Source organism: Jaculus jaculus, chromosome 5, assembly GCF_020740685.1.
Source record: "Jaculus jaculus isolate mJacJac1 chromosome 5, mJacJac1.mat.Y.cur, whole genome shotgun sequence".
Taxonomy (NCBI): Eukaryota; Metazoa; Chordata; class Mammalia; order Rodentia; family Dipodidae; genus Jaculus; species Jaculus jaculus.
The window spans coordinates 131037710-131326067 of NC_059106.1; the positions used below are offsets into that span (position 1 = coordinate 131037710).

Below are 288358 nucleotides of genomic sequence, written 5' to 3' on the forward strand. Positions count from 1 at the left end.
TAGTACCCTTGTAAGCCATATGCACAAGGTGATGCATGAATCTGGAGTTAGTTTGCAGGGACTAGAAGCTGTGGCATACCCATTCTCTCTATCTCCCTATTACTCTTTCTCAAAAGTTAATAAATAAATAAAATATTAAAAAGAAAGCCTCATGAGTATTATATTCTTCACATTTTAATTCTGGCCATATATAATCTTTTATTTTCTGTTGCCTTAATTTTTCCTAATTATTCAGCATGTAAAAGTAAGAACATTAAGTTTGATCACTCTTGTCTGCCAACACCATACTTTTCAAGTGATCTCATCTTTTCAAGTTATATTTATTTATGTATTTTGAGAGAAAAAAAAGGGGGGTGTGGAAGGAAGAGACAGAATAAGCACTCCATAGCCTCCATCCATTGCAAACAAACTTCGGACGCAGGTACCGCCTTGTGCATCTGGCTTATGTGGGTACAGGGGAATCGAACCTGGGTTTCACACAAAATGCCATAATCACTAAGCCATCTCTGTAGCCAAAGTGATCTCATTTTTAGCCATTCATTCTGTTGCCACTTAATGAAACAGATACTTAGCACATGAACTTAAAGCTTTCCTCTGAGCTTTAGATCTCAAAACTGGCTACCAGTCTGACACTCAACTTCTATGAATTAAAGCTTTTCCTCCAACTTAAAAGAAACCCCATTTTACCACTTCGATCAAAATTCCCTGTATCAGGAGAAAAACGACATCTATTTGACTACGCTTTATAAATATTTATCCTTTATTCCATCAAATAGAACATCTTGTGTGCTCAATGGTTCTTTAAATGTTTAGAATGACATAAGCAGATAAAACAAATGGAGATCCCTGTCTACATGAGGGGAAACAATTTTCTTCCCTTCTATCAATTTATAGGACCCATATCCCTCAAGTCCTAATATTTTCACCTCCTAATGGCTCTTAAATCTGTGCATATTGTTACATTATGACTCCCAGCTACACTAAGTTACTGTCAGCTTTCACTTGTACCATTACCAAAATAGCCTCCCAGCTGGTCTCTCATCTTAAAACTTGTCTCTATCTATAATCTCTCATCTTCCTGAAGCTAGAATGATCTCATCATACTTTTTTTATTCAAAAATTCTTTCACAACTCTCTCTTACTCTTTTTTTAAATATTTTAATTTTATTTGCTTGACAAAGAGGAAGAGAGAGAGAGGGAATGAGTGTACCCAGACCTCCAGCCACTGAAAATGAACTCCAGATGCATGCACCCACTTGTGCATCTGGCTAACACGGGTCCAGGGGAAACAAACCTTGGTTCTTTGGCTTTGCCATCCCTCCAGCCCAACTCTCCCTTACTCTTAAACCAAAGCTCAAAATGCTTCCAGTTCACCAGCTCTTAGATTGGGTCAACCATTATTATTTTTTAAACTTTGATATTTGTTCATTTTTGTGCTCCAGCTACACTGATCTTATCAAATTATCTTGACAACACAGGTCACCCCATTATAACGTGTGAATGATGTTCCTCTGTCAGGGATGCAGGCCAATTTCCTTTCTACTCTTTAACAAGTAAAGTCACTGCCCTTCATAGCAAAAGTTCTTTGTTGTGTAGTTGGGTAGGCAGTTTCTTAGACCCTCTGGTAGTGATCTTAAACATAAGAGCATTTACATTGGCCTACAGATAGAAAAAAATCAGCATCTACATACCTGCTTTATATTAATATATTTTAATATCTCAGGCAGCTTATTGAATATTACATTGAAAATGAAAAGCAAAATTTTTGCATGAATACAGTTTTGCACCTTTATAAAGTAAAAAAGAAAACTGCATACTCAACCATTTTATGTTGGGATCATTATATTTAACTTAGTAGGGCAATGTTCTCTTATGAAATACTTTAAATAATTATAATACTCTTGTATAATTAACATGCCAAAATAATGATGAAGGAGAATTCATTGTTAATGATTGATCTATCAGTCCAGTCTTCTTGCATACATTATAAGGGTTGGGGAAAAATAAGAAAAGCAAAAGTGAAAGCACTAAAGGTAACAAACTGGAGGTGAAATTATCCTTTAAAGAAGGAAACATGTTTGGGGTACTTCATATTGATGCAAATTTCTGTAATAGAGGAGGCTTCTGTCTGAACAGCACAATGAAGCCAGGGAATCACCATAGACAGATTTGAGAAGAAAATGACAGACTTTGAAGATGTTGTTGAAACATGACGTTAAAAGCCTTAACAAAGATGGACCCACAAAGTTAGAATTTACAACCATGTATGTTACACCACCCAAGCCTTTCTCTGACCCTGAGACACACACTCACACACACACACACACACACTTATCAAACACAAAGAGCATAGGAAGTCAAGTCCCACAAGTCTGAAAGGGATAAGCAGAGGACTCGTTGCTTCCAGAGATAGCAAAACAGTCTGTGAGTCAAGAAACTTCAATTTACTATTCAAAAGTTCAGTATTTCATTGGATAACTGAATCCAATAGCTTAGTATGTAGTATAGTATAATTAAAAATAAAAAAATGGGCTGGAGAGATGGCTTAGCAGTTAAGCGCTTGCCTGTGAAGCCTAAGGACCCCGGTTCAAGGCTCGGTTCCCCAGGTCCCACGTTAGCCAGATGCACAAAAGGGGGCGCACGCATCTGGAGTTCGTTAGCAGAGGCTGGAAGCCCTGGAGCGCCCATTCTCTCTCTCTCCCTCTATCTGTTTTTCTCTCTGTGTCTGTCGCTCTCAAACAAACAAACAAGCAAACAAATAAATAAATAAATAAATAGAAAATTGGGGAGTTCAGATTAAGATGGCAGTGTAGGTATCATGCCAAAGCAGCCTAGGGGGGAAAAAGACCAAAAAACTCCAGCAAAATACCACTTAGACCAAAAATAAAAAAAATAAACCAGCAAAGTACACACTTTTACTAAAAAGCGAGGTGTATAGGAAATTGAAATGGCAGCAGAGAAGTAGAAGAGATCCAGGGCATCCAGAGCCTGCACAGGCAGGCAAAAGCGGCCTGTCAGGTCCAGCACACCAGAAAGCGGTCAGGCTCAGACTGAGTCACAAGAAAGTCCAGGTGAGGGGAGTTTCCACTCATACCAGAGCTCTTCACAAACTCTAAAAACATGAAGGGAGAGCAGCACTGAACAGTGGAGGAGCAGATCACAAGGTAGAATAAATTGTGGAACAGAGAGAGAACTAGAGCAGCATTTGCTCTCTCCCCTCCCCCACCACCTGTGCCAAGCTCCAGCAAACAGAGCAGTGGTCCAGGGACCTAGCCATGCCAACTTGAGCCACCAGCAGCTGGCAAGCAGGAGCAGAGTCCGGCAGCAACATCAGTGGTTCTGGCACAAGCAACAGCAGTCCCAGCAGCAGCAGATCCAGCAGCGGCAGCTTCAGCGGCAGCAGTGGCAGATCAGGCAGTGGCAGCTACAGCAGCAGCAGTGAAGGATCCAGCAGCAGCAGCTTCAGCAGCAGCAGTAGCAGTTCCAGCACCAGGTGTGCCAATCTGCAGGGCCACAGTTGCCAGGCTTGGTTTGACCCACAGGAAAGCCAGTGCACAGCTCCAGAAATCAGAACAGTGGCCCAATGCCCCAGGCAGAAACTTGACTGAGACCAAAATCTTCCAAAAAGTTAACTAGGATAGCACAAGGGAAGGGTCTCACTTGGTCACAAGCTGACTGGGATCCCTCAACAGACCAGAAATCTTAACCTCTTTGTTGATAGAGGATCTGGTTGTTATAATACCTACTGTTACATAAATACTCAGTGTTGTTTTAGATTGAATGTGTAGTGTTTAGTTAAATTTTAGAATCTACCTATATTTTATTCCACTCAGCCTACTTGAATACTCCCATAGCAGGAAAACTTAACCCATAGGAACACCTTTATAGATACTCTGGAAGTTTGAAGAGCCACAACTAACAACTTAAGCTCCTACCCTGAAGATATATAACATCAGATAAATTGATACAGCTAAGAATACCCTGCTAGTTAGAAAATCCAAGCATTAACTTAATCCAAGATGCAAAAATATAATCATTATAACACAAGAAACATTTAAAAGCAAGACAATATAAATCCACCAAAAAGTATTAATGCATCAGAAATGATCTCCAGTGAGAATGAGTTAGAGGAAATGCCTGAGAAAGATTTCAAAAGAATGATTGTAAATATGTTCAAAGAAGCTCAAAGAACAAATCAAAGGAGTCAAAGAAGAAGTCAAAGAGGAAATCAAAGGAATCGAAGAAGATGCAGGACACCAATTTCATGAAATAAAGAAGGCAATACGAGACATAAGTAAGGAAATAGAAATAATAAAGACAAACCAGTCAGAATTACTAGCAATGAAGAACACAGTTAATGAAATAAAAAACTCTATAGAAATGCTCACCAATAGAATGGATGAAGGAGAGGACAGAATATCTAAGCTAGAAGACCAGGTGGCAGATCTAATACAGTTCAACAAAGAGAAAGACAAGCTTATAGAAAACTATGAGTGGGAATTTCACGATATTTGGGACACTATAAAAAGATCAAATAAAAGAATTCAGGGAATAGTAGAAGGAGAAAAATTCTACTCTAAAGGTATAGTAGCATCTTCAACAAAATCACAGAAGAAAAATTCCCCTAAATTGGGAAACTGCTGCCAATGCAGACATAAGAAGCCTTTAGAACCCCAGCCAGACAAAACCTGGAAAGAACCTCTCCTCGTCATATTATAATCAAACTACCAAACACACAAACCAAAGAAAAAATATTGAAAGCAGTTAGAGGAAAAATCAAGTTACCTACAAAGGCAAGCACATCAGGATTACAGCAGATTATTCAAGACAAATTTTAAAAGCCAGAAGGGCTTGGAGTGATGTATTCCAAGTTCTGAAAGATAACAACTGTCAAACAAGGTTACTTGATCCTGCAAAGCTATCCATTCAAATAGACAGAGGACATTCCATGACAAAAGCAGGTTAAAGGAGTACTTGAAGACAAAACCAGCTCTACAGAAAATACTTGAAAGAATTCTCCATGCTGAAGAAAAGGAAAAGCACACATATAAGGAACCTGGAAAAAACAAGCAATACTCAAATACTAGTTAACACAAGAGAGCAAAGGTAGAACCAGAACAAAAAAAAAAAAAAAAAAAGGCAAGCATAAATACACACCTTTCAATAATATGTCTTAATATCAATAGCCTCAATGCCCCGACCAAAAGACATAGGTTTGCAGACTGGGTTAAAAAGCAGGATCCTACAATTTGTTGTCTCCAAGAAACTCACCTTTCTACAAAGGATAAACATTATCTTAGGGTGAAAGGTTTGAAAATGGTGTTTCAAGGAAATGGGCCTAGAAAACAAGCAGGGGTTGCTATCCTAATATCTGACAAGGTAGACTTCAGTCCAACATTAGTCAAGAAAGATAAGGAAGGTCACTTTATATTGATTAAGGGCACACTCCAACAGGAGTACATTACAATCCTAAACATATATGCACCTAACATGGGGGGCTCCCAAATTCGTCAAACAAACACAATTAGAACTTAGGTCACAGATAACACCAAACACAGTGGTGGTGGGTAACTTTAACACCCCACTCTAATCAATTGACAGGTCATCCCAGGAAAAAATAAACAGAGAGGCATCTGGACTAAATGGGGTCATATAAGGAATGGACCTAACAGATATATACAGGACATTTCATCCAAATGTTGCAGAATATACATTCTTTTCAGCAGCACATGGAACATTCTCCAAAGTAGACCATATATTAGGACACAAAGCAAATCTTAACAAATTCAGGAAAATTGAAATAATTCCTTGCATTCTATCTGACCACAATGGAATTATACTACAAATCAGTAGCAAGAAAGGCTATAGAGCATACACAAAATCATGGAAACTAAACAATACACTACTAAATGATGAATGGATCAATGAAGAAATCAAGAAGAAAATCAAAAAATTTATAGACTCAAAGGATAGTGAGAACACAACATACCAAAATGTTTGGGACACAATGAAGGCAGTCCTTAGAGGCAAATTTATAGCTTTAAGTGCCTTTATTAAGAAATTAGAAAGGTCACAAGTAAACGACCTAATGCTTCGCCTTAAAGCCTTGGAAAAAGAAGAACAAGGCAAACCAAAAATCAGTAGACGGGAAGAAATAATAAAGATTAGGGCAGAAAGTAATGAAATTAATGAACCAAAAAAAATCCAAAAAATTAATGAAACAAAGAGTTTGTTCTTTGAAGGGATAAACAAGATTGATAAACCCTTAGCAATTCTGACCAAAAGAAAGAGAGAAGAGACACAAATTAATAAAATTAGAGATGAAAAAGGTAACAACACAACAGATTTCAGAGAAATTCAAAAAATCATAGGGATATTCTATAAAAGCATATACTCCACAAAGTATGAAAATCTGCAAGAAATGGATGATTTCCTTGATTTATATGACCTACCTAAATTAAATCAAGATGAGATTAATCAATTAAATAGACCTATAACAAGCATGGAGAGCCGAACAGTTATCAATAATCTCCCAGCTAAAAAAAGCCCAGGCTCAGATGGATTCACTGCTGAATTTTACCAGACCTTCAAGGAAGAGCTAACACCATTGCTTCTTAAGCTTTTACAGGAAATAGAAAAAGAAGGAATTCTACCAAATTCCTTCTATGAAAGTAGCATCACCTTGATACCAAAACCAGGCAAAGATAGAACTAAAAAAGAAAATTACAGAAAAATCTCCCTCATAAACATAGATGCAAAAATTATCAACAAAATATTGGCAAACAGAATACAAGAATATATCAGAAAGATCATTCACCATGACCAAGTAGGCTTTATCCCAGAGATGCAGGGATGGTTCAACATACGCAAATCTATAAATGTAATACATTACATAAACGGGTTGAAGGACAAAAATCACATGATCATCTCATTAGATGCAGAGAAAGCATTCGACAAAATCCTACATCCCTTAATGGTAAAAGTCTTACAGAGACTGGGAATAGAAGGAATATATCCCAATATAATAAAGGCTATTGATGACAAGCCTACAGCCAACATATTACTAAATGGGGAAAAACTGGAAGCTTTTCCACTAAAATCAGGAACAAGACAAGGGTGTTCACTGTCCCCACTTTTATTTAATATAGTTTTGGAAGTCTTAGCCATAGCAATATGCAAGAGTCACACATAAAAGTGATACAAATTGGAAAGGAAGAGATAAAGTTATCATTATTTGCAGATGACATGATTCTATACATAAAGGATCCTAAAGACTCTACTAGCAAACTGTTAGAGCTAATAAAAACCTACAGCCATGTAGCATGATATAAAATAAATACACAGAAATCAGTAGCCTTCGTATATGTTAACAACAAACACACAGAGGATGAAATCAGAGAATCACTCCCATTCACATCTGCATCAAAAAAAAAAAAAGTACTTTGGAATAAATCTAAGCAAGGAAGTAAATAATCTCTACAATGAGAACTTTAAAACTCTCAAGCAAGAAATTGCAGAAGACACTAGAAAGTGTAAAAACAATCCTTGTTCCTGGATTGGAAGAATCAATATTGTGAAAATGGCAATCTTACCAAAAGCAATCTACATATTTAATGCAATCTCTATCAAAATTGCTAATACATTCTTCATAGAAATAGAATAAACAATCCAAAAATTCATTTGGAATCGCAAAAAAAACTTGAATATCTAAAATAATACTGAGCAACAAAAATAAGGCTAGTGAAGCTAGACATGGTGGCACATGCCTTTAATCCCAGCACTAAGGAAGCAGAGGTAGGAGGATTGCCATGAGTTCTAGGCCACCCTGAGTCTCCATAGTGAATTCCAGGTCAGCCTGGGCTAGAGTGAGACCCTACCTCAAAAAATAAAAAAATAAAAATAATGCTGGTGGTATCACCATACCTGATTTTAATCTATACTACAGAGCCATAGTAATAAAAACAGAATGATACTGGTACAAAGCAAACATGTAGATCAATGGAACAGAATAGAGGACCCATATGTAAGTCCAGGTAGCTATAGCCACCTGATATTCGATAAAAATGCCAAAAATACTTACTGGAGAAAAGATAGCCTCTTCAGCAAATGGTATTGGGAAAACTGGATATATATCTGTAGAAGAATGAAAATAGACTCGTCTCTCTCTCCATGCACAAGAATTAAGTCCAAATGGATTAATGACCTTAACATCAGAACTGAAACTCTGAAACTGCTAGAGGAAAAAGTAGGGGAAACCCTTCAACATATTGGTCTTGACAAAGACTTTCTGAATACAACCCCAATTGCTCAGGCAATAAAACCACAGATTAATTGCTGGAATCTCATGAAATTATAAAGATTTTGCACTGCAAAGGACACAGTGAAAAAAGCAAAGAGGCAACCTACAGAATGGGAAAAATCTTCGCCAGCTATACATCTGATAAAGGATTAATATCTAGGATGTACAAAGAACTCAAAAAAGATAAATAATAAGGAATCAAATAAGCCAATCAAAAAATGGTCTATAGGGCTGGAGAGATGGCTTAGTGGTTAAACGCTTGCCTATGAAGCCTAAGGACCCCGGTTCGAGGCTCGGTTCTCCACGTCCCACGCTAGCCAGATGCACAAGGGGGTGCACGCATCTGGAGTTTGTTTGCAGAGGCTGGAAGCCCTGGCGTGCCCATTCTCTCTCTCTCCCTCTATCTGTCTTTCTCTCTGTGTCTGTCACTCTCAAATAAATAAATAAAACCTTTTTTTAAAAAAGGGCTATGGAGATAATAGAGCATTCTCAAAGGAAGAAATATGAATGTCATATAAGCATCTAAAAAAAAGTTCTACGTCACTAGTCATCAGGGAAGTGCAGATTAAAACTACATTGAGATTCCATGTCACTCCTGTCAGATTGGCTACCATAAATGAAAACAAAGGATCATAAATGTTGGCAGGGATGTAGAAAAAGAGGAACCCTTCTACACTGCTGGTGGGAATGCAATCTGGTCCAGCCCTTGTGGAAATCTGTGTGGAAGTTCCTAAAACAGCTAAAGATTGATCTACCATATGACCCAGCAATAGCACTCCTAGGCATATATCCTAAGGACTCATCTCATTTCCTTAGAAGTATGTGCTCAACCATGTTTATTGCTGCTCAATTTATAATAGCTGAGGAATGGAACCAGCCTAGATGTCCTTCAACTGATGAGTGGATAATGAAGATGTGACACATTTATACAATGGAGTTCTACTCAGCAGTAAAGAAAAATGAAGTTATGAAATTTGCAGAAAAAATGGATGGATCTGGAAAGGATTATGCTAAGTGAGGTAACCCAGGCCCAGAAAGCCAAGTGCCACATGTTCTCCCTCATACATGGATCCTAGCTACAGATGACTGGGCTTCTGCATGAGAAGGAAAATACTTAATAGCAGAGGCCAGTAAGTTAAAAAGGAGATAAAAAGGGAAGCGAACGGAAGGGAGGTGGGTACTTAATAGGTTTGTATTGTATATATATAAATAGAATGATTGAGATGGGGAGGTAATATGATGGAGAATGGAATTTCAAGGGGGAAAGTGGGGGGGGGGGTATTACCATGGGATATTTTTTATAATCATGGAAAATGTTAATATAAATTGTGAAAAGATAAAAAATAAAATATTTTAAATAAAAATAAAATTTTTAAATAAAATTAAATTAAAAAAAAATAAAAAATAAACTTGGAGCCAGGTTTGGTGGTGCACGCCTTTAATCTCAGCACTCGGGAGGCAGAGATAGGAGGATCGCCATGAGTTTGAGGCCACCCTGAGACTACAGAGTGAATTCCAGATCAGCCTGAGCTAGAGTGAGACCCCACCTCAAAACAAACAAACAAATATATATATGTGTATATATATAAAAATAATTGGGGCTGGGGAGATTGACCAGTGGTTAAGGTGCTTTTCTGTAAAGTCTAACAACCTGAGTTTGATTCTCTGGTGCACACATAAGCCAGATGCCCAAAGTGGCCCATGCATTTCTAGCTCCCTTGAAGTGGCTCCTGGCCCTGCAGTGAGATCATCCCTTTCTCTGTCTCTACCTCTCTTTCCATCTCTCTCTGTGTGCATCTCTCTGGTTGAAAATAAATAGATAAAATAAACAATGTGGAACTGTAAATTACCATCAATAGTTTAAAGAAATAAATGCAAACAGATCCAAAGTGATGATAAGCATAGGGGTACTCTTAAATGATTTTATGAAAATTGTATTGTTAACATAATAACTAAAATATTTATTTTATGGACTTATTAGAAAGAGATAATAATGCACAATGGACTGTAGAAAATATTAAATATTAAGAATAATAAAATGGTGATATAAAAAAGAATTGAACTTAAATTATCTGTAATACAATATCCAATAACTTCATAAGCTCCTGACTACAATATTACTGCAACTTTAATCACTTATTTTCTGCAGTGCTGGGGCTTAAGTGCAGAGTCTCATCTACATCCTTACGCACTGGAATATTCTTTTCAAAAGTAAGAGAGAATTAAGTAGAAACATATGTTAATATAATGATGTCTGAAATTTCCATAAGTATGCTGAAAACTATGTATTAAAGTCTAGTTTTAAAACTCAAAATATACTTTTATCTGTTGATGATAGAGAAGCTATGTGAGCAGATTTTTACATGTCTGTTCTTTAAAGGCAATTCAATTAATTAAAGCATCAAGATAGCAAACATCAATGACAATGTCTCATTGGTACAAAAATCAAACTACTGGGAAACATGTAAAAGGATTCGAGATCATATAGATGATATGTGCATACACATATGCAAGGCTACATTTTTTCCAATATAAATTACTTAACAAGAAATACCAATTAATGGAAAGACTGTAACACTGCATCGTAGATATATTATGTATATGGACATGATAAACATAACCAATAGTATAAATGAAGGAAATACTACAGAAATATAGTGAGTTAGTAAAGTCATGTGTTGTTAGGTCTAAATAGATGTTAAATTAAAAATGGATTTTGTATTTTTCATAACAGTGACTAAAAATGATACAAAAATGCCAAGGAGGAATAAAACAGAATGCTACAATTTATTGTGTTAATTTAAGATAATGAAATATTAATTATGGCATAAATATAGTTATTAAATCTAAACCTCACCAAAATCATTGCATTAAAATTCGATAGCTGTGATTCCAGCAAGACATTAGAAAAGAAAGAGCTAGACCCTTATTTTCCCACAAACTGAATAGCAAGTTGATCAAATATTTCTGTGTGAAATCCAGAAACTAAAGAAAATGTTCATACTTCCCAGTCAAGCCTGACGTCAACCACATCAACCGAGTTGGAAAACATGTGACAACCCCCATTCTACAATCAGAGCCTCTTCCCTGTGGTGAGAAGCCCCAGCTTCTGCTTTCTTCCTGTCTAGACTGGTTTCAGTCTTGAATATTGTAATACTGGGCAAGATAATAAATGAGAAGGAACAATAGAGTGAGAAGGGAGTGTAGATATGGGGAAGCATAAAGGAGAGAAAGAGGGAGAGAGAGATAGCCAGACACAGGGTTCTATGAGAGGAAGAATAGTTTCCCTCTTCCTCCCGTAACAAGTGAGGGGTAATAGAGAGAAAAAGAGTAGAACTAGGGCAAGTTGGGTTTGTCTGAGACTAGAGTTCATCAAATGTGTAACAGAGTTGGACTTGCCACAGAGAACAAGACAGAGCTCCAGGACCATGATTTAATACCACACCGCTATTGATTGCCACAATGCTTCAGTCACCAGGGGGAGTGTCTGTGCAGAAACTGGATAATCTTTTCAAGGGAGATTAAATCCATAAACAGATATGCCACATTCAGAAATAATTTGTTAAATCTACATAATCTCTAGCCAGCCTGAGTATAAAAAGTCTTGATGGTAAGAAACCATATTGCAAAATCTTGGAGAGCTAGCTAATTCTTACATGCCAAAATCTCAACAAAACTGTAAGATTATAGATAGATGATACAAAGATAATACATACATAGATATTGTTTAGATAAATAATCATAATACATCTAAAGGAAATAAGTCATACCTACAAATGAAACCTAAGGAAAATAAAAAAAATTTGAAATGCCAATTAATCAAGATATAATTATAAAGATGCTCAATCAACTAAAGAAGGACACTAGCAAATAAAATCAGAAAGTAACATACATAAACTAATTGAAAAATCTCGGGGAGACAGAAATGTGAAAAAAAATAACAATCCCCATATGCAAAGGAAAGAGTTGGATCCATTCCTTATTCCATATGCATAAACTAACACAAAATGTATTAAATGTGAAACATAAAACAAAAGAATTATAAGAAAACATCAAGGGCAAGTTTAAGGACATTAGTTTTGGCAATGATTTCTCAGGGACAAGACCACAAACACAAATAACAAAATTAAAAATAAATTGTAGGTGTGGAGCTATACCAAATGTCAAAACTTAAGAGTTCAAAGCAGTACATCAAAATAAATATTTTTAGTTAAAAGTACATAGATGATTTAAAAGTTTGCTCAGTGTGCATTGCAGCATCATATATAAATGTCAAGAAATGAAAGAGATGCAAATGTCTATTAATAGACATATGAAGAAAGACTATTATTTATACATGTAATGGAATATTAAACTTGAAAATTATGTCACATATATCAGAAGGAATAAATCTTGAGTACAATATGCTGAATGAAACAAGCCAGTCACAATGGAAATTATATTGTAAGGAAGTAGTGAAAATTATAGAAATTAAATATATAATGGTGGGTATTAAGAGGAGCAGGGCCTATAGTATAATTTTATAAATAAAAATATTCAAGCCAAAATATTTCATTGCACAAAGATCTGAATATAACAAAAATAAAGTGTGCACTTGACAGAAGTTTAAATGGTAATTAATGTAACATGATGTTACTACAATAAATGTATACATTTTTTTTTTCATTGCAAAGAATCAGACTGGATTGGGAAGATAGCACTTGGCTAAATGGTATTTAGAAGCATATTTTAAATAAAAACAGATGGGGCTGGAGAGATTGCTTAGTGCTTAAACCATTTGCCCATGAAGCCTGAAGACCCAGGTTTGATGCCCCAGTACCCAGTAAGCCATATGCATTAGGTGGTGCACACATCTGTAGTTCATTTGCAGCAGCTGGAGGATCTGGTGCACCTCGCCCCTTCTCTTCCCTTCCTTCCCCTTCCCTTCCCTTCTCCACTCTCTTCTCTGTCCCTCACCTCTCCTCTCCTCTTTTCTCTCTCTCTCTCTCACTCTCATTCTGTGCCTTTCAAGTAAATAATAAAAATAAATTCAAATAAAAATTGATAGAAGTAAAAAGATGACAAATACATATTATATAAAATTTTCAAAAACAAACCTTTTCTTGCTCCATACTGATTACATGCTCCTCCTTTCTCCCCCTTATCTTCTTTATTTCTTTATTTCTCTTCTTTTTTCTTTTCTCTGCCTTTCTCTTGCTCACACTCTTTTTCTCTTCATTATCCTTCACTTGTTACAGGAGGAAGAGGGAAACTATTCTTCTTCCCATAGAACCCTGTTTCTGGCTAGCTCACTTGCTCTCTCTCTCTCTCTCTCTCTCTCTCTCTCTCTCTCTCTCTCTCTCTCTCTTTCTCTTCTGCACTCTCCTTTATGCTTCCCCATATGTGTACTCCATTATCACTTTCTTGTTCCTTCTCATTTATTCTCTTTCCCATAACAATAAAGTCTTAGGCCCCAACCCTCCAAAAAGTAAGCATGTGAAACTGTACAAGGTGATGCATATTTACAATGACAAGTTCAAAAACAACCTGGACCCTATTTCAATGTCCTACCACCACTAAACAGAAGAGAAGAAAACAAAGAAAGACAAAAGGAAAATATATACATATATGTATATATGGTGTGGGGGTGAGAGATGGATGTGGGAGACATAAAAAACATAAAAACATAAAGACATAAAAAAGTGGAAGGGGAAATACTTGTTTCATATTTATTTTGCTTTTATTTTAGGCAGTTATTCCTATGCAGCTTAAGTTTGCTTTTTTACTTGTGTTGTAGTTACCTTCTCCTTACTCGAATAAAACACTTGACCAAAAGCAGATTATAGGAGGAGAGTTTTTTATTTTAGCATAGAGTCTTGAGGAGAAGCTTGATAATGGCAGAGGAAAGCATGGCTTGAACCGAGGCTGGATATCACCTTAGTCACAGCAGGTTCAAATGGTCTTGCAAGGGGGAGCTGGCTATAGCACCCCTAGGATTATCCCCAGAAAAACACTTCCTTCAGCAAGGTTCAACTTCCCAGATTGCCACCAGCTGGTGACCAAACTTTCACAACACATGAGTTTACGGGTGACATCTGGTTCAAACGACCACAATTTGTACTGATTCTGTAATAGCCTCCAGTGTGCTGGGATTACATACAGGCCAGTTCAGCTTCAAGATATGTATTGTGACAGATAAAGAAATATGTTTCATGACTGTAAAATTGTCAAATTATGAAGCTGATGTACAGTTCCGGGTAACTTGCTACCTAAAATGAGAGCTTTAAGATACACATAGAAAATCCTGACAGAACTAGTAATATATGAAATATAGTATAACTGTTGAAGATTTTTTTCTTGTTTTACTTATCCTTGAGTCCCAAAAGGTTTTATTTGTTTGTTTATATTTTAATGCATATATATTATTTTTTGATCATTTGGACTCCATGTTACCCTGTTGTAACCCACCCATCTCATTGTACTCTCTCTTCTTGTTACTCAGTATTGTTTTGGATATTTGAGATTTTTTGTGCTTCCAAATGAATTTTTGGCTTGTTTTTTCTATTGCCATGAATAATGCCACGGGAGTTTTGATAGTAATTGGGTTAAATGTGGAGATTTCTTTTGGTAAGATTGCCATTTTCATAATATTGATTCTTCTGCTCCAAGAACAAGGGTTGTCTTCCATTTCCTAGTATCTTCTGCAATTTCTCGCTTGAGTGTTTTAAAGTTTTCATTGTAGAGATCCTTCAATTCCTTGGTTAGGTTTACTCCAAGGTAATTTATTTATTTATTTATTTACTGGTGCAATTGTGAATGTGAGTGATTCTCTAATTTCATCCTCTGTGTGTTTGTTCTTAGCGTATAGGAAGGCTACTGATTTCTCTGTGTTTATTTTGTATCCTGCTACATGGATATAGGTGTTTATCATCTTTAACCATTTGTTGGTAGAGTCTTTAGGATTCTTTATGTATAGAATCATGTCATCTTCAAATAATGATAACTTAATCTCTTCCTTTCTAGTTTGTATCCCTTTTATGTTTATCTCTTGCTTTATTGCTATGGGTAAGACTTCCAGTACTATATTAAATAAAAATGGGGACAGTGGACACCCTTGTCTTGTTCCTGATTTTAGTGGAAAAGCTTCCAGTTTTTCCCCATTTAGTAATATGTTGGCTGTAGGTTTGTCATAAATAGCCTTGATTATGTTGATATATGTTCCTTCTTTTCCAAGTCTCTGTGGGACTTTTATCATGAAGGGATGCTGGATTTTGTCAAATATTTTCTCTGCATCTAATGAGATGATCATGTGATTTTTGTCCTTCAATCCATTTATATAATGTATTACATTTATCAGTTTGCATATGTTGAACAATCCCTGCATTTGTGGGTTAAAGCCTACTTGGTCGTGGTGAATGATATTTCTGATATATTCTTATTCTTTTTTTTTAATTAATTATTTATTTATTTGAGAGCGACAGACACAGAGAGAAAGACAGGTAGAGGGAGAGAGAGAGAATGGGCGTGCCAGGGCTTCCAGCCTCTGCAAACGAACTCCAGACGCGTGCGCCCCCTTGTGCATCTGGCTAACATGGGACCTGGGGAACCGAGCCTCGAACCGGGGTCCTTAGGCTTCACAGGCAAGCGCTTAACTGCTACGCCGTCTCTCCAGCCCATATTCTTATATTCTGTTTGCCAATATTTTGTTGATAATTTTTGCATCTTTGTTGATGAGGGAGATTGGTCTGTAATTTTCTTTCTTTCTTTTTTTTTTTTTTTTGTTCTAACTTTGCCTGGTTTTTATGTCAGGGTTATGCCGGCTTCATAGAAGAAGTTTAAGAAGCAATGGTGTTAGTTCTTCTCTGAAGGTCTGGTAAAATTCACCAATGAATCCATCTGGACCTGGACTTTTTTTAGTTGGGAGATTGTTGATAACTACTTGTATTTTCATATTTGTTATAGGTCTATTTAAATGATTAATCTCATCTTTGTTTAATTTAGGTAGGTCATATAAATCAAGGAAATCATCCATTTCTTTCACATTTTCATACTTAGTGGAGTATATGAATTTATAGTATGTCCTTATGGTTTTTTGAATTTCTCTGGCATCTTGTGATGCTGCCTTTTTCATTTTAATTTTATTAATTTGCATCTCTTCCCTCTTTCTTTTGGTCAGATTTACTAAGGGTTCATCAATCTTGTTTATACTTTCAAAGAGCCAATACTTTCTTTCATTGATTCTTTGGATTGTTTATTTGGTTTCTATTTCATTAATTTCTGCCCTAATCTTTACTATTTCTTCCTATGTACTGATTTTCAGTTTGCCTTGTTCTTTGTCCAAGGCTTTAAGGTGAAGCATTATGCCATTTACTTGAGACCTTTCTAATTTCTTAATATAGCACTTAAAGCTATAAATTTCCCTCTTAGGACTGTGTCCCAAAGGTTTTGGTATGTTGTGTTCTCATTATCATTTGACTCTATGAATTTTCTGATTTCCTTCTTGATTTCTTCATTGACCCTTGCATTCTATCTGACCATAGTTGGAATCAAACTACAGATCAATAGCAAGAAAAGCTATAGAGCATACACAAAATCATGAAAACTAACAACATACTATTAAATGATGAATAGGTCAATGTACTATCTCTTCTTGTATCTTACAAGTTTGTCAAAAGAGAATGACTCAGCCTCCTTAGCAATTTTTAATTGAGATTAGCTTGTCAGAGAGGGATGTGTGGCCTTCCACTTTCCTCCCCTATTTGTAACAGAATGTTGAATGGTCCCATCAAGTCTTACACCAGTAACCACATCTGGTATGATTTCATGAGTTCAATAACTGTGTCATGTGGAGAGGTCAGAGTTGCACGGTACACAGTACTCCTTCCCATTCTCCAGCTCTTATATTATTTTAATTGAGAACTTTAATATATGAGCACGCACACAGTAATTTTATCATGTTCCCATGCTTGTATCCTCTGTGTCCCCTCTCCCATGCACTCCATCCCCTGAGGACCTTCCTCTTTCAAGATAGTCCTGGGCTTTGTTGTCTCCTTCCTTTTGTCCTGTTCCATCCTCCATGTCAAAAGCTTGATGGATTCAGAACTATGGTGGGTGTGTGTGTCATTCAAATAATGATGGTTGTGTATAATCAAAATCATGAACTAGGGCTGGAGAGATGGCTTATAAGTTAAGATGCTTGCCTCCAAAGCCTAAGGACCCATGTTCTACTCTCCAGATCCCACTTCATTAGCCAGATGTACAAATATGAGGCAAGCACAAGGTCTCACATGCCCACTAGGTGGGGCAAGTGTCTGGAGTTTGATTACAGTAGCTGAGGCCATGGCACCCAATTCTCTCTACATATATCTGAAATAAAAATAAATAAATAAAAAATCATGAACCATATGTGAATAAAGTTGTAAATGGACTAATGAAGAAAATGGAAAAATATAGTGGTGTACACCTTTAATCCCAGCACTAGGGAGGCTGAGATAGGAAGATCAATATGAATTAGAGGCTACCCTGGGACTACAGAGTTTCAGGTAAGCCTGGGCTAGAGTGAGACCCTTTTTTCACACAAAAAAAGACTGGAAAAAAAATTAAAATAGATTTCTTTAGATCATGTTTTGTGTGTGTGTGTGTGTGTGTGTGTGTGTGTGTGTGTGTGTATGTATATGTATATATCCGAGAAAATAGTAAGGCAGTATCAAAAATTACTTTAAAGTATTTTTATTTATTTTTGTATGTGTGTGTGTGAGAGACAGAGAGAGACTTTTCAATTTGCAAACTCACCTGACACATGTGCTGTATCATTCATCTGGCTTTACAAGGGTGCTTAGTTCTCATTTTAAGTTAAAATGCATTTATGTGTGTATGTGTCAAGTTAGACAAACAGTATACTTTTAGCTATATTATCAAATACCACATTTAGTTTTAGTGTTAGCATTAGAAAGTCATAAAGATCACAAGTCAATGTCTTAAGCTTTATCCTTAGGCAAATAGTAAGATATGTAATAAACAAATGAATAAACAACTACAAGTAAATAGTAAGACTGAAGACAAGACCTGCAGAAAATGATATAGGTTAAAAAAAAGTCAATTTTCATAATAAAATAACTGATCATCACTGAGTAATACAATCAAGTTCTGGAAGAAATAAATAATAAGAGTTAATGTGCACATTAATAATATTTGAAATAAGAGAGAGGCTATTTCAGGTACATCATAAGATACTACTACCAAATAGAGAGTATACAAATGAGCTAGCAAGTTTATAAAAGAGAAACTGGAAACATTTCTTGATAAATAAACTTCACTAAATTAAGTAGAAAACTACAAAGCATTAAAATATTGAAAATGTTAAATTTATCAAAAATAATTCACACAAAGAAAATGTAAGTGTATACATTTTCCACTGGTTTATTCTAACAAACAATTATGAAAGAAATACAACAGAAAATGTGTTTCTGTAGCAGAAGAATGCAGACAATTTACATACTACATTATGGAGAAGTCAACATTCTTAAAGTAAAATTTGATAAAGTTGTTATCAGCAGATGTCTACTAATTCACCCATTACCACAAAAGCAAAAATTCTTAAAAGTATATTGGCAAGTTCAACCCTGGTAGACATAAGAAAAATCATAACAAGTAAGACATTTTTTGCAATGCAGAATTTGCTTTTATTTGAAATTTAACTGACTCATTCCACAGTTTGAACTGAATACAGAATGACATGTATAGTACTTTTTTTCTTAATAAATGATACACAAAACAACAATAATTCACAACATAATCTTCTCAAACAATGAACAGAAGAAAACATAACTCATTTAAGTGTGTGTGTATGTGTGTGAATATATGTGTATTCAATCATATCGTGTGTACTGTGTGTATCTCAGTCCTTCCAATTACAGTATACTTGTTAGCAAAATGCTAAATGATTTTCCCTCCAAGATCAGAAATGACATGAGATGATCATTTTTACCCAGCCCAACCAGTAGAGTGTTGCTGGAGACTTTGTGTTTGGAAGATATCAAAAAGAGCATAAGAGAAGTAGACAGATATGCAAGGAAATATTATAACCATTTAGAAAACATGGACAGCTGTTAAAATTGATAAATGTATTTATCAAGATTAGTCAACTCCATGTCAATTTACATAGTCGGTTATATTTCTTAAAATTGCCACAAAAGTTGAAAAATCACTTAAAAATTCTAGAAAAACAATTCACAAAGTTATTTAGGGATAAAATTAACAAAAGCATGCAAGATAGAGCAAATTAAAGCAAAAAGAACTTCAAGGAAAAGAAATATCTAACACAATCATGGATGGAAAGACTCAGTTTTGTTTTTTTTTTTAAATATACTTAACTAATTTATTTATTTGAGAGAGAGGCAGATAGAGAAAAAGAGAGAATGGGCATGCCAGGGCCTCTAGCCACTGCAAACAAACTCCAGATACATGTGCCCCATTGTGCATCTGGCTAACGTGGGTCCTGGGGAATTGAAACAGGGTCGTTAGGCTTCACAGGCAAACACCTTAACCACTAAGCAATTTCCCCGGCCCAAGGCTCAGTCTTTTAAGTATATATTACTTCTGTTAAATTTAGTTTATTTGTTTATATGTTAATTAAAATCTGAGTAGCCTTAAAAATGGGCCCTTTAAATTGACATTCATAAGGCAATTCTAAAGTGACTATAGAAAGATTTATAATAGCAAAATTAAGTGGAAATGACCCAAAATGAGTTGATGTAACCTGCTATTCAGATCTACTATCAATCAAGCAACAACAACAACAAAAATACTTCTATAACAAAACCCAGAATAGGGTTGGAAAGATGGTTTAGCTGTTAAGATGCTTGCCTGTAAAAGCTAATTACCCAGGTTCCATTCCCCCATACCCACGTAAACCAGATGAACATGGTGGCACATGCATCTGGAGTTTATTTACAGTGGCTAAAGGCCCTGGCATGCCCATTCTCTCCCTCCCTCTGTCTGTCTGTCTCTGTCTGTCATAAATGAACAAAATTAAAATGTTAAAATATTTTTAAAACTCAGAATAACTTTTTCTAACTAATGTACATAACTTATAAATTTGTAGCCATTAAAGAAACATTGATAAGTTAGGCTTGATTTTAGTCAAATTTTCTGTTAAATAAGATTATATTAAAAATAGGACTTCTGGATAAGATGGCTGGATAGGAGTCACACCAATCCAGCCTAGGGAGGGATTTGAGCAAAACCACAGCAAAATAAACTTTTTGTCTGAAAAGTGAAGGTGCATAGGTTTTTATCAGCCACAGCAGAGAAGCAGGAGACAAAGATCTATCAGAAAGAAGGAAATCAGCCAGAATCCCATCAAGGAAATGCAGACCCAGACCATCACCTGATCCACGTGGACCCATGAGGATCCATGCCTGTCTAGCACGCAGATACAGGAGCAGAGATCAAACAAGGGGATTTTCCAACTTTATCAGCCTCCTTACAAAGAGGAGCTGCTGAAAGGGACACAGGAAGGACCAAAGGAGAAGTTCCAGTAAGACTCCAGGCTTCCTGCTCTCTCACATCCCCCAACTGACAGAACTGCCACCCTCCGGAGAACACATTCAATTTCCAGTGGCAGGGCATCCAGCACAGTTGATCAGAACACTGTTCACACTGTTCACAGCACAACATGGAGGGAGTGAGGTGGGCACTAAGCATTGGTGAGATTTGAAGCCACCCCAAAAGGTCACATGGCCGACTGACAAAAAAAAAACAGTTACATAGGACTGCACTGGAAGTGCTGACCTCTCTTTCCATGTCAGGACAGGTTATGGGTTAAATACATATTTGTGGTTGGCTTTAGAATTCTGAACTAAGCTGTATTTGGGGGTTGCCTTTGATGCTTTCAGATTCATAGGGCCTTTGTCTTTATCTTCTGTAATTATTGTGGGCAGAATCTGATTTAGACCAGTGCTGACCTGGAACCCATTTTAGAACAGAAATCTCAACCTCCCAGCAGGTGTAGAGCAACACACACCCTTAGTTAAGGATATCTGTTTCAATCCCCACATTTGCATACTCTGCTGATTTTTAGTGAATGTGTATATTGCTCAGTTGAAATTTAGAATTTGCCAGTAAATTGCTCCACCCAGGCCACTAGAATACTTGAATAGCAGGCAAACTCAACATCTGGGATTGCTTCTGTGGTTGGAGTGGAGTACAAGAGCTACACTTGGCACCCTAAACACCTACTCTGAAGGTACATAAAGTTGGATTTCCAAAAATAAATGCACCATAGATTATTAGAAAACCCAGGCATCAAATCAACTCAGCATGCAAAAATTGCAACATCTATAGTACAAGAAACACAAAGAGCCAAGGCAATACAAATCTACCAAAAATTATAAATCCATCATAAGTGGCCCACAATGAGACTGTTTTAGATAAAATGCCTGATAAAGGTTTCAAAAAATGATTTTATCTATACTCAGAGAAATAGAAAAAAAATCAAAAGAAGAAAACAGAGCTCGAGAGATGGCTTAGCAGTTAAGCTCTTGCCTATGAAGCCTACGGATTCTGGATCGAGGCTCCATTCCCAGGACCCACATTAGCCAGAAGCACAAGGGGGCACATGTGTCTGGAATTCGTTTGCAATGGCTAGAAGCCCTGGCATGCCCATTCTCTCTCTCTCTCTCTCTTTCTCTCTCTGTCTGTCACTCTCAAATAAATAAAAAATAGACAAAAATAAATAAATAAAAGAAGAAAACAGACTTCTGAAGAAACTCCAGGACAACACAGGAAACCACTTTAATAAAACAGGGAGGTTACTACAAGACATGAGTAAGGAAATAGAAATACTGAAGCAAAACCAGATAGAAATTCTACCACTGTAAAACACAGCCAGTCAAACAAAAAACTGGAAAGTTTCACTAGTAGAATGGTCGAAGGAAAGAACAGAATATCTAAACTATAAGGCCAAGTAGCAGATATAAAACAGTCCAACAAAAAGAAACACAAGCTCATAGTGGGAATAAATGGGAATTTCAAAATATCCAGGACACTATGGAAAGATCAAACATACAAATTCAGAGTATAATAGAAGGAAAAGAACTTCAATCCAGAGGCTTAGTAAGCATTTATAATAAAATCTTAGAAGAAAAGTTTCCCAAAATTGGGAAAGTAATGCCAATGTAGATGTAGGAAGCTTTTAGAACACCAGACAAAACCTGGAAAGAACCTCTCCTCACTATGTTGTAATTAAACTACTAAGCATACAAGCCAAAGAAAATATATTGAAAGCAGTTAGAGAGAAAAAGAAAGTCACCTATAAAGGAAAGCCCATCAGGATCACAGCAGATCACTCAATACAAACTTGACAAGTGAGAAAGGCTTGGAATGATGTATTCCAAGTTCTAAAAGATAACAACTGTCAACCAATAATATTTTATCCTGCAAATCTATCTGTCTAACTTGAAGGAGAAATAAGAACATTCCACAACAAAAACAGGCTAAAGGAATTTATGGCAACTAGGTCAACAATATAGAAAATACTTGAAGGAATCCTTCATGCTAAAGACAAAGCAAAGCACACCCATGAGGAAAAAATAAACCACACTCAAATTACAGTTAAAACAAGAGAGTAAAAGGATAGGAATCACTACAAACAAGAAGAATGGCAAGAATAAACAGATACCTTTCCATTATAATACTTAATATCAATGGCCTCAATGCCCCAACCAAAAGACACAGACTTGTAGACTAGATTAAAAGAAAGGATCCTGCTGTTTATTGCCTCCAGGAAACTCATCAATCAATAAAAGATAGACACTGCCTTATGGAGAAAGAATGTAAAATGATATTTCAAGCAAAAATGCATAAGAAAAAAGCAGGGGTTGCTATCCTAATATCTGCAGGATAGACTTCAAACCAACATTAGTAAGGAAAAATAAAGAAGATCACTCTATACTGATTAAAGGAACACTCTAACAGGAGGATATTACAATACTAAACATATATGCACCTAACATGGGAGCTCCTGATTTCATCAAACACTATTAGACTTAAGGTCACAGATAACATGAAACACAATTCTAGTGGGTAACTTCAATACCCCACTCTCATCAATTGAAAGGTCATCCCAGCAAAAAATAAACAGAAAGACCTCTGAATTAAATAATGTCATGGAGCTGGGTATGGTGGCACCCACATTTAATCCAAGCACTCAGGAGACAGAGGTAGGAGGATCACTGTGAGTTCAAGGCCACCCTGAGACTACACAGTGAATTGTAGCTTAGCCTGGGGTAGAGTGAGACCCTACTTTACAAAACCAAAAATAATAAATAAATAAATAAATAAATAAATAAATAAATAATGTCATGGAAAAAAATGGACCTAACAGACATCTACAGAACATTCCATTCAAACACTGAGAAAACACATTTTTCTCATCAGAAAATGGAACATTCTCCATAATAGACCATATTGGGGCACAAAGCAAATATTTTTTTAACAAAGCAAATCTTCACAAATACACAAAAATTGATATAATCTCTATACTCTACCTGACCACAATGGGATTAAACTACAAATCAGCAACAACAACAACAAAAAAAAACTAGAGCATACAGGAATTCATGGAGACTAAACCATACATTATTGAATGATGAATGGATCATTGAAGAAATCAAAAAGGAAATCAATAAATTCATAGAATCAAATTATGATGAGAATACAATACACTAAGACCTTTGCAACACAATGAAGGCAGTGCTAACAGGGAAATTTATAGCTCTAAGTGCCTATATTAAGAAATTAGAGAGTTCACAAGAAAACAATTTACTGCTTCACCTAAAGACCCTGGGAAAATAAGAATAATGCAAACCAAAAATTAGTAGATGGGAAGAAATAATAATGATTTGGGCAGAAATTAATGAAAAGGAAAGAAAAATATCCAAAGAATCAATGGAACAAAGAGTTGGTTCTTTTAAAGGATAAACAACATTGCTAAACCTTTAGTAACTCTGATCAGAAGAGAGAGAGAAGAGACAAAAATTAATAAAATTAGAGATGAAAAAGGCACCATTACAACATATCCATAAGGGACCCTAATGACTCTACCATAAAACTGTTAGAGCTGATAAACACTTTTAGCAATATAGCAGGATACAAAATAATCACATAAAAGCCAGTATCTGTCCCATATACTAATAAAAAACATGTGGGGGATAAAATCTGGGAATCTCTCTCATTCATAATTGCCTCAAAAAATAAATAAGAATAAAATATCCTGGAATAAAATTAGCCGAGGAAGTAAAGAATCTCTACAATGAGCACTTTAAAACATTCAGGCAAGAAATTGCAGAAGACACTAAAAAATGGAAAGTCATCACATGTTCTTGGTTTGAAAGAATAAATCTTATGAAAATGTCAATCTTAGCAAAAGCAACCTAGACACTTAATATAATCCCCACTAAAAGTCCAATGGCATTCTTCATGGAAATAGAAACAAAAAGTCCTAAAATTCACTTGGAAGCACAAAAACTTTGAATAGCCAAAACAATTTTGAGCAACAAAAATAAGGTTGATTTTAAGCTATATTACAAAGCCATAGTAACAAAAACAGCATGTTACTGGCACAAAGCTATATTACAAAGCCATTTTAAGCTATATTACAAAGCCATAGTAACAAAAACAGCATTGTACTGGCACAAAGACAGACATGTTGCTCAATGGAATAGAACAGAGTACCTAGATGTTAATCCAGGGAGCTACAGCCATCTGACTTTTGACAAAAATTCCAAAAATATTCATTGGAGAAAAAGACAACCTCTCAACAAGTGGTACTTGGAAAACTAGGTATCTCTATGTAGAAGGATGAAAATAGACCCTTGTCTTTCTCCATGCATAACAATCAAGTCCAGATGGATCAGGAACCTTAATATCAGACCTGAAATTCTGAAACTGGTAGAGGAAAAGGTAGGGGAAAACCTTAACATATTGGCATAGGCAAGGACTTTCTGAATATAACCTTAATTGCTCAGAAAATAAAACCACTAATCAACCACTATGGTTTCATGAAATTGCAAAGCTTTAGTACAGGAAAGGATGTTGTGAGTAGAGCAAAGAGACAACCTACAGAATGGGAGAAACTCTTTGCCAGTTATACATCTGACAGAGGATTAATATCCATAATATACCTAGGCTATGCATTGTTTCTGTGTCAGGAGAGATGTTTCCAGGTGGCATTAGCATTTGGACTTTCTTCTCATCGTCAGGTGTCATCCAATATTTTAAGGCCCTGCATAGACACACAAAAAGTAAGTAGAGAAAGGAGGGACTCAAGTTATTTTCCTTGCCTCATTTGAACTAGGACCCCCATCTCACCTTCTTCTGCACTAGGAATGAGATTTATGTTGTTGCTTCCCTGGTTTTCAGTCTTTGAAGTTAGACTTAGTTACACACCAGTTTCCATAAATGTCCAGCTGCAGATAGTAGATAACTGGGCTCCTCAGCCTTCATCTTCATGGGCAAGAATTAAATCTATATTTATTTACACATCAATACCTACATCTATGTCTGGGTCCATCCTCTTGGTTCTGTTTCTCTGAAGAATGCAATTAGTAAGGTTACCAAGGGCTCCAGACTGTAGCCCCAACTGAAGATAGTGGGTTGAGGACATGGCTGAAAACCTAAGTGGCATACTCTTACTTACATTATTAACTTTATTTGTTAATTATTAAATCATTACTAAATCATTAATCACAGGATTCCAGTTAGCCATGATACTTCCAGATAGGTATAAATGAGTATATTAGCTTATTATTCTATTGGGATTAAATAAATGTATCATATTTGTAGTCTGTGATGTCGCATTTGACTTGGTAAATAGCTAACAATTGCTAGATTAGGAAATTAAAGTAAGTATAATGGAGGAATGAATTAGAAAATCAGTGTGAAATAGCTGAATGTCTCTAAGTTATTTATAGTGGCAAAGGCTAGGGAAGGATTTAACATTTTCTTGAACCCTCAGGGTCTTAGAACACTGAAAATACCACTTTAGAATTACCATGCATTCAATTAAAAATTTCAAGCATTTTAAAGATGACATTTTAACTTTTCCTTAACTTAATGTTTTAACTATAACTAGATCAGACTTAGACACATCTTAACTCAAACAGATGGAGTGAAATGAAATTCCTACTTATTCTTTAAACCTTCATTCGGATGTCATTTGCACTGAGTAAGCCTCTCGCTGTTGACAGAATTAACAGCCTGTCCTATGCATACTCCTGAACCCATGCAGACACATTTTGTCCTCATTAAGTTACTCTACATTTTAGTTCTCCCTTTCTTGTGGTTATAACTCCATGACTCAATATACTACTTGAAATAAAGCTCATGCTTGCTATATCCCACTCCCCGTTACTGGAATAGCTTCTACTCCAGTGTACTTTTGTGCAGTTAGTTGCTCTGAGCACATCAAATCAATCTAATGCATATAACAGTGATAAACTGATCTTTTTATTCTGTTAGTGTCTATCCATTGTATGAAATGATGGGTTAGCCAGACATGGTGGTGCATTCCTGTAATCCCAGCACTTGAGAAGTGGAGGCAGAAGGAACAGGAGTTCAGGTTATCTTAAGATACACAGCAAGCTTGTGTCTACGTAACAGGTGGAGATCAGCCTGAACTACAAGAGAATGTTAAACAAAACAAACAATAAAAATTCTCATACCTACACATTATGTACTTTGATCATATATCTTCCCATTGCTGCCTTTCGTACCCCACTATGACAATCCAATTATTTTTCTTTCCTTAAGTGGTACCCCTTCAAATTTTATGTCTTTCATATCATCAACACAGTTTCTGATATGAGAGAAATTGTGTGCTAGTTGTCTTTCTGAGTCTTGCTTACTTTATTGTTCGAAAAAATGGCATATTTCTTTTTATTAATGGCTGTAAAACCCCATTGTGTACATTATACTTTTTTTAAGCTTTAGAAATTCCTACACACACACACACACACACACACACACACACACATATATACACACACATACATACACGAATGTAGGTAGATTGTTTACATTAAAAGCAAGATAATTGTGGGTGTGCCGCTTTAAGTAAAGACACATGCATTAATAGATTTAAAAAAAGTGTCGCAGAGGAAGGCAAAATACCCATTGCTCATTTTCTTAGATGCCCCAGGCATGAAGTTATTTGTTGGCAGCTAAAATAACTAAGAATTAACACCTTTACCTCAGCGATCTACTTATATGAACTTACTACTTTCAATTTAAAAAGAGAAACTTGGGCTAAAGAGATGGTTTATCAGTTAAGGAGCTTGCCTGTGAAGCCTAAAGACAATGTTCAACTCCCCAGTACCCACATAAGCCAGAAGCACATGATGGCACATGTATCTGGACTTCCTTTACAGTGGCTAGAGGCCCTGGAATGCCCATTATCTCCCTCCCCCTTTCTCTTACTCAAGTAAATAAATAAAATTAGCCGGGCATGGTGGCACACACCTTTAATCCCAGCACTCGGGAGGCAGAGGTAGGAGGATCACCACGAGTTTGAGGCCACCCTGGAGACTCCATAGTGAATTCCAGGTCAGCCTGAGCTAGAGTGAGACCCTACCTTGAAAAACCAAAAAAAAAAAAAAAAAAAATAAATAAATAAATAAATTAAATTAAATTAAATTAAAAAGAAATAAAATTAAAAATAAAAAAGAGGCAGTGGGGCTGGTGAAATGGCTTAGTGGTTTAGGCATTTGCCTGTGAAGCCTAAGGACCCCAGTTCGATTCCCCAGGACCTATGTAAGCCAGATGCACAAGAGGGAGCATGTGTCTAGAGTTCATTTGCAGTGTCTAAAGGCCCTGGTGAGCCCATTCTCTCTTTCTCTCTATCTGCCTATCTCTCTCTCAAGTAAATAAATAACTTAAAAAAGAGAGGCGCTTACACAAAAGCAATAACATGATAAAATAAAATACACATATAATCACCACCCAGACTTGACAATTAATAATTTTGACTCATTTTCTTCAAGTCTTCCTACTCAAAACCAAACAGTTCAAAGTGGATCCGCTTCCAATTGTACTTTTCTTCCTCTTCATCAAAAGTAACCATTGAAATGAATTCACAGTGCACTGGTTTCCATATTTTATTTACACATATATAATAATGTGTATGTGATATTCTACATATTATAATTTTTCAAAGAGATTAAATTTTATTGATTACTAGTATATTTGAGCTTGTTCTAATCTGTATTTCTGTTCCTGTAATGAAATACCAGAAGCCAAGTACTTTCAAAGAAAAAGGAGTTTCATTTTTCTAACTATTGTGGTCAAGGGTTGAAGGTGCCACTGCAGGAGATGGTCTTGAAATTGGCAGAGTACCAAGGCGACCCAGTGTATCTCATAGAGAGGTAAGAATTTCATGTGTGTGCATGTGTGTGTGTGTGTGTGTGTGTGTGTACGTTCACATGTGCAGTTGCTCTACACTGAGCTCAACAGCTGTTCCACGTCACGCTTTTGCTCTCTCTCCTGTATTACATTGGTTTGACAAGTTTTTCTTTTTGTCTATGTTATCTACATTTCCCTCTTTATCTCTTACTTTTGTAGTTAAATATTTGTGTTTTCTTAGCAGTTTCTGTTATATTTGCTAAAAAGTTAAATATTATCTAAAAATGGAATTTCATGGTTTTTTTTTTGTCTTTAACATCACAAGGAAGAGTTGACTTCAGCAGCCATTTTCAGCTCTTATGCCATCTATTATTTTAATGTTCCTTCATTTTCCACACAAATAAATCACGGTTTTAAATTTAAGTTCTCTACTTATGGCTACCAACACATTTTAGCAAATTCTTAATTTTTATTTGTTTCTTTCATAGTACTCCTGCCTTTTGCATTTGCAATCTTTCTTTGGAATAATTCCATTAATAGTATTTTCACTTAGCATTTTTTTTTAAATGTCACATTTTTTTTTTTTTTACCAGTAATTGTGAATTATAGGCTAACTGGGTACTAACTTTAAGTTAACAGTCTTATTTATTTTTCCTCAGTCTTCATATAATGCTATTCCTTAAGTTAGCAATTGTCCATTTTTGTGGATAAAATGTTCACTGACAGTCAAATGTACTTATTTTTTCATATCATGATCTTTTACTCTTTTTGTAGTTTTTTTCTTCATCACTTTGAACATTTGAAATGCAGGAGCAAACTCATTTTAAAGTCTCTTTCTTATTTTCTCTTTTCCTAGAGTTAGGTTCAAAAGGATTTTTCTACTTGGGAAGCCTGTTGGTCTGACATATCATGTGTCATATCAGCAAGAACAAGTCCAGGAGCAAATTTCATATGGACACATGTGAACGCTAAAAAGTGGGACTTCTCTGGAGCTAGTTGTATAGATACCAATGTCCAGAATGTATGGTTCAGGCCAGCTCCAAGTTTTGTAAAAAAATTTCTATTCAGTGCTCTGTTACATATTTCTATTAATGTTAGTGTGGGCTTCATGTATACAGGACTATTCTAGTTTGGTGGTGATGCCAGTTTATTACATGCAATTTTGTTCATGGTCATGACCTCAAGTGCTACTGGTCAGAGATTTCAGAAAACTGAGATCATATGCATATAATAAACTAATAGAACTAATTTTGGTTTGTGACTTATACTGACAGTCTGGGTAATATATGGTTGAAATGACACGCAGGATAGTTTTTGCATGTATCACTGTTTGAAAGCTTTCTGAAAGCCAGTAATGAGTAATGCTGTACTCCCCTAGAGGTCAAATGGCTTCAACTCATTGCTTTGAGACTATTTTTCTTTTCTTTCATCTGAATTTTTCTTTCTTTTTTTTTAAATTTTTTTTAATTTATTTATTTGAGAGCGACAGACACAGAGAGAAAGACAGGTAGAGGGAGAGAGAGAGAATGGGCGCGCCAGGGCTTCCAGCCTCTGCAAACGAACTCCAGACGTGTGCGCCCCCTTGTGCATCTGGCTAACGTGAGACCTGGGGAACCGAGCCTCGAACCGGGGTCCTTAGGCTTCACAGGCAAGCAGTTAACTGCTAAGCCATCTCTCCAGCCCTGAATTTTTCTTTCTTGCTTTGTATCTTATCCAACTCATTTTATTCATTATAACTAAATCATGAAACTGTGCAAGGTATTCAGAGTAATAGCAAAGCCTTGTTATGAATGCTCTGTTAGAGCCTAGAAGACTGCTCCCTATTCCCTTAGTCCCTCCTTTTTTTCAATTTCTCCTTCTTTTTTTCTTTTATCCTACAAAAATATTCTTCCATATTTCTCTATTGGAATTCCAGACAGCATATCCAATTGGTTTATGAAATACCCATTGTCCTATGAGTCAATATTTCATGCTTGGTAACATTATCTATTAAAGCCAGTTTACAGATTTTCCACACTTGGACAGTACAAATTAATGACCTAATTCAAAGTAAGTTTCATTTACTAGAAAAATAGTTTTGGACTAGAAAATATGTTATTATTGGTATATCAAATATGCCATCCAATTGAAATATATTGCTTTCTGTCCCATTTCTCTGATTTAATGCCTGGCAAGAACAACTTAAGAACTTGTTTCAGCATACTGGAGGCTCTAACCCTTGCAGTGAATGCCTTGGTGGCAGGAACTTCGGGCAGCTGGTTCCTTTAGTCCACAGAGAGTGGTGAATAATCTTGTCAATTTGACAACCATAGACTGACCATCACTAGTCCACCTTTTTGTCAAATTTACACTCAAACATAATACATAGACTCATGACTATCTCATAAGGCAAACTGCATTCATTCCAGCTTCAAAATATTCATTAGTCTTTATCAGTTCCAATGCTAACAATAGTATTGTTACAAAACAGGTATGAAACTTGTCTGTTGGGAGAATGAATATATAAGTGAAAAACCTATGTTTTTATTTATTTATTTACTTACTTGAGAGAGACAGAGAGAAAGAGGCAGTCAGAGAATGGATGTGCCATAATCTTCAGCCACTTCAAATGAATCCCAGACATATGTGCCACCATGTACAGCTGGCTTATGTGGGTCCTGGTGATACAAACCAGGGTCCTTTGCCTGTGCCTTTGCAGGTAAGCACTTTAACCACTAAGCCATCTCTCCAGCCCTAACCTATGTTATATATGGTTGCTTCATTTTATTTGAGCAAACTTCTCTCAGTTTCCCAACTGCCACATAGCGAGTGTAATGTCAGCTTTGTCTGCTTCATATGTTTTGTGAGAATGAAAATGCAAGGAGATATAGCATGAGGAAATACTTTGAAATGTTAAATGTTATTTGAATCTGATTTATTGCTGCTGCCATAACATTAAAATAAAACTATGCTTTAACTCACAATACCATTTATGGAATCTTGTAATCTGTCATGATGAAACAATAAGGATTTATCAACTATCACGCCCTTCTTGATCACATCATTATATGCAAATGGTGTCAGAAATATAAACAACCACTTAAGCATTAACTTGAGTTGATATGATTTCATATAGTTTTATTTGTGAGAAAAACTTAGACATTCGATGTAGATTTCTCTAGCCTTTTTACTGGCTGTCTTTGAATAAGTTAGTTTTTCTGAATCTCCTTTCTCTCCTGTGAAGGGGGAAAGCTCTCTTCCCTCTAGTTATCTATGTCTTGATTAATGTTTCCAGGTGTGTTCGTGAGGGTAGGTAGACATTGCTACTTTTCATCTCCCTATCTTCAGCAAGTTACTGTTGTCACTTCCCCACAATTCTTTACAGGAAATTTCAATATCAGAGTGATAGAGAATAGCTATAGCATTCAAGGATATTGTTAAAAAGAAAACAAAATATTCATGAAGGTATCTGTAAGATATGCAGCTGTGGCCTTTTCTCGGGAGTTCTTATCAGTGTAAACTACCACACGTGCTCACACAGGTAGGTTATAGTTTGTATTTGCATTTTATTGAACTTGATATGCAGTCAGTAAATCATATTCCACATAATTAATGTGTCTTCCTAAATAAAATATCTAGTCTCAGATTTTTCATCTTAGGGGTGTGAGACACAAAAATGTTATCTGTCAATCCAAATGGATGATGACTGTAAGCCTCCAGAAGGATTTATGTCTCCATTTCTTCCCTAGTAATTCTTCAAAGACAATACATCACACAAAACAACTCATAGGATATGACTTTGGTCTGTTTCTCAAAATTTGAGAATAACTTTATTTGGAGAAGTTGTCTCTGGGTCTCTTGTGATGACTGTGGTAGTTTGAATGCATAGAATGCATAGCCAGATAGATACAAGCTTGATGAGTCTCCGGTGGGTGGTGCCCTAATGGAGAAGTTATGGCACTGGAGGGAGAGACTAGTCCTAAGGTATGTTTGAGGGAACACCTTCAGTCCTGCCTTAAGGTGTGGGGAGAGAAGTTTGGAGTCCTGGGTCTTAGTCCTTTCATGTCTGATGCTTGCTGCCTATTTGATAGTGTCTCTGCTATGAAACTCTGAAAGAGGGCCAGCTTCTTCCATTATTGATGGAACTTCCTCTGACTTTTATAAGCCTGACATAAACCCTTTCCTCCATAAGCTGCTTCTGGTCAGATGTTTGTCCAGCAACCTCCCAATGCTCTGTTCTGATTAGTTATTGATTTAAGGATAATTTATTAACTAGTTGATTATGGTTCTGAACTTAGAAATAATGAAATTCTTGAATGAAATTTATTGAAAGCTCTTTCTAGAGGTATGTGGTTTGATTAAATGTGGTAGGTCTATAAAGTCTTTTGACATAGTTTGATTTTCAACTTTCCTTTATTTCTCTCAAGGTCAAGTTTTGTCATAAGGCCATGTGGCTTGTGTTGAATATGGGCACCATCATAACTGAATGAACATTTAATTGTAGACTTGCATTGCTTTCTAAAGAAATAATTATTTCACTTTAATTATCTTTGGTTAATTATCTCTGCACTAATGGCTTGATGCTGTCATTCATCATTTGGGAAGTATAAATAGAGGGCTAGAGCAGAGGAGAACACCCTTACACAAGGTCTTTTTCCCCACTATTAAAGAGAGTCACTGTTTCTAAGTGGGTCCTACAAAGCCAAATTCTCCAGATGGAGGATTTTGATCACTGGACTTAAGACTTCTGATTCTCCATCGTATTGTTATTGTGTTATTTATGTTCAATTATTTATCAGTGCAAGACACCAATTCTGTTTTCAGAAAATAGATAATTCATTGGGGCATGATTGAAAAGCCCAGAAATAAAAGACACTTCACATATTATTTAATCCAGATGTTCAAACTCTATTTCCAAAGCCATTCTTTATCTTTTTTGCTCCTCTTTCTCCCAGTGTTGGTTTAACTTAGTTGATCTACTGAGACATAGCGAAGAATCTTAACAGTGCTTATTCTCCCAGAAACTCCATGAAACAATCATTTTCTTTCTGTAACTTGCAAGATTAGGGCTAGTTGAATTTCTTTAGGGTACTTTGAATTACATGCCTTCTCTAAAATAATTACCAGATCCAAGAAAAAAATCCTACTTATTGAATGATCTTAAAATCTACTCTCTTCTGGCTATCATCTGATTCTTTTTTTCAATATTTTATTTTATTTATGTATTTGACAGACAGACAGAGGAAAAGTAGGGAGAGAAAGAGAATAGGCATGCCAGGGCCTACAGCCAGTGCAAATGAACTACAGACACATGCACCACCTTGTCCATCTGGCTAACGTGGGTCCTAAGGAATCGAATCTGGGGCCATTGGCTTTGTCAGCAAACACTTTAACCACTAAGACACCCATCCAGCCCTCATCTATTCCTTAAATAAGAACTGAAAGAAGGAATAACTGGATTCCTTAAAAATATTGAGTTCTATTCTTGTGAAAAGAGAGAATGGAGATTGTGTTATGAAAATGTATTGCCTATGCATTTGTCAAGCATGTGATATTTCTGTTACCCTCAATTGTGGAGCATTTATGAAGTGAATGAGTAGCTCACTTGTAAAAGATGGCTGGAGCAGTGAGCATTTGATGCACACAGTAGTTAAATACTGTAAGGTGACTAGACACTATAAAAATTTTGAGGAATGTAAATAGTTTATTTTTCTGGCCAAGCCTTATCACAGTAATGTTTATGCAATGTCAGTTCTGGAAAAGACAGGACACTTAAGACCCCAGGAATTCCAAATGTAAGGATTTGAAATGCATCTTACACACACTGGTAATAGAATTGAACTGCTAGTAATCAATAGTCAGTGAAGATGGCTCGATTTTGATGACAAAACTGTTTATAAAGTGTCTTTTATGTGTGACGTTAGAGAATATGGAGGCAATAAGCAAACAGCAATAATTTTGCTTTCAAGGAACTACAGGGTATTATAAAACATATAAGCATGTGAATAAGTGACTCTCTGCAGATCAGGAAGTATAGTGTAGTTCTTGGGCCTTACACTTCTGTCAGTACAAATGATGAGTTCACATAGTGACTAACCTGTCACTGTCCGTCCCTATCTTCACATTGAACTAACCAGTCACTCTCAGTCCCCATCTTCATATTGTAACTAACCCATCCCTGTCAGTCCCTATCTTGATATTGTAACTAACCCAGCACTCTGTTCCTATCTTCATATTGTAACTAATCTAGCACTGTCCATATCTTCATAATGTAACTAACCCATCACTGTCTGTCCTTATCTTCATATTGTAACTAATTCAGCACTCTGTCCCTATCCTCTTTGGCTATTAAAATAAATGGAAAAAGGGCTGGAGGTATGGCTTAGCGATTTAGGCATTTGCCTGCAAAGCCAAAGGACCCAGGTTTGATTCCCCAGAACCCACATTAGCCAGATGCACAAGGTGGTGCACATGTTGAGTTTATTTGCAGTGGCTGGAGGCCCTGAAGCACCCATTTTCTCTCCCCCTCCCTCCCTCCCTCCCTCCCTCCCTCCCTCCCTCCCTCCCTCCCTCCCTCCCTCCCTCTCTCTCTCCCTGTTTCTCAAATAAATAAATAAATGTTTCAAAAATAAAAATAAATATACAGAACACAAAAACAGACTTTAAATCCTGTTCACTGCAGGACCCCTCATCTCTGCCTAACATGATCCAGTTTCTCACCATCTTTCATTATTGATTACACATTAACCCAAGTCCACACTGATCTGCATTATAATTCACACAGGACTCTTTCTTTCCTTTTCTCTGATCTCACCACCAGATAACTCCAAAAATATTTTGTCCTAACAAAGACCAATGTTCTACTGTTATTGACATTAAATCTTTTCACTGTTCTTAAATTCAAGTACTAATTTAAATCTTTATATGGATTATCTTAAATAATTCAATCCAAATATGGATTAAGTAGCCAATCAATATAATAATAGCTTGGCATGCTTCCTCAATCCCCATCCTATGAAATCATTCCTACACCCACCATTTCCACACATGTGTAGCCCATGCTGACTGAGCACATTAAATTCCATTACCACAAATAATTCTCAAGGAGACCCTTATTTCTATCTGAAGATATTACCACATTGCTCTGGACTATTGGTTCTCTTATTTTTATTTTCACAATATTGTATTTATTTATTTATTTATTTGTTTATTAGAGAGAGAGGACAGAGAGATAGAAAAGGCATTTCAGGGTTTCTGTCTACCTCAAACAACTTCAGAAGCATGTGCCACTTTGTGTATCTGGCTTTATGTGGGCACTGGTGAAACATGCCCAGAGCAGTAGGGTTTGGCAAGCAAGTGCCTTTAGCCCCTGAGCAGTCTCTCCAGTGCTAACTCTTTATGTCATGTATAACTAACACATACCTGATCCTTCTGTTTCAAATCCAATATGCAGCATCTCCTTTCTTGTTCACACTCTAAGCAATTAGTCTAATTTTAAATTTAGAAATCAATAGAAGAGGATCTACAGCACTCTGTCCTCCAATTCCCAGCATATTAACTCACCATTCATGGTCACAGTGAGTCATTTAAGAAGCCCAACCAACTAAAACCTTGTTCTCAAGACTCAATTCATTAAGGTTCATTTTCACATCAATTTTTTTTTCTATCCTACATTTTTTTGGGGCAAGCCCCAAAGACTGGCCTTTTATTATTACTATTATTTTAGAGCAAGAGAGACAGAGAAAGAGAGAGAGGATAGCAAATGAGGGCTTCCACCACTATAACCAAACTCCAGACACTTTGCACCACCTAGTGGGTATGTGGGACCTTGCCCTTGCCCTTGCCTCACCTTTGTGCATCTGGCTTACCTGGGATATGGAGAGTTGAACATGGGTCCTTTGCAGATAGATACCTATTGGTATCTATCTGCACCTAAATGTGAAGAAAAATAGTTGGATGTGATAAATGTTTTCATGGCAAATTTAGAATGTTGAGTAAAAGTGAAGCCTCAATATTGTTTCCTCAGAAAAGGAAAATCATAAAAGCAGCATACTTCTTAAGGCCCTTTGCACATAGCAGCCATGTAATTTGTTTCTCTTTTACAGCCAGATTCTTTTGATGTTTTAAAATTCTGATCTCACTGTCTTCATCTACTCTCTTGATTTCAGTTCCACTGGAATTTTGCACCCACCATCCCACAAAACACTTATTGTTGACTTTGCCAAGGTACTCTATGTTGCTCAAGCCAATAGTCAAATGTCAGTCAAGAAGTCATGTGATCCAGAAGTTGCATCTGACAGCTTGATGGTCACCTTCATTTTGAAATTCCATCTTCACTTACCTACCAACTCTCTGCTCTTATCTTTCCCTTTCCTTTCACACTCTTTCTTATTCTTTCTCATTCTCTTGATCTCACTTCACTTTAATGACTCAGCACTAGCCCTTAGGTATTATTTTCTTTTCCTAATTAACACCCACATTTCCAAAATTCTGATTACCTCAGAATTGGCATGTCCTTCCCAGATCTGATCTTTCCAGTAAATTGTTTCTTAGATATTATCATCTTGAAGTATAAGAGCAGCTTAAAATAGAATCAAACAAACAAAAACAAATGACAATAATAAACCCTGCATCTCTGATTTCTTTCCATATTTCTTTTACTTATTTTTTCTTTTTTGTTTTTTCAAGGCAGGGTCTCACTCTAGCCCAGGCTGACCTGGAATTCACAGACTGTGTAGTTTCAGAGTGACCTCAAACTCATTGTAATCCTCCTACCTCTGCCTCTTGAGTGCTGGGAATAAAGGCATGCACCACCAAGTCCGGCCTTCTTTTTATCTTTCTAACTGCCAAAAGTGCAATAATAAATTGATTTCTGATTCCTTGTCTGCTTTCACATTAGCTCTCTCTCATCAGTAAGAATGTCTTGTTGGTTCAACTTCCAAAACTACTTGGTTCACATGCACATCTCACCACTTTCCTGGTGACCCAGTGATTCGAATCCCCATTATCTCTCACTTTGTTTAGTGAGGTAGCTTCTCACTTTCATTGTTATTTTACTAAACTTTATTGTCACAAAACAAGTAGAACATTCTTGCTAAAATATGAGGCAGGTGATTTTTATTCATCACCTGATTAGATCCCTCCAACAGAAATCAAGCCTAATATTATTCCTGGTCTCTGTTCTTGAATTTATGACATTTTCTGAGAGAATGAGGTTTTAGATATCATCTTCACTGTTCCTTGATCTCAGGATTCTGTTTGGAGTCAACATTGACATGCCCCATCCATGATTAGTGGACAGAAGGATTTTAAGATCCACACATCTTCTTTACTTCTATCTGATCGATAGGCATGGGTTACATCTCTATACTGAAGGTTGCTGTGCCTGCTGGATATAGGTACCCTTGTATTCTTATAACTGTCTCTCTCTCTCCCTCTCTCTCTCTCTCTCTCTCTCTCTCTCTCTCTCTCTCTCTTTCTCTTATTTATTTATTTATTTATTTATTTATTTATTTTTGTTGTTTTTTGAGATGGAGTCTCACTGTAGCCAAGGCTGACCTGGAATTCACTATATAGTCTCAGTATGACCTTGAACTTATGGTGATCTTCCTATCTCTGCCTCCCAAATGCTAGTATTAAAGGCATGAACCATCACCACGCTGTTTGCCTCTGTCTCAACAATTTAGTTTTGCAGTAGTAATGCTTCCTGCTGTTACTATTACTGGTTACTCTATAAACTTACACTGAATTTCCAGACTTCTAAATATAAACGTAAAATTCTAAACACAAAATTGATTTAGATGGTTTGTTACTGGGACTATGGAAGTTATATATTCCTTTAACTTGAAGCAAAGTAAAACACCAGGGGAATGGCCTATAAGAAAACACATCATGGTCATCTATTTCCAGTTTCCTGCATTCATCATAGTCTCTCTCATAAATTTGTTTTGTCTAGCCAAAGGGTTCTTTACTTTTTTTTTTTGACAGATTAGGATTTTGTACTTGCTAACCTTAAATACAATCATGTGAGATAAGCAAAGAGTTTTCTCAGACCTTAGTAACAAAACATGTTCACACTGATATAAAAGTATTATGAGTCCCTCTGCCTTTTAGTTGGTCTGGAGTGTTAAGTGCATAGAAGGATACAAAACATAGTGAGTTCCTAACAGTAGTATGAGGCTAGATAGTGGAAAGCCCTAAATGTAAACTAAAATAAACCAAAATATTAAAGTTGCAGGAGGAGAGTTAAGCAACATGGTCAGACTCTAGTCACGTATATGATAGCTTTGTGGCAGTTATCAAGGGAATGAGAACAGCATCATGAGAGAGGATGAGCTCTGGACTTCAGCAGTTACAGTAAGAAGGGACAGTAGAAGATGGTGGCACTGCAAGATGGACTGTCTTCAAGAAAGTTTTGCCCATAGAGGACAATATGATGCCAGCTGCTTGCAATGGCATATCTTGACATTATCACCTGAACTCCATCAACATAGTTCTTTATTTTTTTTAAATTTATTTATTTATTTATTTGAGAGTGACAGACACAGAGAGAAAGACAGATAGAGGGAGAGAGAGAGAATGGGCGCACCAGGGCTTCCAGCCTCTGCAAACGAACTCCAGACGCGTGCGCCCCCTTGTGCATCTGGCTAACGTGGGACCTGGGGAACCGAGCCTCGAACTGGGGTACTTAGGCTTCACAGGCAAGTGCTTAACTGCTAAGCCATCTCTCCAGCCCAGTTCTTTATTTTTATTCTGCCAATATTATCTTGATCTTGAAATAATAATCAGGTTTCACATTTTCTGCTTTAATTAATCAGCCAGAGATTCTCTGTTGTCCACCATAGGTGAAACGTGCTTATCACAGCTCAGTGTCCTGCCATTTGGTCAGAGTTAATGGGGAGAGCAGAAGGATAACATTTGCTAGGAGGCTGATGCCGGTCAGCACCAGTTGATACTGCACATGAAGAGGAAGGGAAATGGGCATACTCACTCTCAATGTAAAGGCAGCACCCAGGCCAGGCAAGGCATAGCTGCAGCTCTTACCGATGGATCATCTCTCTCTGCTCAAGTAACACCAAGAGCCAAGTTTGCTGGTGCTGGATGTGTTATCGTGAGCCCCACCAGGACTCAGTATTAAAATTCATTTCACACAGTGCTGATCAAAGCCTAATGTGGTGTCTTTGATAAAGCACCCTATGTGCAATGAAAGGAAGATGGAAGAAAGCAATAGGCAAGGCTCTTTTGTTTTGCTATTAATGATAATTGTCATATATTTAATTTACTGAAGCATTAGTGGAAAATTATATACACCAGTCACCATGATAAATACTCAAATTAGAGATTCAGTAGGTAGTGTTTCCTCATTGCACCTATGGGGTAATGGGAGAAACAGTCATTTCTAAATTTCCATTTCCATCTGAAGTAGCATGAATTATAAGACTTGGAACATGCGACTTTGAATGGGAAATAAAAACATAGATTTTATTACATTAGGTCTGAGCTTGTAGCATTGTAAGAGCTCCTATGTTGGAAGAGAAAGAACTATCATTGCAAATAGAACTGACACTAACAAAGACAAATAGAACATGAAAGTTATAGGCGACAGCTTCAGGTCACTGATATGAACTTCCACACTAGGTACAGTTTTAGAAGAAGGGATACTTATTGAAGCTTACAAATCCAGGGAAGTTCCACAATGGCTGAAGAAGCTGGCCTGCCTTCACAGGTCCAAGAAGAGAGAGAGAGAGAGAAAGACAGAGAGAGAGAGAGAGAGAGAGAGAGAGAGAGAGGGAGGGAGGGAGGGAGGGAGGGAGGGAGGGAGAGAGAGAGAGAGAGAGAGGCCACAAGTCCCAAACCCAAAAGCTATACTACACACAAACACACTTAGAAATTCCAGGCTGAACTCAAGCACATTGCATATCTTCAGACTGGAATTCCAACTCGACCACCATACTTTAGAGCTGGAACCTAAGATCCACCCAGTTTTACTAAACTCCTAAATCTCTTGGGGTTATGGGCCAGCTATTCAAACTACCACAGAAGTAGATGGCATGCACTGAAAATGGAATCAAAAATATTTACACATGCTAATTTCTTTAAGTTCTTAGAATGCATATAAAAATGAAACATGGGCTAAAAAGAATAGGGCTAAACATACAGGTGTGTTTGTAACTCATTTGATAAGAATCTTCGTACTATTGCAATGTTCTTCCCTTATCATAGAATGCTGGATGCCAGTGGCTGTAAAATATGCTGGGCGGGGAGTACTTAAGTATTACTTGGTGAATCAAAAATAGAACTATCATACTCCTTTGGTGTACGCACATGTCTTTTGAGGGCTCAGAAGTCTGAATTACAAGAGGAGAAATGACAAGGTTATTAAAATCCAGGTACTCAATTTTCAGAGCTAAGATGAAAACCTAAGTTACATGAGAGAAAGAACTGACCCACACATCTTCCTCCCTGGTGGCAGATATTTAGAAAAAGTAGCCAATTTTTATATCTCTGAAAGTAAGTCCAAGTAAAAGTTATATCTTAACACTCACATCCTAGGCCAAGAATATTGCTCAGCTCAGCAGCTCCATTGTTATGACATGTTTCTAACTCCCACAGTCCATCTTTCCATTTTCTCCTGTAGGAGGAGGAGGACGATGTGTACTAGTGAGGAAGGAAGACAGGGAGAAAGGACAGAGAGGCAGGATGGGGGTGGAGGTGTGGGAAGTTGTGGGGGAAAGATTGCAGAACAGAAAACTTCCCTCGTCTGCAGTCTTTCACCAAAGAGTTCTAGACAGAACAACAACAACAACTTATTTGAAGCATGGCACCATTGCATCCTGTTGGGTCACCAGATTAGAGACAAAATTAGAAAAGCTAAAGATTAGTAATTTATTTTTCTCACATTAATTTACTTAGATGGAAAATAAATAGCTGTCTATGTTGCTATGGAGGCTTTAAAATACATCCATATATTCCTTGGCATCTTTCCTTGTAGACAAAAACATATGTGTTTGAGCTGGATGTCTGGATTCATTTTCACCATATAGAATAGTGCCTCAGTGTTAACACAGTCACTATAGTTCCTGAGGGCAACTCAGCTTCCTCGTGTATGCTTCTCTGCATCACAGATTCTAAGGTAAACCTGCTCATGTGTCCTGAAGGTACTTAAGCATCTTTCATGGGGACATTTCTCTGTGAACGTGCACATGGCAAGGAACTGAGGCTTCCTACCAAGTTCCCTAAGTGTCCTTGGAGGTGGAAGCAGGTCTTCCAGCCTCACATAACCACAGCCCTGACCAACAGTTTGAGAGTCTCCTGGCTTGTAGTGTTGAGTAAGAGTCACACATCCAAGCCTTTTCCAAATTTCTAACTTAGTAAAACTATGATGTCATAAACATTTATTGTTTTAAGTTGATGAGGTATAATTTCTTATACACAAGTGCAAAATAAATATGGCTTACTATATTTGTATATTTTGTAGATCTTCTCTTTCATACTACTGATGCTTTGGAAGTGAAAGGATCAAATGATTATTTGTTGCTGTTTTCATCTACATCTTTTAGAAGTCAACTTATTATATTTGGATAGTATAATTGTAATCTATGATAATTAGAGGAATAAGATCCTGGATTTTCTTATATCCCAACTCTGACAGATAAGAGATTAGAGGTGAGTAACATTCTCTGTAAATCATCCCAGATATCAGCAAGTTAAGAAACTTTTCTTTGGCTTGTTAATTTCCTAAGCTTTCTGTTGTAACTTAACACTAATGATGATAGTAATAATAATAGAATACCATTACCAAACATATACTTCACAGAATTTAGAAGTTCATATTTATTATATGATTTTACCCTTCTAGCAATTCAATGAGGTAGATAGAATTTCCATTTAACATGAAGAAATTGAAAATTTGAGCATAAGATATATTATTAAAATCTGTCTCTATTGAATTCAGTAGATTTATAACAAATCATGTGTTCTGGCTCCAGTACAGTATTTTATACTACATCATGCTTATAATAGAAATGACCATCTAACTTTATTCTCTATCCAACTTTATTTTCTAGACACTGAAACTCGCTTCGCTCTTTAGTCTACTATCGGGGAGCTTTTGTAAATCTTTTCTTTCATACTACTGATGCTTTGGAAGTGAAAGAATCAAATGATTATTTCTTGCTGTTTTCACCTGCATCTTTTAGAAGTCAAGTACTTGTCTTTGTCAATAACTACTTCATTAGAATTTTCACACTTTTTCCTCTTTTATAAGACTGGTTATATGGAAATAATAAATACTAGAGTTGTGGCCTCCTTTATCTACTCAGTTTAGCAACTATATTAATTACTTTCCTAATTTTATTTTCATTATTTTGTTATGCTCTTATTTTATATACTTTCATAATAATAATCAGTTGAATGTTAAAATAAAGATTTATAGAGGACAAAAGAACCCTACAGCAAACACACAACTCAAGTTGATCATTTTTTAATTTCAAGCTGTACACTTTAAGAAAAAAGAATATCATCTCCAATAGTAGAACTTATTTTTGCCTTTCATTTCACACTTGAAATACATAATCATGTATTTTTCATTGAGTCATTGTAAAATTGTTTAAGGCAATTTTTCTTTACAAGAGTATCTAAATCATTTTTGATATTTGGGTGCACTGCAGGTATGTGCAATTTGTTTTCAAGGTCATGGACAATTCTGGCTAAAAATCATCTGCTCCTTGCATTCAAAGAATTATAAGAAGCCTGCCTGTGGAGTTGACTCAATTGATAAAACACTTGCTGCACAAACATGAGGTCACAAGTTTTTGTTGTTGTTTTGTTTTTCGAGGTAGGGTCTCACTGTAGCCCAGGCAGACCAGGAATTCACTTTGTAGCCTCAGGGTGCCTTGAACTCATAAGGATCCTTCTACCTCTGCCTCCCAAATGCTGGGATTAAAAGCTTGTGCCACCATGCCCAGCCAGAGGTCAGGAATTTGAATCCCCAGCAACCAGTTAAATGTTGGATGGTGTTCACAACACAGAGGACATGCAGATAGGGAATCTTGATATAAACTGGCTAGCTAGACTAGCTTAATATGTAAGCTCTGGGCTTAAATGAGAGACCCTGCTTCAATAAATAAAGTTGAAAGCAATGGAGGAAGACTCCCAGTGTCAACTTCTGGCCTCCAAATGCACATATGCATGCAAACCCCCACACTCAAATGAACATGCATGCCTATCATACACAAATTCACACATTAAAAAACATAATAACTATGTGACATGGCTTATAGCAAGTGACAATAGTGAATTATTCTACATGCTTTTGAATATTAAATAAAAATAAATGTAGATCAGACATTATCTTAATTTGTTATTATTGTTATCATTATTTTGTTGTTGTTGTTGTTGTTGTTGGGGAGAGAGTCTCATTACTGCAGACTTGATTGGCATTCACTCTGGAATGCAAATTGATCTTAAACACATAATCATCCTCCTGCTATCTCCCAAGATTGGCATTAGAAGGTATGAGGCAGCACACTGATTTTAAGTTGTTGTTGTTTCTTTTTGATAATCATTAGAGTTCTAATGCTTAGAGAAATTGCTTAGAGAAATATCACTATTCTCAAAATTTGCTTTCATATATCATTTACCATCTTCCTCCTTTCTTTCTGTGATAACCATTCAAAAAGCCTTTCCTTTCACTATACTGTTTTGAAGTTTCTGAAATGTGCAAATGGAGACTTGGTGAATTATTTTTGAAAGGACTGAGAATGGGTCAGGAGTCCTCTTGCAACACTTGCTTGACATTAGGTCTTACTGTCAGGTGAGAAGACTCCTAAGCACTGATATTTTTTAAGCCATAGAGAGCCTTGTGTTATCATCAAATAATACTGTACACATTAGAAAAATCATAAAAAATTCAAATATTTCATTCCAGCAGGATCCAAATCATAGAGAAAGCAAATGCAAGGAGAGCAGCGGACATCATAGTACCCACAGGGGCATGTGCTTCTTCCTTCATATGGCTTTGGCATGTTCAATTTGAATTCCCTGTTTAGCTCTTCAGATAAATGGATCAAGTGATGCTTTCTAATGACTATGTTACATGCTCCACTGTGTTCTAAATGTCTTCAATTCTTCTGAGGCAGCCTGAATATTCAAAGTGAAATGGCTCATTTGCACACAGTTTAGGCATCACATTCTTTGAGTACTTACTAAAACCACTGAGTGGAAAGTAACCAAATGCAGCAACTTTCCACTTTGTAAGCATGTATCCTCTTAACCAGAAATTGTAATTACTGTAATATATTCTGTCAAAAATTTCTATTTGGGAAACATTTATGGGCAAAGTCTATTCTATTCTGCATGCTGTTTTATTTTGATCTCTTGGGAAACGGAGTTAGTGTGTTGGCAGCAAAGTCCTGTTTCTTCAGTAGCTGAATGCGTGACATGTCTCACTTAGAAGGTCCTTGCCTCTTCAGGCTATCTCAACACCTCATCCATCCCATTGGTAAAAGAGGACAGTACTATGTGTTCACCAAGTTCAGCTTAATTTTTTTTTCTCTTTCTGGGAACAACAGAAGTTTGTATTTTATAAGTTTTATTTCACTCTTACCCCTCTCTCCATATATTTAGGACCCTGGTGATACTTTTGGTCAATACATTATAAGTGAAAGTCAGGGGTGTTAATTTAAGCTCAATCATAGGATGAATATTTGGCATAAATAAGAAACAAGGTGCGTTGTTACATGAAGTATTGATTACCTTACTCAGATAGTTTTGATAACTGTAGCAATCCCACCAAGTTCCAAAAAAGCAGTATTTGATATTTCATACATCACATCATCATACATCTCTACTACCCACTCTGTTCAATTCTTTCCTTGTGCCGAGGCATTTTTCTGGGCTAAACAGGGCCTATGTTCTCATCTACTGCCTGCAAACACTTTAAAAGAGTGACTTGTAGTTCTCCTTGACTGGAAAAAATGACAGTCTACAAGGGTAAGAGAGGAGTAAAAGAGAGTAAAAATGAAAAGTTCTTTAATAATTTCGGCATCAAAATTACCTAAGAAGTACAAATGAAAATCATTTCCCACCTGTGATCCACAGTGAGTTCATCTTGGATAGAGTCAAGAAATATACATTTTTATGTGAGCACAAATGGCTCCAATGTGAATGATTCAAGGATTACACTTCATTAAAAATCCATGTTGAGTTTTTTATCTCCTCATGAACTATCTAGGCAATGATTCAATAACTCACACTCATAGATGGAGCCTTCCACTTTAGGGAATGGCTATCGTGGTAAAAACAGCTACTATGGGGATTCTTAGATGCATAAAAGTTTGAAATGATTACCACAGGGGACTATTGTCCTGTGCATATTTTACCAATTAGCATAGTTTATTATGCATGCCCTCCTCTGAAGTAGAAAATTAGCTTATGGGTCACTTCACATCATTAATTTGGAAGCAAATATTTTACTACAACAGTTTGTAACAGTTCTAAGAGGAGGTCACTCTGGAATTCATACTGTGTATCATATTCTGAAAGATTAAAGTTTATTTTGAAGGTAAATAGTGAATATATTTTTATATCACATTAAGCAATATAAAAAATAACTTTTTGAGATAAAACTTAAACACAGTTATAGAGTCTAAGTGTCAACACAATGATTCTAGTTTTTGAATAGATCGTATGTAAAAATGGAGTTGCATGAACACACACCAAGGGCAGATCAAGCAACAGGGACTCGGTACTGAAGTTACTGTGTAGTTATACTATTTGCTTTGTTTATTTTGATATATTTTGACTGTGTTGCTGCAAAAGAAATGATCCCTCTTTGTATTCTCCAGGTTGGGTCTAGAGTTGGCACTAGGAACACTGGTAGGAAAGTCACTTATCCTGTACATTAGCTTCTTGCTCTGTTCTGTTCTGCTTTAGGTCATTTTGTGAAGATAACCAAAGTGATGTGTAAGGAGTATTTGTAGTATGACACTGTTTCATGACAACAGCAAGGTTAATATTATCTCCATTTTGACTAAAGGACACTGAGATTCAGAGAGACCATTATGAAAGGGATAAGAAAGAAGTAAGACTGTATTTGACCTGAAGTTCATTCTCTTAAATCATCAATATTTCTCACATAATTGCATATGTAATAAACCAATAATTATGTCATTTTATTTTGGGATGGTCATGGTCCATGAAAGTATTTTATTTCTTATAACTTGCCTCATTAAAGTATATAACACTGACTATCATATTCAATTGTGGCCAAGCAATAGTAACATAACTTCTGAGTCATTCTACATGTGGTAAATTGTAGACCATTATTGCTCTAAATCCTGTACAGTTAATTTCCAGCTGTGAATTTATATTGATTACTCTATACTTATGTCATCAAAGAAATAAGTAGTTTTATAATAAGGTCTGTTTTCATATCACTACCTCTTCTTTTGGTTCTTTTATTGATTTTTTTCTCTGAATAAAATGATGCAGACGTGACAAAAGTAATTTTAATTATTTAAGTTATTTTTTCACTATGGAATACTACACTAATAAGAAATATGACTAATTTGAATTGGAGCCTTTGCTCCCTCCAAAATTTGAAGCCTCTGAGATTACCCATCACCTGTCTTCCAAATTAAGCTTCTTGATCATACATCAAGCAGGGGTGGCTCCCTTTCTTATGGAAAGGTCACAATATGGGATAAGACATGTGGGTTGTGCTGAGTCATTTCTTCTGGTTGGTCAGTTCTTACTTGCAAGTTCTGTGGTGAGTTATATTTTTCTAGAGAGTACTTCTTTGTCATCATATTTAGACAAGGTTATTCTAGTTTCTGGTTTCAACAGAGGAAAAATTAGGTTTTTTTTCCACGAGGACTCATATTTTCTTCACCATTGGTCATTCTGTTGCTAACTGGAGAGGCTGGCACTCGGCCAAGCTTTATAGCAGCCAGGAATAATGTACGGAAGGTGAATTCTTGTGTCCCTCATGGTTCTTTTTCTTCTGCTTCTGTTTAGTAAGAGTGGATAGTCTGCTTGTAATTTTCTTATAGTAAATCCAACAGACAGGGATCTCCTACAGAGTAGACAGAAGATAGCCTATGTCTCAGCTTTCTATCTTGGGATGGAGGGTTAAGCAAATTCAACCCTACTCTCTGGGCCCATATGTCTTCACTTTGGGAAGGGAGTAACACTTTCCATATGTCTTTAGGGCCAGCATTGATAATGGCACATGAATCCCCATTTTGACACATTCTTTGGCTGACAATTTTGTTCCAGAATTGCACTCTAGTGGTCCTCAGGGTGACTGTGTCTTATAGATATGTTTTGTTTTTATATTATTTTTATGAAATTAATTCACCTCATTATTGTGGGTGCTCATTAAAATAAAGATTTTTAGTTTCTGCTGAATGAAACATGAAAATTTGCACAGTTTAGGGGTTATATTAGTGGCAATAATCAAATGGAGAAGAGTAAGGCTTTCCCCTTCTTAGGGAGTATGTCCTCTTCTATTACAGATTCACCCAAGGACCTCTACTAAGTCCCTGACATGTGCTTTTTACTGCTATGTGAAAACATTTGCAGAAACACCCAGACATGATGTACATGTCAGTGCAGTAGTGGCACACAACCACAGTGGGTAACCAATAACTTTCTGTTTTGCTAAAATATCTGCTCAGTGTAAAGGGTCCCATATCTGGAATTGGGAACCAGATCAGAATCCTATGGAGACAAAGAGTATGCTCTCCAGTGACAAGCTCTCACTAGTCTTTGGCTAAAAGAGGGGTTTCATACATCAAATTCTCCCTAAATTAATGCCTATCCCATGTAAACTACTTCACTCTCCATTGGAGAATCTGATCTTCTTTTTCAGAAGACAGCAAGGCCAGAGGAGATAAACTAACCCTAACACTTGAGTCAAGCTACAGCTGAATCCGCAGAGGAAGTGGGGAGATGCGCAAGAGGGTTGCTTCCATGCTGCAGCTGATAATCAGCACCAGGGTGAAGGAGACAGACCCTGAATATACTCAGCACTTACCAAAGCAGAGATCCAGTGGCTCCTAAGAGCTCATAACTGAAGTAGACATAAAACACACACCAAGGCTCAGGGAATTTTCCAGAAGGGGTGAAAAGATTGTAAGAGCCACAGGTTGAGACATCATGATACCCAGAGGCATTCCCTCCCCCCAAAATAACTGACTACTTCTCCCAAAATGGATAAACCACAACCTCGTGGGGAATACCTACAACCCCATTGAGGAGCATCCCCAGCAGAATGGGGGCAGGGACAAGGGATAAGAGGATACCAACACATGATGCATCCATTTGAAACATGCTATTAATAACAATATTAATAATAAACATTTAAAAGGCTTGCAAAAAAGAATTACATATCATGTATTTTTATGTAATTTTGTCTACCTTGGTACTAGATGGGGTGCATACATGTTAGATTGGCACTGGGCCTCATCTGCTCTTCTTTTGCTTCTATGGGCACTTGAATTTAATATTCATTCTCAGAAATGTGACTACTAATGGGTTCAGGCACCAAAATCTACTCAAAATCTCTTATAATACAATTTTTTTTTCAGCTATCATTTCAAAATAATGAGATTCTTGTGTTAAACTCCATTTGTGTTAGAATACTTTCTCCCTGCCTATTTTTCTCTTCATGGACTTTGTCAACAACCATCAGGAAGAAACTAAAAGGATAACTCAGTATGCATGGCGTCCATTCCAAAACCAAACTCCATGTCCTGAAATGGCTCTTCAGATTAGAAGTATAAAAGAAAGAAAGAGCAGAATGGGGAGATTGTATTAAAATTTTGCTAGTACAAATAATGTGACATAAAAATATACCTTTATTGATGCTGACAACATTAGGAAGTAACAAAGGACCAGAGGGAAGGGTATTTTCCTGCATGGGTAGATTCCCTTTGGTGGGAGATAATCTGTAGATTTTCTGCTGAGTGCTGTCCTCCTAGGATACTCCCTTGGGAATACACATATTCTGTAAGCACCAAAGCCCAAGTACACCTGACCAACTCAATAATAAGGTCAGCCAGCAAACCCATGGGGAACACTTAAATCCTTAGATCACTTTGAAATCACTGTACAAAATAGAGGATCAGACTTTAGGCAAGGTTTACATACTGACCTTCTAGGGCCCAAGAAGAGTGTGCTCTTCTGAGGCCATTAGAGGCAATAACTGGATTCGGGTGCTTCGGGTCTTTTGTCTCCTAGAAATAAATAGTTTTTAAAAATCAATAAGGGGGACACACATCTGACAGTCTATTAGATGATAAAAATGTCAACTATGCCCCAAAGTTCATGGCATATGGGAGAGCTAGCAGCCACCACCCACAACACAAAATAATCATAGGATATAGAAGTCATTGTTATTGGATAAATCTGTGAAATGGTGAAGAGTTAGAGCTGAGATCTGGGGAGCAGGGGTCTCCAATCTGGTTCCATTTTGTCTCCATTGACTTTCTGACTCTTGGGGAACAGGCTTACAGAGATGTGTTTCCCACTGGGGCTGGGTATGAATCTCTGCCCGGCTCTTGCTCCTAAGGTGACTTTCTCCTTCACAGTAGGTGACGCAGCAGCGACAGGCTGCAGAGGGCTTCCCTCGATGCTTGGACACTGTGCCTGGAGCTGGAGATGCGCCGGGAACCCTTTCTGAGCTCTGTAGTTCTGGAGGCTCTTTCAAACGACTTCTCCTCCTCTGTACGCGATCCAGGCTGATGTCAGACTGAGACGAGCAGCTCTCGTTCCAGCCAGAACTGGCGCTCAGACTTCTCAGGGGAAGTGCCAACCTCAAGGCCTTCCAGAACTTGGAGCCAGAATGTTTGGACTTTTCTCCCTTCCAGCTCACAAAAGACACAGATTCCTTCAGCTGCAGGATGCTGGGGTGTGGGTGCTCAAGCGGACGGTACTCAACCACGATGAGCTTGGTGGCAATGGAGTTCTGGCACATGACCCCCAGCTTGAACTCCAGCATGCTGATGCTCTTTTCTGTCACATAGTCTGGGCTCAGGACAACAATCATCCTTCGGCTCCTCTGAATAAAGTCAAAAACTGCTTCCACTGTATCTGTAGGAAAATGGAAAGAAAGTATAGCGTCTAGTAAAATCTTCAACACATCCAAGTTTTTTGTTGCCCATTCTGCAAAGAATTAGAAATGAACAAACATTAGAGAATATAAATTACAATTCTAAATAATCTCTCCCATTAAGAACCTCACCAGATCATTTTACAGATAATCTCAAAGGATTTTCTACCTGCAAGGTCAGGGGAGTGGTTTGTACTTAATTTCGATCCTCTGCACAAACCCCTTTTCATCCAGCTATTTTAATCTTGAATAAAGACTTCCCTTACCAATAAAATGAAAGAGAATTCAAACAAAAAAAGAAGAAAAAGGATTCAGAATTAAATACTATTTCTAAGAGCAATTTTCTGTGGCTCTACTTGTTATATGTCTTGTTTTGAAATATTAATCTCTGCAAGTTTCATCTGGTGAACTTAGTTCTATCTGATGTCTTCAAATGTTTGAAATATTTGACAATTATTGTGATGAGGATGTATTTTCTTCTGACCTCTAGATTAAGTAATTTGTGGATACTTTTCTCTTAATCTATGTGACATGACTTCAGACTTTCTTTAACCATTTTTCTGAGCATTCTGTTTGTATATGTGTGTCTCCTAAGAACAGTATTTTGAATAGCAATGCACATAATGCTACTGACATAGTTTGATTAATAAAGTGCAGGAAGGATAGCTACTGCCTGGGATATTTAACATTTCTGGAAAGAGGATAATTCTTCTTGTCAACCAAAATTTCTTTGCTTCCTGCCAACTTCCTTTCCTCTCTCTTCCTCCCTTAGTCTCTCCCTTCTGCCTATCTTCCTCTTTGCCTATCTTCCCTTACCTATCTTATATATGCCCAGGTGTGTGTGTGTGTGTGTGTGTGTGTGTGTGTGTGTGTGTGTTGTAAACAAATGGCCTAAAAATCAACTTACAAGGCCAAATCAATGGCAGTGTGAAGAATCAATAAATTAAATAAATTATTTAAGACTTTTGGTGAAGCATTCAAAGGGACAGCCTCACACCAGGAGGGTATTTGACATGTGTTGAGATTCTGTGATTAAGATATCATGATCATCTAATGTAAGGTCATTTCATTTGTTTAACTACTTTGATGGAAGCCTAACAGCCTGTGGAGACACACTAGATTTTCTGGTGAATTTGATGATAGGAATGGAAGAACTGTGATACTTCCAGATTAGTTTTATTCCCTCCCCAAATAAGTAGGCTTGATATGAATTTGAATGAAAATTGGAGGTGATATCTATATACATATTGAAATATAAATTTTTTACCTCTTCAAATCCTGTGTGTGTGCAGGCATGCATGTGCATGTGCGTGTCTTAGTAATTTCTTGGTCCTATCTTTTACTAATAATCTTATTAAGTATCCATGACTAAACTAGTAAATGTAATTGTGAGGAGATTCCTGCTTTTCTTGGAGCACAAGAAATAGAAAATAGCTTTATGACAACATGGCTGGTTTTAAACACAATTAATACAATCAAATGTGTGTGGGTAATTGATGCCATATCTCATAATGGCTATTTAAAAAAAAATCTTTTTTTCTGAAGGGTAAAAATAAAATGTATGTCAAAAATTATCTTTTGAGGTCTGGATTTGATGATTATGAACTTGACAGGAATGGAAGAGCTGTGATACTTCCAGTAGTTTTATTCCCTCCCCAAATAAACAGGCATATGTATATCTTTTGAGCTCCTGGATTAAAAAAAAATGTACATCTTCTAGAAAGTGCTAGAGGTATATGTTCATGGAGGCCAATGTTAGATGCAAATCTGAGTGGTAGAATCAGGCACTGAAAATAAACAAAGTTGTTTCTTGATGAGGCTTACCCTAACCAAGGGCTTTTCAGTTGATATTTTGAAAGGAAAAGACTTCCTTTTGTGACACTATTAATACCTACTAGACTTTTTAACTTTATATTTGAAGAAGACAGTTATTTTAATGCTAAAGATTGCATGGAGAGGGAGTAAGAAGTAGCTTGTTTACTTTGGCTCAGAATTGTGAAGCTTGGTGTGTTTTGACATAGTTCAGGTTCAGAATCCTACCACACTCAAGGATACATCTGCCTTTCCAATCTTCATATACCTAGAATTCACATGGGAGAAAATTAGGCATATATTTGCCTCTTCAGCAAGGATATTGGTGGAATCTTCTCTCTCTCTCTCTCTCTCTCTCTCTCTCTCTCTCTCTCTCTCTCTCTCTCTCTCTCTCCTTTACCTTTTATCTTTTATCTCTTTTATTTCTTTCTCATAGAACACAATCCATAGTAGAAAAGGAACACCTGATCTGGAAAATGTATTACATTGACATCTTGGTTTCTTCTTTATCGGTTTTTACAGTTAAGATCTTTGAATCTGGGCTGGAGAGGTGGCTTAGCGGTTAAACGGAAGCCTAAGGACCCCGGTTCGAGGCTTGATTCCCCAGGACCCATTTTAGCCACATGCACAAGGGGGCACACACATCAAGAGTTCGTTTGCAGTGGCTGGAGGCCCTGGTGCACCCATTCTCAGTCTCTCTCTTTCTCTCTCTCTCTCTCTCTCTCTCCCCCTCTTTGTCACTCTCAAATAAATAAATAAAAATAAACAAAAAAATTTAAAAAAATCTTTGAATCTGAGTTCATCTTTCTACAAAATTCACATGATAAGAGCAAATGTTCAGGGCTATAAAAAATTAGACATACCTGTATGCACATGTAAGGCAAGCAATAAATATTTGATCAAATTATTGTTATGTGGCTAGTGGACACAATGTTGAAATAATACATGCGCTGACATATTTTCTGAATTTGAATCAATACTGTTAGTAATGTTTGAACATAATCTTAATAAAATTATGATAAACTTAATAAGCCTTAACTTTTTAGTATACTTAGCTTAGAAGTGAAGCAGATGCTCTAAAAGCAGTACTGAAACAATCTACTAAAGTTAATTTTATCACCTGGTTAGAACTAGTTGCTGAATGTCTTTCATACCATGAAGCAGATTATGCTTGTGTAAAAGACTGAATGAATGGTGTCCAGAATGACTGAAAAAGAAAATCGTCACAGTTTCAATAAGAATGGTAATAGCTAGATAAATTATGCTGATAAAATGCTGACCATGGATCTTTTAAAGAGTCACTACTATATAGTAGGTAGTTACTTAATACTTTTGGGATTGAAAGTAACTAAAGACCCTTCACCACTTACTCACCAATATAAAATCCAATATGAATTTATTACACCTCTGTTTACATATCTCTTGTGATGGAGGAACCCCATGTACCCATATATAGTGAATTCCATTGTTGCTTGTCTCTGTCATATAGCACTGAAAGCCAATTCAAAGCGTGTTATAAAGACTCAATTTTTTTTTTCTTTTTTTCAAGGTAGGGTCTCACTCTAGCTCAGGCTGGCCTGGAATTCACTATGTAGCCTCAGGGTGGCCTCGAACTCATGGTGATCCTCCTACCTCTGCCTCCCCAGTGCTGGTATTAAAGGCATGTGCCACCACAACTGGCTAGGGCTCAATAAATATTTTTGAATAAATGTCTAGGGATGTTTTCAAATGAGAAGGCATCACTCACTAAATATTTAATATTATTAATTTAAAATAAAATATAGTTTGAAATATTTCCAACTTCTATGAAATTCATGATTGAACTGCATATTTTGATATGAATTATAATCTATTAATACAAGGTACTAAATTCTTGATCTCATTCAAAAGCAATTGCCTTAAGTTGCATGAAAGCCTAAAGGGCAAAAGATTAGTGTAATTACCATAATTACAAACTGGATAAAAAGAATTAAGGTTGTGTACTTTTTTGTAAAGGAGTCATTGTCTTGAGATATTCATTCTCATTCTCTCTTTCTTTGTCTTTCTATCTCACCCTAAATGTCCTAGTACAAATGTATATGCACACACACACACACACACACACCCTAGTACACTGGACAATCCATTGTTCTTTTATACAATTTTAAATTCACATGTAAAGCAAATAAAACACACGCATTATTCATATTTCTTATGCTCATACATGAAAATAAGTACATAAAACACATGCACAAAATAAAACTCAAAGGTGAAAATAAATGGTTTATTGTAAAAATATGTAAATATACAAATCAAACAAAAATGGAATATACAAAAGTTTACAAATAAAATTTAAAAAGATAAATGTAAAATACTAAAACCTATGGGTAAAATGGACAATTAACAAATGGAGTGATATTTTTGTTTCCCAATACAAGACAGTGCCTTTTTTATTAGAATCCTAGAAAATCTTCTAAGTTACAATACAAAATAGAATTAAATAAATTGCATGTGACACTCTAAATAGCATGGCTCTTTGTTAACCTGGGTACAGAAGTTCCTTTTATCCAAGATATAAAATTATCAAGTTTGTTTTTTTTTTAGAGACATTACTTTCATTTCTGTCTAAATATCAAATGTGTTTCCCCATTTTGCTCACATGCTCTTTGTTGTGTATCTTCTGTAAAATGAAAAAAATCATGAAATTAAGTTCTCTTAGGATGAGATATATTACTTAGATTTGATATGCTTTACATTATAACATTTGGAAAAGTTCAGTATAAAAAAGGACTATAAATAGGAAAAGCTCAAAGGGACACCCAACAGCATTTGGGATGAGCATAAAATCAAAAAGTGCAAAGAGAACAGCTTGCTGGTGAGAAATCTGTTCCAGGCTCACTTAGAACTCCTGCCAGAACTGACATCCAAGGCTTATGTGGAGTCAACTCTCCCCTATCTTGTGAATAACAGGTTAATGCTGATGATAGTGATTTGAAATAACAATAATATCAATAAAATTAGAAATATCTGATCCAAAGTTGATTTCATAATACAGTTTTATAGTCAAGAATTCAGAGGGGACCACGTTTTCAATTTAAAATAATAACTCATATAGAGAAATTATTTATTATGGACTTTAATTCTGATTAAGGACACTTAGATGTAGGAGATAATTTTACAATTGTCCTATAATAAAGGCTTCTTCCAATTGTGAATTACATTTTACAGGATACTTAGTCTCACTTATACTTGTTTCCTTTATTACTCAGGAATCCACATAGCTGAGCACCAGGATTAGCATAGTTTAGTTTCTAATTGTGTCTGTAAGAAATCCAATTAATATCAGATTCCTGGCTATTTAGCAGTGACCATGGAAACTCTATGCACAAGAGATTCCACTGCAACCCAAGTGAACTATAGGAGTGGGGGTTTATCACAATTTGTGGAAGGCAACAGCAGTGGGAACTACAACTTGTAGAGTTGCAAATTCACAAATAACATGAATGAAGTAGGAACAGCACCAACATAAAAGCATTATAGTATTAACATAATCTTAAAAACTGCACAAGAGTTTCACTGGTCAGTAAAATTGAACCAAAGATTATTTAAATATGTATGTGTGTGCATGTGTGTGTAATTGTGTTGTTACATAGTGTATAATCCCAAGTATAGACATATAAATAATTCATGCACATGTTAATATTACTGTACATGCATGTATTTAATATGAGTATACTTGTAAAGGGGTGTAGAGAGCAGATGTCACACACAAAGACACAGACATATATATGTTGCAGATATTAATCACTCTGTAAATGTTGTACCTAGTTTTCACACTTCCAAATCTGAGAAACAGTAAAATAAAATTTTGCGTCAAACTAACAAAACTCAGCTTCATTGACAGTAATTTTTCAGATGGGATTCATCTAGAACCAGGTTCTACATATACTTGTGAATAAATTACAGGAAGTATTGATTCTTTTAGAATATTAATGCTAAAAGCAACTCTTACTACATCTAACCTCTCACTTTATCATGAAGAGGTGTGAACAAGTGAGAAGAAATCTCTTTCCAGTTTTCACATTATTAAGGATGAGATTAAGAGACAAATTGTCAAACAACCTCTTCTGTACTCTTTTCACATATCAAAAGTACTCTAAAAGCATTTTGTTGTTTTCTCACTCACCATATTAGCACCAATAGAAGATTCTTTTCAGACTGAACCTGGTATGAAGCCACCTACCAACCCTGTTTTGTTGGCTTTATAACTACAAGTTCTGGATGATTAGTATAAGTAGAAACAGAAATGGAGTGAAATATATGGATCTATCTGTAGAAAATAAGGAAGTTAATATAACAAAAGCTGGAATTCTTTTCAAGTTTACAAATATGATATCAGTTACCTGAGATGAGGGCAAGGGTAGTGAAGGAGCAAGGGCAACATGCCCTCTCAGCCAGTCATGAGGAACAGCTTTAGTGTGACTTTGTCTTGCTAAGGTGATATGTTCAAGAGAAATAAGCAACAAAGCAAATTATACTCAGCTGAAGTGAATTTAGGCTACTATTATCTTTCAGTGGATGACTAAAACTAAAACAATGGGAAAACTCTACTGAGAAATGCATAACAATGCTGTCCACAGATAAGACATCTTAAATGGATGTTGAAGTCCATGGCAAAACTGCTCTTAAAAAGTTGAGATAGAGGAATCAGGATGGAGGATGCATCAAATGTGTCTTTACAGGGATCATAATGACATTGGAAACTGGTGACAATGTGTGGACAATCTCACTATAAACCTCAATACTGCCTGAGAAACAGAGCTGCCAGTGGTGCAGACACCTGAATTTCCCCCCACAAAAATGCTTAGACAAGGCTTTTAAAAAATTTTTTTTCTGTCTAGGAAGCCACATGCTAGGGTAAGGAAGGGGGACTCTTCCTTCCATGAGCAACCCTTATTTTTATTCTTTTCACTTTCCCTTTCATACATTTTTCAAGGACGAATAGGAGAGACCCTGCTTATCACTGCTAGATCGTCTAGGACTTTTCTTCACTGGCATGGCCACCTGCAGCTGCTTCCAGAACCTGCTCTGTGGGTACTTGGATTTTTCCCCTTTCCATTTAATGACCGTGAGCACCGTCTTAGCCCTCTTCAGCTCTTTCACCTTCATGTCCTTCACAGCTTTGTACTGCACTAAAATAACGTTGATGTTGCCCCGAGAGGCCATATTTTCTAGGCCAGCCTTGAGCTCCAAGAGGGCTTGTGTTCCCTGGAGCACGTAGTTAGGGCTTAGGACAACCAGGAGTCGTCTGCTTTTCTGAATGAAGCTCAAGGTTTCATCTGTGACAACTGGGAAAGAAAACACCATGGGGATTAGTGTTTATTAAGAACTATCCAAAAGCAAGAGGCTTGAGGAGCAAATACAGGGAACTGTATTGGCAGCCTGAGAAATGAGGCTATAACACTTTTTTTTACCAGCAACATGAAACACTATCTTTTAAGTAACCATGCTGTCCACTGAAGGACACTCTCCTCAGGGAAATTTTATATATATATATATATATATACACACACACACACACACACACACACACACACACACGTCATTCTGAAAACAATTCAAGACATGGATTGTTTGAAGTATGAAGCCAAAATATAGTGAATTACTGTGACCTCAGTGTTCAAATTACTTGGGCCTCAAAGAGTAGATATATTGTTCTGAAATCTATTTCTTTAAATTGTCATAGAGGGTATCATCACAAGCTCATGAGTCCTTCCCTCACCCCAAATATACCTGTGCATAAACTTTCTAGTATGAAAAGCATTAAATGTATTACAGAATCAGAACCATACAATTTCACTTTCAACTAATAAATATAAAGAGTAGGCTGCTTCACTTTTTGAAAGACCCTCACTGTTTTGGCATAACTCCCTCACTCCAAATGAAATCACTATATCATTCTATAAGTAAATTTAAGACATTTATCCAATCAAATTATTTATGATTAGCAATGCATTCCCTTCTCAGCTACCAACATCTTACTCTCCCATCATCACTCCAGTACCCTGTATCTCAGAAGCTGCTAGCTTATGTATCTGCCTTTACTAGCCAACAAATGCTTTTTCCAAATTAATACAAAAGTAGAAAAAAATAGGGAAAATAGATATGCAGTATAATTTTATTATTTTGTAAAGAGATCTGGTTAATACCTGCTACTAAATTCTATCACAGATGTCAAGAAGGAATCTAATCCTTCACTTCCAGTGGACAGTTTCCAGCTCCAGGTAATATTCTGGTATTGTGGAAACTATATCATGACCTCCAATACTGCTCTAATAGTCATTTGGATTCTTAATCTTCACTGGTACAAAATCTAGCATTTGCAGCCTGGAGGAGAAACCAGAAATGAGTATCTGTCTGTGTCAAGCACTTCCACTGGAGGCTGACCATTATACGCATGGAAAGAGGCTCAAAATCAAAGTAGACTAAGAAAGAGAAGAAGGAGGAATCCAAAAGGATACAAGGCCTGCCATCAAATGCAAAAGGCAAGGTTAATTATGCAGAGGTGGAGTTCTTCAAAGCACTATCAACCTCTATTGAAAGTCTTAACCAGATACATCTTTCTCTTACTTTTCACACAGTAGGTAAAAATGTTCTTATCATCTTTCTGAATAAATAGAAGTTCAAAGAGTGATTTGCACAGCTAAGCATTTAAATGAGTGGAAAATTTTATTTAACCATTTAAGTCATTATTTCTTGGCAAAATACTACTGTAGATGTCATCTGTAACACACAAGAATGAGCACTGGGTAACCAATGGCAAAATAGCATAATGGATCTGCTAATGGGTCAACATGAGAACATCATGTCTCTTCTATGTCTCAATTAGTCACATAACATTAATGAAAACAGAACTTTCAAGGAAGAGAAATATTTTGTCATGCTCAAGGTAAGAGACAGTATATTAATTTCAATGGGAGGGAGTTCAACATCATGTTTATCAATGTTATTTATGTGCCTGTTGCTAGAAAATCTCAGATGAAGCATTATTTTATGAGGGATTATTTGGATTTGAAGAGACATGCTTTTATTTTAAAATATTCAGCAGTAGAAGATTTTCTTTTTTTTCTTTTTTTGTTTTGTTTTTTTGAGGTAGGGCCTCACCTTAGCCCAGGCTGACCTGGAATTCATTATGGAGTCACAGGGTATCCTCAAACTCACGGCAATCCTCCTACCTCTACCACCTGAGTGCTGGGATTAAAGGCGTGTGCCACCACATGTACCAGCATATATTGACCTTTAAATTTTTTAAACTAAATCCCAAAAGAATAAATTGGTAAAAGACAGGAGAAAAGGCAACCAAAAGTGAAAGTTGAGTACCAGTAGTGCGTTGGTAAATAAAAGTGAAGAAAGAAAATGAGCCAATGGCTAAAGAAGTTATTCTATTAGCAGCAAAAAATATAAAGGGAAATTCTATGATCTTGTTTCTCCAACCAAGTTTTAGTTAAACTAAATGAACCTTACCCTTTGCAAAAAAAAAATATATTTTATATTCAAGGCTTGTTTAAAAGAGCAGGAGAAACTAATGCAGATTATTTTACAGCTTCTCAAAATATAATGTGAATAAGCCAGACATTTAAAGCTGTGTGATTTTAATAGAGCTCTAATTCACTGTATGTCCATGCTTTTCTGAAATGGAACTTCTTTAAGCTTAATAGAAAAGATATCTTCCCACTATAACATGAGTTGAAAACTATATATACTACAAGGCAGCTTTACATCTACAGAATTCTCTATTACTTCAAAGGATTTGGATGTTAAATATCTACATATGATGATGTACATATTTAATCTTATGTATGCTTTGAAGCTAACTAACCCCTTTGCCTTTCTGAATAGTATCATTGGTACTCTTCTGAAATACCTACTTCCCCCAGGCAGACTGTCCCGGTCAAAGATGCACAGCTTGTATCCGAATTCATTCTCCAAAACCCCACGTAGAGTCAGTAACACAAATTCCTCTTCTTCAGCATTTCGTGCATAGGAAACGTAAATGTCATATTCCTTTCCATCTAGCAAAAGGAACACAAATCCCACACAAATAGGAAATATGTCAACACTTATTTTTCTTAAATATGACTTCTGTGTATTAGACATTTTCATTTTTTATATGCATGAGTGATATCAGTTTCGACCATGATTTTCCACTTGTGACAATATGCAGGCAAAATGGTCACAGAAATTCAAATTTTATCTGCTATATCTTCTACCTTCATCTCATGGAGTTAAGTCTGTTGGGGAGAAAGTGTGAATGTGGCAATACTCGTGTGAACTGACAGAAGAAATCTCTGGCTCATAGGGGCTGGCAGCTAATGCCATGCAGTTTCTATTCCATGTTTTAGAAAACCACTCATTAATGTAATAGAATTCTAAAATGAGCAAGACTGGTTGAAATTGTCTAAATTACACCTTAAAAGAGCTAGAATTAAATTATATTTGCATTCAAATCAATCTTTCCTAAATTTGCCTAACCCATGATTCATTAAAAATACAGATAGTGCGCCTCTTCAAAAAGGTTACTAATTAGAATCTGTATGGGGTACACCTCAAAATCTGTATGTTTAAATGTCTCATTCATATTGTCAGAAAATTTTTACCAGGACTAAGTCACACTGAAAATATTTTACTTAAAGAGCTGATATAGAAGATAATCTTAAATGTTAACGAGAACATGAGTCTTTTGGAATGCTGTTAAAAGGCACCTTCTGGTTTAGAAGGGGTTATACTTAGCATTCTCCATCTAAATAAGCTTGGTATGATTCCAAAGCTGCTGGCTCACAGATCCTCCCTTGAGCACAGGATGTGGACCTACAGCTAGGCATAGTGGGACATGTTTGTAATCCCAGCATTCATCACTTGGAGGCCATCCTGGGACAGACAATGGGATACAGAACATAGGCAAAACAAAGCAAAACAGAAGAATGTGGAACTGCTTTGTCCAGTGCAGATGCCAAGAATCACATGTATCCACTGACAATTTGAAATGCTGCTGGTATGCACTGAAATGTGCTCTGAAAGCCAAACCCAATTCTGAATAATTAGCATTTTATTGCTAAAAGATTGCAAAACTACATGTTGAAATGTTACCACTTAGCAACATTTAAATTTCCCATGTGTCATACATATTTTCTAGATGGACAGCACTAACCAAGATTAAATGTACTGAGTTGACAAAGGTGACGAGTATACAATGAGAAGACTTTTCACAGTAAGAGCTGCATTAAAGGGTCACCTGATTCAATCCTCTAGTTAATCCAGGTTTTATCGAGTTAATATGCTTTCTAAATATGACAGTAGAACAGATTTTAGATCAAGCTTCTGTCACTTACCAAGAATCGTTTCATCTGTTCCGAAATGAGCCCGATAAAAGAGGACCATCTCCAGCCAGTAAACATGATAAACAACGATGAGAATCACCACTAGAAAGACGGTGACTCCAAAACCGCATGCCAGTTCCACTGTATATCTGGGAGGTATGACTGGGGTGGATGATGAAAACAAAAATAATAATTTCTACTTAGTGAGAATAGTGATCCATCATCTTGCTAACAGCTGTGTAAGCTGAGTAAATGAATAAGGTACCTGACGTATGCATGAACAAGCAGAGAAAACACAGCAGTATCTAGGAATTATTTTTCATAGTAGATTCAATCTTATTTATTTTTCGTTTATGACATATAACAAGTGTCTTAAATTAATCAATGATGTGAGTTGACTCTAATTATACAAAAATTAAAATAATATTTTAATATTGGGAAGGCTTCAGAAGATTCTCAACCCAGGGCTTTGTACACACTTGGAAAGTGTTCTCTCAGGGAACGATATTCCCACTTCAAAAAATAACCTTTAAAAAATGTATTTTTTAAAGATTATTTTAATAAGATTATATAGTCAAATATATTTTACTATATATATGTATATATATGATTTCATATATATTTATTTTTTGATTATATATATGTATATATGTGTATATATATATACATATATATGTTATGTGTATGTATGTATTTTATATACGTGTGTGTGTGTGTGTGTGTGTGTGTATTTGAGAGGGGGGTTGTTATGCTGTGCAATTCAAACTCATGATTCTACTGAATCAGTTTCCTGAGTGCTGGGGTTATAGGCACAGATAAGCATTCCAGAGTCAAAAATAGCCTTTAAAGTAGAATTACATGCTGTAATTAACAATCTCTTGGAATAGATTCCCAAGAATACTACATGAAAAAGCATGTTTCCATTACTTTTTATTCTAATAGCTTTAATCAATTCCATTAATTATTGTCCAATATCAATATAGGAGAAGTCTAATTCCCTTCCTTCATTTTCAAATAGACTTCAGAACAACTTTTCATTGGGTTTGAACAGGGGATGGCCATCAGCTGCTGACTGTGATTGGTTTTGGAAACAGCATATATTTTCACAGTTCTAAGATACACACTGAAGACAATGACTTGAACTATCTAAGATAAGACAGATTTATACATTAGCTACTTATTTTTATATTGTAAACAGTATAGCAAGTTTTCTGGAACTATCAGAAATGGAGTGAAATAATTATGAATTTACTAATACCTAGATATTAACTCAGTAACCTGATAAACAAAGCCTATGATCCTAACCAGATTATCAATGAACTTCCCAACTAATTCACACTGTTCTTGCCTCAAGGACATCACAAATACCTAAAATCATGCCTGTGCTCATACTATTGATTCTGATAGGAGGAAATATTTCTCTTTCAGTTTTCAACTTTATTTTCAAGTATCATTATTTCATATAAGCTTTCATATAATGAAGATAGATTCTTTTGTAACCTGAGTTATACTAACAGAAATCTCCCTTCTTTATTTATAATTTCTATTACATCAGTTTATGTTGTACTAAAATTTGCCACTATACCTGCCTATCCATTCTTTCTTTACTGTCTAGTAAACTATGATTCTGTATTTTCCAGTAGAACCCCCCCTCAATCTCTCTCTCTCTCTCTCTCTCTCTCTCTCTCTCTCTCTCTCTCTCTCTCTCTCTCTCTCTCTCCTTATTTTTCCAATCCCACCACTGGGAACCTAGAATATTAATGAACAATGAACATGTGTAGACTTCCTTTACTTTTGCATGGTATTTAAGAATGGCTCAATACCATATAGCAGAAGGTTTACTTGAGTGTATACTACCTTATGATAATGCAGCTTAAGAGTTTGTGAAAAGAACAGAAAGTGTGCTAAGAATGAAGAGGTGTTATGTGTTAGTTGACTTGGTAATTACTTTTTAAATTAAATTTGTTTATTTGAGAAAGGGAGAAAGGGGCAGATAGAGAGAAAGAGAGAGAACAGGCTTGCCAGGGCCTATAGCCACTCCACTTGAGCATACTCCAGGTGCATGTGCCACTTTGTGCAGCTGGCATTACGTGGGTGCTGAGGAATTGAACTAGGGTCCTTAGGCTTTTCAGGCAAGCACTGTAACTTCTGAGCCATTTCTCCTGCCCAGTAATTAGTTTTTTTTTTTTCATTTTCATTTATTTATTTATTTGAGAGCGACAGACACAGAGAGAAAGACAGGTAGAGGGAGAGAGAGAGAATGGGCGCGCCAGGGCTTCCAGTCTCTGCAAACGAACTCCAGACGCGTGCACCCCCTTGTGCATCTGGCTAACGTGGGACCTGGGGAACTGAGCCTCGAACCGGGGTCCTTAGGCTTCACAGGCAAGCGCTTAACCGCTAAGCCATCTCTCCAGCCCCAGTAATTAGTTTTTTGACATCAACTATTAGTCAGAAATTTTGGAAGATATAAATCCTCTGCACTTCTGGGGTCAATAGGGAAGTTAAAATGTAAGGAAATAAGCAAATCAATTAATTTTTTTTTTTTTTTTGGTTTTTCGAGGTATGGTCTCACTCTGGTTCAGGCTGACCCAGAATTCACTATGGAGTCTCAGGGTGGCCTCGAACTCATGGCAATCCTCGTACCTCTGCCTCCTGAGTGCTGGGATTAAAGGCGTGCGCCACCTCGCCCAGCTCAAATCAGTTAATTTTAAAAATATTTATGGACACTTTTAAAATGAGTTATAAGATAGGGTTGTCTAATATGATAGGTTGTCTGGGGTAGGGGAGTTATATTAGGCAGAGGAAAGAGGGAAAGATTCTGTGAGCATCTGAGGCAGTTTGTGGAAGAATCTCATTCAGGACTAGAATTACCATGAGCAGTCTTGTGGTAGACAGCTTTAGGTTCACTGAGATGAACTTCCAGAGCAGGCACAGTTATGGAGGAAGGGATTTATTGAAGCTTACAGAAGTAAGGGGAAGTTCCATAATGGTAGAAGTTGGACCCCTCTTAAAGGACCAGGCAAAGAGAGAAAAAGCTTAAAGCCAAAAGCCACACAGCACACACATTCAGGAACTCCAGATAGCCACACTTTGAATATCTTTAAATTGAAATCTAAACCTACCACCACACCTTAAGATCTGCCCAGTGACACTGCCTCCAGCCAGGTGGCTACAGATCCAAACTATAAGCTAATAAAACACTGAATATTGTGGGGGCCATATATTCAGACAACCATAAGTCTCTTATTTCAAAGGGCAGTGAGCTGTTTATAATATCATCATAAATTCAATTATTGATCATGTATTAGTGGGGAAACACAATTTTAAAACAATTTTCTGTCATAGGGGGAAAAAAGGGAAGCTGTGTAGAACCAAGCCTAAATTTCTTTATTAAGAGGAAAATCGTGGACTTTCAAGTTCACTAACCCAAATCCAGATGTTATTCCTGTCATAGGTAAAATTTTAACTGTGTCATGGGCAAATACTAACATGTATAATCTTAGAGGAGTCCTAGCATGAAGGTCCTTCAGCAAATAATCATCACAAAACAGTGGTTATGACAGTGTAGGTATTGAGAATTTACTAAACTCAATTCATGTAGTTGTCATAAGAGTGATTGTGTCCTTGGGATTGCTGAGTACACATTATGTTAACAGTACACTGGGATAAATCTATCTGTTACATGCATTATTTTGGCTCTCTCTGTATGGACATTTTGTAATGGTTTGGACAGGATGGTTATTGATTGTCCTTACCACAAATGGATTATTCTAAATGTCAATAAACCAAGTAATCAATAGTCCTCATAAATTTCTCTCAGCCACATTCATGTTACTACTGTCTATGTTATTTATAATGGGCTTTTCAACTTTGTATCATATAGTCACATACAATCATGTATATACCTTGTATTTTCTAGAGCCATCTTGTTTTCAAGGAGTCCCAAATGCTATTTAAGTAACTGAAGCCTAAATAAGAACTCAGCCAGGCTGATTTTCTAAATGGTCAGGGCCAAATATTCTCATGTCACACAGTGCTACCACATAGAGAAAGGGTCACCCTCAGTCAAATTCCTGGCATTTCAGTGGAATGTTTTTATACTGATGCAATTTTAGACAAAAAAAAAAAAAAAAAAGGTTTCTAGTCAGAAAAGGGTGATGCAATGTGATCACGATGGCCTCCTGAACTCCTTTTCTCACTGATTTCACTAATAGACTAACTTAGGCAGTAGCCAAATATAGTCAGCTGCTTATTGTGATTCCCTGAATCAGAATTTCCTTTTGCAGTTCTATAGTAAAAATTGTCTCTAAACCCCAAAAGTCCAGCTGACCATCCTTAGCTAAAAGAATTCAATAAGAATTCAGCTCTTATCCTGCCCCATGTTTTGGGTTCCAAAATCATGCTATGTGCAAAGTCAGGTTGTTCACCTTGACTCTTGTAGTCAGGGCTTGTTACCAACTGAGATCTTCCACCAAATGCCAGCCACTTAGACTTTATGCTGTTCCCAGCAACAGAGCTTGTAGCTACTCTGTGCGATATTATGGGTAATTTTGGAAGTGTGATAATGATAATTTCTTAACTTGTTAACAAAGAGAACATTTTATTCAAATGTTGTTAAGTCATAGTCAAGCCTAAGACTGATTTAATCTACAGATCTGATAGGTTCTATGTTAAATAGATGAAAAAAAAAACTACTGCATTTTTTTTATTTTTTAATTTTATTTATTGGGGGGGATGGGCATGTCAGGGCCTCTTGTTGCTGCAAATGAACTCTGCACACATGTGCCATATTGGGTATGTGGCTTTATGGGGGTAATGAGAAAGGGAACCAGGGCCAACAGGCTTTGCAAGCAAGTATCTTTAACCACTGAGACATCTCCCCAGCCCAACTTCTGCATTGTGGACTTCACCTTCTGTCCTTAAAGAAATACTGAACTAGGGTCCCTCTATAATACACAAAATAGCAGTTTTTCACAGTTGAATGATTGGTAACATAAAAGTGTAATCTGTGAGGCAAAGAGATTCAGAAAAGATTAATTCCATTATAGTATGTTCTCATTTTTTTTTTAATCTTTTGCCTAAAGATATTTTTCAGATTGTAGTATAGAAAGGGGGAGGTCAAAAAAGATACGTTGCATTGAGCTAGCGGTAGAGAAATTAAGAATTCATAGTTACTGTGATGGATTGATTTAAAGGACTAAGGGCCAGACAGAAGGGAGCTGTGTAGCAAATGAACTCTAGAAATATGCATAGGATTTGCTTGCACACTCGTGCATTTTTAGGTTATACTTTATAGAGTCCACAAAGAGTAGCTAGAAACCAAACAACTGTGAGCCCATGTAGGGCTGGACTCAGCCTCAGAGTCAAGAAACTATGACCATCCCAAGATGCCAGAGGCTGTGTCTTTGGAAGCTTATCTAACCCAACTCTTTAAAAAAGGGTATTTCTGAATTATACACTTGACCAAGATGAATCCAGAAGAAAAAGAAGGAAGAAAGGAGGGAGGGAGAGAGGGAAAAAGGGAAGACAGAAGAAAGGAAGGAAGGAAAGATTAGTATATAAATAAGTTACCTGTTAGAAGAAAACTTAACTTTTGCAAAATCCAAACATTCAATAATATAGTATCTCTAATGTCCATCATAAGATAAAACACTAGGTAGAAGGAACACTTAAAAGAAAAATCAGAACTGGGGCTGCAGAGATTGCTTAGTGGTTAAGCACTTGCTGTGAAGCCTAAGGACCCCGGTATGAGGCTCGATTCCCCAGGACCCATGTTATCCAGATGCACAAGGAGGCACACGCTTCTGGAGTTGGTTTTCAGTGGCTGGAAGCCCTGATGCGCCCCTTCTCTCTCTCTCTCCATCTGCCTCTTTCTTTCTCTCTGTCATTCTCAAATACATAAATAATAATGAACCAAAAAATATAAAATAAAAAAAATCAGGACTGGAGAAATGGCTTAGTAGTTAAGCCAAAGAACCCAGGTTCAATTCCCTAGGACACATATAAGCCAGATACACAAGATAGCACATGTATCCGGAGTTTGTTTGCAGTGGCCTGGTATGCCCATTCTCTCTCTCTTTCTCCTTCCCTCCCTCTTTCTCTCTCAAATAAATAAATAAGAGTTAATTTTAAAAAGATATACTTTAAAAAAAGGAAAATTGTAACTGGCATAGACAGATGATGTAATTAGCCATTTTAAATGCACATTAAAAGGTATGTGTTGAGTCAAAGAAAAGAACATTATAAAAACCAAAGAAGAAATATTTAAAAAGACATTTCATGGGCTGGAGAGATGGCTTAGTGGTTAAGCGCTTGCCTGTGAAGCCTAAGGACCCCGGTTGGAGGCTTGGTTCCCCAGGTCCCATGTTAGCCAGATGCACAAGGGGGCGCACGCGTCTGGAGTTCGTTTGCAGAGGCTGGAAGCCCTGGCGCGCCCATTCTCTCTCTCTCTCCCTCTATCTGTCTTTCTCTCTGTGTCTGTCGCTCTCAAATAAATAAATAAATTAATTAATTAGTTAATTAATTAAAAAAAAGACATTTCAATAGAAAAGTAAAAATTCAAAAACTGAAATCTGCATTCCTGAAAGTTTTGAAAATCATACATCCAAAAAGAAATCACAATATCACATGAAAGTTAGTTATAAATGATGCAATGACATATATACAAATACTATGCTAACTTAGATGAATTAGTAAAACAATTGTTAAAATCAAAATTCTAAAATTATCACAAGATAAAATAGAAAAGCTGAAAAGTTTCTAAAGAAACTGAATTTATAACTAAAAATCTTTTACATAAAATGCAATACCAGGCACAGACAGTTAAGTAGGCAGTTTTTTAAAAGAACAACTTAAGCCAAAAATAAATACTAATTTTACATAGAACCTTTGAGATAAAAGAAAAATTGTCTAAATCATATCATAATTCTAGTATCACTTTTTTGGTTTTTTTTTTCTCTTTGTTCAAAAGCATCACAAGAAAAGAAAATTATAAACCAATATTCCTCATGAACAAAGATATAAACAAAGTCCTTGACATGAGTAAAAGTCATTAACAGAATATTAGTAATTAAAATCCAGCAATCGATAAAAAGTCCATAAGTCTTAATAATGTGAGTCTTTATTGCAAGAATGTAAAAGGGAAGAACAATTCAAAATCAATTACTAAGTCATCACATTGGCAGGTTAAAGAGAGAAAACATTTGCAGCTCTCCATATGTGGGATTCAGAATTCAACAAATCACTAAAAATTGAAACAAATGTAGGCTTCACTCATGAATGTAAACATGACTTGTAGAACACATCATACTTAATATGTAGCCCCATACTTAATTAAATTTCTGCTAAACAAATCTGGGCATGCTGCCACTCCTATAACTTCATTGTACTAGGTGTACAACACAGAAAAACAGAAGTTGAGATATAATATTTGGAAAGGATGAAGTAAAGACCTCTTTATTTATAAATGACAAGAATGTCATAACAAAGAGGGAGAGAATAATTGGTATCTAGTGAATTTGGGAAGATCAAAAGATCTATACATAGATATCAATGGCATTTCTATGTTTTGTTAATGGATAACTATTAAAGAAAATTGAATAAGGTAGCATAAATTAAAAATATTTAGGAATATGTTTGATAATATGTGCAAGGACTGTACACTAAAATATTTTTTAATTTGCTGAAATTTATAAAAATTTATAGAAAATTTTAAATTTTCTGAAATTTATGAAAATGTAAATATATGAAGAGCAATACCTTCTTCATGTATTTAAAAATCTAACATTAACTCTGAATTTATCCAAATAGATTTATATATTTAATATAATCTCAATCAAATTGCCAACATGCTTTGCTATGTAAATTAATATGCTGACACTAAAACATATCACAGATAATACATAGTTTCTAAAACAGTCAAATTACTTTACTAGAAGAAAGGAGAGGAAGAACATAGTATCAGATTCCATATCATAATTTCAAGCTATGTTAATTTATATTAAGTGCAATTGGACTAAAGTTTGGCCCATATATTTAAAAATCAGAATAGGGAGTTCAGAAGTAGATCTACACTTAAAGGTAACTGTTACCAGATTTTAAGTTAATTCAAGAGAAAAGGAAAAGAGGGGAGTGTATTCAATACAAAGTCTGAAAAACTGTCCACATGGAGAAATTGCAAAGCAAAACACAAACCTCCCATCTTGATCCCTTGGCCTCAAGTCAACAGTTTGAAGTGAATATTAGGCCTAAACATAAAATAAAATCTACTCGGGTGTAGTAGTGCATGCCTTTAATTCCAGTACTCAGGATGCAGTGGTAGGAGGATTGCCTTGAGTTCAAGGCCAGCCTGAGACTACCTAGTGAATTCCAAGTCAGCCTGGGCCAGAGTGAGACCCTACCTCAAAAAACAAAACAAAAAAATTAAAATAAAATCTACAAATCATTGAATACATGATAATACCCACTGAATCATATGTAGCAAAAATAGTAATACAGAATTTAGAAAGTATTAATTAAAGAAGAGAAAACTGATAAAATGAACTTCATTGAAGTATTAAAAATTCTGCATATCAAAAACTGAATCCATGAACTGGTAGAAAAATATTTATAAATTTTGCCTTTGCTAAAGGATGTGGATTCATTGTATGTGTGTGTGTGTGTGTGTGTGTGTGTGTGTGTGTGTGTGTGTGTGTGGTGTTGTAGTACATTATGAACATAGTATATTACAAACAGATAACATGATTGAAAATAGACTAATGATTTCAATGATCACTGTACAGAGATAGTTATTAATTAATGATCAAGAAGCTCATTACAAAGTGTTCAACATCATTAATGTCTGCAAACTGCTGCTGAAGTGTGATACCAGCACTCATTTATTGATATGACTACAAGCTTAACAACTGACAACTCCAAAATTGGCAGGAAAGTGGAGAACATGAAGAAAGTGTGTATTGCTACTGGCTGTGTAAAACAGTAAGCATCTTCTGGAGTCAGTCTTGCAGTTTCTTATAAGAGTAAACATTTTCTTAGTTTCTACCAGTATCATATCATGAAACAAGTGAAGGGTGACACATTTTTATTTGATCCTTTGCTTATATCACTATTTTTTGATTTTACTGAATAGATAAAATGTGCTATTTATCAAATTTATTCCATGGAATTCATATCATGTCTTTGTTTGTTTGTTGGGGACAGGGTCTCACACAGCCCAGGCTTGCCTTGAAGTCCTGATCTTCCTGCCTTTACTTCCCATACAGTGGGGTTGCAGGCTTGGGATACCACACTCAGCTTTCTGTTATTGTTTTGCTGGAGTATATCAGAAAGTTTTGTGAGTGAATTTGGGGAAGGTCTCACAGATATAAAATATGGCTGTGAACTCAGATGTCATGTCGAACCTCAGCATTCACTGACCCAGTGTATCCACTTGTCCCCTCATGTTGGATGCTTCCATGTCACACTCAGTATAGGGCTTGTGTGTCACAGAGGCTACTCATGTGTTGTGGTGGGCAGACTTAGGCTTTTCTTGCACATAAAACATTGCTTAACTTTGTGGTTTGATTTCATCTTTTGACAATAAATGACTAATAAATATCACCTTCCATAATGGCTCTCCAAAATACCTGCCTCAGAAGCATGACCTTCAAAGTTCATTATATTTAAGATACCTGGAGCCAACTACATTTTGTCCAAAATTCTGAAGATCTTCCTATGAAATGTTATAGCCTAAAGATATTACTAAATATGATTAAAGATTCTAAGAGGCCTCAAAATAAAATAACTTGTATTTTTTAACTTAACTATAATGATATTTATTTGAATTTACTTATCTTTGAACCAGTAACAATATGAAAACCTTTCAGGAAGTAATAATAAGAGCTAACTAACATTCATTGAATATGTGATACTATAAATTTATAACACTACTTGGTCTGAGTATTATAAAGCTACCTAATGAGGTATTGGCAGTCTTGTGGCTACTTTTAAGATATTGAAGCTCAAGGAATTCTTCAGTCTTCCAAGGTCAGAGGTAGGGTGCACACACAGCAGAACTTCAGACTATCTGATACGAGATTACAAATTATGCACTCTGGTACCATGACTCTTAGCAGTATTCTTAGAAACACACAGAACCTATACCCACTCTGTGCTCCAGGCTTACAGTGCTTCTCAGGAGCAGAGACATGTGTTATCCTGAACAAATTCACTAAGACTTCTTATGAACCACATACATACCAGCTGGGTACCTTTCTCAAAACTAATACATGTTGGAGTGCATCCTGCTTCTTCATCATCTTAAAAAAGAAAAGGTTTTGGGCCCAGTGAAAAATGCAATAGTTATGGGCTAGCTTTTTTTTTTTGTTTGTTTCATTCTTGATATAAATACTACAACTCTCTCAAACATGGGACTTTAGGATGTTTCAAAATGCCCAGGTTGTATGTGATATGTCACTGTTACTTTTCTCCATGCTCCTGAAAAATGTTCTGGAAGGGATTAATTGTTATAGATTCTGTATTAGTGGAGAAACCAAAGAAAATTTTCAACAATCTGTTTCAGGAGCAACAGCTCACAACAGAAGGCTTTATAATTTTTATTTATTGCAGAGAAATATAGTAACATTAACATAGAAATCATTTAACATCATTCTGAAAAATATTTTAAATAATTTTCATTTTATCAATTATGGTTTTTGGCACATTATACAACTATTTAAATATTGACACATAGTGCGTAAATGATAATTTTAATCTTATTTTCCTCTGAGAATATTCTATACCTTACTTTTCACACAAATAGATGGTTATTATTTATGCTTCATTGCTCTATTTGCTTTTAAGAGTATTGATGGACACATAATTTTATTTCTGTGACTTAATAAGAAAAAAAACATTACAAAAAGATTAGGTCATGTGGTATAGTTATTTCTGTGACTGAATTCATCCGTGAATGATTTCTAAACACAGCATTGATACTGGACTCTAGCAGCTTTATTACAGGCTTGAAAATGTCGGATAGTCTTCAACTTTCATGACTACATAGATATAAAATTTTGTCCCATTATTGTGGTCATGAATTTTGAGCAACATTTAGGGAATAAGTTATTAAAACTACCAGAAACAATATTTTCAGCATCTTCACATAGATGGAAAAATTCCTTTTAGATTTTTTTATTGAACTCTGATTCATTACTCTATGTCCCATGCTCTATGGGCCAGAGTGTTCAATCTCTTTTTTTTCCCATTCACTACAATGTTACATTGGGAATTCAGAGATTCATCTGCTTGGCACATCCATTACCTTTCTGCTTCACCTTGGCTGCTCGCTCAACTTCCCCTCTGGCATTTCTAGCATGACAGACAAAGTTGCGCCTGAGATCCTCGGGGGTGACTTTCTTGATGTTCAAAATCTGAATCCTTGTTTCATCTTCTGTTTTAGAATAACTTACACTAGACATAGGGAAAAGAAAATCAAAGTATTGGTGAAACTCAAGAACCACACCCCGTGTGTGAATAAGACAAGCATACAACCTTAGCATCGCCAAGTGAGGGCAGATGGAGTGTGGATGCTTCCCTGCCTACACCACACACCCTTCTAATGCTAGACAAATCACAATTATGCGTTCACACTGAATCTCTCTTTAAAGCCTAATGTCACCTTTGCTTGAACTGCTGAGGCAAGATGCTTGCATCAGCTTGGAAAAAATAAATAAATAAAAAACAAGTCTTCTGGGACCAGACATGTGTTGTTATTCACCACTATATACTTTAGGCAATGTAACTAATCTTCCCATGCCTTGTTTCCTGTTTGTCAAAGAAGAAAGCAGCAATACCTACACAGTGCATCATAGGAACAAATATACTGAAAACTCCCAAGGACTGCATATGCATTATTATGCCTGACAACTGTAATGTAAATTATTATTATAACCCACAGCAATCATTGCTGTACTGTAGCCACTCCAGGAACTTGGGACTCAGTACAGATAAAATGTTTCTCCCAAAATGCTGAAATTTCCTAGTCTTGAAGCAAAAAACCTGTGAAAATCAATGTACCCAAATCAGAAAGTCAAAGATCAAGTGGCTTGGGTTTAACTTCAAGAAATAAAATCTCTTTGAACTACTTTGCTCAGAAGGGGATAAACATATGTCTCCTCCAGTTGCCAGCTATCCAGGCTCTCCTTTGGATTAAGGTTACTGTTAGTCATTAAAAAAAAAAAAATGTTTAAAAGGTTGTTTTCTCCCAAGCTTCATTTCTCTGAACACTGAAAGTGTTTTAATCAAAGCAAGGAGGAGCAACATGCTTCTTTAGTTATTCATTCATTATTATGAAGACAGGGAACACAATGTGCAGAATTCCTGAAATGATGTGTGACCTGCCCTTGGAGCTTCTGCAATGAAACACAATTCAACATCCAGAAGCTCTGTACACACTGTATTCCTTTTATAAGGAATATTCTTTTCTCTTCAAATTTTAATGTATTTATGTGTGTGTTTGTGTATATATATGTGTGTGTGTGTAAGGGTGAGGCAAGGTTTCTTCCTGCTCCAAAGAATGGCTGTCCAGCTATAAGCAGTGGTTAGGGAATCAAACTCAGGAGGGAAGGTTTTGCAAGTAAGTGCTCAGTGGTTACTAAGTCGTTTACCCAGTCCAGTAACAATATTTCCATTTCTATTTCTTTCTTCTTTTTAGGGATGAGTGTCTCACTATAACCCAGGTTGACCTGAATGGAACTCACTATGTAGTCCCAGGGCAGCCTTGAACTCATTTTTTAAGCTGCAAATTTGGTTTTGATGCTATGTGATTTAAAGCTAACTGGATCCCCTGTGAATTTCTTGAGCATCACTTGGTATTTCTCAACCACCTAGTATTTAAATGTCAGCTCTGTCATTGTATACCACACAGTCTGGCTAATTAGCAAGAGAACATTCTACAATTTCTATAAGAAGTCTGAACTTATTATTAGGAAGAAGCAGGTTTTGAATTCTAGAAATTCAAGTAGCTTAAAGTCTGATTTCATACAGGTGATAAAACTGAAGGTCTTAAAAAATATTTTGTCATATAATTGAGAAATATCTAATTTCATTAGTTGCTGCAGTGGACCAATTCTCTTTGTTAATTTAAACTTCACTAACAGAGGAATCTTTTGTCTTCATTGTCAAGTGGCTTGAAAATTGAGTTCATTTAAGAGTAAAATGATCCACTCCGTGATCAAATTTTACAGTAAAATTTAAACAGTATACATATAGAAAGTTAATATTTTAGAACTGGGCATGGTGGCACATGCCTTAACTCCCAGCACTCAGGAGGCAGAGGTAGGAAGATCCCCTGAGTTCAAGGCCAGACTGAGACTACATAGTGAATTCTAGGTCAGCCTGGGCTAGAGTGAAACCCTACCTCAAAAAGAAAAATAAAGAAAGATAATATTTTAGGAAATACTCATCTAGTATTTGAGAAGGGATATAAGAAATGTATGCCTACTTTGGCAAAATAACTAAGCATAATTATTTGAGGCATGAGTGCAAACACCCTTATTCTAGGCCAGAGAAGATAACATTATTCATTTCCTGCAACCATCTACCATGCTGTTGGTTTTTCATGCTGTAGGACATGCTGTACTACATTTCCAAGTATCTTAAAACATGCAAATCCTATGCTTTAAACAGCATGGTTCATGTCCTGTAGGTAGCTGTGATGAAGACACCCAGCTGTCATCAGAAACTGAGTTGAATTGCAATTCCTGCACTCCTGCTTTGGGATGCAATTATTGAAGATTGGAAAATCTTGCTTTTAATAATGACAGGCAAAAATGAGAATTAGGTACACTGAGTAGTACACATCAAAGTGACTTAGATTACAAAGGCAAGTTACCCCCTGCATGTGTATATAATACCTTTCATTTATAGTTATGTCAATCGTGGTATCATCAGGCTTTTTCCCATCAATGGTCCACCAAATCTCATTGAGAGAGTCCATGATGAAACTAAAATAGACTTTACAGGGGATGATTAGCTCCTCTCCTTAAAACAAATGAAAATGTCTAAATTAACAGATGACATGAATCCATACTACCATCAATTTTTTAACTTTCATATAATTACTTTGGTCTAATTCTCTAGTGGCTACCCGAAGGTAATGTACCATATTTTGTTTCAATTGCATACAAACAAAAACAACAACAAACAATAAACAACAACAAAGAAAATTTGTCTGGAAAATTTATATAAAATCATCACAATGTTAAATTTTAATACTACTTAAGTATGTTCTGAAATGGGAGTGTTTCTCATAAGCACTCTGACTATATCCTTTTAAATCCTAAATCTTCATGGACCCTTCTCTCTTGTCCCTTCTCTCATAAACAAAGGACAGATTCTCCAGATCTTGAGTACTTGGGAACTAGCCAAGGAATCCATCTCCTGAAATGCTAAATATATTAGGGTGCATTGAAGACAGTTTAAAAGTCACAATCCAAAAATTGTTCATGAGATTAGGGATATTCTCAAGCAGGGACAACAATGATGACTTCAAAACCCATAAATATAATTACTGTAAACTTTGGAGAAGTGACCACACTGAGTTAACCTAGTAGTGACCACATCTATTCTGAAACACTATGAAGATGATCATGAATTCATGTTCTACAGAAGTAGAAGCTGAAACTTACACATGTTAAAGGACACTTGTATGCCAAATTATTAAGTAGTGAAGACCTAGGATGGATCCGGCATCTTGAGTAGCATAATTCTGTTTTATGCTTGTTTTGCTGGGTAACAGCTGATATTGACTATTTTGCTCTCAAAATGTGTCCAGATTCAGAGAATAAATTCTAGCTTCACTGTAATTTGAACTAAGCTTTAATTGGCTGGTTTTTATAATGATTTACCATTGCTTTATGACTTTCTCCTATAGTTTTTGATACCAATATTTCACTAAGGAAGATAAAATAGACATAAATTTAGGAATGGTTCAGAAGCACAACAGGTAGATTAAACATACTTGGGTGACTGAAAGACTTTCACTTAGGCACTGGAAGAATGTTCATATTACTATGTAAAGCCTACGCTATCTCCAGGAAATCCAGTCTGCTTCAGGCAGACCCTCTTAACCCTGTCCTCTCTGTTTTCCAAGAAAATTCATATCTGCAACCTCTTCTAAATGTTCTTTTTGGTGATCCACCTATGTCAATCACTAGTTCCATAATCTTGAGTCAATTTGCAACAAATATTCTTTTATATTTCTCACTGGGTCTAGAATAACTGTACTGTAGAGGAAATAGCATAGACAATGTTCAAATTCCTATATCTTTCCATGCGATTTACTCTGGGAAGTTTTCAGTCAACTGAACATAAATTGTCTCTTATTTGGTCAGTTGTGAATGCTTTCTGTATTGAATGAAAAAATATGAAAACTAATAGGAGACCCAGAGGAGAACAGGAAACATTTGACAGTCTTGTGAATCCAAGTAGGATGGCTCTACCAACTCTTCCTGTGATTCTCAAGCTCTGACTATGCTCTACCTTGTGTGGAGGGAGCTGAAGGTCAAAGATTGGCCAATGCTCTTGCTGCATCCTTGGCAAATCATAGTCCTTTTCAGTTTTTTTTTTTGAAATATTTTATATATTTGCAATCAGTGTGTGTGTGTGTGTGTGTGTGTGTGTGTTTGGTGGAGGGGGGGCGGTGGTTGGCATACCATGGCTTCTTGCTACTGCAAACAAAATCCAAAAGCACGTGCCACTTTGTGCATCTGGCTTATATGGGTACTAATGAATTGTTGCAAGGAAATTCCTTTAATTGCCATTTCTCCATTCCCAAAGCCCTAGTCAAAGTCAAGTTTGTATCCAGCATGAATCCTTCTTCAGCAGAGGAAGACTGTGAGCAAAGAGAATAACTAGAAGCTGAGACAGTAACTGAGAATCCCTGTGTCATCCTGGAGGCTGAAGGAAGGGACCCACATGAGCTTTGTGTTTCACCAATTTCCCTCTAAATCCATCTTTCTTTGCAGCCACCCTTTATTGTTCAATGCTATCTTAAACTGATATAGTATTTCTCACAATCAAGGGAAACTCAGAGACATAGCTGCAATTACCTGGTTCTTTCTCATAGATAACACGATCATTGGGTGAATAGATCTGAGGAGGCAAAGCATCATTGGGAGAGCCTATGACAGAATAGAAAATGAAAAAGGAGATGTTAAATCATGCAGCCTTATGAAAGAACATTCTGTTAAGCATGTCCACACTCCTAGAATAGGTAGTCAATCTTTCAGGAGGCCTGTTCCCAATGACTATATTTTCTTTTTCACCAAAATTAAGCAGATATATCTATATCTATATCTATATCTATATCTATATCTATATCTATATCTATATCTATATCTATATCTATATCTATATCTATATCTATATCTATATCTATATCTATATCTATCTATATCTATATCTATATCTACATCTACATCTACATCTACATCTACATCTACATCTATATCTATCTGTCTACATATTAGAGAGAGAGATATCTATCTGTGTATATATATATGTATGTGTGAGTGTGTGTGTGTGTGTGTGTGTATATATAAGAGAGAAAGAGAGAAGTGTGTTACTGATTCCTGATATAGAGCTCCTGAAACCTTTTATTTTCCTGAGTATTATAGAAAATATGATCATTTCTTTGTCATGATCTCTAGTTATGAGTTCCTAAGACATCTGAATTCTCTAGAACAAGGGGTATCTTTTGTATGCTAATGAGATGGGCATTTCTTATGGGTACTCAGATAACTTCACCATCAGTGGTGATAGGGAGATCAAGACTTGTTTATAATATACCACAGCATCCTCTGGTGACATAATAAATACTTAATGCTTTGAAGCTTTAAAAATGATCTGACAGTAAAACTTTAAAAAATGCACTTTTGTTGTTTGGGTTAGTTAAGAACAACCTGTTTCCAGCCTGTGGCTATCAATGTTCCTACTTATAAATCAGGGTGATCAAGAAAACGTGTTCTCAATCTTCCAAAAATTGATGCATTTAAGTACATATATGCACATAGACTATAAACAATTTTTGAGATAGATATCATGCACTTATAAAATTCATTTGATTTCCAATGTTAGACACTAATTTTACTTTTCATCTTTCTTGTGAATTAATTCCCAACTCAGCCTTATTCTAAAAGTAAGCCAAGAGAAGTGATTACTATATATAGATTTTATATATATATATATATTTTTCAACTTGGATTTTATTTACACAATGTTAAAAGCTTATCATTCTTTTCTCTTTTTGTATTTATAGTGAATCTGAAGTCAGATTCACTTTAGAAAAATCCCTGAACAATATGTAATAGAATACCTCTAACCACTGTTTCCATCTAGTAAAAGATAGAGCATGGAAAATGATCACTCATGTATCATATCAAGTGTTTGTGTGTGTGGGGGGGTGCAGATGCATGTGCCCCTTGCACATTCCTCCAAAGGCCAGAGGAGAACATCAGTTATTCTCTTCTATTGCTCTTTCAACTTATTTTTTCCAAATCCTAAGACAGAGTTTCTTACTGAACCTGGAACTTGCAGTTTCAATTATAGTGCATGACTAGCAAGCTGCAGGAATCCTTCTATACATGCCCCACCCCTTTAGTGCTGGGGCTATAGGCATGGATGACTATGCCTGGCTTTTTACATAGTTGTTGGGGATGTAACTCAGATCCTCATGTTTATGCTGCAAGTGCTGTTACTTACTGAGCCTTTTTAGCCCCTTGCTAAGCATAATAGACTGAATTTCATTCTCTCCTCTTCCCCAACCCTCCCTGTTTTGCCATGAAGCCCAAGCTAGTCTTCTTGAATGCATCATGTATCACAAGTTAGCATCAAACTCCAGATCTTTCTGTCACAATCTACCAAGTGTTAGGAATAGAGGCATGCATCACCATAACTGACTAAAACACTTTTTGGACAATAATGTTCACATGTTGCATTGAATACATAATGCTTGCCTAAAAGTATATTAACAATGTGAATACTAATTCTAACATGTATGATTTTCCATTAGGTAATTTTAGTTCCAGAATACAGATTAGAAGGCTGAGTCCGAAATCAAAGTCATATGGCTAATAAACGGAAGTGATAAAATTTGAACAGGGACTCATCTGTTACTGTTTATTTCCTGAAATGGTTTAATTCATTCATTTACATATCCATTTAGTTAACTGACAGTTATCAAGTGCTTAGTGTGTACATGAAATTGCCCCAGGACTTGGAGATAGTGCAGTGAATAAAATATTATGTATTTTTAATAGGGTTTACATACTTGTGTGTAATTATCTACTAGGAGCCCAAACAATATCATGGCCTTTGAGTTATGTTCATGTGAATGACGAACCATGCTTACCTACCACCTTCACACTCACAGTCCTGGTGAGATTAAACAGGCGTCCATTTTCTGGATATGTAATCACACATGTGTAATTTCCATTATTTGAAACCAAGGGAATGAAAAAGCTCAAGTGAATGCCCTCAGGTAGCACATTATGAAAACCCTTTATTTCTGTGCAATCCTGGAAGAAGAAGTGAGTGATTTAGATGTACAAATAACAAATAGAACATCTCTAATAACATTCATACATGGCTTCAAAACCATAGGATTCCTGTCTGAAGATGCAGTATTCAAGTTCTTGACATTCATCCTGTTAGTGAAGCAAGTTTATATTTGCAACACTGACTTAGAAAGTTTGAACAACTGCTGCTCTGTCATAGAAAACAAATCATTTATCAATTTCCTACAGTTCTTCACTGATTATATTAATCCAGAATACCAAGCACTTTGTCTGATATACCTGACTCCAATATTAATGTTTACTTCTGGTCTTGTCTGTCACCTATTGAATTGTTACTTTGGTCATTTTAAAACATTGTGTTTTTCTGTACATTGTCGCTGTTTTCACAATGAAGTATTACAGATGACTTATATTCTAAAAATATATTTTATGGATTTTTTTCAAGACTCAATCATTTATTTCTACTAACTTATATTTTCATACAATTAAATTGATATTTAAGACTTGTGATTAGATTATGTCTCACAGTAATATTGTTTTGGATGTCTCAGCCTTACCTATTTGGCTACGTTATTTTATTTAATAAAAACATTCAATATCAGACTATCTAACCATACTGGACTAAGACAGAAATAAAAGCTAAGTTTCTAGGGCTGGGGAAATGGTTCAATCAGAAACGTGGGTGCCATGTGGCAGGACCTGAGTTTGGATTCCCATCACCCATATAACAGCTGGGTGTAGTGGTGTGCCTGTAATCCCAGCGTTAGAGAGGTCGACTCAAGGACATACCCTGGGGCTCACTGGTTTGTGTGTCTAGCTGAATTGGTGAGTACTGGGTTCAATGAGAAACATTTTTTCAAAAAACAAAAAGGCAGCTAGGTGTGGTGGTGCATGCCTTTAATCCCAGCACTTGGGAGGCAGAGGCAGGAGCCTCGCTGCCATGAATTTGAGGCCATCCTGACAATACACAGTGAATTTTAGGTCAGCCTGAGCTAGAGCAAGACCCCACCTTGAAAAACAAAAGTATTCAAAATCATATGACAGGAACTCACTTTAAATATTTACTTCTCAAGAATGTTTTGGTTCTTTTCTAATATAAGTAATTTGTGAATGGCAAAAGGATCAAGCTATTTCTAAGGCCTTCACATTTTTAATTCACATGTTTAAATTTTTGTAAACTAAAGTTTTTTTTTTTGTTTTTTGTTTTTTTTTTTTTAATTTGGTTGTGTGTTTTAAAATCTGACAGTTACCCTAAGAGGTATATGTTGTAACTGTTCATCACGGGAAGTACCCTCTTGCTTAATGAACATCAAGAGGAACCGACATTGGCTCAAAAAGATTTCCTCAATGCAAGTTCCTCTGGATAAGCAGTGCTTGTGGTCACTTGTCGCGTCAGCACCCTAAGGTGACCTCAGCAAAGGAGGTCACAAAGCAGTGAATTACAATGAATCTATGTCAGATTTGCTCTAGGCAGATTTTAGAATGTCTCTAGAACTCTATTTGATTTTGTGGCACCTTGCATTTAATCAGTTCAAAGATATTTTCCCCTCATTTGTTAGCTTAGCCCTTCTTCAATCCTGTGAAGTAGGTGGATCAAGTGAATATGCTCCAGTTTTACAGACAGAAAAACGAAAGAAGACAGATAAAGAGAGTGCACTGCACAGAGCAGAAACTGTTTTCCAGCCAGCTGAATCAAAGACTTTCACAGGCTTCATAACTAATAAAGAATGCCTCTCCTTGTTCAGGAGCTGGTGCTATAGAGATTCATAGTGGCATTCACTAAACATGTGCTCTGCTCTCTCATCTGAGTCTCATCCCAAACGTACAAGGTTTGCAATGCTCTTACCCTCATTTTATAGATGAGGAAACACAAGGCTATAAAAAGAAAATCAGTGTTGATGTCATACAACTGGGTAGTGAAGCTGAAAGAGGGGTAAGATAGCTTTTTACAGCCAGTTAGTCAGGGACAGAAGCCCAAAGAAGGAACGAAGTGATGCCACTCAACCCGCTCTGGCAAAAAATCGAACTTGGCATCTCATCTGGAATCACCCAAGGTGACAACGAACAGTTTCTACGCAACTTTCCAACAACAGCACTGCCTACTTCTTCCCCAGTCTAGCACACCTGGGTGGACAGGCCCCTCTGGGTCAGCCACCTGCGTCTGCCAGCCATCAAGTCTCTCCACATAGAGGCTAATCAACTGGGCAAGCTCCCAAGTTTTCTTCCTGTGAGTTCTCCTGAACACCGGTGTGTACAAGTCTGTCTTTCCCCCTTTCTAGCAAGGTTGGGAAGGGGAGAGCACTTCTTTCCACCTAGGTATTTTCTTCTTTGCCTTCTACGTGTTTCTTGTTTTAGGATGACTCACTTAGTTACAAGGATGATTTTTGTTTGGTCTCTGAACCCTTCACTATTTCCTAGTCTTCTGTGGTATGTTATGTCATTTGGTTCTTATCCTTTGCCTTTCACATGTGGGTGCCTTCTCCAGGGCCCTTGATGCCCCAGAGATTCCTCTGTGATAGAGATTCCGTTTCCCCTCTTCCTTTCCAACTGGGCAAGGGAAAACAATCTTCCTCAGCTTGAGTCTTCTAGCTATCTTCATTTCCTGGATCATTATTTCTTCCTAAATAAGCCAACAATCCATAATTTACCTTTCTCGGGGTCCATTTTCTCAATTCTTTCTTAAAAATGGTTTGGGGTTCATAGGCCTAGGAAGACCCCTCTGAGTCCCCAAATCCTGTACCAGTGGTGCCAAGTTGGAATTTGAATCTCTATCTATTTATTTAAAATATGAACCTAAATCTATTTATTCCAAAGCCTTATTTCTGAATCCAAGCTAACACTGTCTTCATCTTACACAGTGGCCCTGCGCCTATGCCATGTGTGGAACTAGATCCAGTGTTGAGAGTGTGAAATAGCTCTGTCACTCAAATCCAGCTGATTCTTGCAACTACAATGAGCTAAGCTGGAAAAGCACATTTTCTTCAGTATTTGAAAACAGGCATTATTAATTAATTTCTCAGTAGGATTTTAAAGAATGTTTTATAATCTGCTTCAAAACTCTTAGGCCTATAGCCTTTTATGAATAAAGGGGATGAAAAATTTTTTACATGCTAAATATATATATGTGCAGTGTGGCACCTCAGTAACTTGCTAAATTATACATGCACATTAATTTTAGCCTGTAGTGTCTGACGAGATACACATTTCCAACTCTAAATACTTTAGAACATGTTCCTAAAATGCAGAGATTATTTGTGTGTACATGTTTGAATGCATGTTCATCTGTGTGTCAGTGCATGTGTGTGTGTAGGTGATGTATGTGCATATGTGTGCACCTGATGTATGCACATGATACTGGGCAACCTTGGGTGTTGATCCTCAGGTACACTGCTATCTTTTTGTGGGAATGGGTTTCTCATTGGTCTGGAACTGACCAATTAGGTTCGACTGGCAGGACAGAGAACCCTAGGGATCCTCCTGTCTCTTGTCTCCCCAGAGCTAGGATACAGATGTATGCTATCACACTCAGCACTTTTATGTGGGTTCTGGGGATTGAACTTCATCCTCATTCTTGAAGGAAAAGCTCTTTCCTGGCTTAACTTCTCTCCAACCCATACTGATTATTTTCAAAGTTAATAAACTGACCTTGAAACTAAATTTTATAATAGTTTCAGAACTGTTTGCTTGCAATTTAGAACAATGGTTACAAACAGAGATGTAGGTACTCAAAGCAGAGTAAACCTGTTTTTAAAAACAACAAATGAGTTAGCACTAAGTGAATTTCTACAGTTTTATAACCACTTGTCTGGCTAGGAATTGGATCTATCTGACCCAGCAGTTCCTCATTCTGAATTCAAAAGAGAGAAGTTACATAAAAGTGCCGGTTTTCAACCACACAATGGTTGCTGTAATAACCAACCACAGCGTGTCAGTAAAGCACAGCTCAAGACATGAGTTAAAGAACATTGCAAGGAAATAAAGTGTGCAAGAAAGTGGAGGTTGTGGGTAGTAAAACAACATGCTAAAGAAAATGCACGTGTTTCCATTCAATGTTCCTACAGTATGTCAGCAACTGTATGGAGGCACAGCAAGGAAGAACACATGGTTTCTAACCCACAGATACTCAGTCTGGTGACAGACTTTCAGAAATATAATAAAAGGTATATGGGGAAGACTGAAACATAAAGTATATGCAATAGCAAAGATTTAGAAAAGAAAACATATAGGAGAGGAAGGATCTCTTAAAATATATATATATTTTAAGATATATATATATATCTTATTATATAATATATAATAATTATATAATATATAATTGTATAATTATATATATTTTTATATAATTGTATAATTATATATATATATATATATATATATATATATATATATATATATATTTTAAAGGATATATTCATAGCTATTAGAGAGATGGTGAGGTATGGAAGAGAAATAGTCTGACCACAGGATACAGCAAAGAACTTTCCTACATTCTCGTTTTATTTTTCCATTTATGCTCCTATTCAAATAATTTCACCATAATGATCATCCTTTCTTTTTCTCCTTCAGAAAATTAACTCCTCTTGGGACTAGTGAGAGGTAGATGAATACCATCTCTGCATGACCTGCAACTTAACCAATATTTGGTAAATGCAGATCAATGAATTTGTGTTGCATGTATATGTGTGTGTGTGTGTGTGTGTGTGTGTGTGTGTGTGCATAGTTAAGTTACAAGTAATATGAAATATCAGACCTGGGGAAGTTACAAGTAATATGGAATATGATACGTGAGGTAGGTGTTATATAACAGATGAAGAAAGTAGAAATAAGAATACCAAATGCAAGACACAATGTCTTAACACTTAGTGATAACTACAGAGGCTTTTGCATCAAAGACAAACTTGGTATAACTTAAGACTATTGGGAAATCACTGAAGATTCCATAAACCAAACATTTCCAATAAAGTCTTTCAATGTTTATGAATATTTAAAAGTCCCTCCTAAGTGCCAAGCAATGTTAGGAGTTGTGTACATAATAGCCACTGAACGTGAAATGGCATACTCTTTAATGAATTCATACTGCCCAGTCTAATTCATTCAATTATTTAATCAATTCTCAAGTGCAATATATATATTGACTGAGTTTTGTGCATTGTAGTTGATGCTCAGTGGAAAGAAAATGAAAGAAGGAAAAATATCTGAGTACATAGTACAGAGAGAAATACAATCACTATAGTGACAAAAAATAAAATAAGAATTAAGTTCTATCATAGTGCAGGCTGAATGATACATTTGGCCTGATTCTGCCTCTTGACTTCCCAGATACTCATTTAAATTTGGTTTTCAGTTTAAATTTCAGAAATTTTCTTTCCTGTGGAAACTTTGTCATTAAAAAAAAAAAAAAAGGAGCAAAGATTGAACTACTTTCTGAGAAACATTCACTAAAAATATTCTGACCCATTTGATCAATTTCATATTATGTATCAGAAGAAGTGGGAATATTATATTAATGTTAATTCATAGCATATACATAGGAAACCAGATTTTCAAACTGATATGTATAGTGACATCCACTTTGCTAAGTGCCAGTTGCAAGGATTTCAGCAGCTTCCTTAAGTATAATGCACTAAACAACCAGCAAAATACCTGATCCTCAGAGAAAAATGGAAAGGGTGGGTCATTGCTTTCATGGATATCTCTAGAAGATAAAGTTTGAAAAATGCAACTGTAACAATGAAGAATAAAATTAATTCAGCAATATAAAAGTTGTAATGGATTTCCATACTTAAACTTATTTTTATACACTAATAATAACTTTAATAAAATAACAACAACAAAGCCACACTTACTTTGTCTATATCACTATACATTTGAAAGTCCCTATGTGACAAGCTGACAGTCTCCCACTGATATACATATTGTGTTCTAGAAGGTTTTTTGTTTTGTTTTGTTTTGAGGTAGGGTCTTGCTCTAGCCCAGGCTAACCTGGAATTCACTCTGTAGTCTCAGGGTGGCCTCAAACTCATGGTAATCATCCTACCTTGGCTTCTGAAGTGATGGGATTAAAGGAGTGTGCACCCACGCACAGTGTGTTCGATAAGTTCTTTGATAGGCTAGTTATTTCAAATTCAGTAAATCACTTACAAACCATGGATTGCTTTCTAGAAAAATCTGGCTTATTCAACAAGCATTTACTAAACAGCAATTTCTGTCACAAGATAGTTGAAATAGAGAACTTTGCACCCTGGGGCAAGAATTTAAGAAATATACATATATTCATACAGAAGACAGGATGACAGAGAGAGAAGACTAAGAGTAACAGAACTCAACTCTATCCCCTTTTCAGAAGTTCTGAGCTTCTTACATGTAGGCATCTTGGGTTCTGTTCCCTCTAATGTTGCACGTGATGGGCTAGTGGGAGGTTATTGTATCATAAGGACTACAGCTTCATCAATAAATCTATCCACTGGTAAATTCAGGGCTAAACAGACTATTAGGAAGTGAATCCTGACTAGAGTAAGTAGGTCACTGGGGGGCTATATATTAAGGGTATCTAGTCTTGTCTCTGCTTCCCTCCTCCCCCTATCTCTCTCATGACTGCCTCACTCAGCCTCCATTTCCTAACAATTTAAAAGATAACACCTACCTTGCAGAGCTGTGATGACCATTGAAATGACACACAAAGTACTAAGCATAGTGCCCGCATTGCTAAACAGTAAACTGCACTAGTTTCCTCTCCCTCCTCTCACTTAGTAACCTAAAATGTTTCAGGCTACAGGAAAGGCATTTTACTAAAGTGGATTCCAGTTAATGTGACTCATAGATTTGGTTGTATTACTCAATGAGGCTATTTCTACAATGCCAAGGTAGGGTCTTCAACAGACGAGAACTGGTGCATATAGTGGAGGATTACTACAGAGTGCAGAAGACTGACAGCAATGCTGGGAATCCTACAGCACCAGAATGCAAACCCACTTTGCTCTTAAGATGGCAGAACTCTTGGACTCCACAGTGACAGGCAAGTAGACAAATACAGGGAAACAAGGAACAGGACAACACACATTAACAGCCATCTTTCAGGCGATACAAAGATGGTTGTGCTCTAGTTATCTTTTCTAGTCTATGTACTTTTAGGATTTAGCGTTCTCAAAGGTTTTACAGAAGTGACATGTTTTGCCCTATTCCCTAGATTCTATGACCCCATTCACCTAGCGAACAGACTCTAGAATGCATTCTTCCCACCTTTTAGTCCTCTTGAAGGCTTCTGCTCCCTTATGGATTCATCCAACTCCACCTCCAGTTCTGACTTTTGTTTCAGCCCTCTCCCTATACATGCAACCACCTCCACTAGTCACACTTACCTATCACCTTGATGTCACAGAGCCCTCTAACTGCTTGTGACATTTATGAAATCCAACCCTTACTCCTCAGCTTCTCTTCCTCTATTCTGTGTTTTGATTAATAGCACCACTCTTCATGCAGACTGGAAATCCAAATATCTGGAAATCTTTGGATATGACTTATTTTTCTTTTTCAGGTTTTTTTGTTTGTTTTTTTTTTTTTTTTTTTTGTTTTTTTGTTTTTTTGAGGTAGGGTCTCACTCTGGCTCAGGCTGACCTGGAATTCACTATGTAGTCTCAGGGTGGCCTCGAACTCATGGCGATCCTCCTACCTCTGCCTCCCGAGTGCTGGGATTAAAGGCGTGCGCCACCACGCCCGGCTCTTTTTCAGTTTTTTGAGGTAGGGTCTCACTCTAGCCCAGGCTGACCTGTGGAATTCACTATGTAGTCTCAGGGAGGCTTCAAACTCACAGATCTTCCTACGTCTGCCTCTTGAGTGCTGGGTTTAAAGGTGTGCGGCACCACATCTGGCTAATATGACATATCTTTGCCTTCATAAAACAACCATCGTCATTAAGGCACAGGCTCTTCTTATTAAAACTAGCAACAATTTTACTCTTCCACTGTGGTGGAACTTAAAATTCTACCTTTTGATAAAAATAGGGTTTCTAATAAGACCACCTGTGCTAAATTATGTGTCCTTGTGATACTTCACTGAGCTGAGCAGACATTCTTTCCTCACTATGTTCTCTCATGCAAGGCCTTTACATCGAGCCAGTTGATCATCATCTAGTCTATGTTGAGGGCATGCATGAAGGAAAGACTATGAAAATAAATGCTCTATAAGTGACATTAAAATAGTCATGGGTTGGAGTGATGACTCTTAGTAGGTAAACTTTTGTAAAAATGTACTTATCTGTAGATTTTCTTTTTTTAGTAAGAATATATTTTGTATGGATACATCATCTGTTGATATCATCTTTTCCCTCTTCCCTGCCCCCATTCTGCTAGAAGCCCTCCTCAGCAGGGTTGCTGGTATTCCCCATGGGGTTGTGGGTTATCTGTTGTGGGAACTGCAGTCAGTTACTGGGTGTGGGGGAGGACAATGCCTCTGGGCATGATATCCCAACTTGATTTTTTTTTTTTTTTTTTTTTACAATCTTTCCACCCACTCTTCTGCAAAATTGCCAGAGCCTTGTGGGTGAGTTTTAAGTCTACTTCAGTGATGAGCTCTTAGAAGCCTCTGGATTTCTGCTTTGGTATTTGTTCAGTATCTGTAGAATTTTATTACCAAATGGCGGAGTTTTCCCAGGAAAAGGAAAACAAAACAAAACAAAACAAAACATCTACTTCTCCTTGTTTACTAGTTTTCAAGTCAAATAACTAGTTTCTTATTAGCATTCAAATATAACCAGCTAAATTTTTAAAACTATCATCAAACTTTCATGAGTTTAAAGTCATTGCACTGGGTTGAAACCAATGTAATTATTATGTTTATTGTAATGCAAATGGTTCCTCTTTGGTGATAGGCTTTTAAAGTTGATTCCTAAGTCATTTCACTAACAATTTACCTAGAAATAGAGATGAAACTATGATGAGAAATGTAAACTATGATTGTGAATTTGTCTTTTCTCCTCAAAAATTTTCCCAAGAGCTTCATGTATTTTCAAACATTGTTAGAAAGCATAGAGTCCTACATTTTTATGTGATCCTAATAAAGTACTCTTTTTAGTGTTAAATGTCTTCATTTTCTCTGGCATTATTCAATGTCTTACATTCTTTCTCTTACATTTGCAAAGTCACACTAACCTTGTTTGATTAATTATTTAGTTTTGACTATAAGCAATTTTCTCCCTTTCATTACCTATCAAGCTTAAATCACTCTGCAGTGGGGTGTGTGTGCATGGTGTATGTAGTGTCTGTGTATTTGCTGCTATATTATTTCTACTTTAGCTTCATTTCTGAAAAGTATGTGTTTACTCTATATTTTCAATGAATTATGTATATTCTTGACTTTTACAGTTATATTTTTCCATGATATTTGTTCACTTATTAAATCACTTTTATTGTATTTTTACCTCATTTTTATTTTTTTAACATTTTATTTATTTATGATAGAGAGAGAGAAAAAAAGCAGGTAGAGAGAAAATAGACACACCAGGGCCTCTAGCCCTGCAAATGAACTCCAAATGCATGTGCCAACATGTTAATCTGATTTATGTGGGTCCTGGGGAATAGAACTTGGGTTCTTTGGCTTTTCAGGAAGTGTCTGAACTGCTAAGCCATCTCTCCAGCCCAATTTTAGTTCATTTTTGAAAGAGTGGGTAATGTATCCTTTTAATGTACTCTCTTTTGTCTGCAGAAATGTCATTCTGATTTTACTCAGCCTTTCCTTGTAACTTTGAGTGGATTTTGCCTGGATGCTTTTATGGCTAGTTGTTAGGTGAATCTCTCTGTTCTGGGCTCTGGAATAGAATAGGATTTTCTACTTTCACAGAGATTCTTCTTCCAAACCATGAAGTCTAATACTTGAAAAATTGTTACTGTTTCCCATTTCCTTTTTCAGCAAGTCTGTTTTTTGTTTTATTTGTGTGTGTGTATGTGTGTGTGTGTGTGTGTGTGTGTGTGTGTGTGTATAATGCTTTCCTAATACAATTGTTCTTTTTCCTATTACAGAGCTCAGATTGAACTCAAGTCTGCAAACATGCTAAGCAAGCATCATCCTTCACTTCTCTGAGTGTGTCTTTTCTCTGCTTAGCCATGCTTGTGGTGTAAGGCCCTGGATCACCTCCATCCCCATCAGTACAACTCTTGAAGGCCTTTCTCACCTCATCTCCAGCTTCTTCTTTGAGCTAGCCTATCACATGTCACTGTCACATCCGTTGACTCAAGGGCTTGCATACTTGAGTCTGACAGACAATACATGACTTGCCTCTCTATCCTACAGTAAGCACTGATTCCATATAGGTCTTCAACCTGTTCGTTGTCTCACTCACTTTACTAAAATAGTTCTTGGGCTTAAAGACATAGCTTAACGGTTAAGATGCATGCCATCAAAGCCAAAGGGCCAAGGTGAGATTCTCCCATATTAGACAGATGCACAAGGTGGCCCATGCATCTGGAGTTCATTTGCAGTGGCTAGAGGCCCTGGTGAACCCACTCTTTCTTTCTATCTGGCTCTCTCTTTCTCTCTCAAATAAATATATAAATAAAATATTTAAAATAAAATAGCTCTTATAGAAAATTTTCCTCTAAAGTTTTATGTGGATTTCCAGCTTTAAGGCCTGTGGAGACCTGATGAGATTCAAAAGCTATGTAACTGCCACAGGTCATGTTCCAAAACATTCCTTTTCTGATAAACTACTTTATGTATCCCTGAGAAGCGGGGGAGACTAAAGATGGTCATTCCCACAAATTAGGGCAAACAAAAACATATACATAAATAATAAATTGCAGGACTGACTCATCAAGGAGTTGACATTTACCCAATGACTCAGCACCTCCTGATTTCACAAAGCAGAGAGAAATAGACAATCTGTACTCCTTGGGAGTAAACAGAAATAGGGTGTTCCTCGGATTCCAGCTAAAATCACTTGAGAAACAGTAGGCTGAGATAAAGCAGCCTATCTTCTTTCAATACGAAATAATGAAGTATCCAGCGGTTTTTGCAAAGTTACTACAGAAGAAGTCAGAAAATCTGAGAAGAAAATAGTAGTCATTATCATTTTAGAATTAATAAAATATGTTCTAATTTTCTTACCTTATACCAAGTGATGACTGGTTTGACACTGGAAGGAAAATATCCCTCTACATTTGGACAAGTGATCTTGTGAATACCATATTCTATATAGAGCTTGTGCACTGCCAGCTTCATGGGGGAAATGAAGCAGTTGTCTTTCTGAACAACCTCCAGGGGAAATGCCACTTTGCTGCAATACGTTGTGTTTCTGAAACAAACAACAACAAAAGTAAGCAATGATGGGGGAGGGAATCTCATTTGGATTTGATTTAATATATCTGGGACTTCATATATATGTAAGAAGTAAATGAAATAACTTGCTTCATTATTTACTACACCAATTACTGCCACAGACTAAAAAGCAAACACAGTATCTACTACCAACATACTACTTATACACTATAGATGACCATAAAAATGTGTAGCTGAATCTTTCACTTAGAACATTCTCAGCAATACTTGGTGTTTTATGCAAAGGTAAGAATGAAAATTTTGGATAATGGAACAAATATCTTTGGGAAAGAATGGTAGTAAGATGTTTTTAACTTTTGAGCTAGGAATTTTTGGAATTTTTTTTATAGGAAACATGGAAAATAGCAAATAAAGAGAGAATATCCTAAAAAGAAATGTCCATTTGGTGCTAGAAAAAAAAATATTTAAATCAATAGAAAAAGTAAACCAAATGATAAATAGTACACTAATCAAAACTGTAATGAGCATTTACCAACACAAACAAGTATGAAAGGCAAAAACAAGAGAAGATATCATAGCATGTCTGGTAAACTGCAGATATGTCTGCATATACAGATCTATGTCTCTGGACAACTTTTCTTCTCTGCTACCCTCTACCCACAGTGTAGCTAAATTTGGTCTTTAATTTTTATTTATTTATTTATTTGGTTTTTTTAAATTTTTGTTTATTTATTTGAAAGAGAGAGAGAGAGAGAAAGAGAGAGACAGAGAGAGAGAGAGAGGCAGATAGAGAAACAGAGAGAATGGGCACGCCAGGGCCTCCAGCCACTGGAAACGAACTCCAGATGCATGTGCCCCCTTGTGCATCTGGCTAACGTGGGTCCTGGAGAATCATGCCTCGAACCAGGGTCCTTAGGCTTCCTTCACAGGCAAGCGCTTAACCACTAAGCCATCTCTCCAGCCCTATTTATTGGTTTTTTGAGGTAGGGTCTCACTCTAGCCCAGGCTGACCTGGAATTCACTCTGTATTCTCATGGTGGCCTTGAAATCATGGCGATCCTCCCACCTCTGCCTCCTAAGTGCCTGGCTAGGTCTTTAATTTATTGAGTACCTTGAATATTCCTTGATTAAATTCATCACAATTCAAAACTACATGGTTATGTCAAAGATATTCTATCTTCATGCTTGGTAAAATGTAAGTTTTACCTGACTATTTGTGTCTCTTTATTACAATTATCACCTCTAGTACAGTATCTAAATTTTAAGTCAGTAGGTGGATAATAAATATTTGTTCAGTAAATGTAATGGATATGAACTTGTTTCTATTTACAGGAAAACAAGAATTGGAACACAGAATAATAACAGTATTGACTCTGTGACTTCTAGCTGTTGAACTGCACTCAATGACTCATGAGTTAATATGAAATTCAATGTATGGCTCAGGGTATGCATTCTAATCATGAGGAAAGGGGTGGTGTTTAAAGACATCTTGTCACAACACTGGGACCATTGATAGAAGAGCAGTGGATAATAATCTTACCAATAAATAACAAAACATATACCATGTGGGAGAAGAATTTCATAAGTATAAATTTCAGAAAATATACTTCATTTTAGTATAAAGATGCATTTTCTGATGTTAATAAATGTGATGAAAATATTTAACTTGACCCTTGCAACTCCCACAGTTTAATAGTATTGAAGAAGAATATAAGCACTTAAAAATAGGCAGTAAATCTAACTCTATAGCCTTAAAGGTAAGCAGTCCTATAATTCTATGTGGCTTGATAAAAGGCCATTCTCAGTCAGGGCAATGCAAAGCTTTGTAGTTTCAAGCTGACAAATTCAGTTCTAGGTTTGCTTGACAGACATAGAAATTAGGCAACAGGTAAACCTAAGGTCACACAATCTGGAAGTTGAAAAATAATACTAATGGTATATACAGAACTTTCCAGACAAGCCACTCTACTCCTATAGTGTAGAAAGTTGATTAAATCTGGGACAAGCCCTAGGTCAGGAGTGGGTAGTGCAAGTAAGGAAGCAGTAGAAACCAAAAGCATGCAGAATACAAGTGATCACTGCTTGTCAGGGATTTTCAGATACTCACCTGAGAAATGTTAATGAACTAACAACTGTCAAAGATGAAAGAGAGCCCAAAGAACAGGTGGTCTTCTTGCACTGGAGGGAGACAGACACTGATGCTCTGGAGACATGACTCATATCTCTACTGGCTAATAGTGGCAAAGCTGTTTTACCGCCTTCTAACCCAGTTCTCTTTCCATTATTTGCTTTACACCAACTGTTACACTAACTTCAATTTGAACATAAATGATAGAAACCTATGCATCCCAAAGCTAAGTCCACTGCAATAAAATTATTATTAAGTAAATAAAGATATCCTTAGAGACTATAAAGACCCATTGATCCACAGTCTTTTCTGTAATACAGCAGACGTCCCTTGAAGTTGATTGTAAAAGATTTATATTTATCAAAACCCTCTGTCAGAGAACAGTTAATGCCCACGGTAAATAAGCTGACTAATTATTATGTAATGAACTAACCCCCTAAAAATCAATATGCCAAGTTTTAGCCCATTGAACCTCAGAATTGGACTGCATTTGGAATTAGGGCTTTTAAAGACATAGGTTAAAATGAGGTCACGAACATGGACTTTCATCTAATACAATTACTGATATTGGAAGAAGAAATGAGAGACACATGGAAGGAAGACCATGAAAAGACATGGAGAAAAGATGGACATATGTCAGCCTGGAAGAAAATGACTGCAAATGAATCCCACCCCCCCCCACACACACACATGCACTTTGAATTTAGATATCTAGCCTTCAAATCTGTGAGACACTGTCTGTTTTTTCTTCAGAACATTCCACTTGTGATACTTTATTACTGCAATTCTGGCAAATCAATGGTCATTAGGAAATTATGTTGAAAGAAATAAAGAACATATGCTAGATGGGTACTTAGAAAACAAAATGTGGATTGATACCCCCCCCAAAAAAATAGTGGGATTATTAAAACTAAACTTTACAATGGCAGTTCTTCCAAAGGGCTTAGATATTCTGAGTATTTTATTCTAAACAGAAATTTAATCTGTAATAAAATTTAAATGTCATGTTTTAGGGAAAACTATAAATTTACTCATGAGTTGAAGGGCAGCCTATCTCTGTAAACTTTGCCAAAGTGGTTGTGTTTTTGGTTATAGTCTTAGATTCTTTGGGACATGGTATTCACCTGTTTCTGCAATGAATTTTGCTAGAAAAGCTTAAAGCCTTGTGCTAAATACACTGATGTCCTGCAAATATCTTTCTTCTGTAAAGGTATCCATGTAGTCTGTGCCAGGTACTTGTCAGAAGCTAAGAAAATCAGTTATGAATGGGCTCTACCTTCTTCTTCCCAGGATGCCCCCAGGCAAAGTGAACACATGGACAGGACCCAAAGCTACTGGAAAAGCAAAGAAAGTTGCTCCAACTTAATATCACAGTAAAAAAGGAACAACCCATGGAGAATGTTCTCAGCCATACAACCATGTTCCCTGCAGGCCTCCTTCACCCTGCATCAGCTAAGCCACTGATAATGAGGCACAACACATCTAAATAAATGCTACTGCCCTCCAGGTTTAAGCATATTCTTAGTCTGAATCAAAGTCAAGGAGCCAAAGATAGAGACAATGGACAGTGAGAAAGACTCTACCTCAGCATGCAGGTATAGTTGCCTGTGTCGTTGAGGAGGGTGGGCCGGAACCAAAGCACGTCTTTCTCCTTACTGATGCGGTTCTCTGGGAGGCGGAAGTTAATTGGCTCCTCCAGATCCCGGTCCTGCCTGGTCCAGTACCAGATCAGGGTGAGGCCAGAGGAATGGGCTGTGCTGTAGTTATACTTCAAGAAGTGTTCAAACAGGGGGCACTTGATGCGAGCTGGCTCATCTTCAAACACTTGGATTTGCCTCATGGTGTCTAGTCCCCAGTCATCACAACGTTCTGGGAAAATAGATAGATGAAAAAAAGAAGGAAGGAGGGGAGGAAGGGAGGGAGGTGGAAAGGAGGGAGGAGGAAGGGAGAGAAGATGAAGGGAGGGAGGGAGGGAGAAGAACGAAAGGAAAGGAAGGGAGGAAGGAAGGAAGGAAGGAAGGGAGGGAGGGAGGGAGGGAGGGAGGGAGGGAGGGAGGGAGGGAGGGAGGGAGGGAGGGAGGGAGGAAAGAAGGAAGGAAAAGAGAAGGAAGGAAAGAAGGGAGGGAGGGAGGAGAAGGAAAGGAAGAAGCAAGAAAGACAGAAAAGAGAGAGAAAGAAAGAAGAAAATATAGAATAGATGAATCACTTTCCTTTAAAGACCTCCAGAGAGACAGTGTCTCCTCAGAATACTTGCTCTTTCCCAAGACCCTTTTCCCTGGTCATCTTTGATGGCTTTCCTTTAATAATATATAATAAGAAGCACCTGCGAAGAGATTACTCCTCTCCGTTTCTTTATTGTTTTTCGAGTATGTTTTACATAAATATTTTATCTGGTACCATGGTGAAAGTCTGCAAGGAACCAAGGATCATCCCCTGAAAAAGAAGTGGTCAGCTTTTTCAAATCATGAAAGGTCTTACTGTGGAAACCAGAGCCCAAAACAGAAACAAAAACAAAAACAAACAAACACAAAATTTTGTCTAGAGGAAGAGAGGTCGTCTACTTCTAGATCTTCTGCTTTTAGGACCAGACCTGTACCATGAAGCAGAAACATCATTCTAGCTGCATATGTAATAAAAGGTGCCCATCACCACATTAAGAAGGTAAAAAGGCACAGGTATAATTAATGTTAATAGTATATTTCATTAAACCTAATATATTGAAGATATCAAAATGAGTTCCTACATCTTGACATTTTTGTAGTAAGCCTTCAAAATCCAGTGTGTTACATAGCACAGGGAAATTTTGCGGAAGAGTGGGCAGAAAGTATGTCAGAACCACATGTTGGTTCATGATATGCAGAGACATTTATCGTGCCAATAACTGTGGGCTAACTCCACAATGCACGACCCATATACATCAACAAGGAGGGGCCATTGGGGAGGGGGTAGGTCACAGATGAGCCTAATAATGGTACCAAACTGCCTGTATTTGCTGAATAGAAAACTAATAATTTTTTTTTTTTTAAATCCAGTGTGTTTTACACTTACCATACCCCCAATGTGGGCTGACCATGTGCATCTATGAGTGACCACAATGTACAAACAGGGTTGTGGAATTTAGGAAGTCAAAGTTTCCATGATACATGGGCTGGAGAGATGGCTTAGTGGTTAAACGATTGCCTGTGAAGCCTAATGACCCCGGTTCGAGGCTCAAATCCCCAGGACCCACATTAGCCAGATGCACAAGGGGGTGCATGAGTCTGGAGTTCATTTGCAGTGGCTGGAGGCCCTGGCACGCTCATTCTCTCTCTCAAATAAAAAAAATGAAAAAAAAAAAGTTTCCATGATACAGACTGGAGATCAACATGCTTGTGTTTCAATGATTGAGAATCAAATAAAGATTTATTAGACAGTGAATACTTTAGAGTTGTTAAATGTATAAATAAGTGAATAAAGCTGAGTGTTCTGCAAAATTAAAAAAAAAGATTTATTAGACATGAATACCTATTTTATGATGAAGCATAACATTAATGTATTTAAAAAGGAAGGATAATACTTTTCTTAATATGACTATATGCCACCACAAAAATGTAGAAAAGACTTCTGGAGTGGACCAGTTCTAAACCTTAAAATAGTTTTATTTCTTCTTTGAACTGCTACCGTGCACAGATATGTAATATATGCATGTATTAACCATATATGCTGTATAAAGTACATGTTCCATACTTTGCAATCTTTCTTACATTAAAACTGACATCTGAAACATTTTATGTCAGTTATAAAAACTGAAATGTGTATATTTTGCATTATATTAAATACAACATTCTAAAACAGAATGGTGGCATTCCTACTTTAATCACAAATAATGAAATAGTGATTCACTGTTTACAAATAACAAAATAACTATGTAAACAAGTTTGCTGAACTTGTGTTAAATCTACTCTCTCCTTGCATACTTTATGTTAATGGGATATCTTACAGTACTTGACATATTGAAAAACTGTTTTTATCATCTTTCATTGTTATCCCATACAAAAAGCTGAGTGTTAATCCTGATATGACTTACTATATATACAACTTAATAAATACTTTAAATTTTGTAAATGTTTTAAAAACATAAAGTATAAGATTTTTTGAAATCCTGTCTTAACAATTTGGAAAAGCTGGTTTTGAGTGAGTAAAGTTAGACAGGAGTTGACAATATCATTTAACCACTGAGACATTTTTCATGGAAAGGATACTCAAATTCACACCTCCTTCAGTGAAATATCTTGTTACTATATTTTTAATGTTTATTATTATTATTATTATTAACAGAATGTTTCATATGCATACATCATCTGTGTGTAACCTCATTTCCCTCATCCCTGCCCCTACTCCATTGGGGACACTCCTCAGTGGGGTTGCAGGTATTTCCCATGAGGTTGTGGTTTATGTGTCTTATGTGTTGTATTTTAAAAGTAGAAATTATTTCAATGATCACTTGCCAAATCCAGATTATAGTCTGCAAAAAAAAAAAAAAAAAAAAAAAAGAATTATTTTTCCTCTTGGTATCTTCATCCCCCTTAGTTTGAAGCTATGAATCTCCCACTACCCTTTGGATCTGGGATATATGATCATTTCACTGTCCAATGCAATGCAGTGAGAAACTTGAAAAATTAAAACTTGACAGCTTTTCCTTTGTCTTGGAATTAGGTTACCACTGTGAGAACAAGCCTAGGAAAAGTGACTGGTCAAGGAGAGAGCACAGGGTCAAGTTGACGACCAACTGGCTTACTTCCATTAGCATAGGTGTCCAGGTTTTTTTTTTTTTTTTTTTTTTAACGACTGACCAAGGATACAAGAACAAAAATAATCTGTGGACAAAAAATACACATGTCATACAATGAAGAATTTCCACTGAAGTTTAGGATTAATAGGTAATTTATCTTTAGCAGTAGCATGTAAAACAATGAAATCTGCAGCTATTTTACTTTTGCTAAAAGCAAAGGATTTGAGTCCTTATGACTTGGAAAAAATTTGATAATCAAGTAAGTAGTATATCTCTTGGAAATGAAACTACTGTTTCAAGACATGATAAATAGTGAACTCTTCCTCTTCTTTCATTAGCTTTGCCTTTTAAATTCAATATACAGAGAAAATTGGAAAGCTCTCAAGACTATTTTAATGAATGGACATTTGTGTTACCTATACAATATGTTTTATAAAATACCTACTCACATTTATTAACTATTTTCATGAACACTGCAGAGTTACAGAATTAGTTCTTTTGGTTTATGGAAAATTCGAGCACAGTTTTTCTGACAAAGGTGACTGAGCTAATTTATACATCCACTTGTAAAAATTCTCTAGGCCCATGAAAACCATTATAACAATTGAAAACATAATCCCAAACAGCAAGAACATGAGGCAAAACTATGACAACATCTAACTGGACAAGGAACGGGTGACCAATTTACTGGATTTCAAAAAAAAAAAAAAAAAAAAAAAAAAGCAACAATCCTCAATTAGCAGGAAAAGAAAAAAAAAAAAAAAACTGTCTGCAAATTTGAAGGCTTCAAAGGCCCAGAAACCCTCAGCATGGAGGCAAGGAGTCATCCTGCCTTGCTGCCCCATGGCCCAACGCTTTCCCTCACCTCATAGGGAGAGGCATGCACAGAGGTAGGAGGATCACAGTGAGATCAAGGTCAACCTGAGACTACATAGTGAATTCCAGTTTAGCCTGGGCTAAAGACCCTACCTTGAAAAACCAAAATAAATAGATAAATATAAAAGAAAAGAAAATAAATGCCCTTGTCATAAATGTTTTCATGCCAAGAGTACATTCCACCAGGTTCCTTTACCCTCTGTCTGGACAAAGTACAGACCACGGATCCTGCTTCTCCCTTAGCTTGGGGTCCTCAGTGTGACACAGCGGATCTCAGAAGTAGTGGGTGATTGACATTTGTTCATTATCAATGTCGGCAATATATCTTAGCACGGCAAATGAATTGGAAATGCCCTGAACGAAAATGGAACCAATCTTCCAATCCTGCTTCTCAGCCCTAACCAGCTTTCACCACTCAACTCCAAGGATGAGGACAACCAGCCTCTTACACCCAGGCAGGAGAATGACAGAAACCTCTGTGAAAGACCACACAACTTTAACACCAAACACTGTGTGCAGCCACATAGGCAAAAGAAAACCTTCAAAGTGAACTTTCGATTTTACGTATAAATTTATTTTAAAAAAATGGATCACCTGCTCTGGAGGTCTAACAGAGAGGGCAGGCCACTTTCTATCTAGGCTCTTGACTTGGCCAACTAAAGAACTTGTAGCAAGACATAATAGAACTGTTAGTAAAGGTTTTGGTTAGAAGAAGGGGTGACAAAAATAACAAACTGCTGAGAGGCAGTGTGGGCCACCTCATGAGGGAACACATATTATTATCACAGGCATCTGGAGTTGTTTGTAGTGGCTAGAGGCCCTACCGTGCCCATTCTTTTTCCGTAACTACCTCTTCCTTTCTCTCTCTCTCTCAAATAAATAAATGAAAAGAATAAAAGATTGAAAAAAAAAAGGCATTTTAAGAGTTACACAGTTCTGTTATCAGTAGTGAAGTGGTCCTATGCAGAAGATGTTTGAAACCATAAACATGAACATTTTTAAGCATTTACTCATAGCAGGTCAGTGTCCTGGTGGGATGTTGGGACTGGTCATCTCTGGGGGCTTGCAAAACTGTGTATGCTCTGAATTTCATATCTGGCAGTGATTTTGAAGACCTAGAAGACTATGAAGGAAAACAGAATACTTCTTCTTAGGAATTGGTCTCATTAAATGCAAAACAAGACCTCCCTCATAATATGAATCTAATTTTAACTTACTGTTATGGTAACATTTTTGTCACACTGTGCAACCCCATTCTATAATACAAAATATTTGAAAAGCCCCAAGTTAACATGATTCCCTATAACTATGACAATGGTAAATTGATGAGAAAAGGAAAGCCATGCTGGGTGGGGATGGTTAAGGGTAACTTTATTTTTGAACCAATACTGCAGCCTAACACTTTGACTCCTGGAGTTATTTAGAGCCATTAGCAATGATTGGTAATAAGATATCTTTCTCTTTTGCACAGTAGTAGAATCTGATTGTGAATGAAGACATAGCAAAAAGTGGAGAGCTAGTCTAAACTCTCAAATATAGTATATACTCAGGCCAATCAATGTAATGGAACTTCAGTGATCATAGACAGCTTGTAGTATAGGTTGGCAAGATTGCATTCAGAATGAAAAGAATTTTTCCTGGGGCCTTGAGAAAACTATGTATCCCTGAACTGTGCTGGAGCTCTGTGTTTTTGGGTTTGGCTTTAAATGAAGCCTCCAATATAACCTTTTGTATTTTTTCTTTGTCCTTACATAAATTCTTTAAAGGGTATAGCATCACAAGATGAATGGAATCTGTGTCCCTCCCACTTATTACGGGGCTGTTTGGGTATGCCATGTAATCTCTCAAGGGACTGTCATATGAAACAAAGTTCCATTGTGTTAAGACAATGAGATATATCATACAAACAATATTGCATATAATGGTATAATGTGGGCCCACTTTGTATTTCCTAAGATAATTTAATAAATAAAGAGTGAATATGTTTAAAAAATAGCACTTTCAAAGATCCTCACATGCCGAAATTTCGACAAAAACCACAACCCAGATTTTTGTCTGATCCCACTGATTTAATGTTTTCAGTAAAACTAGATGTAATCCATTTTTAAGGGGAAAGACATACCTGCTATGCATCTCTTTTACCTCATGCTTCATAAGCCGAATGGGTATCTCTACAAAGTGAGTAAGAGTCCTTCACAATAGGGTGGGGAAAATATCACTATTAATGAACATAAGGAAAAATGCTATGAGCTTTTCTTCTATGGCATTGTCCATTTGAAATTTATTCTATGAGTTTTTTAAGTTTCCTCTAACAGCTACCTGGGGGTATTTTTTCAAGGCTTTCTAAAGGATTCAATGAACAAATAAAAATAAAATCTATGACAACTGGCTGCAGTGTCATGTAAGACCAAATTAATGGTATGATTCAACTGCAGGCACCTGCCTCAGAAAAGACAAGCAAGAGCTATTATGTAAATAAAGTTGTATCTCATAACAGCAAAGGGAATTTAGCAAATTACTGGCACAATGAATTCATTTTTGTTGTTGTTGTTTAAATGCCCCTACTTATACAGTTTGCTCCACAGTGGAAGTCCTTTCTAAATTGGCCGTTCAACGTGAGGGAATCACAAAGTCATCATTTCTCTCAGCCAAATGTTTCTGAGCCTTGGTGACACAGAGGACTAATGGAAAAGCCTTGGAAAGCCATGTCACTGGAAAATCCAACCCACGCTCCTGACAGCAATTAGCATTTATATAGCAGGGTATACATTTTACTTAATTAATCTCACAACACTCTTTCCCCTCGCTGGCTTTCATGCCCATTCCCACATTACATGCCAGGAAATGGAGACAGAGAGATTAATTGACTTACTTCTGCCTGAGTGGTAACACAAATAAAAGCTGCCTGCACATAGATCCAAGATACTTGTCCCAAATCTGTGCTTGCCCACTCAAAGCAGGATATTTCGCACAGAAAAGCTGCTGATGTATTTGAATTTATTATTATTTATTGAGAAACTGCGGTGGCATTGTGCTACGTGTTGGGATAGAGAAATGGATAAGTATTTAAATCTCAAGAAATTCAAGTATAGGAAAGCAAGAGCAAAGATTTGCACCATTAAAAACCTAGGTAGGATGACTTTTCATATGCATTTATTTGCCATGGGAAGCTTACTTGTGATATGAGCAAGGATGAAATGCTTCTATTTAGCTCAATTTCTGTACATGTACTTTGCCTTTACTGAAATGTATGAAAATTAAGGAAGGTATATATGTGCTGATCAGCTTTTTGTTCTTGTAACAGACACATGCGATAAATGAATGTGTTGACATTTTGCTTTGATTCATGATTTTATTTTATTATTTTTAAATATTATTCAGTGATTTATTTCAGTGACAGAAAGAGAGGGAGAATGGGTGCACTAGGGACTGTTACCACTGCAAATAAACTCCAGATGTATGCATCACTTTGTGCATCTGGCTTTATATAGGCATCAGGAAATCAAGACCGGACCAGCAGTCTTTGAAAGCAAGCACCTTTAACCACTGACCTTTCTCCCAAGCCTCATGATTTTAGAGATTTCTGTCCATGGTCTCCTAGCCTTTTTTGCGGTGGCCTGTGGAGCACTGTGGAAGCACATGATGAAGCAGAAAAGAAAAGGAAAGAGAGGGGCCAGGGTTCTAATATCCAAGCCACACTCGCAGGGACATAACTTCCTCCCACCAGGCCCAACCCTGTAACAGTTCTACCATCCCAAGAGTGCCACAGGCTAGTGACAGAACTTTCAAGACAAGGGCATCTGGGGAACATTTAAAATCCAAACTATAGCAATGTACCAGCTTCATCCACATAACATACAAATTGGTTCTATTCCATAAAGAACCTAGTATTGTTCATTAAAGAAAGACAGAACAACATTTACAAATTGAATGCATAAAACAAGGGCATATAAGTTGCTTTCATTAAAAAAAAAAAAATGACTCTTCATTTTCGCCTGCTGATACCTATGGTTAATTAAATGAAGTATAGAAGTTTGGCATCTATGCCTTCCTTTTGGATCTGATATCTTTCTACTTTTTTGGGATCACACTCCTGCTCAATTCTGTACATAAAACTATTACTCATTTCAGAAATAGCTATTTGAAAGAAACTGGTCATGTAAGTTTTATTGGCCTTAAGTTTATCAAAATGTCCTTATCTCCCTTCAGTATTAATAACACCAAGAGAAGTACAATGTCTTCAGGATTCCAGGAATAGTGAGCCTTGCAGGCAGATTCCCCCCATGACAAGACTGAATCTCTATGTAGAGTCATTCTCTGAGACAGGAACAGACAAACAAACACCCAAGCAGGAGTAATTACATCGTGATGGAAACCAATGGCCTCATCAAGCAATATTCTTAACTTGGCATATCTTCCCACATTGCCCCAATTTTTCCTCTGTTATGTTTGGGGCTCAGGTCAGTACCCCCAAAGCTCAGGCCAAGGTCACTCTTTTCCTCATTTCTAAGTAAAGGGCAGAGGGTGGAGGTTGTAGTTTCTGAGATTCCACTGAGATTACCATCCAATCCTTTTTGTATTTCCAGACTGGAATCCAATGTAGACAAGGTCACTTAAAAACATACCCATCAGCATCTTCTAGTAGTTCTAGGTAAGCTGAAGGCATGGACAACCTCAAACTGAAGTGCATGTTTGTTTACTCTTCTCATGCTTTGCTAAATTTTGTATTTTCTAGGGATATACATGACTCTTTGGGAAATATTAACCTTGAACTGTGATCCTGAGAAGATCCATGACATGAGCAAATGGTTAGTTTGTCAGCTACATTTAACAAGAGATTATAAAGACAAATAATAAATCAACGAGTATAGGAAAGTCTCTGTGACAAATATAGCAGTTTCTGAATGAGAACATCAATAGGAGCACAGAGCTCCAGGCTCGGGGATGACAGACATGATTCAAAAATAGTCTCTGATCCTACTGGCTTTATCCACTCATCTAAAAGCCATGTGATGAGCTCTCTACCATGTGACAAGTCCCATAGCCAATCCTCATGATTAGTGGTCAGCATAGCAAAGACACCTGGAACTTGCCTTATAACACCAGGCAACTGACACCAAGCAACATGCTAAATAAGGAAAGGCATGTAGAGTATTATGTTGGAAGTTACCAAGCCAATATGATGCACAGAAAAAAAAAAAAAGAAAAGAAAAATCACAGAACCTGGTAAGAGAGATTATGTATGGATGGTAGAAGAAAAAAGAAGGGGGAGATAGAGGAATGCACCACTGAAATGGACATACAGGGCAGGTGTCATGACCAATTGAGTCTTCAATCATTTTGCACATCTGTTTTCACATCCAAGGACCAATGATACAGAATAGTTAAGAAATGTGAGTGGCTCATGGTGTTGCATCCTCTATACCATGGGGAGTGTTATGCATGTGCTTGTTAGAATTAAACTTTAATATGTAGCTCTCCATGTAAACTTTGGAAAACCATCAGTTGTGGCAGACCACTAGATCTGTAGCAGAGCCTGCTCAGGTATTTCACACACTTAAGATGCCCCTACATCAACCTCTCCACTTCTGTTGAGATTTGGAAATTTTCAAATGAACACATATCTGCCCAGAATAAAGGCTATGCTCACAGCTTGCCATTTACCTGGATAAAGGAAGATGATTAAGCTCCAGAAGATGGATTATGTTTTAAATTATCCTGGGTTGGGGTAATGCTTAATCTCTGGTTATAATTCTGAGAAGATTTAGAATCACCCTGGAAACAAATCTCTTGTCTTTTAGGGTTTTCAAGGTTACATCAATTTAGGTGGGACAACCTATCGTAACTATGGGCAATAGCAGACCATAGGCTAGATTTCTGGATTGTGGACAAAGGAGGAAGCTAACTGAGCTTTCAGCATGTGTCACTCCACTTTGCTTGCCCTCTGTGACTGAATGTGACCAGCTGCCACGAACCCCTGCCTCCATATCCTCCCTGTCACCATGAACTGTAAACTGGAATAAACCCTTCTTCCTTAAACTTTTGTTGTTGTTGTTAAGTATTTTGTCCCAGCAACCAGAAGATATTATACTTATACGGATAGAATTTATAAATATTCTTTAAGAGATAATGATGTTATTGTTTTCTGGGCAATTTCTGCCATCCCACTTCTTCTGCTTGGAAAATAACTAGGATTATATTGTGGACAATTCATGAAGCATGAAGGTTACACCCTAGACATGGTGAGACCTGAAAGTAAAAGAAGGTGGGATCTTTAACAATTTATGAAGCTACCTCACTAGCCTTGAAAGTCTACTTCTAAATCCTCATGAGAAATGAACTGTTTTATGACCCTGTTGTTCGAAGCATGGTTCATGTCCCACCAGCATCATTATTGTATATCAGGAGCTCCTCAGAACTACAGACTTTCAGACTCCATTCCAAAACACTGAGGCAGAACCTTCTTTTTAAAAGATTTGCCAAGCAAAGGTGAAGAAGCTTAGTTTAAACACACTCTTATTGTGAGTCTCTTATCTTAGTGATGATCATCTTTGCTAACAACACTGCTTCCTTTCATCTGTTAAGGTAGCGCTTAGTCAAAGGATTCCTAAATCTTCATGATTCCCTGGAATACATGTCATAAGAGTATTATTTAAATTTTAAGACATGATTTATCCTTGAAATAAAAATAAATAGTAAAAATATATAGATATTTCTCTAGTACTCACCTATAAAAATGACGAATTAAAAAATTAATACACTAGACAAATGGAGTGTGATTTATATTAGGGAAATATTACTGAAATTTAGATACCTCTATGTGGAAGAGAATGAAACAAAGATCTCAAACAAAATGTAGGAAATTCTTGTGATGATTCCTGCTTGTCAAATAAGCCATCAAAGGGAGATACATGGAAGTGTGTGGCGGGGGGCGGGGGGTGGAGAGGAGCTGCAGTGACTGCACATCCATCATTTCTCCTCATGTTGTCTGTGCTGTTTAGGACGAGGATAATAGTTGGGCAGATGGCTTTCCTGGACCAGATAATTAGAAATACCTTACTCCCACCAAAAAAAGGGAATTTTCTTGATTTAGTAATTTGAAGAAAATAAGAAATAGCCCTAGGCAGATGATAATAAATGAGATTTGCCAGTTAAAGAAGAATGCCAAATTCAGACAACAGCTGAGGTTTGGGAAGGGAAATCCACAAAGCACAGCTTCAGATTTACAGGACTGTTAGAGATTGTTCCTGCTATGGTGAGCTGTCCACCCCTTTGACACCGGGTATTTATCTTGACACTGTCCTAAATGTTGTCATTGTACATCAGTTGGAAGCGGCAGGCCAGCCCCATTCCATAAAAGAAAGAAAGAAAGAAAGAAAAAAAAAGAAAGATACAGTAAAGTAATGAATTACCTGGACATAAAAACAAAGAAAAAAGACAAAAATTAGAAAAGGGAAGAGAGGAAGACATACACATCAGATCAAATTGAAATTTAGTCCTATAGTACTAATAAAGATATAATGCTATTACTTAAAAGGTGGCTTTGAGCTGGGTCCAAGTCTTCCAGTTAGTATTAGGTAAACACACTCAAAGCTCTGAATAATTTGAATTTTGTTTTTCATTCAGTGTCAAGATGATGTTCCTCACTTCATTTTTAAGCAGAAAATGTCAGTTTGTGCAAAATTTTCCTACTTGTAGGGTGCTTGAGGAATAATCCCAAGTATTCTACAAAATTTTAGATCTGATAGTCTAGAGAAGCAGCTGAAGGTCTCCAGGCTCTTTTCTGATCTCTGTCAAATCATTTCACCAACCAAAAGACCTTGTAAGTTCAGTGGCCACCCTTTGAGTTTCTGTGCATATAAGGGAGGGGTGTGAAATGGCATCACTTGACAGCCACACAGAGAAGGCTCTATGGCTCCCATCAAAGTGGCAGCACATGTTAGCAGGCTAAAAAATGGATTCTGGGTGTGCTGCCTTTAAACTATGGTCCTATTATTTTATTTATAAAAAAATTATATATATATATATATATATATGCATATATATACATATATTCATATATGATATATATATATATGAATTTTGTAATAAGCATCCTCACGTGGCTGAGGAGAATGACTTTCTTTGCTGGAGTACCGTAAAATAAACTGACTTCTGCATATGTGCTGGAGAGATGACTTAGGAATTAAGGTACTTTCCTGCAAAGCCTCATGTCCCAAGTTTGACTCCCCAGTAGCCACATAAACCAGATGTACAAGTTGGCACATGTGTGTGGAGTTCGTTTGTTATGGCTGGAGTCCTTGGCTCATCAATTTTCTCTCTCTCTGCCTCTCATTATTTAAAATTAATTTAAAATTACTCTTTACCTTTCTCTCAAATAAATAAAATAAAATAAAAGGGCTGAAGCAATGGCTTAGTGGGTAATATGCTTACCTATGAAGCCTAAGGACATAGGTTCAATTCATAAGCCAGATGCAAAAGGTGGTGCATGAGTCTGGCATTTGTTTGCAGTAACTGGAGGCCCCGACCTGCCCATTCTCTCTCTCTCTCGCTCTGCCTCTTTCTCTCTCACTCACTCTTCCTACCTCATTCAGATAAATAAATAAATAATTTCATTAAATATAACTAATTTAAACTTAAATTAAAAAAAAATAAACTGACTTTGTGTCATGCAGCACAGTATTCTTGGGAAGGCCTAAACAGTCAATAGCTGTACTTCTTTTGCTCTTTATACAATCTTTTCCTTTTTTCAAAAAAAAAAAAAAAAAAAAAAGAAAGAAAGAAAGAAAGTATTTGAGAGAGAGAATGGGCATGCCGGGGCCTCTAGCCACTGCAAGTGAAATTCCAGATGCATGTGCCACCTTGTGCATCTGGCTAACATAAGTCCTGGGGAATTGAATCTAGGTCCTTAGGAAGGCAAGCACCTTAAGCACTAAGCAATCTCTCCAGCCCCTAAACAATCTTTTCTAATTCATGACTATGAGTGACTATAATGTAAAGATCCAATGACAATTTTGACACAATAATTCAGACAACTCTTACAGACCTGTATCACCACACCTAGCCCTTGCCCATTATTTTAAAGAGCTTTTAAAAATTTAATTTTTTTTTTTTTTTTTTTTTTTTTTTTTTTTTTTTTTAGTCATTCATTCTGAAAAGTCAAAGGACCCAGGTTTGATTTCCCAGGATCTGGGTAAGCTAGATGCACAAAGGTAGCACATGTGTCTGGAGTTCATTTGTAGTGGTTGAAGGCCCTGGTGTGACCATTCGCTCTACCTGCCTTTCTTTCTCTCTCTCTCTCTCTCTGAAACAAATAAAATAAAATAAAGTTTAAATATTAAAAAGAGTTGTTAAAAAAGGGATGGAGAGATGGTTTAGTGGTTAAGCACTTATCTGTGAAGCCTAAGGATTCCGTTTTGAGGCTTGATTCCCCAGGACCTATGTTAGCCAGATGCACAGGGGGGCACACACATTTGGAGTTCATTTGCAGTGGTTGGAGGCCCTAGCACGCCCATTCTCCCCCTCCCCACCTCTTTCTCTCTCTTTGTCAAACCCAAATAAATAAATAGATTAATAAACAAAAAAGAGGTTAAAAAAATATTAATCTTAGATTTATAGTGAATTTGAGGCCAGCTTGGGAAAGATAAGACCTTGTCTCAAAAAAGGCCAAACAATTTTTTAAAATGTAGAAAATCATCTGAGAATCAAGGCATGAAAACGTGTAACAGAAAATGAATGCTACTAGTGGCTATAGAGAAGAGAATTCAGCATGTGCTTATTTGATGAAGCCACTCACAAACAATGAAAGTTTACAGTGACTGAAGCTAATGGAGAGGACTTGACCTCGAGTCTTCAAGCTGTGGCACTGCTTCCCATAGGGCTGGGCCCTGTAAAGAAGGATGTGGTTGCCTCAGTTTGTTCCTGTGTAACAGAACATTGAATTAAGCAGGAAACTAATGAAAGCACCTTGCCTATAGAGTTCTTGGTATGGGTAAATAAAATAATAGATGAAAATACCACATGACACCTGATTCATGAGTAGAAATTAATGTGTTAGCTATGATTATATGGAAAAATGAGGAGAGTGTGAACTGAAGGTAAAATGAATAATTTTGCTTGCTGTTGAGTTTTTATTGAATTTTATTAGAGCCACAACCAAAAAAAAAAATGTGAAGATGAAAACTAAAAGTCCTCAACTACAGTAAGCAGGGCATTTGTATTCACTTCGGAAGGATATGTTACAGGGTCACTTTTTCATTCAGCATACAGATGGAAAGAGAAAGTCTGCTAGGCACTTGGGATCTCCTCAGCCCCATGTCTCACATCCCAATGGGAAGGACAGGAAGGCTACTTTGGTAAAACCAAGCAACGATGATAAGCTTTCACTCAGGGGTGACATGGCTCCCCTACCACAAGGACAAAACCAAAGGAAAGGCCATCCTGTGAGCATTGCAACCTCCCCAGTCATGCCAAGGGAAGTGCCATCTTCACTACCTGCAAGAGCAGGAGACACGGACTGCAGTCCTGCCACTGCGTCTAACAGAGGTGTCACTGAGGAAACAGGAGAGCAGTCTCATCCGATTGTAATCATGTGTCAAGCATGCAGATTTCTCTTGAAGGCTGGCGGTGACAAGTAGAAAACAAAATGTTCTAAGAGAAAATCGAGAAGCAAGCATCAAAAGCTGAGAGCAACAGAAATAGAATTGGAGAAATCTCTGGGAGTGAATGACAACAGTGTCAGGGAGAATTCAAGACATAGGCCTCTCAGTGGCTAGGTTTTTGGTGGTCATTCATCTTAGGAAAGGGTTAACTCCTATGGAAAGAAGCAGAGCTGGGAAAAGAGAATGCTATCATGAAATCCAACTCTTGATTTCTAAATATTCAAGTTAGCTACAACTCCACATACATTGTAGAAAATTGCTATTCACAGAGAGAGGATGGAAATCCGCTGGGTTACTTGCAGCCTGTTCCATATCATTAACATTTTAGCTATGCTCATATCAGCATTGTTTTTCTTTTCTTGTTTTGTCAGAGGTTGAATTTTCTATAAGTTATTTTTATTTTTATTTTATTTATCTTTTTTAAGAAACTGAGGAGGACCAGATAGAAAGACTGAATGGGTATTCCAGGGCAGTCCAGCTACTGCAAATGAACTCTAGATGCAAGAGCCTCTTATGCATGTGGCTTACATGGATACTGGAGAATCAAACCTAGGTCCTTAGGCTTTGCAGGCAAGTGCCTTAACTGCTAAGCCATTTCCCCAGCCCAAAGGTTGAATTTTTAAACCATCTTTATATTCAGCTTCCTCAGTCACTACAATTTTAAGGTAAAGGTTTTTCTCTTGCATATTTATTTGTAAAGTGAAAGCCAAGTGAAACTACAACTCTGGAAACCAGAGTTCTCAACACAAAAGAAATAAAATGGGAAGTTTCAGTTTCGTATGTATAGAAAGCAAACACTCCAAAAATATGAAATTTCCATCCTCAGATAGTATCCTTGTTGTCAGCTTCTGTCTCTTCTCCTCTCCAGTCATACAGATCCTTTTCCATCAACCCTCTTCCACTGAGGAAAAGCAATAAAACTACAAGTGGCATTTTTGTTTTAAAGAAGATGCTACTTCAGAGAACAGGCCTGAAGTCATATGAAAAGGACTTTCAGGAGCTTCATGGTACAAGTATGTGTGTGTGTCCAGATATGCATCCCAATGCAATGCTTGCAATCTAACTCACTCATCTTTGGGGCCTCCTTTTTTCCAACACCTGTGTTATCCTTACCCATGGAAAAATTAACATTGATGCTGTTTTCTTGGAAATATGTATGACACAGCTTTTTACTTCTATACCTTTGGAGGAAGAAAATGTTTTAGTTATCATTTAGGAATCACTACCTTTTATTCTCAGGTTACATTTTACCCAAGACTATAGCCCATCATTGCTAACATAATAAATAGTACTATATTGTGGAGATGTCAGTTTCAGACATATTCTTTTTTGTTGCTGTTGTTTGTTTTTTTGAGGTAGGGTCTCACTCTGGCCCAGGCTGACCTGGAATTCACTATGTAGTCTCAGGGTGGCCTCGAACTCACAGCAATCCTCCTACCTCTGCCTCCCAAGTGCTGGGATTAAAAGCATGCACCACCATGCCCAGCTATATTATATTCTTTGATCACACAAGTGGAAGACCTTCTCCTACATCAGGGTTTGAAAAGAGGCTCTAAGAATGAGTGACACAGTTCACAAAGTCAGTGGACAGTGGAGTTTCCTGATGCGAGAACCAGCCTTCTCTCCCCAACCTTCTCAGCTCTCAGGTCACTGTTCCCAGTGATTTCTAATTTGCAGTTTCAGTACAATTCATTCCCTCAAACACTCTACATACTTTGATTATTCATGTCAACAAACAGCTTAACCAGGTTCTTTCCTCTTGTCCTTGAGGCCTCTGCTAACCTAGAACCGTTGATCCTCCTCCCTGGTCTTCTGCGGGCTAGGATTACAGGCTAGAGTGCTTAACTTGATTTTTTTTTCTTTAAATTTAGGAATTCATTTTTAGGCAGATGTGAGCAGTCAGCATAGTTCCTAATACAGAGCTTCAGATATTCTCTATGGAGAACAAGGGCATTGGGCCAGAAGTATGGCATCTTGTTGTAATCCTGGTAGTATGATCCCCAGTTTCAGTATAATTACCACCATCCCCACGTTCATACTAAATGTTTTTATATACCAATTTTTAGGAAGTTTTAAATTTATTATCTCATTTATTCTTCATGAATGTTCTATCAGGTATAAGTATTGCTTCCTGTAAGAAATGAGAATCCTGAGCAAGGTAAGTTATGGGACAGTAAGATAATCACACAGCAAGTGCAGAGAAGGGTGGGATTCCAACACAGAAGTTGCTTCTCTCAAGAATCTAACATTCAATGTGGAGTGTTGCCAAATAACACTTATTTTCTCAAACTCAGTGACATCTCTTCTGATAGGAGAGAGGGCCCTGATGATTAGAAGTCATAATCCTTTCCTCTCTGGAATAGGACAGGGTTATCATCAAAGCTAATATCAATGGGTCTTCCCCATCCTAAATCCTAATACTAAATAATCACGTTTGTCAGAGAAATAAACGTTAGAAGAAGGGGTACCAGTAAATAGATAGTGGGACAAAGTTAGTCTCTTTAATAAGCAGCACACATCCTTTGATTCACAGCTCCCAGCATTACGTACTACAGCTGAGAAGTGGAAGAGACAACCACATCTGTCTTGATTAAGAGTGTGTCACTACATATGCCTGTTTCCAATGGAGACTCCAAAGCTATCTCCGTCCTCAACTTTCCCTCACGACAGCCACATTTAAGAAAGAGAGGAGTAAAAATGTCAGCTTGTCCTCAAAGGCAGCTCACGAAAGGGAGCTGCCTCTGTCTTATTAAGTATAATCAGACATGACTCAGCACCTCCATTCAATGTCTGGGAAGGAGAACATTTCATGCTGGTAGAAAATCACCTGATGCAGAACAAGGCAAGCCTCTGAAGGTAGACAATTAGAGCCAGGGTGCTTATTACTCAAAATCAAATCATCCCCATTCCTATTCCTGTCAAGACAGAAAAATCAGAGCCAGAAGGGGAACAGGAATGCCTTTGCTTAGACACATCAAATCACCCTGTCACCTCCAGTTACAACTGTGAGCCACTCAGACACCTCTTCTCTCTGAGTCACAAAGCAAGGTGAACAGTGGGTTATGTCATGTCCTTCAATCAAAGAGCCCACAGTGAGAACCTCCAACACCTGACAGTTTATCCTGTGAGATTAAAAAAAAAAAAAAAAAAACAAGGAAGACATCAATGCTCTCATAGACCTAGGAAAAAAGAAAAATAAAACTGCAAAGTTAAGTAAATGTTCCTAGAGCAAAGTTAAAACAAAAACAACAAAAAGTAATAATAATAATGAAAATAAGTTTGTCCTGTATCCTAAGAAAGTAGAGGGAACTCTTAATTCTTCTGACTGTGGGTCATGGAGAATTCAATGGCACCCTCATAGAAGAGATGACTTAAGCCTGACATGTCACTGAATGTGCACTGGCAGATCCAAAGGAAGAAATCCAGGCTTTGCGAGGTATAACTAGTCAGTCATTAGGCACTGAGGTTGGATTCCAGGGTGGGAGATATTTAGTAGGGCTTGGTCATTGTCCCTGTGGTGGTTTGATTCAGGTGACCCCCATAAACTTAAGTGTTCTGAATGCTAGGTTCCCAGCTGATGGGGATTTGGGAATTAATACCTCCTAGAGGGAGTGTATTATTGGGGGCAGGCTTATGGGTGTTATAGTCAGTTTCCCCTTGCCAGTGTTTGGGCACATTCTCCTGGTCCTATTGTACATGCTATGTTGGCCAGGGGTTGATGTCCATCCTCTGCTCATGCCATCATTTTCCTTGCCATCATGGAGCTTCCCCGTCAAACCTGTAAGCTAAAATAAGCCTCTCTTTCCCAGAAGCTGCTCTTGCTCAGGTGATTTCTACCAGAAATGTGAACCTGACTGCAACAGTCTCATAGTGTCATACAGCTGCAACTAGCAGGTGAGAATTAAATAATGAAGCAACACATCATAACCATGAGCAGAAGTAAACCATGGAGTGCACAATATGCTCTTATCACGAGCCTTTCTGACAGGTGAAGGCACATCCGTCATGTGTGAGGAGTGGATGGAATGTGTTCATGCTCATGTTACCAGGTTTTTACTTATATAAACTACAATGAAAGCCAAAAGGTAAGTACAACAACCTGGACAGAGAAGAGAGAGGAAAGCTGACAGCTTCTGAGGGAGTCTTTTTTTGATCCACATTTAACATGAAGAACTGTGATTTACTAAGGGGAAGACACTGTACGGCCTGGGCACACTTCTGTATCATTTTCCAAGCCCCATCACCATCAAGGATAACTCATGGGGGAGGGGGCAGATGCAATTTTGTGAGACCTAAGCAGGCTTGGGGAGAGTATCTAGGAGAAGGAGTTCTGCAACTCCTATTAAGTTAAAGATGCTTTTCTTTTTTTTTTTTTTGTATTAATTTTTTTCATTTTTATTTATTTATTTGAGAGTGACAGACAGACACAGAGAGAAAGAGGCAGATAGATAGAGAATGGGCACGCCAGGGCCTCCAGCCACTGCAAAAACTCCAGACGCGTGTGCCCCCTTGTGCATCTGGCTAACGTGGGTCCTGGTGAATTGAGCCTTGAACCAGGCTCCTTAGGCTTCACAGGCAAGCACTTAACCACTAATCAATCTCTCCAGCCCTAAAGATACTTTTCACATGACCTGCTAATACCAGTAACAGACCTTTACTCAAGATGAATGAAAACTTATGTTAACATTATATATAGGTGTTTATAGGAACCCTAATCATAGGATTGAAAAATATGAAACCCTCCAATGTCCTTCAACTATTGGATGTTTACTGCCTATAATAAAACCACACAATGAAATACTGTTTGAAAAAAGGAATGAACTTCTACCACATGAACAATATGGATATGCCCTCAATGTATTTTGCTATGTCGAATGAAACTACCATGAGTTCACTTACATGAGGATATCTAACAGGCAGAATAGGACCTAGAGATAGGGAAGGGTTGTGTAGTGACAGCATGAAAGTATTTTCAGGGAGTAATGAAAACTGTCTGTATCATAATTGTTGTAGTAATTATATGGCTATATGCATTTGTCAAAAGTCCTAGATTCCCTATTTTAAAACCTAAATTAGCTAGAAATTAGAATGATTAAGAAATAAATATGAAATATAAAATGTACACTTTCTGTCTTTTGATTAAAGGCTTAGCTTTAACTTTAATTGTAGCAACTGGAAAGAAGTAATGGTTTTTTCAGGGACCATTTTTCAATTCCTTTCTCAAGAATCTCCAATAAGTCAGATCACACCCATCATTTAAGGCTTCAATTGGATGCTGCACCCCTGGACATAGCTGCCTGCTCTCAGTTTGAAGTAATTTCTCTCACTTCAAAAACCATTGTAGCTTTTTCCCTGGACCTCTCCTGTGACACTAAACACTTGCTACCATTGTAATTGTTATTTTGAGGTTTTAGCTGATACCGAGCTAAATTGTGAACCCAAAGTCAGGGCTGGTGAACTGCTCACTCTGCTTGGTGTCAAGCACAGTCTCATGGGTAGTTTTTGTTTCTTTGGAGGGTAGGCTGAGGAAGTTTACACAGAAAACAGAAGAAACAGTCACTGCACAGAAATGGAGGTCTTTGTCTAGTAGAATTCCCTGACACGCCTGCGATGTGTTCTCATAAAAAACTATATCACAGGCTGGAGAGATGGCTTAGTGGTTAAGCACTTGCCTGTGAAGCCTTAGGACCCCGGTTCAAGGCTCGGCTCCTCAGGACCCACGTTAGCCAGATGCACAAGGGGGCGCACATGTTTGGAGTTCGTTTGCAGTGGCTGGAAACCCTGGCATGCCCATTCTCTCTCTCTCTCTCTCTCTCTCTCTCTCTCTCTCTCTCTCTCTCTCTCTCTATCTATCTCTCTCTCTCCTCTCTCTCTCTCCCCCTCCCTCCCTCCCTCTCTCCCTACCTCCCTCTCTCCCTCCCTCTTTCTCTCTCTGTTACTTTCAAATAAATAAATAAAAATAAAATATTTTTAAAAAATTAAAAATGTACAACTATATTGCACTAGCTAAAGAAGGCAAATTCTGCCACTTCTTAAATCTACACCTACATTGACTATGCATTTATTTAGCATCTAACTTTTTTATTTTATTTTATTTTTTATTAGTTTTCTATTCAGCAAATACACACAGTTTGGTACTATTGTTAGGCTCATCCATGACCTATCCCTTCTCCATTGGCCCCTCCTTGTTGAGGTATATGGGTCATGTATTGTGGAGTTAGCCCACAGTTATTGGTTTGATAAATGTCTCTGCATATCCTGACCCAACATGTGGATCTGACATTCTTTCTGCCTTCTCTTCTGCAAAAATTCTCTGAGCCATGTTGGGTTCATTTTTGGTCTGCTTCAGTGATGAGGTGTTGGGGGGCCTCTGAGACTCTGGCTCTCTGATTTGGTAGAAGTTGATTTTTCCAACATTCTTAAAAAGATTGTTTATTTTTCTTTATTTAAGAGCAACAGAGAGAGAGAGAGAGACAGAGAGAGAGAGAGAATGGGCACGCCAGGGCTTCCAGACATTGCAAACGAACTCCAGACGCATGAGCCCCCTTGTGCATCTGGCTAACACGGGTCCTGGGGAATCAAGCCTTGAACCAGGGTCCTTAGGCTTCACAGGCAAGTGCTTAACTGCTAAGCCATCTCTCCAGCCCTAGCATCTGACTTTTAAACTTCCTGTCCAGCAGTTAAGGTGAATAAAATAATACCTGCCCCAGGCTCGGCAAATGCACTCCACATACATGTGCCACCTTGCCCAGCAGGGACTTGAACCTAAATCCTTACACTTACCAAGCAAGCATCTTAACCACTAAATCATCTCACCAGTCCAGAAGATAGATTTTAAAATAGCTAATTAACTAAATAATTACTTACCTAATTGATAAATAATTGCTACCTGAATAGGTGCCATGAAAAGGACACAGTGGGTAACATGAAAGACTTTGTAACAGGAATCTCACCCTGGTTTCTCTGTGCTTGCAGAAGGAGGGTATATATACTGAGGCTGTTGAGGTGTTGCAATGTCAAGTGTGAGGGACAAAGTTTAGAGGAAAGTATGCTAAGGAAGGACTGAGAGTTAAAAGGAAACAGTGTACACTAATGTATGAAAGCATCCTAGGACACTTCAGTAAAATGTAAGAGACACATAAAGACATCGAAGCAATGTGTGGGGAACTGAACACGCAGTCATGGAGGCTACTGTGAGACTGTGGAAGTTAAGTGTAAGTATAATAGGAATTCTTCCAGGTTGTCCATTAGTAGAGACATTTGATATAACTTCCCTCCCTGGATGTGTTTGAGGGAAGAAGAGTGAAGGAGTATGAGCTAGGTATGAGGCAACCGAGTGATATGGTGTGGCTTAGACTAGGAAAAGAGTTCAGATGGAGAGAAGCAGTCAGAGTAACTAAGACAGATTAATGAAAGGGGTGAATGAAGTGGAAGGTGACTTGATTCCAAAGCTCTTGAAATTCAAACTCACTTCAATATCAGGATCCTAGAGTTACATTCAGAAGGAAGTAAAGAGTCGATGAGGAAATACAGCTCCAGAGTTCAAGTAGCTTACCCAAGATCATCTAGCAAATTAACAAGAGAGTTAAACCCTAATATCAAGATATTCGTTGTTCTTTGTTATTCCTCATTTACATTTTAAGACTCTAAATTTGACATCACTTTGTTCTTCATGTGTAAAGTAACCATGGTAATGGCTGCAGTGCTACATGACCCTGGTAAATAACAAAGCCCAAAAGCATTTAACCAGTAACCTGGAGATTATGAATATGGTAGAATAAATAAAAGAGGGCCTAACGACATAGATTAGAGAGTAAAATGTTTTTCCACCTAATCATGAACCACCGTGTTCATATCCCCAGCACCCATGTCAATGCCAGGATGGCATGGATAGCCACCTGTAGTTCCAATGTTCAAGAGACAGAGATACAAGATTCCCGGAACATGCTTTCCAGCTACACTAGCAGAATTTGGGAGCTCTAGCTTCAGTGAGAAAACCTTGTTCATATATAAAGTGGAGAGGGATCTAGGAAGACATCTGATATTGACCTGCACCCTCTGCAAGCACACACTTAGGAGTGCACATGCATGCAAACTTGAATATATACATACAAGCATACACCACATGTGTACACATGCAAAAGTAAATAAAAAGGAATAATTTTTCTCACAATTAAATCCCATGTTTAGTAAATTCCTGGGATATAAACATGCCTCAATAAATCACTGTTGGATAAGTGAAGATTTTCTTACTGTGTTTCTTTTACAGTTATATTTAAATCACAATTGAAAAAGAATATGATGGAACTAATTTGGAGTCCTGGAGAACACAATTAGTTTGAACCAGAGACTGGTTTCTAGCAAATCGATTAGAAGATGCTGCTATCTACCTGCCTTTGAGTTCCTAGAACTCTGATAAATAGCTAAGCATTTAAATTTAGTGAAACTTCTTTAGGCACATTTGGAGATATGGATTCCTGTGGGCAAGCATCCACCACCCAGTGATATATTTACCTACATAGGCATCTCAACACAAGAGAACAGTTGGTGCTGACTTGTCTATTAACTGTACAGCATCTGACTCCAGGCTCAGTACACTGAATTTCTGCTTCTTTTGCCAATTAGACAAAACTTTTCAGATACATTATCACAGGAGATATCCATAAGAATTCTGCCTGATAAGCAGAACCAGTATCCTACTTTTCATTCTACTGATTAGGACATTGAGTCAAAGGAAAATGTCATCATAGGTGGAAGCCACAATTTTTCACTCTGCATATTAATATTATGAATTGCCATGGCATTTTTGGACTCAGGATAATTTTGGGGTTCCTATATAACTGAGGTGTATGTGTGTGTCTTTGTGTGTGTTTAACTTTTTATATATATTTGCATAGGGAAGGGAATACCAAGGTCTCTTGTTACTACAAATGAACACCCATCTGGCTTTCCATGTGTAGCTGAAACGTAGGCCAACAGGCTTTGCAAGCAAGTATGTTAAAGCACTGTGTCATCTTTCCAGTCCCAGTGTGGGTATCTGATATTGTCAGACTAGTGAGACAGGAAATACTTAGATGCCCCTCCTCTTAGGGAGATCTGCAAATTCATAATCTCCTGTTCCTCCTCCTCTTCATCCCACCTTATTGAACTATGACTGACATTCAAAGTGGTACAAATTTAATAGATACAATTTGATGAATTTGGAGTTAAGTACATAAACATGAAACTATCACAATCTTTTCCATAAACACTTCTATCACCACATCATCATTAGTGTCATTGTTTTTTACAGTTTTTTTCATAAAGATAGAAAATCTTTGCATAATACCTGCCCTGTTGGTGAAACTGTAAGTATAAAACAATCTGGTTAATGACAAAGCTGAGTAGTTCTTTAGGAGTCACTGCACCCTTTCACTGATTCCTCCTGACCTCCTCCTCCCCAGACTCTTCACTCTATTTTCGGCTTGTATGAATTTTACCAGCCCAGAAGCTTTTTTTTTTTTTCTTTTGTTTTTCGAGGCAGGGTGTCACTGTAGCCCAGGCTGACATGGAATTCACTATGGAGTCTCAGAGTGGCCTCGAACTCACAGCACTCCTCCTACCTCTGCCTCCCGAGTGCTGGGAATAAGGCATGAGCCACCACGCCTGGCCAGCCCAGAATCTTAATGGAACTAATTCCATGTAGAATTTATCTTAATTCACTCTAATGTGTTTAAGCTTATTATATTGTTTTAAGTGACAGGACTTTTTATTTACTAAAACTAACTAATGTCACATTGTATGTAAATACCATTTTTTCCTCGCTCTGGAAAACACTAGAAGAGTTCATCATAAAACCAAAAATTATGAACTGTCATCTAAACAATCAACCCCATTCTGGATATACATCCATAGTAAATAAAGTCAGGATCTTAAAGAGATGTCTGTGCTCTCTACTCTTGCTCACTACAGTGAAAACACAAACCAACTAATGTCAGTCAGTCTCTACATTTCTGATGCAATGCATCCAACCATTAAGAGTTGTTCCATAAAGCTGTGTACCAAACCCAACCTGTATTTAAACTGCTATTTCAGTACTTCTAAACAAAGTACATTTAGCAACAAAAACCACAAAGCAAAGTAAGACTGAGCATGTCTGTAATTCTGGCCCTCAGGGAGCGAAGCATGAAGACTGCAGTGAGTCTGAGCCTAGCCTGGGATACACAGGAAGTTTCATACCACCCTGAAATATAGAACAATATCATATTTCAAAGGGAAAAACATATTTACAATGGTGCAGTAACCTTAGAAAAGAGTTTGACAGTTGCTCAAAATGCTTAAGATGGAGTACATTGGCTTAGTAACTATCCGCCTGTGAATGAAACCAAGAGAAAGAGAAGGTGGTCTCCACCACAATTTATACCCTGGCTCAGCAATGTCCCTTCTCCATACAGAATTAAAAGAAATGAAAATGCATGTCTACTCTGAAGCCTTTATAAATGCACATAGGAATATGGAATATAAAACTCTCCAAATGAAAGAAATATAAATGTCTGCCAATGATGAATGGATACCAACAGATTATTATCTGTCAATAAAAAGTTATGAAAATTTCATTTATCTTGGAAACATTTCATTAGATGAAAATGTGTTAAATAAACCAATCACAAAAGTCCCATACACTATGTTTCCATTTACAGGAAATGTCCAGAATAGGCAAATCTATAGAGATAGAAATTCAATTTGTGGTTGATTAGTGCTGAGAAGAAAAAATCTGGATGAAGATTGACAGCTTATTTATGCAAAGTTTATTATGGTGAAGAATGTTCTGGAATTAGATGACACTAAAATCTATAGGATTAGCATGCTTGGTTTATTGTTTGCAATACAAGGAGTCTTTGAGAAAATACAAAATAAATGAATCCTGAGAAGGTGTAGGGAATTCCATGGTCCAACAGGAGCAAAAGAATAAAGGACTTGGGAAAGTAAGACAAGAAACTGAAACTTATTCTCTCATTTAAACAATATACTTTTATTCCTTTATGAGAGAGAGAGAGGGAGAGAGAATGGCTGCATATGCATGCCCGGGCTTCTTGCCACTGCAAACACATTCCAGGTGAATGTGATACTCTGTGCATCTGGCTCTACGTGGGTACTGGGGAATCAAACCCTGACCAGCAGTCCCTGTAAGCAAGTGCCTTTAACCACTGAGCAACATTTCCAACCCTTGGGTTTTCTTTCTTTTTTAAATTTATTTTATTTATTGGTAAGCAGATAGAAAGAGAGAGAGACAGAGAGAGAGAGAAAGGAGATACAAAGAGGGAGAATGGGTGCACCAGGGCGTCTAGCCACTGCAAACAAACTCCAGATGCATGCGCCCCCTTGTGCATCTGCTTATGTGGGTACTGGGGAATTAAACCTAGGTCCTTTGGCTTTGTAGGCAAGCATCTTAACCACTAAGTCATCTCTCCAGCCCCTTGTTTTCTTATTCACTGTCTCTTTTATGGCTAAGTAATAGAACCTTCTCAAACCTATACTTCCTTATTTGTGCAAAGGGATAATACTGTGCTTTTTCAGTGTGTTTCTGTGATTTACTATTATGATTCATGAATATAAAATAATGGGAATGTCTCTGGCACATAGTAGAAACCTAATACTACAAATGTTTGCTGCATGGAAAAATGTGGGAATGAGGATAGAAAAAAAAAAGGAAAAGTTTTCATTTGTTTAGCTCATACATAATCAATGCTACAGAAATTGAAATGTTCACAGTTGACTGAGCATGCTCTGCAATACTGATTTTGTATCTAAAAAAAGCACCAAACCAAAAATCAAACCAAACCCATCAACCACAACCACAGAAGGCTGCCAGTGATAACTCTAATACCCCAAATTAACAAATTTTGATGATGAAAAATGTGGACTTAGTGACTGCAATTTTCAAGTGTTTGTGCAGTTAGTATTAATTCTCTTGAGTTTACATACACAACAAATACACAGATTTATGATGCTAGAAACTCAATAGCAATATGTTTCCCTCGCATGGCAGCTAACTTAGTCATCTACCAACATCATTGTGTGAATACTGAAATGATCTCTGTGCAAGGAAGTTCTTAGGATGCCAACCCACAGGCAGAAACAAGAAGCCACTGTGCAAACAACGATACCAGCCGTCCTCTGCCTACCAGGACACCATTAGTCTGGAGGAGCGTTCTTCTCTGCTTCCAAATATATATACGTATATTTGTCTATATTTCTAATTTTAGACTTTATAGAATTTTAACATATTAGGATGAATAAAATTATTTTAAGGAGGAAATAACTCCAAATATAGTTCCATATTCTAGAGATAATCAGTACTAGGATTTGAGTGAGTATTCTACCAAAAGATTTCTGCATGTGTGGTGGTTTGAATGTAAAATGTCCCTCATAGTCTCACATGTTTGTGATTAAGTCTCATCCTGCATCCCCAACTGGTGGAGCCTTTGGGAGGTGCATCCCTGCGGAGAGACGTAACTGGGAATGGATCTTGGGGTGTTATAGCCCAACCTCACTTGCCACTTCTAGCTTGTTTTTCTACTTCTTCCTTTCTGATGACAAGGTGACACTGGCTGTCTGCTCTTGCTGTGTTCCCCTCACAACTGTAAGCTGAAAAATGGACCCTTTCCTTCCATTAGCTGTTTTGGGCCAGGTATTTTGTCCCAGAAAAAAGAAGGTAACTGAGATAGTATGAATACAGTATTGTGCCTGCCACATGCATGCACCGGGCTATGCTGGTAAAACAACTAGGAGGATGAAAGGGAGCTAATTGGTTGCATGTATTACCAATGGCCATGTAATAAATAATTTCATGGGAGGTAATTTCAAAGTACCAGTAACTTGAGGAGTGACACAAAAATTTCCCAAAAGATGAACAAATAATATACTGTGCATACAATCCAACCCTGGCAAACAAGTGTTACAGATTTTAAAATTTTCATTTCCGGGCTGGAGAGATGGCTCAGTGGTTAAGGTACTTGCCTACAAAGCCTAGAGATCCAAGTTCAATTCCCCAACAACCACATAAAGCCAGATGCACAAAGTGGTTTAGACATCAAGAGTTTGTTTACAGTGTCCATTCCATCTCTCTGTCTCTCTTCTCCATCTCACTCTGCTTGCTTTTTAAGGGTATTTATCAAAAACTGAATGCCATCACAACAAATATCAGTGTATATCATCTTCTTACTAAGTCTACTTTCTTACTCTATCAATGGACTTAAGCATAGTTCACCAACATATACTTACATTGTTTCCAGTGTTATCTTTTTTTAGCCACACTAAGGCATCCCAACTATGAGGGAAAGATATATATATATATTAATATATATATATATATATATATATATATATATATATATATATATTTAATTTTGGTTATTTTCTTACTGGAAGATTTATTTCAAGGTTAGATGAGGAATTCTGTTAGTATCACTAAAACAAGTGGTAAGGTATCCTCCATACAGCCTTTCCAGGCATCTTTTCAGCCACTTCATCCACTGTGTGGTCTTTTAATCACCCACGTCTGCACTAATGCAAGCCAGGTAGGATGGTTCTCATTAATATTTGCCACACTGATGAATAAAACCTGTCATCTTATTGTAACTTTTATTTTAATTTCAAATTAAAATAAAAATTACTTTAAGTGTGATGAACTTGTTTATATTCTTGTTCAACTGCTAATTTCAAATCTCTGTTTTAATAGCACTTTTGGACGAATTTCTTTGGTGTACAAAAATTCCTTTTATTATGGTCTTTAACCCTTTGACACATACATATATTTTCCTAATTTTTCATTTTCCCTGTAGCTCATATTTTGCTACTCCGCTACTCTTCCCAGTTTTTATCCTTTGTGAGTATATGCATGTGTTTGTGTGTTTATGACTGTATGTTTGTACACACATGCTACTGTGGAGGTGTGGATGTTAGAGGCTAACCTTGAGACATTGGTCCCCTCCTTTCACCTTGTTTAAGACAGAGCTTCTCTCATTTTTCTGGCAATGGGAAGGGTCACCAGCTGGCTCACAAGCTTCTACATTCTCTTGACTTTGTTGTCCATTGCTGGAAGTGCATTGGAAATACACATATGTGCTGGGGATCCAAACTGTCTAGGCACAAAGAGGAAGCACCTTTGACCTGAGCCATCACCCCAGTTCTCTTCCCATTCCTGTGTAGTCAAGTATATCAATTTATATGTTTTTTACCTTTGATGACTTATTCAGGAAGGTCTTCATCTCAATTTCACAAAAATGTTACATGTATTTGATTCATGTATGCTTAGGAACTTTTTTTCTCACATTTGAGTAATTAGTACAATTGAGAATACATTTTGACATAAACTACAAAGTAGGGAATTAATTTTATATTTACAGAAAACATCCAAATGTCCTAACATGCAAATATATCTTCTGCCACTGACTGGACATTATCCTGGGCAGCCACGAAGTAGAGCTTCTTTTGTCTTCTCAATTACTTTTTTAACATTATTTCTGCTTTCTGAGAATTCTTTACTAATTCAGAAATTCATTTCAAAACATGTTTTTAAAGTGTAACATTTCTACCTGTTTTATAGTAAAAGAGTTGCTTATAGTATCTTATTTACCATATTGTGAAAAAGTAGATCGTTATCCAATCTATTTCTTACATTATGCCATTATGAAGAGTTAATAAACTATCTGGATGGGCTGGACGATAGTTTAGTTGTTAAAGTACTTGCCTGTGAAGCCTAAGAACTCATGTTTGAATTTCCAGGTCCCACATAAGCCAGACGCATAGTGACACAAGCACACACTTTCACACATCCACACATTTGCACAAGGGGACACACGTGTCTGGGGTTTGTTTGCAGTGGCCAGAGACCCTGAGGTATCCACTCTGTCTCTCTCTCACTCTCTCTCCTTCTTTCCTTCTCTCTCCCTGTCAAATGAATAGACAAATAAATGAATACTCTATCTGGATAATATCAGGGATCTGTTCAAATCCTCCCAGTGGATTTTTCTACAATGAAGAAAATTGTAAAAATGCCATAACATGGACTGTATCCTTCCTATTCCTTCCTCTTTATCCCATACTCTTTGCTCCCAGGTTCTTCAACATTGGTAGAATTTGTTACAGACCAGAACCTCCCTTCACATGCATAACATGCAAGTACAAGCCTGCACCATTCCTCTGCCTTGCATACAGGTATCTGCTTATAATCATTTGATTCTCAATAGAATGGCAGCTTATTAAATAGAACTTTCTAACACTGGGAAAGGAAAATATTTTTATCTCATGACTCCATCAATATAATGTTCTATAGATACTATTATAAGCTACTATAAGACTTTTATAAACTCTTTTTTTGTTGTTTGTTTTTCAAGGTAGGGTCTCAATCTAGCCCAGGCTGACCTGGAATTCACTATGGAGTCTCAGGGTAACCTTGAAGTCATGGCAATCCTCCTGAGTGCTGGGATTAAAGGCATGTATCACCATGTCTGGCTCTTAAACTCTATTTACTATGTTTCTTCTGCTTCATTCCCTGAGACTATAAGCATCTCAAGGGCAGAAATCCCACCTTGTTAACCAGTACAATTAAACAGCCCTCCCTCTCTCTTCCTGCATTTTTTTTCTCAAATAAATAAAAAAATAAAATAATTTTTTTTTTAAATGAGTTTCTAAGGCGACTAAAACTGCAATTCCATCAAAAATAAAATGGAACTTGGAGTGAAACCACAATCAAATTTCAGAGCTCACACCCAATAACTGCCAAAGTCTGGCAGACAGGAATGGAACCAGCAATTTTAGAATGAAAAGAATTCTCTAGAGCCATACACTGCTGGGTACGGAAAAAGAAAAAAAAAAAAAAAAAAGAAATCTCTAAGCCACTGAGTTACAGCTAAGCACTTACGAAGTCCCTTAACATCTTGGAAGAGGAAAGAAGAGCCAATAGTAGCTGGATAAGAAAGAAAAGCCAAGGCTGCACAGTATATGGATTAGCCACAAGGAAAATCAAATGAAGAAAACCAAAGTACCCTTGCAGCATTCTGAAGCTACAGACCCCCTCTCCATATAAAAATACTGCCTTCATGCTGAGCCACCTTTCCTTAAGCCATCGGCAAATATGTTCTTGTTTAGACGTGTTTTCCTGGAATTGGGGGTATGGCTCAATACAATTCTGAGTACTAAAATTCAGATCTCCAGACCCAGCAGTTGTGCTGAGCTCCCATAATCCCATTAAGCTCACAGTCAGAATGGAGGCTAGACATTCCAGGAAGTTTATGGACCAACTAGCATTGCAAACAAGGAGAAACCGTAACTGAAATGAGTTGGAAAGTGAAGAAGAGTGACTTGGTATGACCCACACATGCTCACATACATACACTAACACACACAAAAATGTACCAAATAATTTTTTTTAATTAGAATTGCTTTCCTTTATTTTAACTTTAACTTAGAAAAACAGGCAGTCTGAATATAACTAATGTGTACTGAATGTTTTAGGAATAAATCCATCTGAAATAGTATTTAAATCATAAAAATACATGTTTTGTGCTGTTAATTTGTTGGTTACTTCCCAATATTTTCTGTCTTCAGTGATTTACAGATAGCTTCATTTGAAATATTTTGAAAATAAAGAGCTTTAACAATAAAGAATTCAGTGTTGGCACAGATAAAAATCAAATAACAATGCACGCCTTATTCCTTACTAGCTATTGTGAGCATGTGAAAGTCGATCTATTTTTCTGAGTCATGAGTTTCTCACTGGTAAACACAGACACAAACATCTCCTTTGATTGTATGGTAGTATTCAGTAATTTATAGGGTACTGTATGCTCTCTTGTTCAATTAATGTTATTTCCCATGTCTTTCTATATACACACCATATGGATATAACCCATTTATAGAATAATAAAATCAAGGAAATTTAAAGCAATGTTTAGCTTAACATGGTCTTTTATCTTTTAGTGATTAAAAATTCAATATCGCATAATGCTTCATGGCTACTATTACAGTAATCAATCATCACATCACTGTAGGTAAGAGGAATAATCTTTTGAATAACAGGATATTTACAGTAATAAACGTGAGATAAACATGACTTTGCTTTAATAAAGAAACCAGGGGAAACAATCTTGCCATCAAATGTTTTTCCCTTAAAGCTGCTAACATTTTCCTAATAGTATATATAGTTAGACGGACAGTGCTCCAACACTTCCATTAAATATTGTTCTACTCACTATTCCATGACTGACTTCAACTATTCTCCAAACAAAGCTATAGACCTCAGTAGAAGCTTAGTCCATAATCAGCTCCTCCAGCAACCCACTGGTACTAGCAAAGGCATTTACCAGCTCAGTGTCAATTGCAAAAAGCAGGAAGATTAACTCTGCTTTGAAACTAAAAACATGCATCATGGGAACAAGAGCCCTCCAGTTTCTCCTGAAGTCTCCTTGTCCTTCATGATTCCAGAGGCTGCAAAGCTCTAAGGATCCAACCATCTTCCGAATCCAAGAGGGTTGGATAACAAAGCTGGATCACTGGAGATGAGGATGGCTCTCAGAACTGGAGGTGCATTCATTCGATATAGGGAAAGGCCTATAGCATTTATGGAGTTAGCATCTGTGGTAGTTTGAATAGATGGCCTCCAATATACTCAGTATTTTATTAGTTTGTAGTTTACATCTGCAGCCACCTGGCTGGAAGCGGTGTCACTGGGAGGAACTTAAGGTGTTGTGGTGGGTTTGAGATTTCAGTAAAGTGTGCCTTGCTGGAGTTCCTGAAGTGTGCTGTGCTGTGTGGCTTTTGGTTTTCAGCTTTTGGCTTGGGTTTCTCCCTCTCTGTTTGGAAATGTGAAGGCAGGCCAGCTTCTTTTGCCATTATGGAACTTCCCCTGGATATTCAAGCTTCAATAAATCCCTTTCTCCATAACTGTGCCTGGTCTGGAAGTTCATCTCAGCGAACCTGAAGCTGTCGGCTTCAGCATCCTCCCAACAGTTTATTATGTGAAGGGGAAGAAATAAGAGCTGGGGAGATGGCTCAGTGAGGAAAGTGCGTGGCATGCCAGTATGCAGATTTGAATTGGAATTACCAGAACTCATACAAAAACAAATGTAGCTGTGGATGTCTGTAATTCCAGTGTTACTACTGAAACTTGCATGCCAGATAGCGCTTTGAAAACAGAGGAGAACAAGAGACTCTACCCCAATCAAGGTAGAAGATGAAGGCCGACACTGAAGGCTGTCCTCTGGTTTCCACACATGTGCCATGATGTACACACACACAAAGAATATTAACAAAATCTAGGAAAAAATAAGTGCTCACAGAAAAAAGAAATCACCTGATGCAAGTAATGATTCTGTAATTTGAAAAACTTTACAGCTAGATTTATATCACTCCAGAAAATACCGTGGGGAAGACTGGCCTTGTATCTTTATTTATTTTCCATATAGTGCTGCCTCTTGCTAAGTATGGTTCTCTATCTGTTCCTTTCCTTTCTTCTTCAAACCCCTTGTCCTCTTCTTCTTTTCATTTTCCTTTGCCTTGAGTAGACAATGAAGAATATTACAGAAACACTTAAAACCAAATCCTGGATTTCAAAACATCTTGTATAAGAGAAATTCAATTCTACAAGAGTTCAGAGGAATCAAGAATACAAAGAAAATTAATAGAAATTAGAAGAGTGAAATTAATGTTTTCACTCAGGGAAAACAAAACCCAGTTCATTAATCAACATTTAGACAGTCTAAAGTCCCAGAGAATTAAAGATGGACCTTCCAGGTTCACCTTCTCCTAAAGCTAGTCAGTTTGTTGGCTCTAAACCTCACACAGTCTGTGGCAAGAAAAACAGGACATAGGTAATAATGACCTTGGGGCTGCAAAGATTGCTTAATGGTTAAGATGTTTGCCTGCAAAGCCAAAGAACCCAGGTTCAATTCCCAAGACTATATATATATATATATATATATATATATATATATATATATCTGTATATATATCTACATATGTCTCTCTCACTCTCAAATAAATAAACATAAAATAATGATCAAGAATGGTTAGGATATACTGGGGATAATTATTTGTATGTATGTATTGCTTTAAAATGTAACAAAGTTTTATTTCAACTTGCTTGTTCTCCAACTGGGAATCAAAACTGCACTATGACAATTTAACAAAGGATGATATTTATATATAAATGTAACCAGGGACTGATGGAAACAAAGGCTGTCTGTTTCTGTACCTAGAATAACTACAATTAAGAAGTAAGTTCTGGGGCTGGAAAGATGGCTTAGCAGTTAAGGCACTTGCCTATAAAACCTAATGACCAGGGTTCAATTCTCCATGTAATGTCAAGTGAACAAAGTGGCACATGCATCTGGTGTTCATTTGCAGCAGAAGGCAGCCCTGGTGCACCCTTTCTTTCTGTTTCTCTTCCATCTTCTCTGCTTGCAAATAAATAAATAATGTTGTTTCAAAAAGAAGTAGGTTTTGCACTTTCATAGAGGAAGCTAATATATACACCTGGTCCTGGCAGGGAGTAGCAAGCTCAACGCTGAGAGGGCCCACATTACAAAGACCCATTACAACGCTAAGTGAAAATGACAATCAGCAGTACCTTGGTGTATATATTTACATTAAATGATCCTTCCTATCTATCTCAAAGAGTAATTCAAAACATATGACAGAATCTCAGAAGAGACAAGGCTCTTTAGTAAACCCTTCCAAAAGACTGTTTTGTACTATCACAGCAAATATTTTGTTCCCATCATAGAAAGAGAAATGAAATTCATGAAAACTACAGAACTGAGTAACCCTAGGCTGTTGAGGGTGTGGCAACTTTATCTCCCTTGCTCATTTTCTCAGTCATCTTCTATCTTCAGTCTTCCTGTCACCTCACAGTCAGGGAAAGAAAAACGCAAGGCAATTCTGAATGCCTAAACAACAGACCCTTGAATTTATTGGCTGAGGTTCCATAATTTTTTTAATGTAATCTGTCTCTAAAAAACAAACAAGGGATGGTAGGATCCAGTGGATTTTAAAGCACAAGCGTCATGCTATTATCTTAAGTAAAAACATATTTTATTTTCCAGAAAGTTAACCAACAAAACAGGAAAGAAAAAATTAAAGCAGTGAAAGGAAAATAAGCAGGGGCTGGCCTGGCAGTGAGTTGCCGCTAAAGAGAAAAATCTGTGTCTCCAAAGCTGACCACAATAAAGCACAAATATTGGACAAGGAGGAGAGGAGGCAGGAGCAATGGGGATTGAAAAGGAAGCATAAATTCTTACAAACCAAGGTTTCTCTCCTCTAACCATATGCAGTCATGGATTCCCTCCAAGAATTCTGGTTTAGCTATCATAGCGACATGAGAGAATAATCAGGTCATTTTTCTAAACATAGAATTATCACTGTGACACAAGAAGCTGTTTATTTGCAAAGTCAGCAATAAACTGCAGTACTCAATTCTCTTCTCAATCAGGCTACATAATACACACCCATGGGAAATAAAACTTACTTAAAAATAAACTTTAGTGTGTCGTGAATACAAGTTCAGCTTGGGAAAAAAAGAAAGAAAGAAAGAAAAAAGAAAGAAAGAAAGAAAGAAAGAAAGAAAGAAAGAAAGAAAGAAAGAAAGAAAGAAAGAAAGAGAACTTGTTCCCAGAAGCAGCATTTAAAGGATAATAGTGTGACATTCTGTGACTTCAATGACCTTTAGGACTAAGAATAAAATAACATGATGGTCTTCATACATTCTCCAAATGTTTGGACTAAATTGCATGTAAATGAAGAGTGTTCAGTATGACCAGCCATGGGCAACAGACACAGGACTTAATGTCACAAGTATATCTGGGTGTGGAATGTTTCAAAAAGCACATTCAAACAAAATGAGGCCATGAAAGCTGGCAACAAATTGAATTCTTATAAAAAACTGAAAGAACCGTTACATAGCATTAAAAGTATTATGTGTCCTTGGGAAAAAAAAGACAGAATATTCTTAAAGTACTCTATCTAATTACATCAAATACATTAAACACAAGTATTGTCTTTTCCTTCAGTGACAGTCAACCACAGCCTGGTCCCAGTCTTCCATTTCTGCTTTTTTATTCCTTTTGACAGCACCTCATAGAATAGATTCCCAAGCTGGCCTCTAATTCATTATGAAGTGAAGATGACCTTGAACTTCTTATCCTCTTGCCTCTACCATCAACTGTTAGGATTTCTAACCATGCCCAGTGTACATTGTGCTGGGAATCCAGACTTTGCACAAGCTAGGCCAGCACACAACCCCAACCCATCAGCTTGGCTTTCCCATGTCTTTATACTATGCTGTCATTTGCTCTGTACTATCCTATTTCTTTTTTTGAGGTAGGGTTTCACTTTAGCCCAAACTGATCTGGAATTCACTATGTAGTCTCAGAAGACCTTGAACTCACAGTGATCTTCCTACCTCTGCCTCCTGAGTGCTGGGATTAAAGGCATGTACCACCATGTCCACCTGCACTGATCTACTCTAAATAAGTTGTTTATTTTCTCCTGGGAAAAGAGTACTTACTCTTTGGCTAAAAGGCGTTTCCTGGTGCCTCCCAAAGGATTAATGTCTTCTCTACACTCTCCTGGTATCCTATTTGGATCTCCATTTCTCACCTTCTTTCAGATTTTACTGCTGGACACCTAAAATAAGACCCCTCCATTTTCACACTAGATTCTACAATGTAAATGCTCAATAAAGTAAAATCATTGTTAAAATTAGAGGCTAAGTAATTAAATAAGAAAATATGTATCACTGCATGTCTGCCATATATAGAATTCTAATAAAAATAAGAAAAGGGGCTACAGGAATCACTCAACAGTTAAATGTGCTTATTTGCAATGATTGATGCCCAAGGTTATATTTCCCAGTGCCCATGTAAAGCCAGATACATCAAGTGCTGCATGCTTCTAGAGTTCATTTGCAGTAGCAGGAGGCCCTGGTGTGCCTATTCCTCCTTTCTCGATTTCATTCATTTTCTCTCTCTCTTTCTCCTTGTTTATTTTGTGTTGAATGATTCATATCCTTTAAATTAATACAAAAAAGAATGATGAGATATGCTCCCAGAAGTAGCATTTTAAAGAGCAACATAGTAAAATCCCATGACCCTAATGACCTTTGGGCCTAAAAATTCATCAAATGGTATCCTATCCATCTACCCACTGTGACACTCACAAAAACATAATGAAAGGAAACGTGACTTCCATGAGGATAACAACATCCTAGAATGGTATGTGATATGAAGAGAAAAACAGTGTTTGGAGTTACAAGAGCCTTCAAACCACAGCTCAATCAGGCAGGCCATGAGCCTCAGGTAGTTCAGCCATCTCCTTGGCTCTTTATTTCCTAGACTTTTAGAGCCTTTAGGACCTCCATCTATGATATGTGTATGAAAGTGAACCCTGGACTTGCACCATAGTTAGCTGTATTTTGACTGAAGTAAAGATACATAATCAAATGTCTTATATGCATATACATTTGGGGGAGATAATGCATTGCCTATCCTTTAATTTGAGAGATGTGAGGAATACTTCTGATATGGGCATATTTTCCAAGTTCATCATACTGGATTTGGTGCCACTTTGACTATCTCTCCAACCTGGAGTCAAAGGATCTAGATATTTATCTCTATTTTGAAGGCAGCTTTAATGTTAAGTTGAAATTTGTAAAGTAAACCTAAAGAGAATGATGAGTTGAAATTTTCCTTTTGAATTCTTGCAAGAAGACACTTCTTTCAGTTACAAGTTGAAGTGCTAAAAACTATTACAAACACAAAAGAGAGTATTGAGGTCTGAAATTAGAACTATGGTTATTTTACTCCTGAAGAAAATGTCTTGAGGGAAGAAAAAGGATGCAAAGACATGCCTTAACTAGACAGTACACAAACCTACTCCAATGCACTTCCTCAACATTTACTAAATGATTCCTTCACAATAATGTCCCTTGCACCCAACCTTCCTTCTAAATCATTTACAGTCTAGTAGACCCCAAGGGAACCATATTTAGTAAAAATAACATGAGTCTTTGAAGTAGAAAAGGAGCTGAAATCACAGTTGTGTCAAGTATTAATTATGTCGCACTGAATAATTCACTTAACCACATGGGTCCAAAGTGTTAAACTTGAAAATTACATGTGACAACAGCCATGACTTGGGTATAAGAATAAAGTGACCTATAGTATGCAAATTACAAGCTGACTTTAAACAAAGAGAATCCTATTACTATTAAAGGTACCATATTTTAATTGTATTATCATTGTTATAATTCTTCAAGCTTTAATTCCTTAGAAGTAAATGATACTGGCTCAGTACTATTATCATTAATTTGTTGTTACTATTATCATTTATTGTTATTATTATACTTGCTTTTATCACCATCTGAGATGAAGATGTCACTTGTCCATTCCTGAAGGGATAAGGAAATCATAAGCCTGCTATAAAAAGATCATGTTCTAAGAACAGAATTTTGTACTTTGAAGGGCAGTTCATTGTACATGAACCTCACTGTATGATAGTAAATTCATTACTTCTTGTGATTTCTTGTTTATACATTTGAAGCTTCTATTAAAAGAAGAGTTCAAGAAATGGACCCAGAACTGTCACTCTCTTATTAATGTGATAAGAATGTAGCTTGATCTAAAGGCCTTGGGAGAGTTTTGCTTTGCCCATTTTATCAGTGTGTGCTTCCACTAAGATGGGTACCTGAAGCACAGCCTCATGGAGGATTAACAAGACTGCCAGAATCTCCATCACTGTGAAAGGTGATACCTTCATGCAAAGAGGTTGATTGGTCCCTCATGATCTGCAACAATCTCTTTTTATCCCCAGAGCCAGTTGCCCCTTTCATTTTTTGTCAACAACACTTCCTTTTTGTTCCTTTCCCTCCAATGAGGAAGTGAGGCTCTGACAGACACAATACACCTCTTCATGAGGAAGGCATGAGTATGTGCCAGATGGGCCGAGGACATTACAACATGTTTCCTGCTCCCATGGTGACTCAATGGGAGTGGTATGAGAACTCATCTTATTCAAGAATTCAGCTTCCCCTGGCAGAATTATGAGTCACAGTTCCTGGGTAGAAAGCAAAGTCTTTACCATCAGCATCTGGGGGAGAGGGACCCTTGCATGAATATAGTAAAGGTCATCTGGAGAAACAGTATGGTCAGACCACTGGGCTGTCATCAGCCCACACCAACCTCTGGAACTCCTTGATCATCAACAACAGTAACAAGGCCAAACCTCCCTTTAACTTCCATGTGAGATACATAAATATAACATGACCACTTCTCCCTTTTACTTCCAGCTGAGATCCATAAACTAAATAGTGAATTATTAATATCGATTTAAACACTTCCTATATAACTCTGGTCAGTTTGAGAAAAGGGACAGTGAAAGAACAGTTACCCATTTATCATATATGTATACTTTATCTTCATGCGTCACTGATTCCAAGTGTTTGGAGAAAAAAATTAAATGATCAGTCTATGTCCTCAGCTAGTTTAAAATCAGAGAGAAAGGAATAACAAAGCAAAAGATGAGGCAGGGAAGAAAGGGAGGAAGGAAGAAAGTAAAGAATGGTAAGGAGAAAAATAAAGAAAAGTAGGGAGGGACTGAGGGAGTAAAGCAGGAAGGGAAGGAGGGTGGGGTTGCAGGAGGATAAGATGTCAGAAGAAAAGTCGAAAAGGAAACAGTCGATACAATTTCAGCAAATGATGAGAAATATGAAGAAAAATATAGTCCGATAAAGGGACTGTCATCAACAGGGGCTATTTTAGTTAAAATGGTCAAGGAAGGCCTCTGTGAGCAGGTAACATTTAAACATAGTGCTAAAATAAAAATAGGTTATAATCAGGGGTTGTACTCGGTATACCTAAAAGTTACTCCTAATCAAATGCAATAGGCACCTGATCAACCAGGCTTAATACTAGTACATTAGGGTCTCCCAGCTGTGAACAAGCATATCCCAGCTAAACAGCAGCCCTGGTTTCCACTGTGAAATCCCAAAGGGCCAAGAAGTTGAGATGTTATCTCTACTTTCAGCTACATTCTGTCCTAGTTATACCCCCTCTTTCAAGCTATTTTTGGTACCTAATACAATGCTCTAAGTAGAGTATGAAAGCTAAAATGCACAAATGCACCCAGAAAAGATGATCAGGATGGCAGGGTGGCTGAAATCCATGTCCCAGGAAAGTAGTTGAGGGGCTATATAGCAGAACACAGAGGTTATGGTTACACAATTGCTGATTTAACACTTCCCAAGGCTTTTCACGTACAATAGATATTAAAACAATTTTAAACAAAGCATGGTTCACAGCATTCCCAAGAATTGTATGTGGTATCTTTATTAAAACATGGTTCTCTAGGTACAATGTTTTAAAATTGAATAACTTGCACTTTAAGTCCTTTCTGTTTCAAGCATGCAACTTCATGAAAGAAATGACAAAAATACCTTCAGTCTTATGTACAAAATTAAGTTCTAAAAATGTGACCAGTCAAAAATAATAAGCTTCAACTAAGTCACCACTAGTTACAGGTACGAGAGGATAACTCTGAACAACCATTTACAGATGAAAGGAGGCATCAAATGATGTCTGTTTTGAATATCCAACCCCTTCCACTTCTGAATTTCTCATATGTGGAACTGTTGTCTCTAAGTCTTGTTAATGAATCTCAGGAAATCTATTTGTTGATTCCTCTTTTAAAGTCTCATCCAAAGAAAGAAGTCTTCAGAAAAGTCTTTGTCCCCTAGGCAGTACCACTTTGAGAGAAACCCATCATATTTGTTTTAAGGGGCACAATGAACTGAGTGCTTCTCCAGTGTTGGTTTGGGAAACAGATCATGCTATACCAAGAGAGTGAGAGTAAGGGAAAGAAGAAGTATGCTCACTGAGTAGGATTTGGGTGTGTTTTTCATATATATGTGTGTGTGTGTGTATATATACACACACACACACACACACACACACACACACACATATGACACATTGTCTCCTCCCTGGCACCAAGTCCTATGATTTCTTCAGATTTATGACAAAAGGAAGTAAATATCACATTCTTTGAAATTCATTTTCAGAAAGAATGTACATATTATCCTGTACAAAACTAACTTTTATTAGGTTGCCAGAAGCTTACCTGAAGCATGACTCAGCTGGATCCCATAGAAGTAGAGGCTCATTAGGCACCACAGAAGTCCCATCCTGTTGACAGAAGTGCAAAGGTAAGGTAAAGCACTTGTTACCTGAAGTACTTAAATAATCACTCTATATACATGTTGACTACAGACCAATAATTGTACCCAGAGTGCTACAGTCACAGCTTTTGTTGCCAGAACCAACCAGTACAATCAGTTAGTGTGATGGCATCATTTGCCTTTGAATCCCCAAATTATATAGAGATAAAGAAACCCAAACAGGTTGAAATAACCTGAGACCCTCTGGCTAAAAAGCCATGGTCCATTTCCAGCAGGCAGGCACCAGACCACTCTGTTAATCACTTAACTCCCTACATAAAAACTGTTCACTAGATTTTTTTTTTTTTTTGACCCAGAGTCACATTTCTGGCAGATGAATTTGACCTTCTCATCCTTTTTCTAGTTCTCTGCTCTGTTCCCAGTGGGGAGTAGGTTATGATACAGGTACTTTCCCATCTTAGTGATGAATAGTAGGTCCAGATATCCTTGATTCAGACATGCTCTGTAGTCCACCTCACTATGAATTTATATTAACGAGAAACATACAAAGTTCATACCCTGCTGCTGTTGCTGTTCCACTGAGGAGACAAATGACAAGGCAGGAGTCCAATGTCTGTGACGTTTAGCTTTCCTGTTGATAACCAGCCAGAACTGCCAACTAGCAGGACCATGCACACACATTTTGTTTTCTCACCTTTAATGCAAAAGACCTAGAGATTTAAGAACTCTGTGAAATAGTTCTTTTCCTACTACCCTGGACCCAACAGGCCACTGGGAAAATCTCTATAAACTTATAAGTACTGAGATTTGGAGATAACTCAGAAATCACATGCTTAACAACATTTCTGCCTTCTGATTTGGAGATTGTATCTACGAAAGTGTGCTTACAGAGGTTTTGGAAACTTGTCCAGATCATACTTCTAGAACATTACAGAGATGGGATTTATACCCAAGGCAGACAGAAAATAGTCTATCCTTTAAAATAGCTCAAGTCATAAGTTGTGCAAACACAGCGGACAACCAGCTTAAAATGGCCAAAATTTTTAGACAGTGTGACCATATAGCACCTTACATGTACTACATGGGAATAAAAACTATAAATTGATACTGGTCAAGCAACCCAGGCTATATCCGTCCTCTCACTGCACAATGTAAGAGTCCCAGTTCTGTCCTCTGGTTTACCACACACAACCAAAAGTCCCTGTTTGTTTTTACCCTTCTTTTAGCCTAGCTGTGCAAATACCACAGGTTACTTTATTGTGTCACAGGAAACTTTCATCTCAGAGAGTAAAGGTCTTTTCTTACCACAACAAAACCAGTGCCTTCTAATCCTAAAACCATTACCTCAGGAAAACCTAGCTTTCTCTGTCAGTCACACTTGATAAATAACGCATACAGTGAAAGCAGAAGATACAGCTCAGGGGTAGAGTCCTTTCTTGGCACATGAAATACCCAGCACTTGATTATCAGCGCTACCACTCCACACAAAGTGTTCAGCATTTTCAGTTTATAGGACACTATAAAATAACTGCAGGAGCCTGTAGCAAGCAGGATATTGGGCCTTTCATGAACACTTCTCTGTTGTAAATCAACTCCATGCAAACCACCTTTATATCATCAAGAATATATGAAACACACATATGAAGAGGTCCTTAAGAAACAACTAAGATACATCAAAGTATAGCAGCAAGCAGAATCTAGTAAGGACTTGAAATGCACAACAACAACAACAACAAAAAAAAAAAGGAAACTACAATACAAAATAAAGAATTACAAAAGTGAGGAAAAGATACAAGACTGTTTTAGCCAAGGCCGAGTCTCAGAAAATTAACTGTAAGAAGTACTTTCAAACTGAACAAGTTCTAGTTTTGTAACTGGTAATCAAAGCAGAAGGACAATATGGAAAAAAGAAACTCTTGGTCTGAGGATGTGGCTCACAAACATGAGGACCTGAGTTTGGATGCTCAGAACGTACATGAAACCCAATGTGGAAGTATGTATCTGTATGTAACCCTAATAGACCTACGGTGAGATGGGAAATGGAGACAGGCAAGTCCCTAGATACACTTGAGGACCGGTACCCATCATCATCCTCAAGCATACACACGTACACAGACACACACACACGTGCTAAAATAAGAAGAAACTCTTAGTGAGGAATAATGTTTAGAGATAAGAAAAAATGGGATATCAGGAAATAAACCATAAATAATTCATTTTGCTCAAATACAGAATATTAGGAGGTTTTGTGTGAAAGCAGAGACAGGACAAGAATATGGCAAGGGTGTGAAAAGCAGAATTAAGGACATGGATGGATTTAGCATACATAGCAAATGAGGAATCATTGAAGATTTCTGATTGGATGACTGAGGCAATCATCAACTTATGTCTTACACAGGTGGCTCTGCCAGGAATGAATGGGAAAAACTGCTACTGAATTTTTTCCTCAACATCATTTTGGACCCTGAGTCTATCAATATATGAATCACTATCCTCCAAAAGTTGTGTCATTTACACACTTGGTCAGCATGCAACCTATGTCCTCATCCAAATCATTAAGAAAATTAATTCATAATTCTACATTTATCTTTGTCAGCAAAAACAACTAAATATTTCATTGCAGATTCAAGGCATGGTAATTTTGACCCGACTACTCAGCTATATTAAAGTACTCTGACCTCCCAAATTGCTTTTGGCTATTAACACATACACACACACACACACACACACACACCCTGTATTTTCCCAATGTGCCTGTTTATAAGCTACAGAATTCCTACAGCAGCCCATAGAAGGTGTTCTAATTAGTGTGATTGAGGACCTTAATTGATATTCCCAAGAGTACCTGGACTGTGCAGGAATCAGCAAAGTCAGGTCACCAAGGTAGAGCTAATCTAACCACAGCCTTCATACAAACACAAACTCAGGGACAGTTCTGCCCTCCTATGAATGAAAATCAAGCATACTGAACAGAAATAGGATTTTGCTGGCTGGTTTTGACAGACTAAAGACACAAACGTTAATGGGAGGCGTCTAGCTGAATCCCCTTGGAAAACACTGGCTTTGCATGATATCTTGCATTCAGTCTTAGGATTTTATTATTCAAAAAAAAAAGTAATATACTTTTTGGTTCTTGTTTCTTAGAGTGAGGGGGTATTGGAACAAAGATGGGGAAATGTGTAGAAAGCAGAGGAGACTGCCAGATTTGACATGGGCTTGCAGTATCTGCATTACATACTGTTCAGCAGAGCTTTGTGATGGTGTCTATCAGCATCTGCTCTGGCTTCAAAGACTGAGACATACATGTAACAAACTCCCAGAACTCCATTCCTGAGTTATCACACTAGTATCATTTTCATGGTTGACATTTAAGACCGGGTTTTAATGCCATTGTAATACTACCTAACATGAAATTGGATACATATATCATCCAGCAAGAAATTCCATGTGCTTTATTCTATGTAATTAACAAAATACATGAATGGTTATATTAGTTACTTTCTTGAAATACCTGACCAAAAGGAACTGAGGAAAGAGAAGGATTTATTTTGGCTTATATTTCAGGAGTTAGAGTCCATCAAGGCAGGGGAGGCATGGCAGGAGTGGAAAGCTAGTCATCACATCTTCAGGCAGGAAGGAGACTGAACAGAAAGTAGGGCCAGGATACTAAATATCAAGACCCACAAGCAGTGATCTACTTCCTCCCACAAGCCTCCATTTCCCAAAGGTTCTACAACCTTGCAAAAATATCAACACAGGCTAGGTATAAGTGTTCAGATACCTGAGCTTGGTTGGGGGTCATTTCACATGAAAACCACCACAAGGGTAAGTAACTTGTGCTCACTACTTTCATAGCTCTCCCCATACAGGAAACATTCTATTGCCTGTACTCTCTAGGCCTAATAAGCTTAGGGATCTCAGGAGCTCTGAGTCACCCTAAGGTGGCTTCTCTCACCTGCATTTGCTGCCTCAAGCCTGCTATTCTATTTGAATGGTGGTTTGCTCAGCCTCCCTTCTGTACAACAATACTTCCCCAGGCCACAGTGAAGAGACTCTTCAAGCTTTCTGACTTCATGTATAGCTTCACACTCATGGTAAAGCCATTCCCAAAAGCCCACCCCACTAGTTGGATCTTATATCTCAGCCTGATACTTCTTAGCTCTCTTTCCCAGAAGTCTCACTCTGTCCCTGGAAGGTCTTCATCTAAGCTGGACAATCATCCTAAAACCATGAAGTTACTCACACGTCCTTCATTTCTGCCACTGGTGACATGCCATATATATATATATATATATATATATATATATATATATATATATATATATATTTGTTATACATTGTCCACTGAAAACTTGTCCATTAACATCAAAGTACAAGCTGTAGATCACATCCCAATATACGATGAACCCTAGTACCAACCACTGCCTTGAGTAATTGGCTATCATGAGCCCATCTATAGTTTTCCTTTTCCCTTCTCTAAGTTACTAATAAAGCTTGAGTATCTTCTGCATTAACTACCCAAGAGATGACAAATAAACCCTTGATGGAGGTAGAGCAGGTTATTCATTATCTCACTTTATAGAAAAGGCAGAAAGGTTAAAAAAAATAGTATTTGTTAGGAAGTCAAATTGCTTTTATTATCACTACTTTATCTAGTTATTGTTTTACCAGACCATGAGAAGAAGCTTGTGTAGACTACTTCAGAATCCAATATTTATCAATTAGCAAACATTTAGGCAAACTGACATGAATGGCACTAATTTTGGGTAAAATAAAGGAACTGTGCTCTACCCTGACATTCTAGTGAATGTGACCATAGAGCAAGAGAATGAAGGAAGGGGAAGCTTTGTGGAAACTCTAAAATGCTACTACCTGCCTAATCTTTCCAAGTGTACACAGGACATTCACCAAGATAAGTCCCATCATGTGCTCTGAATCAAACCACAACAAATATAAAAGAACTGAGACTATAATCATCTGTAACCATAGGATTCAACCATACATCAAATCATAAAGTTAAGAGGAAAATCTTCAAAAATAAGGAATATAGTTCCAAATGACCCATGGGTCCAAAAAAAAAAAAAAAAACCCAAAGGGGAAAGAGGAACTATTTTGGACTTGAGAAAAATGAAAATATAATGTATCAAATGTGTGCTTGGAAGATAATGTATTGCATCAGGCTTCTGTTAGAAAGGCTGTTATAAATTCATTCTCTAATATTCTAACTTAAGGACCCAGAAAAAGCAGAATAAACCAAGTAAAAGGAAGAAAAACATAACTAAAGAGATCAATGAAACTTATTTTATTTTATTGCCTGGAGAGAGACAGGGAGAGAGAGAGAGAGAGAGAGAGAGAGAGAGGGGGAGGGAGGGAGAGAGATGTGGAGATAATGGGTGTGCCAGGGCCTCCTACCACTGCAAACCAACTCCAGATGCATGCACCCCTTTGTGTATGTGGCTTTATGGGGGTACTAGGGAATCAAAGTTGGGTCCCTAGACTTTGCAGGCAAATGCATCAACCACTGGACCATCTATCTAGTCTTAGAACAAAGAATTTTAAAGTAGGAAAAAATAAATTAAAAATAGGCTCTTTAAAACAATAATGGGGCCAGGCATGGTGGTGCATACCTTTAATCCCAGCACTTGGGAGGCAGAGGTAGGAGGATCGCCATAATTTCAAGGTCACCTTGAGAATACAGAGTGAATTTTAGGTCATCCTGTGCTAGAGGGAGACCCTACCTCAAAATAATAATAATAATAATGAAACTGATATTATCTCTAGATAGGTAAAGAAAGGGGAGAAAACACATAGACATAGCATAATTGAAAGAGAACACATGAATACTAACAACAGAGGCATGAATATAATAATGTGACTCTACAAATCCAGGAAATATTTCTTTTAAAACTTAGATGAAATAGATTAATACCTCAAAAACTGAAAGACACCAACACTGAACTAAAATTCAATGGACTGCCTGACCAGTCCTCTGACAAACAATGCTGCCTGGAGGCCACCTACATTTCAGCCTTGTTAATTAGTAAGCAGAGAGTCAGTTGTGACACACTGCCCTTGAACTTCTGACTCACAGAACCTGTACGATAATTACTGGGTGCTGCTGCTTGTGTGTTTGTTTGAGACTAGGGTCTTTCATGTAGCTGAAACTAGTCTCAAATCCAGGATCCTCCTGCACCTGCTTCCTAAATGCTGGGATTACAGCTTTGCAACACCACCACACTAGGCTTCATGATTGTTAACATGACTTTTTAGTATTTTATAACAAAATTTATAGTAAATAATTATAATAATATGTGACATATATCTATGCATTAGAAGACTCAACATTGAGAATATGTTAATTTTCCTCAAACTAACCTGCGGATTGAGTTAATTTCAATCAGAATCCCTGAAAGATAGATTTAGATACAGATGAGCTAATTCTAATGTATACAGAATGGGAAAAGCTCAAAGATAAGAAATACTTGTTTGTAACTAGGAAGAATTATACTGCATACAGCCTGGTTTTAAAGTCTTTTGTAGAAAAATAAAATCCTCCGTGTTGAGATGGCTTTGAGGTTAAGGCATTTGCCTATGAGGCCTAAGGGCCCAGGTCTGATTCTCCAGTATCCAAATAAGCTAGATGCACAGGGTGGCACATGAGTCTGGAGTTTGTTTGCAGTGGGTAGAAGCTGGTGTGTCCATTGTCTTCCTCCCCCCTCATTCTTTTTCTCTGACTTTTTCTCTCTCCCAAATAAATAAATAAAATTTAAAAATCAAACTCTAACAAAAATAAAAGGAAGAAAACAAACACATAAGGAGATGTCTAAAATTAATACCATTAGGGGAATGTGAATTAAACCAAATGAAATACCATCTCACACCTGTCAAAATAACAAGGTGGGGGAACATAAACTAAGTTCTGAAAAAGATACACACAACCGGAGATTCCATACTGTAGGAACAGTTGATGGTTTCGATTCTGCAACACAATTCAGAAGTTCTTACAAAGCGTAGCCATCTCAACTCAGTCTTTTTCACCAAAAGAAATAAAACTGTTGTTCACATAAAAAGCTGTATAAGGTTATTTGCAGACATTCTACTATCAACTGCTCTATGCCAGAAACAAATGCATCAAGAAGCTCTAGAGCATATGAAAAGAAGAATACTTATCAGCAAGTTTGGCAATGAATTTGTATATTATATGTTCATAAGCAATCTGGGTAAACCTCAAAGGCACTTTTATATATGAAAGACACCAGTCTGAATAGGCAACCTACTTCATGATTGCCTTTAAGTGAGATTCTCACCATAGGCAGACCTGGTATGAAAGGGAGTAGACCTTGGTAGCCAGGGTACAGAAAGAGCGGGTCTGCAAAGGAAGAATAGAAGGAGCACGGAAAGGGCATAAACCACAGGCATATCCTGGTTGTGGCAGTGGTTTTCTAACTCAGAACCTGAGTCAAGACTGTAAGAGCCACAGGGTGGAAATGTGTATCCTTAGACAGTGCCACACACTGAAACTTACTGGTATATTCAAGACCCCATGGTGAATACCAACAACCCCACTGAAGAACATCTTTGGTGGAATGGGGACCAGAGAGAGGCCAGAAAACATATAACCCAATGGGAATATGATCAATATGCAGTATGTTCATACTATAAAGTACCTAATAATAAAAATAAATTATTATTTTTAAATCCATGGAACTCTGCTTCAAAAAAAGGCCAAGTTTATTGTCTGCTACATAAAATATATTTCAAGTGGTTATAATTTATATTTTTAAAGACCTGAATAAATTGTCAAGCCTTTTAGGCAACCTAAATAAATGAAAGTTGTTTTAACCTAAATATGTTGGCTTCTATTTTCAATATTGACTTTAAAAATAGCAGTATGTCATTAAGCACTGAATGTTCCAGAAAAGTCTCTCAGTGCAAGCAAAGAGAGACAGAGATCAATGGACTGTCCCAACTTCCAGCTTATCAAACCAGTGCTGCTAACCTTTACTGATGACAGAGCAAAGTTCACCCCAGAACACGTTGCCTCACTCCTAAACATTGCCATCCCCAAAGCTTCAAAGTGCTGGGAGCTCACAGAGACCAGATATAATATGCCACCTGCTATCTTCAGAAGCTCGGAATGGAATGTGGGAAGATTGATTTCTCTTTGTTCTTTAATGTTTTGAATAACAACTTGCTCTGAGAGGTGAAGGAAAAAGGATCATCATGAAGGCCCATCTCTCATAGGAAAGAACTGGAATACAGCAAAAGGCGAAAGAGCAACTTGAAAGAACAGTGAACTAACAGTTCCATATTTGGCTGCATAATTTTGTATATCCTAAGAGAAGAGGTGAGAGATGCATTCAGTGACCACTCAGAGCTGTAGCTTGCCCACTCTCTATGACCCACTTAAAGTGTGTCATGCTAGGAATTATGAATACTTCCACATCAGGCCAGGGGCTGTGTCCCATTGTGTGTTCTCTTCAGTGTGCAGAAAACTTAGTGTCTGAGTCTTCTCTATTTAGGAACAGCAATGCTATAGGGTAATAAGAATGATTAACTACCTCAACATTTGTTAAGACAAAGACTCTTGGTAATTACTATAGAGTACTTCACTGTCAAGAAATATAAACAATTCTCAGAAAACACTTGTTATCATTAGCTTGTATGGGGTAATAGATACGAAACACATGAAAACAGGAGAAGTCAACAGTGTACTGTGATACACTACGGTGGATATCATTTGTAAAGAAAAAACCCAGGTAACTTGGACCAATTCACAGTAGACAATTGGATCAAACATGGTATATCTTACTCTTGTGTGCTCTGGTTCAAAGCTTAGTTCAATGTGTCCAAAAAGATTTCAAAGGACTTTTCACCTTTCAGAAAAGCCAAGACTTGTTATACTCTATTATGCAGCTTGAACTTAGAAAAATGATGACAACAGAAATACCCTTTCTATTCAAATCCTCTTTTGCAAAACTCAAGTAAAAACCTACTCCATCCCTATGTCAGAAAGTGATTGTGGAAAATGAAATTGTGCTACTAACATGTGTAAAAATATAAACATTATACTAACACAAAGTACTGAAAAACAAGTTTTTCTTATGAAACAAATTTATTAGTTTTATCTACACTTTAAAGGAGCCAATGAGGTTATTACTTGCATAATTCAAATTAGGAAAGTAGGTTAACTTTGTATATATTGTCACTGTAAAATTGAAGCCTCTTGGTTCTGATAGTGATGTTTCTTAGCACAAGATCATACATAATGATGCCAATATTAAAAAGTCAACAAGTTGTGCATTTAATATTACTGTAAACATGGTTCTGTAAAATACAGAATTATTGTATTATTCAAGTTACTTGATGCTTCAAACAATAGGGGAAAGGTGTGGAATGAGCATATTATCTACATATATCCTCCCCACACACATACACATGCATGTAAAGACACTCTTAAACCAGTATAGCCCATTAAATCCTATACCCACTGCAAAAGAGATTTATCTCACATAAATTCCAGACTGGAGGGAAGAAATATTTGATTACATGTCTAAACTTTTAATTTACTCAGTACATATTATATAGAAAGCTCCAGACAGCCTCAAAAGGAGGGGGATAGTTGTCTTATCTTTGTGAGAGTTGCAATGCTCAGACATACAAAAGCTCACAGGCTGCAAAATCCCTATCACAGTGGCTCTTCTGAGCATGTAAGTTACAGGAGTCAACTCTATGTAACTGCAAGATGCCATTTGAAATTCATAGGGAATCAAGTGAAATTATTACTATTTTAGGCACAAAAACAGTCATGTCAACTTGTGAACTAACATCAAGTCACCTCCAGGTAAAGATATTAATTACTTTTCCTAGCACAGAAAGTTTTCTTTGCCACCTGAGGTTTTCATTCCTTATATTTCATGCAGTGGCATGGCTACTAATAAGCTCTCTAATTCACAGGAATGGTCTGTGCCACACGACCTTGCCTGCAAGATTCTCCAGAGAGAGGCACCTTCTAAAATCTGTTAGAACAAGCACACGCTTCAGAGATGGGACCACATATTCATGGATTTAGCCATAAAGACTACCCACTCTAGCTTCTGAGTCTATAGCATCAAGTTTCATTCAAATAGAGGAGCATTTACTGAGCAGAACATAGAGATAATCACACTGTCCCTCCTCATCAGGATTCTCCATTTAAAAGCAAAATCATAGAAATATACAAAGTTTAAAAAAGAGAAAAAGAGTAGATATAAAGTACAAGAAAGTTAATGACCAAATTTAAAGCAAATCCTAACAAAAGGTATTTTTTTTTAATTTGTTTATTTTAATTTATTTATTTGAGAGTGTCAGACAGAGAGAGATAGAGGCAGATAGCGAGAGAAAGAATGGGCCCTGCAGGGCCTCCAGATGCATGTGCCCCCTTGGGCATCTGGCAAACATGGGTCCTGGGGAATGGAGCCTCAAACTGGAGTCCTTAGGCTTCACAGGCAAGCTCTTAACTCCTAAGCCATCTCTCCAGCCCCCAAAAGGCATATTTAAGACCTTGATAGCTTGCATTGAATATTCTTTTGGGATTGTGTGGTCATTTCTTTTTAAATGAGTTTGAAAAGTAACATAACACTTTTCTCCAGAAGTTTCACAGCATACAATGACATCCTAAAGGACTGAGACAATCTATTAAGTAAATATTATAGTCAACCTGGTTTAACAAAAAATTAACCAAAATTATTTGACCATAGACTCCTTCATGTGCAAAATAGCTATTAAGGTCCCAATGGAAATACTGTACAGATCGTGAACGTTCTTACTGGGAAGAGAATGGAGAGACCCAGCCATAATTTCCAAATCCATGCTAAACCCATAAGACACAGCTACCTTTCTACTTGACACTGAATTGGCAAGCACTAGAAGGAAATGAGTCTCACCTTCCCTTCGCCTCACATGTGCCTTTCAACCCTTATGCAAGCTTTCCTGTTTGTTGTCTATAAATACCTATCTTTTGTTCTAAAAACTCCAACTTGGTTATTTGTACCTCTTTTAAAGCACCAAGAAAGTCATACCCTAGTCCAATTTATTCAGGTTTTCTTCCTTGTTTGTTTGTTTTCGTGTGGGATTCTAAGTTAGTGTCTAAGACATACGGTCCAGTGCTTATACAATGAGCACATTTGGCTATAAGGCAACCCCCGGGTAGTAAAGGAATGCTTCTCCAGTATATCAATCTCAGTTCTAGCTTATAATTGGTCACTTTTGACCGTGCACTATTAGATAATTGATGTAATCCCTTCAGATCCTGGCATCCTTATCAGTGAAGCAGAGGTCATAAACCTTTACCTTGAAGGATTACACTCAATAATCCTTGTAAAAGAACTTCATAACTGGTGAAAAGTGACCAAAATATAGGGTGTTGCTCTATTTTGCATGTCTGTCCAAGGAGGCAGCCTCTTGGGTGGGGAAAATTCTATGACTCTTGTCAAGATCCCCCACCTATGAAATAAATCGATCTGCAACAATTGAATGGAATGGGTCATAAAGCCATGTCAATTGTCCTTTCACGGAGTGCCTCAATACAGCATTTCCCAATTTATGTTACAAAAAATGACTGGTTTGCTAAAGACCATTCGACAGATTAGAGCTTTGCTTGCCCTCTAGTTCACAGGTTAGAAGCCCCAAGCAGACTTTGGGCATGGTTTTTATGATTCTATGACACCATGTTTATATGCAGTTGTATTAAGGGTTAACACTGGGGATGAAGAGATAGCTTAGTGGTTAAGGGCTTGCCTGTGAAGCCTAAGGACCCCAGTTTGAGGCTTGATTCCCCAGGACCTATGTAAGTCAGATGCAAAAGGGGGTACATGCATCTGTAGTTCGTTTGCAGTGGCTGGGGGCCCTGGTGCGCTCATTCTCTCTCTCTCTCTAACTGCCTCTTTCTTTGTCTGTCACTCTCAAATAAAAATAAATAAATAAAAGTTAGAAAAAGAGATAATGCCAAACCTTCAGGGAATATTTAGCATATTCTATATTGACAGGGTGCTGACTGTGGGAAAGCACAACATCGTTTTTATGTTCACATTGTCAGATACCGGAGGAAAAACAGCCTGTCAGCAAACTCCTCATCCCCACTCCAAATCCAGTTCCTGGAATGCAAAGGTAATTTTTATCATCTTGCTGGGAACATACATAAGCCACTTATAAAAAAAAAAAAAAAAAACCCAGCAAGTTCTAAAGAAAATACTATGTCTCTGTATCTAAAGTGTTAAAGAAAATCTCCTTATGAACAAACACTGAGGAGGTCTGTGTCCCTGTTGAGAAAATTCTATGGCTTCTTTCACTAGTTTTTGGGCACTGGGATAATCCTGACAGATGGCAATGTACACCCACCAGCCCCATAGTCTGGGCTGTGACCTCAGTCACCACATCCCACTGAATGGACAAGGCGGTGGGAGACTCCAGCCACAGTTCTTTTCATATGCCTTTGATATTTTGGTGACTTCATGACAAGTAAAAGTAAGACCATGCAATCCACCTTATATAATAATAAAAATGAGCTGGAATTACACTGCCTTATTATCTATGGATCCATAAACCACTAAAGACTCAAGTGACCCAAATTTCAACAAGTATGCCTTATCTTCACCATACAGCTACTTATGAAAGTCACCTGACTCCCTCGACTTCCTCAGAGAGATGTGTTCAAGCAGTGCTTAATATGAGGTTTTAAATGCTTTGACAAGCAAACTGAGCAGGAAAGCAGAATGAAAAATATATCTATATCTATATCTATATCTATATCTATATCTATATCTATCTATATCATACATACACATACATACATACATACATACATATTTTTTCAAAGTACAAGGCAAGTATTTTCTGGCTGTTCCAAAAGGTTTGGGACTTTTTTTTCCAGTGTAAAACTTATTAGTAGTCTGAATACCTATAATGTGGAGCCTAGTGCTACAGGCTAAAGGAAGGCCCAGATTTTAGGCATCCAGGCACTCATGACCTAGAAGTGAAATTCCAACTTCAGTGTGATTGAGTATAATCTCATAAGTTAAAAAGCTTATTCTTGTAATTAAACCAGTAACTACTGGCTTTGTCACACAATATCTATGCAACATGGACAAGTTACTTCTTTCTTTCTAACTTACATTTTGAACTGCAAAATGGGGAGGACAATAGTTCCTCTAGGGTAATTGATGGGCTTATACTAGTTAAAATATAATGCCCCAAAGAGTATTTGCTATTTGTTTTAAGTGTACGAAGGCATTTAACTGTGTTTTTTAATGTTGTTGCTAAGTGTACAGATCAGTGCCAGCAATAGCTGGCATGCTGTGAGAAAGGCATGTTAACAGGATTGGGAAAGTGGCATTTGTTTGTTGAGTGGTGAAGGAGGTTTCAACCAAGGGAAGAGGCGATGGGAAGACTCCTTGGATCAGGCATTACAAGAGGATTCTGAAATCAGTCAATACTCTGAAAAGCATCCACACCTAAAAAAAAATGCAAGGCATTGTAGGCAAAATTAAAACAAAAATCAAGTCTCACTTTTTATCACTGATTCTAGAAGGCAAAGGGAAATATAATGAAAATGCTAATTATATGAATATGTCCTTGATGAGGAAGAGGAAGCTTATCCTGTACAATATTTCGAGGACAGGCATTCATTGAGGCAGCTAATCATACCAATGCATGGTTCTCACATTTTACACTAGGTAGCAATACTGCTGAGTATGGGGTATAAGATACTCCCCCAACAATGGTCACTTCTATTAGGACATTATTGGTGACTCAATAATGGAATGTATTTCCATTAGGACAAGTTTTGTTGTTGTTGTTTGAGGTAGAGTCTCACTGTAGCCCAGGCTGACCTGAAATTCACCATGTAGTCTCACAGTGACCTTAAATTCACAATGATCCTCTCCCTCATTGGCAGACTCCTGAGTGCTGAGATTAAAGGCATGCGCCACCACACCCTGCTACAAAAAGTATTTTTAAAATGCGTTATCATGCACAAAATTTTCTTCATACAGAAATACATTTAAGCATCCTCAGACTTCCAGGAATTTGGCATTTAATATTGATCTCCATCTACAGAGGCAGTGATTTCCCCAAAGTTCCACAGATAATAAATGGGGACACATGCATGCAAACTCAAACACCATGATGACAAAGTTCTTGCTCTTTCTTTCCACTGAATGCTCCCTCTTTCTTCTTGTAATTACTTTAAAATGTGGTGTTAAAGACAACAAGCGGCAAAGATGATGTTCTATGAAATCTGAAACTTCTGCTTCACAAACACTCTTCAGCATTCATCATGTTCTACGGAAAATCCCATGTTGCTTCTTGGCATTGATCTGTGGCTGTCTCCAACAAACGGACCGGCATGTCTGCCATGGCCCTGGGAATTTTAAATAAAAAGTCAATGAGAGATGCTGGTAAGTGGTTCTGTAATTGTCTAGAGGCGGGTAAAACCTTGGTGGAATAATAATAATATCAATACGCTGGCTACATGAATGATCCCACAGTGAATTACAACAGAGTACTTCAATTCCAAAGCCTGGGGTGGCAGATCTGCATAATTAATCTCACTCCAATAACCCTGCAGGGTCAGCAACAGCAGCTTTCTGCAGCTGAAATTAATGTCTTATTATTTCTGTCCCCTTTGCTGTTTCTTACAAGGCAAGAAAGCAATATCAGATATGGCAGCTCTGTTGACAAAGACAGGATTCTTAAAGGGCTATTGAGTTATGTAAATAAAAATAAATTTCTCAGGCAACTTCTGGCAGACCAACACAGGACACATTTGATACACGACCCTAATAAATACGCATACTAAATTTGAACCTTTGAATACATTCAGATCTCATTCTTTCATTAACTTAGAGCCTCTGAAGGCTGCACTATCCAGAATAGGCTTCTATAGAATGGTTTTGGTAAGTTAAGTTACCTTTTGATATTTTGCCAATATTTTTGAGAAGTGTTTCACTATAAATACGAAGTGAAGATGTAGGTTAAAAAGTTGTCTTTTTAACAGGACTTCCCAGGGCCTTTTAGAATGTTAATGCATATTATGAAACTAAATTGCTCAATAATAAATCACAGTGTTTCTCAAGCCTAACTAACTTTAGAAATTCTTCTCTCCTAATATCTCGAAGCATTAGAATCCTTGGCACAGGCTGGAAATGCTGACTGAAGCTCTTATACCATAAGAAAAGGTGGTTTTGATTGTTTAAAACAAGCCAGCCACAGACAATGCTTTAAGAAATCTCTATCAATTCTCTCATGGGGTGCAATATTAATAAAAGTGGCTTAAAAGGATTGTGAATCCGGGTGTGGTGGTACATATCTTTAATTCCAGCACTCAGGAGGCAGAGGTAGGAGGATCACCATGAGTTTGAGGCCACCCTGAGACTACATAGTGAATTCCAGGTCAGCATGAGTGAGACCCTACCTCAAAAAACAAAAACAGAAAGAAAAAAAAGTAAGAATTGTGAATTATTGTGAAAAAAAGAAGAAATCCAAGTCGCATTTCAAGTTTGCTAACTTGTTCCTCTAACAAGTTGATGGAGGAGAGACATGAGGCCTGTCGGTGGGTATGGTGATGTTACGCTGCTGGGATAGCCAGCAGGTAACGTAGAAACCAATGTCAAATCCAAACATATGACAAAACAGAATCAGCAAACTGCGAGGAGCCTTTATTCCCCAATCATAAAATGAGTCAGCACACAGGAGGAACTCTAGCATGTAATTCCTTCACATAGGTGACCTTAATATGTACAACAACAACAACAACAACAAAATGCTATTCTTTTAATTATTCTGTGATTTCTGAAAAAGAGAAAGATAATAAAATGTGTATGTCCATTAGCCCAGTCTAAAGTCCCATAGTTTTCACATGAAAGTAATCTTTCCATCTACTGATTCATCAAAAGCAGACTGAACTGTTGTTCTCTAAAGTTGAAGGTAGAGATATTTACCACAGCACAAATAAGAAGCTTAGGTAAGCTTTGGGTGCCATGGGACACTTGTAAAGGCTGACTGATGACGGGGACCAAAGCAATTTCCCCACACCGTACATCCTAGTGTTATTTCCCTGATGTCCTTCACCTGACATTCTGGCTTCTCCAAAATCAGCAGCAAACTCCTGTTTCCAATCCTTCTGTACACCACTCTTCTCGTACGGCTCCAACTCCCGCCATGGGTACACATACAGATGGCATCATAAATCACTGTACCTTCATTCCCCTCTCATCATCTCTTCTGTCTGGGATGTCCTTCATTTTCTTCTCCCTTCTTCAAGAACTATTTCTAAAACCAATTCTTTCATGAAGTTACCCTATGTCTGTCTATAGATATCTATAGGTTATAACTTTTTCATTCCCCTTACAACTTAAACCATGAATCAATTATAGTCCCAATAACATAAATGTTATTCATGCATTATAAATTGTGTACCTTTTACAAACTGAGACACCCCCCAAGCAAAATTCATAGTGTTTCTTGGGTGTAGCATGAATCTGGGCACACAGTAAGTACACTAGACTATTGACTGCATGATTTGTTCTTAGGAACATAAAGTTTCTCAGTCCAAGAAGATGCTATAACTCTTTCATTTGTTTTCTGCACCTTTAGTCTCTGAACACTCATTTTCCCCTGCATCAAGAGGTATTTTCTCACTAAAATTGATCATGTTATACTTAACAGATTACCCTAGGACTGTCATGCACCTTTTTCAGAATAGGCCTTCATTATGCTCTATAATTCATGCCTTTATATTTACCAAGGGTATAGTGACACTGTGTAAGAGTCACTCAGAGCTCTTGCCCACATATGCACACAGGGAACTCCTTGGATTGGACCCTGAATGTTGCTTAATTTGGACTCACAGTGTCTGACTCAACATTATTGCTGTTCATTATATTTTGTCCAGGGTGAAATCCCCTGGGTGTGCTGATGTTGAGCAAAAATGAGACAATTCCTTTCATCTAAGTGCATGTTCCAGGGAATGACTATGTTTCTAACTGCCCTTACCTCCTCCACCAGAAACTAGATTCAAAAGGGAGGAGGCTGCAATAACATTTTTCTGGCTTCCTTAAGATCACTCCTCATCTCAGAAGTCCAGAATTTTTAAAACTGAATCGTACCTGGGCAAGAAGAGATTATGTTCAGAAACAAGAGGAAAGGAGAGATAATGGAGATTAGGAGCCTTCAAAGAATAAATATATACAGAGAGGTGAGTATCCTAATTATGCCTTGAGGATAGTATCAGTTCATCCATTAAATAAATGCTTTCACATTCCAACTGTAAGGCACCTTATTGGGCAGAAATATTTCACATTTTGACAGAATACGAAGTGATTCTTATCATGTCTTAAATGATTATATATTCATACAATTTATTCAGATGAACATATTCTATTTTCAGATGATGCAATTAGGTGAAAGGGCAAGTGGCATAATTCAGGACATCGCAGCAATCAGACAACTGAGCCTGGTTTTATGCAAAGTTCTCTAACCAAGGAAGACTTTCTGCTTCCTTCTTTGACATAATCATCCTACTGCTTAAGACACAACAGATAAAATATCCAATATTAGTTGCCTATATTTCACAAAAGAGTCAGAAAGAAAAGTCAGAAAGAAAAAGACTCATTGGAGCAAAAATTCATGAAAAACATCCCAAGTCTACATTAGTAAAATGACCAAACTAGAAGGGGGAAAATGTTAAATGAGAAAAGCTTTTTTTTCTTAAATTTCTTTGAAGGAAATGGAGTGGCACAAATGAGAAGCTGCTGAGGGACCCCACACAGACTCTGATGACTTGTGATTACTCTAACACCACCTGCCGCCTTCAAACGTGGGGACAGGGCATTCCAAGGCTTTGTAGTTATTTATTTTATCCCAGTTTGCCAAGAAAACACCTCGGTTTTTCAGGTACCAGGCAACACAACTGCCTATTTGCTTCCCATAGGCAGGACATTGACATTTCAGGGCAGTTATTAAGGAGAAATGTAAAATGTTGAAGATGGTGGTTGCCACGGGCTGAGAGGAGAAGAGAATGGAAAATTAGTGTTTAAAGGGTAGAGTTCCTGTCAGGGAAAATGAGCGATCTGAAGATGGGTGGTGTGATCGTGAAGGAGAAAAAGAAGAAAGATTTTTTTTTTTATAGGCAGCTAGCCAAGGGCAGAGGCCCAAGTGGAACATGGGTGCCACCTTACCTGCCCTGGAAAGTCCAGAAACCGCGTCTGAGCCAGTCTCATCCAAGATGGCGGCAAGCACCACTCCCTGGCGGCAGCCTTCTGCTTCTTCCTCAGCTCTGCACATCTGGCCGAGATGGCCTCTCCTGAGTCGCCCCCTTGAGTCCACTTAGCCAATCAGATCTCTCCTTTACACACCTGAATCTGATGGCAAGGTTCATCCTGACTAGATACCAAATCCATATAAACAGGCCTGGCACACGTGTATAACTCTCTCTCTCTCCATCTTGGTTATTCATTTTCCTGGCACTGGACTCTCCTGGGCCCCACTTTGTTAAGGTCTCCCTATTGTGGGGACTTCTTATTTGCCTGAGTCTTTTCTTGCTTACTTACTACATGTATTTTGTTTTCAGATGCTTTTTGGATTGGTAATGATCTCTCTTTAAGCTTTGAGCCCTTGATTATTCTATCTCTCAGCCTTTTCTGGCTCCCAGTGCAAAGGTGAAGGGTTTTGCACTCCAGTGCTTTCCTCCCCATGTGTGTGGGCATGTGCTTCTTCGGAATCCTTTGGCCTAGGCTCTCATGTTTTACCTAGCATGAATGTGTGGGTGTGAGTTATCTCCAGAGGCTGCTTTCCTTGGGATTTCTCTAACTCTCCATTCTCCCCTCTCCCTTTCCAGGTAGATACGAAGGAGAATTCCCTTCTGGTTTGAATATTCCAGCTAGCCTTCTCTTGGATTTTAATACTCTCTAAAATAACCTTATAATTCATAATTTTCCCTTTTCAGAGTATTTTTTTCAATTCTTTGATAAATCAGATAATGACCAAAAAGTCATGGTTCACAGGCCTGAGATCTTCTTCATAGTTCTTCCCTGGACTCCAAAATTCCTGCATCACTAGTTACAGACAGAGCAGACACCCTTAATGCCACAGAAGACCAGATGTTAAATGGTTACTTAAGGAGTAGTAATTGTGAATCTGGAAAACTTGTGATGAGCTGCTTGACTTCTTAAAGGAGTAAGAATTAAGTTTCTGGGTGGGACATGAAAGTAGATGGGAACTATATGAGAAAAGGTCAAGAGAGGGCAACAGGAGACATGTGAGATGAAAATACCATTTAGTGGGAGGAAAGAGCCCAACAAGGAGGATACACACTGGATGGGGGAACAAATAAGGAGGAAAGCAAACTATAATGACTATATTATTCACATATATAGTCACAAAGAAATACATTACTATGAAAAACTACAAAAGTAAAAAATATATTTTCAAAAGAGTTAGTTTTGTGGCCGTCCAACTTTTAGTGGGTTGGTTATAATATGCATAACAACTCTGAATAAATGCTTACTTGTTAATAAATTTAGGGGCTGGAAGGATAGCTCAGTGGGCAAAGTGCTTAGTCCACAAGCATGATGACATGAGTTTATATCCACAGTACCCATGTAAAAAAAAATCTGGTTAGGCGCTGGAGAGATGGCTTAGTGGCTAAGGCACTTGCTGGCAAAGCCAAAGGACCAAGGTTCAATTCCCCAGTACCCATACAAGCCAAATGTACTAGGTGACACATGTGATCCTCTGCAATGGGTGGAGCCCTGGCACACCCACCCCTCTGCCTCTTTCTCTCGGTCTTTCAAATAAAATTAAAAAAAAAAAATTCTGGGCAAGTTGGTATATGATTATAAACCCAGGATTGTGAAGGCAGAGACAGGAGAGTCCCTGGGGCTTAATGGTTCATTTGTTCAGCCAAATAAATGAGTTATAGGCTCAGTGAGAGTAACAGTTTCAAAAAAAAATAAGATGCAAAGTGATAAAAGATGACATCTGATGTTGACTTCTGGCCTCCACATGCACATACGTATCCATGCATCTATGCATGCATGTGCACACATATACACAAATGTACACATGCAAATAATAATAATGTGTTTTCCTACTTTTGTTAAGATAGTTTCTTTATTGTGGAAGATTTTTACTTCAAATTTTATTTATATTCAACACCTACTCCTATAAACATTATTATTTACAATAACACTAAATTAGGGAGACAATACCAAAGCACAAACGTACATGAGAAAGCATTTTCTTTCACTACAAACAGGCAGGAAAACCAGAAGAAAGAGCTAAGTGGACTTTTGGTGGAAAGAAAAGGAAAGACCAACTTTCAAATGGGACTTGGGATCTATAGAAACAAACACAAGGCTAATTATAACTCTGGGGATTGGAAAAATAGCTGTACATGCAGGTTCATGACTTCCAAACAGAGAATTCTATACCTTCATTCTGGAGGCTTTCAACTTCACACCTGACCACACACACAATCTCTCTGAGTGTGTGTGTGTGTGTGCGTGTGTATGTGTGTATGGCATTTATTTATGCGCCCTTGTGTTTTTGGTTACATGTACACACTCCAAGCTCATCTACCATTCCTGTGTACATACCTATGAAAAAAAGTCATATCTGTGTTGAAGATCCTTAATGTTAACTGATGAATTGAAATTACATGATTATCAAAGACAGAATGTTGCAGATCAAAAGCCAAAACTATCTTGGGCTGTCTTAGTCCCTTTTAGAGCCATTACTACCAGCTGCTTGTCTGTCCTAGCATCATAACTTAGTTGGCCACTAACTTCCACTAACCTTAAAGCTAAGAATATTAGATAACATGTGAAACCTACACAAGATGTTTGCCCATATGAGATATAACCCACCTTCCCGAAGCCCCTCCAATGTAAGCACAACTTATCAGAACCTCTGAGTTACAGCAATGGCAGATGTAAGAGGACCGTTTATCACAGCAGAGGTATTCATTAAGAATCAGAGACATATCAATAATGTAATGAAGCATATCAGCATTCCAGAGAAACAAAAGCAAGCCAAATCTGAAACTGGTAGGTAGAAAGTAATAAGAAAAATCAGGGCAAAAACAACAACAAAAAAGAATGAATAAATTTTTTATTTTTATTTTTTTTTAGTTTTTCAAGGCAGGATCTTACTCTTGACAAGGCTGATCTAGAATTCACTATGTAGTTTCAGGGTGGCCTCAAACTCACAGCAATCCTCCTACCTCTTCTTCCCAAGAGCTGGGATTAAAGGTGTTCACTGCCACACCAGGCTTAAGAATAAAAAAAAAAAAAAAAAGGATAAACGAAAAGCAACAAGTAAGCATGGCAGTGAGAAGACTCTAATTAATAAAATTATAGGGCTAGAGAAATGGCTTAGCAGTTAAGGTGCTTGCTTGCAAAGCCTAAGGACCCAGATTCAATTCTCCAGGTCCCACACAAGCCAGATGCACATGGTGGCACATGCTCTGAAGTTCATTTGCAGTGCTAGAGAATCTGGCATGCCCATTCTCTTTCTTTCTCTCTCCCTCTCTCTTTTTCTCTCTCTCCCTCCCTTCCACCCCTCTCTCTGTCTCTAACAAATAAATAAATAAAAATAAATTTTATAAAAATTAGAGATGTAAAAGGTGTTACTACAGTAGATGCCAAGAAATCAGAGGAACATCAGCACATACTTTGAAAACCTATATTCCAAATAAGTGGAAAATTTTGAATAAATGAATAAATTCTGAGACATGTGACCTGCCATAATCAAACCAAGATGATACAAAACATTTAAACAGATCTATAATGATAAAAAGGTTGAAGTATTAACATGGCTTTCCAAAAACAAATTAGTGAATAAAGTAGAAATACTCAGCAACTTCACATGTTTCCTAATACAAAAAAGCATATAATATCCATAGTATATTTAAGATGTATATTCGCCTTGAAAAATTGCATGTTTCAACTGTGCTTTTTTAATTTGAAACTCAAGTAATCATCTCTTTGCTTGTTATATCTTCTCCACTTAATTATTCTTTATTTTATTATAAATTTATTTATTTATATCACAAAACTTGTATCATAAAACTTACATCACTATATTTATTTATATGGTCATCTTTTATTATATTCATTTTATTGTTGTTTTTATTTATTTACTTATATTTGCTCATTAAATTTATTCATTTTCATGTAATTGTATTCAGCATTACATTTTCTGAAGGATCAAGAACATTACTAGATGCAGACAATAGGGCTTCCAAATATGAAAGAGATAACTAAGAAAAATCAAAACCAATGTCTCTACTTGAGGAGAGGACACAACCAACCAATAAGATAGCAGCAATGCCACGGAAGTCCAGAAGAGGGAGACATTGGGACAACAAATCTGAAGACAGCCTGGGATACAAAAAAGAAAAAGTCCTGTTGAAATTATGAAGCTTCTCCCCTGTCTGTCTGTCTTTCTTTCTTTCTTTTTTAAGAAATGTACCCAATGTGAATAATATTATTTTTCTGAGATGAGATCCACAAAATTCTAATTCTCAACCTTATGTTGTCCCTGTGATCAGGCTTCTGATTTCTAAAACAAAAATGCTCTTATACTAGATATATAAATATAGCTCTATTAATACAATTTTCAAATGAAAATGCCCCCTTGTGCTCTAAATATAATCCCATAGATAGTCAATTCAACTTACCAGAATATTTTAATCTATCATATCACATAGTGGTGTTTCTCAACATAGAGGGCGAAGCAAATTTTAAAACAAGGTAAGCCCTCAGTGAAAGCAATGCTCCTTCAATACATTACACAGCCTTGTAACAATTTCTGTATACAAAGCATCCCATCATCCTTGAAAAGGAAGCCTGAAGACACAGTCTCTCATCACATGTCAAGTTCTTTCAGAACCCACTGTTCCAAAAGCAACGGAGCAAAAGGGACAGCTGGCAACCCGCTCTAAGATGCCACCACACCAATGGTGGTGCACATCAAGAGGACTGAAGAGGTAGGCAGAGGGACTTGCATTCACAAAGTCTAGGACAAGACAAGCTTCTACAGCCCCAGCCAATCTCCGAAGGCCAGAGTGCCACTGCCGCTCCATGAGAGCGGGCTTGGAGGAACAGCAGTGTGCCAAAGGGCAGATGCAGCGGGAAGTGTTGTAAGATGTGACCCTTTTGACTACGAGAAAACCCGAGTCCACATAGAGTCATTACAGAATCCATCATGCTTTAAAGAACAACACTTCTCAAAATATTCTGTAAGATAGAAAGGGAAGGAAACTTCTAAACTCTCTATCAAGCCAATTACTCTGACACCCTAAACAGATAAAGGAACAATCAAAAGAAAAAAGAAAGAAAATTAAAGTCCAATCTCCCTGATGAACATACATGCAAAATTTCTCAATAAAATTCTGTATCTTACCACAGAGATACTTGCACATACATATTTATTACTGATCTATTCACCATAGCAAGAAAGTAGAATAAGCTTACATGTCCATCAACTGAGGACCAAATCATGAAAATGTGGAAAATATAGATAGATAGATTGATAGATAGATAGATAGATAGATAGATACACACACACACACACACACACACACACACACACACACACACACATATGGATTTAATTCAGTTGAAAATAAAAACTTTTAACTTACATAAAATAGGTGGAACTGCAAAATATATTAAGTGAGGTGGTACCAGATCAGTTGGGCAAACAGTTCATATTCTCTCTTATTTATGGGTCATAACTGCTAAATTTTATACATGTGCATTTATGTGGTAGTGCGTGTATGCAGGCCAGAAAACTAGAAAGGGGCCCATGAGAGGAGGGGGAAGCCTTAAGTGAGTGATAGTGAAACACATTTGAAATGAATGTGTAAGAGAGCATAATAGAAGGGGACTGATTTAAGTTTAGAGGACAGGGAAATGGGAAAGAGGAGTAGCCCCTCAATGAAAGAATCCATAAAGTCACGTGATAAATGAGTAATCTAATTGAAAATAAACTTTAGAAAACAAGAAAATTTAAAATGAAAGCACTCTGAGAGGGTGAATAAAGCTGCTTCTGGAAGCTACTGGTTATTAAATAAAATCCCATTGCCAGGGGTGAGCTGCCACTTTGTGAATGGTTAAGACAGGGCTCAATGGCTCCCAATATAGTACAGGTATTTGCCACATCTGTTGGCTGCACAACACAACTAACATCTTAAAGATAAAGATGCCATACATACTCTTTGTTCACAGGACAAAAAAAACAAATCCAGGTAGAATCAGGATGGACGTTTTGCTTGGCTAGTTTCTATAGTGCAGGGAGATATGCTGAAGGCTACTGGGGAAAGAATTGTTTTCCAAAGTCTTATTCAGCTCTGATTTCCATGCAATACATTTCCAGTCAGGCAGGCAAGAAGTGTCCACCGGTCCAATCATGTCAATTCAGTAATGGGATAAACCATCGCTTCTGACTAGAACTGAAGCTTGCTTCACAGAAGGGAATCCATGTCTGATATTGTAATCATCAATCAAAAGCCCATGGCAGGGGGGTCATAGGGTCTTGTGGAAAAGCCATTGCTATTGTTTTGCTAAGTGGACATGGTACGCCCATCAAATGGTCTTGTACATAATTTACTCCTAGATGAGTGCTGCCATCCGTTATAGGCAGAGATGCTCCTCTTTGCAGTGAGAAGCAAGTCATAACTAGTCAAAAGGCTGAGAGTAAGGGGCTGCTGAATGCTCAACCACACACAAATCATCTTGTGATCCACTCTAGGGCTCAAGGAACATCATATTAAGAAGAGGTGGCAGAAAGAACACAAGAGCCACAGGGAGGAAGAGTGTGAGGTGTAAACCTCTTGTTGCATGAGATTGCCATGACACTCTGGATTTCACAGCCATTGTGATTATCAGTACAAGGCAATCACAAGATTAGGTCTGTCATGTAGAAAGAAGTTGGGGGTGGGGGCATGAGGTCACATCTCTCCTGAGGACTTAAAGGCAGATAACAGTAGGTAGTGATGGTAGGCAGTGAGGAGATCAGAAGGCTCCACCCTCCTCTTAGATCCTATAGGCAGCTAATGGTTACTGGAGGAGGAAAAAACATATTTTCAGTGTTGGAGTCACTGGTAAGGAGCCCATGCTCCTATACATAATCCCTTATTCAGGATTTTGAAAGCAACTCTAATGAAAATCTTCGTCAAAGGAAAACAAACAAACAGGAAGTCACAGAAGTTGAAGACAAGTGTTGGGGAAAAGGACAAGAGCAGGAAGATTGGGAGGAACCCAATAGGAGGTGATGGGGGGTTGAATGTGATCCAAGTGCAGCATACATTCATATAAATGCTGTGCAATTCAACGTGAAATTATGTATAACTAATAGATGCTAACAATACTGCAAAAATAGTGAACATTTCTACCTTTAGAAAAGTTTTAGGGGGGGGGCTGAGAGAGGGCTTAATAGTTAAAGGTGCTTGCTTTGCAAAGCCTACTGGCTGGGCCTCACTCCCCAAAACCCAGGTAATGCAATATGCACAAAGTGGGTCATGCATCTGGAATTTGTTTTCACAGGGGCAAGAGGCCTGGCATATGCATACTCACTCTCTCTCTCTCTCCCCTCTCAAATAAAAATATTAAAATATAAGTAATGATTTTAGGGAGAAGAGCTCATGTTCCCACAGGATAGTAGCAGATGTGACAGATCCATGTACGTCTTTGTGGGTAGGCGGAGACCAGAAAGAACACTCAGGGAGGAGAAGAGGAGGCCAGGCAGAGGAGAAGGCATTCTAAAAGAGAAAATAGCTTGATAAAACTTCTGGAAGCAAAACAGCGAATAAGATACAGGGAAGCAAGAAATCTGGCAAGAGGGATATAATCTGCAAAGAAATTAGCAAAGGATTATGGGAATGATGTGGAGAATATGTAGTGCAAAACCAGGCAGATCTGAAATGGACTAGAGTCTGTGTGTATGAAGTGTGACGTGGAAGGAAAAATATAATCAATAAGACAAGCAAATTCCAATGGCTAAAATAACGCCAAATGACATCTCCTCAAATTTAGATCTGGTCCGAATTATTCTCCCACATTTTCCTCTTTGCTACTGTCTTAATCTAGTGTAATTACATCTCTGTTATCCCCCATTTTCAATTGATTAGCATTTCTTTAAATAAGACTATTTAGAATCAAACAAAAAATATGGCTTGTGGGGCTGGAGAGATGGTTTCATGGATGTGTTTGCCTACAAGTCCTATGGTCCCAGGTTCAATTCCCCAATACCCACATAAGCCAGATACACAAGGTGGAGCATGCATCAGGAGTTTGTATACAGTGGCCAGAAGCCCTGGTACACCCACCCATTCTCTCTCTATTTGCCTTGTTCTCTCTCTATCAAATAAATAAATGAAATATATATATATATGGCACAGTGCAATATCATGAAAAAGTAACATAGTGGGGCTATAAGAATGCACTGGGGATTTGGACAGATGTCACCATATAGAGACATACAGTCAATACAGAGTGAAAGCAGACAGAGATGAAGCATGGGTCCCAAGGAAACTATAGAAAATGGCAAACCCTCAGGAATAGGTTCACTTCAACATTAGTAGTAATAAAAGGTATTTAAAGAAATGTACCCACTAATTCTTCAATACTTCATCATGTTTCTGTCCAAATCAGTAACATTTCTAAACTAAACATGATGACTCTCAGATGGGAAATGAGTACCCTTTAACAACAAGTTCAAGTGACTAGCTATGTCTATAAATAACACACACACACAATCACCCATAGATACATATATGTTTAGATATATTATAAAGAAATTATTACATAATGTTAATCTCAGAATTGAAATGTTGGATATATAGAAATTCAGAGTAACATTTTCAATTTTATTTTGTTTTAAAACTTTCATAATAATGTTAAAGGAAGTTATTCCCACTTTCTAAATTATATTAGATAGGCAGTGAACACATTGCACCCCATTCTCTACAGGTGGCACCCATCCATCCTCACTTCTAGCATAAGCACATGTAAGTACAGTTTTTCCATATTCATACTTAACATTTTCTTTTTATAAAAAATGAATCATTCAAGCATCTAAATTTCCTTTCTTTGCTTAAAAATATATCATTCATATTTCCCATGTAAGTTCATGTAATTATATTTCATGCATTTTAATGACTAAATGTATTGTACTGCCTTGCTATAACACAGTGCATTCAACCATATCCCTATTGATGACATTTGGATCACTTTCAAATTTTCCCCCTTTATACTACACTCAAACTTATACTCATTTTCCTTTGAAATAAAAAAAAAAATTAATAGCATCCCAGAAAACCACAATAAACACCTAAAGTCAGTCTATTGGTCAAGGAGCTTAATACCAAAGGAGCGGAAAGTAAAACACAAAGAATCAAAAGCTTAAGTCAGAATTTATCAGGTGGTGTTAATTAACACGCAGTGTCAGTTCTCAATAAATACCCAATAGACAACAGCTTTAACTGACAACAAGGATTCATCAACATTCAAAAAGTCAACTTTATGCATAGTACTGAAACTCAGACCCTCATTCCACCAATTCATTTATCTGACTTCTTATGCCAATGAAGAAAAGTAGCAAGTTTTCATGGAGAGCAAAAATCATTTATGAGGAGTAGATGTTGTGGTAATGATAAGTTCAATATATTAAAGAAAACAATAGAATATAAAAAGCAAAGAACAAAACCTGGTTACAAGAAGGGCTATGCAGATTAGTGTTAGAGTTTCATATATTTCAATGATGATATCGTACATAGGGAAAATAATGATCATCTATTTGAGTAATTACAAAGTAATTCATGGCACTGAATTATTAATTAAAGCATAATTTCTCAAGACACCTGCTATCAAACACCAGTACAGAATGAAATACACTTCAGAAGGACACCCGGACAAAACAAGATGCATGATCATGGAAGAGCTGAGCAAGCCTGTAGGGCAATCATAGTATCAGACAGACAGAAAGGTAAAAGCACAAATATAACTAGACTAGACTGATTTAAGGTCAGCAAGTTGTGGGAAATAATCACTACTGTAACACAGGATATGTAAAATTTGTGCCAAAGTGTTTGAGGCCCATTGCAGGATTTCAATTGTTAATTACATATTTCAGCTTTATATGATGGTCTATGAACTAAAATGTAAGCACCACTGACTGTGGCAGAAAGCTTAGGAAATTATGTGATTAGAAACGTGAATGTGAGCAGCTCTGGGGAGTAAGCTACACGGCCTAGTTTGTTCTGGAGAAGGAAAAGTCAGAAAGACAGAAAATGATATTTGTCTGTCTCAGGCTTTAAGCTTCACCACAGGGAAAATATGCTCAACATATGATGGCATTTGGATCACTTTCATTTTTTGCCATTTATACTACACTTCTTAAACTTATAGTAATTTGCCTTTTAAAGAAAAAAATGCACTCCAGAAAACCACAATAAATACCTAAAATGAGTCTATTGGTCAAGGAGCTTACTACCTAAATGAGTAGAAAGTAAGACCCAAAGAATCAAAAGCATACGTCATAACAGATAGTGAGGAAATCACAGCTGACATGTTCACGATAAGCAAATCTTTCTAGTGTGTTCCTCTGGCCACAACTGTCCATTATTTATAATCAATCAACTTTAGGAAAATCCCCTCTTTCTTGGTCTAAGTTGTGGCCTATGCTAAACAAACTGATGAGGGAACGATATGAATGCATGCTGCTCAAGGAGGAAAGAGACTTGCATCCATGGCTCCATGTAACTGAACAAGGACCTCGGATTTGTCCTTTAAGTGTATTGAGTATCATGATCCTTGGACATGGCTGTGAGTCCTGTCTCTAGCCAGCCATCAGCCACAGAAAAGAAAAAAGATAACAGAGGAGAGGAGGGGAAAGGAGAGGAGGGGAGAGGAGGCGAGAGAAGGGGAGGGGAGAGGAGGGGAGGGGAGGGGAGGAGGGAAGGAGAGGAGAGGAGAGGAGAGGAGAGGAGAGGAGAGGAGAGGAGAGGAGAGGAGAGGAGAGGAGAGGAGAGGAGAGGAGAGGAGAGGAGAGGAGAGGAGAGGAGAGGAGAGGAGAGGAGAGGAGAGGAGAGGAGAGGAGAGGAGAAAAACAGAAGCGAAAGACAGGCAAGAAAGAGAAAGAAGAGAAAGGAGGCAAGGAGGGAATATCTGTAAACCCAGCAACATGGCACACAGAATCAGTATTCTATGTTTATAGGTACATTTGTTGCAACACAGGCTTTCTGAGAAATATTTAAAACAGTGCACTGATTTTCCCAAACGATGCCCTATAGCTTGCTGGGCTTTTGTTAACTTGTTTCATTTTTCTTATCTACCTTCTAATGAAGATAACCTTTGCAAAATCAGAAAGGGTGTTAGAAGTCAATATGTGATTTGAAACACTGGGAAATAGAAGCCCAGATGAGTGAGGTGACATTCAGGGTGTTGGTAACTTGCTAGTGGAAATTTGAGGTTTCTTTTGACTCTCAGTTCTGGCCTTCCTCTGATGATGAAGCCATGCTGCCTCCCCATTTTGCTAACCATTCCCTAAAAATAACATACCATTTATAGATACAGAAAGCTTCCTGTGGAAATAGGCAAGGGTCCTGTATCAAAAGAAGACAGCCACGAGGCCCAGGAGCAATACGTTATCCCTGGAAAAAGCTGAGGTTGTTCTCTTCCTATGACCAGGTGAAGATTGATCGTGTACCTGGGAAATCTCAGCCAAACTTCCTACAAGCAGCGTTGATCAGATCCCTGGGGAGATCCTGAAGCTAAACATTTTGCAACATCTTTATTTCCTGAGGAAAGTTAGACAGAATTGACTGACGATATCTAGCCATTCAGAAACTCCCCCAACAGGGATAAAAATTCACAGTTTGACATATCCCAATGTGACAGACTTTAGCAAATCATACTGAGATATAGCATCCATTTGATGAAAAAATAGATAAATAAACAAATAAATTGGGTTGTGAAGTCACCATAAATACCAAGTAGAAAGAGCACCCAGTGAAATAAAAATCTTTGTTCATTCTTAGATCCTGCCCTGACCATTGGAAGCCACTGCCAGCCTTTCTTTTATTTGTTAAAATTCAAGCTGTTAACAGCTGTTGAACACTTCCTATCCTGGTAGTAATCATTCCTTCAAGAGCTAATGAACTGTCTCATTCTGACATAATTTAAAGGATTCTGATTTTTGAATAGCAGAGCTTTCAGATTAGTAATAAACTAGTTTTCTTAAATAAAAAAGGCAAAAGAAAGTGGGGGGGAGGGGCAAGGATGGTGGCTGCATTTCTGACATCCTGGCCTGCAAGCAGCCTTCCTTTGAAATGGCAAGAAGAAACCACTCTGAAAGACGCTTTCTCATCTGCTGCCAAATGCACAAGGAGCATTTCTCAGGGGGTGCTTGTCTGGTCTGACTCGAACTTGTTTCAGGGTGTGTCACCATTCCTTCAAGAGGTTTGCCCTGGGAAAAACTGCATTCATTACAACTTGCGGGGGGGGGGGGGGGGAGGCAGCGCGGGAAATCCCCGAGCTGGCAGGCAGTGGGAAGTTTTTCTACACAGATGTGCTCCTCCCAAGAGCTCTGGTCACAGACACACCGAGGCTGGTATGAGGGCCCCCGACGGAACCGTGCCAGGCCCAGACACAAGTCTTCCATTCTGACACGGAGTGCTGCCAAGTGGAAAGGAACCACATCCTTCCTTGTCCTAAGTCCCCTTCTTAAATCGAGTAGTTGTTCAGAAGGGGGAAGTGTGAGGGGGAGGGAGGAGGCGACATCCCTAGTTGGTGTTAATTATAACAAGGGGAAACCTTTATTCCCAATATAAAGTTTCTAAGTGAATTCAAGACAGAATCCCAAGGCCGGAAAGACCCTTAAATGTCATTCTGATTCAAACTCTTTTTTGTTTCCCAATATTCTAATCTTCCTGCAACACCCTTGCCAAGTAGACATGCCTCTCGATATGTCCAGTGTTGGTGAACTCATTACTAATCTCCTTTTCATGTGGCCTTACCTAAATTCTTTCATGTGCGCAGCTGGATTCCTGTAGCTGATGGCCGTGTTCTGGATGAGGTCTCTGTAACCCCATCAGGCAGGAAAAACATTTGGCTTCCAGCGTGTGACAGTATCATCTCCCTGTCTCCACAGGGCTCACATTCCAAACCAAAAAACCAAGACTGTGGAAGAGCCCTTGTTTCCCTAAACCCTCATCGCCCTTCAAACATAGAAAACCACACTGAGTCAATGAAAATGTCATGAAAACAGCACTGAGTGTCAGCACTTGATTAAGGTATCTCTTTCCTGATGTCTGAGCCTAAAAGGACATTGAAGATAACAACAAAAGAAGTAAGGAAAGGCCAAAAATTCATAGTCAGTGGAGCCCTCTCAGTCCTAGATGAGCTTCTTGGAGATCATTAGGGAAATTAGCCTAGTAACTGCACCTCTGTTCCAAGATGGAAGGAAACCGGATTGGGCCATGAGACCCAGGGCCAGCCTCAGTGCTCTGTCTCCACTGGCTCCATAAGGAGTTTTTGAAACGCTCCGAGCCCGCCTGTCAGTTTCCACAGCTTTCCTACCTATGTAAGCCACCTGCCATGCTGAATCTCAGTTTCCTACTGGTGAATAAGGTTGTGAAAAGTAACACATGGAGTTAGGTTAGGACAATTAGGAGAAATAATGCACAAAGCACCTACAGCATACCAGTCACCCAGTCATAGCTATTGCTTATTAATTCTATTTTTTTGTTAGGAATCTAAACTTTGATTCTCCAGGTTTCCCCACACACTTTAACAAATACAAAGAAATAGAAATTCCATGTATCTGGAATCCTCGTGTGTGAGAACCAAGACGAGAGAAGCAGCACATCACGTTCAGTGTGCACTATATTAGAACTCAGCAGACCACTGATAGCTGACTCTAAAAGATCCCACAATGGCCTAAGTGCAAAGGTTATGACATGAACACTGTAGTATTCCCTAAGAACCGCTACATATACACCACTTACTGGCCTCTGTAAAGCTTGGTTCCTCTATGCATCTTTCTAGTTTTTAAAATTATTATTATTATTTGTTTATTTAATTTTTGAGGTAGGGTCTTGCTCTAGCCCAGGCTGACCAGAAATTTACTATGTAGTCTCAGAGTGGCCTCAAACTCAAGGTGATCCTCCTTACCTCTGCCTCCCGAGTGCTAAGACTAAAGGTATATGCCACCATGCCAGGCTTTCTGTTTCTTGAAATCCATATACCTATGTCATTTAGCTACAAAAATCCTAGGCTCCCCAAAGAAAGAACTATGCTATCACCTAGAAGTATATGACTCAAGGCTTCCCCTAAGAGGATTAAACAGTACACAGGTACATTGAACACAGATTATAAATTATCTAACCACTTCTTTCTTGTATGTTGAAATCTCAAGCAATTGCAAAGGGTAGTAAGTGTATGTTTTAAATGGGTCAACACACATTAATGAGCTCCTCTGAATTCTGACAAAAAGGAGGTAGGATATATGACCTTTATATATGCAGGTGTTTGTGCTAGGAGGCACTGACTGGAAAGACTTAGAGAATGAAACTCAGTCAAAATGTGCAGATCTTTTGGGTGTCTGGGCACATCTTAAGTCATGTTTGGTAAAGACCATTTTCCTCTCTTTCTTATGTTTGATGGGAGGCTGTTAAAATACCGCAGAGGAATTTAGGAAGCTACAACACTTGGATTACTCAGAACTGCTGTTTATGAGGAAAGAGACTGACACATTAGAACGCAGCAAACCAAAGGAGTGTCCCAAGAACACTGTCAAGCAGTGGCGCACAGACAGAAATGGAACACATTGAACATCCAGAACTCCAGTGAGCTCTCTTGAATCATCACCATCTAAGTGGCCACTTCACAGCCATCTCCACCTCTGAGCTTCAGTTTCCTTGAGTATTATTCAGAACAAGCTGATCTTACAGAGTTCTTATAAAATCAAGTGACACAATAGACACATAAGCAATTTGTAAGTTGTTAGTCTTTCATACATGCATAAGGAAATACTGTCATTGCCAAAAACATGAGTTTATTAAGACAAATTACTATTTCTCATGATATGATCTCTCCTCTCCCAATTATGCAGTTGCAAAAGCCAATTTCATTAAAGTCAGAGTTTGAACTACATTTATACTTCTTCTCTTTTTCATATTCTAGATCAAAAAGTCCTTATCTGGGTATGTCATAGCTGATAATAGTGGACAATGTACATTGAAATCTCCTTGGCTTATAATGCACACTAGTATTTCTAATACCCAGGAAGGTCCTGAGCAACTGTTATGATGACAAGATCTCTCTTACTAAGAACAGAAGAGAGTTCCAAGAATAAAAAAGGTCTTCTGGGGCTGGAAATATTGATTAGTGGTTAAGGCACTTGCCTGCAAAGTCAAAGGACTTAGGTTCAATTCCCCAGGACCCATGTAAGCCAGATACACAAGGTGATGCATGCATTTGGAATTCATTTGCAGCAGCTGGAGGCCCTGGTGAGCCCATTTTCTCTATTTATACTCTCCCTCTCCCTCTCTCTCTCTCTCTCTCCCTCTCTCTCTCTCTCTCTCACACACACACACACATGCACACAAAAATAAATAATATTTTAAAAAAGAAAAGAGGCTTATGTGATTTGAAGGCCTGTTTTTTCTATTAAAAAAGTTCCCCTGTATTTTGACAATAGAATTCTTATCATTTGCCCTGTGTTTCCCCTCTAATATCCAATGTCATCATATCCAATGCCAAATATAAGACATAAATCTGATAATATCTCTCCTTTGCTTCAGAATATTCAGGGCTTCTCCTTGCTATACAAGGATGCCTAAAATCCTTAACAAGATAGCTTGGGCTCACGTTATATTTTGAATCTGATCTTTAATGATCTTTGCAATCTTGGTCTGTCTCCCCATCAAACTAGGCAATTACCAAGGGAGTCATTTGTTTTCCTCCTTCACTTTATGTTTCATCCTTTTGTGGGAGCATTACATGCACTCTTTAATCTGCAACAGTGTCATTAAACTGGGATTTAAGTTCCCAAAATCTGGTACTCTTTGTTTAAAGTTAGGGCTGGCTAAAGAGTCATTCTATCAGAGATCCCATTGAGCCCTCTTTGGAACAACAAGCACAGTCACTGCTCATTCAATACCTGCCAGGTCTGAGGCCAGGCAGGTATGAATTTCCATGTCCACATTCTCCAACCACCTCTGTAGGAAGCCCACATCACTAGGGGTCATTACAGAGATAGACAAGAAAGTGCTGATGCTCATCTCCCTATGGGCATAGGGTCTGGACTACTTTGTCACTTCATGTCCAACTTTCCTTAATGATTGTTGCTTCCCACAGGCCTGACCTGAAGTCTTCCTCAGCCATGCACACTGTTTCATGAGCTCTTTCTGATATGTGTCTTTTTCAGGGTCCTTAGTGACTTCTCATAACGGTCTCTTTCTCAAGGTCCGTAAGTAGTGAATTCTCATAACCATCTCTTTCTTGGGGCCCTTATGTGACTTCTTGTATCTGTCTCTTTCTCAGGGTCCGTAACTAATGACTTCTCATAACTGTCTTTTTCTGGGCCTTTAATTATCAACCTTCACATACAATGGTTTTCTGTATCTTTCCTCTTCCCTTCCCTTCTCTCCTCTCCTCACCTTCTCTATCTGCCTTTATCTTCTTTCTTTCCTCCCTCCCTCTGCCCCTTCCCCTTTTCCTCCCTCAGTATTGCACATCATCCGTAACATTCATCCATTTCTACTTTCCTGGTTATACCCTGTGATAGCTAATTCTCTTTTCAACTTGATGGAATTTAGAATTACCTAGGAGACAAACCTCTGTGTGTGTCGGTGCAGGTTTCCAGAAAGGTTTAACCTAAGTGGGAAGACCCACTTTGAATGCAGGCAGCATGACTTCATGGTCACAGACTGAATAAAAACGGAGAAAGAAAATAGAACACCAGCATCCATCTCTCTCTGCTTCATCAGTGTGGAGGCAACGTGACCATCCCCTGCATGCTCCTGCCAGCACGACTTCTCCCACCATGGTGAACAATATCCCTTCTGAAAATATAAACAAAACTAATCCCTTCCTCCCCTGAGTTGCTTTTGTCAGGCATTTTGTCTAAGCAATGAGAAAAGTAACTAATACAGACCCTAATTCATATAGCATTCTTTCTCACCAATTGCTTTATTTATAAACCCAAGCATTACTTCACGATCCACTTCAAATACACATCTGATAAACCACTCATTGAGCTTGAAACTTGTCCTTTTAAAGTAATGCCTTAATATATACTTAAAACTATGTTCCACAATTCAAATATTAAATAAGTTATATGACAAACCCCTGTTTATTAACTTTCATGACAATTTATAAACACTTGTTCTTCCCCAGGCAATATCTATGTGATTTTTTTTTTTCATTTTTTTGAGGTAGGGTCTCACTGTAGCCCAGGATGACCTGGAACTCACTATGTAGTCTCAGGGTGCCCTTGAACTCATGGTGATCCTCCTACCTCTGCCTCCCAAGTGCTGGGATTAAAGGTGTATGCCACCATGCCCAGCTTCTATATGATTTTTTAGAGAGGGCAAGAGACAGAGAGAAAGAGAATTGGCACATCAGGGCCTCAACCACTGCAATTGAATTCCACACACTTGTGTCACCTAGTGGCCATGTGTGACCTTGTGCTTGCCTCACCTTTTGTGGATCTGGCTTATGCGGGATCTGGAAAGAGACTGAACATGGGTCCTTAGGCTTCGCAGGCAAGCGCCTTAACCATTAAGCCATTTTCCAGCCCTGTGTGATTGTTTTTAACCTCTATGTCTCTCCAGTTATTTGCCTATTTAAGGGGTACAGAAATAATATTGCCCAAATGAGTAAATTAATTCCCTGTATGACAAATTCCTTTTACTAAGACAAGCAACTGAAAGCCAGTGCTACCATATGAGCTGTCATCTTCCCTGTGTGAACAGTGCTTTACAGCCACCACAGCTTTCTTCCCTCTGCTCAAAGAACTTTCTACCCTCTTTTCACCACTGTTTATTTTCTCTTTTTTAATTTTTTTGTTTATTTTTTTTATTTATTTGAGAGTGACAGACAGAGAAAGAAGCAGAGAGAGAGAGAGAGAGAGAGAGAGAGAGGAAGAGAGAGAGAGAGAGAAAGAATGGATGCGCCAGGGCCTCCAGCCACTGCAAAGCCAGACGTGTGCGCCCCCTTATGCATCTGGCTAACGTGGGTCCTGGGGAATCGAGCCTCAAACCGGGGTCCTTAGGCTTCACAGGAAAGCGCTTAACCGCTAAGCCATTTCTCCAACCCACCACTGTTTATTTTCATGCACATAATTTTAAAAAATAAAAACCTAATGCCTCACTTTCTAGTTCATACTACTGGAGAAACCACTGCTTGTATGAGACAAGAAAACTGCCAGGTTAAATTAAAAAAAAAAAAAAAAAACTAATACCCACTAGGAAAAGGACAGAAAATTTACAAAGATCAGATTACACAAATGTAAGCATGTGTCTGTATGGCTACTTTAATATGGGTAAATGATCAAGAAATTGTAAAGGAATTACCATCCATCCAATAAAGTGTCCAGGATAAACAAGATTAAGTAATGGCCTATATTTTAGGATAATCTCCTCTTGAAATAGTTTCTAAAGCAAAAATATTAATCAATATACTAAATTTCAACATTTTTAATTATCCTATTGTAGCCCCTATTCTATGGAGGAGGAGGGATATTTATTTTCTCACAGATGCCTTCAAAATATGTATTAGTACCAACTAAGAATTGGGTGTCATTTGTGAGTATGTGTGTGTGTACTGTTCCTCAAGAGAAATTACCAAACTTTGTTAGGTAGGTTGAAACACCTGGTTTTTACTTGGAAGTTCTGAGAGAATGAAAGGTTCTCTTTTTAATTACTCCATAACAACAAGAAGAAGTTAATGTAAGTGCATAGTTTTGAATGAAACTTCCCAAATTTTTATGCTGGAAATCTCCAATACAACTATGTTGAGAGGTGGGACACTCAGGAGGTGATAGACTCTTAAGAGCTCTCTCTGCCCTCCCGAATCAATCAATACCATTATATTGGAGATACATTTGTTATCCAGTTCTCTTTTCTCATGGTGTGGACATTCTTCCTTGCCCTTCAACTTCCTGTATTGGGGTGATCCAGCTAGATAACACTATCAGATGTCCTTTCTCTACCATGGACTTCTCAGACTCGACAATGAAAAGAAACACACTTCTGTTCTTCATCAATCATCCAGGCTCAGGCATTATGTTATTGCAGCACAAGCTAAACTGAAGTTAATAAGCTCCATGTCTTCATTTTACAAGGAAGCAAATAAACTCACGCAAGGAAATCATCCTCAGCTCATCACCATCACCTTCTTCTAGAACAAAACAAACTGTCAATCAAAAGGAGGCCTCTTTCCTTCTGCTACATTTCTTCATAGTCAGGGAGGCCCCTGGTGCTATACAATTTGTTATTAAGGACAATGTGGGAAAACAGAAAAAAGATTAAATTACATTTATCATAAGAGTCCAATGCACACATGGAAGCAGCAAGGACACTTATGCTTTGGATTGAAATTACACTTACAACTAAATGTTTAAATCTGCATAGGACTTCACTAACAACTGAATAAGATAATGAAAATGAAGCACTCAGCACAGGTCCTGGCCCACAAGGTACTCGTTGCTCATACTAGATCCTAAACTTTAGTAGCCCTGGGAACTGGCCCTTGTTATGTATTAATTATCTGGGGCAAAGTGTGTCTTTTTCTCCTTTTTCCTTATCTCCCAGAAGGCACTGGGGCCATTGCTGGGAAGAACCATCCAGGGAGGTGGACTGAGCCTGGGGAGGGAGGGCCAGGGATAAAGGTACTGCCTGCGGGTCTATACAGTGCTTGGAGAGGAGAGTCAGGGTGTCTTGCATGTATGTGATTATGTGGCCTACCTGTTCTTCCCATGGGAGAGCATTTTAGAATCCATGGTTCATGCTTTGCTATGAGCAAGGTGCCAGAATGGGCAAAATTAACATTGCTGATGATGATTAGATGTTTGGCTTTGATTGTTAAAGGGAAGTTAATGAAACAAGCACAACTAAGAAGGTCCTTGTGTATTAAGCATAAGTGTATGTGTGCAGATTATTTTAGTTCAAAAATGTAATAGAAACAGCCCATGCACTATGAGCACTAATTACGTACCAAGCTCTGTGCTAAGCATTCGGTATGTATATTTTATTTAATTCCCACAACAGCCATATCTTTGTGCCAAGAATACAGATGAGAAAACACATTTAGAGTTGTTAAGTAATTTTATCATTTGCCTGCTGGGTAATCTCAGTTTGTAACCAATCTTTTTTTCTTGTAATCACCAAAAGCTAAAGAAATAATACAATTTCAAAGAATAGGTCAAATATGGATTCCTGGATTAAATACATTTATGAAACTATTTCCCTTATGACATCATGTAATAAGTGGGACAAACAACTGAATAAATATGCAGGGTCACTTTTAAAATCAAAGTACAGCAAAGTACCATGGTTAAATTTGTTCATATTCAAATATATGTTCTGTCACTGACCAATTCTGTGACTTTGAGCCTCAGATTCCTTTTCTGTGAGATGTTGATTATAAGTATACCAGCAGGGTTATTCTGAGATGCTAAAAGCTAATATTAGTAAAGCACATGAGAGTATTTAGCATGTATTGTAAGCTATTTTAAACTCATATGAAGAGGCATGCATGAGACCATAGGTACATGGGCCTCTAATCCACTGCTGGAAGGGGCAGGCACCATTTATACTTACATAGCCAGAATCAAGAAACTGATGTTATATGGACTAAGGTTTGCTCATTCTTCAATATAGCAGAGTTCAGAAGCTGGTAAGCGAAGGTTTATAAGGAAATAATTGCAACCCCAATGTTTTGGGGGACTGATTACATAAAACACCTACACAAGAACAGTAATATTTCCAACTGAATTGAATGAACAACAGTGGGTACATATCCTTCCATTACTTAATACATTTGGAAATAAGAATAATAGATTCACTGGAGAAAAATCAAAGGAATCTGGTTTGGCCTATCTTACCGGCTCCTTCTGAGAACTACAGGCTCCAGTGAATTCAACAATGAAAGGAAATTATCTCCTTGGTTCATAGCAGCTTACAGGAAACCAAACTAGTTGATCTGCTCATCTTTTAAATAAGTTCCTCCATCTCCTTCATCACTATACAAGGCTCCATGTATCCAAATATGTTGAACCTGGTAAAAAATATACTGCTTTTGTCCCTTCAGTGACATTCTGCTGCATATTCCACAAATCCAGAACCCATTCTAATAGCTTGGGGAAAAAAAAACTAATCTCACCCTGCCTATTGAAGGACCTTATCTCTACCCATTGCTCATGCTAACCTTGACCTTAGCAATGACTTCGAGTCTATCCTAGCTCCTTCACAGGCTTTTTTCTTCACTCAAATGTCATCTTTTCAGAGACAGGCTTCACTGACAAGCTTGCTCAATATTGTCCCTCATTCATCTCCATCCACTGCTGATGTTTTCATCTCAGTCTCTCATTTATTAAATCTGAAATCTCCTGTTTTTCTTCTTTTTACTTGTCTGTCTGCCTATCTGCCTGATAGAAAAGACCTAAGATAATAGATAGATGATAAATAGACAGATAGATAGAAAGATAATAGATAAAAAGATGATAGTTACAAAGAGAGTGAAATATCTTTTTATCCTTAGTCTTTTGCCAAAATTATCACTATAATGTCCAAGCAACAAGCTTTCTATGTCTTGGCTAGCCACAGAAGACTTGAAGAGCTCAAAATAAGTGGATTTATATTCATGCATACATATGTATACATATGTTACCATTTAAATAGTTAAACTATATAAATATCTGATACACTTATATGTACAAATACATATATATATATATGTATATATATATGTATATATATATATATATATAATTTCAATATTATATATGTGTATTTATTCATCCAGTTCAATGTAATTTTTTCTATCTTTTAGGGACAAATCATCATACTGATCTTGTTCCAAGCATTCATTGATTCACTATTGATGCATAATTAGACAGCATCTTCTAAGCCTCTTATAGGTCCCTGTGACAGGGAAGCAAACGCATGTCCCTGACCATGTGGATTTTACACTTTAGCTGGGCATGAAATGAAAAGTAAACTGTGGACTAAATAAACAAGATTATAAGATGCTATGTGAAGGTTTGAAGTAATTTAGGATTTGTCTAATTTTTAAGATGAGGGAATGAAGTCTGAAAAGGAAAAATAAACATAATCTAAGATTCAAGTCTAATCCTAAATCCAAAGCCACACTTTTTTTTTTTGGTTGTTGTACTTAATGTGGGGTTTGGTGTGTGTGTGTGTGTGTGTGTGTGTGTGTGTGTGTCTGTGTGTGTGCGCGCGCGCATGTGTGCTGTATGTAAATGTGTGTGTATTTTCAGTGTCATGTGCATCAAGTGGCATTCACCCACCTAAGGTTGCTAGAGCAGAATGTCGGGTGTCCAGCTCCATAACTCTTCCATAGGCTCTTATTTGAGCCAGTGTCTTACTGACACTGAGTTTTGGTTGTTTTTCAGGAGCCCAGCAATTCCCTGGTCTCTGCTCCCCTTTGCAGAACTAGGGTCACAAGGTAGCTTGGCCACATCAAGTTGTTTACATGGCATAGTAGTTTGAATGGATGTCCCTCAATACACACAAGAATTTACTAAGGATTTTAATTTAGATCTGGAGGTGTCACTGTGGGCTGATCCTACGGCCTAGCCCTAAGGTATGGGGGTGGACGGGGAATTCCAGATAAGCTATGCAGAGTGCTAAGCTTCCTCTGGTGTTTCTGAAGTGTGCTTAGTTGTGTTGGGGTGGGTGGTTGCTTTTCCATGTGTGGATTGAGTAAAGGGGACCAATTTCTTTTGCCATTACAGAATGTCCCATCTATCGTTAAGCTTCAATAAATCCCTTACTTACTCCCATAAACTGTGCCTGGTATGGAGGTTCATTCCAGCAACCTGAGGCTGTCTACTACACATGGGATCTGGGGATTTGAACCTGGGCTATTTCATACCCCCTCAGGCCCTCATGCTTGCATAGCAAGTAACTTAACTGCTGAGCCACCTCTGTAGTCTGAAAGGCACAAATTTTCAAAACCTACGGCATCCTTTCAACCCTTGCTCCCATCAGTCTTAATTCTGCAATTAGAAAATAGAAGTCAAAGTGCTTCCAGAAGAGTGCTACTTAGTGTACTCTCAAGTCTCTGCCATTTCTATAAATTGAAATAACTCCTATATTTTCTTGAAATCCAAGTCTCTTTCATTGACACTAAAATCTCAAAAGAAAGTAGAAAATAAGTACAGAATCTGTGCTCATAAAGCTCACAACACAATCAAAGCCAAAGATTATATTTTTCATTTTTATCCAGAATATTATTGTGATTAGGGGTGACACAGAGGTACATTATATATTTTTTTAAAAAAAGTGGGATGCAGAGATGGTTCAGTGGTTAAAGTTCTTGCTTACAAAGCCTGAAGACCTGGGTTAGACTCCCAGTTCCCACATAAAGCTATATGCACAGTGTGGAACATATATCTGGAGTTCAATTACAATGGTAACAAGTCCTGGGGTGCCCATACTCTCCCTTTCTCTCTCTCCCTGCCTCTTTTTAGCTCTCTGAAATAGATAAATATTTTTTTTTAAAAGAAACTGCATTCTCATTTCTAAAACAATATATATAGGTATGCCTCATCTTTCTGACTGCTTTTTCTTCCAATCCACAAATCTGAATTCCAGAGCATGGGAGACTGCTGATATCAGAAATATGGCAGAATCGCATGCCTAATAACACAGAGGTCCTTGTGGATCTGCTCAGTACAGTGGTCAGCTGTGATTCTCACTGAAGCCAATCAGGCAACCAGCGTCCATGACGGTGATGCTCCACCCTTGGAGCACGCAGGTGCCTATGGAGAGTGAGGCCCATGTTTAGCCTTGTGTAGAATTTTCAAGGCCTCTCTCTCCAGCCACATGCTCACAGCAGACTCCTTAGAGAATATGCTGTCCACATTCTCGTTTCAGAGAAAGAAAAAAACATGCTTAGAGGATGGAAAAATAAAGAAAAAATCAGTAACCAGGTTGGTGGGTTGAATAGCCGAAGGAAAAATATAGTTTCAAACAAGTGTCAGCCACACTCTTTCCTATGCACATGGCCTTGAGACTCAGGATTAAACAAGTTTACAACATCTTTCCAAATTATCATCTCAGAGCCATTATTTCTAAGAAGTAATGACTTTATGTGTATACATAATAAGAGGCATTTTGAGATTTCTGAAACAAATACACAAGCTTCTAGAAAATAAGTTGGTTTCTGGAAATTTATTTGCACAAAGGACTCCTTTTTATTTTAAATAATGAAACTAAGGCATATATGGACCAAATAACTTGTCCAAAGTCAATCCCAGAGAGGTCATCTGATTTCAAAGTCCCCTATGCTACACAGCCATAAGGTACATCACCCTACTGTCTAATCATAACTGACTCAAGGAATAGTGTTACTCATGAAAAGCAAATATTTTAAGGTATTGGAATTTGTCAAAATGACTCATTCTGTTTGCTTTTGCCTTGAGAATTGATTGATCCAATAGGAAGCAAGTGTAATTAGAAGGACATATGTGCCAGACAGGTAGAAACTACGGTACCTACTGGATATTCGCCATACAGAAAAGGTTTGCTTTCCGTATGTTCACTTGATACCAGTTAAATCAAATAATAGCTAGACTGACAGGAATCTATCACTACTTTTAGAAACCATAAGATCAAAGCTCACTGTAGTAGCCCACTTCAATGGAAACTTCTATTCTCTGGAGTAATTTATTTTTGATACATGACACTGTCCTTGCTCTCAGTATATGCAAGCATGTACTTCAGTGTCATTCTTCACTGTTTGCTGTGAAGCATCCATTATTATTAGGATAGATTGTGATGTGGTTTCCTATCATTTAACTAGTAATTGGCCCATATTCTTAGGATCAGAGACTCCTGATAATTTGTCTGATCTTGTTATCATGAAATTAAAGTAAACTAGAATTGTTTGTTTATAGGGGCACTTTTTAAGGTAACTAATGCTATGACAAAGTAGAAAAAGAAACAGAAAGCTGATTCTGAGTATTTGAGGTAGAACAAACCCATCAGTCATTCAACTTAGTGTCCATACTTACAAGGCACTATGCTAGGAACAGGGCAGGCCAGACCATATCCTGAACTGAGGTGCTAATCAGAGGCATAATTAAAGTCACAAATTATACAAATTAAGTCCACAGCTCAAAAACTTAAAAAATATAGACAGAACATGTTATAAGTACTTAAGAGGGATATCAGGAGCATATAGAATCAGGGAAGGATTTGAGCAGCATGTTTGGAAGAAATGAGGAGAATGAAAGTAAAGAGACCACTGTAGCTGACGACATAGAAACAGGTACTTGGGAATCTGGTTATACAAGCCCTCAGATAATGTGTTTTCCAGTAAACAGAATGATCAAAAAAGCTTTGCACTGCAGGAGGTTCTAATATTTGCTTTATGCAGGATATTTTGTGCTTATGTATAAAGAGTGTGTACGCCAATGAATGCCTATTTCTCTTGCTCTCCTCTCTATATTTTCTCCTTGATCCCCTTTCCTTGTTTTAGCCTTGATTTTTTTTTTTTTCAAAAAGATGTGACTGCAGAATTTCAGAGTTGAACTGAATCTTAAAGAAAAATGCACACTGCAATGAACCTTAGAGGTCATTTTGTTGAACTCTCTCACATTTTAGGACCCAAATAGGTGAGGTGATCCCAGGATCAGAATGGCAGTATGAGATGGGCCACCACTATTAGCCCAGCACTGCATCTCGAGTCCAGGAGCAGTTAAGTTTCTTCCTAGCTCTAAAACACAATGTATGGGTAAATGTCAGCATCCTTATGTTCTTTGTGCTATGATACATGGACCATACTGCATCACTTCTAGGAACCTCTATTTTCTTAAATAAAATATGCAGGGTTATTACAAGGCCTGAATGAGGTAGTGTATATAAAATGCTCAGCACATAACCTCAGTGGAGTTTAATAAAGGGTAGTCATCACTTGATGAAGACTAGAATTTATCAGACTGATAAATGGGAGGAACTCTGAACAGAAGTATCAGTGTCTGTGGAACACCTCCTAAGAAAAAGCTGCTAGGACAGGACTCGAGTTTCAAAGTAGCTACATGCAGAATTTGAGTACCATCATTTAAGATTATCTTGCGTGAGGGACTTGCCTGACTCTAGAACTCACTGGTGAATGAGATGTAAATCAGACGAAAAGTTGCTCCCTAACCACTCCATCAGAATCAATCACATACTCTACATTTTAACAAATGAGTGGCTAACCTGAATTTATACTTCAAAATAGCAGTTGTCATGTGTTTTGTAACCTTCCTGTTCTTTGGTGTGGGTTTTTTTTTTTTTTTTTTTTTTTTTTTACTTTTCTTTTTTCCTCTACAAAACAATTTCCAAAATGGGCAAATAGCTCAGTAGGTGGCTCTCTTTAATATTTCACCGTCAAGGCAACGGTGACTCACGAGATCCTCCATCTGTGTCACCAGCAAAGGCTTGGTGAAGTTAAGCAACAAATGAAACAGTGTGTATGCTCAAGATAACCTTTTCATGCTTCCCTGGTACCTCCTCCTCTGATTTCTTCCAACCACATTCCACTTTCTGAACTATCCCAGGTAAGGTGATGCCAAATATCCAAGTGCTGGCAAAAGTAAACATAGCCTCCCAAAGGGTAGGGGCAGAACACTTCTCCCAGAACAACTTCTACAAGCTTGCCTGTGAGTACCAAAGGGGATAAACCTAGGACCTATGAAGAGCCTCCATGGATAAATGGCTTCACTGCCTAAACCAAACAACACCTTTTGATCTTCCTCCGTAAGTCTGTGGCCATCAGCTTCCAGGAGAAAGACTGAAATGCCAGTTTAGTAATTGGAACCAGCAGCAAGCAGTGATTTTTCCCACCACATGTGGCCTTTGCACATTGTATTAGTTAGTTTTCTGTTACTGCAATCAAACTACCTAGCATAGCTAAGGGAAGAAAGGTTTAGTTTAGTTCAGAGAGTTCCATCCACGGCGGCTTGGCCCCATGTGCTTGGGAAAGATGCCACTGGAGTGGAAGCATGTGGCAGAGGAGAGCTGTCATGAATGTCAGCCAAAAGCCACAAAGGAAAAGCAGCTGCTTCACTGATTTTCTTGTTTTTTGTCCAGGCCTCCAGCCCAGGGAATGGTGCCACCTATGTCCAGGGTGTGCCTTCCTTGCTGAGTTAATCCTCTCTGGAAATACCTTCACAGACGTTTACAGAGGTATGCCTCACCAGTCTCTTACCTGATTCTTTATCCTGTCAGGATGATGAGGAAGATTAACCATCCCAAATACTGTTCTCTCTGTCCCACTCAGTCCATGAAAGTGGCGGAAGAGTTGAATGAGGTCACGGTCATGTTCACTCATGACATCTCCTCAGTTGTAATACCAACCTTCAACCAATAACAAAAAGGCAGAGAAAAGCGACCACTCACAACAGAAAGAAAGACACACTAGCATCATCCTGAACTCCATGTCTTCATAGTACCTTTCCTCCTAGGAACTGAAGGTTTATCATATCAAACATATGGGACTGAGAAGACTTCCTTCAAGCTCATCACTTTAATTTTCTACTTAGAGCTGGCTCTACTAAACTCTACCAAATAATGTTAAACAATTGTTGTTAGCAAAGCAATACCCACTTTGTGCCCTGATACCATCAGCCAGTCTAAGCAGGGAAATAAATTGCTCAAGTTCTCATTAGAGAAGTGACAGGGTGTGACAGGAAGAGACCTGAACAAGAAGTCAAAAGGTGTGAACTATATTCCAAGAGAGACATGTACCAATCATGTGACTCCTGGAAACCTCTCATTCCTGAGTCCTATTTCAGTCTTCTTTTCAGTGAATGGTGACTAGGTAAGTGGAGGGATTCACTGAGTACTTAGTCTGTACATGTACGTGATATCATGCATTAATTTCAACCTCACCCAAATCCCTAGGGTCACTATTGTGAAATTATCATAAAACAGGCTAAAACAGAAGCTCTAAATTAGTGACATTATTTGCTCACTAATTCCAGCTACTTAGGTATTAGACCTAAAAACTTGAAATCAATTTTTTTACCACAAACCATAGCTCCTTCCACTATGAATAAGCCTGCTATGTCCTTCCCCCATGGCTATTGCAAGCAGCAACGAAAATAATATATGTGGAACATACTTAGTGATTTTACAATTCTCCACAAATATATGTGATTTTAGTAATAAGCAATGATGATATGGATAAAGATATTATGTTTAAAGGTGATACTTTCTTCAAAAAAACAAAAGCTAAAAAGAACTAAAGGGTTTTTATTTCTAATGTCTCTCCCATTCTCTTGTTTTGACCTTATTTTGAACATTTTCCTTATCTGCATAAGTCCGTGCTTTCTCAGACATGTGTTCAAATGTATCCCAGCCAGCTCATCACCACGCATGCACACAAGCAAACTAATGGACATAAGACATCACATCCTGGGTCAAAGCTGGGTGTGGGAGCTACCTACTGGACAATATGGAACTCTCACCACCCCCGCAAGATGTATCACACCCCTTCTCAGGCACTGGTCAATATTGCATAGAAATGCATAGGCCCTAAAAAGGGCATGCAAGTATTCATGTTAACCAATCAATTCAGGCTTACAACATAGCCAGTAGATGGTAGTCAATAAATGTGCGAATCAAAATGAAATCAAGTATTGTGAGCAGGGTAGGGGTGTCTAGGGGAAGCTACTGACAGTCACATAGTCTGACTATTGTAGGCATATGTATGGGCTTAGACAAAGCAGGTTAGTGTCCAGAAGAGACTGCATTGAGCAGCATTTTTGAACGACCTAGGAGAATTCTGTTGCTTTCTCATGTTTGCTGAAGAATATGAAGTTACTAGACTGACCTAGGAGCCTGGACAGAAGGACTCACAGCATCTTCCAACCTCCTCCTCCTGTCTTTTCCACCCCTCATCAAATTCAAGACCGTTTTGGCCAATACAGAATTTCTCTGATTAGGGAATTTCACAGGCCTGAGGCTTGACCTAAAAACTAATAGAAAATTTACATCAACTTAAAACATTAATTCAACATCCAGGTTAAATATTTACAATCTAAGTCACTTCTTGAGGACAATATTCAGATGAAGCTATAAAAAGAAAGGAAAGAAAGAAATTAAGAAAGAAAGAAAGAAAGAAGAAGAGAAGAGAAGAAGAGAGAAGGAAGGGAGGAGGAAGGAAGGAAGGGAGGAGGGAAGGAAGGAAGGAAGGAAGGAAGGAAGGAAGGAAGGAAGGAAGGAAGGAAGGAAGGAAGGAAGGAGCCTACTAGAATTTTAAAGGAAACAACTCCAACACCAACAAAATCACCCTATTTCCAGATTTTTTTCTTTGAAATGTTACTAAAAGATAGCAGGAAACTACCTTTCTCAAAACAAAGTGTTTCCTGGATTACTATGTAGTACATTATGTACCAAAGTTGTCAGGCCATGCACCACAATGAATGTGGAACTTGATTCGTCCCATTTCATCCACCCAGCTACCTCAGTGGTTCACGAGTGAGCATTAGAATCTCCATTTCACAGTAGAAAACAGAATCAGAAAGGTGTGCTATCTTGTCTGCCTTCACAAGGCAACAAGGTCGAGCTGGAAACCAGGTAAGTCCTTTCTTAGCTCCTAGCTAACCTGGGATCTGCACATTGGAGCATCAAATCCCTGGAGAACAGTGGGCTGGGTGGAGTGGCAAAGGCAGACTGGGGACTAGCTCTTAAAGGAAACCCCAGAAGTTTCATCACATTGATTTTCTCATGGACTCAGCCTTCCAATTCCTTCCCAGGACTCAGAGGTACAAAGGGACTTCGTGGCTCCACAAAATAGATCTTCCTAAACGAGGGAACATCCTATGTCCTGCAGGACCGACAGCTCCGCTCTGTCGGAGGCTAGGGGGAGAACTATGAGGGACATCTGAGGTCACCAATGCCTGCATATCTCTTTATCTCTTCCTCAACTCCACCAAGAGCATGTTAGAGACCCTAAACAAGAACATCGTTCTGCAAAATAAAATAAAATAAAAATGTAATAGTAAAAATAAAAAATAAAACAAGTCATGAAAAGTGCGTCCGAGGCTCCTGGAAACCTTTTCGCAGGCTGTCATAGTTAGGATTGGGAGAGAAGTGATGCCCAGTGGATATGCTGGGACACTGTGCCCCCTGCTCAGAGAGGTGCTCCGGGGAAAGGGATCGGCTCGGCAGATGAAAACGGACCTCGTCCAGGGGCTGAGAATAGACACAAACAACGGGAGCCTTCGCACCACTGCGTAACTTCAATCCCTGCAAATCAGGGGCGCGGCTCTGGAATGCTGAGTTCGAATCCCGACCACCGCACTCTCTAGCAATGTGATCTGGCCTGGCCGCTGTCTGCCCCTGTAGCTCAGTTTTCCCTCCTGTAAAACAGGAGGTTCGCAGGGGGGTGATCTCGAAGAATCCACGTACCCCGAGTTTCTGCAGCGGGCGATTTCCCTGGAGCCCACTCTGCAGCGAGCCACTCACCTTCCCGCGCCAGCGGAGCGAGCGGTCCTCGCGAAAGCGGCGGAACCGGTTGCCGAGGTGTCCGCCTCCGTCCGCGCCCCTGGTCACAGCTCGAAGCCCCGGGGACCCGGATCCCGGCAGTCTGCCCGCGATGAAGCCTCTTACTTTCCGCCGCACTTTCTTTTTCCCCCTCCGGGACTCCTCCTCCGGAACCGCGCGATTGGCCCGCGAGATCGTGGCTGAGGCTCCACCCGCCGCGGCTGCGGCTCGCGATCCGCCCGGGATCTCGGGGCTTGCCGAGGCCGCGGGCCCCTGGGTGGCTCGGCGGCGGGTCCCGCCCGCTGCGAGGAGGAGCCGCGCCCGGCCCGCCCGCCGCCCGCCCGCGGAGGCGCTGCCGCCGCGTGGCTCTGAGCGCGGTGCTCCGGGGGCGCCCGGGACGACCAGCCTGCGCCCCGCAGCTCCTCCTCCGCCCCGCGGCACACCTAGGCGCACATGTGTGTGTGCTCGTGGACGTCGACACCGCCCCCCTGCTCTGTCTTCCAGCAACCTGCTGCTGGGCTCCGAGCCAGCTCGGGCTGCAAGACCCGAGCGCCTTCCAAGTGCCAAGCACCGCGCGCAGCAGGAAGAAGCGGAAAAGCCTGTGGGACACTGCTCCTGTCCGACTAGAGGTGACAGTCATGACTGCACGCAGTGGGTCAGGACAGCAGGACTGAGTTGGTATTTGCCCACTGTTTATATCCAGTGCCTAGCACCGTGCCTGGCGCAGTGCAGGCACTCGGACATGCGTGCTGAAAGGCTGTGCGAACTAGGGTGAAAATAACAGGTTACGGAAGGCAATGATCGCCAAAGAATGGATCATTCTTATTTCTCCTGGCTTCTGTAAGAGCCATCGATTGCTCTCGCCCACGCTAGTTGCATAATCATCTCAGCTCTGTAATGACTTGCCTTAGGTCAGCCTCACACTAGCCTTCCTGTCTTGGCAAAGTCCTTCCAACCGCGTCCCCATTCTGTAGACTTTCTAACCAAGGCAGTCTGCCACACTGACTTGTCCCATCCCAATTCCTTGCTCATCACCCATCACCACTTTCTTGGCATTTGTCGCCCAAGACTTAGCTAGCTGAATCTGATTAATTTATTCAAGAAACTGAGGTTCAGGCAAAGCACTTAAGGAGAAGGACAGAACAAGTTGTCCAGTGATGGGTGGGGGAAAAGATGGAAAGGGGAAATGCCTGGGTGGGTGCAGTCAAAAGGGGAGCTGAGAGACGCCACCGCTATGGAAGACCTCACACCTGGGCTGCTACCTGCTAAGTTACCTTGCTTGAGACCAAAATACCAGAAAGCTCTATGTAAAATAAAGAAGGTTTATTTTGGCTCACGGTTTCAAAAATTGAATTCCAGAATCCCTAACTGTGTTGGTTAGAGACTCAGGCTGGGAGGAGAATATGGAAGAGGAGCAGGGCACTTCTTGGCTGACAGAAAATAGGAAAAATAGGAGGAAGGGAACCAGTATAACCTCCACGGGCAAGTGCTGTCCCACTTCTTCCAACTACGACCCTCCTAAAATTTCCAGAACCTCCCAAAATAGGGTCAGTAGCTGGGGACCAGCTGTTCAGCACATGAGCCTTGGAAGCATTTCATACTCAAAGCATAGTGACTCCCCTGTGATAGTTACCTGTAAAAGCCACAGCTATGGTCATGTTGTGTGGCTTCTTGATGTCCAGTAGGACCAGTCATCGCATGAGACTACTACTTACCTCTGAAAATCTGACACACAGTACAAGCCCGTAACATTGTCACTGGCTAACCCATGGAAGAGATCATCAGAAGTATTTTTTTTTAATTTTATTTATTTATTTGAGACAAAGATAAAGGCAGATATAGAGACAAATAATGGCCCCATCAGGGCCTGTGCAAACAAACACCACACACATCTGTGGGTCCTGGGGAATTGCACCTGGGTCCTTTGGTTTTGCAGGCAAACACCTTAACTGCTAAGCCATCACCTCTCCATCCCAGAAGTATTTTGAAATGTAACTGTGTGCAGCAAAAGGAAGCACTACTTGTTTTATTACTCATTCATTAAACATCTTCCAGACACCAAACAGTTCATATTTTGGTGGGTTTTTGTTGTTGTTGTTGTTGTCATTTGTTTGTTTGTCTCATTCTAGTCTAGGCTGGCTTCAAACTCATCGCAGTCCTGCCTCATCCTCCATAGTGCTAGGATTAAAGGTCTGAACCACCATACCCAGCTTCCCTTTTTCTGGTGTACTCATGTAGTGTACTTACTGAGCACGTATAGAGTACCTGTACTGCAGCAAGGACTCTGGATACATTCATTCCCTAATCCCGCACAACATCCTATAGGAAATAAAACAATAAATAGCAATTTGGAGGCATTTTAGTTTGTATTTTGAATGAAAGGTGAAGGGCGGGGCTGAGCCAAGAGAAAAGATGAAATTCTGCCACTTTATTTTTTTGTTGTTGTTCTAATCTGTGGTGGTTTGAATGTGAGATGTCTCTTGTGGTCTCGTGTTTGTGATTATGACTCATATTCAATCCCCAGCTGGTGGCAATTTCGGAGGGAAAACCTTGCTGGAGATGTGGATGGCTGTGGGCGGAGCTTCAGGCTTATTGCCACAACTTGCTAGTGCTGGCTAGCTCCTCCTGCTGTTTCCTGTCAGTTGCTGTGGCAACATGTTATGACCAACCTCTGTTCTGCCAAGTTAATGTGAAAACTAATGCTGAAATAAACCCTTTACTCCCATAAACTGGTCAGGTGGGTTTTGTCCAAACAATGAAAAAATAACTATGCCATCTTTGAGATCTTTTCATTTACCCTACCTGATCTCTAGGTTTACACTGTACATCTTGTATTCTTCATTTAAGGCCTTTCCTCAGACCTCCTGGGGTCTCTTCCTCCTTTACTTCCTGATCAAAGCTTCAAACTCTTTGTTTTGACCACTTCAGTGTAGGCAGGAAAAGCCGAGTAACCAAAACCATGCTAAGTTGAATATTTCTAGGAATTTAGCCAACCTTGTTCGAGATATATGTATATCAGCCTAAACACACATATTCAACCATTGAAATCCACATAATTTGGAAAAGGAAATGGACCTGTGCTAAATGATGGAGGCTTCTTAGTCTCTACCCCTTAACCTCTCACACCAAATTACATACAGTCCTGGGGAAAGGAAAAAGGAAATGACTAGATCCCATCCAGAACTCCTTTTGTTTCCATAAGGATGGAGATAGAGGCCACAGATCACATGGATCTGTCAAAGAAATATGGACATTAGTTTAGGTGGGGGAATAAGATTTATTGTTAATACTGACAGAAGGCAAAAGCAGTAAGATCTTATGGGCATTTTAAAAGAGAAGACATCCAAGGTGTTGTAGTCAGTTTAGCATTGCTGGTAGAAAACACCTGACCAAGGGCAGCTTGTGAGAAAACAAGGTTTATTTTAGCTTACAGACTCAAAGGGAGGCTCCACTATGGCAGGGGAAAATGATGGCATGAGCAGAGGGTGGACATCCCACCCTGGCCAACATAATTTGGGCAATAGCAACATGAGTGTGTACCTAACACTGGCAAGGGGAAACTGGCCATAACACCCAGAAGCCAGCCCCCAACAATACACTGCCTCCTAGAGGGGTTAATTCCCAAATCTCCATAAGCTGGGAGCCTAGCATTCAGAACACCTAAGTTTTGGGGGAACACCTGAATCAAACCACCACACACAGATTCCATAGAAGTAAACTATTTAAACAACAACAACAACTGTAGATCAGTGTGCTGTTGGTGGTAGTCAGGTTCAACCCTCACATAAAGACTGGGATACAGGCTCTGTCCTTTAAGATGACCACATTTGGAACAGAATGGCCTTAGTTCCTAGGCTACTGGAAGCTATACTAGGGTTTGGCCATGTGCACAGACTCAAATATAGCCTATTAGTGCAATGTTATAGTCTTCAGGGACTGATAGTTTCTCTCACAGAGTTCCCAGAGTTGGACAATCAATATTCCCTTCTCTGAGTTGCTTCTTTCAAGTTTTTCTATCTTTTCTTGAAATGCTTGCCTTACAGGTGGCACTCCTTCAGCACCACCACAGGAGCCTACCTACCAGTGACAGGGAGACAGTCAAAGGCAGGTTTTCCAAAAGACAGACTAAGTATATCTGGCCTATGACCCAAAGTTCCTGGCTGCTATTAGAAAAGACCTAATTTTTCTCTCCTTGCTTTGCTCCTTGCAAACAGGAATGTTGAAGCAAAGGTCAGGATTTTAATAAAGTCTTAGAGGATGGTTATTATGCAATGGTGACACTTTACCACAGCAGGAAATTTAAAGACAAGAACTCTACATACAAAGAGGAAAGATTTTCCCATTATAGTTCTGGCTTAGCCTTATAAGCCATTAGCACATCTACCTGTGTCCAGCTCTAAAATCTAATCTCAACTGAAATCATGTTCTTCATATAGGTACTATCACCTGTCCTGTCCCATAAGTAAATGCATTCCGGTATTCTTTAAGGCAGATCAGGTCTAACTCATTCATCATCTGACGAATAACAACCGGTCAATACCAGTGAAATCATGATGATATTTGCTTATTCTGAAGAGGTAAAGGATGGGGCAATCAAGCCCTAATATTTTCTGTGTTCAATAGTAAGACTGAATGATTGTCCAACAGAGAGGCATTTGCATTATTCTGCTGCAGAGGAGAAGCTTCAAACACCCATATGGGATTCAGAGATTCATTATAGGATTCTTTCTCTTATTGAAAGCCTTGTTTTATCTTTTATTTCACTCATTCATTCATTCAACATGTGTTGAACGTTTCCTCTATGCAGGAACTGTGGGCAAATTTGAGCTAGAATAGACACAGTTTCTTCATTACACAAGAGAAGACAAGAAAATATGGTGTCTACAAAGACTATAGAAGGATGCAATCATATCGTCTTTTCATGGAACAATTAGCATTGAACACTTGATATGCCCTTGAAACATGTATTACTTCTGCACCTTATGTTGTTAAAAGGAACAAGTAATTTGTCCTACTTTTAATGATGAGAAAATAGAGTCACAGAAGCATATTTGCCTAAGGTCACAAACACATCTTATTAATGTTGAAACCAACTGTAGAGTTCATGGCTAACAGATCTTCCAGGCAGAGTGATTGTGAATTCAAAGAGGTCCAGGATTGCATGGTGAGTTTTTGGGTAGCCTGGGTTAGGTAGCAAGACCCTGTATAGAAAGATTTGTGGGGGAAGAGAATACAATAGGAAAGCAAGAAAGCACTGCTACTTGATGTATGTAAATACAAGAGTGTCACATGAGGTGTGATATGCCCCATGATTTGAGACCAGTGCTATGATACTCCATGCAAGCTCAGAAGAAGGACTCATACATGTCCTTGAGAATCACTTTGAATTCAAGGCCACCCTGAGCCCTACATAATGAATTCCAGGTCAGCCTTGGCTAGAGAAAGACCCTACTTCAAAAAACCAAATGAGAGTTTCAGGTAAGATAGCTACATAGGAGTCACACCAAACCAGCTTGGGGAGTGATTTAAGCAAAACCACAGCAAAATACAGTTTTCTTCCAAAAAGTAAAGGTGTACAGCTTTTTACCAGCCACAGTAGAGAAGCAGCAGAGACCAAGATAAACCAGAAAGGATGAAACCAGCCAGAATCTGAGGTGCTGGCGGCCAGCCCACATGAATCTGAGCACCCAACCAGCTTGGCATCCAGCTGCAAAGCAGAGACCAAACAAGTGGATTTTCCAACCTCATCAAAACTGAAGAGTAGACAGTAGAGATCAGCTAAGGAGCTGCTGAAATGGACACAGGTGGGACCAGCTGCAGAGTTCCAGTACAACTCCAGTCTATCCTCACTCTCCCATCCCCCAACCGACAGCACTGTGACCCTCAGAAGACATTTAGACCCCAGTAGCAGGGCATCCAGCACAGCTGATCAAAACACCAGATTCACGGCACAGTACCAAGGGATCTAAGTGGGCACTCAGTATTGGTGATATTGGATGACACCCCAAAAGTAATGAGGCTGACTGACAAAAAACAGCTACATGGACCTGCACTGGAAGTGCTAATCTTTCTTTCATGTCTGGGTAGGTTATGGGCTACATATTCATGGTTGGTTTTACCAATTCTAATTAAACTGTATTTGGGGGTTGGATATTGTTGCGTTTGATGCTCTCAGATTCATGGTGTCTTTGTCCTTTTCTTCTGTCATTATGGGGGACATTGTCTAATTCAGACATAGGCTGACCTGGACCCATGTCAGAACAGAAATCTCAACCTCCCAGCAGACAGGATTAAGGGTATAGAGTAACACACACTCTTAGGGATTTTGGCTTTATAAGGATAACTGTTTGTTTCAATCCCCACACTAGCATACTCTGTGCTGGTTTTTATTGAATGTGTATATTGCTCAGTTGCATTTTAGGATTTGCCAGTAAATTGCTCCACCCAGCCCATTAGAATACTTGAATAGCAGGCAACTCAACACCTAGGATTACTTCTATGAGTAGATGGAGTACACGAGCTATACTTGCCACCTCAAACTCCTACTCTGAAGGTATATAAAGTTGGATTTCCAAATCTAAGAGCACGAAAGATAATTAGAAAACCCAAGCATAAAATCAACTCCGGATATAAAAATAATTACATTATAGTACAAGAAAAACAAAGAATCAAGACAATACAACCCAAGCAAAAATGAGACTTTTTTAGATGAAATGCCTGACAAAGATTAAAAAAAAAATTTTTTTATCTATACTAAAGTAATCAAAGAAGAAAATGAAGGAATTAAAGAAGAAGGAGGAGGAGAAGAAATCTCCTGAAAGAATTCCAAGAAAACACAGGAAACCAGCTTAATGCAATAAGGAAGTCATTATAAGACATAAGTAAGGAAACAGAAATACAGAAGAAAAACTAGGTAGAAATTCTAGCACTGAAAAACACAGTTAGTCAATTAAAAAACTCTGTGGAAAGTATCATCAGTAGAATGAATGAGAGAGAGAACAGGATATCCAAACTAGAAGACCAGGTGGCAGCCCTAATACAGTCCAACAAAGAGAAAGATAACTTAATAAGAAATTATAAATAGGAATTTCAAGATATTCAGGTCACTGTGGAAAGATCAAACAAGAATTCAGGGTATAGTAGAAGGAGAAGCATAGTGGTGTTTTCAACAAAATCATAGAAGAAAATTTCCCCCAAATTGAGAAGAAATACCACTGCAGATACAGGAAGCTTTTATAGTACCAGACAAAAACTGGAAAGAACATTTACTCAGCATGTTATAATTAACCTATAATCACACAAACCAAAGAAAATATTGCAAGCAATTAGAGATAAAAAGCAAGTCACCTATAAAAGCAAGGCTGTCAGGACAACAGCAGATTACTCAACACATACTTAAAAGCCAGAAGGGCTTGGAATGATGTATTCCAAGTTCTGAAAGATAACAACTGTCAGCCAAGATTACTTTATCCTACAAAGCTATCTATCCAAACTGAAGGAGAAATAAAAGCATTCCACAACAAAAACAGGCTAAAGGACTTTATGACAACTAAGCCATCTCTACACAAAATACTTGTAGGAAAATCCTTCATGCTGAAGAGAAAGCAAAGCACACATATGAGGAAGCAGGAAAAAATAAACCATACTCAAAAAAAAAAAAAAGTTAAAACAAGAGAGTAAACGGAAATCAGGAAGCATTACAAAACAAGAAGAATGGGAAGAATAAACACATATCTTTCTATAATAACTCTTAATATCACTGGCCTCAATGCTCCAACAAAAAGATACAGTCATGCAGACTAGATTAAAAGGCAGGATGTTGCTGTTTGTTGCCTACAGGAAACTCATCTCTCAATAAAAGATAGATACTGTCTTAGGGTAAAAGGATTGAAAATGGTATTTCAAGGAAATGGGCTTAGGAAACAAGCAGGGGATGCTATCCTAATATCTGACAGGATAGACTTCATACCAACATTAGTGAGGAAAGATAAAGAAGGTCACTTCAAACTGATTAAAAGAACTCCTTTAACATTCCAACAGGAGGATATTACAATCCTAAATGTATATTCACTTAACATGGGGACTCCCAATTTCATCAAACACTATTAGACTTAAGGTCACAGATAACACCAAACACAATTTTAGTGGGTGACTTCAATATCCCACTCCCATCAATTGCCAGTTAATCCTGGAAAAAAAAAAAAAAAAGAGTGAGAGAGAGAGACATCTGGATTAAATGATGTCATGGAACAAATGGACCTAACAGACATCTAACATTCCATTCCAGTTCTGAAGAATATACATTTTTCTCAGCAGCACATGGAACATTCTCTAAAGTAGATCCTATATTAGGACATAAAGAAAATATTAACTATACAGGAATATTGAAATAAATCCTTGTACTCTATCTGACCACACTGAGATTGAACTACCAATCAGCAACAAGAAATACTACAGAGCATACAGAAGTTCATGGAGACTAAACAGTACAATATTGAATGATGAATGGGTCATTGAAAATATCAATTAATTCATAGAATCAAATGATGATGAGAATACAACATATTAAAACCTTTGGGACACAATGAAAAGGCAGTCCTAAGAGGGAAAATTATAGCTCTAATGTCTATGTTATGAAATTAGAGAGTTCACAAATAAACAATTTAATGCTTTACCTTAAGACCTTGGAAAAAGAAGAATAAGGCAATCCAAAATTAATAGACAGGAAGAAATAATAAATATTAGGGCAGAAGTTACTGAAATAGAAACCAAAAAAAAAAAAAAGAAAGAAAAAGAAAATCCAAAGAATCAATGAAACAAAGAGGTGGTTCTTTGAAAGGAAAAACAATATTGATAAACCCTTAGCAAATCTGACAAGAAGAAAACAAGAAGAGGCAAAAATTAACAAAACTAGAGATTAAAAAGGTACCATTACAACAGATACCAAAGAAATTCAGAAAATCATAAAGACATACTTTAACAATATATATGCCTGTAAGTTTGAAAATCTGAATGAAATGGATGATTTTCTTGATTCATAAGACCTAGCAAAATTAAGTCAATATGAGATAAACCATTTAAATAGGCCTATAACAAGTGTAGATACCCAACAATTTATGAAAAGTCTCCCAACTAAAAGAAGTCCAGGGCAAGGTGGATTCACTATTGAGTTTTACCAGACCTTCATGGAAGAACTAACACCACTGCTTCTCAAACTTTTCCATAAAATAGAAAAGGAGGGAATTCTATCAAACTCCTTCTATGAAGCCAGCATCACCCTGATACCAAAACCAGACAAAGACAGACAAAAAAAAAAGAAAAGAAAAGAAAAGAAAGAAAGAAAAAAGAAAAGAAAGAACAAAAGAAAATTACAGGCATATTTCCTTCATGAACAAGAACTGACCAAGTAGGCTTTATCCCAGGGATGCAGGGATGGCTCAACATAAGCAAATCGATAAATGTAATACACTATGTAAATGGCCTGAAGGACAAAAATCACATGATCATCACAATAGATGCAGAAAAGGCATTTGATAAAATCCAACATACCTTCATGGTAAAAGTCCTACAGAAACGAGGAAAAGAAGGAACATATCTCAACATAATAAAAACTATTTACAACAAACCTAGAGCCAACATAATACTAAATGGGGGAAAACTTGAAGCTTTTCCACTAAATTCAGAAATAAGACAAGGGTGTCCACTGTTCCCACTTTTCTTTAATATAGTACTGGAAGTCTTAGCTATAGCAATAAGGCAAGATACACTCTGCTCCAGCCAGCAGGGAGTTGAACAAGGACTTGAGGAGAAGCTAACCTGGGTGGGAAAAAGCAAACAGACACAAGAAGGAGACCATGCTAGGTGTTTGTCAAGGCCTCGAGATTTTATTTTTTCCACATAGGTTTATATAGGTTTGTAGGGGGGAGGGGACATGGTCAGGGCAAGGAGTGGTAGGGGGAAGGGGACGTGGTTAGGGCAAAGATCACAGAGTTACTGGTTAATCCACAATGCGTTTGTTTCTTCATCAGCTACTGGCAGGATGGGGGTGTGTTCAGCCAGGCGTGCGATCCCATTGTTTCTGGTAGTTGAATATTAGGTGAGGAAGTAGAAACTGAACTTGCTATATGACAGTCTTTGATTCTGGTAGTTGAGTATTAGGTGTATTATATGGCAGTTTCTGTTAACATGACCAAGATTTGGTTCATAGCTCCCAACATCTCCTCCCTTCTTTTATACAAAAAGAGGGAGAGGCCTACTTTGCAGCAGTGGGCATAAACCAACTGGGGGAGTAGGGACCCGACTCCTCCCATGGAGATGTCTTTTTCCCACAATCTTTAGCCCTTGGTACCTTTTGGGGAGGGGAGGAAGGGCCTATGTGGCCGGAGAGCCAGGCATGGCCTTAATGATAACAGTAATGGTACCTACTTCCATGCAAGCCAGGTATACCTCTCAGGGAATCCACAAGCGGTCAGATAGGGACCTTCCCTTGCAGTGTTTTGCCCCGCACCCACGTTGGTGCCCATATCACACTCACTTTATTGTGAGCTGATATGCATAGGTCTGAATCCTATGCAGCTCCTAAAGGAGGGGTAGCTATTTGGCCAAGACAGGTAGACCACAGTGATAGCAGAGGTGTAGAGGACAGTAGTATAGTAAATGAGTACAGAATGTAAGATCAAGGGAGAGTGACAGCTGCAGGTGGTAGGTCTTCAGTGGCAATGTCTTGATCCGCCAGCTCCAACTTGTGATAATGGTCTTGTAAAGGCTGCATCTTAATGGCTTTAATCTGTTGATGTACAAAAGACATGATTTTAATTAGAATAACAGGTCCAATTGTGAGTGAGAGGATTAAGATAAGTAGAGATCCTTCCAGCTTTGTCCTGTTAGGGAAAAAAGGAGATTCTCTCAGAGAAGTGCTTCTTTCCTGCATATGTGAGATGTCACTGGAGGATGATTACCTTGTCTTACAAATCTCTCTGGCAGCCATCTTGCAGCATTTTCTTTGGTTTCAGACAAGCATACTGATCCTCGGCCCCAAATGAGTACTGGGTCTGGGCTATTCTATTTTAAGGTCTTTCCACATGGCTTTGGAAAAGGTATTTTTTTTTTTATTTGTGTGCCAAAAGCGATCAGCAGCTGAATTTCCCTGAGTATAAAGGGTTAAAAAGTTTAGGACAAACAAGGCATGATGAAGGATATTTCTTGGAGAGCCATTTATGGGATATAAATCCCCCATTTTTAACGTTTGGAAGGTAAATGGACCCAGAAGAGTGGCCCCTCCTACCATAACACCCTGGTGGGTGTAAAGTCAGTGGCACAAATGACCAGGAGAAGAGGCTTTTTATAAGAGATAAAAGTGACCCTTTGGCTCAGAATTGCAGCCTCCACTATCTTCAGGGCCTCTAAAATTTACCACAGGTAAACTAAATGCAAAATGCTGACGATACTCAGGGTGTAAGGGAATTGTAAAAAAGCAAACTTTTAGGTCAATAATGATTTTACAATATCCTGCAGGAATTGCTACTGGAGTGGGGAGGTCTGGTTGTAGGGCTCCCATAGGTACCATGGCCTTATTAATTTTTCTAAGGTCCTGGAGCAATCTCCATTTTAAGGGCATTCCAGAAGCACTCCACTGCGGGGGGCCTCTGGCCTCCGACCACCTGTTTACATAAACCTATCATTTTAAAAGTCATAAAGTACCATTGTTTGCTTAGCCCATCACAATGGAGATTACTTTATCCTCAGTGCTTTTTGACCCAGCAGGTTTCTCTGTTTCAGATTTTTCTTTTCCCTTCTTATCCTTCTCTGGCCACCAGCTGGACAAAATTCAGGGAGAACTAGGATAAAATCTGAGAGAGCCAAGGACATGTCCTATAGTGTATAGCTCGGACCTCTGTGCAAACATTTACAATAGACTTTATTAGAAACTTGAAGAAAAGAGGCAATAGGCATAAACGAAGCAGAAGGCAAACTCTCACAGCTGTACAGCTGCCTATCCAGGAATTTAGAGAGTCCCAACCAGGCAACACAGACTTAATTGTAGTAGATAAATCATTATCAGCCCTAGTAGCATCAAAATCAAGATGACTGTTCTGTATAGCTAGAATTTTTGAATGTAAGTTAACCAATTGCCTGTAGTGATCTTATGCAGATCTTCACTCACCCTGGTGGGGTGGTGATCCAATGGTGAGGATGGCTGTCCACTCGAGTGATGCCCAGGTCACACTTCATACCTCGGACCCCATGTTCGGGTGCCAACTGCCCCCACCAGTGGGGAGTTAAACAAGGACTCGAGGAGAAGCTAACCTGGGTGGGAAAAGGCAAACAGACACAAGAAGGAGACCATGCTAGGTGTTTGTCAAGGCCTCGAGATTTTATTTTTTCCACATAGGTTTATATAGGTTTGTAGGGGGAAAGGGATATGGTCAGGGCAAGGAGTGGTAGGGGGAAGGGGACATGGTTAGGGCAAAGATCACAGAGTTACTGGTTAAACCACAATGCCTTTGTTTCTTCATCAGCTACCGACAGGATGGGGGAGTTTTAGCCAGGTGTACGATCCCATTGTTTCTGGTAGTTGAATATTAGGTGAGGAAGTCGAAACTTAACTTGCTATATGGCAGTCTTTGTTTCTGGTAGTTGAGTATTAGATGAGGAAGTAGAAACTTAACTTGCTATATGGCAGTTTCTGTTAACATGGCCGGGTTTGGTTCATAGCTCCCAACAACACTCATTCATTAAAGGGATACAAATTAGGAAGGAAGAAATCAAATTATTATTATTTGCAGATGATATGATTTTATACATAAAAGACCCTAAAGACTGTATCAACAAACTTTTAGAGCTGATAAACACTTTTAGAAACATATCAGAATACAAAAGAAACACACAGAAATCAGTAGTTTTCCTATATACTAACAAGAATCATGTGGAGGATGAAATCAAGGAATCTCTCCCACTCACAATTGCCTCAAAAGAAATAAAATACCTTGGTATAAACCAAGTGAAGGAAGTGAAGTATCTCTACAATGACAACTTAAAACACTCAAGTGAGGGCTGGAGAGATGGCTTAGCGGTTAAGTGCTTGCCTGTGAAGCCTAAGGACCCCGGTTCTAGGCTCGGTTCCCCAGGACCCACGTTAGCCAGATGCACAAGGGGGCACACACGTCTGGAGTTCGTTTGCAGAGGCTGGAAGCCCTGGCGCGCCCATTCTCTCTCTTCTCCCTCTATCTGTCTTTCTCTCTGTGTCTGTTGCTCTCAAATAAATAAATAAAAAATTTAAAAAAAAAAAAAACACTCAAGTGAGAAATTTCACAAAACCCTAGGAAATGTAAAGTCATTCCATGTTCCTGGATTGAAAGAATGAATATTGTGAAAATGTCAATCTTACTAAAAGCAATCTAGACACTTAATTTAATCCCCACTAAAATTCCAGTGGCATTCTTCAAGGAAATAGAAAAAAAAAAAAACACTCCAAAATTCATTTGGAAGCAGGCACATGCACACACGCACACACACACACACACACACACACACACACACACACACACCTTTGAATAGCCATAACAATTTTGAACAGCAAAAATAAGGCTGGTGATATCATCACACCCAATTTTAAGCTATACTATAAGGCCAGAGTAACAAAAACAGCATGGTACTGGCACAAAGACAGACATGTATCTCAATGGAATAGAACAGATCACCCAGATGTTAATCCAGGGAGCTATATCCATTTGATTTTTGACAAAAATGCCAAAAATATTAATTGGAGAAAAGATAGCCTCTTCAACAAGTGGTGCTTGGAAAGCTGGATGTCCATATGTACAATCATGAAAATAGATCCTTATATTTCTCTTTGCATGAGAATCAAGTTCAAATGGATCAGGCACATTACTAGCAGACCTGAAATCTGTTCTTGCTAGAGGAAAAGGTAGGGGAAACCCTACAACATATTGGCATAGGCAATGACATTCTGAATATAACCCCAATTGCTCAGGAAATAAAAGCATTAGTTAACCATTGGGACCTCATGAAATTACAAAGCTTTTATACAGCAAAGGACACTGTGAATAAAGCTAAGAGACAACCAACAGAAGGGCAGAAAATCTTTGCCAGATATACACCTGACAGAGGATTAATATCCAGATTAAACAAAGAACTCAAAATAACAAAACAGTAAGAAATCAACAGCACAATTAAAAAATGGGCTATGGAACTCAATAGAGAGTTCTCAAAATAAGAAATACAGATGGCATATAAACATCTTTAAAGTGTTCTACATCCTTAGCCATCAGGGAAATGCAAATTAAGACTACTTTGAGATTCCATCTCATCCCTGTCAGAATGGCTATCATGAAGAAGACAAATAATGGGCTGGGCGTGGTAGTGCAAACCCTTAATCCCAGCCCTAGGGAGGCAAAGGTAGGAGGATCACTGTGAGTTCAAGGCCAGCCTGAGAATGAATACAGAGTGAATTCTAGTTCAGCCTGGGCTAGAGTGAGACACTAACTTGAAATGCCTCCCATAAAAGAAAACAAATGATGGGCTGGAGGTTGGTGGTTAAGGTGTTGGTTTGCAAAGCCTAAGGACCCAGGTTTGATTCCCCAGGACCCTCGATAGCCAGATGCACAAGGATGCACATGCATCGAGTTCATTTTCAGTGGCTGGAGACCCTGGCATACCCATTTTCTCTCTTTCTCTCCCTCTGTCTCTGTTAAAGAAACAAAAATAAATAAATAAATAAATAAATAAATAAATAAATAAATAAATAAATAAGAAAACAAATGACAATAAATGTTGGTGAGGATGCAGAAAAAGAGGAACACTTCTACACTGTTGGTGGGAATGTAGTCCAGTACAACCATTGTGGAAATCATAAAAATTGATTTGCTATATGATCCAGTTTTAGCACTCCTAGGCATATATCCCAATGACTGTTCTCAGTACACAACAATGTGCATTGCTGCTGTATTCATAATAGCTGGGAAATGGAACAACCCTAGATATTCCTCAACTGATGAATGGTTAATAAAGATGTGCTACATTTAAATGATGGAGTTCCATTCATGAAATTTGCAGGGAAATGGATGAATCCAGAAAGTATTATACTAAATGAGGTAACCCAGTCCCAGAAAACTAAATATGACACGTTGTCTCTGATATGTGGATCCTACATACAAATGTGTAGGCTTATGTGTGAGCTGGAACCAAAAATCAGTTGCAGAAGCCAGTAAGCTAGACAAAGGCTAAAAAGGAAGGGAGGGAAGGACATAAGGGGATTGAATTGTATATAAGTAAGAAAAAGAACATATCCTAGGGAGTGGAATGGCCTGGGTGAAGCCAAGGGAAGAGAGTGAGTAAAAGAAGGGGGGGGGGGTGTCAATGAAACTTCATGATATTCTGAATAAAACATATAAAAACCTACTTTTTTTAGAGAATGGTACATCCAGAATTCATTGATTGCTACTAGAAAATTTTCACTGCCTGGGATGGGATATCTTCCAGTGAGTTGTTGGCCAGCAAAGGCCCTAGTGCCTTTAAAACATTACAGGCTATTGCCAAGGCCCTTGGTTTCTCACAAGAAACATATGGTATGACCCTGTTGCTGAAGACTTCACATGGCTGAGTGGCAAGGTCACTGAAAAGTCAAGATGGTTCTGATCAGAAAACTCCTCTGTAGACCAGCCAACTAAAAGGTGGAAAAAGCTGTTCTGCATGCAGCCCTAGGGGAGACAAATGCCATCAGAGGTGAAAATAGTGGACACTGGAAGCCTCAAGTTTGGCCAGCTAGGCCAAATGACAGAATGGGTGCAATAGTGCCATGTCTACTCTAAGGGGAAACCATCGGTTCTCTAATTGGACTGAAGGCCCATTCTATGGGAGGGAATACATGCCTGGTACTGAAAACCTAATCAAAAGCATATGGTAGGGAGGTCATGAGCCTTAGGGGTATAAAGCCTGCTCTTGTCCAGATAAATACATATCTTATGCTCAGCAAACTGCTCAGTATGCACTACACTATGTTCTTATTCATATATTAATGCTACTCTCACTTTTGGTAATAGAAGCTTCTCTTTCCAGATGGTGGTGACCACTGGGATGACCCAAAAGGCAACATAGTGCTGAGAAGAAGTGACAGAGAAGTGTCCAGCACTGAACCATCTCTATCACACCCATCAAGACTCAGTGTCCATTGTGGAAGAGATGGTGGAAAGAATGTAATAGCCAAAGGAAGGGTAGGACTCATTGCAATGCACAGACAGAAATTGGCCTTGATATCCACTACCTCGTAGTGCCTAGCAATACCTTCACAAGACCCTCACAAGTGCAGAAAAAGACAATGACATCAAAATAAAAGAGAGACTAATGGAGAGAGGGAGGGGATATGATGGAAAATGGAGTTGTGAAGAGGAAAGTGGGGGAGGGGAGGGAATTATCGTGGTTTATTGTCTGTAAATATAGAGGTTGTCAATAAAATATTATGCATTAAAAAATGAATAAATAAATAAGTTTGAATACATGAACATGTTACTGCTGCCTGCTGAAAGACACGTATTCTTTAAGTCTGTGGTCTTATACATACTGTTATCATCAACACTACCTTCATGAGGTCAGTATTTTTTCTAGGTTTAGAGATATGACAAATGATGAAGCTCAGGGAGATAATGTAGATAGCCCAGTATCACAGAACTAAAGAGATCAAAGCTGAGTTTCATAATTTGAATCAAGATCTCATAATTATTTTCTACTTTCTGTCATGCTCAAAATGACACACTAAAGTAGTGCTGTGCTGTTACTATTATTATTCCTTTAAATAAACATTTTTAAAGTACAAAATGAATACCTAACCTTACAGTAATGATATGTTTGCACAATGATAACTTTTCTCAATGTAGTTATGACCATATGAATGGGATCCAGCTCAAACCCATCAGGTTATGATGGGCTATAAATTTTTATATGATGATACCTTTATTTTTTTTAATATTTTTATTAAGTTACAGAGAGATTGGGAGAGAGAGAGAGAGAGAATTGGTGCACCAGGGACTCTATGCACTTGCATATAAACTCCAGATACACGTCCCATCTTGAATCTGGCTTTATGTGGGTACTGTGGAATCAAACCTGGATCCTTTGGCTTTGCCAGCAAGTACTTTAACCACTAATCCATCTCTCCAGCCTGAATCCTTTATTTGAGTTGGCATAAAATCTTTCCCCTTACAGGGTTTCTTTGCACATATGCTAGCCTTAGCAACTCATGAACTACTGAGTCATAACAAACCTAAGAAATGAGCTGAGAATGATTACTTCCCTTTGGGGAACACATGTGTTCCTTCTGGTTGGAGTTGCCTTCATTAAGGACCAGCACTACAGCCATGCCTGGAGATTATTCGATCTGGGGCACAGCTAGCTGCCTCTGAATCCCAAGCAACAAAAAGAGAAGAAGTGGAGAGATTTCTATATATAATATGCAAAACAGTGTATGATTAGCATAGTACTTTATTATCTCTTTCCAATCAGAACCTTTAACATGGGGCTGGAGAGATGGCTTAGTGGTTAAGCGCTTGCCTGTGAAGCCTAAGGACCCCGGTTCGAGGCTCATTTCTCCAAGACCCACGTTAGCCAGATGCACAACGGGGTAACACATGTGGATTGCATTGGCGTGCCCATTCTCTCTATTTCTCTCTATCTGCCTCTTTGTCTGTTGCTGTCAAATAAATAAATAAAAATTAAAAGAAAAAAAAACCTTTAACATGGTCAGTAGGCCAGATATAGAATCCCAGAAGAGATGAGTAGAGGTGGCCCTGCCAAGAGTAAAGGGATCACGGAATGTCTCTCTACTACAAATGTGGCCTCAGTTCCTGTTTAGTATTAAATGCCCATTTCTGTGTATTCAGTGCACAGTCACCTCTGCTGGGAGCTTTCAAAGTGGTCAAGAACTTGTTTATTATTCTATATCAGTGGTCAGCAGACCTTCCTGGCATTCAATATCTTTTGAGTTTTAAATTTTATTTTATTATTTTGCTATGAGGTATTTTATTTTATATTTGATAGTTAGAGATATCCAGAACTAGCGGGGGTGGTACACATCAATAATCCTAGCACTTGTGACATTGAAGAAGGAAATTTGGAACTTTGAAGCCAACCTGTCCTAAATATTGTCCTCTGTTTCCAAAAATCAAATTAATAAATAGCAATAATAAAGACAATTATAAATGTCCAATTTCTAGTCCTTTGTGTAGATAATGGGTATTGTGTGACTGTAGAAATGACTATATTTTTTTAAAGAAAAGTTATTTAAATCTGTGTGTGTGTGTGTGTGTGTGTGTGAGAGAGAGAGAGAGAGAGAGAGAGAGAGAGAGAGAATTAGTGCACCAGAACCTCTTGCTGAAAACTCCAGATGCATGCACCATGTTGTCTGTCTGCATTTATGTGGGTACTAGGGAATCAAAGCCAGGCCAGCAGGCTTTGCAAACATGAAGCTTTAACCCTTGAGCCATCTACCTGGACCCAGAAATAACTCTTAAAACTGAAACTTGATGTAGAGAATGGCTGTACATTCAGATCTCTTAATTATCTGCAAGAACAACATGTCTAATGGTACATGGATTCAAATGCAAATTTGGAAAAGTTCACAAATGGACATGAAATTTAGCTTTATAAGAAACCACATTAAGGTCTGGAGAGATGGCTCAGTGATTAAGGTGCTGCCAAGCCTAATGATGTGTGTTAGATTCCCCAGTCCCCACATAAAGCCAGATACAGAAAATGGTGCATGTGCATGTACCTGGAATTTTCTTGCAGTGGCTAGCAGCCCTGGCATGCCCTGGCATAATATATATGCACAGGAAATATCCTCAAAATTTATATCACAGAAGCAATTAATTTAAGTTACATTTGGTAAAGTTTGTACATACACATTTATTAAATAACCCCTAAAGACAACACAAAGAAAAACAAGTAGAGATGGAATGTATTTATGTGTGCTTATTAAGCTCAAATGAACTATAAGATTCTTGCTTATTTTAAGCTTGCTTTGATTCTCAGACAAGTTCAGATAGGTTAGTACATTAAAAAATAAATTAATAAACATAAAAAGTTAAGACAATTAGCAAATATAAAATCATTAATTGTGTTCCATAGAAATGTAAAGTTATCTTGAAAAGAAAAAATTCTAGCATGAAAGCTATATAGAGAAGTTAGGCATACTCACATCATACTGTGAAATAGAAATGGGACCTCTTGGTGGGAAAACAGGAACCATGTTGTGGAGGTATTTGAGATCCAAATTGAGAGACAGGCAGGATTTGTGAGGAAGAGAAGAAAGCAGAAGACAGTAACAATTGAAAGGGGTGGGACAGGCAAAGTGTCATGGACAGACAGAAAATAAACAAGAAATTGCCTGTAAGAAAAACATTTCTAATATCACATGAATTGCTTTTCTGGCCTGCATGTTGATCCCAGGGAGAGGTGAGATTATAGGAACAGTGTTGAAATTCTAGTCATAAGTAACTGGCTATGTTAAGGCAGTGTTTTCCCAGGAGCCCTTGGAAACAGATGAATAAAGGGAAATTGCTTAAGGTTATATGAGTAATAGGAATCAAAAAAAATTTCACTCAAATTCAGCTTATCTGAAGTCCAGAGACCTTTTTGTTGCCCCAAATATATTCAGTAGTGCAACAAAAATACCTAGGCCATGGGCTGGAGAGATGGCTCATTGGTCAAGACACTGATCTGTAATGCCTGTGGACCTGAGTACAATTCCCCACATGCACAAAGAGGGGTTTGCATCTGGAGTCTATTTTCAATGGCTAAAGGTCCTGATGTACCCATTCTCTCTGCCTGCCTCTCTTCTATCTCTCTTTGCTTGCAAGTGAATAAATACAAATATTAAAAAAAAATACCTAAGCCTAACACAGCATACTTAAAGATCAATTACTGTTCCATGCCAGCCTGAGTAAAGCTAGAACTTTCACACGTGAAAGACAGGAATAATAGAGTTCCCCTGATGGCTTCAGGGCCTCCTCCAGAGCAGAGTTCAGCTTTGAGGCATCAATGCAAACATCAGCTGTGACAGGCTGTTCTCAGAAAACACTGAAGGGGTCTGCGTTAGAAATTGCAGAAGAAATTTAAAATCAACCTAATGTAATCACCAACTTTGGAATTTGACCAGTCTTAAGACTTAATATCACTACTCATCCTGTGACGTTTACAGACTCTCTCTTCTCAGAGAGCTTGGTTTTATTATTCTTGTAAAATTCATGAGACAAGAGGGCATTTTTTTTTTTTAATTTTAGCTTTCCCTAGACCTCATTCCCTAAGTAGGACCCTTTACTTTCTTTCCTTGGTCACAGTGCTTCCAATATGCCTTTGATTGCTGCTTCTGACACCAAGACATTTTCATTGCCCCTGAAGGCCACTTTATTTATTGGTGTTGTGTTTCCAAAGGATGTGTTTCCCTCCACCAATATGTTCAGCTGGCCACATAATAGCATAGGCTGACATTGTGGTGACCACTCAGGAGAGCAGAAGATTGTGTAAATTCCATAGCTCCAGTGCAATTGTGAGGTACCTTGAGAAAAATTTATAAAGGTTGGCCATGCCTTAAAAAACATCATAGAACATTCAGGCAGAAGAGTCCAGTGTCAAATCTCAGTGCTCAGAATTTTTGACTAACCATCATGAACACACAAATTTTAAGCATTGAAATTAAAATATAACTAAAAATTTTAAATATGCAAAGATAATATTTTATGATATTTCAAAAGTGATTAGACAAACATCTATATTTCCAATAGCTAAATAGGCAAAATCCTAATCCAGTTATAAATAAAGATGATAAAGTATTCAGGTCAAAACACATTAAGCTTCATTATTTATGTTTTGCTGTAATCAAAGAAATGTAAATTAAGACAATGGACAATTTTTCCATGTTAGTGAAAAAAATTAAAGCTAATTTTACTAATGAAATTTTGAATTTATTCTTATATTGTTGATTTTCATGATGCTAAAGCTAATAGACACAATTTTTTGTAGAAACAATTCAACAACTAATTCAAGCTCTTAAGAAAGAATGAAATTTAAATCCCAGAAATTTACCTAAAGAAATAATTCATACAAGAAGGAAATGTATCACACAGACATTCATCACAAAACAAAAAGGCAACCTGAAGCTAATTACCAGACTATCGAGAGCTTTCATAACTAGACAACAAAAACGCAAATAACCTGATTAAATATTGAGTGATGGACTTGAATAGATGTATCTTCAAAGAAAATAGGTCTATAAGCAATAGACTTGTACAAAAAATGTTTGCTGTTATAAATCATTATGGAAATGCAAATCAAGTTCAAAAGAAGGTCCATGTCACAGCCAATGGGGAGAGAGAGAGAACGGAAGAGAGGAGAAGAAAGAGGGAGAGAGAGAGAAAAAAAAGAGAGAAGAAGGAGGGAGGGAGACATATTTATCAGCAGTGTAGAGAAAATGAAACTCGGATGCTTAGATGCTATTGATAACATATGAAATGGGACAGTCCTAATGGAAAAAATATGGTGATATTTGTGGAAATTAAAAATAGACTAATTCCATGAGCCAGCAAGTCCTGTTCTGGGAAAATCCTCAAAAGAACTGAAGGGTTCTCAAAGCGATATTCTCATGTACATATTCATGGTGGCACTATTCACAGTAGCTCAAAGTGGAAGCAACACAAATGCTCATCTACAAATGAATGCACTGACAGAATGGTTTGCAATGTGCACATGGGGAATATTATTCAAACTCGGAAAAGAAGTGGGGCTTGGAGATGGCTCAGTCCATAAAGCTCTTGTCCCACAATCATGAGTACCTGAGTTAGGGTACTAAGCACTCCTGTCAATGCTTACCATGGAGACACATGGCTATGGTCACAATGTTGGGGAGGTAGAGATATGAGGGCCCCTGTTTTGGGAAGGTAGACACATGAGGATTCCTGGTATTCGTTGGCTAGATAATCTAAGCCATTTATTTCAATGAGAGACCCTGTCTTCTCAAATAAGGTGGAGTGATTGAGAAAGACACCTAATGTTGACTTCTGGCCTCTATATACTCACCAACATGCTCATGTTCACCAACATACATGTGTATGTGTACATGTGCACACACATTCTCAACACATACCCACATGTACACCACACATACACCCCCCACACACGTCAACAAAGGAAGGACATTCTGATATGCACAGCATACATGAATCTTGTAAACATGCCTCTCACAAAATGAGACTCTGTGATTCTACATACATGAGGTATTTAGAGTAATAAAATTCACGGAGACAGAGAGCAGAATGGTAATTGCCAAAAGATCTGAGGGAAAGAATGTGAAGCTGTTGTTTAATGGATATAAAATTGCAGTTTTGTGAAATGAAGTTAGTTCTGAGGGCTGAAGAGATGGCTGAGTGGTTAAGGAATTTGTCTACAAAGTCAAAGGACTCAGGTTCTATCCCCTAGTACCCACATAAGCAGGATGCACAAAGGGGTACATGTGTCTAGAGGTTTTTTGCACCGGCTAGAGGCCCTGGTGAAAGGGGTCTCTCCCCCTCTCTCTTTCTCTCTCTAAAAAATAAATAAATACATAAATAAATATTTTTTAATCTTGAAAAACAGAAACAGGTTCTAAATATGGGTTATATAAGAATGCAAATGCATTTTAACCAACAATCTAAAATGATTAAGATAGAAACTTTATGCTATGTGCATCTCACGTTAACATATGATTGATTATATTAGAAATTAGGAAAATTGAAGATGCTATCCAATCCCATTCTTCTCAACCAGATTCCTTGGGTCATGCCACTAGATACAAATACTCATGTGAGCTCAGATGGTATCTGACCCTGCATCCATCACCAGGCCCTCTCAGAGCCATTCCACCTGGTCTCCTCAGTGCGTCCACATGCCACATGACCCCATCCCCAACATCCAGATTTCCAAGAGCCACATGACTAAGACTCTTTCTATGATGTCACGAGCAATGTTATCTCTGCCTCTGGCCCAACCCTCTGCCCCTACACTGTGGACACCCAGCTTCTGATTTGACAGATATTTGATGTCCCACCCCTGGCATCACAATTATCCTGGCCTGGGGGTCAGTGTCCAAGGACAGTCCCTCTAGCTGAACTAGAATCACCTCAGCTACCTACCCCATTCATAAATGGTCACCAAGTGCCTCTGAGCTGAGCTACCTACTATTCGTCACAGAAATAGAAAAAATCTGAAAATTAGATGGAAGCACAAAAGACCCCACATAGATAAGGCATGCCTGAACAAAAAGAATATGGTTGAAGGTATCAGCATACCTGATTTTTAGTATACTACAGACCCATGTTTTAAAAATTAAAAAAAAAAAAAAAGGCATGGCTGTGGAACAAAAGCAGACATGTAGACCAATGGAATAGAACAGAAGATTGAGGGATAATTCCATGTAATTCCAGTCATCTGTATATTTTTTAATGCCAAAAAATATGTGTTAAAGAAAATAGCATTTCAACAAATGGTGATGGAAAAACTAGATTTCTACATATAGAAGGATAAGATTGGATCCTTGTCTCTCACCCTACTTAAAAGTCAACTCAAAATGGCTCAAAGACCTCAACATAAGATCTGAAACTCTAAAGTGGCTAGAGGAAAAAACAAGGAGTTTATTACAAGATATAGGCATTTGTAAAGACTTTATTGGATAAGATTCTGCTTACCCAGGAAATAAAGCAAACAATGAAAAATTGGACCCTTCAAATAAAGAGGTGGTATTCTGAATAGGAGAAAATCTTTGCCCATATTTTGCCCATATATATCTGACATGGGATTGGTATCAATCATATATAATGAACCCAAATAATTAAACAACAAGAAAACAAACAATGTAATAAAAAAAAAAAGTGAGCACTGAAGGTGAATAGAGAGTTCTCAAAAGAAGAAATACAAATGATTTACTATTTTATATTTGTATTTGTAGGTGTGTATATGTAGTAAACAGTTTATGTGTGTGGTGTGGGATTTGAACCTGGCTGGCAAGCTTTGCAAACAATTGTATTTAACCACTGATCCATCTCCTCAGCCCCTAAAATGTTAGAGATTTTTAAGTGTTGAATAACATCAGCCAACAGGAAAATGAAAATTAACAATATTTTGAAATTCCATCTCATACCAGTAAGAATGGCAAACATCACAAAAATAGCAGCAAGTGCTAGTCAATATATGGTGGAAATGAGAACCCTCACTCACTGTTGATGGGGAGTGTAAACTGGTACAGCCCTAGGGATATCAGTTTGTAAGCTCCTCAAAAAACTCATCATATAACTACCATATAACCAAGCTCTTGAGCATACCCTCCAAAGACTATAGCCTTTTACAGAAAGATCTGCACATCCATGTTCACTGATGCTCTGTCAATAATAGAAAGGAAATAGAACCTTCCTTAGAGTTCATTAACTGATGAATGAATGTTGGAAATGTCCATAGACACAGTGCAGTTCCACTAAGCTGTGAAGAAAACTGAAAGATTTCAGGAAAACTTATGGAACCTGAAAATATAATTCAGGCTCAAAAAGACAAATGCTGCATGTTGTTTCTCATATGTGAATTCTAGCTTGGAATTTTCAGATTTGTATGTTTAACATGCAATGTCTGTGGAGGCCAGTAAGTTAGAAAAGAACCAAGAAGATTAGGATGAACCTTAATTTGTATAAATAGTAGAAAACAAATATATAGGTAATAAGGGTGAATGTTGAGGTCAGAAAAGCTTCAGCAAAGATGAGGGCCAGGTTGGGGATAGAGGTAGTAAGAAAGTCTGTCTGAAGGTGCTATGCAATCTGTTGGGCCAGAAGGGGGAGGGAGTAATCAATGATCTCACCTGGTTGTGGATCCTGAATGCTACAATACTACAATATTGACTCACCTAGCAAAATGCGCTCACTACTACAATAGTGGTATGACTTTGATTGGAATAACCTACTACTTGGTACTTGGATTTGAGGCCCACTCTACTAGGGGGAATTCATACCTGGTACAGTAAAACCAGTCAAAGAATAAATAAAAACAGAAAAATAGCAAAATGATGTGCATGTGTATAGGTGTGTTTGTGTGTATGTGTGTGTGTATGCATGTACACCTATACTCAGGATCAAGCCCATAGTCTCTTAGATACTAGAGAATTGCTCTACCAATAAGCTATACTCCCAGCACAATTTAATTAATTGGGAACATTCTATGACAGAGAGTATTCAATCATTTAAAATATAATTGTGTACAACATAAACAATTGAGTATATTTTCTTTATTTATTTGAAACAGAGAGAGGCAGGTACAGAGACAGAGAGACTAGGCATTCTAGGGCCACCAGCTACTGGAAACAAACTCCAGATGCATGTGCCACATAGTGTATCTGGTTTACATGGGAACTGGGGAATCGAACCTGGGTCCTTAGGCTTTATAGGCAAGCACCTTAACTGCTGAGCCATCTCTCCAATCCCCCATATTCTTATATTTAAATTTTAAAAAACATCATTAAAAACCCTTATGCTTATAGGCAAGCTGTCAAATATAAAGATGAAAAGAAGTGAAGTATTAAAATGAAGGGCTGTATGTATAAACTCTGTGAAAGTTTATTTATATTGTTCTATGATAATATTATCTGTAAAACATTAAACCTGTCATTGTATCTCCCAAGGGGGACTTCAGTAGTTTTTCTCTTACTAGTTAAAACTAAAAATAAATATTCTTTCATCTCAGAGAAAAACAAACAAATAAGCAGGTTGATTATATTTGATAAGAAAAGTCAAAGCATAGAATATGGTTTAGTACTAAAAAGAAAGCCTTAGGGTTGGTAAAATGGCTTAATGGTCAAGGCACTGGCCTGCAAAGCCAGAGGACCCAAGTTCTGTTCCTCAGGACCCATGTAAGCTAGATGCACAGGGTGGCACATATGTCTGGAGTTTGTTTAAAAAAATGAAAAAAAAAGAAAGCAATAAACTAGAAATTAAACATTAAACCACAAGCTATCAAGTTGCTTTATTATTTTTAATTGTGACTCATTTTTAAATTATTAATGTCTTATTGAATGAGGTTTTTTTAGCTATAAGATTGTGTGAGCTTAGCAGTTTTCCTTTGTGAGTGTAGCTGTAGTTTTATCCAGCGATATATACATTTTTCTATTGAAATTTATATAACACTTTGTAATGGGAATTAAATGTGTGATATATAGTCATTATAAGTATTTTTACAAAGATATCAATGATAACTTTAAAGGTTTATTCATTCTGTACAAGAGTGAGGTTTTCAGTATCTTACCATGGGTGAAGGAGAGGTGCCTGAGATCACACTACTTCCAAAGCAAGTAGAGGAAACTACTGATTGCCTAGAGACAGGAAGCCATGTCCTTTAGTGGTGGAGCTACTGGAGGATTGCTAAGCATTGTGAACGCAATCCTAATTTAAGCCTGTGAGCCAAAAAAAATTTAAAAAATTGGAGCCAGGCATGGTGGCACATGTCTTTAATCCTAGCTATCAGGAGGCAGAGGTAGGAGGATCTCCATGAGTTCATAGTGAATTCTGTGCCAGCCTAGGGTAGAATGAGATTCTACCTTGAAAAACTAATAAATAAATAATAAAATAATTAAAAAGTAAGGCTGAAGAGATGGTTTAGCCATTAAAGCGCTTGCCTGAGAAGCTTGTGGACCCATGTTTGATCTCTCTCCAGATCCCATGTAAGCCAGATGGATAAGGATGAGGCAAGTGCAAAGTTTCACATGCCCACTAGGTGGTGCAAATGTCTGGAGTTCAATTGCATTGGCTGAGGCCCTGGCATGCCAAATCTCTCTCTCTCTCTCTCTCTCTCTCTCTCTCTTTCTTGCTTTCTCTAAAAATAAGTAAAGAAGACATAGAATGGAAGTCAGATGGGGTCTATTAAGAAGAAAAAGCGTATTTGTGGGAGAGTAAAAGAAAAAGGAAATTAAAAAGACAACACAGTAATGTAAATCATCACTACCATATCCTCAAGTCCATCAAACTAATATGCCTGTGTGTTTGCTTGTTCCTGATGTATCTACATAGAAAAATATGCAACAATGTCTTTAAATTTTTATTCATTCAACAAATATACTCTATTTACACTATTTGTGATATATTTGAATCTGCCATTAATAATAGTGCCCCACATTTCTAACAAGTTATTTAAAGTATCTCAAGTTTTCCTCACTGTAAAAATGAAGCAGGATCATTGCTATGCTGTCTGAGCTCCAGTGTTCTGTGAAGAGCCATGAAGTCACAGGAGATAACCATATTTGACATAGCATTTAAATGAGGAGTTCTAGTTTGGAGCAGATAACTGGCAAAATAGAGGAGAGGGAGAGGGACAGGAGAGGAAGAGAGGGAGAGAGACAGAGCAGAGACTTGGGGGAAACTCGCGCAAGAAGCCTCAGGAAAGAGTGAAAGGCCTGCCCCTGCGGCTCCCCTTGTTTGCACAAGTTCTGGCATGGCTTGAATTCCCAGGCTCCTGGCACTTGTTTGGGTTCTTGAATCTGTTATCTGACTTCCCTGTGTCTTGGTGTTTTCAGATGAAAACCCCTCTGTTCACAAAGTCAGGATACTGTGGGGATAATACATTACAATACGATACTTACCATAGTGTCTGACACATCCTGTGTGGACAGAAAGTGGAACCTGCTGGCCCTCCTTCTGGACTCAACATCAATTTGTGACTTGTCTCTGTCCCTAAGGAACTAAGGAAGCTGTTAGAGAAATCACAGATGATGGTATTTTTGATTCTCCACAAATTCTAACATGGTTCTTTATATATGATGAGTTTTTGACAAATGTACTGATTAACACAGGCATTTAATAAACTTTTGATTGATCAACATTTCAGAAGGAAATATATGGTCTTAAAATGCATTCATGATTTACTGTGACAAGACTGAGGCTCTTGATGCATAGAGGGCATAACATCAGCGTCTACATAAACACTGCAGAGGGCAACATCTTTGCTGGAAATGAGGTGATAGTTACAGTTCTTCATGTTTACACATTTCAGTGTGACTTACAGAGCATTAACATCTATAAACTGAATCCTCAAAGCAATAATGTAAGAAAGCTAAGGAACAGGACGTACTGTTCCCATGTTAAGGTAATGTTCAAATTGAATGATGCAACTCAACTCCAGAGAAATACCTAAGGGAACAGCAGCAATGAGAGCTGACTTCAGGTCTGTGCACCAAGTTCTCCCAACCATGGTGTGTCTTTCACAAATCCTCACATAAATTGTCGGTCCTGATTTGATTACTTGTCTATGTCCGTGTGATACAAAGCAAGCTAGCATTTTCTTCTTTTCTTCTTCTTCTTCAAGAAGAGTCTTAAATCTCAGATGAGACTTGGGACATTTTAAAATTTTATTTTATTTATCTCCAAGTAGTGAGAAACAGAGAGGGAGGATGGGAACAGAGAGAGCAGGGCCACACCCTGGCCTCTATCCACTGCAAATGAACTCCAGATGCATGCACCACTTTGGGCATCTGGCTTACATGGGTACTGGGGAATTGAACCCAGGTTATCAGGTTTTGCAGACAAGTGACTTAACTGCTAACTCATCTCTCAAGCCCCAGTATTTGCTTCTAATAACTAGGCTCAGAGACTCCACCCAATATTGCCTTGAGATTTAATTAGACAAATGGGCTTTCCCTAGCAAAAGACAACTTTATTAAAATCATTGTAGTTATCATTATTCCAGATGGACAATTACATCAATACTTTTCATATGCCACTTATATTAAATCATCGTCTCCTGTTGAAGTACTTTAACTCTGAAGACCCACAACTCAGAGATGAGATTTTGAACAGTCTGGGTGTGTAAAATGTGAGAGTGAAATTGTCTTGTCTGAAAACTCATTAAATGAAGTTGGCATCTCAAAAGCATTGTTCCCCACATCACTGACAGCAGCTATTTGACATGAGCACTATGTCTGTGATTTGGTTTTATCAGTGCAGCCCTGTTAAAACAACAAGCCAATATCTCAGTCTCCTAAGAAACCTTTATATGTTAGGTAGTATTAATCATGTGTCTGTCTTTTTCATCCTATTGGTGTGTCTTTAAGTACCAGGAGACAAGAGTGATTCTCCAAAACTGACAATATCCAAGGATATGGAAACCATGTCTATCACCCAAGTGCCCTTGGTGTCAGTCTCCTATCTTTTCCTATGCTTGCTCCTCCAAACACAAACTACTGTGCAAGATGTCAGAGGGAAGCTGTGAGCCAGACCCATTCTCTCCCCACAATAAAGGTGAAGAATGTTGTTAGAGTTAAGGTCATACAAACAGATATCCATGAAGGAAGAGGAAATGAGAACCATCAACAGTATGATGGGATTTAGAGATTTTAAAAAATTATTTTTCTAGGCTGGAGAGATGGCTTAGTGGTTAAGCACTTGCCTGTGAAGTCTAAGGACCCCGGTTAGAGGCTCGATTCTCCAGGACCCATGTTAGCCAGATGCACAAAAGGGCTCATGCTTCTGGAGTTTGTTTGCAGTGGCTGGAAGTACTGACATGCCCATTCTGTCTCTCTCTCTCTCTCTCTATCTGTCTCTTTCTGCCTCTGTCACTCTCAAAGAAATAAAAATGAACAAAAAAAATTTAAAAATTATTTTACTGTATTCTTTTTTTAATTTTTTTGTTTATTATTATTACTATTAGGCTTTACAGGCAAGCATTTAACAGCTAAGCCATCTCTCCAGCCCCATTTTACTGTATTCTATCTGGAAAATTTGTCTCCTCCATGCATATTCCTAGGTTTTAAATAATTGTGTTGACACTTAGCCTGGCATACTCACTATGTTGACCAGACCTGATTAATCATAAGTAAAAAGTAAAGGTCTTTCCTGGCATCTTCCTCACCTCCTACTGGCTTTAGGAAGAAAGGTTATTTCAGCTCATTTTACTTCCCACTGCTGGGAATATAGCAATACTCACAGTTAAAGTTCTCAACGAGATGAAGAAGGATTTGACCAGTTTCTCAAGCTCCTGATATTTTGACTTAAGATCTCCTCTTGCAATGGACAAAGCAAGAAAATAACATATGATAGCAAACATGCAGCCCATTACTGTGTGTCTCAAAAGTCACATTGCAAGTGACCTGGCTCTTACATGCCAATTTCGGAATGACTACAGAACAAATGTTCTGAAAAGATTAGCTGGGTAACAAGTCCATTATAAACTCAACGTTTATGTATGTCAGGACAAGTGGAACAGCGTAATAGCATTTTTTTTTTGCCAAATTTCTTTGAGTTATGGCACAGAAAATTAATTTCAGACTAGACAATAGGAATGAATATGAATGGAGAGTTATAAATTTGGAATTTGACATAAAAGGCATGCTTATTCAGTGTGCTAAGTCTGAAATAAAAAATGAATGTGTGAGAAAAATCCCAAGTCCTTGTGGAAAAGCCTCATCCCTTGAAAATCATTTTACAAGTTAAGCCTTTATCTAATTTGCTTATTTTTGTCAATTTCTTGTTTTTATCGTGTTTCCAAGATCTTGAATCACAATCAAGTAATTACTCCTCTTATCTTCACCAAATATATATATATATATATATATAAATATGTATATATATATATATATATATATACACACACACATCACAACCATACATATATACTATGGATATAAAATTTTTGAGTCATAAACAAGCTAGCTTTCTATAACTTAATTAATTTAATTTTTGTTTTTTTATAAATACATATTTATTTGAGAGTGACAGACAGAGAGAGAAACAGGCAGACGGGGGGGGGGGAGAGAGAGAGAGAGAGATTGGGTGCACCTGGGCCTCCAGCCACTGCAAACAAACTCCAGATGCGTGTGCCCCTTGTGCATCTGGCTAACGTGGGTCTTGGGGAACCAAGCCTTGAACCAGGGTCCTTAGGCTTCACAGGCAAGTGCTTAACTGCTAAACCATCTCTCCTGCCCAATTTAATTTTAAGATTTCTATAATCATAGGGGATGATGTAATATGTCTTCTAAAATTAAATAGAGGCATTTATGTACATATGTTTGCATATGCATAATATGCATATAGGACAACTATAGATTTAAGTTGCTCACTTTTTATGTGCATATATAGAAATGCACATATGTATACACTAGTTAAAACTCTTCTGTGTGTAAACAAATACATACACACACACCCATACACACTGGTAAACTGTACATGCATACATTCATATATATATATATATATATATATATATATATATATATATATATATATATATATATATATATATATGTATATATATTCTAGGAAGGAAGTCACTATGCAAGCCCACACTTAAGTGGTTCTTCTGTACACAGTGCTGTGAAACTCCAATTCCTGAACTCACAGAGTTCAGCCATTCTCTATTGGTCACCAAGTGCTTACTGTGTTGGTCATATATATATATGTGTGTGTGTATATATATCTGTATGTATAGGTATATATGTATGTGTGTATATATGTATGTGTGTGTGTATATGTGCCACTAGGCCCATCTGTTCAAAATATTCTCAAATACTTATTTAATTTGTAAGTCTGGGGCATTTGCATTTTATTTAGGATCCAGATCAATCCTTCCCTTTGTTTTATTCTCAGCTAACGATAGTTTAATGACCAACACAGTAAGCGCTTGGTGACCACTAGAGAATGGCTGAACTCTGTGAGTTCAGGAATTGGAGTTTCACAGCACTTGTACAGAAGAACCACTTAAGTGTGGGCTTGCATAGTGACTTCCTTCCTAGAATGGACTATAGAAAGGAGGAGCACTGTGACAGCACAGAAACCTGACAAATCCTAGATCAGCTTAGTTATCAGACGGTCAGGCGTGAGGATACTGCCATAAGTCAGGGAATATATCATGGTGGTTTGAGTTAACTATTTAGAGGCAGAGTTTGCCAGGTTCACCGGCAGGTAGGGCTGTAGGAGAGCTGGTCCCGCATCTCTCCTTGGGGCTGAGAGGGATAGTGAGTGTCGATGACCCAGACCCCCTCCCCCCCCCAAGTCACTGGAGAGAAACACATTGCGTAGGGAGACTTGTCAAAGCAGGATCTCATTTTATTGTTAACAGGCAGGTGCTTATATAGCCTTGAGAACGAAGGTGGGGATCTCAGGCAAGGATGAGGTGTAAGGGCCAATAGCATATCACAACTTCTGAAATGATTGGTTCTAAGCATGCATGGGAACTCTAACTTTTTTTGCAGAAGTCGCAGGCCAGAGGCAATTTGGCACCCTGCTGATAGCTGGCCAGAGACAGGTTGCCAAACTTTACCTAGGCTCAGGAAGTTCCACTAGGCCTCATGTCCAGGCCTCTGAAGCCCAACATCTCCCGCTTTTATTTTTGTAAGCATGGTGGAAAACATGGCCCCTGTCTTAGGTTGTCCCCCTCTGGGATCTTGCCCATCACTGATTACTATGTATCCACCTCATTGAGAATCCACTCCATGACCTGTCTTAGGTTGTCCCAGCCTGTCTGAGATCTTACCCGTCATTGCTCAGATGGAGGGTGGAGGAGGGATGCTCATATGAGGACAGACAGTCATATGAGGAGCTTGACTCCTGTGTAGCAAGCCTATGATAATGTATTTTGACCTGATGAAGTTTTATTGCCTCTAGCTGTTGGTGAATAAATTGTGTAATTATATTAATTACACAAAGCCTGACAGTGAGAATAAGGAGAAGGAGAAGGAGGGGCCCAAGTAGAGGGAGGAGGTATGGTAAGAAGCCATGTAAGCCCATCCACAGTGGGTTGTCATGGAGGTCCTGCTGTCTCCTCTCCAGGACCTCTTGAAGCCTTTTGATTTTGTCCTGAATGATTCCTGATCTATTGGTGTAGAAATAGCATTTTTCCTGTAAAAACAAGCATATGCCTCCCTTTTTGGGTGTTAATAGGTCTAGTCCCTGCCTGTTTTGTAGAACTACCTCAGCCAGGGAATCTAGCTGTTGTTGGAGATCAAGGATAGTGATAGACATGGCTTTTTTGTCCATGATCAACTAGAAAGAGAGCTTATGTGAAGATGAACTGCCATACCCATCCCAGCTGTCCCGGTGGCCATTCCTGCGGTTATTGCCAACCCAATAAGTAAAGTTATCATTTGTACAGTTCTCATAGTTCTCCCTCTGATATAATCAAAAGAGGGTATAGGAAGGGCTTCATCTTCAGGAATGATATCTACATCTGAGATCAAGGTGGCTGGGGCACCAAGGCCCATCCAATTGGTGGGCAGAAAGTCATAGACCATCCCGCTTCCACAAACATAAACCATTCCAGAAGGAGGGCAGCATTGAGTGCTGGTCATGGTTATATTTGAATTACAGAAGGAGGGATGAATGATTCCCAAATCTATACTGGAATTATTTGGGGAAGGCAGGGTCCAAATGCAAGTTCCAGAAGGAGACATTGGGAAAAGCTGGACAGGGATGGGAAAGGTGGCTGAGCAATTTTTTAGGGTCGTATGGGCAACTGTAGTTGTATCATTGGTGATTACTGCAAGCAGCTGGGGAGGCCCAGATTTGAGGCAAAGCCAGGAACCCTCCACAAGGGAGGGAGTTGTTTGGTTTAGCAGGGTGAAGACCATTTTAGGAACAGTCCTCAAGGATGAGACACTCCCTGGAGAAGCGATTGTCAGTGTCCCCTTGTTGGGACAAATATTTTAGGTCTCTTGCTGGTACCCAAATGGGTCTACTTTCATCTTGAGGGAAGATACATCCAAACCCTCTCCCTGCTGTGAGAAGTGGGTCTGGTCCTCTCCAGGCCCCAGTCAATGGGTCCCTCCATCTTAACCAGATAGAATTGTAGGTAACAGATGAGGACCAATGTTTTTGAAAAGGGGATAATTGTTTATCTTCTTTAGAAAAATTTACAATATTTAGGGAAAGTAATGCCTTTTTTAATTGGTCCTGTGGGGGTAACGATTCCCCCTTTTGTTTTTGGAATTGAGACTTGAGAATCTGATTATATCTTTCAACGACTGCTTGACCCCCGGGGTCATATGGGATGCCTGTGGAGTATGAGATTCTCCAGGTCTGGAGAAAACTTACAAAAGCCTTGCTTACAAAGCAGAGGCCATTATCTGTCTTAACTTGGTCAGGTAGTTCAAGGGTGGCAAAGCATTGAATCATGTGGCTAAGAGCATGTTTAAATGTTTTCCTGGCATGTGCTGATGCCCAGCAGGCGTGGGAAAAGGTATCAAATGAAAGAAAAATATATTTAAGCTTTCCAAATGGACAGTAGTGTGTGACATAAATTTACCAAAGATTATTAGGGCGGAGCCCTCGAGGATTGCTTTCTATGAACAGTTTTTGATTCCAGGTGTATTTTTTGGTGTGGAGGCAAAGGATAGCTGAGTGTTTGAATGGAGGATGTGAGGGCAAGAGTCCAAGGAGCAATGCCAAGAATAGAGCAGCCATTCCTCACATGTAGGAAAATGGTGAATGGCAAAAGGAATGAGTTTGCATAGTATATCAGAAACTCATCATTGTTTTGATTCTTCTGCCTACTATGTGTATCTTATATTTGTCATTTTGCTTTCTCTCCTCAAATATCAGATTATAGCTTTCTTCCCTCATTCCATTCTTTACCTCAAGACATAGGTCCCCTTCCTGAAAGCTAATATGATTTTTCCAAAATGTAAATCAAATCAAATCTTGCTTCAAAAATCCTATCAGTAGGTTACTATGTACCCACTGGGGTTAAGATCCACAGGCATGCCTGTAGGTACAACCTCACCTTCCCTCATCTAAATTCCTGGTTAACCTTCCTCAGGTCACTAGGAGACACTTTCTTTCACTGTCCCTCCCTTACCTCTCATGACCCCACCCTCAGCCCCACCTCAGCTAGATCATCTACATGATCTCTTCTGTCTTCCTAGAATCCTGGAGTCATCTTCACATGGGTGGCATCCTCAGGGTCCTTACATGGTAGCTTCAGAAAACCTTTCTAAAAATAAGCCTTCTCTTTCCTAGTCATTCAATCTCAGTTATAGACTTGTCATTCTAGCATTTTTATTTATTTGTCTGTCTTTCCATATAAAATATAATTTCTAGAAAACCAGAGGGTAAATATGATTAATTAAATTGATTCTAATTGTCGAATACATTACTTTAACTATAGTGGATGGTCAATAAATATTTGATCAATTGATACATTCAGGAGTCCCTGTCCCCTATTTTATCATTACATACCTTGGGCAGGTTCTTTGCCTCAGTTTTACACCTTCTTCACCTCAGACACCTAATTATAGAGTTCATACAGAAACATTGATGAAGTGCTTGATCTGCAATCCATGCACTGAGGCTAGTCTCAGAGATAGAATCACATCCACTGGGTTCTCTATTCTGCTCAAGTGGAGTAAAAATAGCCACTGCTTAGCAACCAGAATTTTGCAGTGAGCTTTCTACGCTGAGCATGGCAGAGCTAAGTTAAGGCTTAAAGAGTGAAAGGATTTAGGAACTGGTAAGTATGTTAAGCAATTAGGGAAAGTGCTTTTGACAAAAGTCTCCAAACAGTTCTTCCAGAATCAACAAAATCATGGCATGCTAACGATGTAAGGATCCCCCTTTTATAGGAAAGTTTTGCATCTCCTAAGCTGGGGAGATATCACTCGGTTCATGACAAGAAGGCTCTCCCCACAAACTACACTGAGCTAATCAAAAGCAAATCTCTCCATCCCCTCCAGTTTATCTTGATTTGTTGCTCTCATTATGAAACCCTCCAACTCTGAAAATACAAAGTTTGAGGCTTTGATTTTAATCTTTTTATTCTTACTTGCCAGCTGTTATATCCAGATCTCAATTTTGATTTCACTACATCTTTGTAAAGTTTGGCCAAGTCTTTTTTGTTTGTTTCTCTCTCTCATTATTTTTGCTCAAAACCCATTGTCTACTGTCAAGGAAGGTGAAGAAATTATCTCCAAATCCCTTTAAAATCTGAAAGTAACCACCTGACTAGACTTTCTGCAGAAGTTCCAACCAGCACTGTCTCAAAAGGTGACATAGCCAGTGTGGTTTAAACCTCATGCATACTGACTACTCTTTTGGCACTAGGACCCTACTACACTCTTTCCCTAAAAGATGCTGATCCCATGCAGCTAATTTTCACTCTAGAGAGTTGTCTGTTATTGATATACAACACCAAACCACATCTAGCAACCTCTGTTAACATGTGGATGGACCACAGTTTTTCAAGAAAATCTAAATGCCAATTAAATTTACTCATTCTTGTGTATTCCTTCTACCCTTGTGTACTTATAGAGTCCCTTTGTTCCTACTGTTAACATTTTTATCATAGGTAATAATTACTTATACTCAAATGCCCTTGGCTAACCTACATAGTTCCCATCTCTTAATTGAATTCAGCTACCACTTTGTTGGAATTAAATTGATGATACCTTCCCCCCCCCAATATTTTATTTATTTATTTGCAAACAGAGAGAAAGGGAGAGTGAGAGCGAGTGAGAGAGAGAAGAAAAAAAATTAATGGACATTCCAGAGCCTCTAGCCACTGTAAATGAATTCCAGATACATGTGCCACTTTGTGACCTAGCTTTATGTGGGTCCTGGAGAATTGAACCTGGATCCTTAGGCTTCACGAGAAAGTACCTTAACCACTGAGTCAGCTCTCCAGCACAAATTTGTAGTACTTTTCATCAATATATTTATTACAATAAAGTGAATCTCTTCATAACTAAAAAAAATAATCTTAGACCTCTTATACTTTGGAGAGGATAAACTTTCAATAAATACTGATTTTAGCTTAATCTAGTTGACTTAGCTAATTAAAAAAAAAAAAAAAAAAAAAAAAAAAAGACCAAAAACAGGTCTAAGTAATCAACCTTAAGGAGGGGTGGAGAAGAAATTTATACTACTAAAAAGTGAATGTTTAATTTTAATTCTAAGTTCTGGCCCTTTTTTCTATTTCACCTATTATGTCCACTTTGCAATTAAAAAGAATGGCATGAAATAGCATTACAGTTGTGGGTCAATGGGCCTCTCAGTGTGGCTGGGAAGGCTTGGTCTAAACTTTAGGAGATTGTTGAATATCTATCTCAACTTGGATGGAAGTCTTTAGTGGGGTTATACAGGAATACATTTGGTGCTTAATTTGATTTCATGTTTTTGTTAGTGGATAAGAGCAAAGGAAGAAGATTCATTTAGCTTTAGGATAACAAAGGATGAGAGGAACAGCAAATGTATATCTAAAAGATAAAGAACCACAAAGATCTGCCTAGGATTTGCACTAAACACTGCAGTTTTGTAGAGCTGAACAAAAGCTGAGTTTTCAATTGATTTATACTCCAAGACAAGTTCCTAAAATTTTACAGCTCTCCCCAAATGAGAGAATTCTTACTATTTTCTCAACAAGAAGTAATGGGTATTGCTTGTCTCTGCTGAATTTTCTTGGTGAAAGTAGAACACTGATTGAATTTTTAGAATGATTCATAAATATAGAAGATTTACTTCTTAGCCTTGGATTTTCCTAAAAGTGTTTAAGGATCAGACATACCTGCATACATCCTTAAGTCTCATTAACTCAAGGTAAAAAAAAGCAAGTCAAGTGAGTGAGAAATAAATCATAATAGGTGTTTGCTACAAAACACCTCCTTCCATTACTCAATTGTTTAGTTTCCAAATGTTCGTGTGTCTTAAGCAGTATTTGTAGACAACAATAGACAATAAGAAATGATCTTATGGAAACGATCAGCAGACATTAGCTAGTTGAACATGAGCTACTCTCTCTCTCTCTCCATATATATGTATGTATGTATGTATGTATATATATATATATATATGTATATATATATATACATATATATATATGTGTGTGTGTGTGTGTGTGTGTGTGTGTGTGTGTGTAATGTTCCTCAGATAAACACATCAGAAAAGATCAGTAATAATCAAAGACAGTGTAATGATAAACTATCAAGTAATTATTTAGAGCATCTTCTTTGCTGGGTGTTGGGTAAACACATTCATTAGAAAATCTGGAAAACTGAAGGCAATGGATTTGAATCCTGGTCTGTCTGACTCCAAAGTCAATATCTTCTACAGCCTCAGCTGGAAGGAGTCTGAAGATCACTTAGGCTGTGACCTGTTTTGTGGAAGAATGGAGAGGAAACAACTTGTTTAAAATGAGCCAAATTAAGAAGAAAAACCAACAAAACTTAAATGCATGTCTCCTGACTACTTGTCATTCCCCCCACTGCTAATGAAGTATCCATTATGTTTACTCCCATCCCCCACCCTCACTCTTTAAAATAGAGAGGAGAAGTTATTAAAACCATATATGCCAACCTAATAGTAACTTAAAATAAAAAATGACAATCCCACAAAATTAAATGCATTATTTTTTCTGTATTTTCTTTAAGTTCTTCTCTATTATTTAGATTGTAAACTATATCTATAAGATGTGATAGAAATAAATCATTTTGTTGTCGGAGGCCTGGCTTGCAGTACTTGCCAATGAGCCAGGTTAGGATACCTATTCCTAAAAGGCCAGTTGTAGAAATGAATGGTAGTAAAGACAGGACAGGATGATTTTTGTGGATCTAATATGGCCACATCAGGGAGAGAACCAGCACCATATTGCCTGAAAGTCTGTTTCTCTGTGGCATTAACAACTATCTGAGTTGCAGGCTGGAGCTTCAGAGCTGGTGACTTGGTTAGGACATGCTTTTCTTTGCCATCATTGAGATCAGATTGTGCCACATCTGGGGGAATTTGTGACCACCATACAGCTCCATCAGTAGAGGATTGTTCCTGCTTAGTGGCTAGCCCATAATGAGATGATAATCCCCTTGCCCCTGTCTCATCTTTTCTCTAATCTTGGAAATTTTTTAGACTCCTATCTAGATATCTTCTCTCTTGAGTAGGGAGTATTACTATCTTTGGATAAACTAAATGGTTGTGGTGTTTTGAATTAGGTGGACCTCATAAATTCATGTGTTTTCAATGCTTAGTTCCTAGCTGATGGCAATTTGGGAGGAGGAGTCTTGCTGGAGGAGGTGTGTCATGGGGGGTGGACCTTGAGGTTTATTAACTCTCAGTTTGCATATGGTCGTTGGCACACTCTATTCCTGCTGCTTCTACTTGCTGTGGCAGAGGTGATGTTCAGCCTCTGCTCATGTCATCTTTTCCCTGTTGTCATGGAGCTTGCCATTGAGACTATAAGCCAAAATAAATAACTTTCCTCCCATCAGCCTCTTTTTGGCAGGTGATTTGTGCCAGCAACAAGAAGGTAACTGCAACACTGACTAGTATGTCCACCTGTGGTGTTGAGCCAGAACTCTGCTCTGTTCTAGGCAGAGAGACTGTAGAGATGGCTCTGCAGTTAATGGTGTTGCTTACAATGCTTGCCAGTCTGGGGTTCAATTCCCCAGTACCTACACAAAGCTAGACAAAATGGCAAATGTTTCTGCTATTCTTTTGAAGCAGTTAGAGGCCCTGGTACATCCATATTACCTATATTCTCTTTCTTTCACAAATTCAAATAAATAAATACATAATGTTTAAAAATGCAGGCAGAGGGCTGGAGAGATGGCTTAGCGGTTAAACGCTTGCCTGTGAAGCCTAAGGACCCCGGTTCGAGGCTCAGTTCCCCAGGTCCCACGTTAGCCAGATGCACAAGGGGGCGCACGCGTCTGGAGTTTGTTTGCAAAGGCTGGAAGCCCTGGCGCGCCCATTATCTCTCTCTCCCTCTATCTGTCCTTCTCTCTGTGTCTGTCACTCTCAAATAAATAAATAAATAAAAATTAAAAAAAATGCAGGCAGAGAGCTGGGGAGACAGCTTAGCAGTTAAGGCTCTTGCCTGCAAAAACAAAAGACCCAGGTTCAATTCCCCAGAACCCAGGTAGGCCAGATACACAAAGTGATGCATGTGTCTGGAGTCTGTTTGCAGTGGCTGAAGGTCCTGGCATGCCCATTCTTATTCTCCTTCTTATCTGTCTCTTTCTCTTGCTCTCAAATAAAATAAGTTAAAAAATGTAGGCAGAGATAACGAGCTTTTACTACTATGCCATTAGTTAGTTCCGCATCAGTTATATACAATCCTAAATGAAGAATCAATACTTCTAAGCAAAAGCATTCTCTACCTCCTTGATATAATTTGGTTCCTATTACCACCTTTCAGTCAAACAATCCAGTAATATTTTAGTGTTTGTTTTTTCCAGTGCTTCCATACGCATAATTATTTGTACCCCATATCACCTTGGGATATGGCCAAAATTATATTTCCCTCAGAGGCAGCTGATGTTCCAACTATCAAATCCCCCAGTTATAAAGTTCAATTCTATATCTTGTTCTTATATTTTCCAATCACCACTGAGGTTCCTGCAGCGTTTGTGCTGTGGAGCCTCTGGGCACAGACAGGTTGGACAGTTCTACATGAGGCTAATGAGGACAAGATTACACAGGGTCAGAAGTGCCCACTGCACAGATGCAGGTGTAGAGTAGGATAGTAAGGCTGGGGAGTGACCAGCCTACAAGTGCCAGTCCTGTGTTCTAAGATGGTCGAGTGGAACATGGAGGACAGACACTTGGACATCCCAATTAGGCCGAGAATAAGGGAACTCTGGTGTGCGAGGGACACTGTGCATGACTACTGCCTACACAGGAAAGACCTGTAAGAAGTAAGAAAAGATTCATGTCCACCAACCTGTGGACGTTCAAGAAGAAAAATCCATGGTCACTATACAGAAGATTTCTGAAAAGACTGGAGTTAAAGGTATTAAAAACAGCCTTCGCTTTGTGCTGTGGAAACTGTGGACAACAAAAGGTTAGACTCTGGTTTAGGGATAACGAGAATACCAAACTGAAGCTACTGGGTAGAGTTTATCCATCTCTACTAGAAGGACAATGGAGAAAGCAGTATACATGTTTAAGGACGAATGACCTCTGTAGGTACTGAAGATGGTTGAAATGGAGATGACTTGGGCTCTGGCAAGCAAGAACTCCTCCAAAACCCACAACCACAAGGGACCAAACCTCCCAAATAATCAATCCATAACTTAACTTTCTAAACAGGCTTTCAAATCTTTGCAGAAAAAAAATAAATCAGAGCCTAGAGTTTGAGGCCCTGTGTAGTTCAACTAGGTTTGTGTTGATTTAAGACTGGGAATAACTTTGGAGGCAAGACTCAGTGTCTGCAGCTTGCCCGAGAGAGCTGAAAATAGGATGCACTGGCACAGAATGTCATCTGCTGTGTTAGGGATTAAAACAAAAGCCAGATGGGCCCCAAAGACAGAAGTGATGGGCCAGATGGGAAATGCCCACCACAGGCTAAATAAAATTCAGAATGAGACACTCACTTGAATTCTATCCCCTTGAACCAAAAGGATGCTGGGAAAGTATTCACTTTGCGATGAGGCAGCAGTTACCTAAGCAGTATGCACAGAGATTGTTGGGAATTTCTTGAATGGCTCTTCCTCTGATGAAATTCTGGGCCCTGGAAAAGATATCCACTGATTCACTCTGGGTACATGTCTCCATGGGCAGATAAATACGGGACCAACTGTGTCAGTGCCCTGGGACAGGGGATAAAATCTACTGTTCAGTTGATCAGGTTAAATATGATGACAAGCTTATACGGATGTGGTTTTGTGTTGAGCTATTTTCATATGTACTGTGTATTTTTTCTTTCTTTTTCTATTTCTTCCTTCCTTTCTCTCTCTCCCTCCCTTCTTTCCTTCCCTCCTTTCTCTCTTTCCCTCTCTCTCTCTCTCTCCCCTCTCATGTGAGTAAGTAAAACCTGTACCAGGTCCATCCAGATGTTTGAATAACAGCAGGTAGCCCAGATCCTGCCTGGAGTGCGGGATTCCACAGAGCAGCTTCTCCAGCCTGCTGTGAGGACACTTGGGGATCGCTCTCAGAATGCTGCAGGTGCAAGGTCCGCTACAAGTGAAATAATGTCTTCTGTTCCAGGTGGCCTTGCCCTGGGAGCCCTTGCTGGACTCACAACCTACAACAGCCTTCCAAAGCAGCAGTATCCCAGGTATGGCAAGCCTTCTTGAACTTGCCATGACCCTGAAGCTATTCTCACCCAAGCCTAAGAGGGAGCACCTGCTCAGTAACTTGTGACAGAAGCGGAAGCTGTGCTTTTCTTTGAATAACACACACTGGCCACACTCCTCTCCTCATTACCATAACCAAGCGGTGGGTTCAGCTGCCCACACCCTGTGCTGACTCCTGGTGTTGCAGCATTGTCCCCAAGAAAAGACTTCTAGTCTTGCTTATTAGGCTTTTATTGGCAGTAAAATGGGTTGAACTGGTAATGGGAGATACAGCCGCCAGGGGAGCAGGAGAGTGACTGAGGGCTTGGAAAATAGCCAGAGAAGATGGGGAGATTGGGGAGGGGTCGGTGACAAAAACAACAGGAGCCAAGCAGCAGAAACTGGGAAGTCTGGTGGAAAGCTTCAAATGTAGAGAGCTGGGACTACAGAAGGCAGAGGGTGAGCCATGGCTGGCCTTGCTCCTGAGGAGGTTCCTGGGGGCTGCTAAGTCTTGAAGGCTGAAAAACACCTGTAGCACACTACCCACTGTAAGGGCTGCAGGCTTGACACCCTGTTCGCAGATAGAACACTAGCTTGGCACTGGCTGCTGCCAACTGTCGCTATTGACAGCTACTGCCCAGATCTGAGGGCTGCACTAGCTGTTATGTACGGAGCTTCTGGCAGTTGGGTTCCTGCTCTCATAAGCTTCTAGCCTGAGGCCCGCAGCTCTAAGTGGCTGGCTTCTGAGAACTATTAGTTTCTAGTTCCCCGGAGTTTAGAGCCTCTGTGTCTGTCACCCCAGCCAATGAGCCCTTGATCTTCAAAGGCCACAAGACTGCCTACATGATAAATACTCCTCAACTATTCTCAACCTCTGACCCAACAGAACAAAGGCATTCCAGACACGTGATCAGTAATGAGACCTGAAGGACATCATTTAGAAATCGTCAGCTACACTACAGAACCAAGTAAATCCACAAATGATAAATGCTAAAAGGACACTTCTAGCCTCACCATTCCCACTTTGTCTTTTTTTTTTTTTTTTTTCCACAGATACAAAGGAGATAGGAGTGTCACTCACCAAAAGAACAATGTGCAAAGAGTTAGGCAGAAGGCTGTTTACATGTGTGCTTATTTATTCAAGGGAACATCGTTTCGAAAGCCATGTGGGCATTTCACAATACTGGGACTCTCCTCTGTTTAATATCTCCCTATGCTTTCCCTATACACAACACAGCCCATTATTCTTAGGCAGCAAACACAGCCTCGGGGTTAGTGAGAGGTAGTTAATCCCACTTGCTCCCTGTGCATCTAGGCTGCCTGGGTAGTTGGACCCTCCACACCACATTCTTCTTTTTTTCTTCCTTTAGAAAATTTTTCCATGGACGCAGAGAACTGTTTGACCTGACCCCTCTTTTCTCCGCACCTCTGCCTCCCATGTGCAAACACACATTTTCTTCCTGAGTCAGCTTGTGGAACCTTTTGTTATTTACCCTTCAGCGTTACAAATGCCTGATCTTGCCCCCTCCAACCACCCAGCAGCATTGTTTGCCCAGCAGCAGTTCTTTCTGTGTCTGTAGTGATAACCCACAGGAAGAGCCTGAGCACCACTGCTTTTGTAAATGATTCCTTTTGGCTTAAGTCATTAATGTTCCAACATTTGGTGCAGGGGTTCTACCATGGTTTTTAACCACTAAACTAATGTTACATTAAAGTGATAAATGATGCTATAAAAAAAAAAAAAACAAAAACGAGGAGCCCCAGCTGAGGGATTAATGTGAGGTACCCTTTAAAAAGGATTTAGATTATGTGTTTTAAATGTATTTGTTATGGGATTCCTTGAGAGTTTTAATAATACAGCAGTAGTAAACCCCGGCATTCTGATGTTGTCTGTTTAAACAATGTCAGATCGTCTCTCACTACATAGGCATCAAAGATAAATCTTCTCATTAAATGTGGCTTCTTGGGTCCCATCCGCGTAGAAACCCGCAGAAGACAGATGATTAAGCAGCTCCTCTGAGCTCATTACCATTCGCTCAGCCCTCCTGCCTTCACCTTCCTGATACCTTCCGTTCCTTCTGCCTTCACAAAACAGGTCTGCTTTTCCACACCAAATGTGTAAAGCCCCAAATCCAAATTCTACCTGACAAAGGTGATATGGCAAAAAAAAAAAATAAAACCTTTATTACCAACAACTATACCATTGACTCTTTCCCCTGAAGCAGGGATTAAAAAAAATATATTGTTCAGTTATATTAGACCACTAAGAAATTCATTAAGTAAATATTAAACATTGTGTCAGTTTTATCATTGGTATTTCACATTTCTGAGGAGCCTTTAAACTCAAGCTCTTTCTCACCTACCCTGCAAATTCCAGCTCTTAACTTCATTGCCTCCTGAGATATATGTGTTAATATTTGCTAGGAAGATAATTACCTTTCTATTCACTACAATAATGGCATTAAATTATTTCTTACTCTCACCTGTAGTGGACAGAGTTTTTAATAATTTTACTGGAGGATTTAGTATATGAAAACATACTATAAATTAGTCATTTTCTAATCAGCCCACCTCCCCACAACTCCATTTTACTCGGGGCCTCCCAGTGGGGTTATTAGTGACCACTGTGGGGATAAGAATGCACCATCACTGCAGGTCAGGAGGACGTCATGCTTTCATCTTATGTCACTTTCCTATCTTCTTGTGCTGAGATTTGAAAACTTATGATAAAGGATGGTGTCAGTAGAAGATGCTTTATAAGCAGAGAAGCTCTAATTACTATGCAGTGCTATCAAGATATCAATTAAGGGTTGCAGGTAATTTGCTGCCTATTCTTTTTAAATAGCGCATTTCTTTTTCAAGATAGGACATCTAGAAGTCTGCGCAGACAGGCTATTACGTGCTACCTTCAGACGCACACCGAGCCCAGTTAACCCGGTATTGGTTTGCAAAGCAGATGATCTGCCTGATGCAAAGAAGAATTGGAGACTCAGGGCATTACACTGTGAACTCAAGACACAGTGCTTGGGAGGAGCCCTTTGTGACTCTTTGTTTTTGTTTTGTTTTGTTTTGTTTTATTAAAATCTTAATTGCAAAGCTGAATGACATCTGTAGGTTATTAGTTTTAATTTTCTTCTTTTTTGGAGAATACTTTGACAACCTGACAGACTGTGAGATTTGGAGCACCTTTAGAGATGCCAAAAAATTTTGTTTATATGTGTATTTGTGTGTGTGTATGTGTGTGTTGTAGTGTGTACATGTGTATGTGGTTTCTATTGACCTGCCTGAATCAGAGTGTGCTCTCCTGCCTGCGGTGACCAGAGGGGAACATCAAGTGTCCTGCTCCACCACTATTCTGCCCAATATCATTTCAGCCAGAATTGGGAGCTTGCTGTTGGTGTGTGCTGTGTGTGTGTATATGTGTGCATGAATGAGAGAAAGATATTATTCAATGAGATATCCTCTTTTTTAATGTTTATCATTATTAACAAGATGTTTTGTATGGACGCATCATGTGTTGTGCCCCCCTTTTCCCTTGTCCCTGCCCCCATTCTGTTGGGGTCTCTTTTCAGTGTGGTTGCAGGTATTCCCTGTGGGGTTTCTGGTTTATGCATTGTGAGAACAGTAGTCAGTTATTTTGAAGGGAGGGAATGGAGATATTCTCTCAAGGATACTCAGAATAAAGAAGATTTAGAAAAACACATTAAACACTGAGGATGCTGTATGAGTATTGCTCCAACTTTCTTAAGAACCTCACAGTTTCTGTACATGGGCCTATTTCTCCCTTTCATTATTTACTTGTCACTGCCTTGATTCTATTTAGCATTCATATATTCTTTTCCACCTTGGCTTTTACTTTATACCTGTGAGTTCAAAAAAGCAAAAGAGGCTGTGTGATTGGACTCATATGACTCTTTTCATGGGTCTTTGGCTAGCCTATAGGGTTGGGTTGGTATTTCCAAGGAGATGCATGTGTGTGGTTATGCAGCACATGTGAGTTATCATGGCCACCCAAGAGAAAGCAAGGACTGTGTACGTGTGTGGCCTCAAAGAACAATTTGTGTGTGAGGTACCACTGCCAACAGGGAGTCACCTGCACTCTCTCCTCACCTTGAAAATACTTAGTGCATCTTCTCTAACTACATGCTAGACCTGCCCATCTCCATGTGTGCATATGGTGTGTGGGGGATGGGTGGGATATGTGTGTGCATGTGTTTGATCAATCTGAAATGAGCTACCTTACCCATCTCCATCTGAAGACTCACTTTCCTCCATGCCCTTTCCCCAGTTTAATTCCAAGTGGTTCTCCTTTATTCTCTAAATATAAGCAAACACCCTATGACCTATCTCCCTAATGCCTTTTTAAAAATGCCTTTTTATTTATCTCTTTGTTTGCTAATTTGTTTTTGACTGTAATGTCTATATTTGCCCATAGTTAATGTCACCACAGTAACAGACTCACCAGAGGCTAGAATCCTCTGAGTCAAATTCATAGTAGGGTGCATCTGTGAAGTTGCAAAGTGCTGGCAAACATTCAGCTTCTAATGGTGCTTTAAAAAGTATATATATATTTTAGGTCTGTAGAGATGGCTTCACTGTTAAGCACTTGCCTATGAAGCCTAAGGATCTTGGTTTGAGGCTTGATTCCCCAGGACCCACATAAGGCAGATGTACAAGGGGGTGCATGCATCTGATGTTCTTTTGTGGTGGCTGGAGGCCCTGGCATGTCCATTCTCTCTCTCTACCTGTCTCTTTCTCTCTGTGTCACTCTCACATAAATAAAAATAAACAAAAAATATTTTATTTATTTGAGAAAGAGAGAGGGAGAGTGAGAGAGAGAGGCAGACAGAGAAAGAGAGAGAGAGGAGAGAGAGAGAGAGAATGGACATACCAGGGTCTCTAGCCACTGCAAACAAACTCCAGATGCATGTGCCACCTTGTACATCTGGCTTATGTGGGTCCTGGGAATTGAATTGAAGTCCTTTGGCTTTGCAGACAAACACCTTAACTGCTAAGCCATCTCTCCAGTCCCCCCAGTGATGCTTTTGAATTTAATTGAATGATGTGGATAATCCAAAATTATGAACTCCAAGACATCAATTCAAATTTTGAATGTGATTTAGGCAGAATTAAGCTGAACATGGCTTTCACAGCTTATTGATGTTAAAAGGAAGCCTATCAAAAGCAATACCAATGACACAAGTTCACTCAGAACACCTGCAGATATGAAGAGGTTTTAGGAATCTTATAATTGATCTGATGATAAACAAATTAACATAATTCAAATCATCAAACCCAAATTTTGCACAGTGGCACAAGCCTCTTAACTCAGAGACGTAGGGAGTTAAGACTGAACCCAGCATAGCAAGAACCTGGGAAGATTCCAAAGAACAAGATACTTAGGGAAACAGATTATTTTCTGGAAAATGCGAGGTTGTAAAATCAGGATGAATGACTAGATTTGTAGTAGTCATTATCAGAATGATAATAGCCATTTTCTTCAAGTTTTCAGAAAGTTCAATGCCTCCTACATGGGTTGAACCATATCTGCTTTAGGAAAAGTATATTTAAATGTTCGGTTTAGATCCCAGACATTGCTTGAAAACTTGCTTTCGTTGCCTTTCTGTGAATTTTTCCCTCCTCTACTACTTGGTCTCAGTATAAGAATGAAATTACATTGGTATAGAATTTGCCTTAAAGTTAAAGTAAATATAGATTAATTCATAACTGTTATTTGATAGGTTAGCATGGTATGTAAGTCATGTGGAATTTAAAAATCTTAAAGTTTTTCACAGGAGATGGATTTTGGTCTACTTCTCTCTGTGCTGTGCTATGTTGTACTAGGAATGGAATGGTTTGGAATCTCTTTCATAGGCAAGCAACATAGTGGCTATTGCTAGTAGAGAACTTATAGGCGTAATAAAACTAAAAATCATTTTGATATATTGAGTATCATCATGGGCAGGTGATTCCTACCATGATCAGTAGTAAAACATTCCTCAAAAAGAAACTTTCTTAGGTCCAGATTAGGTCCAAACCAGTGATTCTCAGATGGTGGCTCCAAGACCTCCAGGGCTCCTGGAAGCCATTTCCATAATGCTATGATATCAAGATTATTTTTAAAATAGTATCAAAATGTTAGTCATCACTTTTCTGATATTCACATGACTATGAAATGAAGTTGTGAAAACTGTGTGATATAACTGTATGGCACATATTAACAAGATGTAAAGTAATGCCTTTGATATGAATATTTAGTAGAATATAATTTTTAGTATTTTATTTATTTATTTGAGGGAGAGATTGAGAGAGGCTGATGGAGAAAGATAATGCATGCACCAGGGCCTCCAACCACTACAAACTCCAGACACATGTGCTACCTTGTGTATTTGACTTATGTGAGGACTTGGGAATCGAACCTGGGTCCTGAGGCTTCTCAGGCAAATGCTTTAACTGCTAAGCCATTTCTCCAGTCTACAGAATATAATTTTTATTAAAAATAAATGTGTTGACATGTGACTTGTTCATTTTTATTTTTATATAAAATATAAATATGTCAATTTTCTATTTAATTTCAAGTTTGGTAAATATCACCATATATTAGCTCCAAAATAAATACTTGATTTCATCAAAGGTTTTTATTATTTTAAGTGGACATAAGACCAATAAGTTTGTAAAACACTATTCTAAAAGATGGCTAGTGTTCTGTCTCTTTCTCCTTCTCTTTCTCTTTTTCTCTCTCTCTCTTTGTGTGTGTTTGTGTGTGTGTGTGTGTGTGTGTGTGTGTGTTTTCTACCCAAAGTAGTGTTTCACTCTAGCCCAAGCTGACCTGGAATTCACTATGTAGCCTCAGAGTGGCCTCAAACTCAAGGTGATCCTCCTACCTCTGCCTCCCGAATGCAAGTGCAGGGATTGCTGGGATTAAAGGTGTAATCCACCACAACCTCTAGTGTTCTCTTTTTTGATGGTTGTATTATCTTCTGCCAAAGAGATAGTCCATGATGTCTTTCATAAATTAATATTTCAAAAGCATTATTTAAACTCTGTGCTACAATTAGAACACTACAGTCAATATTCCTATGTGTAATTGTTTCACAGCTACTTCTCAAGCACCAGTAATACACCAGACAAGTCAGGACACATTTGAAAGGAAAGAATCTTTTCAGCTGGGTTAGTTCTCTTTTGTTTACTGAATTGTGTAAGTTCATTATCTATTGAGGAAAGCAGACTCATTGCCTCATATACATGTTGTAACTATCTTCCCTTTTCATTGTGTTTATATTACTTTCCATTGAGTTAATGTTGTAATTGAATTCTACATCAATTTTTTCATGACATTTGACTTTTGCATTAAGTCAGAAATGACAGCCTCACTCCATCTGTAAGATACCTGGCATATTCATGTATAGTGACTCTCATTACCTACTTCTTGCTTCCTTTGTAGCTTTTCATATTATAAACTTTGAAAATTTTGTCTTTTGTGGCATAGAAATTGAGATATAAAGTTACTTTCATTCTTATTCTAATATGTATTTTTAAACTCTTATAGTCTTACCAAATTTCATATATCAACTTTTCCAAAGCACCAATCTTTGTTTCTAATGTTTGTAGACATTTCAAAAAAAATACATCTCCTGAGTGGGCAATAAGAATCAACCATCATCTAGCCCTCATATTGTGAGAGACCCAGGGACTTCTGGCTCCACTTATAATATTTTTTTCTATATCATCCAATTTCAAAAATAAAAATGAATATGCAGTTCATAATAATGTAAAAATTTCATACATTTTGTTTCCAGGGTTGTTCCTAATGAGAGAATCATGAGTAAAATTAAAGATTGTAAAATATATTGGTGGAGGAATTATGGCCCAGTTCTTTGAAAATCTGAAATTGAAAAGAAAATAAATTCTTCATAGACATTGAAATTCTAAGGTTCCCAATGATCATTTTGGTATTTTTCATGCTGAATTCATATATACCATATAAATATGAAATTTAAAATACAGTGTGGATGAATTAAGTGATAAAATACCTGAAAGCAGAATATATTTTAATATTCATTACTAAATGGTTTTGGCAGGAAGCTTGTCTAGATAACATTTTGTAAGAATTGCCAGTTACTATCATCTAATTTCAAAGTTCAGTCTAAAGCTATACTTGTATCTTAAGATGAAATGAAAATTATAATTCTTCTATCTTTAAAGTCATTTCCTTTTTATTCTTTCATTTCCAATATTAAGTGACACTTAATACTTGATATCTGAAAAAAAATTGTTTTTCCTTCATAGTTTTGTGCCCATATGCATATTACAAGTCATACTAGGTTCATCTAATAAGCAATTGGTATGTTGTGGGAAGACAGAAATAAAAGTAGCAGCTAAAATGATCAAATCTAATTAAAAAAACTGTTCTTTATAAGTCAATGACTTATTAGGGTCCAAAATTACAGTGATAATTTTGATCTTTAAATCCATCATTTTTGCTGGGTTTTATTGTATTGCTGCTCTCCTCCCTGGTGATGACCATAGAAAGCTCTTCAGCGTTCATTTTTGACTATGGGTTCCTCACAGCCTTAACTGTTTTCTCTAGAAATGGCAGTTCCACAAGTCAATAATCAGATGGGTAATTTCTATTACAGATCTCTAATTCCAAGCTGACTTTAAGTCCAGGCAAAATAAAGATGCTTAGGGCAACAACAGATCGACAGATGCTTCCTTTACCTTCAACTATAGGGTCGGCGTCAATGGGGGTGAGAACCCTCCCCTGTCAGCTTCTCAGGAACTTCTTTTGGTTTTGTAATGTGGTTGAATTAATGCTAACATATATCTTAATAACCAAAGGTATAAAATAAAAATTACCTATGGAATTACTTGTGTCCTCATCCTAAGAACCCATTATGCTGAATAAAAACCTGAAGTTTATAGAGAATTTCCACAAAGAGATCTGGTGACAGAATCCTGAACACACAGACACTCTGGGAGGCAAAGTGACTTTCTCAAGCACAAGCACTTAACTTTTAAAGAGGACTGAAAGACTGACTTGCTACTGTTCTGAGCTTCAGCATTACAGGAGGTACAGAGAAGTCCTTGAATGCCTCTTCTTTTGTCTCCATCCTGTCTCCTCTCTATAATCTATAGTGTGATTGCATAGGAAATATGCAGCAAAAAATGGAACTCTTTACAAAGCAAATAGTGATAGTGTCAGTTCTGTGTGGTTGTCTGAATTCCCCAAAGCACAGATTCCTGCTGACAGCAATCTCAAACTACAAACGTAAAACAAATACCTTTTGTTTCCTAAAGATAATAAGCAAAAATAGATGCAGCTAGGAATATAGCTCACCAATGTGCAAAGCCTTGGGTATGATTATAGCACAGAAAACAAATAAGTTAATAGTCTATGAAGAAGCATAAAAATGTGGTGAAAGAAATACATGAATAGGACAAGTTTCGGCCCTCTACCCCTTTGACAGCCCCTGAAGTTGAGGCGCAGCTTCAGAGCCACACAGGGGGCACAATTAACATTGAAGCAATTGTAGCCTACTTTCTGGCCACAGGAAATAAGAAAGAGAACAGATTTTGTGGTGGTTTGAATGTAAATGTACATCATCCATAGCTTCAGGGATTTTTGATTGAGGTTAAGCTTTAATCTTCCTGTTAGTAAGTCTCTATTAGCCTGATGGAGGAGGTTCCCATAGTGCCAGATATTCTACTCCAGCCCTAAGATGTATTCAGAGTCACTTTGAGCTCTGGCTGTTTGTGTTCTCTGGCTATTTGGTGGTTTCTCCTTTCTGTGCATCTATGGAAATGAGCCAGCTTCTGCCATTGCTGGTGTTTTTCCTGGATTCTGTAAACCTGAAATAAACCTTTTTCTCCTATAAGCTGCTTCTGGGAAGGTGTTTATCTCAACAACCAGAGAGTAACTACAACAGAAAAATTGATAATGAGAAGTGGGTTGTTGCTGCGAACACCTGACCATGTGGGTTTTGGCCCTTTGGAACTTCTTTGCACTGAGGAATATGAAAAGATTTGGTACTTTGGCCTGGAGAAGCCTTGCAGTGCTGTAAGCAGAGCCTGATGGGTTATTCTGGATAGAGACTGTAAGTGCTAAGTGCACTGTGAAGCTTGCCTTATGAATTTTAAAAAGAGAAACATAGAGCCTTGTTGGGACAGGGCTGCTGGTGAAAAGGCTGGCTGGTTCTTCTTCCACCCATGACCAGATAAGTTGATGGAGGTTGTGTTTAAGTCGCCAGCATCTGTCTGAGAAACTCATGGGTTAAGCTACTCAGAAGCAAACAACCTGATGTGATGCTCACACAGGTGCAATAGTGGCACACAGCCACGGTGGGTAACCAACTGTTCATGGATTGGCTAATGGATCTGCTCAGTGGAAAGGAAACCATATCTGGAACTGGTAAACAAGTCAGAATCATATCCAGAAAATGATATTCTTTCTAATATCAGGCCCCACTTGGTCCACAAGAAGGTCTACACCCATTAAGCAATTCTCTCTAAATGACTACTGGTTGTCCAATTTGACCTATGCTGACCTCACTCTCCATTGGAGAATCTGCTTTTCTTTTGCAGGTGGGAGTGGGTCCTGAGGAGATAAATGACCCATTGCATTTAAGCCCAGTCCTAGCTGGAACCACAGAGGAATTGGGAAAATGAGCAAGAATGCTGCTTTCACTGTGAAACTGATATCAGCACAAGGGTGAAGGAGATAGACACCGAGGACACTCAACACCTACAAACCAGAGATCCAGAGGCTCCTAAGAGCCCATCACTGAAGTAGACTTAAAACTAACCTAACATGGCTCAGGGAATTTTACAGAAGATGTTGTGGAAAGATTTTTAGAGCTACAACTTGAGGCATTATGCACAGAGGCATTGCCTCTTCTCCATAACTGACAGCTGCCCCCACAATGCATGACCCACAACTCCCATAAGAATGACCTGCATTCCCAACAAGGAGGGCCCCTTTGGAAACAGGGCAGGAATGAGGGAAAGGATAGTAACAACATATGCTGTTAACATACTGTTGCAGTCAGGTTTGCATTGCTGGTAGAAATCACCCAACGAAGAGCAGACTGGGGGGGGGGGGAGCAGTTTATTTTGGCTTACAGGCTTGAGGGGGAAGCTGCATGATGGCAGGAGAGAATGATGACATGATCAGAGGGTGGACATCACCCCCTAGCCAATATAAGGTGGACCATAGCAACAGGAGAGTGTGCAAAATACTGGCATGGGGAAACTGGCTATAACATTCATAGGCCTGCCCCCAACAATACACTCCCTCCAAATCTCCATCAGCTGGGAACCTAGCATTCAGAACACCTAAATTTATGGGGCATACCTGAATCAAACCACCACACATACTAAGTATGTCCATAACTAATAAAAATAAAAATAGGGCTGGAGAGATTGCTTAGTGGTTAGGCGCTTGCCTGTGGAGCCTAAGGACCACAGTTCGAGGCTCAATTCCCTAGGACTTACGTTAGCCAGATGCACAAGGGGGCGCACGCATCTGGAGTTCCTTTGCAGTGGCTGGAGGCCTTGGCATGCCCATTCTCTCTCTCTCTCTTTCCCTCTCTCTGCCTCTTTCTCTGTCTGTTGCTCTCAAATACATAAATAAAAACTAAAAATGAATAAAACATTTAAAAAATAAAAATAAATTTACAAAAGTAATGGACTGGTGTGCTTGGCAGAAGGAAAACAAAGATATTTTTTTAAAATATATGATTTGTCATAGGAAGAATTCAAGCAAGTTTAATTGTTACTGGCACAGAGACTGGTTTGAGGTTACTGAAGCTGAAGTTGTTAAATTGATTACTACAATTAAGGTGGGCCACCTACTTTGTACTGGGAAAATATAAACGATGCTTGAGAGTGAATTTCACCTATGGGAGGCTAAAATCAGCAAGAATACAAATTTTTTTGCAAGGAGGAGGCTTGAAGGAAGAAGTCTAAGGAGCATGCTGTTCTTCAAGGTCAAGATTTATTACTCACTGAATTTATACATTTAGCTCTGCTAAGTACCTGATATTGGTCTTAGAAGTATTAAAAATGCAGGAAAGTGGGTCATGAAGTGCAACAAGTTTTTTCTTTCTCTCTCTCTTTCTTTTTTCCTCCCTTCTTTCTCCTCCTCCTTTTTTTTTTTTAAAAAAAAAAAAAAACAGCTCCTGAGCAATGAAGCGCAGGGTTGTTGGAATTCCTGTGTAGAGGAAAAGTAAAGCCATTGTATGAAGATGAACTGGTTCCGGGAACCACTGCTGATATGTTTCATGTGAAACAGGTTTCAAATTCCTGTATTGGAGAGCAAACTGAAGATGAAATGTGGTTTACAGTATAGACCCAAAGATGTTTGGGGTACACCAGGACTGTGAAATGGCTGCCATGGGGAGTAGGCTTGGGATGGAACTTACCCGAGGCTGCTCAGCCAAGCTGGACGGGTAAAATTGAAATCCATAGACTTTCATCCCTGGTTGTGAATCATGGACTTGAACCACAGACATTTGACTACTGGTTGTTGATTTTGTATTGGTCTAGTCTCTCTTTGTTATGCCTCTGTGCAATAGAAATATTTACTCTCTGCAACTATGTGTTGAAAGTATGTAACTTATTTTGATTTTGCAGACTCACAGTTAAGAAACAGTCTTGAATCTCAAATGAGGTTTTGAATTTTGAAAAATGTTAAAGTTGGGAACTTTGAAGTTGGATTGAATGCAGTTTTTATTGTGCAATATGAGTCTATAGGGGCCATGGGTAGAATGTGATGATTTGAATGTGAAAGTGTGAGCACCATAGCCTCAGGAATTTTTATTAAGTCTAAGCTTCCTACTTAAGTCTCCAGCATCTTGCTGGAGGAGGTGTTACTGGTGTCAGGTTTGGTAGTCCAGCCCTAAGTCATGTTCAAAGCCAGCTGGACCTGTGGCTGTCCATGTTTATTGTCTATTTGTGATGTCTCTCTGTTATGTATCTGTCTGTGGAAGTAAGCCAGCTTCTGATATTGATGGTGTTTCCCCTGGATTCTCTAAGCCTGAAATAAACCATTCCCTCCCATATGCTGCTTCTGGTCGGGTGTTGCCCCAGCAATGAGAAAGCAACTGCAACAAATGTGGAAGAAAGTGGAGGTGGAAGGAAACAAAAGCTATACAAAAGATGGTACTGCATTGGAAAGTGCATGCCTTGCTTAGTCTCTAACAGAATGGCAGAGATAGGATGGATTCACTTGCTTATCTGCAGCCAAGATGAGATGTCCTTGCTTATTTGAGGCATTGAAGCCCCTCTGGCTCTCTGATTTTGGGCCCCAGGCTGAGAGTTGCACGGAAGACTACCCGGAGGTCTTTAGATGTGTACCAAATTCTACTGCTGGAGTTAAAATTGTGAATATATTAAAAATCTTTTTGTTTGTTTTTGAGGCAATATCTTGCTGTGTAGCTCAGACTGGCCTGAAACTCATTAGATAGACAAGACTGGCCTTGTTCTTGCCATGATCACACTATCTCTGCCTTGAGAGTACAGGGTTTACAGATGTGTGCCATTATGGCCAGTGTCATTATTAACATATTGATGCTAACAAATTCACCAATTGACTTTGTAAAATAAAAAAAAAAGTAGCTAAACCTCACTCCAAGACAATAAGAATATATCTTTATCTATGATATAAATTAATACCATAGTTAAAATATTCCCTAAATGAAACTATAGGCCCTGGTGATCATGGTGGCTCTTAGCTGTAATCCTAGATTAGGGTGACTGGGGAAGGAAGAGAATGAGTTTAAGCCTGTTGTAGGCTGCAGAGTGAAACCCTGTCTAAAAAATGAAAGAAAAAAAAAAGCAGGAAAAGAAAAGACAAGAGAAGGAAAAAGGAAGAAAAGAAAAAATGTCCATAAAATTTTATTTTATTTATTTATTCCCTCAAAACTTCAAGTCTGACTTAACCCAATTTGGATGCACTTCTTGAGAAAAGTGCTAGGCGTGTTGGCACACACCTTTAATTCCAGCACTTGGGTGGCAGAGGTAGGAGGATTGCCATGAATTTGAGGCCACCCTGAGACTACGTATTGAATTGCAGGTCAGCTTGGGCTAGAGTGAAACCCTACCTTGAAAAATAAAAACTAACAAACAAAATGAAAAAAAAAAAAGAATTCCAACTGACCACCAAGCCCCTAAAAAGATGCCAACAGTCATGAGCTCTTTGGAAAATCTTCATTCAAATGACAATGAAACACTTCCTACTGTAGTCAGAATGGAAACTTCAGGGAGTACGAAGTGTTGACAACAGTGTGGAAAGCCTGACCCTCTGCTGGAGGGAATATAAAATAGCCAAGCCATTTGGCAAAGCAGACTGGAGCTCCTCACAGCAATCAGTATGGAATAACAACTTGAGTCCAGAACCTAACTCCTATGAGAAACAGAAGAGCTAAGATTATGAAACTTCTACAATCAAGCATGGACAGATATTTTTATTAAGTTAGAGTAGGCAAATTTTATTAAGCAGTAAAATTATGAAATGTATTATAAAATAAACCATGGTAGACTTTATCAAAATAAAATTTTCTGCTATAAAATAAGTGTACATGCAACTGACTGAAAGAAATATTTGCAACATATCAAAGGATTTATATGCAAAACATATAAAATCTAATTTCAATTCAATAGGGCAAGTATTTCTTTAAATTCAAAAGGACATACAAAGGGTATGCAAATGGACAATAAGTATATGAAAAGATGCTTAATAGTCTTAGTCATCAGAGTAATGCAATTTAAAAAGATATTTTATTTTATTTTTTAATATTTTTTTATTTATTTGACAGAGAAAGGGAGGGGGGAGAGAATGATTGGTCATGCCAGGGCCTCTAGCCACTGCAAACGAACTCCAGATGCATGTGCCCCCTTGTGCATCTGGCTTACGTGGGTCCTGGGGTATTGAACCTGGGTACTTTAGCTTTGTAGGCAAACACCGTAACTGCTAAGCAGTCCCTCCAGCCCCAATTTTTTTAAAGTGATATGCCAACATATGTCTTTTGGAAAAGCTACACTTTAAGCAACTTAGTATTCTAAATTTAGATAAAAATATGAACCAATATTCATCATCATTCATGGCTGGTAATAATTAAAATACTATTACATTGATAAACATTTAAATTTTCTCCTAAATCATTAAGTACATATTAATCAAGTGACTTGGCCATTGCCTTCTTAGCCCATAAATGAAAGAGAAGTGAAAAGTTTTGCCTTCTTAGCCCATAAATGAAAGAGAAGTGAAAAGTTGTGTCAAACACAAAATTTGCATATGCATGTTTATACAAATTTTATTTATAATTAATAAAATTATTATTAGACAACAAGCTATCAACAAATGAGTGAATCTGTAAATAAGTTATGGAAAATGGAACTTTATTCAGCAGCAGAATGAAATGACCTGTTAAAACACAAAACAATATGGATTAATGTGAGTGAAAGAATCCAGCAATATGATTCCATTTATGTAAAAGTCAAAAGTGTATATGTAATCAATAACACCAACAATCAGAGAGTGAACCTGAGACTAGTTGGAGAGAGGAGAGTGTTTCAAAGAAACTGGAAGAATACAGGGATTTCTGGTTTTTTTTTCCAATCTATTTATTATAAATTTCTGGGCAAGTTATATGTCTAAATCAATGAGATATGATCTGTAGTTTATTGGACACTCATTTTCAATGATAAACTTATGAAAGGAAACACAAATAAAGTGAAGTGAGATAAACTACTTATTAAAGGTTGAGTCCTTCCCAGTTTATTTCATTGAATTTTTTAGCAACAATTTGTAGTTGTTAGACTTGATGCATTTTGATAACAAGCTTTCTATGATCTTTTAGTAATGACAGGAAAATGTGAACCCTGTAAAGGTTCAAGGACTTATTGGGAACATAAAGTGCAGATAGTAGATCCCTTGCCAGTGAGAGGAGATGGAGGGCTGGAAAGAAAACCAACCAAATGACAAAGCTCTGATCTCCATCATGAGAGTAGTATTGCCATTGCCCTGACTCTGCTTTGACCAGGTGAATGAAGCCAGCCATTTATATCCATCTTCTAAATTCCTCTTCTAGGTACATGAGTTGACTCCTGCTGCACTTATGTGCAATTCAGCTATGGTGAGCCCTCTCTTCTACCACTGTTTTTCAGGAACCTCAGAATATAAAGCTCACTTGGGTCTCTAAGCTTTGGCCTATCTTCTTTCCTCCCTCCTCTTACCTCTTGCTTCCTTTTCCTTGCTCCTTCCTCCTTCTCACCCATTCTCTTTAATTACATTCTTCCTCTTTCTCCCTCCCTCCCTCTGAGCTCCTTTTCCTCTGCTGTATTCTCTCCTTGTTCATAGTGAAGGTGCACGCCTATAATCCCAGCACTGGGAGGTAGGAGCACTGATGTAGGAGGATTACTATGGGTTCAAGGCCAAACTAAGACTGGCGAATTCCAGGTTGGCCTGGGCAAGAGCAAGACACTCCTAATGTGAGGAAATAATAAAGATACTTTCATCTCTGTTTTCCTTTTTCTTCCTTTTTGTACTAAATTGGGGAGGTTGAAATGTAATTCTATAAGCTGTTGGACACATTTTTTTTTAAGGAGCAGAATTAAGCTGTGAAAACTCAATGTGTCTAGAAAATTTTAGTGAGAAATGAAGAGAAAGATAAGAATTAGATAACAGCGATGCTAAGATAAAGCTGTAATAGTAATAAATGATTTAAAAGACTAGTCCTTGAGTATTACAAATTGAAAGCCAAATGGAAAATTTAGAGAGTCATTTGAGATGATGGAATTTGTGGGTAGAATATGAGCATAAGAATGATGGATAGGTTATCATCAAAGTACATTAAATATGTGTATGAAAGTGTCATGAGGAAATTCATTTAGTACATTAACAAATCAAGGAAAAATGATGATAACACAGATCCATTTATGTTTCTTCCTTAAGTAATTGACTAAATGGGGAAATAGCTCACAGAAAAGAGTGGAAGCATGCCTGATACAAGATGACATATTTGGAAGCATAAATGTCACTTTGAAATAGATACAGCTATGAAGCTATGAAGTAGATCACTGTATAGGTTGCAGCTTAAAGCACTTTTATTTTCCTAGAGCTGAGACTGGGGATAGCATGTGGATGACAATTGAAGCCACATGGCAAGTGAGATGGTCCAGGGTCTATCTAAAGACCAAGGTAAAGTGATGAGCTCCTAGGAAGACTGATGGTAACAGGATTAGTCAAAGAAAAATCCATAGAAAATGAAGGAGAATTTGAGAGGCGAGAAGAGAAGCTTGGACCAAGAAATCGGAGGGCAATGAAGATAATATTTCCCAGTTTGTTCTTGGGATTTGTCCATTTCAGATGAGAAGACAAGATGGGAGCAGAAGTATTTGCAGAGTGAAATGTCTGTTGTCTGAAGACCAATCAAATATGAAATGGAGATTTGAGTTTTTATGACTTCAAAAGCCAGAATTAGAACCAATGTGTAGTAAGTCCAGAAAGAATAAAATTTTAAGACTAAAACTGTAATTTTGTGCACAATGTCCAGAAAGAAGTTAATCAAAAGACAAAAACTGCACTTTATGAAGATTACTTAATGTAAAAAGGGATCCCTTAGGTATCAGATTGGTATGGATATCTGTGTATAGGATACCCATGTATATTTCACCATCATTTTGGGGTTGAATAGCATTCAACTGATAATATTAAACCAGTTAACCAAAAATGGTCATTTTACATGAATGTTAAACTAGGAGTCTTTTGGTTTTCAGTGGATAAAAATATTACTGCTTTTAGAAAGTCAATTCTAAAGTGCCCATGGCAATAAAAACACGAACTGATTGTAATAGCAGAACAATGTTTTTATTTCACTTAAACATAAGATTTTTTCTTCTAATTCAGATTACATGAATCCTTTCCTATTGTTTTTATCATCCATTTGTAAGGAATGTATGCCTCATTGCCTCATTGAAGAAATTGCTAGTTGTTGAGTTCTTTTTTTTTTTTTTTTTTTTTTTTTACTGATTCTAAGTTACCATGAATATAATTTTTCCATGTTATTGTGGGGAATCATAAATGTCACAATGAGTGTAATTTTTCGTTCCTATCTTGATTTCTGTTGGCAAAGCCTTTCCATTTCCAGCCACTTAGTGTCACCCTATCATAACCCATACTATAGTCTAAATTACAAAGACAAAGTGCGCTTTCCCTCAACCACAGTGGAATGCAAACTTCATGGGGCATAAATTATTCCCTGGGGCATTCACTAGTCAATCTTTCATTTCTTTCACATTCCTCATTCGAGAGAATTTCTGGCAACATTACATGGTGTGAAGATGAATATTTTGCCTCTAAGACATTTTGATACATTTATGGCCTAAAAAGCATTTTAATAATTCTGTTATGAACCTAATCAATCAATAGAATGTTTAACATCTGAGTGAAAACTAAGTGTATACATGATTAATTATTAATCATATCCTGACATACTTGTATCCATTTTCTGGTTGAGATGTTAATAATGGCAAGCCTTCCCTCCCTCCACTTGGCACATTCACCAGCTGAAATGAAGCTAGATGAGATACTGACAAGAAATTTGTAAGCAGTGTCCTTCATGAAGAGAAACACTTGCCTCATCTCTTTTCTCTGACCATGAGAGCCCCCATAGCTTGTCCCTACATCCCTATTGATAGCCACATTTCAATTCCTGCACGTCACCCCCAGTGTATAGTCTACATACTCAAGTTGTCACCTTTGCTCACTATGTCCCCCTGAGTTCCCCAAGTTCTTCACTAGGCATCCTTCAGGATTCATCTCCAATATCATATCCTCCATGAAGTCCTCTGTGAAATATGCATAATACTGTAAACAGTAAATATCTGTCAGACAGGTATTTCTATGGTCTGGTTAATATTCCTAAGTATGGAGAAAATTTTTCCTATAATTCACCTTTCCCAAAGCACATTCATTGTAATGACTCATAGTCTAGAAGCACACATGTCTACACACCACGCTTGAAGGAGCCAGGACCTAAGGTAATGAACACACCACTGAGATAGCCATGGAGATATAAACCAGACTCAACAAAATCTGGTGAAACAGAGGGGTAGGTTTGGGATAGGTAGTAATTGTTTTCAGCCCATTCCAGGACAAATCAGTTGCAACCCTTTAAAATTAAAATTTCATTTTTCATTCTTGGTTTTGTTTTGTTTTTGAGACAGGGTCTCATATAGCCCAGAATGGTCTTGAACTTGATACATAGTAGCCCAGTCAATGCAGTTCTGAGAATAGAACATGAGCTTTGTATATTATTGTCTAGCATTCTACCCTCTCAGCTACATCCTCAGCATTAAATTGCATTTTATTTTAATATTATTTATTTACTTGTTTATTTTATTTCAGTTTTTATGAAAGAGAGAGAGAAGATGGGTACACCAGGGCTTCTAGCCATTGCAAACAAACTACAGATGCATGTGCTACATTGTGCATCTGGCTTATGTGGGTATTGGGGAATTGAACCTGAGTCCTTAGGCTTCACAGGCAAACATTTTACCCACTAAGCCATCTCTCCAACCCCAAACTGCATTTTCTTGAAACAATCATTAAATAAAACTTATTGAGTATTTTCTGTGTCTGACATGAGGAACACATTTGAGATTTATCTATTGATCCAGTGGGCCTCAAAAGCCTGTTAAAGTAAATCTCATTAGGGAGGCAACAGGGTGCAGAATGGGATAATGGCTGTGTACATGGGCCATACGCAGGCAACATGCTGAGGATAGAGAAAAGGAGCAATGTTTTATACCCAGGGCTGAAAGTCACAGTTATTTCTGCTGCTACTTTCACCTCTGTCATTTCCATGCCTTATGAACTTTAGCAAATTATGTAACGTCATTATATTTTTGCACTATAAAATGGAATGGATACATGCAAATATGTTGTGGAAAACCTTAGGTTAATCAGAATCTGAAATTTCCATGGCTAACTGACAAAGACTTGAGGCATATAACCTATTGTTAGTAAAATCAAGTTACATCATTAAGTCATGATTTTTGATCAGTGTGGGATATAGAAAGAACATGGGTTCCTGGAAGCAGCTACTAACTACAAGCAAAGAATACCCAATTTTCACACTGATAGTAAGTCACATCTGTTCTTTGCTGACTTTCATGAAAGCAGTTAGAGAAATTGTTAATCCCCAAACTTGGCCATTACCCCTTCTAGATTTAAAATAATGAAATTTCTCAAAATGTTCTTAATTATCATTTTTTTTAAAATAAGCACTTCTTTTAATTCTGTTTTTATTATTAAGTAGAAACTTGGACACATTATACATTGGCAGCATCATTTCCCTCCTCCCTGCCTCCACTTCACCAATGGCCCTACTTAGTGGGATTGCTGGTATTCCCCATAGACTTGTGGGTTATGAGTTGTGAGAGGAGCAGTCAGTCATTGTGGAGGGGTGGCAATGTTTCTGGATACTCTCTCCCATCCTATGGTTCTGACATTCTTTCTGCCCCCTCTTCTGCAAAATCCCTTGAGCCTTGGTGGATGTGCTTTAAGTTCATGTTAGTGTTGAGCTCCCAGGTGCTTCTGGATTTCTGCTTTGGTGTATTTTGAGTATCCTCAGTGTCTGTCTCTGTCTCCATCACCCTGGCTGGGTTATCAGGCTCCCCATGGAAGCAGCACTCTTCTGATCTCGCCAATTCCTCTGTGATTTTCCCTGGACCCTAGTTGCTGTGAGAGGGTGCTTCATCTCCTTCCAGGGAATCAGCTGTCTCTTCTTGTCTTGTTGATAGACTTTGGTTGTCATAGGTTCTGCTGCTTTCTGATTTCACCCCCAGAGCTCTAGCATTGTTAAGAGACTACATTCTTGACCAGAAGTTTTCAGGAATCAAGAAACATTGACTTTAAACTTCAGGTGTAGAAAGTAAAAGGAAGGCAGCCCAACTGAATGTGTAGAGGTAAGAAACATGACAGATGAAAAAAAAATAACAATATTTATTATCCATATATTCAGAAATTTTAGAGCAGAGATGGAAAAACTACTATTTTGAAAGTGGAATACTACACTTTAAATATTTGACGAAAAGGAGAAGTCTACTGAAATCTGTGAAAGAAACTAGTTTGTTATCTATCATGTTGCATGTAATAAATCAATAAGCTTAACTCTTACAACTGCCATACTTATTCAATAGAATTTAAAATATAACCAGAGTTTGTAATTTTTCAAGAATTCAGTAGTGGCATGAGTTAATAAAACAACTTTTCCCTCACACACTTCTAGGGAAACATAGCTTGTCAATTATTACCATAAGCCACTGCACTTACAGCAAATGTTTAACTCTAAGTTATGTAAAAGCACTTTTCAAAGTGATATAATTTGTGTTAAGTCTGCAGATGACTACATTTAATGGTTCATTTCAGACATGGTCTCTTACTTGCTGGTACAATCTAGTAATGGATGTAGAACAAACCAATGTCAAGTTTTTCCACTCAAAAAGTGGCAGGCATGGTCTACCCCCACTCTAGTGTTAGATTAATCTACATGATCTGCCCTTTAGGCACCTTTCACCTTTCTTTCCTTTGTACTATAGTTTTATCTGGTTGACATTTACTCATATTGTCACAGCATTAGCTTAGTGAAAGTTACCCAAAGCTGATGTTCATTTTGACCTCCCACATATATCTGGAAGATAACTTTGCTGTAAAGGATATCTGGTCCCCTGTCCTTAATCTCTATGCCAACACATTGATACTTAACCCATTGATCTAGTCATTAAACATGTTTTGAGGGCTCACTATGTGAAGAGCAACCTTCTAGGTACTAGAGATACACAGTGAGTACAACAGGCAAAAGCCTCTTTATTCATGCTATTTCCATTCTGAAAGAGTGAGACACATTGATGCAGATATGCATATATATTTTACTTATGAACTACTATGCCATCCATATGGGTTTACAAATTGGTATTTTCCAAAATTCTCTGGAAAGCATGGCTCCCAAGAAAGAATAAGGGATGCTGGCTGGGGAGGAGGTTGTTTCAATAATGAAATAAGAAAAACCTGACTGGGAATGTGGCATATCAGCAAGGATTGTAAGGAGGCCAGAGAGCAGGCCCCATGGGGATGTGTTAGGGAAGACATGTGAGGGAGCTGCCTTTCAGACAATAGGGGGAGCAAGCACATGGGGTGTAAAGAAGGAAAATTTCAGAGCCCTTGAAAAAGTGCAAGGAGGCAAGTTGCCTAGACCAGAGTGAAGCCAACAGCAGGGGTGTGAGGCAAGAAAGGGAAGACAATAGACATTGTGATGGTATGATACATTTAGAGGAGTGATTTTTTTTTTCCACCTTGATAGAAATGTACTATGCAAGACTTCTGTGTATATCAGTGACAGGATCTGACTGACTGTTTAAGAATCTCATGGACTGCTATGTGAAGAGCAGGGGCAGATATAAAATTAGAAGTGCCTGCTAAAAAGCTATTGCAATAATTCAGTGACAGATCACAGCCATTCATGAATCATTTTCATGGGAAGTTGTGGGTGAAAGTAATACAAAGTAGTAAAGGTCTGTATATACTGGGAACAGAGAGATTACAAGGCTTTCTGATTGATTGGAAGTGGTATATCAAAGAGAGACATCAAAAGCAGTTGTTAAGCATTTTAGGACTAAGCAACAAAAAGGAAAGAGTTGTCATTTATTGATACAGGGAAACTCTGTGGGCAGAAAAGGATTGGGTGGAGGGGGGATGAAACACATCACAGGCTAGACCTATGGTAAGTTTACTCGTAGAAATCTAATAGGCATCCAAATAGTGGAATGGGCTGGGAGCTACAGTTAAGGGAATAGAACTGGATTGAAGATATGTATTGGGAAGTGGTCTGTTTATGGTTAAAAGACTATGATACCAATTTATTAATTAAGAATTGCTGAATATGGTAGAAATATAGCTCACAGACTGATTCTTAGTGAGTCCCTGACATGCTGGCTTTGGGGAGATGGAGAGATGTGATCAGTGAAGTAAGGGACAGGTCAGGAGTTATCATGCTCTGGAGGTCAGGCAGAGAAATTGTTTAAAGGAATGAAGTACTATATTGTACCAAATACTAACCATTTCTTAGGAAAGAACAATACTAAAGATTGACCGTGGGTTTAACAATGTGTTCAATATTTCTTCTCAAGAAAAAAAAGCAAACCAGAGGCTCACACAGCATGCTGCCTCATTTTAGATCCTTACATTTCCTCAGCTACTATAATTTCCATGGGTCTCTGTACTGATTTTGGAATTCTACTTTATTATAGTTCATGTTTTATTCATTTTACCTGATTTTATTTTTTGTTCCTGTGACCACCTTCTTACATGGGTGCGATGTCTGATCTTTAAAATGAAGCCATTTGAGGGAAATAAATTAAAATGTCATTTTAGAAAATATAGTTTTAGAGAAGACAATTTTTTCAGTGTGTGCTTAAGTAGCACATGTGTGAAACCGTAATGCAAGAATGACAATGCACATTCATGAAGTGCACCATAAAAAGAGCTGTTTCTTGTTACATAGAAAGCTAATGGTGTTTTCAGCTAATGCCTTCTGAATCCTAGAGCCTCACTCACCATGCAGTAGCTGATGCCTCCTTTCTGTTCCTCTAGAACTTCCGTTAGGCAGGCTTCATGTATTCATACCTTCTGTTTATTCTTGTTAAGCCCTTGAATTTCAATCCAGGGATTCTTTTGAACAGTTGTATTCATGACCTTTAAGGACAAACATTAATTTGACTTTAGAGCTATTGTCAGATTCTGAATGCAAGTAGCAGTTTCTGTATCCACCGGTTTCCATCCACACCAAATTTTCTTAGCAAAGTGAAGATCTGGGAAAATGACCAACACCAGACAGTCTGATACATATGTACCCATTTTCTTGCTATAAAAATGAGGATATAAGTTCCATCATTCATCTACTCTATATATCTCATAGATGATCATATATATCTCCTCTTTCTTCTCTTCAACTCTCTTTGAAGGTTGTGCTTCCTTCAATCCATATACTCAAATATCAGAAGTGCCTATGTGCCAAACTGACCTCTGTAATATGAAAAGCCATATCCTATCTTCAAGTAGACTGTCCTGTGATGGGAATACTACCACAAGTTCATGAGCATTAGAACCATTACAGCTAAATTTTACCTGATGCAGCATAAATAACAAACCTGGGGAATGGTGGAGTCTGTGGTATGAGTGTCCTGATTGTGATGCTGCATAATTGTTATGCAAAATGCTGCCCTATAGAAGGCTGGGGGAAGATAGAAAACCTCAGTGTTAGTTGTTAAACTCCCTGTGGCTTTACCATTATCTTAAAATAAATAGCAAACACAATAGTTCAGAAAAAAAAAATGTAATTTATGGTCAAACCTCTTTTCCCAAGATCATCTACCTGTTGTGATACCAGGGAGGAACCTTACAGATAAACTACTGTGTTAGGCATTCTCCACTATGCTGGTGTTCGAAAGTGGCATGAAGAAGTCACAGAAGTCAATGATAAATGAAAAGCTGTGCAAAGGTGGCAATGAGCATAAATTTTATTTCAGTATAGAATGTAGCAGTGGGGCTTGCGGCACGGCCGGGCCAGGAGACTCTATTCAGTTGCTGTACGAGTCAGCCACCTGCTGCAAGACCATGAGCTATTTGACAAGCATCATTTCATCCTTGTATCTGGTTGGCTATTGTGCCAGCTCCCAAGGCTAAACCAAACGTGCTGCCCTTGTTTCCTTGTTTCCATTCCATCTCTTTGCTCATCATCTGGCCTTCCCTTCCTTTCCCAGAAATTCTGAAGATCATTGACTTCACTGACGGAAGTCAGGCTTCTGACCGACTAATAAATAAGTTCACCAGTGAAAAGCCTATTTTTCATTCTGTTTAATTACAGGCTTCAAAGACACTCAAAATGGAGGGTGTCTTAGGGACAAATAATACTGTAGGCTTGGTTTACTTTCCTCCTGTTGGCCTTGGCACTGAGCCCTTCCTCTGCTTTGAAATTCATGGCTGTGACCATGGCTGCATACTAAACAGACTGTGGCCACCACAGAGCCTGCAGAGCTGTCCAGATGCAGCTCTGATAATCCATGGACCTCAATGCACAGTTCAGAGTCAGAGTTTAGTTAACTAATGTGCTCATTTGTTTCCAGTACAATTTATGTATGTGATCACAAATGGGTTCATATACCATAATTTGAGTCAGATATTGTAAACTTACATTTGGGCTTAGCCATACTACACTTCTGAATTCTAAATGTTTGACTTCAAAATTTTCCCTTTGATATTATATATGCATAAGATGGTTAGGTGGTGTGCATTGCAAAATGTAAACATAGTAAACATTCAAGAAACTAACAAAGCTAAGACTTTCTTCCTACTTCTTTTTCCTTAGACTTGCATTTCTCTTTTATGGAAACAATCACTGCTGATGATGCTATGTATTCTGTGTTATAAAGTATATGCCTTAGATTTTGCATGCACAGGGAAGCTCACAACTATGTCTCCCTATTTCTGCATAAAATGTAACATAATGTACACAGTATTCTATGATTTATCCCTTTAATTTAATGCTATTTCTAGGAGACTTCTGTACATTCATTATCTGTGTTCTTCCTCCACCTTTTAAAACCATTGTTGAGAATAACTGCTATGGCCTCCTAATATTCTGCGGGATGGGTATAACCATTTTGTATTCAACCATAATGATGGACATTTGCTGCTTTAGTGAAATGCACCACATATAGGTATAAATAGTCAATATGTATTAGATACATATTTCAATTCTTACATTTTCAATTGTATAAAAGGATGTTTCTCTATGCCTATCCATCACTTCCCACTGTATTATAAAATCATGAATACATAAACTTTTAAATAAATAAAATATTCTAAAAAAGAAAAAGAAGAATAAAGATAGTCTATAATCTGTAGAAAATTGAGTTAATACTTCAAATGTAAGTTTCTATTCTTCAAAACAAACAAAAATCCTCACACATTCCATGTAATAAAACATGCACTTGAATGTTTGAAGTTGTTTAAACAGCCACCTAGCTCTGAGGTCAGCATTTAAGGGTCATGGCAAACAGTGCCAAGGTTCTGACCTTCAACTCCTTTAGATCTTAGCACCTGTAAGCATGCACCCTGCATTCCAACCCCAGTATGCCCTTTAGTAGTTCAAGAGCCATCATGAATGCATGTTGTAGTAGAAAACACAGCATAGAGTTATACTAAGGCACTCTGGGAAAGAGAGATCACAGATTAAGCAAACGACGAGCTCAATCTTTCTAGTATGTCAAGATTCAGACCTTTCCGTGTGACGTCCACAGTATCAACAACAGGAGCTCTGTGCTTGCCACTGTTCCAGGTAACCATCTCTCTTTATGGTAGATTTTCTGAGATACACTGAGAACTTGATTTGCTATAGATTTGTCCTTGGGGCAACTTACTGCATTTAAAAGATTTCCTTCAAGAAGATGTTACCAACATCATACAGTTTATAAGATGTATCATTCTAAGATATGAAAAACAAAATATCATTGACTTTAGTCTTATTTATTCCTTATTTAGCTCCATTTCTATTTAAATAATGTGATGTGAAATTAAACCTCACATTGTTGTGCTGCAAAATATTTTTAAACTCAAAATTACTATTGATAAAGTGATGCTATGCCTGGATTAATTTAAGAAATGTTTACTGATTCCTACAATACACTTGATTCCTGACAGCTATTCTATGCTGACTTATATAGACATCTAGGGTTATTTGGTTGCTCCCCACTAGCATCCCTTTCTGACCAATAAATGCATTCTTATATTGGTGTAACTTGAGTCTGGTAGATCTGAAAGATTTAGGATTGCAGCATATGAAAACTTCCCTATACCATCTCATAAGAACCTGGGAGTCTGGCAGCAAATGCATTTGCAGTGTGGTCATAGTAATGAGATGACATTCATTCCCTGCTAGGGTACAGCACACAGAGAGGACTAGGGATTGATTGGAAAGCAAAATGCTGCCTTTATTTGTTTATCCTTTAAGCTAGATCCCAAATGATAATATCTACACATAAATGAGCTTTCTTTATGGATGATAATGGAATGTTCATTTTCCTCTCAGTTAGTATGCAAGCCTATTTGCAAGATTTGAGCAAAAGAGAATGTAACTCATGTTCTGTGCCTACAAGTTGTTCATTGCCATGCTCGCTGATGGCTGATTCAAGGCTCCATCAGCAACTCCACAAATCTCTTTGCCCAGATAAATGTAGTGGTGTAAAGACAAGGAGCTAAAGAAGATCCATCATAATGAAGGAGGGACACATGCCCACTCCAAAATCCCCACGCCCATCACTTTAAACTTTGTGACCTCTCATTAGTACTTATATGTGTATGGTATAGCCCAGGAAAAGAAGTGTTTCCAACTGGTCTCACTGAGCCATTTTTTTTTATAGCTAAATGTAAATGAGGAATCTCCTTTCTATTCTTATGATCGTTGGGTAAAAAGTTTGTACCCAATAAAGGCCTACATAGAGAACTAAGATAATTTTCGTTAGATAACTTAGGTTTTAGGCTTTCAAAGGTTTTTATTCTCCATCTTTGATAAAGAGACGGTTTTATATCTCAGTAGGAATGCCAAGTGATCTTAAATGGACTTCAACATTAAAGCATGCTATCATTGTCCCTCCAAACTTATATTTTACACTCGTTAATGCTAATGGGATTGACTTCAGTGTCCTCTTGCCGGGAATTTGTTTTCTTTGCATGAAAAGCATACTACCATGTCAGAACCTCCTTCTCCTTACTAAAGGTACCTTTTCATTTAATGAAGTGATGAGCTCAGTTAAGTTTTAATCTGTGATGTGTATACTGAATTCATGATTCTTCCCTTAGTGTTTTCTTTGTTATGCGTAATTTGAAACTGTATTTCTTCAAGTTATGTGTCAGAACATCAATAAGGTTTTCGCTCATTTTGATTCCAGAAGGACATGAATAGTATGTTTATTGTAATTCTTATAGAACTGCCACTTTTATTTTTATTTATGTATTTTTAAAATTTTTTTGGTTTACTTTATTTATTTATTTGAGAGCGACAGAGAAAGAGGCAGAGGGAGAGAGAGAGAATTGGCGCACCAGGGCTTCCAGCCACTGTAGACGCATTCCAGATGCATGTGCTCCCTTGTGTATCTGGCTAATGTGAGTCCTGGGGACCCCTTGAACTGGGGTCCTTAGGCTTCACAGGCAAGCACTTAACCACTAAGCCATCTCTCCAGCCCGAACTGTCACTTTTAAACCAACATCTTTCTTACATAAATGTTGTTAATGTTTGTCCAGGTACTTCAGTTGTAGCTTGTATGATGTTTGTGTGGTGTTAATTGCTATCTGTACCTGATGGCTTCCATAAATACTGGTTGATATTCAAAAGCCTGCTTCTCTGTTTTGAGGGGTGGGGGAAAATGCTAAGTGATGATTTAGAAAAGGTGTACTGCTTTAATATTCTGATGTGTGAGGGAAACGTGATAGCAATGAAAGGAAAAATGCAAGGTGCACAGCAGCAAAAACTACCCATAGAGAAAATAAATGCAAAAAAAAAAAAGTTTTCAATTAAACTCTGATTGTACATTAGGTAGAGTTCTGTGTGCTTCTCCTGTTAACTGCTGATTTTAAGAATCTACCCAGAGAATTTTGTTTCAATTAAACCTCTGTGCATCAACAATAAACTATGCTATGAGCTTTTAATTAAAAAAAAAAAGAAAGATATAAACCCATACTGTCAGTCTCCTGGCACTGCCTGCATCAAAAGATTAAACTGATGAGATGTTGAGATGTTATTGTTCTGAACCTGTGTTTCAGTTGGTGCTCTCGGATCCACCCTGTGAAGACAATGAAATGTAAGTAAATAGCAAGGGATTTCACGCTTTTATAGAACATTTTAAATATGTAGAAAATGAAAAGGACTCACATGGTTTGGAAAGCTCCAGAGCAGTTTCCAATGATCACTGTACTCAGGTTAAAAAAAAAAAAAAAAAAAAAAAAAAAAAAATATTTTAAATTTGGAAGGCACAGTTGTTTCACAAGTCAGAAAGTGTAAATTTCATTCTGATCAGCAGTGTTAAATAAACCAGGAATCTAGTTGGTTTCCAGGCATGTTTCTTCTTTGCTCTCCTCTGCAGAGATTTGAAAGATACCTTGAGTTCATGAAAGAATTGTGATGTCATCTACCATTGACGCACTCTCATAAGTCAAGGCAATGGTGCGAGGCAATTTGCAGAATAGCTTAGTTTCAAATATAATCAAATGAACTCAAATTTTACTGTGTTATATTTGCATTTCAGAGGACGTCTGCTATAAATTATGTGAATTCTTGATTCATCTTCCCACTTTTTGTGCTGGACACTTAATGGTTCTCAGGATTCTGTACAGGAGATATTAATTCTCATGGCAATGAGTGGGAAGTGTAATGCACTGTGGCTCAGTGCAAGTGTCAGGAAATCACTTCTGCCAAGTGCCATGCTCTGGGTGCCATACTCTGCCAGCAATCTGCTTTCAATGATCATTGAATAATACTCTTCAACCCTTGTCTATGGTCACTGCCTCTGAGGGAGGAGACAAGGGCAAGTAAGGGGCAGTCCTTATTCCTGCCATCATCACTTGGTTTCTCGTGGATCCCCTTCAAGACAGTTGGCTCACGGAATGTTGAAATGGCCTCCAAGGCTATTTCTTTGCATTAATTTTTGGGACTGTTCTTTTTGCCCTGTCTTCTGCTGTTTGACTTAACCTTACTTTTGATTGCGTGTTTATCTGACTGTGAACTACAAGGCTATCACCATCTTGCCTCCTCATTTTTGCCGTTGACCTAAAATAATGAAAGCATGTGCAACTGGAAGGATCTCAAGTGTTGAATGTAACTCTCTAACCAACATGATAAGGAAGTATGATAATGTGAAATTTTTTATGCTGACTTCATAGTATCTGAGGTAATTTCTCTCCTTTGCAAGTGCAAAAATAAAAAAAAAAAATCAGTAGCAGGAATTCTACTGGTGCTTAAGTATGACCATTTTGGTACACCATTTTGCATCAAAGCATCTGTAATATGTGTCCTTATTTATCTTCCTTTTGAGCAAAACCTCAAAACTATAGTAAATAAAATATAAAATGAAAGGAAATAAAGACAGAAAAGGCACAAGAGTGGCTAAATTCACATGAAGGTAGCACAAAGTAAGCAATGCATTGAAGATAGACATGATACCTTGAATTTTTCCATAAGATGGTCTGACTCGGATGAGTGCTTGATGAAAGGCAAGGGTAAATGCCCTTCATGCAAATAAGTTTCTCTCTTTGTACCAGCATTTATTCTAGAAATTAACAATATAAAACTATTTCTTTGATCAGAAATATCATCTTGTGATCAAAAAATATATTCTCCTTTATCGACACTGTAGAAAGTAACACACACTTTCTAACTTGCTAGATTCCACTGAAAAGCAGCCAAAGAAAAAGAAAAAGTAGAAGGCAAGGGAGTAAGAAAAGTAAACATGATATAGCCCATTACACCTAGCAATACTTTTAATCTATTCCCCTCCCCATCTATAGCCAATAACACTTATGCATAGAGTACATAGTGACTTAAAGTATATGACTATGGCATGATAAAGGAACTTGTAAGTTAATTGAGGTAATGGTGGATTTCCCAGTGATTCTTTTATTTTACTTCTTGACTCACTGGTTTAACAACTTTTCCCAAGAATTAAAAAAATAAATAAATCAGGGTATATGATGCATGCCTGGAATTCTAGCACTATGGAGGAAAACTAAGGCACAAAGATATTCACCTCAAGGCTAGCCTCAGATATGTAGAAAGTTCACAGCCCATCTGGCATATATAGAAAGACCTTGTTACAAATGAAAGAAAGAAAGAGAGAAAGAGAAAAGATAACCAATCTTTTGGTAGAGCTTAGATTTGGTTTCAGGACTGACAATTCAGTTCTTAGAATTTTCCATTATACACTTGGGGAAATACCTGAGGGATATATAGTCCATCCATCCTTTGTCCCAAATTCCATGCAATTTACCACCAATTTTGTGGTGATATGATTTACTACTCATTTTGCTCCCAAATTATTGTAGCTGAATGAAACATTAGTCTATGTTGAAGAATTATATTTCAAAAGAACAAAACCCATGAAATTGTTTATTTTGTTATTCTGGATACTATGGAAAACTCATTCCAGCTATTCACAGGGCTAATCCCTGTTTGAGTGTTCCCCTGGTTCTACGTCTGTGGGGCAATGGTATCCACTCTGTCCATCTCAGAGGACACTATATGATTTTCTCTCCCTCTCATCCTATTAACTGCTAGAATAACTGTGCCAGATCCACAGTCTGTTCTCAATTTACATATGTGATTTATTACGTTCGGTCAGCAAACTGAGCTCACTCTTGGCTTACTCTGTTTGTCAGATACTCTCCCTGCCCTCATGTCTAATTTTCTCTCAGTATTTCCTTAAGGCACTTTAGAATGGCAGGATCTTGGATGCATCCTCCATACAGTAATAAGAAGCCAGAGCTGGTCTATTGTGTTCCCACTTGAAATAACACCAGATGATAAAGGACATGACATCACAGCAGCCAGGGTACTTATATTTAAAACATGACTTTGCCACTCAGGAACAACATGCTGCACCAGTTACTTATCGTGTCTATGACAGAGAATTATCTCCTGTGGCCTTACCTTATTAACTTGAGAATTTGAAAGCAAGGAATTTCACTAGAAGTCAATGGAGTTTCTGGCATAGAAAACAGGGAAGGGGAGGTGGCAGGAGAGGAGCAAATGAGCATCTTGGTAGGATTTCTTCCTGAATTCAACAAATTAAGTAATTTGTAAATTGGGGTCCATAGATTCTAGCACTAAGAAGAAAGATCAAGTAGTCTACTCACCCATGGGGAGCAGGAACCATTTCCACAGCAAAAGAGTTAAAAAACAACATGCCTAGTTCTGGTAGAGGCAGCTTTTACCTCTTTCAACATCTACTTTCAGAAAATTGCCATCATGGCACAGGTTTTCCTCAAAGCTTTTGTCTTTTTTTTTTTTTTGTAGTCACTTCTTCCCTGTATCTTTTTTTTTTTTTTTTTTTTTTTTACTATTAGCAGCAGCATCCTAACCCTTGAGTGATAAATTCCTGCTCAGAAAAGTCACCTTTTCTACTCTAAAAATATTGCATTAATATTTGTCTAATTATACTGTTACTTCAGATTCTTTTTAAGAAGTCAAAGTTACTGTTGAAAGTTGAATATGAGAAGGAAACAGAAACTGTGGTGTGAAAAAAGGATGTTTGTGGGGAGAAAATGGGGCTTCAATGGAATCACGAAACCCTGGAATCTAGGTTAAAGTTCTTGGCCATTAGTAACACTGAAGGATTCTTTCTGAATTTCCCAAACTAAGGAATTCATAAATTTTCCCACTCTGGTTATCCAGTGTGAAGTTCATAAAACTTTGGGGATAAAAGAAATGACATTGTAAAATTCCATCACTCCCTTTTTCTACTAAAGGGTTATCTGGCCCTTTCTGTGCTCATCAGAACGTCCACCAGAGGGAGCAAATACTAAGAAAGACAACTTGAAATAAGGTTGGGTATTGTGTCAGCCCTCAAAACAATGCTAAGTGACTCAAAAATTATGATTAACAAAATGGTATACATAAGATTTAGAACTGGCTTTGAGCTATATTGCTTATCCTAAAATGGACATGGAAGGAGACCGGGTTTTCAGTGTGGAAGGGATGAAACATCTCATATCCATGACCAGGAAGTAAATGTCAAGATTCAAAATGAGAGCCTGCATTTTATTACTGGGGCGGGGTAGCATAAACATTTCCTTATATTCACTCATTATTATGCTATATTTGCAGGATATTTACATTTTACCACAACAATGTAATACTTTCTGACTACATAAATGAGATATAGACTTAAGAAAACTCAAATAGTGCAATATATTAAAAGTAAAGATGCTTACAATATTATCTTCAAGAGAAGCAAGTGCTGAAAGTTTAGCATATCTCTTATTTAACTAATAGTTATCTTGACAAATGTGTTATATTTGTATAGATTAATTGTAATTATAGTCTTAATTATATGCATAAACCTATATTAATTTTGATGACAGGATAATATTCCCTTATAGGGTATAATGCTCATTATCTTTAGAACCCTTCACCGATAGCCAGATGTCTTGGATAATTTAAAGTTGCACTTGGGTGTCCATTTTTTTCTCAGTTCCTTGTGTTTATGAACTTTGCTAGTCCCTTTAGATGCTTAAAACAAAAACAACAATGAGCAAAAACTGAGCTTACAAAGAAGCAAAAATAAGTGAGCAAAATCATGTGTCTGTGACTGATTTTGTCTTCTGTGTTTGGGGAAAATCTTTTAAGTTGGCATTTCACATGCGTGTTCAAGCATCATTCTGATCATCATAATGGTAGATGAAAGGTGCTACCTCCTGAGGAATGCTGGGAACAAAAAGTAACTGACATTGATGAATGTTCCAAGCTGAATAGCTCTCAGTGTCACTTTAGTGATGGCTGAAGATGATATGACTTTGTGTTTCTCCATCTCAGAAGCTTAGCAGGCTCTGATGGTCTGTGTCATATCAGGGTGCCATGACAGCATCTATATGTTGAGGCCTGAAAGAAATCTATCTCCATTCAGTGTGAGACACAGTGATGCACTCTTGAGATAACAGCACATACATCTCCACATTGGAGAACTTAATCTCATGGTGACCTTAGTTTTGGGGGCATCTTTCAAAAATAACTGCATTGTGACTCAACACACAAATGACTTAACCATTTACTGGATAGATCAAATTCAAAATCTCTTTGGTAACTATTATGGCCAAATACTTTCGTTCCTTCTAACCTAACTTCTTTTTTTAACCAGCTGTCTAATCATAAAGCAGCTAATTGCCTGATATTTGCTATTTCTAGCCATTCCATTAAAGATGAATATAGACTATACCCACTCTCTGGAGAATTTGAACTATAATAAATGCCTCTCCATGGCTGGATATAAAGAATAATGATGATCTACCTAATACCTATGATATGTTGGCTTTAAAATGTTAATCAATACCTTCTCATTTGATTTAGAACAAAACCTCTTAACATTAGAGCTTTCTGTTTCCATAAATAATAGTTTCAAATTTACCTGTATCCTCAAAGTCTTGGAGTAGGGACAGATGTGTGTGGGGAGCAGTTGGGTAAGAGGGTAAGTAGATAATTGCTCTTGGAAAACAGATGTGATGAGTACAAATTGCATGAAGCCCCCCACAAAATGAACTGTACACTTACTACTCTTCCTTTATTACCAGGTGTGTAAATTATAGCAATCAGCATCCTAATGGCTGGTATATCTGGTAAGGATAACCTCAACTGATTTCATAAAACATGTGGATATATATACACATGCGTCCTAAATAATTTGAGTCACCACATTAAATCATACAACCTAAGGAAATTTTAGGGGTCACGTGATCAATAGCTATAAAAATGTCACTTTCATCTTATTAACCAGTCAGTATTTGATTTTTAAGAATAAATGTTGATTCTAAAAGTACACTGTTAGTGGTAAATATAATTGTTCTATTGAAAGCTTACTAAATGACTCCTTCACTTTTGAGTATAAAAGCAATTCAAAATAAGCAGCCAACTCAGGGAAATTTTGAGGAGTAGGGGGCAGAAAGAGTGTCAGAGCAACATGTTGGGTCAGGATTTGCAGAGACATTTATTGTACCAATAACTGTGGGCTAACTCCACAAGGCATGACCCATATACCTCAACAAGGAGGGGCCAATAGGGAGGGGGTAGTTCATGGATGAGCCTAATAATGGTACCAAACTGCCTGTATTTGCTGAATAGAAAACTAATTAAAAAACAAACAAACAAACAAAAAACAGCCACCCTTTTCTAAGATGTTCCAAAATCTGTCATCTCAGGGTGGCCTTGAACTCATGGCAATCCTCCTACCTCTGCCTCCCAAGTGCTGGGATTAAAGGCATGTGCCACCACACCCGGCTGTAGATGTTCCAAATTTTAACATAGTTGTTCTAATTCTAAATTCTAATTCTAAATCTTGGCTGGAACCAGGTTGGAAATTCAGTCCTATTAATTATATTGCTAATTACTCAAAGGCAAAATCCATAACTTGTCTAATTTTGAGTCACTAATCAAAATATTTAAGTGTGTATGCATTTACTTAAATACTAGTTGAAGGAATGAAAGGAAGAAGGAAGGGAGGGAAGAAAGGAAGAGAGCAAAAGGGAAGAAGGGAAGGAGAGTGTTCAAAGACTAAAATGATAACCCTATTTGGCAGACCTGGCCCTCCCCAAGGACCAGTGATACCAACTGTAGTGGCAATGTTTAGTAATGGAAAGTTGCTCAATGTAGTTGGCATCCCATTTGGCTTGTACCCAGCTGATTTCCTATGCATTTTCCAACCTGTGATAGAAACTCTGGAATTCCTACATACATCACCTCACTCCTTTGCCATCTTTGGTGCCAGGTTCCTACTGCTGATTTTCTTGGTGGCTCTCCTTTGTGGCATAGTGCTCTTCTGTCTCCAGTGCTGGCTGAAAAAGTCCAGAAGAGATAACCCAAGATGTACCGTGGCCATTTTTGCTGTTGGAGATTTGGACCCCATTTATGGTGAGTTATCTGTACACTTCTGGACTCCCCTGTGAAACTGAAAACTTCCTTGTAAAGCAGATTTATGTAATAATAATGATATATAACTTTCAGGAGAATCAAAGACATGCATTAAATAGAGCTTAAGTAAAACAAACAAAAGCAACAACAACAACAAAAAACTTTCAAAGAAAGGAGCTGCTGAAGTAATATGTAGTTGAGGGTGAAGATAGAACCTAAACAGTCTCCTCAATCAACCAATCGAAGGATAGAAATATACAGAAAGGAACATTTCTACATGAGTGCTAGGATTTAAAAGCCAGAAGACCTTATTTCAATTTTACTATCAGTCTATCTTGCCCTGTATTTACAGTCTTAATTAATAAGCCCTTTATGACTCACTTAATTCATCAGAACCACCATGGAACCACCCCTTCCAAATTGTCTGCTGCCAGTGCGGCAATCTGAGGCCATTGGCATTGAGCAAGAGTGTCAGTCCTTATGCACTTCCTCTCCAGAAATACTCTAAGAGCCCCGATCCTGCCTCAACCAATCCCCGTTCATCTGAAACCAAGTCCTGACCATCATTTTCCAGTTTGCATACAGGGTGAATAAGTTACTACAGTAGTCAGCTCCATAGTTGATGGTTCACTTCTTCACCGTAAGCATTGCCAGCATCCAGGAACTGCTGTGAAACGTTCCTTCCATGGTAATACTTTTACATACCACAGTCTCCCTAGAGCTCTCAGTAAAACTTAACAGCTCTGTTCAGAAACTTGGGGTAGCATGGAATTTTTCAATATTTGAAATGGAGTGTGCCCTGGGAGAAGCTGCTATTAAAAGAAGGGTAAAAATAAACTAAAAGGTTTTAACATCAAAACTTAGTACTCTACAATTTAGTCATTCTTTCCACTATTGCTTCCCCTGCTGCCAAAGTAATTACTTAACAAGGACAAGGAATTATCAATTTGGGAAATGGTTATTTGGGGAAGGATAATTAAATTCTGCAATGACAAATAGATCTTTCTCTTAAAATAAAAAGCACTTTTTATATAGCATGAAGGGAAATAGGGCCACTGACCTAACAAAATGTTTGTCAAAAGGATATACATGTTAATGTAGGCGTATTTTTCTTTGTTTAACTAGAGTTCGTTGATAAATGCCATTTTCTTCCAACCAACCTTTCATTTCTGGAGAAGAACATAGAGGATTGTGAAATTATTATTATTAATTTTTTGGCCTTTCCATTCTCTCTAGATGAAGAATCTTTCACTAGTCTACCTTAACACTTAAAAGAACTCTTATCTTAAAAGACTTTCAAGTATAAAGCTACAGAACTTTGCTGTTGGAATTTGAAAGCATTTTATATGCTGCAATTGTTGCTTCGCTTGTCTAAACCTTTCCTGTTTCTTGCATGGTGGTTTACATGCATGCTATTGAACTTGCCTGAAGCAACCTTAGTGTGAAAGAAGGACTTTAACCATCAGTGTATGATCTCAGAGCTATAGGCATTAGAATGACATTCTCCATATTATCTTAAATCTTTACAAATTCCCCCCCAAAATTTGGGAAAATAATTGTTCTCTAAAATGTTAATATGACCCCAATTTTTCCCTTGTACCAATCCCTAACCACTCTTGGTACTAATTTATTATACTAGTTCCTTTTCTAATTTCTGTGAACAAAATATCTGACAAGAAACAGTTTAACAGAGGAGGGGTTTGTGCTGGCTTACAGTTGAAGGAAATATGCTCCTCCATAAGGAGAAATGCATGATGCTGGAAGTAGGAGCTGGTCCCTTTACATCCCCAGTCAAGAAGCATACAAAATGAATGCTGGTGATAAGTCAACTTCTCCTTTTTATTTAGTACAGCCCATGAAATGGTACCACCCATAGTTCAGGTACGTCATTGTACCTCAGTTAACCTAAACTTGAAACTTTCTCATTGATATGCCCAGAAATTTGTTTCCATGGTGATTGTAAATTCTGTTCAACTGAAAATATTAACCATAACAAAGCTGTACTTTGAAATTTTCTTCACAGTCACTATGAGAAATGAGAGGAAAAAATAGAAGTCACTTGAATGACACTGATGGCATATTTGACTATGAAATTGGGCTCATGAATCCTTACTATCTCAGATGTACAAATGATATTCTCTCCAGAATACAGAATGTGAGAAATGAATCATTGGAACATCTTAAGGGAGGCATTAGATTTGATATATTAACCTTGGGTTCCTCCCAGATCTTTATTTTATTACTTTAAAAGTTATTTCACTTTAATATCACCACTTGTTGCATATATTAATTGAAATATCTCTGTGCTTCTGACCTAAGGAACAGATGTTTTACAGTCAAAATCACATAAACACTGCCCTCTAGAAAGAAAAGCCAAGAGAAAAATTCTGGTGGAATATTAAAGATTGGAGTTGACTAAACTTTACATTTGCTTAAATGTGTAAGAGAGATAATTTCTTTCAATACTATTTCCTGTCAATATTACCCTGCTTTGGTTTCCAATTAACTTGATTAGAAATTCTAAATATATAAAAGAAGCCCATACTAGACCTGTGACCAGGTTTGTTACAATAGAGCTCTTTATTCTCCAGAGGAAAAGTATTAATGCCTCTGTCATACCTTACTATGGGCTGAACTACATATCCATAAAATCTGTACATCAAGATCATATTGTGAACCCCCTTATGACAGTATTTAAGTACAAGGCCTTTAAAGAGATAATTCAATTAAAACAAAGCAATTGGTGTAGACCTTAAGCCAATATTGCTAGCATCCTTCTAAAAAAGGGAAATTAGCAGACAGACAGGCACAGAAAGAAGTTAGATATTTACAAGCTGAAAAGTGAAGTGTCAGAGTAAATCATCCCTACTGACACTTGAGCTTGGATACTTTGGCACCAGAGTTGTGAGAAAATAAATTTTTGCTGCTATAGCCACCAGTCTGTGGTACTTTTTTGTGGCAACTCTAGTAAACTTATATCCCATTTTGAGTGCCAGCAGGATGAGGTGTTGTCAAAGAAAAAAGGAATGAAGAGAACAGGAGAAAATTAAGGTTGGCAAATAAGATAAGGAAGAACCAGAACAGAAGAATCATAGTATGAAGGTAAAGATATTTTAAGGACTATAATGAAAATCTATTTATTTCATAGAAGCTTTAGGTCCTCTCATCTTTGCAAGTTTAGGCCTACTTCTTCTTCCTGGATCCAGCCACAAAATGTCTTAGGTAGCCCCCTTTCTTATATTTTCCTTGCTCATCATACCTCTCCTCAATGTCCAGTCCTCCTTTCTCATATCTGTTACAACCCAGCTAAGAAGTCCATTCCATCTCCTTAAGCATCCTTGAGAGGTGTCATCCATGACCGTTTCTTACTTATTCTTGCATTCTTCTCTCAACCATCAGCTCTAGACTTATTCAAGTGTTTTTCAACCACATGTATTAGGGGTAAAAGGGTATTGCTTTTGAACCTTGTTTGAATTTCTATACCATGGTCTTTTAAAATAATATGTTTTTGAATCTGTTCTGACAACTCAACAGCAAACACAAAAGATATTCAACCACTCAAATGGGGACATGATGAGGGAGAATATTCAGACAGCCGCAGAAAATGACTTAAATGAAACTGTGTATTTTTTCTAGTATTGGTAGAGAAAGAGGAAGAGAAACATTATTTATATTCTTAATTAACCATATTAGTCCCAAATCTCTGCAATTTGTGATTAGTATACTCCATTATATAAAATGATGACAATATGACACAGAAAAGAAATTACAAGTGATTTTTAGAATACAAAAATATAAATGGATTTTATTTTGTCAGACAAATTGTGTCTTAATTTATATTTGAAAAACAATGTCAAATTAGCTTATTTTAATATACGAAGAACAAAAGGTTTGCATTTTAATTCACCGAAAATAAGGATAAACTTAACATTTTATGGAAAATAAGGTAAAAAGCTGAGTAAAGCCCATGCTAAAGAGGAAGTGGACATTTATTGATAATGGGGAGATGTAAGTTTGGTGTCTTGGAGGTAATCAGAGGACAAACAGTGCAGAGGACAAACAGTGCAGGAAGAACATCTAGTATTCATTAGGAAAGAGTGTAGGAGAGAGCAAGCCAACCAACACTTGAATGAAAAATACCAAATGAGTATGAGATCTGTATCAGTGTGCTAGTGCCTTCCTTTCTCAGAGGCTGTGCATTGAAGCTCCTTACGCCTGGAAAACTCCTCTACCTTTCCTGAGGAGGCGGCAGGGTGAGGCCTATGGATGCTCCTCTTGGGGACGCTCATTCTGCCCTCTCCTCCGGGCTGGTGTACCCAACAGTGCTGCCCTCCATCTAGCCAATCTCCCTGACCCCATTTCTTCTGCAATTGTAAAGATAATTTTCCATTTCTTCCTATTTCAGTAAAAAATAGAACTACTGGCTTTTCAGCGGCTATTAAATGTGAATGCTCTCTCTCAGCTAGGGAGATGAGGGAGGGCTGGAGAAAGACAGTTAAGAAGCAAAGCCTTGAAAACTCTGCTCGGTTCTTTCTCTAGCCTCCCCGGATCACTTTATTATTGGATCCTTCAGAGATGTTTCCCCTGTGGTTTATATTTTACATGTAGATATTTGGTGACATTTTTGTTAAAGAGAGAGTGAGCACATCATTCACATACATTCATGAAAGGGCATGATGATTGCAAATGATTTAGAATTTACTGAAAGCTATGCTATTGATATCTTGAATCTCATTATTCTGTCCTATAGCTCTGTGAAAGCTTGCCATTATTCTTAATACCCTTAAGCTATAGAAACAGAGATATTCACAGGTAAAGCGACACATTTAGTAGATGATAGAAGTATGACTCAAATTAAAACATTTTAGACATTTTAATCACTGAGATGGGACAAGAAGAAAAAGTGTCACTAGGCATGGGGATACATATCTGTAAACCCAGGGCACAGGAGAATTAGGCAGAAAGATTGCATGTTCTAGGCAGCCTAAACTGAATACTGATTTGAGGCTGGTCTGAACTAAACAGTAAGATTCTGGCTCCCCTAACCCCCACACAAAGGGTGATGGGAGAGAAAAAAGAGGAAGAAAAAGCATATTAAGTTGAACATATTGGAATTATATTTTTAAATAATCTTTATATATTTATATATTGTTTTTTGAAATTTGTTACCGGCCTTCACACCTCTCATCATCCTCATACTACTAAATACCCTGTTCTTCTCAACCAGTCTTTTGTTTGTTTTTATGTCTCTTTTTCTTTTCTTGTGTGTGAATGTGATCCACTCAATTTAATTAGAGTTTTCTGCACTGACATTGGTGGGAATTATTTATAAAAGAACATAGGGGAAAAAACGTAGCTCTCTTATATACTACTGACAATCATATCAGAAAGAAATAAGGTAAACAGTCTCATTCACAATAGCCACAAAAATGCCTGAGAATAGCCCTAGCTATAGACAACAAAAGAACTTTATAATGAACATAATGAAGAAAGAAATGGAGACAGACAGAAAATGGAAAGATCTTCCATGCTCATGCTTCAGAAGAATCACTATCATGAAAATATCAATCTTCCTCAAAAGAATCTACAGATTCAATAAATTATCAATCAAAATTCTTATACCATTACTCTCAGAGGTAGAAAAAAAAATCTTAAAATTTATAAGGAAGCACAAAAGACCTCAGTTACCCAAAACAATTCTGAGCAAAAAAGGAATACTGGTGGAGATGTTGCCATATCTGATTTCAAATGGCACTAAGGAAACTATATTGACTTATAGAAGAATGAACTTAAATTATTATCTCTTCCTGTACAAATAAAATCAACCCCAAATGGAGCAAGGGCCTCAGTATATGACCTCAAACTCTTAGTATGCAAGAGGACAATTTAGGGAGTACAATCCAAGATATGGGCACAGGGAAGGACCTACTGAGTAGGACTCTGGTTGTCCAGGAAATACAGCAAAGAGCCAACAAATAGGACCTCAGGAAACTAGAAAGCTATTGAATAACACAGGAAACTACAGTGCAAATCAAGAGGCAGACTATAGAATGGGAGAGATTCTTTGCTAATTACACATCTGACAGAGGATTAATGTCTAGACTATCAAAGAATTCAGAAAGCTAAACATCAAGAAGATGGAACAACCAAATATTGGACTATGGAACAGAACAGAGAGTTCTGAAAAGAAGAAATACATTAAATGTGTTCAACATCCTGAGTCATCAGGGAAATGCAAATTTAAAGTCTGAGATTCCAACTTATGCCATTCAGAATGGCCATCATCAAGAAACCAAATGACAAGAAATTCTGGCAAGGGTGTGGAGGAAGGGGGTGGTTCTTATTCACTGATGATAAGTGTACAAACTGATGCAGCTTCTATGGAATTATTATTAGTAATGCGAATCATGTGAATGCTGGCTATATCAATGTAGTAGTCAAAATATTGTTTTGTTTTTTTCAAAAATTGAATAACAATTTTAACCATCAGGTTTGGGCAAAACTATAGGACTTATTAAAAGAAAAAAAAATCTGCCTCCCTCATTTCCAACCACATGCAATTATATGTAAACATGCTTTAGAAAAAAATTATGAATTGATATATCTTCAATTTTCAAGTTTCCAAAAAACACTGGGTTATTTATGTTTGCTTATCAATTGAACAATTGTAGTTTTCATTACAAGCTTATGTGAAGCAGCATATTTTGCAGTGAGGACATAATGAAATCTTTTTGCTGCAAAGAAATAATTGTTAGGATTTTTTCCCCTGGAGCACAGCATTGAAGATGTCAGTAAAAGAAATAAATTGGAGTGCAGGGCATCGTGGCACATGCCTTTAATCCTAGCACGTGAGAGGCATAGGTAGGAGGATCATGATGAGTTAAGGCCACCCTGAGACTTCATAGTGAATTCCAGCCTGGGCTAGAATGAGGGCCTACCTCAAAAAACCCCCAAAAATTGGAGTAAAAAATATAAATATAAATATGTTGCACCAAAACTGTTCTGACTATATCAGGAGCACCAGGAAAGCAGTCAGCTTTCATTACAAGTATTCAGGTTGGAAGGAATTACAAATATCTAAGTGAAGGAGACATTTTAACAATTTCAACTCGATTTAATAAAGTATCTCAACCTCAGCTGGTGTCAACCTAAGTTCATGAACTCCAAAAAGCTTTACTATATATTTTTATATAGCATTTTATGTTATGTCTAATGACAATGATTAAACCATTGTTTAATCATTAAAATGGAGTAAAATTAATATTGTACATAACAAAATCATGAATATTCTTCACATAACAAATATGTGATATAGCAATAAACCTTTGCAATATTGCATGTCTCATTTTGTACACTACACATTCATTTTAACTTACATTTGTTACTTATCTAAATTAATTTCTTGTGGTACCAAGGAAGGATGGAGCCCCCAGGGCTTTGTATATACTCACCCAGCATTTAAGCTACATCCTTAGATTATTAGCTTCAGTTTTATAGAGATAGATATTATCATTATGGTTTCATTGCAGACAAATGCTGAGCTTAAATAACTATTATTTAATAGCATAGAGATGACCTATGCAGTTAAGTATCCTTTCTGTAAGTACAGTGCTGATCTAAGAGGTGAAATTTATATTCTTAATATGGTTCTATCTTTCACATATTATATTAATAACTGAATTGTTATGTCTGACTCTGAGGGCTGGCAAGATAAGAAGTAAGGCAAATACATATTTATGAAAAGCCATCACTGTTATCACAGTGCACACAAAGCCATCCTTCTGGGTAATCCACATCTGGATCCCAGCAGTGCAGCTGTTGCCTAATAAGCAACTGCTCTGAGTTTGGTTCATAATTGGGGCATGTTCTTTGAAATTCCCCCATGCAACAAGTCTGAAACCTTTAAAGAAGGTCAAAAAACTTCTGTAGGTGACAGAAAATAGTTTTGGCTTTGCCAACTCTGTAGTTTTCATGGGAACTAATTACCTATGTCATTGTAGTCCAAATGCAGAAATAATCAATATGTAAATGATTGAGCATGGTTGTATCCTAATAAAAGGTAATATATAAAAATGTTGAGGACTAGCTCAAGAATCTATATTCTTTAAAGAACAAGTTATGCTTGTTACTACTCTTTTTGGAAAGAAGAACTCCAATCAAAGTCAAGTAAAAACCGAGGTTAATAAAAATATGCATATAAAGAGAAAGTGATATAATGTTAATATTGATTTCCTCAGTGACTCAATAATAATCTTCCAGGAAATACTGATATATTTCCAAAAATTGTTATTGGAACAAATTGAAGGTCTCTCAAAGTTACCAGTTTGTGGAAGAAAATGGTTGTTTAATGGCTGTGAACATAATGTCAAAGTCAAGAACATTGTTATGATCTTTTTTTTTAATATTGAATGTCTTCTATTTTTTAAAATTTTTGTTTATTTTTATTTATTCATTTGACAGTGACAGACAGAGAAAGAGACAGAGAGAGAAATGGGCACTCCAGGGACTAGAGGCACTGCAAACTAACTCCAGATGCGTGCGCCCCCTTGTGCATCTGGCTAACATGGGTCCTGAGGAATCAAGCCTCCAACCAGGGTCCTTAGGCTTCACAGGCAAGGGCTTAACCGCTAAGCCATCTCTCCAGTCCTTGAATGTCTTCTCTTTATCATGTCAAGATACTTTAAATGAAAACTTTTACCATTTATCTAGCATGCTTATTATTTATTATAAGGAAACATTTACATGCATTTGTTGCATATTGAGAACATTAGCCCCAAGCAATGAAGTTCACTGGTGACTGTTCACTGTTCCTAGTGAGGCTATGTCTCATAATGGGACTGCCAGGGGCTGTTAGGGGCCTAGGAAAGTCCTTAAACCCCAAACCCTAGGTTTATTTATAATTTTAATCAAAGAATTGAATTAAAAAAGAGGACTGAGAAGGATAATTATCAAATTATTATATTTAGTGAGGGAAGAACAGAGCCAAGGGCACCCACGTGGCCGGAGATCCCACCTAGAGAGCCTTGGCAAACCATGGGATGAAAAGAGAGAAAAGAAAGTTTAAGGAGGTCCTGCCATGTGGGGAGCTTGAGGTAATAAAGAACCCATGTGGAAAGTAAGGGCTATGAGGTCCTCCATAGGGACCTGGGCCTAAGCCTGGGTCAAGCCAGCTCAGGTCCAGTTGAGGGAGAAACTCACCCACAGATGGAAGTTCCCAACTGTCCTTCCCTTGTAAAGGTATTTATATCCTTATAGTGGTGGGCTGTCTTCCAGCTCAGGTGAACCAGAGGGATTAGGGCTAGAGGCTGTCTCAGGAAGGGGTAGGCTCTGACACCAAGTTCCAGGGGCTGAACTTCACCAGCCACAATGTTCAAATCCTATGACAGACCTCCCTCCTGGAAGGGGTCTTGACTGTTTGTGACAAAACAGATCTAGGGAACTAGGTAAGAGATAAGTCAGACCATCTTTGATTTCTAGCAGGTGTTAAACTTTCCTGCCTTTTTTACCTTCTGCGATCCAGTCACACTAATTGTACACCCTTCTCAGGACTATTAGCTTAAACAAATAAGTGTTCAGAGAAATCCTAATTTGTGATTCTAAAACAATTCTTTTTTTCTAGTTTTAACTCCTAGCTTGTCAATGCTTCCTGATGGGTTAGCCAGCAATGGTATAATCAGTTCATTCTAGGAAATGTTCTTGCTATGTTGACAAAGCTATCAATGCAGAGAGAAAAATAGTTTTATTTTTTTTTCTCAAGGGAACAAATAGTTATAAGTTATATTAATGATACAACAAGTCTTTCTGTTTCTTTCTAGGTACAGAAGCAGCTGGGAGTCCTCTTCAAACTCAAAATGCTGGATTGCACCCCATTCCATGTTTTGGCACATTAGGTCCCCCACCTCCCTATGAGGATATTCTAAAAACAAGTCAATTGTAGATCTGCATCATCAACAGAATAGAAACATTTGTTACCCCAGAAGATCAAATTTAGGAATAATTCTTTCACTTAGTGGCAGTGCCTAGAGATCTATTCACTGGTCTTGACAAGCAAAAAGAGACAACAGGGTGGATGTGAATAAGGATATGGACATGGGAAAGAGGCTGTGGTCCTGGAGGTGTTTTGGTGATGAGTTAGTGGACTCCAGCCAGCACAGCTTTGCCATTTCTTCAGTTAGACAACAAAGTTGGCATTTCTTCATTGGTACTCAAGGAGACAGAAACTGGGGCTGGGAATCATTTCCATTAAGCTGAGTAGCCCAGGGCCTTGCACATCACATGTCTGTCTTCAGTTGTCTGTCCTTGAAAAGGTATCATATTTTAACAATGGCTCAAGACAAGCTTCAGGAATGTCCAATCCTGGAACCAGAAAGAGTTAGTGTAAAAGGTGAGACAATGAAGAAAAATATAACTTTGGGACTTGAAGGAGGAAGTCAAATGAAAGAGGAAAATATTGTAAGTCTAGTTCAAGGAGTTTTTATTACTCAGTTGGAGGAAGAAGAAAGTGTAAACAGAATGTAACTACAAGCCTAGGAGATAACTCGAGGCATGAGCCATGTGTAATCTCAGTGTGGGAGGAGAGAGAGAAGGCTTTTATCTTACTGGCTGAATGTGAACTTGGCGGCTCACAGTCTTTCTCTCACCCCTCAGATTTGGCATTTTTTATAGCACTGTCAAAAGAAAGCTTGGCTCAGAGGCTACTTTTCAGGTTGCTGCTCTGGCTGCAGAAGTGGCCTTGAGACTTCTTCAGTGCCATATCATATTCAGCTAACAAATCTTTGCCTTAAGACACTTGACATATACTTTCACTGATCAACAGATATTTCAAATTTGACTTTGCAAAACTTATTTCCTAATCTTTTCCCAAATCTACTTTTTGACAAACCTTTTCCAGCCTTCCTGTTTCTCAGGATAAAGGACTTAGGTCAATCCTTATACCTTCAATTTGCATTACTTTCTGTATCAACATTGCCAAGAAATCTCGATAACTCACTCTCAGAGCGTCTAGACAATAAAGGCTACCTACCTGCCGCAATTATGACATGAGGTACCACTCTGTCCTTGCCACGCCTACAATAGATGCACACTGGTCTATTTGCTCCCACCTACTTCCTTTCATGTGCTTACCACACAGGATCCTGGGTAATTTTTGTAAAGTTTTGGAGTAGTTATAGTTTTTCAGCAATATTGAGCAGAAGATACCAGCATTTCCCATGCAACAGGCTTTCAACCACGTCTACTTCCATATTATCACATCTGACAACAGAAGGGTACATTGGTCATAACTGATGAGCTCACATGGACACATCATTATCACCTGTACTCATTAGTTGGCTCATTGCAATGACCTGGCAAGAAGCAAGTTAAGAAAGTAAGAGTTTATTTCTGTTCGCAGTTCCAGGGGATTCGAATCCCTCATAGCAGGGAAGCTATGGCAATAGCAGCAAGAGGAAGCTGGTCATATTCACTCCACAGTGAGGAAGGTGGGAGTGATGAATGCTGCTGCTCAGTTCGGTCTCTCCCTCTTATACAACCCAGGATGCCTAGGCCGTGGAACAGTGCCACCCACATTTATAGCATGTCTCCCCACCTCAAATAACCTAAGGTAGAAAATGCTCCAATGACATTTGTTTCCATGGTGATTCTAAATCTGACCAAATTGACAACTGAAATTAACATCACAGCAGCCAATATCCATACTCCATATTGTCTCATTCTTGGTTTTGTATCCTATGGGACTGGCGGTGATCTTTTCCACAACTGGATAGTTCCACTGCTCTACACATTCCTTCACTGTGCCTATCCTCACTTCTCTCTCCTTTCTAACTCATGACTGCCACTGACCTTTTCATTCTCTCCATAGTTTTGCCTTTTACAGAATATTATTTATTTGAGATTATACAAATGCAGCCTTTTAATCAGTTTGGCACTTTTGACTTCTAAAAACATATTAATTTCCTCCATGTCACCCATGACTTTACAGCCCATTTCTTCTCAGAGTTAAATAATATTCCATTTCCTAGATATACCATCACTTAATTATATGCTCAGTTACTGGAGGATAACTTGATTGGTTCCAAGACTTGGTATCATGAATAAAGCAGGATTTTTTTTTTTTTGTACAGACATAAATGCTTAAATCTCTAGGGTAAATGCCAAGCAAAATTATTGTGTTAGTTTCTTTTTTAAGACACTACTAAATGTTATCTTCTAACTGGCTATAAAATCTATTGCTTCTTTCAGCAATAAATGAGAATTCCTGTTGCTACAGCATCCTTGTCAGCCTTTCGTGTCTGTGTTCTGGATTTTTACCACTCTAATAGATTTGTGGTATTATCTCATTGTTCTCTTAATTTGCACTTATCTGATGATATGTGGTATAGAATGACCTTTGATATAAATAGTAACCTTTTACAATGTTAGGAGGATCTTGCCCCTGAACTAAACTCAGATGAAATTCCACCTCAGAGAAAGAAAATGGCAAAACCCTCTATAAACAGACCCATATGATTTGTTCCTCTCTTGTTTTTTTCTTTCACTTTATGTTCTGTTTTACTCATTCATTCTGGGAATGCTGTACCTGACCCTGTGGGTGTGTGTATGTCTGTACCCTCAAACCTGCATCACTCCCTTGCCTCCTTTTACTTTTCCTTCAAAAGTTACCATCTCAATACAGTTCCTTCTGCTCTCCCTGCTTAAATTGAAGCTTCCTTGGATTAACTGATAAGTAAACATTGACTCAGAAATGGTACTTGCTTGTCCTGGGACTATAGGTCATTAGACTGTGATCAAAAATAGAGACCAGGGCCGGGCGTGGTGGCGCACGCCTTTAATCCCAGCACTTGGGAGGCAGAGGTAGGAGGATCGCCGTGAGTTCGAGGCCACCCTGAGACTATATAGTGAATTCCAGGTCAGCCTGGGCTAGAGTGAGACCCTACCTCAAAAAACCAAAAAAATAAAAAAAAATAGAGACCAAATATTATTTTTCTTTCAATTTCTATTGCAGGTGTTTTTCTACTTAGACGTGTTGTTTTCAAATGTGGCTAGGAAAATAAGGAACAGATGACAGGAGGTAATAATTCAGTTCATCTTAGAGTTCTTTGTTGTATATTCTGAGATATGTCCTTAAAAATTAATTCCATGTATGGACCAGGCCATGGATAGAATACACAGCTAGAAAGAGTCCAGAGGCTCTGGCAAATGGAATTTACCAAAGAAGCCAGTGAATGTCAGAGTTGAAGCAATCAGTATTTGTTCCAAGTAATGTACAAAGATGTTTTAATGTAAATTTAATAATACTACATACATGACATATTTTTGTTGTTTATATGAAAGTGATTAGGTTTGAGGTGGTAGAAACAAGTTAGTTTTCCTAGAAACTGTCCAGATCACACTCTCAATAAATATCAAAGCCTGCATTTAATGTTTAAAAAGTATCTGATTGTCTCCTTTGTGTTAAAACTTCTGCAGCAACAAAAGTTACTGTTAATAGTAATAGCAATGGAGTTTCCAGAGCATTCCTTTGAACCAAATGTGGCTGTTGAATATTACTAACTTTGCAGGCAAACTTGGAAACTCACTGTAAAATATTCCTTATGGTCCAAAAGGCCCATGTCAATGATAACATTATAACACTGATTCAGAACCTATGATTATCATAATATTTTGAAAATAAATTTAAAAGGATAAATCTGGGCTCAAGAGATGACTTAGCAGTTCAGGCTGTTGCCTGCAAAGTATAAGAACTCATGTTCGACTCTCCAGGTCCCACGGAAGCTAGACACACGAGGTGATGAAGGTCTAAGTTTGCACATGTGCACAATGTGAAGCACATATCTGGAGTTTGATTTCAGTGGCTAGAGGACCGGCTGTGCCAATTTTTTCTCTCTGTCTCTTCTCTCTCTTGTTCTCTTTCTCATAAAGGCATGTGACACCATGCCAGGCAAAAAACAAACAAAAAAAAGATAAGTGTGTTACTTTTCTATTATTCCTAAAAAAACTTTAACACTAGCTTTTCATAGCTCTATAATATTTTAAACTGAGTTTTCATATTTTAATTCTATTTTTTAAAATTTTATTCTCATGCTAAAGCTTTTATATCAGATATTTCTTACTGCTACAGGGTTTAGCTCTTTCTATGATCAGCCACAAGAGGGCATGAAAGCCTATCTCTAATTCTAGCCAATTAGCTAGATTTTCATTTCAGGGTAAAAGATGCCATGAAGTTGCATTATTTGGGCTACTGATTATTTTTAACAGCTCACAGAAGAATGGGAAACTACTGAGACTAAAATGTGCAAAGAACAGAACAGTAATGAAGCTCAGATTTGCTAAGAGGAATCTGGCCCTTCACCTTATAGTCCTTACTTTGAAACTGTGCTCCAACAAGATGCCTGCCAGCAACAGTGTGAGCCTGAAACACTTTCCTCCTTGACGATGAGGCCTCAGTGGGTGGGCTGCCGGCAAAGGCATGGTAATCATTGCATAAGATGCTCATGTAGAATATAGTATCCACAGCACTGACCCTTATAGGTCAGATCCTTCCTTTTTTACTTGACCATACCTTTCCTTTAATTTTCAGTTTTGTAGTTTCACATTTACTGCACTTGTGTGAGGAGCACAACTTTTACAAAAGACAACCTTCAAATTCAATACCTTTGGGGGAAATGAAATAGAGCTTGGATAGGACTGGATGGCAATCATGTGGACAGCCAGATGAATCTCACCTAGAATATTGCATTTAAAGCAAAATGTGAAATACTTCAAAATTGTGTAAGAGCAAAGGAGATAATGAAATGTGTTGGCCGTGAGACCTCATTCTTGAGAGAGATTGTTTCTCTTTTTTTTAAATCAGAACAAAGCAAGAGAATACAGTATATATTATAAAGGAATCTTTTATTTCTAAATTCATTTTGCTCTATGATTTTGCACAAAATAACTCCACACAGGATTTTTTTTAAATATATATTTTTTTTTTCCTGGCAGAAAATATGTTTTGTATTATTTCAGTAGCTTTGGTTGTGAGTAAATGAAATAAAAATAACACCCTTTACAAAATATCTTGGTGAAAACACAATGTATTTGTATTGCCCCATTTAGTTATTTTCCCTTAAACATTATGCCAGTCTACGTGTATGATCTGACTTACAAAGGAAACAGTATACATCAGTCAAGATGTCAAAATTCTATAAAGATAAAAATGATATCGCTCAGATGTACTGAAATGATTGATCAATACTGATTGTTTAATTTTATTTTCACTTTTATTGAGAAAGTATAGAGTGATAGGATGTAATAACTGAAATGTTTTTATTAGTCTTCTGTCTAGTAATCATTGCCTTTTTTGTAGTTAATAAATGAAGAATGTTGAGATAAGAAATGAGATTTAAATATCTCAACAGTGTCAAAACATGTCACATGCTAGATATCTCTAAAATGTTACATTTTTTCATGAATGAGCAAATGAGTTTGAAATTAACACATTGAAAATATGCTAAGGAGGGGAAGTTTATTCAAAGGCTGTATTCATTGACAGTAGATAGCTACTAATAAGGGTTAGACTATAGCTATCAATGCTATATAGATTATATAGGTGATTATATAGGTGATAGATAACTGATGTACATAAGTAAACATGACCTATACAAATTTTACTACTATAATGTTTTTATTTCATTGTGAAACCAATGATAACTACCTTGGAACTTCAATTACTTAAATATTGACTAAATGGGAGAAGCATGCACTCTCCTATTAGCTCTTCCATGTTTATTCCACAATGATGAATTTGTTGTTGTTTTATTTTGTTTTTTTGAGGTAGTCTCACATTGTCCAGGATGACCTGTTATTCACTATGTAGTCCCAGGCTGGCCTTGAACTAATGATGATCCTCCTACCTCTGCTCCATGAGTGCTTAGATTAAAGGTGTGAGCCAATACACTTGGCTCATGGATATGTTTTTATTTCTTCCCATCTTTATTTTGTCAGCAAATTTTACTTTTCCACTGTAAAAGCTAAGTTAGCTAATATTGTTTCTGTTTAATTAAACTGGAAAATATTCCTTCTCTCAAAAATTCACCCTCCTTTTGTTTTTTCTCTTCTACTTATTCAACACTTCTTACTCAGTAGCTATAATGTAGGGCCTTGTATAATGTTGAGTTAGAGGAAACTTAACACCTGTATCTATGGCATTTCTTAACCATTTGGCTATTTCTCTAGATTACATATTCTGAGCTACATCTACAAAAACTTAATTTAGAAAATAATAGAAATAAATGATGATTTTTAACAACTCTTCCCAGCTTCACCCCTCCACCAGCCCTCATTCACTCTACTTAGGCCGACAGTCCAAGGGCTTAGGTCCACGTTGCTTCATCTCGCTTTGTCTGTACTAAGGTAGTATCACAAACCATTCTTTTTACCTCCAGTTTCCTGTTCAATGCCACGTGCGGCTTTATTTACTATGATTATTATCATCATTTAAATTTTCATTTTTTAATGGGGGGAGACACTTTAGAATATTTTGCATATTCAAATCTCCTGGACCCTGATTCAAATAAGGATGGCATGCAGTAAAATTACAGCATTTTCCTTGGTCATTTTAATTCCAAAGAGCCATGGTGGATCTTGGATTCTTGATACAATTGAAATGACTAGACTACTTGGAGAAATTGATGTTTAAAAAGTCATTACTTGTTAATACTGTTAACTGTGATAATGGTGTTCTGGCTATGTTGTTAAAGTTCCACCACATGGAAAGAGAAATATTCATGAGCTGTCAGGCATTATAACATGTTTTAAATAAAACAAAATAAAGAAATATTTTCATTTTCTTTTATTTCGCTCTTGATGAGTCTTATTTATTTTAGCTTAAGTCCATTTTACATTTGCTAGCTCTATTTAATAAACTATCTTAATTTTTCACTATGTAGTTCTAGGCAGTCCTCATACTCATGGTAATTCTCATATCTCTGCCTACTTTTTTTTTGCTTTGGATACATTTTATTTTAAGAATACCGTGAATTAACTCAGTTGATACCAAAATTCAATAGCTCAAAGTCAGACTGAGAATAATTTTTATTCATTTTATTAAAGTACTTTAAAACTCAACTCAGCTTCAATTTAAATTTTTAATGGAAACTTTAATTATATCCTAAAAAGAATATTAATATGTATTTGAAATCCACATAGAAATGGATTAATAGAAAATGCAAACATTACATGCCCTAAACATATTTCAAACACCATTGTCCATAAATATAACATGCTTTGTAAAGGTCACATGGGCATGCTTTGAAACTGGGGATAACAAAGGGTGGAATGAGCAAAAAGCAAAGCTATTTGAAGTCTATCTTTAGAAATACATATTCAAACAATTGGTGAATCTCATGTTCCTCTTATGTTCAGTTTAATTAATTAAATGAATACAAATAAAACAATTATGCTAGTTTATAACCCATAGATAAGGCTACAAGGACATAAAATATCTCAGAATTATATTCACTGCAACACTGATAGTAGCAACAGCTGGCAACAATGTTGATATTCTAGTGGACATAGTGAATAAATGAGTGATACACCTGAAAAATTAATGACACGATTGAGTAAATGCCAAAAAATTGAATTACAGATTTTATTTCAAAAAGAAGATATAAACAAACAACAGAATTTTTATATTTTCAAATAATTTATCGAAGTCCTGAGTTTATTTTTCTTTGAATGATATAAGAATTTAGAGGTGAGTAAACCTTGTGGGAGAGAGAGGTTGAGGAAAATTACAAGAGTAAGAGAGATGTAAACATTTATTTTTGTACTGCTACCTTAAAAAAAATAACTTATAGGGGTTGGAGAGATGGCTTAATGGTTAAGCGCTTGCCTGTGAAACCTAAGTACCCTGGTTCGAGACTCGATTCCCCAGGACCCATATTAGCCAATTTCACAAGGTGGCACATGCATCTGGAGTTCGTTTGCAGTGGCTGGAGGTCCTGGCATGCCCATTCTCTCTCCCTCTCTCTCTCTCTCTCTCTCTGTGTGTGCGTGTGTGTGTGTGTGTGTGTGTGTCTTTCTCTGTCTGTCACTCTCAAATAAATAAATAAAAATAAGCAGAAAATTAAAAAACATATATGTACAGTTATTTTCTGTGCTAAAAAAGCCTTTCTGAGTGCAGGGATTAATAATGTCATTTACTTATTTGATTTCTACTTTATCATTTTATATTTTAGACTAACAAGCATCATTTCATAAAATTCTTATGGTGATTAAATCAACAGATTTTAATAAAATCGTAAAAGATGTGTACAATATTTTTCTAGTCCATTATTGCATTGTAGGTGTCAGTCTTATCTATAATGCAAACAATAATTTGTAAACTTAAAGCTACCAAAACTACCTCAAGATTTTTCCTGTCCAATTCCCAATTTATATACTTACAGATTAGAACAACACCCTTTAGCCTGAGAATACTGCAGTGACGAAACAATATCAAAAAGGTCAAAATTAGGGTGAAAGAAGATTAAAATATACAGAAGAGGGAAGGGCGAGGCATTCAGGTGTAGAATCAGAATGGTCTCTGATGGTGAAGCCTGGCTTAGGAAAACCAATATATTAAAGGTACAGGAAACACACTGATTGTCTTTCTAGTGGTTTATTGACCTCTTTTCATAAACAATGCTTTCAAAATTTTCCTACTTGACCTGATAAGGAAAAAGATTCCATTTTCTCTTGTCAAATTATTGTGTGAATATGAAAGGCCACTTTTCCCCATCGCATTCTGGGATCATGGGGCTGCTTACAATTTTGAGAACATTAGTCTCCTTCCCTTGATCATATTTCTTTGTGCATTTTGTGTGTTTTTTTTCATATAAAATTCTTTTGTCTACCTTCTTTGCTTGGAAAAATATCTCAAATCTTTCATTGTTCTGAAATCGCCCCTTTCTTGCAACATTGCACTTCACCAGAGGCTGTGCGTATCGCTGTCCTCGTGGCTTGCTTGCCTCCACACTGGAGCAGTTCTTTCTTGTCACTCTAACTTTTCTTTTTGTGTCTTTGTGCTTTCTATGACATAGGCTGCTTGAAACACATTGGTCACCTTTTCAATAATGAAAAAAAAAAAAAAAGACAAATGCAAGGGTGAGAAAAGGCTCAGGGGCTAAAAGCACTTGTTTGCAAAACCTACTGGCCCAGGTTCAATTCCCCAGCACCCATGTAAAGCCAGATGCAAACTGGGGCATGCATCTGTGATCCCAGCAAGTCTATAACAATGCGAGGCATGACCAGGGAAATAGGAAGCATGGGGACCATTCCTTTGCAGTCTGGTCTTTTCTTTGCTGTGGCTAAAGTCCCTGACTCAAAGGAGGTAAAACAAAGGCACCTTGGCATTGTCCTCTGGACCTCCGCATACATGTGCCACGTCACATGTGCTCACCCTCCACAAATAATTAAAAAAATCTGTATGAACAAGGGATTGACGCATTAAGCAAATAATTTCAAGCATCAGATATTTAGCTTTTCCAGTATACTAATCCCTTCATTTATTCTGTTTTTCAAAACCATGTATTAAAAACCTGCCATAAGATGGTAACATGCTAGACTCTGGAAATAAAGCAGAAATTATTTTTCAGTGTTGGAACAAGTTTCCTTTTAGTACTTGCAAGATTTTTACCAGGAATTGAAATACAAAATAAGTAACCACACTCATTAACCAGTGCAATGAAGGCAAAGAGAGCCCTTGGGATGGTCGAGATATTATTGAACCTAACTTAGTCTGTTGGAAGTAACAGCAGGTCTTGCTGAAATGTTGTGGTATTGACGATAGGTTAGGTGTGAAGTGGAAAAATCCAGAAGGGAGATATTCTGGAACAAGAAGCAGAATTGGCATGGTTACCTCAGAGGTAGAGAAAGCACTGTCTTGATTGTGATAAGGAAGTGAGTGGCAACAGCATTAAGTAGAAGAGGTCTCTAAGACCAACTTATAGCCAGCCTGATTAACAATGCTACAATGTTGCTACTTTATGCTTGGAGAAGTGGGAAAAGAATTTGGCTGCAGTACTTAGTACAGATTAGGGAAAGAACAAGAGGCTATTGAAATCGTGTTGTGGAGAGAAGACAACCGTTGGGGCCAGGACGCAGATGACGGACTTATTGAATGACTTAGCGGGTTTTTAATGACTAAGCACAGTAACAATCTATGGAATGTTGTTAGATGAAAAACTAAAAGTGAGAATTCAAGACACCATCCAGGTTTCCTATTAAGCATAAAATATCTGGTATCTAGGTCATAGAAGGATGTAAACTGTCTATAAAATTTAAAAGTAAATTCTTACAGGCTAAAACATAGTATTATTTAATATGACATTATTTTTAAATTCTGCATGTCATTTTTTATTATGTTGTAAAAAATAATTGAAATAACACCTTGTAGCAGACAGCTTCAGGTTCATTGAGATGGACTTCCAGACCAGCCACAGTTATGAAGGAAGGGATGTTTATTGAAGCTTACTGATCCATGGGAAGTTCCATAATGTCAGAAGAAGATGGTCTGCTTTCACAAACAAGGAGAGAGAAGCCCCAAGCCAAAAGGCAAAGGCCACACAGCACAGTACATTTTAGGAACTCCAGCTAGGCACTTTGCATATCTTTAGATTTGAATCTCAAACCCACCACCACAACTTAGGGCTGGATTATACAGTGACACCTCCTCCAGCCAGGTGGTCTGCAGATCCAAACTACAAACTAATAAAACATTGCATATACTAGGGTCCATCTTTTCAAACTACCACACACCTCTATAAAATGAGGGAGCTAAACATTCCTGCTAAGACCAAATAGCAGAAATTTGTTAAGGCTGATATATCTACACACAGTAGTTAAGCACAAGATTTTTTCAATGGTCCTTTTATCAGTAAGTACACTCTCAGCTGAAGATTTAATCCTTTCCAGCTTTAAAAGCAAATATGATGGACTGTAAAGATGCCTTAGTGGTTAAAGTACTTGCCTGTGAAGACTAAAGACCACGTTCAACTCCACAGGCCCCACAAAAGATACATACATGTGCACAAGGTGGCACACCTGTCTGGACTTGGATTGCAGTGACTAAGGCCCCACCGACTATCGACTATGTCTCATAAAAAAGACCAAAAAGAAAAAAATAAATAAACTGTTGTTCATAAACACTCATTCTTTTTTAAATTTTTTTAATTTTTATTTATTTATTTGAAAGCAACAGATAGAGAGAGAAAGAGGCAGATAGAGAAAGAGAGAGGGGGAGAATGGGCACACCAGGGCCTCCAGCCACTGCAAATGAACTCCAGATGCATATGCCCCTTGTGCATTTGGCTAACATGGGTCCTGGGAATCAAGCTTCAAACCAGGGTCCTTAGGCTTCACAGGCAAGTGCTTAACCACTAAGCCATCTCTCCAGCCCAACACTCATTCTTAAATTAAGCAGAAAACCCAGGTCCCAAAGGAGTGAATGATTGTGACTTCTATTACACTTTAAAAGAAAACTTGTTGATGTTTTCAAACAAAACACAATGTTGGGTCTCTATTGCATCTGGAACATTTATCAACTGAAATATTTTCAGAAGAATAAATACATGAAGCCAAAGAAATACTCTTTGATATTGTACTCAAAGCACTTCACATGATTATAATGTCACTTTATTCAGTCACCAGGGGATGGGCATCTAGGTTGATTCCACTTCCTAGATATGGTTAAAAGAGCAACAAGCATGGCTGTGCAATTATTTCTGTGGTATGATACAGAGTCCTTTGTCCTTCAGGTTTATCCTGAGATGTGATATCACTGGATCACATGTTAATTCATTTTTTAAGCTTTTTAGATAAATCTCCACCTATTTCCATAATGGTTGCACCAGTTAACACACCCATGGCAGTGAATAAGAGTTCCTTTATTCTCACAACCATCCAAACATTTGTTAACGTAAGCTATTTTGGTTGCAGCCATTCTGACTATAATGAGATAAAATTTTCAGGAAAAAATAGATGGGACTGGAAAAGAGTACTAAATGAGGTAACCCAAATTGAGGCAGACAAAGATTGCATGTTCTCTCTTATAGGTGCATATTAACTATTCATGGGATGCAAGAAAAGAAGAGGATGTGAGAGAAAGTTAAAGCTAAAATTTGAGCTAGGAGAGGACTAGAGAAGAACAAAGATTGATGAGAATGGAGAACGGTACAATACAAAAATGTAGTACCAAAGCAGAAAGGAGGCTTTATTGAGAGGAGCACAAGATGAGAAGAGGATGGGGCAAAGAAGGACATGTGTTTAAAAACAAATTTTTTGAAACCCAATTTCACTCTTAGTTTTCTAACCTAATTCTGTGCATGCTAATAATAAAAATAAATCTAGGGCTGGAGAGATGGCTTAGCGCTTATGTACAAAGCCAAAGGACCCAAGTTCTACTCTGTTCCACTCAGACGCACAAAGGTGAGGCAAGGGCAAGGTCACACATGTCCACTAGGTGGCACAGCATCTGGAGTTGGATAGCGGTGGCTGAGACCCTGGTGCACCAATTCTCTCTCTCCCTCCCTCTCTCTAAGAAACAGTAATCTGCCGTGGACTGACTCTCGGGGAGATCAGGACCGAGGGAGAACAAGGGCGAAGGCTCAAGGAGAACTCGGGATTCGGCGAGGAAATGACAGACAGACACACTCTAGGTAGAATATGCTGCTGCAATTTACTGAAGGTTTTATGAAGATTTTATACAGATTGAACAGGGAAACTTAGCAAGCCAACAAGTGATTTCAGAAATCATTAATCTAAACAATCTTAAGTATTGTTCTATTGTAAGCATACATGTAATGTTGATCAGGCAGGAACTGTACCCATTTTTTAAGAAGGATGCCTTGTATCATTGACCACAACATTATACAAACAGAAACTAGGTGTAAGGTGCATAACAGGTTACTTATTTCTTATACCCCAAGGACTGTATAAACACCAAGGCTTACGTTTCCTTGTTAAGCGTTCCCATAAATGGAAGAGAATGCCATAGCCTCCTTTTTACTTCATAATTCACCCATCTATTACCCAATTCATCATATCCTCCCTCATAGGGGAGTGGAACTAAGTAGATTCCAGCTCTAGGAGTCCACCATCTGCCCTTGATCAAGTACTGAACATATCCCCCAGGAAGTTTCCTGGTGGGAATGCCTAAGTTTTGTAACTCCTTTTCTGCAGAACTGTCATGTTTCTTATGAACACTACCGATCAACATTTTTACTTTCATATTCTCAGGCTCAGTATCGTTCTCAAACATCATAAGCTGTTTTTACTTTACACCATCTAAAAACTGTTCTAGAGTTAATTTTTTATTCCTAGTAGAGTTATACATTCTCTCCATTGCCCTAATCATAGGAGGGGCACATTCAATGCTTAGATTGTTTCTTGTACTCTGATTGCGTGCATGATTACTAATAAGTGTTGAATTAGCTGTTCTTAGACAAACAGCTAGAAGAAAGCAGGAAAGAAACAGCATTGGCGCCAGCAATTAGGTCGTCGTGACTTCATGGGCAGCAGGAACCTTTACAGTAACTGACTGCCAAGGGGTCACCGGGGGCATCCCTCCGAGGAGTGCTGGCCCTCTGTCCTCAGCTCTCTTCCAGTGCAGAAGCATTTCTGCTTGCTACACAGGCGAGGTCGCCGTGGACGTAGCAGTAATCTACATTGGATATATTAAAAATTAGTAAAACTTGGGCTGGAGAGATGGCTTAGTGGTTAAGTGCTTGCCTGTGAAGCCTAAGGACCCCGGTTCGAGGCTCGGTTCCCCAGGTCCCACTTTAGCCAGATGCACAAGGGGGCGTCTGGAGTTCGTTTGCAGAGGCTGGAAGCCCTGGCGCACCCATTCTCTCTCTCTCCCTCTATCTGTCTTTCTCTCTGTCACTCTCAAATAAATAAATAAAAAATGAACAAAAAATATTTTTAAAAATTAGTAAAACTAAAGTTTGTACACATATTATGTGTATTCTTGTATGTAGTGAATCAGCTGCTTTTAATAACATATTTAGCTGAATTATATTGCAATCTAATTCAGAATATTTAAAACATTTAAAGTTCACAGTTCTATATATAAGAAAATTATATATGAAGGACATAATTAGATATTGCAGTCGTGTGTAGCAATAACTTTTTATGAAACTATCTTTACTCAAGTACTTAAAGTGATTTTCTAACTTGAATCAGGGATATTTTCATTAGAGTGGAATTATCAAGGAAATCCTGGAATTACTATATAATGTTTTATGATCTCCATTCTGGTTATATTGTGCTAACACAGCTTATAAAAATGTAATATTACGAATATAATTCACATTCATGTATACTTAACATGTCTCGTTCTCTATTTCTGTTAAAATTTGCACAAAATTAAATATAAAGTATCATTCAAATACAGAGGTTCATAGAAAACAAGAAACTATCTTCATATTGGTGAAAAAAATTTTAATCAGAACACAAAAAATAGTAGCTTTAATGGAAAAAGAATGGCTTGTTTTGCATTAAAAATAATTTCTTCTCAGAAAAATACCACTGACTGAAAATAGATTCCATTTGTGATTTATAAATATATGATAAATAACTAAATACCATTAAGAGAAAAACAATACGATACAAAAATGGTAAACATACTGAATATTAGATTTATTAATATATCTGAATGGCTAATAAAAGTACAAAGCATACAATATTTCACTAGTTATTAGGAATTTTAAAAAAATGTTTTGCTTGGATTCTCAATATCAGTGCATAAAAAATACTAGCATGGCTGATATTTATGAAGAGGGACCATACTAGGTGCTAGCATGGCTGTGCACCAACGAAAACTCTCGTACACTTCTGGGACAGTGATAATTGGTACTAGTACTTGGAGAAACTATTTGACTTTGTAAACCACACTGAACATATACATACCTGTGATAGAGCAAACTCACTCCTACGTATATACCCAATAAAGGTGAGCCCAAATGTCTGTAAAAACACTATTCATAAATTATCATAGCAATACATTTAAAAATTATTAATCTATATACTTGGGCGAGAAAGAGGCAGATAGAAAGACAGAATGACCATGTCAGAGTGTCCAAACACTGCATATGAACTCCAGATGCACGTGTCACCTAATGCATCTAGCCTACCTAGGTACTGGTGAATCAAACCTGGCTCCTTAGGCTGTTCAGGCAAGCCCTTTAACCATTAAGTCATCTCACGAGGCCAGTAACACAATTTTGTTTTTCAAGGTAGGGTCTCACTCTAGCCCAGGTTGACCTGGAATTCACTGTGTAGTCTCAGGGTGGCCTCGAACTCATAGTGATCCTCCTAACTCTGCCTCCTAAGTGCTGGGATTAAAGGCATGCACCACCACACCCAGCTTATATGAATGTATCTTGAACCTCATCACACAATGTTGAAGCCG

At 37.9% G+C, this 288358-nt stretch overlaps 2 protein-coding genes across 8 annotated transcripts; one reads left to right on the forward strand and one right to left on the reverse strand.

The window, feature by feature from the left end:
• Nucleotides 1-49698: 49698 nt before the first annotated feature.
• On the reverse strand, nucleotides 49699-185372 carry LOC101602880 (interleukin 1 receptor accessory protein). Of its 6 annotated transcripts, XM_045149937.1 has the most exons (13): nucleotides 185152-185372; nucleotides 183515-183659; nucleotides 181889-182037; nucleotides 136346-136410; nucleotides 95470-95755; nucleotides 91588-91774; nucleotides 80325-80490; nucleotides 78025-78096; nucleotides 75829-75955; nucleotides 73236-73384; nucleotides 61949-62098; nucleotides 60488-60631; nucleotides 49700-50749 (listed from the first exon to the last, which is right to left on the reverse strand). In XM_045149937.1, the coding sequence occupies exons 4-13, from the start codon at nucleotides 136407-136409 to the stop codon at nucleotides 50031-50033; spliced, it is 2064 nt and encodes a 687-aa protein (XP_045005872.1). In that variant the 5' UTR covers nucleotide 136410; nucleotides 181889-182037; nucleotides 183515-183659; nucleotides 185152-185372; the 3' UTR covers nucleotides 49700-50030. The 6 variants fall into 6 exon arrangements, with proteins under 6 accessions (XP_012803357.2, XP_045005876.1, XP_045005872.1 ...); XM_045149939.1 differs by lacking the exon at nucleotides 183515-183659; XM_004654266.2 differs by lacking the exons at nucleotides 181889-182037; nucleotides 183515-183659 and having other exon boundaries at nucleotides 49883-49893; nucleotides 50171-50749.
• A 68056-nt stretch (nucleotides 185373-253428) lies between these two features.
• Tmem207 (transmembrane protein 207) lies at nucleotides 253429-275039 on the forward strand. 2 transcript variants are annotated; one of them, XM_004654521.2, is made up of 5 exons: nucleotides 253429-253602; nucleotides 256083-256120; nucleotides 261597-261641; nucleotides 262787-262929; nucleotides 272745-275039. In XM_004654521.2, the coding sequence occupies exons 1-5, from the start codon at nucleotides 253528-253530 to the stop codon at nucleotides 272864-272866; spliced, it is 423 nt and encodes a 140-aa protein (XP_004654578.2). In that variant the 5' UTR covers nucleotides 253429-253527; the 3' UTR covers nucleotides 272867-275039. The 2 variants fall into 2 exon arrangements, with proteins under 2 accessions (XP_004654578.2, XP_045006576.1); XM_045150641.1 differs by lacking the exon at nucleotides 261597-261641.
• Nucleotides 275040-288358: the final 13319 nt, after the last annotated feature.

Bases quoted from the DNA above. Each gene is read 5' to 3' on its own strand.
- Tmem207 (XM_004654521.2), top strand. From the start codon at position 253,528: ATGTCAAGATTCAGACCTTTCCGTGTGACGTCCACAGTATCAACAACA. The intron at 253,603-256,082 runs GTAACCATCTCT...CCTGTGTTTCAG, and splicing joins TGTGCTTGCCACTGTTCCAG to TTGGTGCTCTCGGATCCACC. The intron at 256,121-261,596 runs GTAAGTAAATAG...CTTTATTACCAG, and splicing joins CCCTGTGAAGACAATGAAAT to GTGTGTAAATTATAGCAATC.
- LOC101602880 (XM_012947903.2), bottom strand. From the start codon at position 136,409: ATGGGACTTCTGTGGTGCCTAATGAGCCTCTACTTCTATGGGATCCAG. The intron at 75,956-78,024 runs GTAATTGCAGCT...ATTTGTTTTAAG, and splicing joins TATCTATGAGAAAGAACCAG to GAGAGGAGCTAATCATCCCC. The intron at 62,099-73,235 runs GTAATGGATGTG...CATCCACCCCAG, and splicing joins AGCCAAGGTGAAGCAGAAAG to TCATACCTCCCAGATATACA.